Source organism: Caretta caretta, chromosome 15 (genome assembly GCF_965140235.1).
Source record: "Caretta caretta isolate rCarCar2 chromosome 15, rCarCar1.hap1, whole genome shotgun sequence".
Classification (NCBI taxonomy): Eukaryota; Metazoa; Chordata; order Testudines; family Cheloniidae; genus Caretta; species Caretta caretta.
The window spans coordinates 28,785,528-29,073,885 of record NC_134220.1 but is presented as its reverse complement, the minus strand read 5'-3'; the positions used below and the strand labels follow the sequence as shown (position 1 = coordinate 29,073,885).

The window sequence follows — 288,358 nt, the reverse complement described above, 5'->3', positions numbered from 1 at the left end:
TGTGCTCATTCTGGAATGTAACGAACTAGTGTAGCTTCTCAGCAATGCTTCTGAATTAGAGACACCACATAAAGTGTATAATGTACTCTGTGTGTGTGTGTGTGTGTACACACCGTTGCCTGAGGTCAGACGGACTCTAGCATTGTTGCACAGTAGCTGCCGGACAATAAAGAATCTGCCAGCTAATGGGATTTTATGCAGTGTAGTCGTAGGTGTATCCCAGGATATTAGAGAGACAAGGTGGGTGAAGTAAGATCTTTTATTGGACCAACGTCTGTTGGTGAGAGAGACAAAGTGTGAGCTCAGTGTGGCTCGAAAGCTTGTCTGTCTCACTAACAGAAGTTGGTCCGATAAAAAATATTACCTCCCCCACCTTGTCTATCTAATGGGATTATCTTTTAACACAAGTGTTGGAGACCAGTGCTTTCAGGGTTGAAAGTCATATCCCCATGCTCTGTGTGCGGTGACTCGCTCTTGATCATGGTATCTATTCATGACATGGAAGTTTGACAATGACACTCCAGCATGATCCACACTCCTGTGTATGCCCCAATATATGCACGCAGGTGTGAGTATTGTTAAGAAAGTATTATAATTTCTAGAATGCAACGGTCTGTGTCCTGACTGAAATATCTCCTTCATTTTCAGTCTGTGACTGTCCCCTCAGACATTCACCATGGCAAGAGGCCAGGTCTGTGTATTAACATGCATTATGAATGTCTTAAATAAAATGCACAGAAAGCCCTGTTGATTTGATGAAAACTGGTAATTTATTAAAAAAACAACAACTCTTGTCAGCATTTGATCTTTATTTGATCCAAGATGGTGCTAACTTTCCCTCAGTTTCCGTTGCTTGCTGAGATGAAGCTGCATGTTAAACAGTGTTGGCTGCTTATTTAGAAACTGATTTCTCAATATTAATGAAAAATTCCTAGGTCAGCTTCCTTCAGAATCTTTAGAGCTGATTTCTCCTCTCTCTCTCTCTCTCTCTCTCTCTCTCAAAATTGAACTGTGCAAGGTGGGGTTTCCCATGGTATGCTAATACCAATTAATAAATAATAATAATTAATAATCATTCTGTAGTGAGTAAAATCCACTCGCATGACTGTCTCTTTGGTGCATTGCTCAGTACAGAGTTAATCACGCACACTGGTGTATTTGTGTTCATTCCTGAGAGAGTGTGTAATTCATACCAACCACAAACAGAACAGTTGTGCTGGCCTGAGAAGCTGTATGAGTATTTCGAATACCTCTGTGAAGAATGTGTTTACAGATGGGCTGGAGAAGAGAAAAATCCACTTGCTGCTTCCCCCAAACTGGAAATGAATTGGAACCAACCTCTGAGTGAATTTTACAAAAGTTCAGCCCTAATGCTTCAGAAGGGATGAGTGATTTGGGGCACCTCCTTGTTGGTGTCTAACCTGAGACACTTTAGAGGGTACTGATTTTCAGAGGTCGGGTGCTTGGCACCTTCTGACAGTCAGGTCCATTTAAGATATCACAAGCTGGGCACCCAAAATTACTAGTTACTTTTGAAAACTTAGGCCCTAGAAAATATCTTCCCTGCTCTAGTGTCACGTTCACCTCTTCCCCTGCATTCCCTGGTGCTGGCTGAGACAGGAAGCAGAAGCAGTCAAATGCCAGAAGAAGGGCTACATCCCGTGGCATTTCTGGCCCAACCTGAAATGAACAGTAGCAGAACTCTCTGGACTGATACTGTTCTAGGTGTGTTAATCTGCTGCCCTGACCACGACTGTTTACTGGAGTTTGCTTTTTGTGGATGGGTCCATTTTTAGAGGAGTTGACTATTGGTGAAAGACGCTAGATGAACTCACAGACGTGGTGGATTGAAGTCCTTTTCTTATGTGCAAAACAAGCATGAGCATACTTCCCTCCTGTCAAGGTTCCTTTCCCACTCTGAACGCTAGGGTACAGATGTGGGGACCTGCATGAAAACCGCCTAAGCTTACTTTTACCAGCTTAGGTTAAAACTTCCCCAAGGTACAAACTATTTTACCCTTTGCCCTTGGACGTTTGCTGCCATCACCAAACGTCTAACACCGGTATTATTATTATTAGGAAAGAGTTTGTTTGGAAACATCCTTCCCCCCAAAATCCTCCCAAATCTTACCCCCTTTTTTCTGGGGAAGGTTTGATAAAAATCCTCGCCAATTTGCATAGGTGACCACAGACCCAAACCTTTGGATCTTAAGAACAATGAAAAAAGCATTCAGTTTCTTAAAAGAAAAAATTTCATAGAAGAAAAAGTAAAAAAGAATCACCTCTGTAAAATCAGGATGGTAAATACCTTACAGGGTAATTAGATTCAAAACATAGAGAATCTATGCCAATCTTTAAAAAAGGGAAGAAGGAGGATCCTGGGAACTACAGGCCAGTCAGCCTCACCTCAGTCCCCGGAAAAATCATGGAGCAGGTCCTCAAGGAATAAATCCTGAAGCACTTACATGAGAGGAAAGTGATCAGGAACAGTCAGCATGGATTCACCAAGGGAAGGTCATGCCTGACTAATCTAATCGCCTTCTATGATGAGATTACTGGTTCTGTGGATGAAGGGAAAGCAGTGGATGTATTGTTTCTTGACTTTAGCAAAGCTTTTGACATGGTCTCCCACAGTATTCTTGTCAGCAAGTTAAAGAAGTATGGGCTGGATGAATGCACTATAAGGTGGGTAGAAAGTTGGCTAGATTGTTGGGCTCAACGGGTAGTGATCAATGGCTCCATGTCTAGTTGGCAGCCGGTGTCAAGTGGAGTGCCCCAAGGGTCGGTCCTGGGGCCGGTTTTGTTCAATATCTTCATAAATGATCTGGAGGATGGCGTGGATTGCACTTTCAGCAAATTTGCGGATGATACTAAACTGGGAGGAGTGGTAGATACGCTGGAGGGCAGGGATAGGATACAGAGGGACCTAGACAAATTGGAGGATTGGGCCAAAAGAAATCTGATGAGGTTCAATAAGGATAAGTGCAGGGTCCTGCACTTAGGACGGAAGAACCCAATGCACAGCTACAGACTAGGGACCGAATGGCTAGGCTGCAGTTCTGCGGAAAAGGACCTAGGGGTGACAGTGGACGAGAAGCTGGATATGAGTCAGCAGTGTGCCCTTGTTGCCAAGAAGGCCAATGGCATTTTGGGATGTATAAGTAGGGGCATAGTGAGCAGATCGAGGGACGTGATCGTTCCCCTCTATTCGACATTGGTGAGGCCTCATCTGGAGTACTGTGTCCAGTTTTGGGCCCCACATTACAAGAAGGATGTGGATAAATTGGAGAGAGTCCAGCGAAGGGCAACAAAAATGATTAGGGGTCTGGAACACATGACTTATGAGGAGAGGCTGAGGGAACTGGGATTGTTTAGTCTGCAGAAGAGAAGAATGAGGGGGGATTTGATAGCTGCTTTCAACTACCTGAGAGGTGGTTCCAGAGAGGATGGTTCTAGACTATTCTCAGTGGTAGAAGAGGACAGGACAAGGAGTAATGGTCTCAAGTTGCTGTGGGGGCGGTTTAGGTTGGATATTAGGAAAAACTTTTTCACTAGGAGGGTGGTGAAACACTGGAATGCGTTACCTAGGGAGGTGGTAGAATCTCCTTCCTTAGAAGTTTTTAAGGTCAGGCTTGACAAAGCCCTGGCTGGGATGATTAAATTGGGGATTGGTCCTGCTGTGAGCAGCGGGTTGGACTAGATGACCTCCTGAGGTCCCTTCCAATCCTGATATTCTATGATTCTATGAATCCCTCTGGGCAAAACCTTAAGTTAGAAAAAGACACAAAAACAGGAACATCCATTCCATTCAGCACAGCTTATTTTCACAGCCATGTAAACAAACAGACTCTAACGCATATCTAGCTAGATTACTTACTAAGTTCTAAGACTCCATTCCTGTTCTGTCCCCAGCAAAAGCATCACACAGACAGACCCAGACCCTTTGTTTCTCCCCCCCCTCCAGCTTTGAAAGTATCTTGTCTCCTCATTGGTCATTGTGGTCAGGTGCCAGCGAGGTTATCCTAGCTTCTTAACCCTTTACAGGTGAAAGGGTTTTTCCTCTGGCCAGGAGGGATTTTAAAGGTGTTTACCCTTCCCTTTATATTTATGACATCTCCCACGCCCCCCTTGACCTGGAGGAGGTGAGAAATTCATTCTGTCTCCAGGCCTATTTTAAGCATTTGCTGAGGCTGCTAACTAGGGGACCACCTATCCACTGGGAAACAGACCCAGAACTATCAAGCCCCTGCATGTATGCCACCAAAGAGCTGTCAGATGGCAAGGATTTACTGTCACTGCTGAGGATTTCACCCACCGACCTAGAGATTGAAAGGTTCTATACCCCTTATCAATCTCATAAGCCACCTCTTTGGGCCTACTTGGCCCACTGACATTTGACTCCTGGCCTGATAATACAAGGAGAAACCAGAGCATTAGAAGGGCCCTAGAATCTTCCTCTCAATCAGTAAATCCGACATGTCTCCTCAGATCCCATCCCGTTTTGCTGGCTCTCCACTTTGCAGTGTGGTTTGCAAGCCTCCAAATGCAGCTGATTCAGCACAGACTGCATTGCTAATGAACTTCGTTAAAGACTGCAAAAGTAGAAGTTGTCCAAATGCTGAATAAAGCTTTTCTCCCCCCTCCATGTCCTTAAAACTGGCATGTCTGAATCCCAGTGAAGGTGAGTCGTTTATGCTATCCCTCCTCCCCAGTTCTCCAAGCAAGGTAAAGGACGTGAATCTCAAAATCACGCTCGTCACTTATATGCTGCCACAGCACAGCATTTAAATATTTCTTTTTAATTAGATTCCTGCTTTTCCAGCAACACGGTGAAGTTTTTTCCAGGTCTCCAGCACCGTTAATTAACTGAGATTCAGAGTTCGCAGCACCCACGGAAGCCAAAATAAGTGCCAGGCACCTGGGAGTCTGTTTTGGGCACAGTTTGTCAAATGTCAGAGCTTTATTTGCACAAGAGAGGGAATAGATTCAGTATTTATTAGGCAATAAGATCCAGAGTTGGACTAGATAAAATGGGGTGGGTGGAACGAGAGTTGTCCTGAAATTTACACCCCATAATTCAACCAGAGCCTTTTATGAAATTTGGAAAACTTTTGTTCTGTTTACGGCAGTGAAATGTCTCTGAAGCAATGACAGAAGGCATCTGCCAAAGCCTATTTCCTAGCAGAAGTTAGACTTTAATTGGTGGCTTAGCACAGGGCACTGTTTCATAGCAATGGCAATAAAACATGCCATTTGCCTATTAGAATTGGCCATTTGTGCAGGTTTCACCATATTTGGGTGTGTCTTCATTGCAGAGTTGACCAGGCTGGGTGGCACCCAGGTGAGCCTCGCCTGGGTGTGAGCAGCCCTCCTCAATTCGCTGGGTCCTCGCTGGGGCTGAGCTCACCCAGGTGTGTTGTTAGGACTTCTGGCGGCATATCCCATGGTTCCCTGTGCTGCGGTGAGCTGAGCTGCTCTAGGATTCTGTCCCAGTGAATTGTGGAAGAACTTGTCTGTCCTGCTGGGCATGCAGGGGGATTTGTGGGAAGGCCTTGGAGGAGGATCAGAACTCCAGTAGTTTAGTTGGTGTCCTCATGGCAAAGTGGGTGAACAACCAGCCCGAGTGAAAGCAGCACTAGGGTTTTAGCCTATAGCCTCAGATGAAAAGCACCACCGCAGTTAGATGAGAAGACTGTGTGTGTGGACAGGAAGGGAGTGAGGGGCTACACCTGGCTAAGAACCTGAGTTAACTGCCATGAAGACCTATCCTTTGAGTGCATCTATTCTTTGGCTGAAAAATATCTCCAGAAAGGCAATTCACAGCTGAACTCTGTTTTTGTCAAATTCCCTGCCCAGGTAGGTGACACTTCAGAAAAGTATCCAAACAGCACTTTGCAACCTTCCCATGATTTTGCATATTCTAACAGCAGTGTTTATGACATGCTGGCTCTCAGATTGTGATGGTCACAGTCAGGAAAAATGCATTTGTCTGGTTCCAGTTGAGTGGGACATATTTAGGGTGTCTGCAGTGAAAAAGCCTAGCAAAATGAGATTTCCACGTGCTTCTGCAGCAGCCTGGAGATATCTGTCTGTGTGAGAGAGAGAGAGAGAGAGACAGAGTGAATCTGAGCCATAATATAGCCAATGTTATCAGTGAAGAAAGTAAGGAACCTTTGATTTGTAGCTACTTCTGTGCCAGTATATAGAAAACAAACCCAGGCTTCTCACACAAAGCACACAAAGTGCGCTGAATTCATAGACTGTGAGAAACAGAGTCCTTGCAAAGGATGGTAAGGTCAGAACATCCCAGGGTTGGTAGTGAGAGGGTTGGTACTGGGATTTAGCAGGCAGTGAGGTGTTTGGGGGTCAATAGAGATCTCTGGAGGGGAAGCAACCCTAGCGTGTTGGGAACAAATGTAAAACAGCCTTTGTAAAGGCTCAAATTAGCCTTATTTTTAATTGGTAATAGAGAAACAATGCGCTGGTGCAAGGGTGGGCAGAGAGTGACCTTTATAATTGGATCACCTGGAAGCGATTGAAAGAGGAACTAGATAAGAGGGACCTTGTGTGGAAGGGGAATATTTTGTAACAGACACCAGGCCCTTTATAAGAAGGGTGGCAAAGCAAACAAGGAGCCAAGGAGAGCTGGGCAGTTAGCTGTAGGTGGGAGGTGACAGCTCTGGGGAATGATTGCTTAGGGCCTGTGAGGTCATGTGCTGACAGCTGAAATTAGAAAAGCACCAGGGCTGTGCAGTGCATTCAGCTCGATCACTCTCTGCTACTCCTGCTGGTCTCAGCTTTTGTTGCAAAGCTCTTAGAAGAGAACTTAGTGCAGCTACCCCCTCCACATGTGCTGAGCTGTGTGTGTGCTCTGAAAGCCAGGGTGTCTAGCTGTATTGTTTGGTTCTCATTTATTTTGCTGCACATATTGCAGGTGGGGAGGGAATGTAAAGTCCACAGTGAATAAAGAACAGGGAAATGGGAGTCGCTCTGCCACTGACACGATGTGTGACCTTGGGAAAGTCCCCCCAATTCCCACAATGGTGACTGGGAGATAGTAACTAAGCCTCAGAAAATTTTGACTTTGTGTTGAAAAACTAAGCACCCCAAAATTGAAAAATTTTGACCCAAACTTTAGCGATTTCTGTTTGGAAATGCCACCGTGGTGCCTCCTGAGAGCAGTAATTTGAGGCTTCGCAACTCCATGCTACTGTGTGGGCCAGGTTCCCCAGCTGAACTACATCTCCCATGATGCACCATGGCATGCCTGTAAAGCCCTCTGATATCCTCTAATGGGTGGGATTAGAGAAGAGTAGAGTGCTACCATTGCCTTAACACTGGTTCTCAGGCCCGCCACTCACCCTGCTCCCCAGCTGGGATTTGAAGCTTGGTCTCCTCCTGCCAGGTCACAGCAGCGGAAGAGAGGCGATGCTCTTTCCCCACGGCTGCTTTTAGCGCCATGAATAGCACCGCTCTTGAGCAGGTTTCCCTTCCCCACCCAGTGCTCGTGTGCAGAGATTCACAATTGCTGTGCCACACTGGCTCCGTGACGCAATTTCTCTTTCGGACACCACTTCATTGGCCGAATTGTCTTCAACTACCTAGGCTCTACAGCCCAGGCCTACACATTGCAGGAGGCATTGCACCATGAAGACCCAAGCACATCACATTAATACGGCGATAGCCACTCACAGGATAGATGGCATCTAGGACCGATGCTTGGTTTTGGCAATGACGGCAGAACCCCAGACATCCTTGCATGGAGCCCTAGTCAGTTTCCTTGTTTGGTTTCTATTTATAGGCCATGGATTGCACCAAGTTCTAAGGGTTTTTCCTGTAGTTCTGTCAAAGCAGTAAAAGATGTGAAGCAAACTGTCTCTCTGTCATCCCACATGTGGGATGTTGTGGTTTTTTTGCAATCGTTTTCTGTTTTCATTTGGATCTCAAGGCACTAATGGAATATGTTCCTTTCTTGCCATAGGGCTAAGAAGCTAAGAAAATGCATGGCTTTTTCAGTGGAGTTCACTGGGGACAGATAAAGGTTTGACAGACTGGTGGGCATGACAGACGGTCCTGGGGTAGGAGTCCTGCAGAGTCTACCGGGGGCCAGTGGCAGGTGACCTGCCATGGGATAAGAACTGGAACACAAAGGAACTTGGGCAAGGACAGACTCTTGTTGCTCAGGCAGAACCTGGGTTTGGGGTGCAGTGTTCCTGGGAATTCTGGGAGGTCCAACCCTTACAAGCAGGGGCCCCGGAAATGCCACTTGCGGGAGGTGTCCGAGGTGGAGCATTGCCCAGAACATAACCTGGATCCACCTTCTCCCAGAGAGAGGAAGTATAAAGAGCTAGCAAAGAGGTTTGTCTTCTTTAACTGGGGAATGCAGAGCAGACCTGAGGTATCTCTGAGGGTTGCAATAGGAGGTGCTGGGGAAACTCTCCTCACCCTGTGCCTTGGATTGCAAGCTCTTTGGGGCAGGGACTCTCTTTTTGTTCTGTGTCTATATAGTGCCTCACACACTGGGGTCCTGGGTCTGGTGGGTGCTACAGTAATACAAATCAGTCATAATGATGATGATGAACGAGGAGGTAAAAGGCAGCCGTGTGAACTGACTGTCTCCAATGTGTTGCCTATTTGGCCCAAGCCGTTAGTTAATATTCAGGGTCTTGTGAGCTTGTTTTCATTATCTGTGACTAAAGTGGGGTGACTCATGAGCCGCTCACAAGCAATTTGCAAAGCAAGATGGAGGTGTAGTGAATCACTCACTCTGGTTTAATCGTTCCGTTCTGACCTCAAACCAACGTCACCGAAACGAGAGGCGAGAGAACGCCTATTAACCAGCAGCATGCCATGACACTATTAGTAAGGTATGCAACTGCTCGCTTGCGTGCCACAGGTGGTCCAAAATGCCGTCTTCCATGAGGAGTCATGTTGTGTGGAGGTTGCCATTTTGTTTTAGAAAATGGCTTCTTCCATAGGGGCTGGATGGAATCGGCCCACAGACTGCCATTTGGACAATGCCTAGCCAGTGGGGTGTGCAATGCACACCTAGACGGCATGCCACTGCTATGAACTCATCTTGTCGGTCTCCCGGCAGCATGGACAGGGTTGTTCTGCCCCACTGCTTATGTCCAGGTCACTTTGAAATGTCCCAAGTGTTGGGGTTTTAGCTATTTCCCTTGGGGGGAGATAATTTCGTGATCTAATAGCTCACACAGGGATGTTGTTTTTCCTGCTCTTCACCCTGCCTTTCCCCTTGTTTAAGTTAATTCCAAGAGGAAAAACAACGCAGGTTTCTGAACAGTGGTCTATTGTCCTTCCCCCCGTCCTGATGGAGAGGAGCTCCATGCAGTCTGTACACACCAGGCATATAGAACGTACACAGCCACATGGCTTGCTGCATGTTTGCCATAGGCCGTCTTTGCCAAAGGGGTTATTTGAATGAGACGCTCAGCCGAGCTGGCTGCCGCCGAGTTTGGCGGTGTGAATAAATGGCTGCGAGCTGTATAATTCGCCACCTCTCCTGCATCAGCACTGAGCCCACTGCAGGATATAGTAAATGCTTAGTTATCAGATTGTAGCAATGTTTTCAATACTAATCTAGCATTAACATTAATTGCCGTTAAGTGGCCATTAGTTCAGTGTTCCACACGTTCCAAGAGCCATTCCAGCGAGCCAGGGAGTTCACCAGCATGGAGAATGGGAAACGCAAACAACCTGTTTCTTTCTCATGCCAATAGAGAGCTGGGGGGAAAAATTCTCTTGCAGACAATGACTGTTGCCTGCTGTTTCCTGGCCGGGACTTGGCCAAAGAACCAGGGATGGGATACAGCTGTACTGGTGGCTTTGAGCTCATGATGGTTTGAGATGGGCGGGGGGTGTTGGGACTGGGACCTCGGATGATGATGGCGATTTCAGCAAAGGACCCAGCCAAGATCAGGGCACTACTGTGCGAGGCGCTGTCCACAACTGTAGTGAAAGAGCTGGGGCCTGCCCCCAGACAGCTTACGCTCTAGGTAGATGGACAAGAGGTAGGAGAAAGTGATCTGTAACGCACACGCAGAGCGCCCTGGATAATGGTTTGCAAAGGCCACATTAGTGCCACCGTTTTATCTGCTTGTTGAGTAACTAAAAACGTTGCTAGTAAGAGCCGCACTTAGAGCGGCTGTTTCTTGAGCGTCGGGTTATATGTGTAGTTTCAGGTATATAAAAAGCATTGATTTATGCTAAAATCCTTACATGTGTACGTGGCCTTGTGTCTGAAGCCGATCAATGTGCCACTCAGACTAACAGTCACCAGCACTCTGATCCCTTGAGGTGTCCTTGGCGGGAGGGTGGGGATCACTGAATGAAGCCTTTGTTAAAATTCTGCTCCAAAATCGAAAGGAACGTTGCGGCAATTTTCTTGTCTTTTTGGATGCGGCTAAACCAGCCCTGCCAGGGATGATGCATCTTGGAACTCCTCAGTATCCTTTTGCCTTTGGAATGGATCAGATGGCACCAGATATCAGCTGTTTTCAAAAAATGATCCAGGATCCATCCATCCCTCCGGCTTGCAAAGTGACCACCCACCCTGCACCTGGCTTGACTCACACAGCCTGGATGGGGTGCTCTGCTAGCAACCCTCCCGGTACGGGCTTTCCGAAACAAAGCGTAAACATCTCCAGGAAATACCTCTGCACAACAGTTTGCCAGGTGGATTTGACTCCATGGTCACAAGAATCTTTTTGTTTGTTTGTTTGTTTGTCTTTGCTCCACCCATCTGTCTGCGAGCAGCTAGATCTTGGGCTGGATCATGGGTGAGGGTGGAAACTTTTTGGTGGGATCCCCTTGTTATAATATTGGCAGCATATCACTGAGCTGAACACATCCCCAGTGCTGGCTTCTTGGTGAGGTTTCTGGTATTTCTTGCCACATTGGCTGTGCAAAGACAAGGAGACTTTTATCTTCATAGTATTACTGCCCTTTCCAGCCAGATCCTGGGAGTGCAGAGGTCCATGGAAAATAGAGAATACTACTAAAAAGTGAATTGAAAATGTCCAGATCTGCAGAAAGCTTTGGGCCCTGGGCTTGATTCTAATTTTGGGTGGAGGCTCAGGTTGGTTGTGGGTGTATCCTGTTTTGCCCCTTCTTTTCTCTGCGTGTAGGCGAGGAAAGGGCGTTAGTGAATCGTGTTGAAAGTTCCCCCAGCAACGGGAAAGCTCCTGCATTTCTTCTACAATAAGAGCATGACATCTGCTTAGCGATGACTCAGGCTGTTTTTCATCCCAGAAAAAGTACTCACACGCCCAACCACATGAGAATGTGCTCCTGCCAGGAGATGGAGGAGGAAAGAGAGGAAAGTAATGGGACAGGGCAAACAGCCTGCCTTAGATGGGACAAGGCTAATCAGGAATTAGGGTCTGGTGCGTTTGTTCCTTTAATTCCCACATAATGGACCAAGGACATGAGGAGACTCAAAGGAACATTGTCAGCATCATTAAAGGTGATTCCAGTTACCGGAGGCGGTGTGATAATTGCATGAGATAAATTACAGCTGGATAAAAGGTTCACATTACATGCATCTAGAGAAAATAGAGAGCGCTCATTCATGGGTAAACCAGAAAAGTAGCCCACTGTGAAAGTGGGGAGGCTTTTCCAATCATGTCTTAAGAAAAAGGCATCCCCTTGCTGAAGGGATAAGCAGCCCTGAAGACTGGAAGCCATCTGCGGCTTATTCCTGGGACAGCCGTAACGTTGCTGCCTCTTTTGCCTCCCCCGTTGGTGGCCCTGCTGGTCAGGCCGCCAGCGTGGGAGGCGTAAGTCAACGTACCTGCTGCAATGTGACTCAGTGCTGTCCTGCAGGGATCCCACCCAGGGTCAGGTAGTGCGGCCCTCCAAGCTCCTTCATTCCTTGGCCTGGGCAGAGGAGTCTAACTCCAGGGCCAATGGCGGTGGGGGGGTTCACTTGTCCATGAGGTGCAGCTCACTCTGGCCCCCATCCAGCCCACCATGCATGAATAGTCATGCTGGCATCCGTGGGGGGCTGCTCACATGTTGCGAGTTCAATGTGCGCTTAGGTGCTGGGCTGGATCAGGGCCAGAGGGCTCAGTGCCTCGCTGGATTGAGCCCTGGGAGCTGCAGCGAGATGGCCTCTCACTTCACAGAGCCATCAGAAGGCTGCCATACGGTGGAGACTGGCCTCCGCTGGGTTCGAATCAGGACCATCTGCTCTCCTGCTTTGTGTGCAACTGAAATAGGGACACTCGTCCTTTAGCGGGTCGATCCTGCAAGGTGCTGGGTTTCGGCCTTGGTACAGCGTCTCTTGTAAGCATTTCAGACACAACAAATCCTGCATCTTGTCAGGGGGTTAGAGTGGCTGGGCCTTATGGTCCCTTCTAGCCCTATGGTTCTGTGATTCTATGAGACTAGCTCCGTTGATGTCAATAACAGCACATCAGACCCAAAGGCAGTTTTACTGAGATCACCCAGCAATCTCAAACACCTCACTTTCGCTGGCAATTTGGTCCATGAACCACTGTGTAGAAACTCGGAGGCTCCCGACTATATGTTTTCCCCCAGTGAGTGGAATGGATGTCAAGAAGTTCCTTTGAAAGCCCACGTTAGACAAGTCTTTCCACATCACCTCTAACACAACGTGACTGGAGCACCAGACCTTTAAATGTCAGACAGAGACAGTGTGACACAGCTTAGAAACAATGCAGGTTTCTTTGGAGAAATCAGACTCACAACGATCCTTCCCCGTTGGGAAATACTTGCTCTCGGCTGTGCCAATCTCTGTATGTCAAATTAAGGAAATGCCCCCAGCGTCAAAGGGAGGCTGGTAGGTAATCCTGCTGCTGAATTTCGAGGTGTTCTGTCCCAGGTTACAAGGCAGCTTTGAGTAATACACTGAGAACTTGGTACTAAGATAAAACAAACAAAACCTAAGCCAACAGCCTAGCTTCTCTGATGAATGCATCCAGTTTCGCCGGTGCTCAATCACCCACAGTAGAGAAGGAATCTTGTGTAGAATCTGGGATTGATCAGCTGACTCTGCAGAAATAACTAGAGCTTGTCCGGGATTCTTCAATGAATGTTTTTTGGGTTTTTTTCTTTTTGGAAAACGCTGATTTGTTGAAACTGAAATTTTTCTCTGGAAAGAGTTTCAATGGATTCCTGAGTTTGAAGAAATGTTGGGAAAAAATTTGAAATTGTTGAAGTGAAATGTTCTGACAGTGTCTAGTTCAGAGTGACCTATCGGTTTATAAATGTAAGCTAACTTTGTGGGGGAGGGAATTGAAATGGTTGGAATGATCAGAATAAAACGTTTCGATGAACCCAAACCTATTTATTTATTTATTTTTGGTTCATGAACATTTTCAAGATTTTGATTTTTCATCCCATTTTGGGATCGGACATTTTTTTACAATCTCAAAAGTTTTTGAAGGATGGGAAAAGTCTCCCTCCCAGCTCTGGAAATAACAGTCATCAGCAAGGATTTCTCTGCAGGAACAAATCTGTATCAGCAGAAATTGAACAACAGCCACAGTCAGCAAAACAAGCACATGGCAAAACTTCCCAACAGCCTGGTTGCTTTATCCAGACCTCAGAACTTGGGTGTGGAATCTTTGCCTTCCTGTAGGCACTTTTCCCCTTCTGTCTCTCTCCAGCGTCTTCTTTTACTGATGGAGAGCTAAAGTACGTTTTGTATTAAGATACTATTCAGGCACATCTGGACCCTTTGATTTTACAGTGTTGCTTTTGCATGATATTTGCCTGCAAATCTTAATGCACATCACAAAACAGAGGCCGGAGTGTAGCAGAGCGTTGGTCCTGCAGGAATATCCATTACTGAGTACTGGGGCCAGATTGGGGGTGGGACAAGGATAGTGGTACTCTTACAAGCTCCGCCCACAAAATAAGCTCCACCCATTGACACTGTGGATGGTGCAGCGATTCAAAATATGAACATGTGCTCTCCAAGCTGCATGGGGCTCCCTGCCTGGGGCTGAGTAATGGGGCGCAGACTCATCCAGCGGCGCCTCCTCCTGGCTGTCTGGGAATTAGCTCTTTTCACCAGCGCCGGAGCGCCCTCTGCCGGTGTCTCGCCATCCCTGGCCCCCGTGTCCCTCCTGGGACCCTGGTGCCCTTTTACCTGCGGTGCTGCCCCTCCAGGCAATACCCCACAGATCTGGGTCTCCCCTCCCCGGGGAACCCCGCCACGCTCTATCCCCACCTTGCCTCAGCCTGTGGGCTACTGCCAGTCATCATCTAGCCCCCTTTCACTGGGGCTGACTGCAGTTTATACAAGCCAGTCGTCATAGGAAAGGGGGGTTTGGACCTGCTGCCTCCGCCTACCCTTGGCCTGCCCTGTTGCAACCCCAGTACCCTGTCTTAGGCCGTCTGCCAGGCCTGCAGCCTGGGGCTTTTCCAGTCTGGAGCCTCCCAGCTCCTCTGGCCTTCCCCAGCCCTGCTTCACCGCAGGTACCCTAGTACGCTCCCCAGCAGCCAGGCCCGTCTCCCTCCACAGCTTGGGTGCTCCTGGCCCACTGCCCTCTTATAAGGGCCAGCTGGGCCCTGATTAAGCCAGCCGTGGCCTGATTGGGGCATGGCCCCCAGCTGAGTCTGCTTCTCCCAATCAGCCCCGCTTTTCCTTCCCTGCCGCAGCCCTCTCCCCGGGCTGTTTTAAGCCTTTTAAGGCAGGAGCGGGTGACCACCCCACTACAGGCTGCCCCTTGTTGGGGCTTGAATATGCCTATGGCAAGGGCAGCTCTAGGCTGGGTTCAGGGGTGCAATTGCACCCACAGAAGTCAGGCCCGGACCAGTGTGGGCTGGGAGCACTTGCACAGGGCCCCGGCTCAAGTCTGGCCTGGCTGCTCCTCTGTCGTGACAGCCCGGCCAAATGGGAGTGAGTAGCATTGCAACCCGACACGTGGGGTCGCAGCGCCACTCAGGTTTGTGCCCATCATTGATGGGGCAGGGAGTGACCCGCCTGCCCCGCTAGGCCCAGAACTGCTGGCCTCCCCATGCCAGACCCAAGGCAAACCACCAGGCTGAGAGCCTGGAGGCAGGACCAGGTTGGAGGTACCACCACCACTGGGAGCTCAGCGAGTGGCTCCCAGCTGCACACAGGGCAGTGACCCCACAGCCTGGGCCCTCTCTGATGCCCCCCACAGGGAGAACAGTGACCCCATAGGCCTGGCCCTCTCTGACCTCCCTCATTCTCTCCTGAGTCCCCCCACCCCCATGGAGAGGGCAGCAACCCATAGTGCATGCATTGCACCAGGAGGCTGCATCCGCCCCTGGCCCATTGACTCTGCTAGGCTTCTTGATTGAGGAAAAACCATCAGTGCTGATATCTCCCAAATGTCCCCACCTTGTGGCCCCAAAATGAGCCATTGCTCACAGCAAACCATGCAGGTCATCTTTCCTGTCTCCCCTGCTGGACATTTAAATGATAATCACTTGCCAGCTGTATTTACCCCTCACTGGGAGGAATGGGGCAGTCATAGAATCATAGAATCTCAGGGTTGGAAGGGACCTCAGGAGGTCATCTAGTCCAACCCCCTGCTCAAAAGCAGGACCAATCCCCAATTAAATCATCCCAGTCCAGGCCCCTCAGAGGTTTTGTTCCAAGCTAAGATTCTGGAGGCAAAGGTAGTTGCTTCAGAGGGGTGCAGGTACGGTGTATGGGCAAGGACTGCCTGTTTCTAAGCTCTGATGGGGTTCACGACTTCATCGCAGAGCAAATTTAAACCAAACTGCTAGACAGAAATGTTTCCAAATGATTGAATTCACTGAACCAAAGTTTCATTTTTCACTGATTAACTGAAGCTTAGGAAATAGTTCATGAGAATGGATAATAGAAGGATTAATTTGCTAAACCAAAAGTCAATTGAACCTTCCATTCACTTATCCAGATCAAGATTATAGGGTTAAGATCAACAGTGTCTGTGCTGCATCCCATTAGGTATCAATAACTGTCAATGCTGAATAAATGCCTAACTCGGGAATTTGCAATCAAACAAGGAATATTGGGACTCAGGTCTAAGTGCTGACACCATAACTAATTACGATTTTTGAAATGCCTAGGGTCTGTATGCACAATGCTCAGCACCTACCATTCCAGCTGAAGACCTCTGGAAGTCCAGCCAAAACTGGCCATTCAAAAATGGAGGCTCCCAAATTTAGTGGATTACCCATCATTATTAATACATGTTTATGCTTCATCCTTCCCATTTTCTTAACCCATGCAAACTTTCATTCATCACCATCATCTTTTAACATCTTACTGCATGTTTGCTTGGTGATAGTACAACGCACACAACAACCAAAGCTTGTCCAACTGCACACAAACCTGTTTGGCTGAGCAAACATGTAGGGAAGATGTGTACATCAAGGACAATTGCCTTCCACCTGTGCTCTGCAGTGAATACATCTTTCTGTAGCTCACACAGTTTGGTCTTCTGAGCTGTTGTATTATTCAACTCCCTAGAAAGTACTTTGGATTACACTGTTTATGAGAGATGCAATACAGAATAAAGCTGCCTTCTATTAAAAGGTGGCTTTCACTTTAAGTCACATCCTGCAAATAGAGAAGCAGTTTTGGTTGGGGTTTTTTTTCTGTCTCTCTATTTTGTAACAGTTTTTAATCTCAGAGATGTCTGAACATCTTGTTCGAATGAAAAGCATATCAGCTGTTAGTACTGCTCAGATATGGTGGTAGCAGCCAGGACAGGAAACAGTAAAGACAAGTATAAAGTTGTGGGCCATTAATCTCAATCCTTTGAAATGTGAAATCACCTCAATCCTTAGACTGAATATGACAATGGAGCAATTGCTTCAGCTCTGGAAAAAGCCACTGCCAGAGTTTGGAAACAGAACGCATCGGAGAGGATCAAAACCAGGAGCTAGCAGATTAGGCCAGGGTTAGGGTGTATTATAAGGCTGCCCACTTTTAACCTGTAGGAAAGCAAGAGCATCCGTGGCTGGCAATTGGATACAGGTCAGATTGAGTTCGCAAAAATGCAGGCAGCTCAAAGCCTGGGCCCTTGGGCTATTTATTATGAGCCATATGTGAGCTGAAGAGTTCAGGCTGTGTTCTGACCAGAGGCTGTTCAAAAGTAACGTTGAATTGACCGGAGACCGGTAGAAAGCGTCCCAAGCCCTTGTGGACACATTCTCTCTTCCGGCTGCAGCTGTCATGCACAGCTACAGACTTCCAGGCGGGCCCTTTGCTTTGTTCAGCTGCAAAAGCGTTGAGCTGGGGGGCCTGATTCTCATTTATGCTACGGCCCTTTTGCACTGTTCTTGCAGGGTAAAGGGGTCTTTGAATGGGTATAAATGGCTTTTACATCCACTTTAAGGCCCCTTTACACACTCGAGTGGTGTAAAAGGGTCTTAGTGTAAATGAAAATAAGTGATAGAGAAATTCAAAAGGTTCACAGTGACGAGATGTGGAATAAGCAACCCAGAATGGTGAAGCAGATTGGGAGGCCGTTTGAAAGAACAATCATCAGGGGCGACTTCTCAGGAGAAGTAGGGTGGGGTTTGCTGACTCTGCTCTGCACCGACTAGCATCTAACCTTTGCCCTGTTGCCATAAGCTGGCTGTGATCTCGGCGCTGCCGTGTGCCCATTGAGACACCCGCAGAGCTGTGCAAAAAGTATTATTAGCCAACCTCATCTGAATGAAAGCCAAGAACTCCCTCGGACAGTCCTTGCAACCCCTTTTGTGCTCCTTCTGGGCATGTTTATAGGAGGGCACTTTTGGCCACAAAAATGTTCCTGGAAAGAGGAAGTCTCATGAATGCTTGTCCAAATAGGTATCTTAAGAAAGGGATACGCACGAGTATTCATTCCACAAGTGTGCACATGGCGGGTTTGGGAGGCAAAACAAGCTGAGGAGAAGAAACCTTAGGGTTAGGTGGCCAGTCACACAGCATCAGTAGCAAACATTTGGAGCATTAGTCCTGGTGAATGCAAGAAATCTGTAAGCTGAAACGTTAATATGTATTCATATTGCAATAGCACCCAAAGATTCCCTGCAGGAACTGGGGCTATACTGGGCATAGGATTGTACAGACATATAAGGGAAAGCTGGCCCCTTCCCCAAAGATCTTACAATCTACAGAATCTCCTTTGCATAAAAAGTTTTGATAATTATTAGCAATGAATACGGCTGTAAAAATCTCAGCTAGGAGGAAAAGTGGCTAAACTGGTCGACTAAATTGTTCCTCTGTGAATAGCTCTCGCACTCCAGTCATGCTGGCAGCTAATAAGCAAAATAATTTGGTTAATTAGACAACAGAATCTCAGGAACATTTGGGTGGACTGAGTTTAGAGATTTCACGGCTTCACCCAGTGGCATCCAGTGGGTCTGTTCATCCAGACTCAGGGCGGGCTGGAGCGTTAAGCCCATTAGTGACCCCGAAAGAAGAGCACCATCTACTGAGCTTCCATCACCACCAACTAAGGAGTGGCCTACCCTGTTACCAAGTATCGTCATCGTTGCATCTCTTGATAAAACCCTGCGGCATTGAACCAGTATTGACTCAGCCTACAAACCCTCACCGGCACCATTGCCTATCACACCCTGGGTGTTTTGGGGAGGTCTCTTACACATGGCCAGGCCTGACCCTCTGCAGATCACAGACCGACTCAACCTGGTGCTAGCTATTCCTGTGGAAATTATTCTTGACAATAAAAAAAGAAAAGTGTCCCCGTCTCCAGTCAAACATTCTAGATTCAGATTCTCATGTCAATGGCATTTAGTCTTCACTCTATTGCTAAACATAAGAGTTACTGAGCTCTGCAAGGGGCTCTAACTCTTCATGCAAATCTCATGCTCTAGATTTATCATAACTTCTAGGGCAGGACTATCTGCAAGTGCTGTTTGGCTTTCCATGATACGACTGTATCCATTTTTGCATGCCTAGGCCCTGATCCTGTGCTCGTTGAAGTCAATGGAAAGGCTCTTATTGACTCCTGTGGTCACTGGCTCAGGCCTTAAACCACACCTTTGGTGTTCAGAGGAACGCAAAAGCCTGGAACGCCAACATATTGACCTCTGCAAAGACACCATGGTGGGCAACAACCTCTGTGTGAAATAGACCTCAGTCAGCCTTCGTCAACCAAGACCACAGTCAGACTTTTCAAATTACATTGGACTTGGCTGAATGTGGTTTTTTGGTTTCTTCTGAGTAAGGAATTAGACTGGTTTACATTTCCTCCCACTTCTCTCAAATTTCAGAGTTTTATCGGTGGCTGGAGCATAAAAAAAACAGCATCTAAAAGTAGCCCTGTCATGTGCAGAAATATTGCCAGTTTTAGATCTTGGATTCCTTGTGGCATTTACTGTTCTGAAAGTGAATGGAACTTCCATATCTCAGGATTGTTCAGGTCTTTCTAGGGCCGAAACATTTTCGTCCCCTCTCGCAAAATGCAGAAAAGGTTTTATTAGCCTGAACAACCTGCTTGCCTTCCGCCCTTTATGTTGCATCCTTCTGGCTCCCCTCCAGTTTTGTTATCAGCCTGCCAGATATCTTTCCTTGCTGATCGGAACAGAACTTTAAAATTCAGTACATTTGGCACCAAGAGTCAATGTCTGATCCAAGAGAGAGTTCACAATGGCTGTCTATGACTTGAAGCACATGGAAGACTGCGAAGAGGTAAAAGAAGATCTCACAGAACTGGGTCACTGGGCAACAAAATGGCAGATGAAATGTAATGTTGATAAATGCAAAGTAATGCACATTGGACAACATAATCCCAACTAGACATATAAAATGAGGGGGTCTAAATTAGCTGTTACCACTCAAGAAAGAGATCTTGGAGAACTGTGGATAGTTCTCTGGAAACATCCACTCAACGTGCAGCGGCAGTCAAAAAGGTGAACAGAATGTTGGGCATCATTAGGAAAGGGATTGATAATAGAAAATATCATATTGCTTCTTTATAAATCCGTGGTACACTCACATCTTGAATACTGTGTGCAGCTGTGTTACCCCATCTCAGAAAAGATATTGGAATTGGAAAAGGTACAGAAAAGGGCAACAAAAGTGATTAGGGGTCTGGAATAGCTTCCATATGAGGAGAGACTAATAAGTCTGGGACTTTTCAGCTTGGAAAAGAGTCGACTAAGTGCATAGGTGCTGGAACTAGGGGTGCTGGGGGTGCTGCAGCCCCCCCTGGCTTGAAGTGGATTCTATTATAAACAGGGTTTATGGTATGGTTCAATGGCTCACAGCACCACTACTATACAAATTGTGCCAGCACCCCTGACTAAGGGGGATATGATAGAGGTCTATAAAATCATGACTAGTGTGGAGAAAGTAAATAAGGAAGTGTTATTTACTCCTTCTCATAACACAAGAACTAGGGGTCACCAAATGAAATTAATAGGCTTCAGGTTTAAAACAAACAAAAGGAAGTATTTCTTCACACAACACACAGTCAACCTGTGGAACTCCTTGCCAGAGGATGTTGTTGTGACGTTGCACTCCATATGATTTTATGAAAATATGCTAATAAGTTTGAATATAATGTGACTAGAATATGCTTCCTGCAAAAAGTATCTTGTGAGGTATCATTGCAAAGTTTATAATCTACTGAGTGTGGTCATCCTATTTGTATAAATGTATCACTCTTTTATCTGAAACTAGAAATATGAAATATAACTCTGAGGTCCTATTATAATTATGCAAAGTGTGGGCCATTAATGGTGGTTTGGAATCTTGATGGCTCCAATCAACTAGGACAATTGACTGTAGATGGCTCTATTTACTTATAAGTCTTGTATACGTGTGTGCTAGCAAGTGGGTAATGAAGTCTTACAGTGACATCTGATCATGTCACCTGAACTGCAATCCATCTTTAACCTGGTGCTTTTCCATTTAGAAGGAGGGGTGGGAACCCAGAGAGGGACAAAGGATTCCCACCTTATGCAAAAGATATGTAAGGCGGTGGAACAGAACAAAGTCATGAGAAATCCCCTAGCTCCCACCTGAGCTGGAACAAGGACTGTACCTGGGAAAGGATTGGGCCCAGACTAGGAAGGTGTCCAGTCTGTGATAGAAGTTTACTGAAGCATCTCTGAGGGTGAAATTTTATCTGTATTCAGTTTTCTTACTGTACTAGGCTTAGACTTGCGTATTTTATTTTATTTTGCTTGGTAATTCACTTTGTTCTCTCTGTTATTACTTGGAACGACTTAAATCCTACTTTTTGTATTTAATAAAATCACTTTAACTTATTAATTAACCCAGAGTATGTATTAATGCCTGGGGGGACACACAGCTGTGCATATCTCTCTATCAGTGTCATAGAGGGCGAACAATTTATGAGTTTACCCTGTATAAGCTATATACAGGGTAAAATGGATTTGTTTGGGCCCCATTGGACCCAATATGGCCATTCTTATGAAGGACATGAAGTTAGTTTGCATTTTTTTCCACTCTAATTCACTTCTTTTCAATTATAGAATCATAGAATTATAGGACTGGAAGGGACCGCAAAAGATCATCTAGTCCAGACCCCTGCACTTATGGCAGGACTAAGTATTATCTAGACCATTCCTGGCAGGTATTTGTCTAACCTGCTCTTAAAAATCTCCAATGATGGAGATTCCACAACCTCCCTAGACAATTTATTCTAGTGCTTAATCACCCTGACAGTTAGGAAGTTTTTCCTAATGTCCAATCTAAACTTCCCTAGCTGCAATTTAAGCCCATTGCTTCTTGTCCTAGCCTCAGAGGTTAAGAAGAACAATTTTTCTCCCTCCTCCTTGTAACAATCTTTTATGTACTTGAAAACTGTTCTCATGTCCTCCCTCAGTCTGCTCCAGACTAAACAAACCCAATTTTTTCAATCTTCCCTCATAGGTCATGTTTTCTAGACCTTTAATCATTTTCGTTGCTCTTCTCTGGACTTTCTCCAATTTGTCAACATCCTTCCTGAAATGTGGTTCCCAGAACTAGACACAATACTCAAGCTGAGGCCTAGTCAGCGTGGAGTAGAGTGGAAGAATTACTTCTCGTATCTTGCTTACAACACTTCTGTCTAATACATCCCAGAATGATGTTTGCTTTTTTTGCAACACCATTACACAGTTGACTCATATTTAGTTTGTGGTCCACTATGACCCCCAGATCCCTTTTTGCAGTGCTCCTTCCTAGGCAGTCATTTCCCATTTTGTGTTCAACTTCCCCAATTCCCTGAATCTACGTCATCTTGTTAGAAAGTTTGAGATTCAAGTACTTTCCCTCTGAGATATGCCTTGGCCATCTTCCACAATGAGTTAGGTGAATGTCTACTCAATCACTTCTTACTTCCAGAAACAAACCTCCAATGGGCATTGTGTGTAGCTGATGAATAACTTCACACCTTTCGAGAAAAATGGATTCTTGCCAGTGCTTTGACTGAGGGTGTGATGGGGGTAGGGGACTGATAAATAGATGACCTAATAGCAGTTTTCAATTTTGGTTCTTGCTACTTGAACTTGGAACTGCCTTTAAAGCTAAGAACAATCAGCTTGTTTCTGAGGAGCAGTTTAATTTATGAACTTTCCATTGGCCGGTGCACTGAGTTCTACTTCTATCTAGTCTTATGTGCTGCCAACCTTGGCCAAATGGAGGTGACTGCATCTTGGAAGTAGTCAAAATACAAAGACCATCTGCATTGCTACTTCAGGCTTAAGTTGGTTGTCAGACGGGATCAGGAAGAACTTTGTTTGCCTGGTATTATACTGCGTCATGAAGCGCATTATACATTTTGTGGACTGTACTTTCCATGGACATATCTGTCACTGGCGCCTTCAAGACAGGATATTCCATGAGATGGGCTTGTTGATCTGTTATAAAATGGCAATTCCTACAACCTCTGCTTTTTCATCTAAATTTGCAGGATCCAGAAGATTTAATCCTTGTACCAGGAGAATTTTATCAGAAGTTTCTCCCTTAAAATTCAGTCCCCAAGCTTGTGACAATATAACTACAAATGTAGGGAGCTAAGTAATTTACCAGTGGTGGGTTTGTTGAATTGTAATGCTGGAGCCCATGGTTTTGAAAGGAGCTGGGAAATCAGTGATGCAAATATTTGATTTTCTTCATGCTCTGACTGAGAGTGAGCTTTGTTTATTAAACCTCATAAATGTGATTCTTAATTAAGTTTCCTCTGTCCCAGTACCTGACAATGCAACCAGGTCAGGGAGTCAGAGAGCCAGGTCTTTAGATACTCAGTTTTTATTCCATCCTTATTCCAGGGAACTCCCATTGAGCAGACACTAAGTTAGGACCTCAGGCTTTTGGTCTATTTAAACCAGAGATAGAAAACCCCTCTTTTGTCAGTTGTTTGCCTCTCCCCATTCTGGGAAGGAACCATCCCCTTCATTATATGGTCCCGGGCTTCATTCACCCTTGTTCAAAATGACCCAGATGATGGGGCTTTCAAATGACCCAAGTAACTGGAGGGGGAGTGTTCCACAGACTGACAGGCCTCACTATTAGGAGATTTTCCCCCTTTACATCCAGCCTGGATTTCCTCCTGTTGCTCCTAGCTCAGTGCGTTTTCTGATTCCAGAGCACGTCTGTTACTTCTGGGCTGGTTTGTTTCACGTTTGTTCGCTGAGGTTTGCGATCGAGGGATGCTGCTTTTCTTTCATGTTTAGGATGCTTCTTAATCTGGCTGTCCCCTCCAGGTTTGCTTGGGATCCTAGACAGTGGGAGGGGTAGGCAGAATGCTGTGTCGGAAACGGATACTTTAGATGCTCCTTTCTCAACCTCCTTCTGCTCCTTGTGACCTTTCTTGTTGTTCTGCTTCTCCAACAGCTGCCTCTTTCCATGGCTCCTTAACACTGGCCTCTGTCACTCCTGCCACCCCCGCACAGCGCCCTGCCACCAGGATTTCAGTCCTGTAAATTCACCTTTGATGCTTGAGCCCCAGTTCCATAATCATGCTCTAACCCCAAGAAGGTCTTGCTGAGGATGCATGGCCAGAAATACGCCATTGTTAAAACCCAGTAAGGTTTGGGCAAGTGCTTTGGGAAGAGAAAAGAAGAGTTACTCCATGGATCTTCAAGTTGGTTTATTTCCAGCAACAAGAATACATATTCCAACAGAAAACCTCTGTTCAGATACTGCTCAGGCTGCCCCACTAGCACTCAGCAGTCAGGAAACGGCAAAGTTAAGGTTGCACCAGTAACCTTAACTCTGTCCCCTTGTGCACATGTATTACTGTGACAGAGGGCCAGATTCTTCTATACACTAAGGCCCCTTTGCATCACACTAGCAGTAAAAGGGGGCCTTACTATGTTACTGCCAGAGTGGTGTAAAAGGGGCCTTCTTGTAAACGTGAATCTGACCCACAGTCTTAAATTACATGATCACATATTATTTCTTATTTAATACCACAGAAATCATGCAGTCTGTGCTACAACCTTTGACACCCTTTCTGTTCTATTCAGGTTCTATCATGCTCATCACCGTCGTATCTGAACGCCTGCCAGTTATGCTTTAAGTGATGTGTAGCATTTTATGGAGCTGCGTGTACTCTCTATGGGCCAGACAAAGAGAGCCCTGCACCTTACACGATGCACTACAGGTTAAATACAAGCATAAGAGTCATGAAACAAATGAAATGAAAAAAATCAACCTCCTTCTCTCCCTTCCTCCTCCCCCACTAGAAAAGGGAAGAAAGTTACACAGTGAGAGAAAGGGTAGTCACTTTTCTATTCCCCCTCCCCCTCTGCCGGGGGGAAATGAAAAAGTGGAAGTGTTCCCTTCATTGAAACTTTTTAATTTTCTTGTTGAGCCCCCTTCTCTGCCCAATTTTGTGTTCTGAATATTTTTTTTTCAGAAAACTCTCCTCCTATTTCCTGTGTGACTCTGAGGAGTAGCCCCTGCTCTCTTCACTGCAGGGCTGAGCAGGACAGGGTGGGACTGAGCCTTACGTTCTCTTACAGGTTTGGTTGATAAAGGCAATAGCGTTGATGTAATATCCTTGGACTTCTGTAAGGCACATGACTTGGTGCCGCATGACATTCTGATGAAAAAAACTAAAATGATGTAAATTAACATGGCACACTTTAAATGGATTAAAAACAGGGATCGGTTCTTGGCCCCACGCTATTTAACATTTTTATCACTGACCTGGAAAAGAACATGAAATCACCACAGATAAAGTTTGCAGGTGGCACAAATGTTGGGAAAGTTGTAAATAATGAAGAGGACAGGTCATTCATACAGAGCGATCTGGATCGCTCAGTAAGCTGGACAAGAGCAAACACAATGTGTTTTGATACAGCTAAATGTAAATGTATACATCTGGGAACAAAGAATATAGGCCATACTTACAGGATGGGGGACTCTATCCCGGGAAGCAGTGATTCTGAAACAAGATTTGGGGTTCCTGGTGGCAATCAACTGAACATGAGCTCCCAGTGCTATGTTGTGGCTAAAAAAGCTAATGTGATCCTCTGTAATTGGCACTGGTGCAACTGGTATTGGAATAACGTGCCCAGTTCTGGTGCCCACAATTCAAGAAGGATGTTGATAAACTGGAGAGGTTCAGAGAAGAGCCACGAGAATGATTAAAGGATTAGAAATTCTGCCTTATAGTGATAGAATCAAGGAGCTCAATCTATTTAGTTTAACAAAGAGAAGGCTAAGGGGTGACTTGATCACAGTCTGTACGTACCTACATGGAGAACAAATATTTGGTAATGAGCTCTTCAGTCTAGCAGAGAGAAACTTATTCCAATAGCTGGAAGGGGCAGCTGGACAAATTCAGCCTGGAAATAAGGCATACATTTTTAACAGTGAGGGCAATTAGCCATTGGAACATTTTGCCAAGAGTCGTGGTGGATTCTCCATCACTTGCAATTGTTAAGTCATGATGGAACATTTTTCCAAAAACATTTGCTCTAGGAATTTTTTGGTGAAACTCTCTGGCCTGCGTTATCTGGGAGGTCAGGCTAGAATATGTGTTACCTGGATGGCAGGGCAGTGGCAGCCCGGACCTCGACCCTGGGCTCCTGTCGCATGGGCTGGCTGCCTGCCCGCCTGCCCTGGACCCCCGCCATGCAGGTGCCCTGGACCTCATGGGGCCGGACCTTGTGGGGCTGTGCAGCTGCCCTGGACCCCTCAGGGCCAGCCAGCAGCCTTGGACCCTGGACCCAGAGCCCGGAGCTCCTGGGGCCAGGTGGCTGCTCTGGACCTGGAGCTCGCAGCGGCGGCTGGGAGCCCTGGACCCCAGACTCCCGCCCCACACAAGGCAGGCTGGCAGGCCTGACCCTGACCCTGCCATGCTAGGCAGTGGGGCAGCCCTGACCCCTCCATGCCGGACAGCCGGGAACTTGGTGGACCCCAGTACGCAGGCCAGCCTTTAGCACACAGCTGAGCTGGGCCACAGCTGTGTGCTAATTGGGCCACGGGTTGAGAACCACTGAGCTAGAGAATCACACTAGCCCCTTTTGGCCTTGGAATCTATGAATCTACTACCTTGCAGACCGAGTGAGTGCTGCAGCAATCCAGCCCCTAGGGGCAGGATGCAGGTGAGGCAGTCCAAGGTGCATGACTAATGCAATTTATCACATGGCTGCCCTGTGCAAATCATTGAGTTAGCTCTCCTTCCACTGCTACCAGTGCCCTTCCTCCCCAGCCCCTCCACCAGTTGTTTGCTCCCTTCTTCTCTGTTTAGATTGTGAAACCTGATCTATATGTAAGCAGAGTCAGGATGAGCTCTACTCTGACATCTTGTGGCGAGTCATGGTGGGTTGTGGAAAAGAACTTCAGGGGCTGATCTCATTTGCATAGGCACACCCACCCTGCCTAGGTGGTCACTTTGGCTGCGGTAGGAGCCCCAGTTTCTCTGTTATTGGGGCAGGAATAAACTGTTGTTATCCTGATTATGTGAATCAAGGACAGTGGAACTGTACTTGGCCTTTTGTTATGATGGAGGGACTCACCATCACCTAAGCAGCACTCGCTAGGCAAGGGTCATGGGTTCCAAAACCCAGTGAATGGAGAGAGGCTGGGGATTGGTATTAATACTTGGTGGTATGGGCCCCCTGGTGAGGGCATTACATGCTAATTGCACTTTCTCCTCTCTCCACTGTGGAATATCAGAGCTAATTTTGATTCTATTAGGAGTCTGGTTACAGGCTGCTGAGCTGAATTCGCTTTGGGCTAATGGTGCACCAGCACTGAGGCTCCCCTACTACAAGCTGAAATCACAGAAGAGCTAAACTTACTAACAGCTGAAATCACTGGATGTTGTGTTAAGTAGTGGGGGAGCCTGAAGATATGCTGCGGAGTAGTTTGCGGGGTGGCTGGCAGAGCGGATCCCCATGGAGAGGTGGGGCAATCAGCTTTGGACCATGTAAAGTGCCCCTTAGCCCTCCCTCCCCCCATCTCCACCCAGGTTGGGAGGTAAAACTCTGCAGATAAACTTTCAAACTCTGGGGCTGCCCTGACCAGGGACAGAGACTTTTGGGTCGTTGGACTTTTGGGACTATGGGTGATTTTGGGTTGCTGGCCTCAAGAACCAAAGGGAAAGGACATGCCCCCATTTGCTTGGGGTGGGTTTTTTGCTCATGGGTTGTGTTATGAATCCTGTTGGTGGTGTTTCCCCAACATAATGCCACATTGTTTCTCTCCTGTTGTTAAAAGGCTTTTTGCTACACTCAGACTCTGTGCTTGCGAGAGGGGAAGTATTGCCTCTTGGAGGCACCCAGCGGGGGTGGTATATATTTGTCCCAGGTCACTGGGTGGGGGCTCGAGCCGGTTTTGCATTGTGTTATTGGAATGGAACCCCTAGATACCAAACTCGGCCCTGGTTGCTGCCAACTCTGACGGGCAGAAGGGTTACATATAGATGATGTGTTAATTATATTGAATCCCCAGTCATCACTTTGAGGGTAACAAGTTCTTCTCCCAAGATCAGGCCCAGTATATTTAAATGATTCTATAGTTGGGAACCCCGATGTGCACATTTGCAACACTCTCACTGTAGGAACTCCTCTATATTTACACATAGTTAATTAATACATTTAGCACAGTCACAACTGCCCCAACTCAGGAAGGTAGATCGAGATACTACAGAATGGATCCATATACTCACAGCATGCCTTGCAGAACAAGCTGAAATGGGAGCCATCATCTCCCCCATCACCAGTGGCATAATTTTGACACCTCCCAAGGACTGCATCTCCTTCTCCTACCACCCCAAGGCTGGGATGCAACTCTTATACGATGTTACGCTGACACCACGATGTTTGATGCATATTCAGTAGGAGATGTTCCCCTTTTCCTCATTTGTATTTCCTCACCTTACTAAGGTTGGAGTGTCTTTCTTCTATAGATTAGTATATTAATGATCTCAACTTATCACATATGTCAATTCAATACTATGGCCCCGTTGTGGTTAGGTGTCAGAGGATGTGGCACATGTACTTGTTATATATGTCAACTTGTTGCCATGACACTCTTGGGGTTGGAGCATGTTCCTGTGGTCAGAAATTTCCCTTAAACACTCTATTTTCTGCTCCCCAATACTTGGGGTTTCTGTTGGGCTGTTTATCTGCGGAAAGTTTGTGTTCAAAGTTCGTAGGCCTCAAGCCTTACGGTAACTGCTGAAGCCAATGTCTTACAGGATACGGGCCTATCGGTTCTTTGCGTTACTGCTGAATATAATAAAAGCAGAATATAACTGTAACACATGGCCTGAAAGCCTTAAACATCCTGCAGGATGAATGACTCACATTCAACCCTTAAAGTCATGACGGGAAATAATGTTTGTGGTTTTTGCACATTTACATGTATATGGGTAATGGTCGACACTGAAATCAACAGTCCCTGTCTATGCTGTATTCTGATAATTCAGAGATCAAAAAAAATCCTAGCATTTAAATGCATTGTAAACACGGGATATCTCAGTATTCATCTCTCTTTGAAATGTATAGCAAATCATCTGTGAATGGTGGAGGAACAAGCCAAATGCCTTATGTTAATTCATATAGCTAAGTACTGATGGACCTCCTTCAAAGTCCTCCTAATTACCTTTTGTTCCCTGAGGAACTCCAATTTGTCAAAGAGGACATGAAATTGTATAAAGGATCCTTGGGTCCTGATTCTGTTCATCTCAGATCTGCTTAAACTTCATCAGGGGAAGTCTGAGTTGCAAGATGAGATCCCAGTTATGCTGGTACACCTTGAATATGATATTGGACATTGGACTATAACCTATGAACTATTTCTGAAAGAACTCTTTGAACATAAGAACATAAGAATGGCCATACTGGGTCAGACCAAAGGTCCATCCAGCCCAATATCCTGTCTGCCGACAGTGACCAATGCCAGGTGCCCCAGAGGGAGTGAACCTAACAAGTAGTGATCAAGTCATCTCTCTCCTGCCATCCATCTCCACCCTCTGACAAACAGAGACTAGGGACACCATTCCTCACCCATCCTGACTAATAGCCATTAATGGACTTAACCTCGAGGAATTTATCCAGTTCTCTTTTAAACCCTGTTATAGTCCTAACCTTCACAACCTCCTAAACTGGGAGGAGAGATAGATATGCTGGAGGTTAGGGATAGGATACAGAGGGACCTTGACAAATTAGAGGACTGGGCCAAAAGAAATCTGATGAGGTTCAACAAGGACAAGTGCAGAGTCCTGCACTTAGGACAGAAGAATCCCATGCACCGCTACAGACTAGGGGTCAAATGGCTCGGCAGCAGTTCTGCAGAAAAGGACCTAGGGATTACAGTGGACGAGAAGCTGGATATGAGTCAACAGTGTGCCCTTGTTGCCAAGAAGGCCAATGGCATTTTGGGATGTATAAGTAGGGGCATTGCCAGCAGATCGAGGGACGTAATCGTTCCCCTCTATTCAACATTGGTGAGGCCTCATCTGTATTACTGTGTCCAGTTTTGGGCCCCACACTGCAAGAAGGATGTGGAAAAATTGGAAAGCGTCCAGTGGAGGGCAACAAAAATGATTAGGAGATTGGAACACATGACTTATGAGGAGAGGCTGTGGGAACTGGGATTGTTTAGTCTGCGGAAGAGAAGAATGAGGGGGGATTTGATAGCTGCTTTCAACTACCTGAAAGGGGGTTCCAAAGAGGATGGATCTAGACTGTTCTCAGTGGTAGCAGATGACAGAATGAGGAGTAATGGTCTCAAGTTGCAGTGGGGGAAGTTTAGGTTGGATATTAGGAAAAACTTTTTCACTAGGAGGGTGGTGAAACACTGGAATGCATTACCTAGGGAGGTGGTGGAATAAAGTTTTTAAGGTCAGGCTTGACAAAGCCCTGTCTGGCATGATTTAGTTGGGGATTGGTCCTCCTTTGAGTAGGGGGTTGGACTAGATGACCTCCTGAGGTCCCTTCCAACCATGATATTCTATGATTCCTCAGGCAAGGAGTTCCACAGGTTGACTGTGCACTGAGTGAAGAAGAACTTCCTTTTTATTTGTTTTAAACCTGCTACCCATTAATTTCATTTGGTTGCCCCTAGTTCTTATATTATGGGAACAAGTAAATAACTTTTTCTTATTCACTTTCTCCACACTACTCATGATTTTATAGACCTCTATCATATTCCCCCTTAGTCTCCTCTTTTCCAAGCTGAAAAGTCCTAGTCTCTTTAATCTCTCCTCATATGGGACCCGTTCAAAACCCCTAATCATTTTAGTTGCCCTTCTCTGAAACTTTTCTAATGCCAGTATATCTTTATTGAGATGTGGAGACCACATCTGTACGCAGTATTCAAGATGTGGATGTACCATGTATTTATATAAGGCCAATAAGATATTCTCTGTCTTATTCTCCATCCCTTTTTTAATGATTCCTAACATCCTGTTTGCAACTACAAAGCTCACCATCTCTGCTATGAATCTGAATCTCAAGAATTGAACTCATGTCTAAATGTATATTGGTCTTTTAACCATACTGTCTCTCTTTTGTTTTTTAATAAAGTTTAGTTTAGTTGATAAGAATTTGCTGTATGCGTGTATTTGGGTAAGATCTGGAATATTCAATAACTTGGGAAGTAATGTGTCTGAGCCTTTGGGATTGATAGGACCTTTTCTTTTATATGATGGAATAAATTTTTCAGAAATCATCATATTTGACTTGGGTACCTGGATGGAGGCATGAGGCTGGGTCACTTTAAGGGACCTGTATTGTTTTGGACTTCTGAGTAACCAGTGCAGTAATAGAGAAGCTGTTTTATGCTGCCTTGGTACATTTAAGTATTGAATTATCCATCAGCTTTGGGGTTTGTCTGCCCCATTCTTTGCAGTTCACCCTAGTTGAGTGACCTCGGCTGACTCTCCACTGGGACCCCAGTCACAGTAATGCAGAACAGCGAATGTAATAAAGGCAAGATAGCCCACTGGGTTAGAATGGCAAGCGCTCTGTGTTTGTGCAATGCCTTGCAGAATGGATGCTTACTGGGTATGTCCACACTGCATCTGGGAGGATGCAGATGTGCAGATGTTTCGTCTTGGGCTGGAGCTCGGCCTCTCAGCCCTGGGGCAGGGAGGAGAAGGGGATGGGTGAGAGCCCGAGCCCCAGCCCCAGTCGCAACGTCAAAGCAAGATCCGCACAGCTATTTTTAGCGCAAGCCCCACTCACGCAAGTCTGTGGCGAGAAGCTGGGAGACTTGCTCCCAGCTGCTGTACAGACATGCCCGCGGGTGCCTGGGGGCACTACCATAGTACAAACGCTAAATAATGACAACCAGAAAAGTCATGTGAGAAAGTCGATCTGAAGGAGGGGTAGCAGAGGAAACTTTTTGAAGTCAAATTTCAAGAGGGGAAGCGACTTAGTGCCTTGGAAAGAGACGGGACGGTAAGGAGACTACCAAAGAGGGATGGCAGCCTCACACACTGGGATCAGAGATTAATGGCCTAATTCTAGCCAGATTAGAGACGCTGTACACATTCCTCTCCAACCTCGCTCTAACCACATCAGGGGAGGAAGGGGCTCCGCTGTGGAGGCCTTTGGACCCTATAAGCCACCATCAAACAGAACTCAGAGTATGTCACATTTTTGGCAACAATACATGAGGCCCAGCTGATTTCTGTCTCGGATTGGGTCACCGGCAGGACTCCTGCCAATTTTGCTAGATCACTGTGTTACTTCCAGATGTTGCTTTAAGAGGGAACCCGGCCAAAAACCCCATCCTAAGATTTTGGTGTGGCTTTTTTTCTCTTGCCTTAAGATCAGATTGGAAAGGCACTGTGTGTATCCATGTATGTGTATGTCTCTCTGCTGAAGGGCCATGGAATGATTTTCCCCCTGGAGAAGGTACAACATCAGAAGGTGCAAGATAAACCTTAACCGACTCTTCGCACGGTGCTGCATGGCTTCTCTCCTTCGACGGGCCGAACCTCCCCGGAGCTTCGTTGCAGCCTGAGGGGAGAGCTGATTCCATGTGGCACTCGGTGATGCAGTCAGTGAACCCTGCGTAGTTTGATCCTGTCTTTAATACCCGGCCCAGGCAGTTCAAGGAGAGAGAAGCAGACCCAAGGAGGACAGCGCCAATCAGAAGGTACCGGTCCCCACTTGAAGATATTGACGTTGGACCAAAGGGACAAGGATGGGGTGGACTCAGCTGAGCTGCCCTTCCCACCCTCCTCCCCCCTCTGACTTCCTCTGCAAACCCCATGTCCTCCATTAGATGTGTCAGGGTATTTTACATAACTAATCCTTAAAGAGCTCTTTTACGCCCTTAAACAATTTCACAATAAATTGGTGCCGGCAGCCCAGGGCTCCTGACGCCTAACCCCACAATCAGCACTGAAACTTGCTGACGGGGACATGGCTATTTTAGGTCGGAAGCTCCACAGGGACCTAATCAAATTGGGGGCGGGTGGGGGGGAGGGAGAATGATTGGGCAGCTGCAATTTGATTTGGAGAGCTGCATGATGAGGAGGAATGATCTAACCGTCTCCCCTGTGCTGGAAGGGTCTGAATGAGTAGGTGCCACGAGGGTGAAAGGAGCAAAGAGGCACCTTTCGGGAGTCTGATGCAATGGCCTGGCCAGTGTGCAGAAGCTAGAGTACAAAACAGGGTGCTCGGATGTGTTACCAGTGGACGGAGGTATTATCAAGCCGTTTATAACATGACGGTGTGTCTGCTGGGGGAGTGTCGGGTTCCCAAGCAAGAGCGGTAAAGGAGATGCTAAGAAACAGTTCAGAGATGCTTAGCAGGGGGTCTTGTGAAAGACACATTGTTATCTTGATTTTGATGTTTTACCCTAAAAGAGGAGAGTAAGAAGTGTCTTGACTAAGGTGTTCACAATATTGAACCCCAGCCAGGTGATTCGGTCTAAGCTCCCCTGTAATGTGTGAGCAAGGAACCAGGCCGTGAAACGGAAAGGGAGTACATTTATGGTCCGTGCACGACTGCTGGCATGGCCAACCTGTGGGACTCACCGCTACAGCCGGCCATGGAGACTACTGGTGTCAGAACGTTTTTGTAAAGGACTGAATAGGTTTGTGTCTGTTAATAGTATTTGCTGTTACCTGAGTTTGAGCTATGGTGGAAATGTAATTGTGGCTAACGAGTCTGGGCATCTAGATGCTGAGCACCTTCAAAGCCATTCAATAGATCGCCATGCCATAAACCAAGTCCCCCAGGCCATAGCATTGCACCGTGGGGCAGGCGTCCTCTGCAGTTGTTTGGCCGTGCTGTGTTCATCCAGTATAAACCTTTGCCGGTGGTGGGGTGTGCACTCAGATCCCATGGGGCTGGGCGCAGAATAAGAACCTGTATAAAATACATATGAGAGCAGATGCGCCATTGGTCTGGTCTGATGTCATTCCTCTGTTCAGTGAAACAGACAGCGATATTCTAGAGACAAGGTGGGTGAGGTCGTATCTTTTACTGGGCCAACTTCTGTCTGTGAGAGAAAGAAGCTTTCCAGCTTCCCCAGAGCTCTTCTTCAGGGCTGGGAACCTAACACAGATACAACAATGCTGCGTACAGTGATAATTCTGACAGATCTATTTACAGCCTTTTCACAAATGGGTTAAAGACCATCCCTAGGAATCCAAGATTCATCAAAGCAGCAGAGTGAGCAGTTCCACAAATCCACCTCCTGTGAACTCCTCACACTCCTGTCTGTCTCGAGAGGAGCACTCCTTCATCCTCTAATTATTCAGCATGGAATTCAGCTTCCTCACTAGCCTGAATTACCCCCACGAATTAGCAGAGCAACAAGCAGAATTGCTAATGAAGTCGATCATTTGCTCCGCCAGCTAATTTGAGGGACCCCACAGAACCCACAGACACTTCCTCCCAGCCTAGGGCCCTTTTCTCCTAGACACACACTTCCTCCAAGAAGATGGACTCTTGTCTTCTTCATACTCTTGCATCCCTTATCGATGAGCCAGCCGAGACCCATACAGCTGCTCTGGGCTGTATTGACATCTGCTCTTCTCTTCTGTCTCTAACTTACTGCTGCGGAACTCAGAGCTGGACCCTAATGAACCTGTCTCCGTGTACTCTCATCTACCTGCCTGATGTCTAAGAGGAAGGCAATGTCTTGGGGTAGGGGCACTAGAACGTTAGAAAACCAGAAATGGGGGAATGGGAGTGGTTGGGTGAAGAAAGAGAAGCAGGTCAGCTTTCAATGGCCAGGTGGTTGCAAGTGAAGGCCAGCCATTTAAGTCTCTGCAAAAGTCTTGAGCAAAATGGTAGCTGGAGGCAACAGGAAGATGTTGACATCATCCTACAGGAAGTCAGTGTATGTTTCTAACTTCCCACAGCAGGTGAAGGTCATTCCACACCTGCTGGTGCTCACTGATTGGGGCATGGAAGTCTCTGTGCTGAGTTCTTGTGTGCCTGCCTATAGATGGAAAAGTCCAATGAGATCCACGGTCTGCCTAGGGCTTGTTCAGGATTCATTCCCTACTCTCCAGTGTTCTGTCCCATCTAGTTTGAAATGCCCCCAAGGGTTCAGTTGATTGGATCTCGCGCCTAAGCTATTCCCTTGTAAATTTACATGTCACAAGACAACAGTGTGGGTAGATGAGTTTGCTGAGCACCCACTTTGGCATTTCTGTAACCTTCGAGCACAGTCTTGCCAAAATTCTGTTCTCCTTTTTCCAGACGAAACTCCAAAATTACCGGTCATGTCAGCAACTTTCCTCATGATTTAACTTGGCGTGGTTTTGTAAGAGGCAATTGTGAAAGAATAAACAGGACTGACGATAGTGAATTGGATTCCTCTTTTCAAGCGTTGGCTCCCTTTGGTTATCAAGGATACGGCTCTGGTATAAGAAGTCAGATCTTGCTGTGTTCAGCAAGCGCAGGTCCTGTATTGGCAGGAATCTGCCCGGCCCTTGCTAATTGCTGCTTGACTTCTATACTAGTGTCTTATATAGGGTGAAATTCACCCTCTGCAAAGGTGACCAGAAGGCTCTGTGCACTGTTCAGGCGGGACTTAGATGAGGCAAAGACATAATGCAGGCCTTCTGAACGGGAGCGAATTTCATGCACAGCTCTTAAATAAATAGCAGTGGGCATGAATTCCGCAGCATGATGCCGCTGATTCTCTCTGGGCTTTTCCCAGTGTCTCTTTCAGTTTCATTGGTTGGTGGCGACGGTTGGTTTGATTGGCAGGCGTATTGGTGTCTGGCTTTCTCTCCATTTGTTTTCAGAATTATTCGCTCCTGCAAGCCACTCCCTTCTGCCTCTGGGTCTCCAAGCCAGGCTCCTCTCCCTCCTCATTTGCAATAGTTGGCTGATCACAGTGCAATTCCGTTTACAAGGTGTTACACGAAACAAAACTGGGTGGGGTCTATTCCCCATCTCCACTTCCGGCAGCAGCCTGGGGTTCCTTGGAAGCCTCCTGGACTTTGCCTTGGGGAGCTGATGAGGCCCAAGGCGCTCACAAGCTGAGATGTCACAGCCGTGAACCTCCAGTGTAAACAGATCGCACACAAACACTCTGAACCCAGGGGCGTGTGGCCATCACACTGCCTACACCACACAGACCCACTCCCACTGCTCTCCGCACAGCCTCCAACTCTGCTGCCTCGAACGTGCTGACTCCCTTGTAGGTGCCACGGCTCCAGGAATTAAAACAAGGTCCTTGAATGGAGTACTTGTAACTCAGCTCCACTGCATTTGCCCACCCCTGCCCCTCCCCATGAGCCACTGAACATAAGAATAAGAATGGCCACACTGGGTCAGACCAAAGGTCCATCTAGCTCAATATCCTGTCTTCCAACAGTCACCAATACCAGGTGCCCCAGAGGGAATGAACAGAACAGGGAATCCTCAAGTGATCCATCCCCTGTTGCCCATTCCTAGCTTCTGGCAAGCAGAGGCTAGGGACGCCATCACTGCCCATCCTGGCTAATAGCCATTGATGGGCCTATCCTCCATAAATGTATCTAGTTCTTTTTTGAACCCTGTTATGGTCTTGGCCTTCACAACATCCGCTGGCAAGGAGTTCCACAGGTTGACTGTGTGTTGTGTGAAGAAATACTTCCTTTTGTTTGTTTTAAACCTGCTGAACAGAGGAATGACATCAGAATGCTGCTCAGTGGGAAATCTTCTATCCCCCGAGGGGTACTATCCCTTCCACCGCTAGGTGCTGAATCCATAGGCAGAAGTCTTTGGGGCACAAATTGTACTATAGAAAGGGCGAGAGGTATGCAGGTCCTGATGCGTGACAGTTGAGGTGTGTTTCTATTACCTCCTGGAGCTGTGCACAGGTTGCACGTGTTCCTGTGCAGACTCTCTTGCTTTGGTTACTTGCTTCTTACTCTCGAAGTTACCCCACCTTTGTCCTGTGTTTGTATTACACTGCCACTTGAGTGGAGGGACCGTTCTCCAGGCTCTGATCAGAAACGTGACCAGTGGCCCTCCTGATTCCTTAGCACTGAGCTTTGGACACAGCGGACACCCTGATTTACATCCATGAGGAAGCCAAGGCTGGCTAGGGAGTTTCTTTCTCTTCACTGCTAGGAAATCTCAAATGTCCCGGAATTGCTGGCAAGACTTCCGTCACTAATGCAGATCTAGGCACTGGCTGCAGTCAGAGAAAGTTCCGCGCATGCTATTCCCTTCCACTGCTGTATTTCGCTCTGCGTTTCTCAGAAGCAGAGACGGGTCCTGGCAGATTTGCCCGGACAGACTCCCTCGTTCCAAAAAGCCCAAGGGAAGAAAGAGTGGTTTTGTCAGCCAGCAGCTTTCTGAGCCACTGTTAGCACATCTCAGTCAATCTGCCATCTTGGAATGCTTTCCCCAGGAAGGGCACTTCAAGGAGCCGCTCTGTGGAAAGCTAGTGCAATGTCTGGGAGCCATCCCCTGACCAGATCTTTGGAATAACTAGAGAGAACAGCCACCCAGAGAATCCTCTTCAGGTTTTCCCGGAGCCCTATGGGGCAGGCACAGGACATTGGTTGTTCGGGAGATAACCCATGCAGTGGAGACATGATTGATAAAATTCATGGTTTCTATAGCTGACTGCCAACCCACCTCAATGTCTTAAGGGACGCCTAATGGGGTGTAACACTTAGTACCCCTGCTTTTATTTGAAATGGAAAATAAAATTAGAAGGGATAAAAGCTCAGTATAACGTCAGATGAACCTGGAGAACTACCTCCCTCCTGATAGTGCTCTGACAAATGTCCTGGTGAAAAATGAAGCAAAGAATTAGTCTCTTTGGAATAAAAATAGCCGTTCAGTTAGGTGCTCAGATACTATGGGGATGAATGCAGTATAAAACCGTAGGTGGCTGGTGTAGTTATACTAGGTAACAAACCCAAGAGCTATTAACCCTCAGACTTTGGGGCAAAGGCTGTTCAAGCCCTGGATCAGGACGTGGATCATGCATCAAGGGAGAATGGTTCAGAATCAGCCAAGGAGGTGAAGCTGAGGACTAGGAAAAACTGGCTCCAACGACCTGAGCTGTGGATGTTTTTATCAACCTCGTTTCGATGAGGTGCAAGTCTTGAGAGCTGCCAAGAAAGTAATTATCTTTCCCATTTTCAGCACTGCTTTGGTTTGCATTTGCAGCCCTCACCTGTAAATTGTGCCAAGGCAGCATTATTCCTCTGGTTGTTTTAATCACACTTTAAGATCTTCCCCATGTATCTGCTGGAACAGACCAGCCCTGTGATGGAAATAGGGCTGGATGATTTAAGGGAAACCCTAATGGGCTCTGAGGATGTTACAATGCCTGGCCTACAGCAGAATGTCTGGGAGGAAGAGCTGTGTGCTGAATGCTAATTAAACAGACACCACTATTGTTGGGAAGGTTTAGGACAAACTCTATTCACTGCATTGCCCGAGAAAGGTTAAATTTGCTTGAATAGGGTCAGATGTGTTCTCCTTGATTTGTCCGTGAAGGAGGAAGGACTGAGGCATGAGACATGAGCGAATGGCTCCTGTGATATATTCCGCATACACTACATTCAGTAGAAAACAGCATTTTTTAAAAAATCAGGGAGTCAGATTAACAAACCCAATCTAATTATGACTATTTAAAATGATCAGATTCTTTTCCCTCCCCAGTTATGGCGTGTCAGAGCAGAGGACTGGGAACCAGCACTCCTGGGTTCCTTTCACAAGATCACACCTGACACATTGTGTGGCCTTGGGCAAGTCACTTAACTGCTCCGTGCCTCAGTTTACCCATCTTTAAAAGAGTTATTATAGTACTGACCTGCCATCCCCGTGGCACTTTGAGGCTTAACGTTTGGACAGCACTGCAAGTTCCTCTTCATCTCTCTTCTCTTTTCCACTTTTTCTCTCCCTCTCCATTTGTCTTTGTTTCTTTCTATCTTTGTCTTTTTAAAAACATCTATACAGCAGTTGGGGTAGTTTCTTGATACAGTGAAAAAAACACTTTCCTGTATGTTCTTACCACGTTCCTGAGAATCCTGATCGGATGGTACTATATGGGTGGGGACCCTCCCTTTCTGATGTTACCCACAAAATGCACCTTAAGGACACAAAAGAACTCGGATTAAGCTCGGCCCAGCTACATGCACTCATTGTAGTGTCCACCACTGGGCCAAGATCTCAAAGAGCAGCTTGTCAGAGTCTGGTGCCCTCTGACCCAAACCCGGGACCTACCCTTGGCTTGGCTTGGTTTGAAGACCCAAACTCTGAACCCCAGGCTCAGCCCTATGTGGCTCTGAGCCCCACTTCCTCTTTGGCTCAGCCCCACCATAACTGAAATATGCCTACCGTAACTTCACTGTAGCCATGGAGTGCAGGAGCTTTGTGGGTAGTCAGATGCAAATGAGCCCACTGAACAAAAACACATTGAACTGCCATGTTTAATGCTTGCTCACACATATAGTGTGGTTCTTTGACACCGGCTAGTGGCTTGACTATTTAACGATGTTTATGAGTCTTCTGCTGCCTCTCAGCTAACGAACCTGGTCCTTAAACTCAGCCACTTTAATAACACTCCCTAGCTCTTATATAGCGCTTTTCACCTGTAGTTCTCAAAGAGCTTTACAAAAGAGGTCAGCATCATTATCTCCATTTTACAGATTGGGAAACTGAGGCACGGAGCGGTGAAGTAACTTGCCCACTCTTGCCCAGAAGGCCAATAGCCAAGCCAGGAATAGAAACCAGGTCTCCTGAGTCCAAGTCCAGGGCTCTAGTCCCGAGGGAGTCTTTTACACCTGGAGATCCCAGCAGCAATCCCAGAGATGACTCAGCGGGGCTGTCATTTCAGGGGGTGGAGAACAGCTGCTTCCTTTGCCTTGGTGGGAGGCCTTTTTATTCCATGCATTACTTCAGACCCGCCAAGGAGTGGATGCAGCTGGGCAGAGCTCAATCCCACTTCTCTTTTATGACCCTAAAATACATTTTGTGGGTAACATCAGAAGGGGAGATTATTCCCCACTCCAATAATCCTCCTCCTCCCCCCCACCACAAAAAGCAGTGAAATAAAAACCAGCTGGTCAGAGAAGGCCGAATGACTGGGGTGAGAAGGTCACCAGATGCAGACGGAGTTGGCCTGCCCCGGCTTGCAATGCCCTCTGCATTTGTCGCTGCTGAACCTTCTGCTCTGGTTTGGACGTGTAGCTCCACTGAAAACAACCAGAGTGTGGGGGCTGATGCAGAAACGCACGCCCACGTTTTGCAGGGGCGCCTCGGCTTGCCAAACGGAAGCCTTATTTGAAAAATGTAGACCTTGCTCTCAAAGGGATTCTTTGCCTTCACAGCCAGGCCAAGCAGTCCTGGGGGGATTAACTTCCCCATGCTTTTCACACTAGGGCCCGCTTCTGTCTGTCTCCCATGCCCGCGGTGATGCCCTGGTTGTTCCCCGAGGAATGCCAATGGCTCCAAGCACTGAGCAGGCTCCTGCCCAGCCTCTGCAGTTGTGTGGAGGATGCAGTTTTCTCCTTCGAAGAAGGAAGTAACCCATGTATCTCTCTGCTGTGGTTGGGAGTGGCGGACAGAGTGCTCTCCTGTCGCTCTGTGAGTGTGACTGGATGGAAGGGGAGCTTTCCACACTGGTGTACCAGGCTGTGGAGAGACCCAGAGCTGTGTGTTACCGGGCCAAATGTCTCCCTCAGCAACAGCGAGCTTTGCTGGCGCTTAGACTGTGTCTCAGCTTCCCGCTGCACCCGGCTGTCATCTCCTTGAGTCTTTCCTGGCTCGAACCTCACCTAGCAGGTCACAATTAGTGACCTCAGGCTCCCGAGGTCCTCAGAGATGTTTCTCTGCAATGAAAAGCCTCTACCCTTGTGCATTCCCAGTAGATATTAAGTTTGCTGCTCTGCTGAGTTAGTACATTGCAACTTATTAATTCAACTGGGGTAAATAGACCCTTTCCTTCAAGCACAGCACTGAACTGACTTGCAGGAAAAGTGGAACACTTCCATGGGTGGATGGTGCTGTATGTCCAGTTTTGACAGAGGTGGGCTCCATCTGGGTTCTCACTGATTCACCTCCTTAAAAACACCTGCTTCCTTTGCCCAGTGGCTGCTGGGATGCAGTGATGGCCTTCAGAAAAGCATGCGGTAGGACTGTGTATCACAGGAGATGTTCCATTTGGTAGGATAAACAGCATTGGGATGGGGTCTGAGTTTGCTGTTACCACCCAAGAAAGAGATTGTGGAGTCACTGTAGACTGTTCTCTGAAAACAACTGCTCATTATTCAGCAACAGTCAACATTCCTAACAGAATGTTAGGAACTATTGGGAAAGAGACCGAAAATATCATATTGCCACTATCTAAATCCATGGTGCACCCATACCTTGAGTACTGTGCCCGGTTCTGGTCGCCCCATCTCAAAAAGATCAGAGTGGAACTGGAAAAGGTTCTAAGAAAGGCAACAAAGATGATCAAGGGTCTGGAGCGGCTTCCATATGAGGAGAGATTAAAAAGGTTAGGGGTGTTCGGCTTAGAGAAGCATTGACTGAGGGCCGATATGTTCAAATTCTATAAAATGATGAATGGGGTGGAGAAAGTGATTAGCGAAGTGTTATTTACCCTCTCCCACAATACAAAGCCCAGGGCTCACTCAATGAAATTAATAGGCAGCAGGTTTAATACAAACAAGAGGAAGTACTTTTTCATACAACGCACAACTAACCTGTGGAACTCATTGCCGTGTGATGGCCAAAAGTATAACTGGGTTCAAAAAAGAACTGGATAAGTTCAAGGGTGGATCATTCCATAATTGCCGTGTTCTGTGACTCCCCTCCCAACTCTGGAACCGGCCACTGTCAGAATCCAGATTCTGGACAAGATGGACCATCGTCTGACCCAGTACGGCAGGTGTGATGGGATGTTCCCACCCAGCCGTGTTCAGAGGTGTCACAGTTCTCACCATGGCACCTATTTTCACTCTTGTGGACAGTTTTTTAAAAATTGAAATAGAGACACCACATCCTATTGCGAAATATCACTTCCTCCTGGTTTTTTCTTTTTCTTTTAGAAAGGAGAAGTGTTGACTTAGCTAAAAATCTATCAACTGTGTGTGCAGAAATTACAGAACCATGAGTCAGTTTCATATGTAACCCTAATTGTTCAGAAGTGCCGGACAGCTGTAATCCTGACTCAATTTGTATGTGGATTTAGAACTCTGAGATTACCCAATTGATCATACTCAGACCAGGTAAATATATCCCTATTTATAATCTAAATTCCTTCCTGATTATTCACAGGATTGCTTCTATCATTGGCTCTCTTGGATAGTGGGTGGGATCTAAGAGGGTACAAAGTGCAACAGTCAAATCCTGGGGAAATGCATTCTTTGCAGAGACTGTGCAGGAAAAGGTTTATGGCATTTGCTGTTACAAAGGGATGACAGGGAAACTCAACAGCATTGGCAGGCGCTGGTACTGCGGTGACGGTTCTGGAATGATTGAGGGGTGTTTTCCCCATGGTCGTTGTGAGAATGATTTTGCTGGTTAGTCAAGTTTCCCCAACTCAGATTCTTCAGAGAGTCTTTTCATCCTCTCTTTGTTATTCCAGCATCAGGGTCTCATTGTTAATGAATGATTAATTATAGAGGTAAAGTCTAATCCTGATGTGTGGGGATTTACATGCATCTAGTTCTACATGGAGCTAGCACATGGTGCATTGTACAGTCATCTCCTTGCATGTATCTTTCTGCTTGTGTGGGAGAAAGCTAGTTTGCTCACCCTGAAGTTTCTTACAGACTTTCGAAAGTAGGGCATAGAAGAGTCATTCTTTAGAAAGAGAGAAGGTGGAGAAACCTCGCCAGAGAAGCTAGATTGGAATAGTTATTCTTTTTGGTAGCACTGTCGCATTTTCATCGGGGGTGGCTTGGCAGCCTTGGTTAAAGCAAAACCAGATAGGCGTGTGCCTTGGATCAAAAGCCCATCCTCAAAAGTCTCCAGAGCCTTGAGAATGTCCCACAATGTTTATTTTCATTTTCACAAGTGGTCCTGCGAGTTCTTTTGGAAGTTGTGGGACTCTTGTGTGAAAGCCTAACCCCGTGAGCTCTTCAGCCCAAGTTCAGGGCCAAAGTAGCTCAGAAATGCCTCGTTTCAGCTGCCGGATGCTCAGCTGAGCTGAATCTCTACAGCTGGTGAGAGTCACTCATCACGGCGCTGGATCCTTGTCCAGGGGTGATCTGCTTAGTAATTAACACTAATGGAGAAGAGGGATGTGATGATCACAGACTGAGGCTTGTAACACACACAGTTCTTTGCACTGGATTGGATCTGGATCATGGCATTTTGCCAAAGCCCTGGCTATGGGGCAGCCTGCAGCCATCTTGACCCAAAAGGGACCCCAGGAAGCCAAATTTCTGCCATAGTTCCGAGGATTGCTTAGACTGCTCCACCTCTCGCTGGCCAGCTCTGAAGGCGAGTCTGGAGGTGGGGATGATATGTCCCTCTCTCCTCTCCCAAATCCTGTGGGGGGAATAGCATTTTAGAGGGGCATGGAAGGAGCAGCCTCTGCATTGCCTTGACAGCCAGGAGGCAAGTGTCCCCGTCCTTGTTTTGGATGATTGGAGAGACTTCTTATGCGCTCCTGCCCCATGCGCCCTAGAGCCAGGGACAGGCAGGCCTGCGGTGACAGTACGTAGCTCTTTGCCTTTCCAAAGCACTCTGTATAGACTTTGGGCGACTCCCAGTTTGCCTGAGTCATAAACCAAAGCAGGACCTCCAGATCTGGCCCCCAATCCTTGAGGATCCTTTCGGAGTGAATTGTAGTGGGGGGAGAATGCCGTAGCTCAGAGACCAGGGATGGCCAGGCAGCAGAAAGCACCGGAGTTCTAGGCCCGGCGAGTGGCCCACCCAGCAGAGCCGAGAGGCAGGGCATTGTTTTACCAGCTGCAGAAGGGTGGGGACTAGCGAGAGAACAGCAGAGCTTTTCTTTGCAGTGGTTTGGCAGTGGGAAGCCCCCCAGAGCAGCTGAGGAGGCTGCAGGCAGCTGGGAGATGCTCCCAGCTCAACAGAATTTCTCATGACTTGATTGTTCCTGGAGGGCCCAGCTCTCACGGGAACTTTTCACCTTGACAAATGGAGTCCCGGGGAGCTATACTGGGTGTCTGCTATAAAGGGAGACATCTCCCTCCCCCCCACCAAACAGTGACAGCCACAGGAATCAGCCCCCAAGCAGCCAAAAATACCACAGAGGATAAAAAGGCCATTTTCTTTTTTCATTTCTTTCTCCTCTGTCTCGGACATCCCTGCATGGTTTGCAACAGACCCTGCTTCCGATGCTCTGCTTGTCTCAGTAGCCAGGGTGCAGTGACGATATTGACTTGTGCTTGGCTCAGCCCCAGGGCAGGACTGAATTCCCCCCGGCTGCCCCTTCCAAATCTCCTGCAAGGCTGAAAGCTTGCGCGTAATTTCTTTGAGAAGCAGACTGGACTGACTGTTCGTCACCTGAGCAATGATGTAGATGTGGTCAGGAAAATGGAAGCAGTCTGCATGCTGCTGCCGTTCCTTGCCAGCCTCACTGGAAGAGCTCGGAGGTCTGCACAGGGGCTGAGGCATGGGGGTGGGGGCATGCAGGTAGACAGGGAAAGAAAGGGGTATGTGGGCCATGAAAATGGAATTGTGCCCACCCTTGCACGCAGCAATCTAAGGGGAGGGTGACTCACTTTGGCGTCTACATTGAACTAGGCCATATCCCCGGCTGGCTCTGGCTTGTTACTGCTTCCAGGTGGCATCAGGGTCCGTGCGAGCACATCCAGGTTTGCAGGGTTGCCTCCTGATCGTTCAGCATTGTATACTCTCTTTGCACTGTGTCAAGGATGATGCAAGGGACGGGGTGGCGGAGAATCAGGCACTTGCTCATGAACCATCGGGGGGCATTTCCTGACTTCACTGTCTCCAGATGTTCCTGTAAATGTCCCGGGTCAATGAGCCGGTTCGCTAGAGTTTCATAGAATTTGGATTTCATAGAATCTTAGGGTTGGAAGGGACCTCAGGAGGTCATCTAGTCCAACGCCCTGCTCAAAGCAGGGCCAATCCCCAATTTTTGCCCCAGATCCCTAAATGGCCCCCTCAAGGATTGAACTCACAACCCTGGGTTTAGGAAGCTAGTTCTCGGGGAAGCAAACAAGCAGCCACGGCGCTCCAGCACAGTGCCACCAAAGTCAGTCGGCATTTCCAAAGAATCCCTTCAGTGCGCCCGGAGCGCATCAGCGTGGTAGAACGGCACAACAGCTGGGCAGGGGTCTCGGTGAGCCGCGATTCCCAGCGAGACAGAGCCACGACGGTGACCCAGGCTCTATGAGCATTTACACGGTTAGCTCCTGAGCTAGAGGGCTGTCTGTGGGTGCTGCAGAGTTAGAAACCAGTGAGACCCAGAGAGCTCGGAAGGGCTCAAAGGGTTTTGAAATGGGAAATGAACAAGTTTTGGCTGAAATTTAAGAGGTTTGGTCTGGATAAGCTCTTAAAAATTGGCTGGCTTACCCAGACCTTTTTGGTTTAGGATTTTCAGATGAGGATCAAGGATTGTTGTTTTTCTGCAAGCTCTCCAGTGCCTCCTCACTTGGCCCGCGCAGCATGGCCTGATGGCCCTGGCAGTAGATGTTCGTTTCTGCTGTTTCCTAACGAAGCCAGAGGTGCTGCAGAACGAACAGCAGCAGGAAGGCCCAGGTTCACAAGGCCCTTAAGCATGTCCCTGGCTTCGGCCCTGATCCTGCACCCTAGCAGTCAATGGGCGTTTTCTCGCTGACTTTAGTAGGAGCAGGACCGAGCTCTCTGAACCTGTCAGTTGCCTCATCTCATTGACTTCGGTGGTGCAACTTAACGTTAGGCACGTGCTGAAGTACCTTGCGGAATCAGGGCCTGTGGTAAAGTAGCCACCCTAACCTGCCCCCTCCTGACTGGCTGTAGCATTGCAGTGCCTTTTGCCTCAGTTTCCTCCACCTTCTTTTAGCCTATTCCAGATGTAGCAGAGCTCTGGCCCTCCAACCAGGTCACTTTACAGCGTCCTGCCCCTTCCGGGGTCACAGAGCCCTTTATCCAAGTCCAGCACCAATGTATCCAACCCTTCCGCCGGGCTGGGCTCAGCGGGCTGCCACCTCTGCACGGGTGTCAATCTGCGGCTCTTGCTGCTCCCTGGTCCAATCAGTCCCTGCTCCAGGGGCTGGCACGCTCCTCCCTTTCCTCAAGGTTTCCGGCAGGCTCCAGATGATTCAGGTTCCTACAGACAGGGCACTTCCCACCTGGGCTCCTCTCCCCAACTGAGCTCACACAGCTCTTGCTGGAGACAGGCCCTGCTATCCCTCAGCTGGGCTTCATTTCTAATTCATCCTGGTCCACTCTCCAGCTTCCCCCCTGGCTGGTTAATTGGTCTACCAGGCCCAAATTCCCCTTTCACAACCTCTGAGGTAATCACTGCATCGTGGGGCCCCAAAGAGTTAATCAGACTTTCTCCGCACCCACAGCTGCTGGAGTTCAGTTTCAGGTTTTTGGAGAAAGGCCCAATTGGTTTAGTCTCACTGAAAACTTTGCCTGCATCTGGTATTTACTACATCCTTATTTACTTTATGGAGAAAGTAAATAAGGAAGTGTTCTCTATTCCTTCCCATAACACAAGAACTAGGGGGCACCAAATGAAATTAAGAGGCAGCAGGTTTAAAACAAGCAAAAGGAAGTATTTCTTCAGACAACATACTTTCCGCAGGATGTTGTGAAGGCCAAGACACTAACAGGGTTCAAAAAAGAACTAGATAAATTCATGGAGGATAGGACTATCAATGGCTATTAGCCAGGATGGGCAGGGATGGTGTCCCTAGCCTCTGTTTGCCAGGAGCTGGGAATGAGCGACAGGGGATGGATCACTGGACAATTCCCTGTTCTGTTCACTCCCTCTGGGGTACCTGGCACTGGCCACTGTCGGAAGATGGTATACTGGGCTAGATGGACCTTTGGTCTGACCCAGTGTGGCCGTTCTTATGATATATATGCTGATATTTACAGTTACACAGCACTGTAAGTGTGCAGAGCAGTGGACAATAAAATGAGCCCAAAGCTAAAACCCTGCTGCAGAGCAACTAGTGTCTAGCCAGACGAGCAGGTTAAAGAGCCCCAGACAACCACCTGGGATAAAGACAGAACAGACACCTGAGCTGGCAAGTTATGTCATTGGCATTTCAAGAGATCCATGGATTGCTGGGGGGCAGGAGGGATTGCTTTCTTCTCACTGTAAAACGCTGTCCATTAGGGCATTTGTCCTTGCTCCAAAGCATCAGGCAGTGGCCCCTGGATGTGAAATGATACCAGACTTCTTGGGCCAACGGTTGGATTTAATACGGCGACTCTTTGGTTTTTATGACATTCAGAAATAAAAACTTTGGCAGCAAACCATTACTTGGGGCAGATCTGCAGGAGTTTATTTCTCTCGGAATGGGACTCCGTTAGCTCAGTCACCAGCAGATAGCTGATCCCCAGCTGAGAGGATTCCTCGGACTCCGTATTTTCTAAGCATTGAAGCCTGCTCACTTTCTATGCCTGCCTCATAAGCCCTCTCCATCAGTGGGTTGACCCTGCCAGACTCTGAGCACTGTCTGCAGGATTTGGGATTGACGTTAGGTGCATTCGTGAAGGTAGCTGAGTGGCCAGAATAGCACTAGCTCTGCCCTCCATGTAAATTGCTACAACCTAATTGCAGCAAAGACCGCTGGCGTTTGGAAGCAGAGTGGTCGCACCTACTTTCTGCAGCACGTGGTGGGGAGGACTAAAATGACCCTATGCTGGGGGGAGAGGCAGATATGCTGGAGGGTCAGGATAGGGTCCAGAGTGACCTTGACAAATGGGAGGATTGGGCCAAAAGAAATCTGATGAGGTTCAACAAGGACAAGTGCAGAGTCCTGCACTTAGGTCGGAAGAATCCCACCCACCGCTACAGGCTGGGGACTGACTGGCTAAACAGCAGTTCTGCAGAAAAGGACCTAGGGGTTACAGTGGTCGAGAAGCTGGGTATGAGTCAGCAGTGGAGCCCTTGTCGCCAAGAAGGCTAACAGCATATTGGGCTGCATTAGTAGGAGCATTGCCAGCAGATCGACAGAAGTGATTCTTCCCTTCTGTTCGGCATTGGTGAGGCCACATCTGGAGTATTGTGTCCAGTTTTGGGTCCCCCACTACAGAAGAGATGTGGACAAATTGGAGAGAGTCACTAGGAGGCCGGTGAAGCACTGGAAAGGGTTACGTAGGGAGGTGGTGAAATCTCCATCCTTAGAACTTTTTAAGGCCCGGCTTGACAAAGCCCTGGCTGGGATGATTTAGTTGGGGTTGGTCCTGCTTTGAGCAGGGGGTTGGACTTTGACCTCCTGAGGTCTCTTCCAACCCTGATCTCTGATTCTTCTGTGAAAAGCAGCAACAATTTGCAGGAGAAAAAAGAGCTTTTTATTGGCCTTTTTATTGGCTGCAGAATGCCAGGAGAGCCTAAAATTAATAGCAACCAGTATAAAAAAGAAGAAAAATGATAAAAAAAGATACTTTTATTATCTCAGAAACAGCCCTAGTCTCTCAGCCTTTCAGCACAGGGCAGACAGAAGCATAAGCATAAATTGCTTCCTTTCCCCCCCAGACTCCCAAGAATTTCCCCTTCTTTTAAAATTAAATCTGTCAAATGAATATGGTGGAAATGGAAGCAAGAAAACAGAATTATGCCTCCATTAAATGGTTATTTTTAATGAGCCAAATGCTCAGCACCTTAATTTGCACTGAAGTCTATAGACCAAATCCAGGGTTCTTTACTCGGTTTGCCCGAGTCAGAGACTTAGTACGAGCTGAATAAAGAGCTCAGGATTTGGCCCACCAGAAACGTGCCCTTTGAACATGAAGTGTGAGCTATAAGCACATCTGCCATCATGTCAGTGAGGCTACACTAGGGAGATGATAGTGGGCATTTGAAAGGACTGTCTTTCATAAGGCAAGTGGGAATCCTAGGTCCCAAGGCTTGGAAAGAGTTGTAAAATATGGAGTAAATAAGGGAACACCCAGAGGACAGCTGTCTATGCACATCAGAATGAGAGAAGCTATAGAACTAAAGGCAGTATGGTTCAGAGATTAGGGTGCTGGGCTAGTTCACTGTGTGGTGTTAGGCAAATTGCTTAAACACTGTGCTTCTGTTTCTCTCTCTGTGGGATGGAGACTGTGATGGTTTGGACTTCCCTTCTGGGATGCCACCGGATGTACTGGGATTTCACTGAGCCTCTCTTGGTCAACCAGCCAAGGTTTGCTGTCCCTGCTTTGCTGAATTTGGCTCTCCAGCCTCTTGCAGCACACACACAGGTAGGGCCACACCCTGCTGCAGACGCAGACTGAAGTCAGCTCTGTGTGAGAGGACTCCCCCAGCACTCATATGCACACCCTTTTTGGGAGATAAACCCAGACTAATACTGTCTTACACTGTATAGAAAAATCTGCACAGCGCAAGCTCATAAAAATCCGCCCTCTTCCTCAATGTGAAGAGGGATGTGCACAAATTCTTGCCCCCCCAGTTAGAAATGACATACACTGGGTTTTAATATAAACAAGAAATAAGTTCATTAACTACAAAGGGTGAATTGTAAGTGGTTCAAGGGATAGCAAACAGACAAAGCAGATTACCTTAGTAAATAAACAAAAACCGCAGATTGATCTTAACATACTAGATAGGCAGGATACAAATTAACAAATTCTCACCCTGAGTGATACAAAGGTGGTGGATTCTTAAGGCACAAGTAGCCTTGGCTTTCCCAGGTTTTCTTACACAAGCTAAAGCTGGGACCATCACTTCCCACAGTTCAGTCTTTGTTCCTCAGGTGATTTAAGGTGCGTTGTTGTAGGGAGAGTGAGGACCCCTCATGTTGTCATTGTCCCTCTTTTATATCTTCCCCCCACTTGCTGAAAGCTTTTTTGCTGTGACCTGTGTCAAACAGTTCCCATTGTGTAGAGCTATCTCTGAGAGGTTTCTATTGCACACAGTTTCTGGGGTGGTCCTTGTGCTTGTGTGCATTTCTTCAATAAGCCACTAACATTGTTTGGCCTCATCCAACGTAGCCCATTTGAAATACAGAGACATGGTCAATATTCCCAGCCTCAGATACAGAAATGATACAGGCATACAAATTCGACAAACACATTCAGTAAATTATAACCTTTCCAATGATATCTGACAAGACCCATCTTGCATAAAGTATAACTTAGTTATACCACAGTCCTATCGTAATCACGTTTCCATAAAGCATCTGGGGTGTCATGTCACAGAAACAAGGATACTTCCCAAGCATTGGAAAGCCCCTGGAGATTCTTGGAGGGGAAGCACTGGGCAGACATTCTTATGACACCGTTTTAGACTGACGTGTGTGTGTGAAATGTGGTACCACGCGAACTGTGGGGGCCCAGTTCCACTAGGCCTAGCAACCAGCTCTTCACATTGTGTCCGTCTCTGGGACTGCACCAGAATCATTACTTTCTAAAGGACTGGATGCTTCAGCCCACTTCCAGAAGGTCCTGGGCTGTAACGTTAGGGTCCAGATCGGGCCCCTCCAAAGTCCAAGGGATGCTCAGAGCCACAGGTTGGGTTCTGGCCCAGCTCTGCCCACTATTTGTGTTCCCATTTGTCTGTGCAGTGCTGGGCTCTGTCTGAAACGAGAAGCCCAGGTCACCATAGTAACCATGAGCATGCCATTTTCAGCCTGAATGGACCCCTCCCCTCCGCGCTCCTCACTCCGAGAGAGAGCCCGGCGTGTAAGAGTCACCGCTGTAGCAGGAACCTCTCTCAGAGCAAAATGGCTGCCCCAGTATTTAGAAACAGAGACGGCGCAGTGCATGGAAAGCATCGCCGTCTCATGGATGCATGTACGGCCTTTGTTACGCGATCACACCAATGGTTGTTCCCCAACACCGGCTCTCCGTTGTCTACGGCGTGTTGTCAGTTGGTTTGATTGCTAGCCGCCGTTTCCCAATGCTCTGCGTCAATAACACCTTGTCTAAAACCTCTTTTGGGGCATATTCCTTTTGCCCGCCTTGTGCCCTGCTCCCCCCTGCTGGTTCACCCTAGGGCAATCGTTTCAATATATGCTGTTCCCAGAATCTACCTGTCCGTCTAGGTGCATCTTCGTCAGTATTGCCTGTACGGCAATGAGAGGAGATCCCTGACCTGCTCTCTGGACAAAGAATTGCAATGCAGGAAGGGCTGGGAGAGGCTGTCTAACTCTCGTGTATTGCCTACTCCTTCCTTAGAATGAGTCCATAGGCTTCCAGCGGTAGGGGCCTGAATGGTTACAACGCACAGAGGCGTCACACGCAAGGGACCCTGGGATATTCCAGGATGAATCAGTTCCAGAACGCAGATCCCAGGTGCTGGAACTGTCCCGTCTGGGTCTACCCCTTTGGCAATGACTGATGCAGCGTGGGGATGGACAAGCCATCGCTGAGATTTGGCACCGGCAGCCAAATCTCCCATCCGTGTTGTGTGTGTATTACGGGCACCTGCGTGGGTGAGCTGCCAGAGCTCACATTGGTGCCTGCATCGTTATTCACCTCCCTGACTTGCTGAAGTCTCCTGGGAGTTTCAACACGTGTTTCTCTCATTGAGCGCTGGACTCTGTCTCCAGGGAGGGAGCGTTACACGTAGCATCCGCGGCGTACCCCATGGCATCACAGCACAGGGCAGAGTTTATTGCACCTGCAATCCGAACCGTGTTTGAGGTTAAACAGGGCTATTTCCTCACAGCTTGCAAGCTCCCCCGAGAGAGGAATACTTGCTCCATCTGTGAGCCTGGCAGTGGGCAGCGCTGCTCACTGACTGGTGTTCATCCAGGGACGTTCAAAACAACCACCAACCCTGACGTCTTTCCAGCTGGCAGACGGGAGGGTTGGGAGGATCGAGAAGTGCTCAGCGGCTGCTGGCTGCGGCTGCACTTGGAGACGGGTGGGGCTGGCTGGTTCTCCCTTCGCTAGCAAGTGTTCCCGGGCAGGGAGCATATGGAGATTTAAAGCCTTCCAAATCAGAGCTGGGCGCAGCGTCAGGACCTGTTCTGCCTAGATAAATTGAACGAGTCCTATTTTGTGCCTCCCTCGTAAATCAGGTCCTCCGTGGGCGAGATGGGCTTTCCAAGGCTGCCTTGTTCATTTATTGTTGATGTTTGCAGAGGCCCGGTTGCTAGTTCCGGAGCGAGTTCGTTGCCACCAGAGCAATCTAATTACGGGTTGGAGTCAGCCGGCGAGGGGGCCAAGAAAGGGTGGCTCTCCAGCTATTGGGTGGGCCGGCCGAGCAGCCAGGCCGGGTGAGGAGAGCCAGAGCTGCCTTAATCAGAGTCCCCTCTGGGTCCCTGGGGCCTAGGACTAGACGGGGGGCAGCTCTCTGGCAGAGGTGCAGGGAAGGAGACCGAGTGCTGGGTGGGCTGTGAAGAGAACCACAGCACTGAGCTCCTGCAGCTGGAATGCGAGAGAGAAACTGAAGCGGGGGTGTGGGGGGGTCCTTCTCCTCCCATGCAGCGGCCGCAGCACAGAGGCAGGGGAGCACCTGGCCAGCCCGCGAGCAGGTACGGCTTCAGCACACCTAACCAGCACGCGCCTTTGAGTTGGGTGAAGTCAGAGGAGTGGGTCGGCGCTGGGGGAGTGCGGTGGTTCAAACACAGCCTGGCAGGCAGGAGCCCAGGGCGCTCTCCTGGATCCTGACACTGACTCGCTGTGCGAGTTTGGGCCGATCTCAGCACCTCAGTTTCCCCATCTGGAGAAGGGGATGGTGAGACTCACCCCCCCGCTTTGAGGTGCTCAGACCAAAAGGGCTTGGCGCAAAGTGCAGTTGTTATTTGTTTGGCTGGCCCAAAGCGCTCATTATCTTCGGTCTTTCCCTCTGCGTTTCTCCTGCCTGCAGGGTCATTTGCGATGGGGGCGGAGACAAGCGGCCATTATTTCAACAGCGTGAAACTAAGAGACTCAGAGGGCCCTAAAGTCTTCACTAACCATGGTGCATTGGAGCCTGATTCTTTCCCATCGCTCTCAGTTCTCTCATCAGCCAATTCCCCCTTCTCCAGTGCCCTCCCTTCCATAGGACCATGCTCTCTGCTCCTTGGCCATGAGATTTCCTGCCACTTACCTATCTCTCAGAGGCGGGTATGTCCCCTGACACCTGTGTGCAACCCCTTGTGGGTCACAGCCCCCAGACTGAGAGCTCACGGCCTAACTAATATGATTAGCCCCTAGTCCAGCAATTGGGTCTGTGGGAGTGGTCCCTTGTGGGTCCAATGGGAGGACTGGAGCCTTCGATTTGCTGGTGGTGAGGTGGTGACATGAAGCAGAACTGGGCAGGCATTCAAACTCCACTGGCTCAGCGAGCCTTGAAGGACCAGAGTTTAGATAACATGCGACCCTCACAGAGTGACAGTCAGGTCTTGTTTTCATACTCAGTATTGATAATTACTGCAATATGCGACTGGATAAGGGACTGAAACATACAACACTGATGTCAATGCGTCTGAATGCCCCCAATAAAGCAGCGGCCTTCCCTAAGTTCTTTGCATCTCCCAGACCGGCAAATGTGACCGAAGCAGGTAGGAAACGCTCCCCATCTCTCATTCCTTTGCTTTTAATCTCCTACGTGTTCTTCAGGGGGCTGCACAGTGGCCTCAGAGGACCATGGCATTGCACGGGGCACTGGAGTGGCATACTCACCAATCAGTGCTGAGCTCTGAGCCTGGCAGAGGAAATCGGGAGTTGCAGGGTTTAATTAATGCCTGGTTCAGGTACTTCTTGGAAGGGAAATAGCCACTGCCTGCCTGCTGGTCGCTGATGCTGGAGCATCGGGATGGAGCAGTTTGGAAGGCAGGGGGCGGGTGAAGGCAGGGCCCATGTGACAGCCCAGCTGTTGAGGAAGGACCGGTGGACTTTGTTAGTGAAACATTGGCCATTTTCCTACTTGGCCCCACTGAGCTCCCCTACCACAATGGGCAGGATTTCAAGGGAACATCCTTATTTTCCTCTCTCACTGCCCCTATTTACAGCTGTCAAGCTAGAAATGGGTCTGCCTCAGACCCCCCACCCAAACTTTGGACCTGGAACTCAATATGAACGTTGGAACTCAAGCCACTGGCTGCTTGAACACCAGGAGTAAGCACTGTGAGCTTTATCATATCTCCCTAAAGAGGGCACTTATATTGCCCCGGTCACTGCAGTAGCTTAGTTCTGCACAGCACCCCTGTGCATTGGGGAAGCCTTACCATCCCCGGGTTCTAGGCAGGGATCTGAGGCACAGAGAACATAAGAATGGCCATACTGGGTCAGACCAAAGGTCCATCCAGCTCAGTATCCTGTCTATTGACAGTGGCCAATGCCAGGTGCTCCAGAGGGAGTGAATCTAACAGGTAATGATCAAGTGATCTCTCTCCTGCCATCCATCTCCACCCTCTGACAAACAGAGGCTAGGAACACCATTCCTTACCCATTCTGGCTAATAGCCATTAATGGACTCAACCTCCATGAATTTATCCAGTTCTCTTTTAAACCCTGTTATAGTCCTAGCCTTCACAACCTCCTCAGGCAAGGAGTTCCACAGGTTGACTGTGCACTGTGTGAAGAAGAACTTCCTTTTATTTGTTTTAAACCTGCTGCCCATTAATTTCATTTGGTGGCCCCTAGTTCTTATATTATGGGAACAAGTAAATAACTTTTCCTTATTCACTTTCTCCACACCACTCATGATTTTATAGACCTCTATCATATCCCCCCTTAGTCTCCTCTTTTCCAAGTTATGTGAGAGAGATCACATAACTCATTAGAACAGTCGATGGGAGAGCCAGGAATTGAGCTCACCTCTCCTAAGTCCCAGCCCAGAGCTCTAAGCACAAGGACATCCTTCCCGTCTCTGGCCTGTCTATTTGATCTATTTTGGGCCCCATGCTGCTCAGTGTCTATTTAGCTATCAGTATGCTATTCATGTCCAGAGTGCTGAAGGACCCATCTCTATTTCACATGTTGGTCCAGCCGTCAGAAAGCTGCTCACACACTTCACTTCCAACACAACACAGGGGCGCAGTTAGCTGGAGACTCTGGAGAGTGGTCGCTTTGGATGAGCTATTACCAGCAGGAGAGTGAGTTTGTGTGTGTGGTTTTTGGAGGGGGGTGGGGGGGGTGAGAAAACCTGGATTTGTGCTGGAAATGGCCCACCTTGATTATCATACACATTTTAAAGAGAGTGGTCACTTTGGATGGGCTGTTACCAGCAGGAGAGTGAGTTTGGGGGGGGGGGGGGAGGGGCGGAGGGTGAGAAAACCTGGATTTGTGCTGGAAATGATGATCACTTTAGATAAGCTATTACCAGCAGGAGAGTGGGGTGGGAGGAGGTATTGTTTCATGGTCTCTGTGTATATAATGTCTTCTGCAGTTTCCACAGTATGAATCCGATGAAGTGAGCTGTAGCTCACGAAAGCTCATGCTCAAATAAATTGGTTAGTCTCTAAGGTGCCACAAGTCCTCCTTTTCTTTTTGTGAATACAGACTAACACGGCTGTTACTCTGAAACCTGTCTATGCTATATCCGTATAATTCAGAGGTCAAAAGAACATCCTGTCATTTAAATGAATTGTAAACACAGAATATCTCAGTATTCATCTCTCTTTTACATGTATAGCAAATCATCTGTGAATGGTGGAGGAACAAGCAAATTGCCTTATGTTAATTCTATAGCTAAGTACCAGTGATGGACCTCCTTCAAAGTCATCCTAATTACCTTTTGAACTCCATCTTGGCAAAAGATATGAAATTGTATAAAAGATCCTTGGGTCCTGATTCTGTCATCTCAGATCAGCTTAGGCTTCATCAGGGGGAGTTTGAGTCACAAGACTGAGGTCCCAGTTATGCTGGGATGCCCTGAATATGAGATTTGGACATTGGACTATAACCTATGAACTATTTCTGAAAGAACTCTTAGCAATTGCAAAGCTCACCATCTCTGCTCTGAATCTGCTCCCACGTGAATTGAACTCATATCTGTAGGTATATTGATCTTTTAACAATACTCTCTCTTTTGCTTTCTAATAAAGTTTAGTTTAGTTAATAAGAATTGGCTGTATTTGAGTAAGATCTGGAATATTCATTAACCTGGGAGGTGATGTGTCCGATCCTTTGGGATTGGTAGGACCTTTTCTTTTATAGGATGAAATAAGATTTTCAGAAACCATCATATTTGACTTAGGTACCTGGATGGAGGCCTGAGGCTGGATCACTTTAAGGGAACTGCATTGTTTGGACTTCTGAGTAACCAGTGAGGTAATAAAGAAGCTGTTTTAGCCTGGCTTGGTAAATCTAAGTATTGGAATGTCCACCAGTTTTGGGGGATTGTCTGCCCCATTCTTTGCAGTTCACCCTAATGGAGTAACCACAGCTGGCTCCCCATTAGGACCCCAGTCACAGTACGGCGGTAATTTTAGGACACAGAATGTGCGTGGCGTTCTGGCCCTACACTAATAGAAGCGTCTCCACCCATGCCGCACAGATTCTGCTCGGAGAGCCGGGTTTTATATCCTTGCTTCACTGCTAGGGTTACAAACATTCCTTCCATAGAGCCATGATGCTGAGCACATAAATCAGCCATATGCAGGCACTGTGCAGCCTTATCTCTGCTCTGGAAAGGAATGATTTTAGAAAACAAACGGAGTGGCGGGTTGAGTGTATCGGGGAAGATAAACAGGCTTTCTCTGAGAGCTGCTTGGTGGCTGGTTCCTGGTGGAGTGAAGGGATGGTGGGAGAAGATGTCACAGAATATAATGTGACCCACTGCTCTTAGGCCGGGTTTCCTAGACCTGGGTGTGAGTTCCATCACTGAGCTCGGGGCTGAGGGACCAGCTCCTGTAGAAAGGAACCTGTCCCCCGGACAAACCTTTCTGAGGGTTGTAACAAATCGGGATGCCCCTATCCCAGGTTATTTGTCCTCGGAGATGGTCCCAAAATAACACCCCCGCCCCAGGTTTAAACACCCTAGAGCTTTGGGGGAGAATAAATTCCTACCTGGGTCTGCACTGACGCCGAGCCTTTCCCTCTGTCATGGGTCAAACTGCAGATCTCATCACCCTCTAACTTTCAAGCTTTCCCCTCTTATTTCACATCTTCCCCTGCACTTGTGGGCTCTCTATTTAATATATTCCCTCCCCCCGCCCCTACCCATCTTATCTCTCTGCCCAGCTTCCTGTTTGCAGGCAGGCTTTGCTCAATTCTCCTTTCCAGGCTTAGCTATTAGGAGAGAGATCAACTGGAAGGAAAGGCAGTTGCAGAGTGGAAAGACAGTCCCCAGGGAAGTGGTGGAGGCGACCCTCTCCCCGCAAGGGATAGCGAGAAGGCATTGGCGGGAAGGATGCAGGTGACCTGCCAATTGCATGGGCTGAGGTTAGGTTACCCGAGTGGTCAGTCTTTGATTCATGGCTTCTTCCCTTATGGGAGTTCAGCGTAAAAGGGCCCTGACTTTGCAAGATGCAAGACTCAACTCTTGAGGCTTTTTCCAGCTAGAGCACTGACATGTGGGGCATGGAGCTGAGCCCAGAAGATGGGCTGAGGAGTAGCCCAAGAGGGGCAGAAGAATCATTTGTTTGTTTGGCCTTTTAGTTAGACTTGTGTTACCCTGGCAGGGGACCTGGCTGGAGGACGAGGCCCCAGAAGTTGCAGAGTGATGCAGAACCAGAATGGCAGACAATAGGGGGCGCTAGAGTAGAAGAACCTCTGCAATGCCTTAAGGGTTTAAGGGGGCGCTCCTGGGTAAGCCCCTCCCAATACCGTTAAGCTTAACTCTGAGCATGTGTTTGCATCCCATTCAAATTGAGCATGTATGTAAGTGCTTTCCTGAATAGGGATATTTTCCCAAATCAAGGCCATCGATTCTACAGCCTCAAGAAGTTTGAGTCATTCAGCTGATGGTCATTTAACCCTTGCAAACGTCCATTCCAATATTCTGCAGCAAGGGTTCTTAACACAGTAATAATGTCAGTGCAACATATTGTTCTTTTACTGCAGTATTTCCCTTAATAAGGGAGCATCTGATCTTTCGGTGCTTCTATATCCCTGAACAATTATCCCTGTCAGAGGTTTGCCTGTTGCTAATATAAACATAACTCCTGTTGTTAATCAACTGCATTGCCAGGGATACGAATAAAAGGAATCATTACAGAGGATGAGATTATTGCTGGAAACTCCAGGTCTGTTGTTTTAACGTATAAATGATATAATTGAAGCATCAATGACAGAAAAGTCTGAGCCAGTGGGTGTGAGAGAAGGAACAACTTCCAGGCCCAAGGCTGACGACGAAACTATTTTCAGGCCCATGTCTGCTCCAGCCATGTCTCCGGCTGTCTTTTATTAATGCTGGCAGAAGCACAGGAGGTTGGCAGGACTCCACTAACCAAATGTTCCCCAAACATCTGTCTGCGATTTCCATTACTCACAGAACTGGACTGGTCCCTTAGCCAATTTCATGTCTGCCAGCAAAACTTGTGAACATGCAAAATCTGGCTCGAATGTCAGTACTCTGTGGGCAGATTTTCCAGTCTGTGGGTGGAAGGCTGGGTCTGTGGTTGCAGATGTCGGATAGAGAGGATTACGGAGAGGAGCCGTGAGATTAGCTCTGTGATACTGCTAGTTATGAGAAAAGGAAAAAACTGAAGTAGAAGAAATGTCTAACAGGCTCACGAGTGAAGCTCAGGTCGCAAAATACCACGGGGCTGACCCCAGAGTGCTTTACTCGCTGTTTCCCCAGTATTCAGTCAAGGGCTCCTGCTGAAATCCACAGGAGTTTGTCTAGGTAAGGAACTCTGTCTTGGCTATCAGGATTTAGCCTGGGGTTAGGGACAGATCCAGACTGTCATTGTCCTCAGCGCCTGTGGATCAGGCCTTTAACTAGCCATGTGCCTTGCTTGAGATCCATCGTTCAATAAAGCACCAGAATTGTGGGGCTGAGGGGACATGCTGGACCGGCAGCTCTGGAGGTGGAGGTCCTCTCTCTGCAGGACACGCACAGCAGGGCAGCACAAGTTTCTCTCACACCCGCGGGCTGGTGCTTGGCCGGGAAATCAGATTTCGGCTGGGCAAAAATGGGGGTCACCTGTTGGCAGAAAAAATAGACTTTTTCTGTTTCGAAAGCTCAGACTATGGAGACAGCATCGTCGTAAAGGCTCTGGGGAGTGCCCCAAAGCAGCATTTTGCTGTCGGTGAAGAATTTGCCCACACAGCTCAGCCCGGAGTTGCTCTTGCCTTTCCGCAAGCTTGTCGTGGCTTTCTCTAAGATGCATGTCAGGAGACGCTGATTGCCCTGAAGGACGAGTGTGCAGGGCATAGTGGTTTCTCTCCTTCCCCATGGCCAGATTCTGCCCTTACCTTTGCCAGTGTAAATAAGGAGGTGCTCCATTGACTGCAAGGTAGTTGCTCCAGCTATGCACAGAGTAACTGCACTCTGACCCTCTCCCCTGCTTATAACCAGGGCATCTCTCTCTGCCTGTTCCTGTGGACGCACATTCACCCAGGGATCAGACAGGGTGTGCTGCAGTAGAAGTCTCCCTGGTGAGCTCTCTGCTGCTCTCCACATACCATAGTCATTTGGTACGCACCATCGTACCCTCAGATCCCACAGTCAGACTCCCAGGACTGGCCTTTCTTTGCTGCCTGCGTGACGGTCCTTCCAGCTGCATTTACATAGAACAAACTGGAACACCCAAGACCCGTGTGACTAGCAGGGTGTGTATACCAGGATATACCTTGCGTAGTACTTTAAAGGTGGGATCCTGAAATTAAATGTAATAACCCCACTTCCTGCTGCAGCACACCCCCTTGGACCACCTAGCCACGGCCAGCACCACCGCCACAAAGGCCCACGCGTCAGCCAGGGCAGCGCAAACCCCAAAAGTCTGATTTAAAAAAAATACCATCACACAACCCAATAGAGGTGTGTGTGTGGAGATCCCATCAGCTCGTCTGTGACCTCTTAGTGATGAGTGTCTCATGGACAGGGCTGCACAAAGGGTCTGGCTTGAACCAGAACAAATCAGCACAAACCTACAGTGACCAGCCCTGGTGCATGAAGGTTTGTGAGGAGGTGACACGTGTGTGCGTTTTATTTGTCACCTGTACACCAGGTGTCTGCACCCTGCCGTTCTGTAGCCTGGAATGGCTTGTCATTGCCCACTCAGTGGGTGCCTGGCTTGAACAGTGTCTGGTGATGGTCTGAATGCACTGGTAACCCTTGGGAACACAATGGACAAATCCATGGTCTGATTTAGACAGACAAATGGACACACACACAAGTGAAACAAATGAATGAAGCTAGGCACAGAGTTTCTGCCCCTGTGTGTGTGTGTGTGTAGACAGAGACACAGAAACAAGTTAGATCTCTATGCAGGCAGCTGGCTAAGACATTTGAAAACACCTACTTATATATTCCAACCTTCACTTAGAATTTTTAGCATCACCTGTTACTTTAGCAGAAGCTCATTGAATGCATCGGCCTAAACCTGTTCGCTTCTTTGTATGTGTCTCTCTGGGGCTATCTGATAGTGAAGTGGCTTTTCAGCTGTCGAAGGCTCAATGTTCTCCAGCCTATAGTAATTATTAAATGGCTTTGAACCGCTCCCTGCTGCAAGCTATCATCCTCTGATGCCGAGGACAGAGACATACTGTGCAGTGCCAAATGATGGGGAATGCTTCCGTGATTGCCACTGTAAACGCAGCTATTTAGATAATACGAAAAAAATATTTTCCAGCTAATTTCTTGGATTCTGCCTCTGCTCAGCTCAAGTTTCTACAGTCTGCACCAGTTTATATCTAACTCTTTCTCGGGGTGAGCTGTCGAAGGATTTGTCACTAGGCATATGGTTTAAAATGGAGTATACAAACTAGGTATGTGGCTATTTTATTGCAATAACATTTGCGGTTGGAATACACAGTGTACACAGACCCAAGGTGGCCGTCTGTACAGGGGTGAACTTCACCCTAGAAGATTAATTTAGAATGCCACACTCCTTGTTACAAGCAAATTACCAATCAGCACAATGGTCCCAGTACAAAGCCTTCCTTTTTCTCCATCTCCGTGTGTCAGTCATGTCACATGTGCACACAGCCATGCCCAAACCAGTGCACCAGCTGAGCCGAATGGGTGCACCCGCCGAACAGGCTTGTCTATGTCAGTCATTCCCACCCGATTGTGCCAGCTACCCCAGTCCAAGGCACTGCCCATCCCAGAGGGCGTCAACCAGTCATCCTGGGCTGAGCATTGTGGGAGCATCCTGACCTGGGGTTCCCAGTTACCCCTGCATGAGCACACCAGCTGTCCCAGTCTGAGTGTGCTAATCTCCCTGGTCTGAATACACAGACAGACCCAGGCTGATTCTGGATCATACACTGCTTCTGCTTTAGACCAGAACAGCAAAGAGCCAGATAATGGTGGCTGCTGGTTTATACTCACATGCTGTTACTCCTTGGATAATCACTTATTCCAAGAGGGCTTGCATTACATAGTCACTAGAGATGGTCGACAATTGTGCAGCAACGATTTTTTTGATCGAAAATGACATTTTTGGGTCTAAATGCACCTTTCTTTGGGAAATGTCCATTTCTGACAACTGCAAATTTTCAGTTGTCAAAAAAACAACAACATTTTTGGCTTGCAGTTATACAACAAAATGCTGAAACATTTTTGCAGAAAATTTTTGACAAAAATGAAAATATTTCCATATTCTTTGAAATTTTTCACAGGAAAAACTCCAATTTCCTGACCAGCTGTAACCACTATCCACTCTAAGAGGATAATCAACTCATGCTTTATGCCATCAGCTGGTAACTGCATGGGTCAGGGAGTGGTTGCCCCTTTGGCCTGAGTGGTTAGTCAATATGTGGGGCCTTGCAGGGTTGTTTCCATTTGGATGAGGAATCAGTGATACAAGGCAGGTATTTTCTTTGTGTAGCATTGTTTGTTTTCAAAGAACACACATGAAGTCCTGTTTCTCTGAACATAGTAGAAACAAACAAGAGCAGGCAGTTTCTTTGCTCAGAAATCTCCCAGTCTGACACTCCAGTGAACTCTGTGCCCAAGAAGCTCTATCTCTTTGCTTCCTCTCTGGGTCATGCTCACTACTCCGTCTTCTGTTTCCAACACCCACAGGCAGCAATCAAATATCCTATCCCCTGAGTTTGCATCCAGGAAATCCCTCAGTCCACATGGCTTAGCTCTGACCTGCCAGGCAGCCTAGTCCTTGGGTGGTAGCATTTATTGTTTGCAGTTGTCTTTACAACATAATGGGGTTTGATTGCTCCTTCTACTGAGCCTGAAGGAAGATCCTTGGCCACCCATTGGCCTTAATGAGGTCTGTGACTTCTTTTGAATCCCAGAATCCACTGGTAGCAGCCATTAGCATCTTTCAGCATAGCAGTATCTTTCTCTCCACATATGAAACATTGCAGAACTGACCAGGAGGATATAGGTTTCCTCTTCCTCTGAGAGCATCAGTTAGTTTCCACCAGGCTGGGTCCTGGGGCTGAACGACTGATTCCATAGGGCTCATCTTACAGATTTTTCAGAAGCCAGTGAGATGCCTTTTCTGGGATATATTCACGCTCACCTCCACCTGCAGTAGCATGGAAGGGATTATCTCCCATTGCTATCTTCATGAGACCAGTCTGACAATGGTCATCACCTGTGCTGAGGGCTGTTATAAGGGGATGGGGATTAATTGTTCTCCACATCCACTGGAAGTAGGGCAAGAAGTGATGGGCTTAATCTGCAGCAGGGGAGACTTTCTAATTGTCAGGGTAGTTAAACTCTGGAATAGCTTCTAAGAGAGGTTGTGGAATCTCCGTCATTGGAGGCTTTTAAGAACAGGGTGAAAAACATCCATCGGGTGTACTTGGTCTTTCCTCAGTGCAGGGGCCTGGACTTGATGACCTCTCCAGGTCCTTTCTAGCCCGAGATTTCTCTCATTCAATGTACATTGTACCAATGCACCCCAGGTGAAAGTCACCCCAGTGCAGAAGACTAGCCACAAGGCCTATGCATGGCTTAGGCCCTACGTACCTGGTGTTGGCTCACTGAGTGTTACTTAGAGTACATGGAATCTCTCCTATTCCCAGGGAAGCTTTGATTGTCTGACTAGCAAGAGTTTGGGTTTTTTTTAGTCATTTGCTTTGTACATTCTCCTTTTATTGTCCAAATGTTAATGTCCAATAAAAAGAAAGTAAAAAAGAACCAAATAAACAGAGAATCCCAATAAATAACCCATTAAATATAGCTTTGAAATGTCAAGCGAAATGTCACCTTGGGAACTAGTTGTTCGGAGCAACAATAAAACAGAATTTTTAAATAAAAAAAGACGCGTGTGAGCTCCATGGGAACAAAGTTCTGGTAACATCATAAAACTTCTCCACATGCATTCTCCTAGCTGGGGACTTATACCTCACTATTCAGTGCGGTGTATGAGCGCTAATCAGAAGTAAGCTCACCCCGGCCAGCAATCTGTCATTTATATTTAAAGATTTCTTCAGCCAATGTGCAACTGCCAAGGAGCTGCTGTAGGAACCTCCGGATCATCAGGGGTGTGTATCACACAAGATGAATTCCCCATCATCACAGAGAGCATTGGGTGAGTTTGTTCGGATGGGCCAACCTCAGAAAGGTTCAGAGTTCAGATTCAGCAAAGAAAAGGCCGTAGACATTCTGATGTTTATCAGAACCATCCACCTTTCTGAGGCCTGTGAAATTAGGCTGGAAATCTCACATGAACAGGGACTTTCTGCTACTGGTCAGGCCAGAGTTACATCAAGAGTAGCAGTGGTATTTTAAGCGATTGGATGGATCACAGTAGTACAAAAGAAAAACAAGTGTATGAGAGAGAGAGAGAGACGGGTAGGAGGAGTTGGTGCGGAGAGTTCAACTGACCACTTCAGAACCATCCTTCTGTTTGGGTTTGGGTTTGCTCTAGAAATGGAGCAGACTCCATAGGCATCAAACTTTTCCCCTAATGTTGTGGTCTGGGACTTAGGCAGTTGGACCTAGTGGTCAGAGCAGAAGCTGGGAACCAGGAACTGGAGCTGGAGGTCAGAGCCGGAGGCAGAGTCAGGAGTCGAGCCCAGGGTCAGAGCCAGAGACAGTAGCCAGGGGTGGGGTGTAAAAGCAGGGATCTGGAACAGGGCAGGAACCAGGAAGAGGACTGGAAGGCAGGGTCTAATATAACAGCTGGTCAGGGATTCAGCTCATTGCCCAGACAACTGCCTGTGCCTCCTTCTGGCTTAAATAGGGAGTCTGAGCCAATCAGAGAGGCCAGAGGTCTCCTCCAATCAGGAGCTTCGTAGATGGTGCCTGTGTTGAGGTAGGGTCCATCAGCCCACACTCCCTGCTGGGTGGTGGCTGCAGTCTGGGTGCCTGCAGACCCAGATTCGAAACTCGGGATCCCTCAAACCTAGCCAGATCTTCCACCCTTATATTGCGTTCTACACCCTGCTAAAAAAAAGTACTCCGGACCTGTTCAGTAAGAGTCAGAGATGCTACCGTTTCCCTTAGCGATACGGCAGTGCCGGGGCTGGGTGTCATGGGGTGCGCAAAGGCGGGTTGGATCATTTGGGGGCCTGTTTGTATGAGGAAGGATGAACCAGGGAAGGCAGCTCCCTGCTCTTTTACGGAAGCCTTCTCCCATAAAACCCTGCAGGGCAAATGAAGCCGGTTCCTGCCATCGAGACCATCTCTGGTTTTGCCTTTCGAAAGGTAACAATGTGAAAATCACTGGTCTATAAAGGGAACTGTCAGAACGGCTCGTTAAACAGGAACATTAACAGTCAGCTGTATAACAACCACTTCTGCTGCTATTGTTACTTCCGCTGGATCATCAGCTTTAATTCCTCCTCACAACAATAAAGGGTTCACCAGGGGCAGGCCTCCTTTCAATTCAGGCCAACATACAAGCCGGGTTCTAAAAATCTCATTTATTACAGTCACTTAGTTGTCTCCCTTTATTTATTACAGTCACTTGGTTTGTTAGTTTATTACAGTCAGTTGGTTTGTCCTGAAGTGAGACTGATACAAGGCAGTGGCTGAGGTGTCATGCAGCAGCGTAAGACCCAATCCAGTGTCGTCACCTGGACTCTGGTTCAGGAAAGCACTTCAAGATGTGCCTAACTCTTGAGGTCAATGGGACTTGAGCGCTGTGCTTAAAGTTAAGCAGGTGCTTCAGGGCTTGTCTACTTAGCGTGGCAATGCACCCTACAGGGTGGGATTTGTAAAGTGCACTCAGGTGTTGTGCATTATGTGGTCCAGGTGCTGCACATTATGCTGGTGTGCACTAAAGGTTCAGCACACACCAGCTTGAAGTGCACTCGGGAGCCTTTAGGAGGGTGGACATGGCTCAATTAATGTGCAACACCTGAGTATGCTTTACAAATCCCACCCCCGGAGGGTGCATCACCACATCCTGTAGATAAGTCCTAAGTGCTTTCCTGACCTGGGACCATGAGTAGCTGATGGACAAATTGCCAAACGTTCCTTGGTTCCATCAGCAAATCTCCCATAAATTGAGATTCTCAGGGATGGGCCGAATTCATCACCCTGGATCCTAAACACTCCCTGACTTGTATTGGGAGTGATGGGGTGTCTCAGAATCTAGCCCTGAGCAGAGCTGAACTGCACAGCATGAGCCCAGCTCTCAGCATTGCCGGGATGTTTTCTGAGCGATCAAACTTGGGGAATCTGCAAAGCGAGGCTTAAAAATCTTGTTCTCTCGCCTCATTTTTTTGCTTCTCCCTGCTTCTAGCTGGGCTAGACTAAGAGCAGGGCAGCCTTTCCAGTTGGGTTTTGGAACTCGGGGTCCTTGTAGGGCACAGGGCATGCAGAGCTGAATGACAATTAAAAATAATTAAAATAAAACAAAAGCCAACCAGGCTTTCCCCTATGGCCCTTTGCGACCAGCATACGCATGAGATGCATCTTCCACATGAGATAGTGGCTGCAGAGCCAAGGGCAGCATGTAACGACCCTTAGCGAGAACACTGGCAAACACCCTCATTTAGTTCAAGCTTGAGGTGAAGGGCTGGTTCAGTTCTTGCACAAAAGGGGCAGATGATATGTCACTGTATTTTGTGCTTTTATTACTGTTTGTTCTATGTCAATCCAAAGACAGCTACTCTTTACCTAGGAGAAGAAGATAAAAATCAACAGCTAATACAAAACTGAGGCAAATGGCAAATATTGATTCAAACAGGAACAATTCTTATTGAATTCTGTAAATGAACAGTTGTCTAGTATTATCCTGAGGTATCTAGCTCAGTTTGTCAGACCCAGGAAATTTAGGCAGTTTGGGAAATGTTGAGATGTACAAAAAGACTTATCTGAACCTCCAGACTTATCACTAATTGACAGAGAGATGGGTCCAAGCCTCAAAATTTGCATTTGAATGTAGATTCAGATGTGGAAACTGGCACAGTTCAGAGGTCTTTAGACGGAGTGCTTTGGTTCATTACTCAGTCCTTACACAGGTAAACTTCTGGTGACAGGCGATAGGAATTTTTAACTCAGTAAATGGATGATGTAATCCTATCACACAAGGAGGCTAACGTACTTTCCAGTCCATTAGTAACTAAGGAGGATGTTAAACAATATCATCTAGAGATATATATTTTTAAATTAGCCAGCCTGGATAACTTGCACACAAGAATCCTAAAAGAGCTGGCCGAGGATGTCTCTGCCCACTGATGTTATTTTTTAATAAATCTTGGATTACCAGAGAAATTCACCCTCACAAGCTGCCATGTGAGTGATACAATATTCAATAGGCTATGTGCATATCCCCTTAATTACACTATCAATGTCTCATTCCTTGCCAGTGTGCAGCAGAGAAGCCAAAGTGGTGCTGGTGGTTAGGCAGCAGCAGACAGGACTGATGAGTAAGGTCTTCTATTTACAGTAATGGCATGTAGAAAGTTTCTATCTGAGTAAGACGACTGTGATGTGAGCAGCGTCCATGTGACGACGAAGAATCCAGCCAGCAGAAAAAGATCCACAGGTTTACCAGCCGGGCATGGTGGGGGAAATTGTAGCTGTGGTTGTTCCAGGGGCTCAGAAACAAGATTAAACTTACACTCATTTATCAAGTTTGGAAAATCCTTGATAGAGAGGCTGGAAGCAACAAGAGCTGGAGGGGATGGTAGCAAATGGAACTTTAGGTCAGATATGCTAATTAATTAACTAACTAAAAAACACTGCTGTGGCCCCTGTAGCAAGAGTTGCCAGAGGAAATTACTACATGCAAAAATCAGATAAGTTTAACTTCCCCAAACAACCCTTTTAAAATCACAGGTGGCTGTTTGTCTAAAAGGTCTGCATTAGCAATTATTTTGGGGAAGTTCTCCGGCCTGTGTGAGGCAGGGGGTCAGACAAGATGATCACAACAGCCACTTCTGGGCTTGGCATTTCGTAATCATCCCTGTGATTTTTGTCTTAACCCAACACAAACATGGATTTCCTCCCTTCCAACGCATCTTTCTGAAGGGTGCATGGCCCTAGTTCGATCCCTGTTTTGATATTCTATCTGTGCGCCTGCACGTGCCTCTGAATAGGGAGTGCTTTCAAAGGGAAGAACTGTCCATGTTGGTCTGGCTAATAAACCCGGTGGTTCTCTTTCCCGTATTGCAGGTGTTTCCAGCTATTCGGTGAGTGGATGAGGCCCCTGCTACAGGGACACTGAGAGTGGAGCTGAAAAAAATACGGGAGTAAATAGGTGAGATTTAATAAACTGCGTACAGGGCGACATTCTAGCCTTAGTCATCCCTGCGCAATCCCACAGAAGTCAGTTGAGAGGCATATTTGCCTGAGAGTAAAATTTGGCCCCAAAATGTGCAATTGAATGAATGCTGAGGAGGAGAAAGAGCAGAGCAATGATATTTTGCACTTATCGGAGGATCTCAAAGCACTTAACAGAGCACCAATGAATTAAGCCTCAGACACTCCCTTGGGTGGTGGGTGGGTCGTATCAGACCCATTTTGCAATGCGAGGGGCTGATTCCAAACCGTGATGCAATCAAACAGTTTTAGATCATGCCCTGTGGTACCAAATGCAAAATTCTTCACTCGGCCCTACGAGTGTAAATCCACAGTAAGGGCTGCGGTGCAGCCACTGTAGTGCTCAGTGAAGACGCTACCCCCAGGAGAGCTTCTGTCTGCATGGGTATTTCATCTCCCTGAGAGGCAGGAGCTGTGTCGACGGGAGAAGCTAGTGTTTGGACCAATACAGGCACTTAAATGCCACGACTTGCAGCCTTTCCTTCATGTCTTTGAGCCAGGATTTGCTATATTTGACTGACCAGTCCTGGAAGGGCTGGCAGGCAGCCAAAGGCAGGTTTTCCCATAGAAATTGCATGTCAAATGTGTATACAATAGCATCATGTTGGCCCCGTACATGATTTTAACCCCACTTTGTGACATAACAGTGCACATTCTACTCTTAGATACAAGCACAGAGTTGCCAGCTTCTGTCCTCACATGCAGGTATGCAGCTCCTCTGGAGAGCTGTAGACACATGCATTTAAGGCAGCATGGAGCAATCCATTTATGCGACAAACTAAAGTCTGTGGGACAAATCCTGAATTCTTCACTCCTGTTGATTTGGCCTCGAACAGAAACAAGCAGAGAGATAGTCTATAAAAGAACCGCCTGGTGAAATTGTTGTGATTTGTTTACAGGTAATGGAGATCTACAATTCCTCTTATGACAACTTGGTGGATTATGATATTTATGATGATGATTTGGCCACGGTTAGTGTTAAGCAAGAGCCATCACATGATGCAAGAGACATTGCTAGAATCCTCTCTGTTGTAATCTACAGCCTCACCTGCCTCCTGGGAATACTGGGGAATGGCCTAGTCATCACGATCATCACTTTCAAGATGAAAAAGTCCATCAATGCCATTTGGTTTCTCAACCTGGCTGTTGCCGACTTTCTTTTCAACATCTTCCTGCCGCTGAATATCGCGTACACCGCCATGAACTACCATTGGGTCTTTGGGGCAGCCATGTGCAAGTTAAACTCCTTCCTCCTCAACCTGAACTTGTACAGCAGCGTGCTGCTGCTGACGACGATCAGCCTTGACCGTTGTGTGTCCGTGGTCTTCCCAGTCTGGGCCCAGAACCATCGAACCACCACTCTGGCTTGTTTGATTTGCGTCGTCGACTGGGTGGTTGGTTTGGTCATGAGTTTCCCATCTCTCATTTTCCGGGACACTGCAACTCACCAAGGCAAGGTGATTTGTTTTAATAACTACTCCTTGTCCAGAAATACGTCTGACCATCTTCAGGGTATGATGAGACACCAGACTGTAAACATCATCAGGTTTCTGACAGGGTTTGTCATTCCCATCACCATCATCACAGTCTGCTACATGACCATCGTCTTCAAGCTGAAAAGAAACCGGCTCGCCAAATCCAAAAAGCCCTTCAAGATCATTGTCGCCATTATTGTGACCTTCTTCTTGTGCTGGGCCCCCTACCAAGTCCTGAACCTCCTGGAAACACAGCATGACCACATCTCCCATATGGTATTCATGATTGGGATTCCCATCACCACGGCTCTGGCTGTGGCCAGCAGCTGCATGAATCCCATCCTTTATGTCTTCATGGGCCAGGACTTTAAAAAGTTTAAGGTGACCATCCTCTCCAGACTAGTAAACGCACTAAGTGAAGACACCACCCACTCGACTCTCGCTCAGAGGAGCTTCTCAAAGATGTCCTCAATGACTGAAAAGGAGACCGCCTTTCTCTGAGCAATACCTGTGGTACCTGAGGGGCTCACCCAGGATAAGCTCCCATCAGCTTTTATTTGGATGCCAAAGATAATTGCACTGAGATCTTTGAACATTCTCTAGTGCTTTCAAAATATGGTTGAAGAAGTGTTCCAAGCACCGCCTGGGTTTTCCCGATCCAATCTGTGCATCTGCCCACATTAGTCATGTCTGATGACGGGTGCCAGGAATCTTCACTATAGGTTCTCTGACCCAGATTGTTAAAAAGTGACAGACCATATGCACTCGCAATACCAGTGCTGGTAGCGCTCCATGTACCTTTTGCTTGCACCTTTACACTTTTCTCCTCATGCCTCCTGAACTGCTCAAGAGAAGGACAATACTACCTTAAAGCACCTGGAATCAAAACTGCAGATATGGGTTATTATGTCCTAGAGTTTAGAACGCTCTGTGGCCAAAATGCATTTCCATCCATCCATCTTTGACTACTGGACTAGTTAATTCATTTAGTCTTTTGCCCAAATCAGATCCTCAAAGATTATACATGCTCACACCTAATAACTGTGTGTTCAAACCCTGCATTAGTGGTGACTGCACATGCAGACTGGTATTTTCATGCACAAATCTCCATTTGCACACACAATTGCTTAGTCTATGGGCAAATTAGCACCCAAATGTAGAAAATTTTACCTTAAATGACTAGAAGACTGGGTAATGTAGAAGTTTCCAGAGACCAAGGAAATTGAAGAGACCTATCCCAAAGAGAGATAAAAGTGCAGAGAAGAGAAAAACAGATTCCTTCCCACTGAAGTTGGGGAGAAGGTGGAGGAGGCCATGACTTGTAACTCTTAGCTTTGAGGACATCCTTCCAATGCCCACCACTAAGGATACAATTATGTCACGGAAGTCATGGATTCTGTCACTTTCACAGACTGCCATGACATTTTCCGCGTCAGCCCCAAGGTAGCAGGGGGCCGGAGCTGTCAGCCAGCGGGGGCCCTGGAGCTCCGAGCAGCACCAGGCTGTGAGGGCCCCAGAACTCTCAGCCACTGCAGGTGGCAGGAGGCCCCAGAGGGTGCTGGGAGTACCTGGGGGGCCACCCACAGGTGGTGGGGGCACCCGGAGGGCAGCGAGCAGCAGGGGCCCCTGTCCATGACTTTTACTAAAAATAACCGTGACAAAATCTTCACCTTGCCCATCACACACAGTGAGATCAAAATGTGGTGCTTGTCTAGCTGGGATATATATTGCTTATTATATAAGAAAATGATTATGAATATGTTATGTACAGAATATGCATATAGCCACTTAACCAACATCTTAAAGGCATATAATATATTGGTACGAGTATAATAAGTTTTTAAATTGTGTTCTGAACATTCTTTTCTCATCAAGTCCACCTGAAGTCGGAAAGGATACAGAAGAACAAATAAATATCAGACAGAATACTGATAAAAACTTACACTCACGTAACACCTGTACTGCAAAGGGATCAGAAAATGTTTCTGATATACGTACTACGTACCAGGATAACTTCTTCCACTACTACAATGCAGCCACCTCTGGGGTTGAACGTGGCACCGCATGCAAAAACACTACACAACCGTTTCAGACAAGAAGTGAAGAATAACTTGTCTGATTAAAACTGAGCGGGAGCACTTATGGAAAAGTCTTATAGAATCTATAAGGGGTAAAAGTACCAGGGCACTATAGAAATGTAAAAGGGTTATATAGAAATTACTCTAAAGATCTATAATACTTATTCTCTAGCGGAGATATAATTATGGAGGAGAACTAGATAAGGTCGCACTGAGTTTCCATTCTAGCCCCGACTTTGCCAGCCCTTGATCTCCGCATCTACAAAGAGGGGAAATCAGCCTCACAATGGGTGAGTTAGGTCTTCCACCACATCAGAATCGAGTTGGATTTGGCATTCCTGAGTTAGGACGTTTGCTACTAACTTCTCTAGGGGTATGTCTACACTACAAAATTAGGTCGAATTTATAGAAGTCGGTTTTTTAGAAATCGGTTTTATATATTCGAGTGTGTGTGTCCCCACAGAAAATGCTCTAAGTGCATTAAGTGCATTCACTCGGCGGAGCGCTTCCACAGTACCGAGGCAAGCGTCGCCTTCCGGAGCGTTGCACTGTGGGTAGCTATCCCACAGTTCCCGCAGTCTCCGCTGCCCATTGGAATTCTGGGTTGAGATCCCAATGCCTGATGGGGCTAAAACATTGTCGCGGGTGGTTCTGGGTACATATCGTCAGGCCCCCGTTCCCTCCCTCCCTCCGTGAAAGCAAGGGCAGACAATCGTTTCGCGCCTTTTTTCCTAAGTTACCTGTGCAGACGCCATACCACGGCAAGCATGGAGCCCGCTCAGGTAACTGTCACCCTATGTCTCCTGGGTGCTGGCAGACGCGGTACTGCATTGCTACACAGCAGCAGCAACCCATTGCCTTCTGGCAGCAGACGGTGCAATATGACAGGTAGCCGTCATCGTCATGTCCGAGGTGCTCTTGGCCATGTCGGCTGGGAGCGCCTGGGCAGACATGGGCGCAGGGACTAAATTTGGAGTGACTTGATCAAGTCATTCTCTTTAGTCCTGCAGTCAGTCCTATTGTACCATCTTCTGCCGAGCAGCCATGAGATGTGGATGGCATGCAGTCCTTCTGCACCGTCTGCTGCCAGCCAAAGATGTAAAAGATAGATGGAGTGTATCAAAACAAGAAATAGAGCAGATTTGTTTTGTACTCATTTGCAACCCCCCCCTCCGCCCCCCGTCTAGGGGACTCATTCCTCTAGGTCACACTGCAGTCTCTCACAGAGAAGGTGCAGCGAGGTAAATCTAGCCATGTATCAATCAGAGGCCAGACTAACCTCCTTGTTCCAATAAGAACAATAACTTAGGTGCACCATTTCTTATTGGAACCCTCCGTGAAGTCCTGGCTGAAATACTCCTTGATGTAAAGCCACCCCCTTTGTTGATTTTAGCTCCTTGTAAGCCAGCCCTGTAAGCCATGTCGTCAGTCGCCCCTCCCGGCGTCAGAGCAACGGCAAACAATCGTGCGTCTGAGTTGAGAGTGCTGTCCAGAGCAGTCACAATGGAGCACTCTGGGATAGTTCCCGGAGGCCAATACCGTCGAATTGTGTCCACAGTATCCCAAATTCGACCCGGCAAGGCCGATTTAAGCACTAATCCACTTGTCAGGGGTGGAGTAAGGAAATCGATTTTAAGAGCCCTTTAAGTCGAAATAAAGGGCTTCATCATGTGGACAGGTGCAGGTTTACATCGATTTAACGCTGCTAAATTCGACCTAAAGTCCTAGTGTAGACCAGGGCTAGGACTCTCTGCCATAAGGGAACGTTAGGGAGGTAGAATTCTCAAAGTGAGAATTCGGCCAGGACATCATGGTGCGGCTGGCCAAAGAGCCATGGGATTTTTTTAACGGCCCCTCAGCCTCACGGCTCTCCTGGATGTTAGTTTTAATGGGCATGTTTGCCTCTGGTGCCTGCATTTCCTCTCAAAATGGCATAGACTGAGAGTGCTGCGAGTCAGACGGCCTGACAAGTTTCTTGGAAATACCCTCCAACGGGTAGATTGGGAGAGAGCTGCCTAGCGTTAGCTAAACAGAGAGGTGCAGAGTCTCTTGGTCTTTGCTTCAGAACAGACCCCAGCCGTGGTCCATGCTGTCACCAAAACCTAGGTTGTTTCTAGCACGCCCGAGTCGGGGGGTTTCCGGTTTCAGCCGGGACCCTGACAAATCACGGCTGGTTCATCTGAGAGTGAAGAAAAGGTTGCCATGGGCCCCTCTAAACAGATCCTGCTGAGTCTTCGGGGCTGGCTCCAGCTCCCATGCTCTCGCTAATCAGCGCCGGGGAATAATTGGATTCTTCACCCACCCCTCTAGGGCTTGGCAAGGCATCTACCGCTGTGGAAGCTTCAGCCCCAGGACAGCAAAGCTTTGAAGCACCTAGCGAACTTTAAATATGAGAGTCATTCCGCTGCAGTCAGTGGGCCTACCCCTGTGCACTGAGTTAAGTGCTCTGCTGAATCAGGAAAGCGATCCAGCACTGTGACAATCAGTGACATTTCGGGGTGTGCGGGGGGCGGTGATTGGGCTCAGACGCAGCATCCCAGAAATGGAAAATTCTCAGCAAAAAACAGGGAGCAATATTTTTTGCAATTTCTTCTGGGCAAAAATCAATTTGCCTCACAAGCAGAGCAAATTCCTTTGTCAAGGCCTGAGGCTCCAAACTGTGGCAGCATCCATCGCCGCGGGGTCTGATGAGTAACTCTGAATCCCTGCAAGGGACGCCCCGTGAAATCAGTGGCGCGCCTCAAGGAGTTTGCCTCTGGACTGGGGAACTGAATTCTGGAGCAGCGTAGATTTATGCAGCCAAACAAGACCCGCAGCAGTGATTCTCAGAGCCTGGGTCAACTGCCGTGAGCTGGCAGGGGCTAAAAACAAGCAGGGTAGCCTTTCGGGCTTGGACTGAAACCCAGCGAGGGGGAAGAATCTCGGTGCCTGGGCCCCAGCCCAAGCAGACGCATCTCCCCTGCTTTTTTAGCCCTGCGGCGTGAGCCCAAGTGGTTTACCCGGGCCCTGAGACTCATTGCCGTGCAGGTGGTTTTGCTGGGTAGAGTTACCCTACGTTTGTCTCATATGGGGTTCTGAGCATGGCCATAAAGAAACCCTCCTAACAGTCCTCCCAGGGATGCAAAGGGTTCCAGGCTGGGAGAAATGCCAGATTTAAAAAAGCGTTTTGCTTCACTTTTGCTCTTTTAGGAAAGCCGGTCGCATTGCTGGCTGGGTTCATTTTATCCTGCCCCCTTTACGAGGCAGAATGAGGTCACGGTCGTGCAATCACCCAGGCACATTGCCCCATGACCTCTTCAAAGACACAATCAAGATTCTCATCCACGTGGCTTTCACCAGGCTCCAGTAGTGAAATATCTTCCCGGGTACCTCCCCAGCCCCCGCACCCCAGCTCCTCGCAGGTCACATAGCAGGAGTGGTAGCAACAATCCCTCCAGTGTGGTGTGTTAACTCCATTCCAGCTCCATGCCTATTGATTCAGAGCAAGGCAAAACAAAACTCCTTAATGCTGCCTTTCAGCTGTGTGATATCGAAACAAATTGACCTCCTGACCCCGGCAGCGGGCGGCTTATGTGCAGAGGCCTAGGATTAGATTGCCTCTGCTCCGTGGTGGATCACGAGCCTGGCTCGGAGGGGTTCAGCCCTAAATGTGGTAGATCAGGGACTCGGCAAATGGAGGGGGAAGAAAAAATAGGAAGACAACCAATGACTTCAGAAGTCATAAACGCCGCGTGAAAATCGATGGGCTGGGTTATTGGCATTGGCAGCCCGTGTAGAGAAGAGAAATCTATCGATCAGGCTCGGCTCAAGCCAGTCGCCGAGCAGCTCTGTTCCAGGGTAAGTTTTAATCCATAAATAAAATTAGCTGGAACAACTGCAGTTTAAAAGCTATGTAGGCGCAAACTGAGATCTTCCCAATACCGTAAGGCGCTATCTGCAGGCAAAAGACGCCCTGCTGAATGACAGCCCAGGGGTTAGCGCCCTTCCCATGCCAAGCTCCCCCCCCAGCACAAAAGGGGGATGGGAAGGCAGAGTGGGGGCTGAGGATTTGAGGAGGTCTACTCTCTGCCCTGCCCCCGACATGCCCTAGGCTGGGCTGGGGGCACAGCTGGCTCTGCCAACTGGACTCTCTCGGAGAGCTCCAGCCCCTGGGCACAAAGGGGCCAGCACCAAGGAGAGAACCGGACCCAGTATGTGGCTAAAAGTACATGGCTGGCTTTGTTGCACTCACAGAGCGTTTGGGCAGAGCCGCGGTGGCTGATCAGAGGGGCCTGGGCCATGCCTGGTGAGCTGGCCTGGGGGAGCTGGGATCAATGCACTCTGCATCATGCCTTAGTGCTGGGTAACACCCTAAGCCCCTCTACCAGCAGCAGCATGGTGGCAGAGGGGCCTGGGCAGGGGCCCCAAGCTAGGACTGTGGAGCGCAGTCAGACACCTTGTTAGCACACAGAGGAATCCAGGTTCCGGGTGCCAGCCTGTAACCACTTCCCCCGGCTACAGCACCTGTTGCTGGGAGCATTCACTGCAGTGCTAGCAAGGGAGCAGAATATCGGCCAGCCTCTGCGGCGTGGAATCTGCAGAGACAGGTGCCATCACCTCGGAGTGACATGCTGCGGCTCAGCAGGGCATCCTGCTGGCACACGGTCGCCCTGGGGCTTGCAAACACAACACGCTTCGCCAGCAGCCCTGTGGTCAGTGGGTGACATTCCCTCCAGGCGTGATTTGAGCAACACCAGCCAGGCAGCTGAGGACGATAGGTGCCCAAAGCCCATTGGCATTGGGCACCAAACTCCCTTTGCACATCCCGTCCCTCCTGCCGGAGATAAATACCCTGCAGCCTGTCGCGTGGAGCGAGAACTTAAAATGACATTGTGCATGGCACTTAACAACTACCCACCTACGTTTCAGATTCAAACAAGTTGTCTTTGCTTGTGGTTTCATTGTCAGGGATTAATTGCACACATGCGCCCCATCCCCATCCCTCCTATGTGTGGGGATCGATAGCACAGAGTAGAATGAAGACATATCTCCTGGTAATACGGCAGCAGAGTAAGTTTGCAGGATCCGGGTCATGGATCCTCTGCTCCTCTGGGAGAGCAGAACGAACTCCTACCCCTCTCAACGCCCTCAGAAGGCATCAGACACAGTATGAATGGAGCCACTGAGTATGCCAGTGAAGTCACAGCAGTTGTCTCAGCCGGAGTGAGAGATGAAACCGAAATTCCACCAGCTGGGTGCCACCAAAATACCCAGGGCGAATTGGGTAACTTGGATCCACATGGTTTCCCAGTTAATGAGGACCACGTGCTTTGCAGTAGGGATGACAAACCCTGATAAGATTTCAATCCTGGTTGTGTGTTCCCTCCATCCAAGAATGTGTCCAGTTAGCTCAACACTGAGCCTGACCTCCATGTCGGGGTTTCTTCCTTCCTGCCTATATGCTGGGCTCACCCCAACTCCAGCCCCCCCATGATCCACATTTGGGGAGATGAGGCCGGGGGACCAGGCCACTTTGCCCCCCTGGTGTCTGCCTCTGAAGTGATTCTCAGGAGGAGAAGAATTCCACATGGACAAGCAGTCAGGGGTAAATGGAATTCACCCACTTCTCCTTTGGGGAATATAGCATTTGGTTTAGGGTAGTTTCCCCTCTTCTTTTGTTACCTCTGCAGCCGATGGATGCATTGTCATTTTGGTGGTTCCCAATTCCACCCCACCCCAGTGTCCCGGGGGTAGTCATAGCCAAGAGGAGTCAGGGGCATGGACCCAGATCCTCAATGGACCTTTGATGATCCAGGTCATCGTTCTTTTTTGCTCCTCTTGGGAGAGTAGAAGGAACCCTTCTCCACAGGCTCAGCAAAAGAGAAGTGAAATGCCTGCGGCTTCCCAAGCAGTGGCACCGGCCATCCGTGCCTGCCGAAAACTGCTGCATTTGAGATGGGATCGCAGCTTACCCCAGAGACCGTCTGAGACGCTGGAGGCTCCGACGGCTCACGCAACCGCGAAGGCCTCGCCCGACTGCTGCTGTGGTGAGCTGAGGAGAGTACGCTGCTCTGGTCCTACGATGTGAACAACAGTCAGCTGAGGGCCAGGATGGGAACACCTAAAGCTTTCGCTTCCAGTGGAGCTGAAAAGCAGGTCCCCAGAGGTGGGGCGAGGACATTTCGCCCCTTATCCTCTCACATTCGGGTTTGTGATATGGTGCAGTTGCTGGGGCTCTCTGTCTGTGTGGCAGGAAGAATTATCTGCAGGCGGTGAGGAGTGCACAGTGGTAATTGCCAGTCTTTCCCCTTTGGTCTGATGCCAAGAAGGAAAGCGCACACCAGGAGTGTATTGCCACCCTGGCAGTCACTCAAATGGCAAGAGGAGAGAGGGAATGTGTGCCGAGTGGCGAGCCCTGCAGAGAGAGAGGCATCCTATAAACACCCGGCTTGGGTACCGTGACCCACAATGCACCTTTCCAGTAACACTCGACTCAAAACCTCTCCTTCCCTCCCACAACCATGCTGCATGCATATTGGCTGGCCCAGCTTTGTAAGTCAGTCAATGGTCACAGGACACACATACAAGGCTGCCAAGCAGGACTCCAGCACATCATCACTTGAGCTAAGGAAGGATTTCCATCAGTTGCCCGAGGCATTAATGGTGATAACCTCTTTGGGGGCATGCTGCTGGTAGATGCAAATTAAACAATGCTGAGTCAGACCCCAAAATCATAAGACTGGCTTAAAAAGTGAGAGAATTAAAAAACAAAAAAACGAATTACTTTTGGTTTCTTTTCCTTTGCATTCTGGTTGCTGAGCCTTTAGAGTCACACTTGAGGTTACTGCAGTTTCTGTGCTTACATATTTCAGAGTAGCAGCCGTGTTAGTCTGTCTTTGCAAAAAGAAAAGGAGGACTTGTGGCACCTTAGAGACTAACCAATTTATCTGAGCATGAGCTTCATCGGCATCCGATGAAGTGAGCTGTAGCTCACGAAAGCTCATGCTCAAATAAATTGGTTAGTCTCTAAGGTGCCACAAGTACTCCTTTTCTTTGTGCTTACATAAAGGCTAGAAACCCTTACTATTTCTAAACAAACAAAAGCTGAGCTTCTCACTTACACAAATACCCCCAGAAGTTGAGACTTTTAAGAAAAACACCAGAAATCACAAGTGGCAATCAAATCACAAGAACTGGCAACAATGAGATTAGTTTAGTCACAAAATGTGATTTACCTTTTACATGGTTAGATCAGGGAAAAATACCTGTGGATTCTTTATCAAGCAAACAAAACACCCATAGAAAGTTTTCAAATAATAAATCCCACTTCAAGATTTCTCTCTTTTTTATCACCCATCAAGTAACTTTCCTGTCATTGTGTTACCATTCAGTGAGACTGCATAGCCCATTAATAAATCTTTTAGATAAAAGATGGGCTGAGCCACTCTCTCTAGCCAATTTCATGCACAGTTAATTTGGGAGATAATTTATACTTTGGCTTCTTGACTGCTAGCAATGAGTGGAAGCCGGTGACATGCTTATTTATATGTTGATTTCTTTGGATCAGACGCAGCTATTAAAGCGATCAGGGAAATCTACGAAAAAAATCAAGACAGTGATATTTTAAAAATGCAAATCAATGGGCAGATTATTGTTGGGTTAGTGTCCAGGTAGCACGAAGATCATTTGTAAACCACTTGGCCATCTACCATGGTCCCCTGGTGAGAAAATGATAACCTGCCGACAGAAATTTTTAACCTAGAGAATTACAAAGACAATTATTTCCCTGCTATCAAATTCTATTGGATAGTTCCAAAAACATATGCAAAGAAGGAGATTCAATTCTATTGGGTTTTAGATAAATTCCTGTAGAAACCTATCAATTCTGAGGCTGTTCATTTCTATATTATTTTGCATAAGGGGAGGAGTTATGCTTACTGACAAAAGACTGATTGTTGTCTTGGGAGTGAGACATGCTGGGTTCAAATCCTGGAGAAGCTTCCACAAAGCTGCAATGGAGTTGTCCTTTTTTCTGTGCGGCTCAAACAGAATTTTCAGGCTTGATGCAGAAATTCCTGGTGAGGTTCTCTGGCTTGGGCTCTGAAGGTGAGCAGACTGGATGAACAGGAGGACAAGGATGGTCCCTTCTGGCCTAAAAATCTATGAAAATTGATGTATGAAAATCGATGAAGATGAACTATGAACTGCCCGGTTTTGCCCAATTTCTTTTAAAAAAGGCCATTGCCTTAGGTCGGGTAAATAAGCAAAGCTCCAGGCGAAATCCAGAGACTAACACTGATTTACTCCCCCTGCGGGTCTGGCTCAAATTGTTCAAACAAATCAACCTTTAAAAAAAAAAATCCAGTTCTGAGAGAGGTCTAACCAAGAACCTTGATTCCCACCAACGCTTTGGAGGAGTTTGGATCAGGAGTCAGCACATAGTTCGTGTCTCCGTGCCTCAGTTTCCCCTATGAAATGGACATAATGATACGTCTGTCCCTCACAAGGGTGTGGTGATGCTAAAGTTATTAATAATTCAGAGTGAGGGGCCTAAACAGATCTGAGGATCTGGGTCTAAAATACTTTGTTGATTAGACCCACAGAGCAAAGGGGTTTGGCTAAACCTCCAGCCAAGTGTTTCATCTGCATAATCTTGTGAGTGTGGAATTGATAGGGAGCTGGGATGCCATGGCATCCACTGACGTGATCAGTTAGATGCTTATCAGAACGATGGAAAGTTCACACCTTGTTATTTATCCGACACCTTGGACAGCGCACTTACAAAGCAATGAGCTAAAATACATTGAAATCAGCAGGTATTAAAACTCAGTGGGAGTTTTGCCTGAGAAAGGCCCTCAGGATCTGATTTTTCCATGATCAGTAATTAATTAACTAGATGTCACAACAACCCCCTGTAAGGTAGGTAAATATTATTACTCTCATTATTCACATGGGGAAACTGAGGCACAGAGCGGCAACGGGATCTGCTCGTAGTCACACAGTGAGTCAGCGGCAGAACTGGGAATAGAATCCAGGAGTTGTGGCTCAGCTCCCCAGCTCCCCCTCAGCTCTAACCATCGGATAAACCAGGTTCAAACTCACGCTCTGCTCGTTGGAGCCCTGGGCGCATGGGACCTCAGCAATGCGTGAGTGTTGAGAGAATTCAGAATTGGTCAGCGCTACACTCGGCTGATGCAGCAACTTATGGTGTCGGACGCCATCAGGTGGTCGAGAGACATCTCCCTAGAATGCATCACCGGACAGGCAATACCAGGAGGGATGAGCTGGAGTCCTGATGAGGAGCACAATGGGGAAAGTAACTGAAATACTTCCCTGATGGATTGTATTTTCTAATGGACAACCTACCCTAAATTCTCAATTACTGAGGGACAATCTTCACTCATTCCTATATTTGCTTGCCATAGCCAACTCTCTCTATAACTTTCCATGAGTGATGTACCCGAATGCTTGGATGCTAACATCTAAATTGTATCGTTAATTTTTTTAAACTTATTTGGGTTATTGCTGATTATGTACTATATATATTGTATTACTTTTAAACCAACCGTTGTACTTTTGAATAATTAAAGCACTATACCAGAGATCAGCAACCTTCGGCACACGGGCTGCCAGGGAAAGCCGCTGCAGCGCCAGGCCGGTTTGTTTACCAGCCGCGTCCGCAGGTTCGGCCAATCGCAGCTCCCACTGGTTGTGGTTCGCCATCCCAGGCCAATGGGGGCTGCGGGAAGAGTGGCCAGTACGTCCCTCTGCCCGCGCTGCTTCCCGCAGCCCCCATTGGCCTGGGACGGTGAACCACAGCCAGTGGGAGCTACAATCGGCCGAACCTGCGGACGCAGCAGGTAAACGAACCGTCCCGTCCCGTCAGCGGCTTTCCCTGGCGGGCTGCGGGCCAAAGGTTGCCGATCCCTGCACTATACCCAGATGTACAGACTCTCTTTTCTTAACCTATATATTAGATCATTCTCTTTAACACAATTTGTATACCCGATGAGAGTGTACCATGTGCTGAAGTTGCTGGCTTGAGGGCCACTGCAGTTCTAGCAACCTCCGCAGTGATGAATGGTAGCCATGTAGCAAGGTATTAGCTGTGGGACCCTAATGATTTAAAGAGAGGAATACATCACAGCCCATAAACTCACCGCACTGCACCGGTTTACTAACACGAGCGTCAGAGAGAGGGTCCCACAGGAAAAATAAACACAAAGATTTAATTTCTCATGGAAGATTAGAACAGCTATTGACCTGCCTAGCAGGAACAGCGACCCCAGCAACAGCCATTTCCTAGCTTTACAAATTAATTAGCAGAGATCCACCGGGCAGGGTTGGTTTCTTTATGAATTATCCCTGAAAGGTGTGGGGTGGGGATGAAGGCAGTGTGTTCAACAGAGCAACTCCTGTTCATGGTCTATAGCACAAGGCTGGTTCCAGAAAAAAGATGACCGAGTTGCAATTTGTAGTTAGATCTGCTATTTAGATGTCTAACTCTTGATGTCACTGTTTGGCAGCTGGAGAAGGTGCCCCCTTTCCCCCCCCCCGAGAAGGTCTTCCTCCCTCTGCTTTAACCTCCCTTGCACTGGTAAAGGGCAAAAGCCAGGAAATGAAGCTGTGGCAATGACCATTGTGTTTATTAAAAAGCCCCCAGGAGTTATTTAAGGCCAATGGCTGTAACATGTTCCGTTTCCACTGGGACGACTTTATATCTTACAGCCCTAGAAAACACCAGACAGACAGCTCCTTTCCCAGGAATTGGGAGCCTGTTCACAGACACCTACAGGACCAATATATATTTTTATATTAAAAGAAAAAGTCAATAGGCAGCTGCCTGAAAAGACACTAAGCAATTTACAGGTCTCGTCAGCGGCTGCTCAAGCCAGACCAAGCTGTACACTTGATTCACAAAGCCCGAGTAATTGAGCTGCACTGCCGAGCAGTAGAAATGCCGCTGATCATACCAAATGCTGCAGAGAGAGATGGATTTCCAGCAGATCGTCAGACAGCTCTCTCCCCACCCCCACACGGCAGAGCTTTTCTAATCTATCGAGTGTCTCATTTGCATAATCTTGTTAGTATCATCTTGGTAGGAAGGTGGGAGACCAGGTGCATCCACCAAAGTTGTCCCTTTCTCATTAGATAGACAGAAAGATGCATTCCATGATGTTTCCTGCTTTTGCTCGCCAGAAGAGCATCAGGTGAACATGAGAGTAAGAGCATCCCTGCAAAAACAGGTGTATTACATGAAGATAACAGTCGGGATGTAGAATCCTAGTGGAGACAAGATTCGTGTCATTTTTAGCCTGGATGTGTCCAGGTGACGTGAACCCTATATCCCCACTGGGTCTTGACTAGCTACATCCAGGTAACAACTACTGTCCCCTTGTTTCTCTTGGGATTTTACACCGAGTTAACTGTCTCGATGTAAAAACACACCTTTTTGCAGTGAGGACATAACAGCAAGAAGGGCGGCTGCTGTGCCGGTGTATTTATCTTGTTTGCTGGAACCAATTGCATTGGGAGATTTCTTCTGTGGGAGCTATTTAGAGATGCAGACTGTGAAACAATGAAGACATGAAATGGCAGAGAAAGGTCAAGCAGAAAACTGCAGCCCATGGAACTTGGCGACTCCCAGGGAAGCTGCAAACCTCTGCAATAATCAATTCTAGTGGTTTGTTAATTGTTTAGGAACCTGCAGAGCGATGAAAGTAGAACATGCAGGCATTCAAATACAGAAGCCCCAGAATGAAATCAAACCAACCAGCCAGGTAAAGGAAGGCCCCGATCCTGCTATCAGGTCCTTCCAGCCAGGCCTTTGCAGTCCCTGTGGAACCCAGGCATGTGCAGGATAGATCCGATTGCAGGATGGGGGCGTCTAAGGTCCGGCTCCTGCTTCCATTGAAATCAATTGCAAAACTCCCATTGATCTTAATGGTGCAGGCCCTAAATGAAGGACTGTCCAATCCCCTTTGCTCCAAGTCCTCCTTTAAAGGGAGACAAGGCAATTTAGGAGAGCTAATAGCGAGTACTTGTTTATTCAAGGATTGTTCTGAAATTGCAGCCCTGAAAGTAGCTGTTAATTGACTGTGTCTTACAATGGTAGCTTTGTCCAAGGGCCCTGTGGTAGGTGCCTATCATATAAAGAAATAACACTGAAAGGAGTTATCCACTGAATGCATCCGATGAAGTGAGCTGTAGCTCACGAAAGCTCATGCTCAAATAAATTGGTTAGTCTCTAAGGTGCCACAAGTCCTCCTGTTCTTTTTGCGGATACAGACTAACTCGGCTGCTACTCTGAAAACTGAAAGTTTTTCCTTTACTCCGTAGGCTGCTGAAATGACAACTAAGACATGAGATGTGCCCGTGCCCATGCCCAGCCACCCTGCTGCCTGCATCCTGGCATTTCTGTTTGGAGCAAAGAGCCAAGTCTCTTCAAGCCTAATTGTTGCAGAAGGTTGTTAATTAGAGCTGGGGTGGAATGTAGTTATAGAGTAATTGGGCTTGTCTACATGTGGAGTTATTCAGGGGTAATTTAATCCACAGCAACAAGACATTCTTGTTCTGCAATGAGCATCCATACATGGAGGTATTCAGGGATAGCTAGTGGGCTTTAACTTCACATCCTACCCAAATCCAAATTAAACATCCAGTGTAGACAAGCCTGCAATCAGATACATTAACGTGGCCACCTGATTCTGAGCGGAACCCCAAGTGGTTCTGACTGCAGCATCAGGTTAAGAAGCTATTGGGCCATGGTCTGCGGATAAACTACTGCAGGTGAGCAGCTCAGTAGGGTGGTGAGTTGGTAGCCTGTGAGCATAAATAGGGAGTGCAGTGGCTGTGCATGGGGGATTTGGCTCCGTTAACTGGAGAGACAGACAAGTGATGGTTTAGGTCTCTGTGTTGCAGCTTGCTACAAAGGGAAATCTTTTCTGTGAGCGCTGAGCAAACTTGCTTTGATCACTAAGGTTCTGCAATATTCTGGGGGGATAAAGCGCTTTGCAGGCCGGTTTGCAGGTGTTGCTGTGTTAGAGGCTTCCCCTATCAAGACCGTTTGGATTGTAACACAGAGAGGCTCACAATAACAACAACAAGATTTAGCACTGGGTGCTTTTCATCTGCAGGGAGCTTCGCACATTTAAACTAATTAATCCAAGTGTCACAGGCATTACAGAATCTTCCCAAGGCTCCTTTCTGGGGGGGAGATGAACAATCTCATTTGGTGGATCTGGGTAGAGTCAGCAGGGAGGGAAATCAGGAACATGCTGCTGCTCTGACAAAACAGAAAATATGGGATTTAAGACCTGTTGAAGTGGGTGGTGAAATGTCCGGGGGGTTGAGTGGCAAAGGAGCAGGCCCTGAGAGAGGAAAACCCGGTATTCATTGGTATGATTGTGGCAATATGTTTTTAAAGTGTCAATCGATAAATCATAAAGTCAAGAATTAAAGGGACAGTCTAAGACTGAATCCAGCCCATCGCTTAGGCTGTATGAAAACGAGCTTTAAAAACCTAAGACCCGTGGGAAATAGTTCCAGGCACACATAAGAAAAGTCTATTATAATAATAACAGATATTTTCTAAAGCCAAGAGTTGTCCAGCTGCAGCGAAAGGCACCCTGTCAGTGCAACTGACCAGAAACAGAAGGCTAGTACAGTATGGGTAAGGACTCAGGAGTCTATTCCCTACCCTGACCCCTGCCACAGACTCCCTGTGACCCTGACCAAGTCACTTAGTCTCTCACTGTGCCTCAGTTCCCCATCTATAAAAATGGCAATAATCCTGTTGTCATCCCCTGTCAAGGTTCCTCCCCCACTCTGAACTCTAGGGTACAGATGTGGGGACCTGCATGAAAACCTCCTAAGCTTATCTTTACCAGCTTAGGTCAAAAACTTCCCCAAGGTACAAAATATTCCACCCTTTGTTCTTGGATTGGCCGCTACCACCACCAAACAAATACTGGTTACTGGGGAAGAGCTGTTTGGAAACGTCTTTCCCCGCAAATACTTCCCAAAACCTTGCACCCCACTTCCTGGACAAGGTTTGGTAAAAAGCCTCACCAATTTGCCTAGGTGACTACAGACCCAGGCCCTTGGATCTTAAGAACAATGAAAAAGCATTCAGTTTTCTTACAAGAAGACTTTTAATAGAAATAGGAGTAAATAGAAGTAAAGAAATCCCCTCTGTAAAATCAGGATGGGTAGATATCTTACAGGGTAATTAGATTCAAAAACATAGAGAACCCCTCTAGGCAAAACCTTAAGTTACAAAAAAGATACACAGACAGAAATAGTTATTCTATTCAGCACAATTCTTTTCTCAGCCATTTAAAGAAATCATAATCTAACACCTACCTAGCTAGATTACTTACTAAAAGTCCTAAGACTCCATTCCTGGTCTATCCCTGGCAAAAACAGCATATAGACAGACAGAGACCCTTTGTTTCTCTCCCTCCTCCCAGCTTTTGAAAGTATCTTGTCTCCTCATTAGTCATTTTGGTCAGGTACCAGCGAGGTTACCTTTAGCTTCTTAACCCTTTGCAGGTGAGAGGAGTTTTCCTCTGGCCAGGAGGGATTTTAAAGGGGTTTACCCTTCCCTTTATGTTTATGACATCCCCTCCTTCCCCCCATCTTACTGCACAGCAGCTTGATGGCTTGGATCCCATGACAGTCCCTGAATTATCATCATCTGTGATGTGTTTAATTTCCTTCCCCTCCCCCTATATAGTCCCATATCGCACCTATGATAAAAATATAACATTGCTCTTCGTGGTATAGACGGCGTCAAAAGCAAAGGTTCGGTGTCTTACTCCTGCCAACTGTGGGATGCAGGGTTAGACCAAAAAAAGGGATTTTGCTAATTAAGGCCCTTATCCAGGACTCGGGTCTCCTAGCAAGGATTCTGGGGCTGCCCTAGCCCATCAGACTTCAGGACTGGCACCTAATTCTTCACTCCACAGATACTAACTCTAGACTCAGTTGTGCAGGGGTGTGGGAGCCTCTGGGAGGGCTCCTGAGTGTGGCTCTTTGTTACCATCGGCTACAGCGGAGTAGGTGGGAGGGAGCAGGCTGCCGGGCCGGTGAGAACCCTGTGTTCTACATACACACCGCACCGTTAGCTGCTGGCTGGGGGCGAGGCTGTCTCGTGGGAATTGGTGGGATGTTCCCTTCCCATCTCTGTGGCTGGTCCTCATGCCAGGCCCCCACCTGTTCTCACTTTCTCCGAATAGCAGTTCTTTCTCATGCGCTTCCGTCAAGCAGGAATCCCGGGTGGCAACAGGTCTTAGCCTTTGCATTCCCTGGGTGGCATCTAGACAAGTCTACACTTCCTCTGTTCTCATCACACCCTCTTCCTTCTCCCCATCAGTCGGTTCAAGCCTGGGAGTCGGCTCTCGTTGCGAAGCAGCGCATTCATGTTCGTTCGAGCCCTGGCGAGGTGCTGAGCACATGACGTGTGCTAGGCCTTTGAGCCTGGACGCCGTCTTGGGATTGGGACAAGATCACACTCGGCTTTTGCCACATCTGTCTGGCCCCAGCTTTGTCTATTGCAGCGCGCTGAGGCAAGACCTGCCATTCTGTCCCCTCCGCACCTGGACCGCAGCCTGACTTAATGGACCTTTTGACTGTCGGGCTGGGTCCAGGGGGCTTTTCGCAACAAGGGAGGACAGGCTTTGCCATTATGTCGTGGTCTCTTTAAAAGAAATCAGCGTAAAATATCTGCGCCTGCTAAATGGGAGAGGCCAGAAAGGGGGATATTGCAGACTATGTGCGAAAGGGACTAGCAGGCTTCTGAGAGCCTTTGCACATATCGGGGAATGAAAGGCAAACAGGAAAGGGGTATAAGCAGTGTCTGAAATTAGTTCTTGATTAGGGCAGGTTTTTAGATTTACAGGGCTGGAATTTTTAAAGCACTGGCCTTGGATCAAGACGTATGCTCTGATGCAAAGCCATTTGGGATTCCGCAGTGAATCGTGTTTAGTGTTTCAGTCCATACTGTGGAAACCACAAAACCAGCTGAAGCTCATCGGATCCTTTTCCTTCCAAGCCAGGTGCTCTCCCTCTCCCGCTTCTCCCATTACGCTTGGGTGCAATGGGCCATCTGGACTGGGGAGAGGGCGGAGCTGTCACTGTCATGGCATGGGTAGCCGATCTTCGGAGGGGTGGATTCCCTCACAAGTCAGTGGTTGGCAACATGTGGAAGCTTCCACTGGGTTGTTCTCCTTGTTGTATACAGATGATCAGGCGGGTTTGCATGTGGCCCCAGGAACTGCCATCACGGATTATGAATCTTCTGGCCTGGGGGCGTATCTTGTTGCGCTACAATTTGTTCCACACACACTGTGCGCAGATTCTCCCACCTCTCATGCTTCCATCACCTCTCGCCTAGCTCCCCACTGCAGATCTTTCCCCGTTCCCAGTCAAATGAGAGCACGGCTTGTGCTTAGCACCTATTTCTGCTTACAGCAGGCAGGTTTCCTGTTCCCTGACTAACCCCAAGTTGTGTGGTTTTGGAGGTGAAAGGGATCTTGCATAAAATTCTACATTTTACAACAGCCACGTGGGTCCACTCTTTGCTGCTCACCCGTCTTAAACAGTGAAATAGGCTGATGGAGGGGTCACCCGTGTTTCTAGGCAGTTCTGCTTTCCATATGTGACCTATTAGTCTGACTCTGCAGCGTTAGGCCAGGGACTTCCACACCAAAGCACAGATCTCTACAGTTTACACTAAAGGGTAAACCCCATTAGCAGACTGTGAACCAGCAAGTAGAGGGGGGTGTGATGTATTTTACAAGTGTGTCTCATGCACCTTGCAAATAAATGTTTATATCAAAAGTCCCAGCCCTGCTGGAGCTACTCCTGCGGTATCTTCCTCCCACTTGCAGGCTGTTAACACAGAAAGACTGCTGTCGTTTTTTTAAAGGACTGACGTTGTTTTCTCTGTTCAGTGCCAAGCAAAGACAGGCCGACAGGGGAGTAAGAGAAGCAGGTGTCAGGACAGCCCTGAGGATGCTTTGGACAACCAAGGAAGCAGTTAAACCAGGATGGGCCAATTTGTGCCCAGTGGGAAAAAGAAGCAACAAAGGGAAAGGATATTTGGGAGAAATCTCTCTCCCATCGGGTTACCCACAGCACCTTTCACTGGGGCATGTAAGCTGGAGATGTAGTGTGGTGCACTGGACAGGGAGGACCTGCTTTCTCTCCCCAGCTCTGCTCTTGACCTGTTGTGTGACCTTGGGCAAGTCACTTCACGCCCCAGTGCCTGTTTCCCCTTCCACACTTTGTCTGTGTAGATTATTAGGGGCAGAGACTCTCTCGCACTGTGTTCATACAGCGCCCAGCATAACGTGGGCCTGATCTCAGCTGAGGTTCTAGGCACTATTAATAATATCTAACTACCAAGGGTTTTCTAAGGCACTCGTCAGTGCAGGATTCAAGCTCTTAGTCTGCAATGTTATTCTGAAGATGCTGAGAGGCCCTTGTAAACAACGAAAGGGAATAGAATAAACACATAAAACTGTATACAGTGATTGACATGAAAAAAATCCCACTCCAGGAGTTTTTACCAAAATCAAATATCTGTGATGAAAGTAAATAAAACTGCCTCTTACACCTGAAATATAAAGTGAAAGGTTTGTTACTAATAGGAAACGTGCAGCTGTAGATAAAGCCTTTTATCTGATGCGAGCACCTGGCATTGATACATAGGGGCATGCTGTGTGCTAGGAATTCTGGAAATCAGAATCAGCTAAGGAGATAGACAGCAATCGCAATAAAATACCACTTCAGGTAAGGGAGAGGCACTCCAAATCAGCACCCTGTTTATCCGGCATCAGGGAAACATCTCAGCCCCGTGCCAATAAGTGAAAACAGGAACCATCTTTTTCTGCAGCAAACGAGTTTGCTGGGTAACACCCTAATCTCTGCATTGACACCCCTCATTGCTAGAAAACGCACTTTCAAACAGCATCATGTGGCAGTCTGGGAGGGAGAGAGGCTAGCGCTGCTCAGCTCTTCAGCTCAGCTGGTGTAGGGCCTCACATTTAGAGGGGAGAGTTAAGGAGAAAGGGTGTTTTTACTTTGGCCAGGAATAGCGGGGAGGGGACGGGGAGGCGAGACCAGAAGGGTAAGCTGACCTATTCTTTTGTGGCGTTGTCAACCTAAACTGCACAAGCATGGGAACCAGGAAAGGAAACTGACGAAATATTTAGATATATACAGAGAGAGAGAGTGTGCAGGTTACCAAACAAGATGGAGAGAAGGAGACAGTACAGTGAATAGCTGCTACATTGTCTGCAGGGCAGCTTTCATTAAATACAAGACAGGATGGATGAACCACCTGGAGTTGGCGGGGGGAGGGGAGAGTCAAGCCTCTCCGATTATTTTTGGGTGGGTTGCAAAACGCGTTCAGGTACATAACCCTTAAACCCAAGGTTGGTTTCCAAGGATGATTCAAGGTTTTAAAAAAAAACAATCTTGCTAAAGGCAGCCTGTTCTATGTATCCGGGGTAGGCCCAACTCCCCACAGCTGGGGGGTACAAGCGAGTGCCATTCTTAGGGGATACCGAGACACATTACCATTGATGTTTGTGCTCTCCCTGCCCCATGCACCTTTATTTGCAGTCTCCTCCTGGTTTGGTTTTTCATTGGGGCCCACTCCCTGTGCCATTTTAAACTCTATTTTCCAGTCCTCCTTAGCACAGGTCATGAACCCAATAACACTGCCTTTACTTTGCATTTTCAACCTTACTGATGCTTAAATGGGCTTGAAATTAGCCACAGGACTTCTCCCTCGAGTACTCTCAAAGCTGGGCTGGATATTCGTTATCGCTGCTGATCCGTTTGCATTAGTCCTACAATAGCTACAATTGCTCCTGGCATCTTCCCAGTACACACACATCAAGGTGTAGTGCCAATCCCCAGAAAATGAATCCAAGTAAGCAGAAAAAACCTGCTTAAATCTGAACCAGAGCTCAATCAACTCAGAATGCCCTTCCAGCCTAGAGCTGCTGGTTGCTCTGTGTTGCCAGGGCATAGTGAGAACATGAGATCTTTATTCGTGTTATTCTCTGGCATTTAAGAATGGGAGGGTCAGGGGGATTTGTATTAAAAATCAGATTTGGTCAGCCTGAACCCAGAAGGAGGATAATGAATATTGTACTAGACAGGACTATAAAGCAAATGAATAGAAGATAGGCTACTACCACCTGCTGGACAGTTTCCCCAATAACACTGATGGACTAAAAGCATTTTTATTAAAGCAAGGCTGGGAGAGCTATAAAAAGGGGGTTTTAGAAGAAGAGTGGCTTCCCCTAAACCTTCTTGTTTGCCTGCAGTTTGAAATGCAAAGGCCTGATTTTTGACACCAGTCTCCCATTTAGTGGGCAGACCTACGGGCCGAGCCCAGAAATGAGACTGAGGTCTACATCCAGCACTGGCATCTTCTGTTAATTGCACTCACTGTGAAATGTAGCTGCGGAACCTCGCTCGGGGTGAGACTGGAGGCTGAAGAGAATGCAATTCCCTTTAAAAACCATCCTGCAGTGGAAATCTTCACAGTGCATTTTCCTTCCAGTGTTGGTGTGTTTACAGAACAATTCCTCCAGGAGAGGCAGGTGGGCAGGAAACTCTTAGGGATGTTTCCATTGCTTCTGCCTTTAGTATACCTGAACTGGGGAGAGAAAGAAGGATAAATAAGAGAACATTACAGGATACTTAACTCTCTAATAAAGAACCCCAAATTCACGAACCTTCCCCTCAAAAGAGCAGTTAGGTTATTATCTAAAGCAGTGATACGCAGACCTCAGTGGTTCAGGAGCCAAATTAGTGCTCAGACTTACCCAAAAGAGACGCAGTAGTGTGCATTCATTGTTTCATTTACTATAGTACTATTCACATTTAAACAATCTGATGGGGAAATATTTAGTTTTTATATGTATATATATTATTCTCACAGCAAATAAGTTCGTACCCTAGTGCAAGTTGACAACTTACTTGGTTAATAACATAGTAAAAGCATCCTGATTGGTTAATAACTGTAACAGCTGTGCTGCAAAGAGCTGCAGGAGACGCATTAAAGCCGCACTCTGAGTATCACGGAGCTAAAGAGAGATTCAGGTATTGGACTCCTAGCACTGGCATTGACCAGCTGAGGGCTGGACATTATATTCTGTTTGATGCATTGTGGTGCCTCCAAAAGCAAACGGGAGTGCAGTGTTATTTATTTTCAACAGCGATACCCTAGAGCTCATCCTTTGTTAATCCCCTCCCTGCAGAAAGTATTTAAGGCACAATCTAGAGAGAGAGCTCTTCGTTGTTGGGGTTAGTCAGCTCATTGATCCATTGCTGCAAACTGGAACCTAGTCATGTCTTGCCATGTAGTAATGTGCACGCAGAGGGTACACGTCTGTGATTACGACAGGCGCGCTCGCATATTGGAATCCTGGCAGATCCAGGAGGCTCCACTCAGCAATCAGCTTTGTAGGAATAATATCCCTTAGCTTGACATTTCAAGTGAACCCTAGTCAGTTTCGTCTTCCCCTTTAGGTCACTATTTCATATCAAGCCCAAATCATTGCAATAACCCAGAGTCATTGGCACATGATAGCTTTTTGGCAGTAGGATTTTCCTGTTCCCCCTCCACTCTGAAATGGGGTGTAAGAACCCTGTCCGGAGTTGCAGGTTAAGTACAGCTGATTCATGGGGCAGGTAGGCACGTTCAACTCCATCCTGAATTATAAGACAAATGGGTGTCACCCTTACCAGAGAGGGAGTTTGGGGTCTGAGCCAGCCCTCTCTCCCTCTGGGACTGCTGTGTTATTTTGGACTGACAGTTTGATTAGTAAACTGGCTTTTTAGCTCTCGGAGTAGCGTGCTGTGTGTGTGTTAGCAGTAGGGTCGGGACTCTACCACCTAACAGGTGGTCTCGTGACTTTTTGGCCCCAGCCCGGATCTTAGCAGTAAAAGGCCTTCACTCAAAGAGGTTAGGCAAATGACTAATGTCCTGACCAGCCAATCAGCTAGGATTGGACAAGATGACACGCAGAATCACTGGCCAATCCGAAGCAGTGACACCCCAACGTTCCAAAGCACGCTTGACCTTTGGAAGGTCATATGAGTGCAGGAAACTATTGACCGCGGCGCATAATTGCACAAAACAGACTGCGTTCCTATGCTTATTGCACATCCTGGGCTGTTCGAAAGGTCAGGGCCGAAATCTCTCCATTCAGGAAACACTGGGCTGTGAACATTAATAACTGATCATGGAAATCTGTCATCTATATCCTTTCATCTGTCTCCTAAAACCTCCATTAGTTAAATGCCCTAAGGGCTAAGCTGCTCCAAGGCTCTGTGATGCTGTGCTTACATTTTGTCATCCACTAATTGTATTTAGTTTTGAAACACCTTCCTGTTCTTCCATGGCAGGAGAAAAAATGGGTGTTGTTTTGACAGCTGGAGGAAGTCTTTGTTTGCCCACTTTCTACTGTACATAATATTTAAGCGCGAAGAGGTATGCGTCTGGAATCCTATTAGCTGAACAAGAATAGAGGTTGAAAGTGTCTCTAAATCATGCATCGAGAACAGAAGGTTTTTATAGCTGGTAGGAGAAACAGTTCCTCAACTTAGCACTGTAAATGTCAATCACAAATACACAGGTCATCTCAGAATTGATGGCCACCTTGTAAAGCTGGAAAAGAAACGAATAATTAGCAGGAGCAAAATATTCGCCCAGTGCGTCTCGGCACGTGGTGGAGTTTCAAGGGGGTGTTGAGAAAACAGTTTACGCCAAACCCCTGGCTTTCTGGTGGTATTTCAGGCAAGCTGCCTCCAATCCCTGATTCAAGGAAGTCTTTGAGCGCATGCTTAAGTCCATCCCTGTTCAGGAAAGTCAGTCAGGCTTCAATACGTCCTCAAAGTTAAGCACATGCCTAAACGCTTTCCTGAATTGGGCTGTCAGAGTTCTGAGAAATGTGGAGACCAGAAATGGGTCTAAGCAGCAATGTCGGAATCCAGATCCATATCTCCTAAAAGGTGGGATGGTGCCAGGCTCCAGGGATGAGTGTGGGCCTGTAGTTTACCGAGATGTGCAAAAACACCAAATAAATAGAAGACAATAAGTTACCCAGACGGCTTGGAACCTGCCTTGCTCTGGCTCAGGTTGTGGGGTGAAGCTGTTTTGGATTAACATGGGATCTGTGGGCTCCCCAACTCCTTTTTCTATTTTAATTCTTTGTAAAGGTGTGAGAAAACATCGGGTGTTTAACATAAAGCCGTGGGATTGCCAAGGTGTCTGGGTGCAGTCCCCTCTGTCTCCTGCTTGTGTCCATTTGGAGATATCCTCTCCACTCCTTCTGTGTCTTTGGGCTTGGTCTTCACCCATTGAAGGCAATGGCAGAGCTTCCATTGTCTTCAGTGGGGGGTAGGTTCAGGACCTCTGCAGGTGGTTGGAGGGGCAGCTGGGGTGGAGAAATCTACCCTCCAACCCTACTCTCTGGACTATCAGCCCATCTGTACTGATTGTATGGCGCACACTGAATCCATGTAAAAGTGGATATGGGGCCGCTCCTCTGATCCCGCCCCAAGACCCACTTCTGCGGTGGCCTCTCTCATTGGTCTACAAGAAGCCAACAAGGAGGCCCTTTGTGTGCTGTGTAGGGGCTGGGGGTGGACAGGCAGCCCTGTGCCTCCTCTAGGGGGACCTTCATGCAGCCCTTATGCTGGGCTGCAGAGCCGTGCACTAACCATCTGACCAATGGGTGAATTGCACCCTGTACCGTATGTGTGTTTGGTCTCTCCTTGGAGTTAGATGCAGTCCACCTCTCGGCAGCAAAGCACCAGCATGGCTGTGAGCCCCTACAGCTGCACGTGGTTTCTGCTAGGCTGTTGTTTGTTTTATAATGTGACTCTCCCGGAGGAGAAGTTAATGTGGGGAGAATCCTCACTAATCTTCATAGTTGGCTTTTTCAGCCCCATCTAACTGCAAACAGCTGAAAACTGCAAACAGCTTTCCCATAATTCTGACTTGGTACATAACCTTGGCTTAAATCATCATGATAATGACAGCTTTGAAAACCTAATATTTGATTTTGTCTTTGTAGCTGTTTGCTTATTTAATATAAAAAGTCTGTTTTACATACAAATATGGCATATCTGTGCAAAAGCTCCATGCAGAGAGAAGGAAGTCTGGAGGCTTCCAGTAGGCTGTTGTTTTATAATGCTCTAATGGATGTTTCTATTTCTAAAATACAAACGATTCATTAAAAATGAAGGGCCAGATCCTCACCAGGTACAAATCGACATAGTCCCCTTGACTTCAACAGACACAGGCCAACAGACATCAGCTGAGGATCCAATCCTGAGTTTGCCAATCTCCCATCTTAGTAGTTAGACTTCTAGCACTGGTATAGAAGCACTTTAAATACTTGATACTTTTTAGCTGTCTGCCATTATATGACGTAATTGAATGGGACTTTTTTTCTTTTGACTATTTCTCATCAGATCCTACCTGTATTTTATCATCTTCCATCCTCTCCTCCTTACTAGGACATAGAGAATCTCCATTAGTAGATCCTCCCCTAAGGGATGTCTCTATCCGAACAACATGCTTCTCCGCACCTGTCTGCTTTCCCCCAGTCCTTAGTTTAAAAACTGCTCAACGACCTTTTTCAATTTTAAGTGCCAACAATCTGGTTCCATTTTGGTTTAGGTGGAGCCCATCCTTCCTGTACAGGTTCCCCCTTTCCCAAAAGTTTTTCCAGTTCCTAATAAATCCAAACCCCTCCTCCCTACACCATCGTCTCACCTACACATTGAGACCCTGCAGTTCTGCCTGTCTAACTGGCCCTGCGTGCGGAACTGGGAGCATTTCAGAGAATGCCACCATGGAGGTCCTGGACTTCAACCTCTTACCTAGCAGCCTAAATTTGGCCTCCAGGACGTCTCTCCTATCCTTCTCTATGTCATTGGTACCTACATGTACCTTGACCACCGGCTCCTCCCCAGCACTACACATAAGTCTATCTAGATGCCTCGAGACATCCACAACCTTTGCACGAGGCAGGCAAGTCACCATGCAGTTCTCCTGGTCATCGCAAACCCAGCTATCTATGTTTCTAATGATTGAATCGCTCATTAATACCTGTCTCTTCATAATAACTGGAGTTCCCTCCCCTGGAGAGCTATTCTCAGTGTGAGAAGATACCACATCATCATCTCGAAGGCGGGTCCCACCTATGGGATCGTTTCCCTCTGCTCCAGTTGGATGTTCTCCTTCCCTGAGGCTTTCATCCTCCTCAACAGCACAGAGGCTGTCAGACCGGGGGGTTGGACCGTTCTGCTGTGTCGTGGAAAGTCTCATCTATGTACCTCTCTGTCTCCCTTAGCTCCTCCAGCTCAGCCACTCTGGTCTCCAAAGCCAGTACATGGTCTCTGAGGGCCAGGAGCTCCTTGCACCGCAAGCACAGATACACCACCTGCTCATAGGGCAGGTAATCATGCATTCTGCATTGGATGCAATAAAGTGGGCAGCCCCCGTGCTGTTGCTGGACTTCTGCCTGCATTCTCTTTTTACTCCTGCCGCTGGTTCCTTTGTTGTTGTTTTGTTTTTATCAGGGGGTGTTTTGGGCTTTAAGTTTAAAGAAGTTTAAGTGTATGTAGTCCCCCCTCACTCTCTCCCTGGAGAACTCCCTCGCAAAACGCCACTGTTAGCTGCTCCTGTTCACTAGCTCCTCTGGTTGCTTAGGAGGGGCTTTCTAAAAGTCTTCCTGAGTAGTCCTGCCCGCTGGTTAAGGGCTGATGGGTGCTAAAGGGCTTTGGGATCAAAGCCTCGTTAAGAAGCTCTCAGCCTTGCCTAGCAGGCTGCTAGGCTCAGCACCCACATGGTCAGCACACGGTCCCCCAAACAAACAGACCACATAGTATATTTCAGTCCAGCAGCAAGCACACCACAACAAACACAAACCCTGCCTAAACTGTGACCTTCCCAGCCAACCCACTTTACTTTTCTCCGCAGTGATGATAAACTGTGTAATGGCCACAGTTAATCTGCCACCCAACTCTTCCTAAGCAAGCACACGTATTCATAGGGTAAAAGCATTATTCAGACAGAGCATTACAGACTCTGCCTCTGGGTTCTCTGACTCCTATGGGCTTCAGAGAGAGTGTCTTTTTAAAATAAGGCAGGATCCTTTATTTTGTGTCCACAAGCTGGTGTCTCCTCCCCTTACCAAACTCACCTTGTGAGCATGGCAGGGGCTGGAGATAGCCCTGCAAGGAGAACAGTGTTGGTAGATGGCTAGCTAACTGAGGCCACTGTGGCCCTTTCCTGGGAATGTGTGAGTCACTGCTGCAGGAATTGAACTCCTTGTCACCTCATGGGAGAATACATCCTACTAATCAAAACACAGAGGTACAACACATATCATTCATAAGCATATTATTACTCTCGCCCACGTTCTTCATGGGGCCAGAATAGGGAAAGGTCATCTTTAGCTTTTGGGAGTTTCCCCATGACTCAGTGAGAGAAGCACAGGAAATGGAAATTTCATTTTGAGAATTTCGGTGACCAAAAAGCAAGTGAAACTCTGCTGAACCTCTGGCAAGGGGAGCCTCTCCAACATCATTTGTCAAAGCACTTTGCCAAATAATTATGCAATAATAATTGATTAATCTCAGAGCTTTTTTCCCTTTTCTTCAGTGAGATTTGCATCTCAAGACTCTAACAGGGCTTGCTGCTATGGGAATGGTTTTATTCTGTTCTCTGGATCGTGTTCTGCTTTCATTTACACCGATGGAGCTCACGGGTGTTAATTAGAGCTTAACCTTTCCAAGAAACAAACAAGAGACTGCAGGTAGCATTCACCAATGTAACAGCTGCTGCAGAACGACTAGCCCCAGGAAAGCAGGATCAATGTGGTGGTCACAGGTTTATAAGCAGCAAAGGTTTGAGACTGTGTGAGGAGAGAAGCATTTTGAGCTTTGGTTTGTCTTAGAGACACGACATGGAATAAAGCTGCCTCGAGGACCGGGATGATGTATTTCTTTTGCCGGTACTTTTAGATCCTGGTGTTTCCAAGCCATTCAGTGACTGTGCAGCCATGGGAGGATTAAGAGAGCAAGGCAGAGAGAGACCCCCGGACAACTGCCGAGCCCAAATCCCTTGTGAGGAAGAGCTTCAAAGTACAATATGTCTGCATGCTATCTTGCTAACCTCAAGATGGCCCTGGGGATTCTTTTCTTTGGTCTGCAGACATTAACGGAGCTAGCAAAATAAAAGAAAATGATGAGAAAGAGATGCACCATAGTAACAGAGCTGCTGATAACCCAGAGTGGGTCAGCACACACTGTAGGGAAGCGGGGGCTTTGTTCCTTTCCTTAGTTTGGCTCTGAAGGAAAGGATCCAAGAGGCACATTAGGATGATGAGCACATCCTTAATAACAGAATTCCTGCTTGCATATCTGCTGAACTGCACACAGCTCTCCCACGGAAGCGGAGAATAAAGGCTACTCACAGGAAAAGCTCCATCCATTTTCCTCAGCGGCCTCGAAAACTCCTGGGGATGAGAGAATCTCTTTCCCCCCCCCCCCCACTCCAAACAGACAGCAGAAGTGTTTATTTTTTGGCCTTTCCTTTATTTATTTGGTTTAATGTTCTTCTCTTCATGGCTTCACTCCTCCTGCTGCTTCTTCCCCTTCACAAATACTCTCCAAGCAGATGAGGGTGGGGTCAAGGAGCAGAAGTTTGTGACTTTGAGGAAGGAACAGGCAACGTGATCCTCTCTAGACTCTCTGGGGCAGGGACTGGCTTTCCTGTTGGTTGTCTGTACAGTTCCCAGTGCAATGGGGCCCTGATCCTCGATTGTGATTCTATAGTGATAATAGGGCAGGAGCGCTCTGACAATGGGCTACAGAGAGTCACATAGGTCATCACGTTTCGGCATCGCTGGCTCACACTAAGCCAGGCAAGTAGTAACTGAGAGTCTTTACCACCTCATCACTGTTCAGTGGCGTATGCAAAGGGAATTGGTGGTCTCAGCCCAATTCCCATTGGTGAGAGGTTCACTGCACTAATCTGGACCCTTGTTTTAATCTCACCAGTCTGTGAAGGCCACACAGACTGAACTGCTTTCCCAGGTCCAGCCCTAGTGGTGGTTCTGCCTGGACAGGTTGAGACGCAGCGGCAGGCAGCCCTTCCAAGGAGAACTTCCATGTTCTGCAGGAATGGTTATCCTACACGCTGATCCTGGCTGAGGAGCACACAGTGCAGCGGAGAAGTGGGGAGGGGAGGATGCAAAGATGGTGTTAGATGCCTTGGGGCTCCCCTAATTCTGGGCCGGCTCTGCAGAGTAGCTCGGAGCAGCCGAAAGGCTGTACTAATTTATGTCAGCTGCCAAGAGCCTTACCAAGCAGTGTCGGTCTGGCCACGCACCCGTTCTTTGGCCATGGCCCCTGCACAAAGGAGAAGAGCCATTCTGTGGGTTCTATGTCACGGACGCTCACCCTGTGCTGGGCTGATACTCCCAATGCTCTTTAAGGTGCAAAGTGTCCCAGTTGAGGGTGGGAGTGGGAAGAGTCTGGGCCTATATCTCAGATTCATGATACTGCGGAGTGCTTGGGTGATCACTGTGGGGTTTTGATTTGGATAGGGGAGCATGGGATTGTGCTATACATTTCCCGTAAGCGTCTTGGGCCCGCCATCTTCCAGGCCGTCACTTCAACCCCTCTGTTCACGTCAACGCAGGCATTTAACGAACCGCAAACCTTGCAAAAGGACTGCCAGCATCCTGTGTCTACAACAACTTCTGTCTGAACCGGAGGCTCTCCCAACTGTTCCTCAAGGAGTCAGTGGATTTTTAAGCACAGATGATTAATGGCTGAACGGCTCTGTTTGAATCCCAAAAGCAAGTCCTGCTTTCCAAGTGCTGCTCCGCTCTTGAGAACATCCCGTCTCCAAGTGAGCTGAGCCAATTGCAATAGAAATCAAAGAGAAAGATACGGAGGCTCAGAGCAAAGGAACTGCTGAGAGCCAGGACTCTACATATAACTCTTCTTGGAGTTAATCTGCTCTCAGGGGAAGCCGGTTGTAAATCCTGCGATCAGAGCTTCCTTTTTGGAAGGAGGGAGTTGAACCTTGAACACGGTCCAGTTTAGTGGGGGACGTACCTTCTGCTAAAGTGCAGTAGCTAGTGTGAAAATGCTGGTGTCAGCTGTGTCTACACAATGCCCTGCAACACATCAAAAGGCTTCAGAGCTTTCAGAGTCTCTGTTAAAGGGGATCAATTCACGTTATGGGCCGACATATATTGTTTACTAATGACGGCCATTCCCCCCCACCTCTGATAAACCCGCCTGACTGTCACCCCTGTAGGTTGGCGCTTCTAATGCGCAGCATTTAGGCACCTGCCATGAGAGTTATTACATCAGTTTGAAGAGGCTGTTCGATCCCTCTCATAGCTACGCTGGTGTTTGTTGTCAGCACATAGCAGCTGCCTACCATGCCAGTGCAAATATATCGTCCCTGCAGCCTGGTGTCCAGGTCTGCTATTTCACAGGAAAGACAGAACAGGGAGTAATGGTCTCAAGTTGCAGTGGGGGAGGTTTAGATTGGATATTAGGAAAAACGTTTTCACTAGGAGGGTGGTGAAACACTGGAATGCGTTACCTAGGGAGGTGGTAGAATCTCCTTCCTTCGAAGTTTTTAAGGTCAGGCTTGACGAAGCCCTGGCTGGGATGATTTACCTGGGGATTGGTCCTGCTTTGAGCAGGGGGTTGGACTAGATGACCTCCTGAGGTCCCTTCCAACCCTGATATTCTATGATTCTAAAGCCCAGCTCACCCCTCTGTCTCTCACACACCCCCTGGACTTAACTTTGCAGTATTATCCCGGGGAGGTGTGTGGAGAGTTTTCTCCACCTCTCACCCCAGGAACATCTTATATCCTGCAATCTGAGGGCTGGTCACCCTTTGAACTTCTAGCTCAGCTGATGTCACCGTTCTTCCTTAGTTCAGGTGGGAGCTGGTGAGCTCCACAGACATGCCAATAATGTTTATAAAAGCCTGACTCATTTGATTAAGGTACTAAACTGTCATCTCAACCCTGGCCTCTGAGAAATATCTCCAGGGTGAAATGCACCCCCCCCTACGCAAAAGCTCTTCTAGCTGCAAAATATAGCTTGAGGGGTGTGTAGGCCTCAGGCCGTTGTTCTGCACTGGGGTGAATTTGCTCTCGAGAGAGAGAGAGCTGAAGCACAGATTACAGGCCAGTCCATTTCCAGGTCACCCTGCCCTGAAACCTCTCTCATTCCTTCCACATTCTGCCGCCTGCAAAGGACAGACATGGGTCTGCCTACGTGTGTCTAACTGCCTGGGTCCCATATATGTATTTTCTGCCTTGTCTGAAAGGCAGGCATGTTTGCTGCTGCCCCGTGGAGGAACATCGTGTAGGGCTATCACTGTGATGCTGGCTATACGCAGATCCCATGGGTTGGAGCTGTTTCTCTCCCCTGCCCAATTCATTAATCCATGCATTGAGTGGCCTACAATATTTTTCTTTGTATTCATGTCAACATGATGTGTTCTCTGTCCGATACGATCTGGCAAATGTTCTGTTATTTGAAAAAGAATTATTAATGACAGCGCTGAGATTAGTATCTGGTTCGAAAGAATTTACATCTTGCTCTGCTCTCACAGGATCAGAGTTGGCGACATTTTCCTCCATGCTGAGTTTGCAGACATTGGGAGAGTTTTCGTCACTGTCTCCATGGCGTGAAATTGATTTGGCATGTTTCAAATGACTTTTCCGCTGTTTTACGGCATTGTTTCCCATTCTGGGATCTGAATGATGGGCCATCTGACTTACTGTTCCATGTGTTCAAATGTAGGCAAAAATCTGTTTCTCTCCACTGCTTCTCATTCCAGTATTGTGCCTAATCACTGGCTATCAAATCTATCTAGTCTTAGTTCTTATGTATCTAAGTGTCCATTAGAGCAGCCTTAACCAGTAACGAGAAGGCCAACCATCCCCTTTGCTAAAGGCACTAAACTGGGAGTCAGGAGCTCCTCCACAGACTCTGAGTGACCTTGGGCAGATCACTTAATCTCCATGTTCTGGGCACTGTGGAGGCATGCAGAAGAGACAGCCCCTGAGGAGCATACAGTCTAAATAGACTAGGCACACAAAGGGTGGAAGAAAGATAGGATTATTATCTCCATTTTACAGCTCAGATCCGGATTGTAGGCCTGGGTAGTGATGGAAATGTTCACTCGCAAGACCTAGGAGTGACTCCGGCTCTCATGGACACTTTTCTTTCTCCCAAAGCCTGATTACCCAACTGAGATTAAGAGAGCAAGGCAGAGAGAGATCCCCTGACACCCCGAGTGTTCAAAAATCGCAAGTCTGGCTCACCAAAAATCACGAGATTGGCTTGAAAATCCTGAGATGATGTAAAATAATAGCTTTGGGGTTCTTTTTATTTGCCGTCTGCTTTCTGAGCCTTTCGGGTGCACTGGGGTCACATTTGGAAGCTTTCTCCACAGCCACGGGGGCTAGAAACTTCATTTGTCTTTAAGAACGAAGGCTGAAATCAGCACATCTCCACTTGACTCCAGGAGCTGGGGCTTTAAGGAAAACAACAATTATCATGAGACTCATAACAAAATCATGAGAGCTGGCAACCCTGCAAATGTCTGGAGGAGCCCAAAGATGGGTGGAAGCACACCTGCTCCTCCTGCTTCTGTTAACAGAGAGAAAACAGGGAGGCTTCCTGATACAACAGCTGCTTTCAGTCCAAAGTATTTGTTCCTCTTGCCAGAATGACGATCAAACACTTTAATAATGAAGGGAGAATGCTTAAAATACATGGTCCATGCCAGTTTTGTGTGGCAGCTTCAGCCAGCAGATGGGTTATACAGCCGCCATCTCTGGGGGAATGGCAAAGTTAAATGCATTGCAGTTATCCAGCCCCTTTCCCAAAGGGGTCTCATAGCACTCTCCAAACACTAACAATGAAAAGTGGAAAGTGGGGGCATACTATCCTCATTTTACAGCTGGGCAAGCTGAGGCAAAGTGACTTGCCCAAGGTCACACAGCAAGTCAGTGGCCCCACCAGGAACAGAACCCAGGAGTTCTGAGGTGTTGTGCTAGCAACCACATCACTTCTTTGCCACCGTTATTTCTTTTCCGTATTTAGGGCAGAGATAGCTAAGTGGACGGATTGGGCAGGCAATACTGAAAGCTGCAGCAAACCAATTTGGAAGGAATGTTGCACAAAACATGAAGGCCAGCAGATACCCAGAACTTTTCCTCTGAGGGCTTCAGCTGTTCATTTTAGAAACCCGCTCATATGCCTTTGACCTTTCTGGTTTCATGAGAAAGCAGGAGAAATACTAAAATACCCCAAGGAACAGCTAATCTGGTTTTCTATCCAACCTGACTGTTTGAGCACGACTAGAAAGCTAGCAGGGAAATCCTGATTTCACAATATTACTGGTCCGATTTTCAGATCAAAGAAGTTCAGTGAAGTGGGATAGACTCTGAGTGCTCACTCCAAACCCAGGGAATCTCTGTATTAACTGAGCTCCCTTTCATCCCAAAGGAAGCTGGATGAAACACACGGTACCATTGATCTCCTAGGAAACAGTGAAAAATATAAAGTGAAATGAAGGGCCAGCCCACCCAAACATCCTACTGCTCCTGGCCTCAGCATCGGTCCAGTGGTCACCAATGAGATGTGAGCATTTGTTAACAGTTACCAAACAACGGTATCTGAGACAACAGTGTGCTTAAAACAGGAAATTGGGGTTGTCACCATGTGGTATGTGTTGGCAAATATTGGATTTTTAATGGCCACCACTTTAATTTATGAAATATCAAAGGTGGCCAAAATGTGATTATTGCATTTGTCAGCGTAGCCCAAGGCCTTCCTCCACTTTAATACGCAGGTGCAGCCCCCGGGAAGCAAAGATCCCAGCATGCAATGCTCCAGCTTTGTCCAAGCAGCCAATGCCTGCAGTCTACTCCATTTTATTCAAATTAATGTGGCCCTCAGTTTGCTGCCACTCTTGCCAACATAACTTTCGGGTTGGACAAGCTCTGGTCCCCCCCCGCCCAATCCTTTGAGTGAGCTGCAGTCACAATAAGAATGGGCACCTGCTCTTCTATCCCTGCCAACTTCCCACCAATCATGACTTCCCTACTCAGCATCCACCCGGCTCTGAGTACTGCATCCCGTTAATCTTCCAAGACTGACAGGGAGCATTAGCCGCTAATTACATTTCCACTATCCCAACAGTGGCCAAGATTTATTCTTCTGAAGCTCGTTACTGCAAATTGCAATCCGTGAGAACAGAGGGGTTGGATGCAGAGCGAGGCCTGGTCTATACTACAGACCTATAGCGGTATAATGACATCCACACCCCTGAGCGACGTAAATCTACTGACCTAATGAGCTACGCCGGCAAGAGAGCTTCCATGAATCAGGGTCACAAGGAAATAATACAAATGCTTTCCAGTGAAGTGTATTATATGCTAAGGCTGTAGCCTATAGGTATTTCCTATGTAAGGCATAAATATATGTTAAGGCAGTAACACAAGGTGCCGACAAGCTTCCAGGCCCATAAGACAATAGCTTAGCATAAGCAGCTAACCAGGAGTAACCCTCGCTCATAAGATAGACTGCTGTAATGCGCAGTTATGACTAAATGGCTGACAGGTGCCCCCAAGATGCCAGCTGATATGCCAGCTTTAGGTATTTGATGTCGGAACATCCACAGGTGTCCAGCCACAAGAACGCCATGGTAACTAGTTGAGGCATGTGCTAATGAATTTGAGTAAAAGGCCTTGTAACCTATGGGAGAAGGGCACCCTCGATATGAATGGAGTGGGGAAGTGCAAATAAGCAAAAGGGGCTGAAACCCCTATTGAATAAGCACGAGGCATAGTGGGCACCAGCACAGCACATTACGGAAGTTGCATCCCGGCCTGCGTGCCTTGGGAGATGCCAGGATGACAACCACTGGTGAGGACAAGGATGATGACTGACACTTTGGGTTGTTCCACAGGGGATGGTGAGAGTATGTGGATGCCCAGACGCTCATTCGGTATTATCCTCTCCTGCTGGTAATAGCTCATCTTAAGTGATCACTCTCCTTACAATGTATATTTTTTTATGGTCTGTGTCTATATATAAAATCTGCTCACTGTACTTTCCACTTTATGCATCCGATGAAGTGAGCTGTAGCTCACGAAAGCTCATGCTCAAATAAACTGGTTAGTCTCTAAGGTGCCACAAGTCCTCCTGTTCTTTTTGGTATTATCTCTGTCTGCCTCGCTGGGTTGGAGCGTTCCTACCTTTGCTAACTGTGTTAATAAAGTTATTGCAAATTCAGAAGGTTTTTCCTATGTGTGAGTCTTGCAACCGTACACGCTGGGGTTCTCAAATTAACAGTACTTCTAATAACAGGGCGCCTGACCTAGGGCCGAGACCCTGCCAAGCCTCAGAGTGTTAAATGGGGAGTCTTAAGTGATCAATATAACTAATGCACAACCAACAGCTCAGGCAACAGGGTAGTGCATAGACTAAACTAAGAGCATTTGCAAAGTTTACATTCACAGAAAATAAATCCCTTGGTATCCTGCTGTCAATTGAATTGTCTCGTGAGACTGACAGCACACTTGGTAAGGCAACTCACATCTTTTCATGTATTTATACTTGCTCCTGTATTTTCCACTCCATGCATCTGATGAAGTGGGTTCTAGCCCACGAAAGCTTATGCCCAAATAAATTTGTTAGTCTCTAAGGTGCCACAAAGACTCCTCGTTGTTTTTATAAAAGGAAAAAGAGAAGATAATATGAGTAGTAAAACATCCGTAAATAGAAACGCTCAGGAACTAGACAGCTTCCTTATCTAACTCCTGTTCTGAGTGAGCAATGCAGGGCAGTCAGGTATCCAAATGCTTTGCACACGTAGCTTTTTTTTTCCAGGCTAATATTTTTCCCTGTGGCTAAAATGTCCTGTATTTTGATAGGTTTGCCCATTGCACAAATTCCTGCAGCCAATGGCACCTACCTGGGATGTTGAACACGCATCATTTCAGTCACCTGTCAGATGAGGCATTAAAGCTACATCCCTTTCGGCGTCTATTGCAAAGAGGGGGATAAAAATGTTTTATGTTACTCTTAAAAGTACAGGGAAGGTGGGAAGAGCTATGGCTGTGGAGAGTGAAATGAATTCTCCAGTATTTCTTCTGAATAAAATTCTTTTCCAAACTTCGCTATGATTTCCACCGAAGATCGGACCAACTACTGGAGAATTCTAACCAATCACAGTGCCACTAGTTAGTGCCATTTTGACTGTACTTTTAATGGTAATGTGAAAGCTTTTTCTCTCCCCTCATTGAAGCATTTGTCAATTTGATCAAGCTCTGGAAGCTTGCCACTGAGAAGGGCTGCCTAGCAATGCAGGATTTAAATGAGCTGCTTTTGAGCAGAAGGTCTAATATATTAGAGCATTAATCCTTGAAGTCACCATGCTGACCCCAAATCAGCCAATTTCATTTATCTTATAATCACGAGAGTCTAAAAATGTAAGTTACAAGCTGGCCCTTTCTAGGCGTTAATTCTGTCCATTGAATAAATCATATCAAGCGGGTTAATGAAACTGGAGTGAAACCTAAAAGCAAAAATGTCATCAGCATTCAGACTAACGTCCTTGTTCCAATGATACCGAAGAGATTTAGTGGTCTGGGGGCAAAATCCTGATTTTAGCTCGATCTGACCCCAAAAGAACTGAACAGATTTTAGAATTGTCCTAATCCTTGAAAAAAGAACAGGAGTACTCGTGGCACCTTAGAGACTAACAAATTTATTTGAGCATAAGCTTTCGTGGGCTACAGCCCAATCCTTGGTCCTTAGTGAAACTCCCATTGGCTTCCATGGGAAAGAAGGACACAGGGCATGTCTGGGATTTACTAACCCCTGGCAGGCTTGAGCCCCATGCCCATGCTGTGAAGTTTTGTAAGTTATGAAGAGAGCAAGGACTTCAGGATTAGGCCCCTAGGGTTGGGTACCATCCTGTGCAGTGGGCCATTGCAAGCCCATACATTGCTCAGTCCCACTTACACCCTCGAAAGGGGACTTTTGGCACAGGCATCCCTACTGGTGCCATCTGCTAATGGTTCTGAAGAATTTACTCAGGACAAAAGCCTCACTGAAATCAATGATGTGAGAATACAACAGGGACCTGAATTTCACAGGTACGAGTGGCCAGGAATTACAGGGATTCCAAGCCCAATCTACCCTGTGTGACGCCTAGTGTTAAGCTGTTTGAACGTAGCTTTTAGGAAATTGTGGGAATGACTGTGACTAGGATAAACTATTCACCAGCTAGTTAGAACCGTCGGCATAAAAAACTTCTCCTCACTGTCAGACCCCAGTGGATGCAGAACCATGATGATCATCCCTGACTGTGTTTCAAAGTCTGAAGTACCCTGCTTATTGGGTGCTGGGAACACCAATGCAATGGTAAAGACCATGTCTGCTAGGCCCTTTACAACATGCGTGCAGGAAATAAGGATCCCATATTTGCTATGTCACCTTTTATTTTTGGGATCCCAAATAACTTTACAGAGTGGAGCACTTGTTCAGGTTTAGGTTGGTTATTAGGAAAAACTTTTTCACTAGGAGGGTGGTGAAACACTGGAATGCGTTGCCTAGGGAGGTGGTGGAATCTCCTTCCTTAGAAGTTTTTTAAGGTCAGGCTTGACAAAGCCCTGGCTGGGATGATTTAATTGGGGATGGGTCCTGCTTTTGAGCAGGGGGTTGGACTAGATGACCTCCCGAGGTCCCTTCCAACCCTGATATTCTATGATTCTATGATTCTATGATTCACTCCCCTGCCACTGGAATGTAACCGTCTTCGGAGCTCTGTGTTCTATTCCTGCTGAGCCAGAAGCACTAGGTGACAGTTTAGGACAGGAAGTGAAGAAGGTTCTTGTATCCAGTTCAATGAGGTTGATGGATTGTAACAACTATCCAAAGTGGAATTGGGGCAGGACACATGTCCTTGCAAAAAGTGCCATGGACCCTTTTAACGATGATCTCACAGGCAAGATGGCACTTCCGTTCATACAATACCCCATACCCAATATTGGGTCAATACTGTTCCAGAGAGAGGTGTATGTACTGAAACACTTCCTGTGGTACTGGTCTGTTCCAGCCCTGACTTCTGAGATACGGTGGGATCACAGCCTGAGGTGACTCAGCTGTAGATGGGACCTTGATTTTAATGTTTCATCCCAAGGACTGTTAAAGAGACGCATGTCCAGCCGCCCAGGGTGACTCCTCTAGCTGGCAGAATTCCAGAACCGGGCATCCTCTGATTGGGTCTGGTTGGCTTCTGTTCCCCGCCCTGTAGTTACAAGCAATTCTCCATGTCCCTGCAACTTTGGGGTTGGTCTCATTTCATGCAAGTATTTGGAAAATTAACTCCAGAATCCACACAAAAATCATTTCTGTTGAACATAACGACTGTTCTTCCCAGGGAGCTGTCAGGCGCTCGACGTAAAGCTGTGAATCATAGAATATCAGAGTTGGAAGGGACCTCAGGAGGTCATCTAGTCCAGCCCCTTGCTCAAAGCAGGACCCATCCCCAACTAAATCCCTGGTAAATCACCCCTTTTGTTTGGAAATGGATTGAGGAAATAGAAGCTATATTTTTAGCCTATCTCCTTCCTCCATGCCAGGCTGGTTGGAGCCGCATTTAGAAGATCTCTGCCGCATTCAGGCAGATTGTCAACTGTAAATTTTACGGAAAATAGTAAAAGCGATAAACAAACACGTGGTTTTTTTGTAGGGGAAGGATATGATCGCTATTCAGATTTATAACTCTCATCTCCCCTGCATTTCATTGCTTCTGTAAAGGTGGAGCTGTCGGCCTCTGTATTACACTGGCAAAAATGTTTCCCCTTTTCTCATTTAAGCGTCAGCATGAACTCGATCCACAATTTGGAGGAATATGGAGATATTTTTTTTCTCTGTTGCCTCGTCATGGGGGCAGCTCCATTTGCAATATGGTGGATTTTCTCCTGTTTTACAAGCGCGTTTTGGTGCTGGTGACCAACTGGTGGCGCTTCATGGTAGCCAAAGTCTGCTGCTGTCCCCAGGCCTGGCAAAGTGTGGGCAGAGGCAATGCACGCTTCCATCAACGCTGAGGTGTGAAAAGACCAGCTGGAGTTGGCACCATTGAAGTGCTGGGTCTCCTGGGAACCTGCTGGGGAACTTCCTGTAGCAGCTTACTATCAAGGCCTGTCAGCAGTACCGCTTAGTCATGGACACAGCCAAAACCCCACTCCCTGCAGCTGCCGCTCCCTGCAGAGGAAGCCTGCGGACAGAGACGACCAGGAGAGAATGACTGGGGATGTGTGGGGCCCCTGCCCAGACTTGCCTTCCATCAAATTGCATGGTTTGAGGACATAATTTGATCAGTACAAGAGGCAGGACTTTCCCCTCTTGTATATGTCATTGCAGAATGTTGGGGTGGAGTCGTCTTCCTGTGGAGTATTAAATACTACTTAGAATTTCACATCCAGAGGTTTCAAAGCACTTTTGCAGAGGAAGCTAAGTATGGTTATCCCTGTTTTCAACGTGGGGAAACTGAGGCACAGAGCTCTTGCTGCGATTTGCCAAAGGTCATATGTGGCAGATGTAGCTTAGGGTTCCTGACTCTGTGTCCAGTGCCTTACCTATGCTGCCTCCTCCCTGCCAGGGGCAGGACGCTTGACCGGATGACCCAGTGTTCTTCCATATGAATCCTGTATTCTCATGTTCCTATCCCTTTTGACCTTAGACCCTGGGCTCCACTGCTGTTGGATTGTTTAGAATACAAAGTAGTAGCCCACTTTTAAAATGATCTCTGAAAACTGGAGTTCGGTTTGGGTCACCAACTTCAGACCCCGATGCAAAGTTGCTCAAGAAGTGGGGGAGTTTGGATGTAAGGTTCTGGCTGAGACCCCTCTCTGCTCAGGATCTCCCAGGGTGAAACGTCCACTTCAGTCCCACTTAAACCCTTTTAATGCTTCTACTATAACAGTTAGACCTGGAAGCTGGAGGCAGCTGGCAATGCCGACCCCAGTAGCTGTTCCAGTAAATAACACAAATCCCCACAAAGTCTCTCTTTATTAAATACCCAAAGGCAAGCTGAAACCATGTCTCTTCAGTGTGAAGAGCTGATGGACGGAGCGCTAGAGGAGGTCATTGGCAGACATCAGCTGATCCCTTGTGAGGCGTGGGGGGGGGGGCCCTTTGCTCCCAGAGTGTTCCAACTTTTGGTGGTCTGTCGCCCAGGGTGTGAAGGTGAAATCTAATGCGTGGCCAGCCATGTGGCTGGCGCACAAACCAGCCAGGAGAAACCAGTGATGAGTTCTTGGCCTAGCAATGCATCCTCGGCATTGGCAGTCTGCAGAGTGAAGTCTCCCAGTGCAAGGGATGTTGAAGAGACCAATCCCAAGTCTGGTAGCTGGTCTGTTACTTTTGGTATGGTAGGAAGTTGGGTCCTTTACTCAGGGCATGGGGAAGTTGTCTACAGGAAGTTGTCCCTGTGTTTTTCCCATCCCTTGTCTCACGTACGATGTCAGTCATCTTATACTCCACCTCCCACCCTGTCCATTTTAATATCTTCTTTTCTCAGGTGATCCATGCCATGCCATTTCTTTAACTGAGAGAGAAAACAACAATGTTGAAATTGCAGGCTAATCTGAAGTTAAACAAGGAGGTGATAATCCTCCTTAAGAAAATCCAGGTTTTTAAATGCACCGGCTGGGCTTTTGTTCAGCTGCTCCAAAGATGGATTTACCGCTCGTGGCCACTGTCAGGAAAATACTTCTCAACAGAGATGACCCTGGTTTTGTTACCTCTGATTTACAACTGTCTGCAGGGCCGACGGTGCACTGGGCCAGGGGCACGGGGCTGTGATAGGAATTTCTCTTGCTGCAGTTCTCTTGCTTTCACTAATCCTGCAAGCCCTTACTCAGGCAAGTAGTCCTTACTCATCAGCCTAGTGGCCCTATTGATTTCAGTGGGTCTGTTTTTCATCCCGCATGATCCATAACTGTCTGTCACGGCACGCTGCAAGGCCCTACCTTATTTCCAGTGCCTGGGAGGTGAGCAGTGCTGGCTATCCACAAGGAGGGGATTTTGTTACATTGGCTCTGGGGTAACTGATGCATCTGTGTGTTGCGAGTGTACTTTTCAAAGACTGCCAGTTCGACAGACCCCATTTTACTGTGAGGTGGTAGAAAGCCAGATCAATGCATATATAAGGTAGGAGAAGATGGGCTCAGAGCCATTTGCTTTTTAAGAGAACAGTCTCAAGGAGCTGGCAACAGGAAAGGTTTGGAGAGTCAGCTCAGAATACTTGAATGGGGATCACGACACGTTCTGGGCCTGGAGCGGGCGAGAAATATATTCACACAAACATCTGAAAACCAATGAATTCTCTGGGACCATTCCGGGAGCCAGGAAAATGTGTCAAGGAAACTGCGGCATTCAGCTCAGCTGGTACTCGTGGGAGGGCAGATTTGGATGCAGGGCATCTGATATACTTTAGTCAGCCACAATTTATTGGGCTCACCACAGGAGCACTTGCATGAGAGTCTCTGGCCTGTGTTAGGCAGGAGGCCACCGTAGACAATCAAACGGTCCCTTGTGGCCTTAAACTCTGTAAATCTAGGATGAAACCACTGGGCAAAAGATGGATGAGGTTGCACCAAGCACAGCCAGTTCCAATCCCTTTTGCAAGAGCAGGCGAGGACGGATTGGGACCGTCCCCATTATTCTAATGAAGTCACATCTGATCTCCTGGATCATTTTCTTCTATCTAAAGCAACTAACCCAGTAAGTACAGAAATTGCACAAAATTGGGGGAAATACAGTGAGAGTTTTAATATAGACACTGTTGCTAGGGCAACTGCTTGATAACCTATCTAGCCTGCTTTGCCTGTGACTCCTGGAGAGAGATCTTGAGAGTATTCTGCCAGCCACAAAATTAGGAAAAGCAGTAAAACTAAAAGCATTAACAGTCTGACAATAAGTGTGAAAACATCCCCAAAAGTAGGAGGGAGAGGGTACTGACTGCTTTGTGCAGAGACCAGGACTGCCAAGGCCTCAGCATGCTCATAACACTTGTAGTTCTTTTTTACGATAATGACTATAATCTAATCTCATGCTTCAGGGCTTCAGCCAAGTGACCTGCAGGAGTCAGGAAGGAATTATTTTTCCTAATGCACATTTGTAATCTGTTTCCCCCTCCTGCCTTGCTTTGAAGAAGAGAGATCTGCCACAGCTGAAGGCAGGATATTAGTGGGGGGAGACTGGTGTGCCGAGGTGGTACAGAGAATCCTTTGTCTTAGATGTCTGGCTGGTTGGGTCTGGCTCACGTGCTCTGGGTCTAACTGAGCACCAGATTTGGGGTCAGGAGGGAATTTCCCCCTGGTCAGATTGGCTGGGACATTAGGAGTTTTTTTTTTTGCTTTCCTTGGCAGCATGGGGTATGGATCACCTGCTAGGATTATTTAGGCATGTCTCACCTCAGCAATTCCCTGCCAGCGCAGGGACTTCCAGCTCTGAGGCCCCCTCGGTCTCTCCTCTCCTCTGTCTGGGGCACACAAGAGTCTCCTCAGGACTGGAATGCTTTATTCTAATGGAAGCCCTTGGGCTCAGCGTAGGGACATTTGGCTTGTTATAGGCAGGTCAGGCTAGATGCTCTAACGGCCCATTCTGGTCTATGCAACTATGAAAAAAGAAGGTTCCATGGCGGAATGGAAGATTGAGCTATAAGTGTCATGTATCCAGTCCCCAGAACTATCCATTCCCTCCTTATCCTCTTACCACCTCTACGTGATTCTTGGCTTAGCACCAGCTCTGTCTCTCCCCACCCCGCTTGGTCTTCTACCTCTCTGACCAGGGTGCCAATGAGCTGCATGGCTCGGGATGGCGCATTCCAGGGTGAGCTCCTCAGCTTTGTAATGCTATGAAGGGAAAGGCCTGGCCAGGAGTTCGATCAATGGGAGGCCTCTATGCAGAGCAATAGCCAGGTCCTTGCGGGAAAATGTTGCTAGCACGGCTCTCTCTCTGAGCCAGGCTTGAAGCAAAGCTCAGCAGCACGGCCACCTTGCCCTCTGACTCAGCACCGACTCAGACCCGGAGCATGTTGCTGGAAGATGCTCTGGTGCTGGACACCCCACCTTTCTGATCAGACGGAAAACCCAGGCACCTGCCACCACTAATGAGCAGCTGACCCTTTTGATCAGAGCAGCAGAGAGGGAGAAAAGCGAGGCCATGCGCCCCAGACTCTGAGCCCCTACGTTCACTCTCCAAGCTGCCCTCCTTCTGAGTCCGTCTCCCTGGCTGTGAGAGACATCCCCCCGTGGGAAGGGTCACACTGTGCAGAGGGGATGTCAGCCCCAGCAAGGGCTAGTTGCAAAAATGCCAATCACCCTCCGGGAGCGACAAATTCCACTTTGAGCAGCTTAAATGCTGACAAACGCTGGTGCAAATCCTTCCCCACAGGGTGCTTGAGAAACCGGTCTGGAGGCAAAATAAACCCACACGCCCTCGCTTCAGGTTAGTGGTCTGAAGTGGAATTCTTTTCATTCAGCAGATGAACAGCACCGACGCTAAACCATTTAGGTGCCTCTCGCTTCCCAGCTCGCTTCAGCTTAAAGCCTGTTGCCCCTTGCACAGCCGGTGCGGTAACCAGGGTGGTTGCACGCTCTGCCTAAATGCGTGGAGTTAATGGGAGACAGTGAAACTCATCACGCGCCAAAGAGTAATTGTGCTAATGAGAGGCAGGCCTGGGCCTCCGGATTAGTAAATAGTAAGTAACTGAGCCATGGGGTATCCATCCTCTTGCTGACTGCATCATGCCCTGAGCTCCAGCTAACAGAATCCAGGGGTCCTGGCTATCAATGCCCTGCTCTCAAGCCTAGAGCCAGGTCAGCAGCGTTTCCGGCTTCTCCCAGGCAGCCCCAGCAGGTGTCCTGTAGGCCGGGCCTGGAAGTGACACCACTATCGGTACTGGGGGAGTTTGGCCTCTGGGCCGATTTAACGCTGGCCCTCTCTGCTGAGATTCCCCTGAAGGGTTCCCCGTTCCTAGTTTGGTGGCTGCTGAGATGAGCCTACCTGCCTGCCAGCTGTGGAGTGAGACAAAGCGTTTCACATAGGTCCCTAAACGGCTGTTAAGTGAGGATCACGTTCTGATCCAGGCTGGATCAAGCCCTCGTGCCTTTACCAAAGCACTGAGCCATGCACATGTCTCTGCCCCGGGGAGTGAGATCTCACCTCGCAGCTCCTGTTCTGGACACCGTGGCACCTGTCATGGGCTTCTTCTGCGTCAGTTTTAAGATCCCTGTCTTCCTGTTCCGTGACTGGCATGATCTCCTGCTCACCCACACGGCTGCTCTCCCTTCCTCCTACTCCCCTTCTCACTCCATGTGCTCTCCCCAGTCCTCTCCCTGGCTGCCTTTCCTGTGCTCAAACCAGTGCTGGCTTTTGGGCTATATGGGGATCTGCTGGCCTCTCTCCTCTGCCAAGAGGCTCCCTCCCCTTTCCTGTCCATCACAGATTCCCAGGCCAAAAGGGACCATTGGGATCATCTCGTACAGGGGTTCTCAAACTTCATTGCACCGCAACCTCCTTCTGACAGCAAAAATTACGACACATCCCCAGGAGGGGGGACCGATGCCTAAGCCCAGCAAGTCCCCCATCCCCAGGCAGGACAGGGGGAGCCTAAAGTCAAAGCCTGTAACCTGTGCCCCACCACCAGGACTGAAGCCCTCGGGCTTCAGCTTCAGCCCCCGGCCCCAGCAAGTCTAAGCCAGCCCTGGCGATCCCATTAAAATGGAGTAGCGACCTACTTTGGGGTCCTGACTCACAGTTTGAGAACCGCTGCTCCAGTCTGACCTCCTGTATAGCACAGGCCAGGGAATTTCCCCCAGAACTTCCTTAAAACCCACTCCTTCCACAAATCCTTCCTAGCTAGCTCTCCCTTCCCCCGCCCCCCGCACCCCTCCTCCGGCCCCTGTGTTTACCTATGGCAAGCACCCTGAAGATGAGCAGTACCACATATGCTTAACGGTGATAAGAAATAGCCCTGAAGATCTGAGCCGGCAGTGAAGGAGAGAACCTGCTCTGCTGAGAAATGAGTGGGTCAGTCAGCTCTACCTGGATATGTGGCTCGGGGGGCTGGAGTGTGCATCTGGCCAGAGGCGAGCACGGCCAGAGAGGAAAAGAATTGCTCCCTGAGCAGTGTTGTTTGTGCTGAATGGGGAAGCGGAAGCCAGGGTCAGGATAATTTAGAAGCAGAGGCTTTGCCAGTTTGGCTCAGACGTGGTAGCAGCCTTGATTGATGCTTCACAGGAAGGCAAAACCACTCGAAAGCACCTGGCCAGTTGTGCAAAATGTGTTCGTGTACAATTCCTTCCGGAACCCACGCAGGGAGCAGTGCGCGCCTTGAGGCATGAGATCTGATGCCCGCTAGCTTCACCTGCATGACTGCCATGGACTAACTACAGTCAAAATAACCCTCAGGCCCAGCCAGATGGAGTAAAAGGCCTCTCTCAGTGCAGGCTAGTGGAACTTTTCAAGCATCTTGGCTTCCTCTGCCTCCTTTGCTTTGCCCAGGGGCTGCAGCCGGCTCTGGACAGGGGTTGAACAGGCACAAACGGTTGGTACATTGTCCTCCTTTCCTCTGTAAAAAAAAAAAAAGCGGGGAGGGGGTTTTTGTAGCAATGGGGGAGGTCTCTGGGAACTTCCCCAAAGGTCCTGATATCCTTTACCAGCTTTAGGGATAATAGGACCAGGTTGCCAACTTACCAAGGGGTGCAGTGGGTTTTCCATCACTGGCTATTTTAAAATTAAGATTGGATGTCTTTCTAAAAGGTCTGCCCTAGTTCCAACGGGGATTAATTCAGAGCTATGCAGGTGGTCAGACTTGGTGCTCATAATGGTCCTTTCTGGCCCTGTAATCTGTGCATCATAGGTCTTGCAATAGTTGGTGTTTTTTCTTAAATCTCCAGCTCCTGGTTTCATGTGATTAAAGGAAAATCTCCGCTTTCATTCATTCATTCATTCATTCATTCATTCAAAAAAAGTACATTTTTAGCCCTTGTGTTTATGGAGGGAAACGTGACCCCTGAGCGCTCTTTAGAGCTTCAGAAGCCAGAACGTGAATAAAGAGAACCCCACATTCATTATATTTTTAAAAGCTCATTATTTTAAAGCCAATTTCCTGATATTTGGGGGTGAAAACTCAAGATTTTTGAATGCATGGGGTTAGCAATTGCGTACTCTCGCCCTTATCCTGGTCAGCTCCCTGATTCGATGCTGGCAGACAGTGGCTCTCCCTGTGACGATCATCAGCAGGTGACCCGGGCTCAGGCGCTGACTCACCGGCAACCTGCTTTGGAGGAAAAGAAAATGCCCAAGTGCAGCCCCCAGCAGATGGAATAAGCTTCCCGCTCTCCCTGCACACCGGGGTCCTCTTGCTCAGGCGCTGTCCAGCCATCCCTGTCCTCTGCCAAGCCCTCTGAGGCTGCCTGCGCTTTGAGAGAGAGCCTTCATTTTCGCTTGGCCTTGCAAGCTTCTCTCTTTCTCTCCCCTCATGCTGGGATGTTAAGCCTCACTAACTTAATGACAGTCATAGACGATAATGTCATCGAAATCTGCTGAACATACATTTCGTGATCTTAATGAAATTACGGGCTGCCTCGGCTAACCATGTTTCCAGTGGGATTGCTGGAAACTGGCACAAACATGCTGAAAGCAGATAGATAATCTGATGTCACCCCTTGCCAATAGCAGACCGATTGTACACTAGCCGCAGCGGTGGCTTGCCCTCTCAAGGCCTTTCCTCGCATCCAAATACCACTGGCGAATCTTAAACAGCTGGATTGATCGGGGTCCAGTGTTCAGCTGGTTTGACTGAGCAATTAGGGGAATGGTGGCGAACCAGCCGCAGCGTTGGGACCGCTCTGGGGCAGGCCACAAGGTTGGGGCTTGTGGCTAAGCTGGGGCAGCTTTCGTCAGGGGGTTGCTGGAAACGTTGAACAGCAAGACGCCGATGAGAAGCAGAGGGTGAGAAGAGACAGATCACCAGCACCGGAGGAGTGAGATCTCTACACACAGAACATGTAGAGCAAAGTCAGCTGCATTCTCCTAGATCCTCTCCCCCTCCCCAATGCATTCAACCTCTTCTCCACAGGCCACCTCTCCAGAGTTGGGAGTTCAGTTCCCATGGCCCCGGGGTTCTCCAGGAGCAATCACATTTCGGAGGGAGGTGGGGGCGGGTATGTGAAATGGGGTGGAGGGCCGCTAAATCATAGCATGGATGCTACTGGAGAGCCACCAGCCTAGGACAGTCTTTGCCTGGCAAACCTGCTTCCTCTCCCTGGTACTGTGGGAAGGCAAAGTCTGGGAATCCCATGGTCTGAGAGTTTAACGACAAACTGGGTGAGCACGAGCCCCATTGTTACGTTTGCTCCGCAGCCCCCAGCCCCCTGAACTCGCTGTGAGTGGGGCGAGATATGGTCTGTGACATCAGCACCACCTCGCAGTAAGAGGCTGCATCGGCAGTGCTGCCTAGTGGTGCAGGGTTAGGGGAAGCCCAGGATCTTTCACTCCACTGGGTTCCAACCCAGGGGCCCTCTGGGCGCCGGAAGGCCGGAGTCCGCTACCTGCAGTCGGCTAGCACTCTCCCCTAGGTCTCTTCCTATTGCTCTGCCCCCGCTTGGGGCACGTTATAGCTGGTGGTTGTCTCTGGTCCATGGGTCTCAGTGGGTGAGGGAGTCCTGGCTCTGTGCAGGAGACCCCCCTCCCCCCCCCGCCCCCAGCCCCCAGGATGCCTTCCTGGCATAGTCCCTTTGCAGCAATGAGCGTACATCTGCCTCTCTTCGCATGCTACCCTGCTGGGCTAAAGACATTTCCTTTTAAGTCCATGCCCAGCAGGCCTGTGGGGGCCAGGCTTCCTGGGTCCAGCGCCGTCCTGCACCCGGCACTCTCCTGCCCCCCGCACACTCACTTACACTGTGAGCTGGCAGCCTTGGGCCATGCACTCTCCCGGCCCTGACGGTGACTTAGCTTTTGGCTTCACTGCCCCAAACGATGTAAAACAACCTCAGGATACGTAAAGCGGGTTGGCTGCTGCCCTCACTGTAAAATCCAGGGGAGGCCGGGGGGGCGGGCAGTTCGCACCGTGATGTAGCTCTTCTTCTTCAGATTGCGGGTAACAGCCCATTGTGCTAGGTGCTGCCCAAACACGGAGTAGCCGACAGGTCACGCCCCCAAGAACCGACCGTCGAAACACACAGGGGAAGAGAAGCAGAGGCACAGAGCGGGGAAGTGATTTGCCCAAGGTCGCCCAGCAGATCAGTGGCAGAGCTGGGAGTAAATCTCAGGTCTCCTGATTCCCAGTCCGGTGCCAGGCAAAGCCGCTCCCTCCTCTTATTTTACCTGAGCCATCCCTGGGAGCTACCTGCTGTGTGTGTGGCTTGGGAGTCCTGGCCCATCAGAAAGTGGGAGAGAAGCAGAGGAAGCACACGAAAGCCAAGACAGATTCTGCGATGAGCTTTAATCCTGGGGAACCGATCAAAGCTTTGACTACCTGTCTCTGTCCTTTCGGAAGTGGCTGCAGGGGAAGTCAGTGACGATGACATTTCTCTAAGCAGTGTGTTGCCAGAAACCAGGTGTCTATATTTGCCTCCCAGATCAAATCTGAAATCGGTTTGAAAATGGAAGGAGGAGGCTGCAGCTTCCAGGCAGAGGCTTGCTGATAACTTAAGAGCTGGCGTAAGATTTGCAATAGATGGGGGGATGGGAGCAGCAGCATAGCTAGTGCACGTTTTAAATATCGTTATTATTTGCACAGCTTCTTTCCTCTGGAAGGACCCCAAAATGCTTTATAAGCTGTGTCTACAGGGAATCATCGCTGAAATGCAGCCACCTCTGGGGTGGAACACGGCAGTTGGTCTACACTAGCGATGCCGCGTAACAGACTTCTGGGAGGGAAAGTGAATAACTTCTTTGCCCTGGCAGGGGGACCTTGCACGGTAGTCGCCCACCAGGGAATGCTGGCACATTGGGTGAGTAGCGAGAGAAGCATTGATACCTATTGTATCCCCAGCACCATGTCCTGCAGCCCTGGGATTTTCTTTGGAGGTCTCCCCTTTATGCTTTTCTCACCTCCGTCCTTCCTTCTGCCTGGGGCAGAAGATTTGCAATCATTTTTTGGTCTGTGTTTGTACAGCGCCTAGCACAATGGGGCCCTGGGCCATGGCCGGGGCTCCCAGACATGATGATAGTACAGGTAATCAATAATAATAATAATAATTGCACTGACATAGCTGCTACCGTCTCCTAACAATGGGTGAAAGGAAAGTGCACATGGAGATGCCCTGCCATGGTTACTGTGACCGGCCATGGCTGTTCTCTTCAGGTGAAATTCACTGTTGGCTCTAGCGGGACGTATGTGGTGCATCTCCTCTATGAGTGTGGCATGGCACCTTAGTTAATCCTTTGCTGCAGGCAGAAGAATATCGGCTGTTTAGAGGACGCTGCCTTTTCCCGTTCACACTTGAATCTCTTCTTCTGTTTCATCCTCTCACCTCATCCTAATCGCGCAGATGCTCCGCTTCCTGCCTGGAGAAGTCAGACAGGGTTGGATTCAGTGCAGTAACCTCAGCATGGTATTAAACTGACAGCTTCCACCCAAGCCCAGACTGGGTTTCCTTGATTGTGGAGCATTGAGAAGGTGTTTTTCTTTCTTTTTTCTTCTTCTTCTTGTTGTCAGATCTGGGGAGCGAACGCAGCGGCAAACAGCCATCAAATTAGTTATTTTCTGCTTTTGTGACTAGAGCACACTTCAAAGTTCCTTTTATTTCCAGCTAAATAGCCTTCTGAATTGCATTCTCCTGCTCGGCCAATATTTCATGAGAAAATTCGATTGTGAACTTTCCCTGCGTCCTATCTGCTGCAGAGCCAGGCCAGCTCAGCAGGCCTGATCCCAGGCCCCGGGGCGTGCCTAGAACACCACAGGGGGTGTTGATCTACCTGGTACCCCACCCGCAATAAAAGCAGCTTGGTGGCATGGGCAGAACGTGGACTAAACAGCTTAGAAAGGGTGGCCTAGGCTTGGAGAAAGCTGTATGTCACTCATCCGCATTCAGCACCACGGCCAGTGTGTGGGGAGAGAAGTAAAGCAACGTAAAGGAAGGAGATACAAGGAGAGCTGGAGAAATGGTTCTTCTGGGTGCTGGGCACTTTCTCTCCGGAAGGATTCTTCTTCCTCCTTGGCAAAGTCAGTCCCCTGCAGCCGGATCAGCCAGACTGGGACCCGGTGAGGCACTGCCTGCAGATGGGTTGGTTTTGTCCACTGCATGCAGATTGTTTTGGGTGGGGGTGGGAGTGGCTGATATTGTTTATGTGCATACCACTGCAAAGAGGGACACACCATCCCTGCCCAAGGAGCATATGGGCCAAGTACTGATAAACTTGTAGCGGTATCGAAAAAGAGAGAAAGGGCAGAAACTCCCCATCCCACATGGAGCCCTGGGCTGAGAAGCTGCAGTGAGCTTGTTTGTGTCAGGGCTGAATTTGGCCCTCCACTTAACCCCTTCACGGCTGATGGCACACAGGTAGAGTCCAAAGGCATCTTAATGGCAGGACCATCAAGTGGGACCCGGTTGCACCATGGCACACGTAGGGGTCCCCAGTCTGAGATGCAGCAGCTGTGTTGTTCAGAATCCAAGCGGGGGGAAACCACATATTTTTCTGAGAAGAAAGATGCATGGCAAGAAACATACAGTTGACGCAATACAATAAAATGCTACTTTGCAAAATACAGCAGCCGGAAAAGCACTTGGCTCTGAGAATACCAGTTGCTTCTTTCAGCCCAAGTAAGGATGGCCGGAGCCTTAGGCCTGGTATAAATCACCCTAAAGCTATAGGGGCTATGCTAATTTACACCAGGCCAAGATTTTAACTGAACCAGGCAGAGAGAAGAATTTAGGTGATTGCACCTTTCATGTGAGCTAGAGATGGATTTCTGAGCAACAACGCCAGACAGCCATCCCTTAGGCACAGAGCGCTCACCCATGGAAACCAGAGTCCTCTTCCCATATTCTTTCCTGAGATGGGTAGGATTTAATTTCAGTGAATAGATGCTTTTTCATTCCGAAGAGCAGTTGAGACAGATTATTGTTTTCAAGTGAAAATTTCAGGGTAGTTTATTTATAGGAGCTGCTCCTTGTGCTTTATATAACTCGCAGCTTGAGTGATGCTGGAACACCAGACCTTGGGGGACAAAAAGTCTTGAGGCTTCCCTCGCAAGAAGTGGCATCTTGATGACCCACTCGGAGTCCTTGTGCATCTGCATTTCTCTGCCCGTGCTACAAAGCCAATGTTTTATTAATCCAGCTTACTGAGGCACTGGGAGAATTGCAGATCTGTCAGGGAAGAGTCAGAGGCAGCAATCAAGAGCTCAAACTTCTCCCCTTGCACTTATGTGACAAACCCATCTGGAAAGACAATGAGTCTTGCTAGCTTTGGAGTCTCTAATAGAGTCAGTGTGTTGCAGGAAGGGAGCAGGGGAGTGTTTAGTTTCAGAGGCATGCAGGTTCCTATTTGTGTGGAGAAGAGAAAAGAGGCAAGGAATGGCATTTGGGATCCGTTGGGAGAAATGAACTAATCTGCTTGTGGATAACTGTCGTTTTATCTCCCTGCCTTTTCAGCTTTAATCCTCTGTGTTTCTTTTTAGCTTCTTTTTATCTCTTGCTTTTTAATATTTCTGCAATGCTATTTTTTGTTGGTGGTTTTTACGCTGCCTAGCTGAATGTCAAAATGCCACATGTCCCTTCACTAGCAGTTGGGAAAAGCATCCTAGCCCCAAGGGAGTGTCAGATGTTCACAGAGGTGCTACTTTGCCTTTAGAGACGAACAACCAGCTACCTAGCAGCCTAATCCTGCATCCCTGGCAAAGCGCGTGTAAGGGGGCTGCTCCACTAGAGGATAACAACCTACTCCTGATACTGCTTCTTTAGATCAAGTGATCAAGGTCTGGGCCACAAATTGAATGTGCTCGGTTCAAACTCTGGTCACAACCCATGGGAGGAGATCATTATACAGAGTGCCTCAGTGAACCCTAAAGCAGGCAGAATCCCTCTGCATCTGGCTCCTTGTGCCCATGCTGCTAAGGATGAGCAAATCGGTCTCCAAGACGAGCTCAAATTTGTGTTTTAGGGGTGATTCCTTTTTCTCTCAGGATAACGTGTTTCATTTTACCCCTTCCTATTTTGAACTTTGGGTGGAAACAGAAGAAACAAAAACAGCACCAGAGGGCGGTGTTCCTGCTGGAATCCCAGCCTGGATCTGAAGTAAGAGGGAGCAGAAATCCAGTGAGAGTATTCCCAGCCCTGTTTACAGACCAGACAGGGTCAAGTGGTTTCAATTAGTATCTGAACTTTCAGTTGTTTATCTGGGCTGATCCTTCTGAGGGCTTCAGTCATTGCTCTGCAACAGGCCTGCCTGTGAAATGTACAAATGTGCAGATACCTTCAAAGGCCGCTCAGGACCAGGAAACTCCGAATTGCAAAGAACTTACTGTGCCTGTAACATCCAGAAGACAAACTCCCCGGACCACTGGCAGGACGCTGGAGCAAACCAAGAAAAGCATGCTTTCTGGGTCTTACACTGAGCACCGTGTAGGCAGGGCCAGCGCTTGGAGAGTCTCGTCAGTCTGGTGTCCATACCTAGTGCAGTGAAAACAGGGTCAGTGAAGTCCAGCCACGCACTTCACTGCTGCGACTCATTGCCATGAGATCCTCTTACCTCTCGGACACAGCACGACCTGGGTCCGCTTGGCTGATAACTTTGCACTCAGTTGTTTCTGCTCCTTCTTATTGTATTTATATAGCTCCTGAAAATGGACTAGTCAGTTTCCTGGCCCCTGGCCCAAAGATCTGACCCTCACAGGCCAGCACGCAGTCTGTCAGCAGGGCGGGGATGCTGCATGGAGCTATTTAAAATTAGATCATGGTCAGAAAATTGTCTAGGTAGAAATGGCCCCTCCTTACATACAGGATCTGCTCCCCGGTGTCTCCAAGTCAGAGCCGTCACCTTACTAATAACTAACAGATTTTCGCTATGTTTAGCCCCTGCTGGGCTAACCAGCAACACAAGGGTAGTTTTTGACCAATTAGCTAAAGCCGGCCCCTGGCATAGTCTGCAGCCGCCCACAGGAAGAGTCAGGGACTGCTTTGCTGCCTGCTAGAACTTTGCTGACACAGGTAATCAGCTGTTCTGCCGGCAGTGGTCCTGCATCTGTGGGGCACGGACGGACCTTCATGATTCAACACCATATAGCCACCAATTGCAGAATCGCCATTGCTAGTGAGGATGGAAGAGAATCCAAGTCCCAGCTTGTGGTTCTGGCTGTTAGAAAAAAACCCATCTCTCCACTTGCAATTTTGAGCCTATCTGACACGGAATAAGTTGAGTGGGAGCAAACATGCAGCCCTGGAAAAAGCCTAATAGAGCATCTGGGGATATTCAAACTGTGCAGAGGGGCACCCAGTGGAGCTCACAGGGCCATATTTCAAACATCTACACAATCTGCTGTCATCAGAGTCTCATTCTGGGGACTTGCTTGGGTGGAGCTTATTTTGTGGGTGGAGCTTGAAAGAGGACCACCTCCTTCCCCTCTCCAGTTTGACCCCTGAGTCTCTTTTCAGAGTTGCATTGTAGGTAACATCTGAAGCAGTGGACCTTAAGGTCCCATAATGTGTGGAAAGAAGGGTGGTAGTTCCTTTGTGAGAAGGTCCCGCAAAAAGGTGAATCGGAATGTGCTGACGCGGCTCTTCCTGGGAACAGCTGTAAGCCACCGATATACAGAAGCAGAGTATGTGCTATCAAATGTTCAACAGGCAATTACCAGGAGGTAATGACTTAAACTGCTCAATTTCATTGCAAAACGAAATTGCGGTGAAACAAATGAATTAAGCTTCTGTGATCCTTAAAGCCACAGAAAAAAAGGCAGATGATATTGTTAGCGTTCGGAGGGGTTCCTCTGTTGTTGTGCAAGCTTTAAGGTTTGGTTTTCTCTGGCATCTGGAAATATATCTGATCTGCTTCTGAAATGCCTCTTCCATCACAGGCTAGGCAAGGCTAGGCTGTGTCTGGATAGGCACCATTAAAAAAATGGTTGCACTAACTCCAAGGTATTAGAGAAGGAGAGGAAACAATCTGTAGGCCCAATCCTGTTCCTATCTCAACAGCTTATCACCATTTTGTGGCTGCTGTATACCTATATTGTCATAGGGTAATTCCCATGGTGCCATGCAACATACATAAAAATGAAGAAGCCCGCAAATTACAAATATTTCCAAGTTTCCGAAGCAAAATCATCAAACACCGAGGTAGTATTTTGAGAGGAAGGGTTGCCAAGTGGTTAGAGCACTAACCTAGGACTTGGAGACCTGGGTGCAAGTCTCTGCTCTGGGATAGACTTCCTGTGTTACTCTTGGCAAATCATTTAGCTGCTCCGTGCCTCAGTTTCCCCATCTGTAAAACAGGGTTAATAGCATTGCCCTACCTCCCAGGGGTGTTATGTGGATAGATACATTAAAGACTGTGAGGCCCTCAGAAACGATGGTGACATAAGTATAAGTACTTACGGTAGAGCCCATTATACACCTTGCCACGCTCTGATGAGTTTAGAATGGTTTGGTTGGCTCCACATTACATACAGCGTAAATGCTTCTGTAATTCAAAACTGATCGGCCCTGCTCGTGGGAGACAGCACGCTGTGTGTGGTGATCTCTTGTGTTTTGCTGAAAGGAAATAACACCAGATTGCATCACAGATATAAGCAACCGTGTAACTTGTGCGATACTCACTCTAGAGAAGGCTGAGGGCAGTAAGATGTGCAATACCTCAGGAAAACTGTAACTTGGCCAAATATTTGCAGACAGCCCCCTTAGAAAGGCTGGGATGGAACAAAGATCAAAATCCTCCATATTGGGACAAACTGTGCAACCTCTGGAGGTTAGTGTAGGTCTCTGGGCATCAGAATTCCTGGGGCCTGTTTCTGGCTTTGCCACTGCTACGTTATAGGATGGGGGTTCTCAAACTTTTTCATAGCATGTAGGCCACGTCTTAATGGGGTGCTTGTTTTATAGCCACGTCCCCTCCTATTTGTGATTGCATGACATTCCTGCAGCACTTACAGCAACTCTTCTCATGGAAGAACGATGTCAGGAAAGGATCTCGTGCATTTTTTGCTCTCTCCAGGGAATTGCTGGTTTTCTTCCTTGTTGCTCACACTGTCTGCTTTTGTTCATTTCAGTTCTGCCCCCCAGTTATCTTCCTCTGGTAACAGGGAAGAGAACCAGCACCTCTGTTGTACGACCTTGGGCAAGTCACTTACCCCCTCTGCCTCAGTTTCCTCAGCAGTGAAATGATCTTCGCATGCACCTTGCCTCATGAGGTGTTTTGAGCGCGAACTCTTTTCGGTGCCGCATTTTGAGAGGTTTGGACACAAGGGGAAGTAAAAATGCAAGATCATTTATTATGGATTGTGATACAGCATGGCCAGAGGGCAGCAGGAGAGTGTTAGAAGGGAGCCTTATTCCCTGTAGAAAGAAGAAAGTTTGCTATAAATTAATTAAAGTACCTGAAGCCAATTAAAGCACCTGAAGCCAGGCACATGATAAACCCCCCCTGCTTCAATCAGACAAGAGGAGGAGTTGAAGCAGAGTGGGTTGGTGTTGGAGCAGAGAGCCGTTTGGAGGAGTTGAAGCAGAGTGGGTTGGTGTTGGAGCAGAGAGCAGTTTGGAGGGAAGCAGAGGAGAGTTTGGAGAAGTGCTGCGGTGGGCTAAGAAGACCAAGACCCTCGGTGAAGGGACACCTGATTTGTGCAGAGGGGGGGCAGGAAGCCCCACAAGCTGAAGGGCAGGAAAGGAAAGTAGCCCAGGGAAAGGAACCACTAGTTCTAGTGGTTTACCGCTATCCCTAGGGCCCCTGGACTGGGACCTGGAGTAGAGGGCATGCCCGTGTTCCTCCCTCTCCACTCCCCTCCTCTAGGACACTAGTGGGGCAGTTAATACCCCAGTTCAGGGGCAAGAAACGGTGCCCTGAACCCACCCCACCCCCAAGAAGAGAAAGCGCGAGACCCATCATAGTAGTGCTGGCAATTTGCCACACGATTCACAGATTTTGAAGGCCAGAAAGGAACCATTATGATTCTCTGGTCTGACCTCCTGCATAATAGAGGTCATAGATTTCCAGTGGTTCCTGCTTCAAGGCTATCCCTTCTGGCTAAGCCACAGTGTATGTTTTAGAGAGACATCCAGTCTCGATTTAAAGACTTCAAGTGATAGAGAAATCCCTGTGTGCCGAGGTCAGTGTTTCCAATGGTTTATATTTACCTTCACTGTTAAAAAATTGCTCCTTATTTATACAGTGATTTAGGCTCTGTAAGCCAAGTGGGGCTGCATTATGTATTTTTAAACATACAGAGCATGGATCTGCAAAGAGACAGCAGTCACCTGTTTGATTCCACGGTGCCACTGTCTAATCTTGTAGACAGACGTCTCATTAAAGATGGGTTCAGAGGAGCAGCCGTGTGAGTCTGTATTCGCAAAAGAACAGGAGGACTTGTGGCACCTTAGAGACGAACCAATTTATTTGAGCATGAGCGTTCGTGAGCTACCGATGCATCCGATGAAGTGAGCTGTAGCTCACGAACGCTTATGCTTAAATAAATTGGTTCGTCTCTAAGGTGCCACAAGTCCTCCTTTTCTTTTTTCATTAAAGATGGTTACCATACAGGGTATCAGAAGTCCCTTCCTTGACTGCCAAGATGTACAGAGTTCCGGCGTGGTGATGCTAGGTAGCAGAACGGTTGCGTTGGGTCATAGAGTCAGAGAGAACAGCGGGGTTTATTCAAGTCCCTTAGCCTTAATGAAGTATCCCCTTTGTATTCATTACAACTGAGCCCTGTCTCTTCTCAGCCAGGAAGCTCACTACAGGTTCCGCTTCTGGGCTTTCAGAAAATGCAGTCTCCGAAGCATGATACATCTTGTTTCTTCCAAATATTTTGAAATGAACTTTCAAATGATATCTCAGTGTATTATCAATTTCCTCTGATTTCTGTCCACCGGGGATGCAGACTACATGTGATCTGATTTCTCTTGCCTGGTAGCTGCTTACCTACACTCGGGGTGTGACATGAAGGCACATCAGAGCCTGGTGAGCACAAGCACACAGCCTGATCTAAGCCTGAGTTGAGATTGGGCGAAACCAGAAACATGGGCAGCAAAGACGTTGATGCACTGGATGAACCTCAGAAGGTTCCAGCTTCAGGTTCATTGCGGGTAGCAACTTGCGAGGTTTGGATGTGACCAGATCCTCTTGGGTCTGGTAACCTTATGAAACAATATACTGATACTGTCCAGCTCTGTGTTGCTCAAATGCAGGCAATGTCCCACACCCGAGCGGTAGAAATACGCGGATGAAGAGGAGATGACTGAGGCTCCATCAGGGAGAACTGAAGTACTGGAAAGGTGAAGTTAGATGCTGCAGTGGATAATTTGGCCAGTGCTCGTCCCTTTTGAAAATCTCACCCATTGTGCCCAGATTCAAAGGTGACGGGAGTATTTAAATTACAGTGGAGAAAGCAGTACAAATCCAGACTCCCGGCACAATGCAGTTTTTTAACGATAAACCAAATCAACCATTAGAACAATTTACCTAGCAACGGGGGGTAAATCCTCCATCACTTGGAAGTCTTTAAATGGAGACTGAGTGTCTTTGTAAAGATCTGTTCTGGTTCAAGGAGAATTTATGGGCTTGATGCGAGACTTGCTGGGAGAAATGCTCTGGCCTGTGTTATGCAGGACTAGATGATCATTATGGTCCCTTCTGGCCTTGTAATCTATGAACCCATGAATCTTATGGGCCTCCTGGACTCATCACTGATCCTTGACACCCAAATGACCGTGGTAGCTATTCACGTCTTTTACCAGAAGGTTGCACCCTTTCCTTCCAGGGCCAGGCCACAACAAGCCATGCCTTTGTCAGCTGTGTGGGCCTGAAGGCAAAGTCTGCATGAAAGTTGCAGCAGCCCACTACTGGGTACTGTAAACTGACGAGCACACACCGGTCCAGTACTCTGCACTCTGCCCCAGCTCCCCATCCAGTTCCAGCTCTCTGCTGAGGTCCTTGTACTGCTCTTGAAAGCCACAGCAGCCTGGGCCCCAGCTGTCTCAGGGATGGCTTCCTGCTCCAGGATCCACAGGGCAGCTGCAATCAGTGGGTCCTTTCCACTACTGGCAGAGCCCAGAGCAGGTTTCCAGGTGACTTCTTCACTCCTGAAATCCATCACTCTTAGCGTTCGTCTACACAGGGATTAAAAAAACCCAGTTGGCCCGGGTCAGCTGACTCAAGCTCGTGTGGCTCTGGCTCCAGGGCCACACATGAAAATTGCCATGTAGACAGGCTGGAGCCCGAGCTCTGGGATCCTGTGAGGTCCCAACCTGAATGTCCACAGAGCAATTTTTATCCCCTCAGCCTGAGCCCTTTCAGCTGACCCGGGCCAGCCATGCCCGTGCCCTGGATCTTTTATCCCAGTGTAGATGGACCCTTAGAGAGCAGGGTAAGCACTTGGCATGAGCGTCCCATCAGTGTTGTCAGCAGAAGGAGGCCTGGTGGCATTCATCGTGGAGACTAAGCAAGAAAACCCTGCTGTTGGAGAGGCGGAGACAGGGCCCCCGGTACACGGAGTGCAGGGTTTGAATGTGTATGTAAAGGGCTGGGATTTCCTAAAGGGGTCAACACTGACCTCACTCTGCCCCCACTGAAAGCAAGGGGAGTTTTAGCATTGGCCTCAATGGGAGCAAAGTCGGCCAAGGCCAACGGCTTTGGAAAACGCTGCCCATTGTGATGGTAGTGATGGCAGTGCTGAAAATACAATCGAGAGAGAGCTAGAATTGTATCCATTTGCCAAGCCCCTCTATTGCTAATCAAAGGGGATTATAAGGTTTAGATTGAAAACTAAGTACAGGGTATGTTTTATGCATGGGATATTGACTCTTAATTCTTTTATCTCTGAGATTAGCTTCCTTTCTCTGTGTTAATTATTTCCAGTGGGGTTTACTGGAATTTTATGTGTTGCAGGATGATACTTCTCAGAATAAGCCATGTGCTGCATACAGGTTTACGGTGGTGAATGCATCACTAAAAATAACGATTTAAAGAATCGAAAATGAGAGGGCGATAGACAAAGAGAAAAGAAATAAATTCCACCAAGTCCAGAACTTTATTTCATGGAAATAATTATAACAGAGAATGGAAATAATGTTCTTAGTGAATCAGTTGGCTTTAAACTTAGAGGATGCAACAGAAAAGCCCTTACTTTAAGGATATTCCAGAGGTAATAAAAATATCATGAAGGAGCTATTTATGTTTGTAATGTGTTGTCATTACCAGTGGCTTATATCTAGGAACAATAATACAAGAAACCTTCTATTTAAAGAATTTGTCCTGAGAAGTTATTTTCCCCAAGATCCATAGATTGGAGGAGGAAGAGCACCGGGGACTCCTGGCCAGCTCCTACCACCAGGACAGACGGGACAAGAGGCAGCATGTAACCCACAAGGATTGGTGGAAGGGTGATAGGTCATTGGTGACCTCATCCCATAGAAGACATCAGCAGTGAGAAAGGTGGGAGCCGGGGTTCTCTGTGAGAAGGAGTTGTGGGGTTGCTTGCATCTTCCCCTGACATCCTGGAAAGGGGAGATGGGGATCTGTCATTTAAAACTCAAACTTAATTTGTGAATCCTAAAATGTTTGGGGGGAAAATAGTCAGAGGAGCTGGAGAAACCTCCTACTTGGAGCCTTCACCCTCCCAAATTCTCATTCCATCTTGCAAGCTCTGCCACACAGCATAATGCCCTACTGTCTGTGGGCAAAGGCATTTTGCTCGGACAAAGCAGACCATTGAGAACTTTGCTGTTGGGCATAAAGAACCTGTGTCCTTCGGGCCTATGCTGTGGTTCTTTCCGGGCAGGCCCAATGAAACCCCATTCATGTGGCTACAAGGACGGCTGCGTGTTCCTTGAAAATCTTGCTCTTGGCATGGATGAGTTGCAGGTATTGCTGATGTGGGACAACACAGGCCTGGCCCGGGTAACAGACCACAGGCCTGTGAACTCCTCTGCCAGTCACACTGGGGCCTGTCTGAAGCATTACCCTGGCTTGACTTTCTCGCCAAGCTCTAATTAAATAATTAGCTTGGTAATTTTCTCCGTTTCACTCGAGGCACCACCGAGTCTGATTCCCATTGTAAACTGCCGGCTCGTGTGTAAGGCCATTAATAGCTTTGCTATGGAGCTTTCACTGTGCAGCGTGAGGAGCTCTGTGTATTTGGGTCTTGGGGTTTTCACTCCGTTTCCAAGAACATCAGTGGAAAGGATTTTATTACAGGGTGGGCCAGTACCAGGAGGGCCTGGGTCGCAGGCCAGTAACTCTGGTGGCTGCCGTCAGGGGGAACAGGGAGTTTACAAGGGTCGGGCTGTACAGTATGGACAGAGAGAACTTTGTGACTGACCTAATGTGTTGTGCTAACCTTCTCTGCCTTCTCAAAGAGCTGCAGCACTGAAGTCTGTATTACTTAACTCTTTGTTTGCTCAGCACTTACCGCTAACACAAACTGGACAATATTTTGTGCCAAAAATGAAAAGCAGGCATATTTTGCCAGGAAAAAGGGGTGGTTTATCTCTCTAGCCAATGAGTTTTATACACTCATAATGCACCCATCCATGAATCCACAGACTGAAGCTCAGCAGAACTTTTCTGGTGCAATTGGACATCATGCAAAACTCACCTGAATTAGGGTTTTGTTGCAGATCTGAGTTTGGAGGTGCAAGGTGTCAAACTAATGCAAGGAAAGGCTGTTCTTACGGTCTTTTCAGCCTCACAAGAAGCAAGAAGGACCAAAAACGTCACCTGAAAGCTGATTAGCATGAGTTTCCTCGTGCAATTTGTTGACTCTAGAAGCTGAGCTGTTCATCACAACTCTTGAGAGCTTCTCCAAGCCCAAGGGGCTTGTGAGGCTCAAGTAATTAGTTGTTATAATTTTGATGACGTTGATGCTCATCTGCCACAGGAATCTACAAACATGGGTGTGCAGGACTGCTAGGGAGAGGGCGAAGTGGGGAACATTGGTGTCCACTTGTATGCAGGATGACCTATTTTAGATAATGCTTTCCCCCCTACTGTAGTGCCTTATGTATTACTAACAGCTTGGATGTGATCTCTCCAGCAGCTGAGTCTGCTCTGTCCATAGATCATAGACATCAGCAATTTCAGCAGAAGCACACTGGTGAGTTACTAGATTGCGCAAACTCTGGAAGCACTGGAATATTGTTTTGCAGTATTTTTTCCAGTGAGTTAGAATGATCCTGATATCGCAAGTAGCATCTCAAGCGTACCAGTCACTCCTGCTGCTCCGGAAATCCAGTGACTACTAGCACTTAGCCTTTCACTCAGGCTTTGCCTACACCACCAAGTTTTGTCGCCAAAAACTGCCTTTTGGCAACAGAACAGCAAGAGCGTACACAGTACAATGCGACTTTTGTCGGGAAAAATGCCCGGTTTCAGTGACAAAGAACATCCACCCCTCCGAGAGACTTTTTTCTTTTCCCCTCCCTTTATCGTGGACAAAGAGCCAGTGTAGACATTGCTGTTTGTTTTGTCGACAGAACTGGCGTCCCCCAGTATCCCACAATGCCTGCTGGGACTGCTCTGCTCACCGGTTTGATCTCTGCTGCCCTGCAGACATGCACCCCTCCCTTTTCAAAGTTCCGGGAAGTATCTGACAGCTGAGCGTGCGGCTCCGTTGGGGGAACAAAGAGCAAATCGTTAATGTGGAAGGCTCCTGTTCTGCCCTGCACTGGAGCACAGCGGCAGGCAGACTGCTGCTGCAGGGACGGGACTGCTGCGCTGCTTTGACAAGCCTCAGCACGGAGAGCTCCCAGAGCACCTCGGGATGTCGCTCCCGGCAGCTGAGGGGGCTGTGGGAGAACTCGGTGGGAATCCTCCCCAGATGCGCAGCTCTGCCTTCCCGCAATGCTCACTGTGGGATACATACCCACGGCGCATTGCTCACCCTGTCATAGAATCATAGAATCATAGAAAATCAGGGTTGGAAGGGACCCCAGAAGGTCATCTAGTCCAACCCCCTGCTCGAAGCAGGACCAATTCCCAGTTAAATCATCCCAGCCAAGGCTTTGTCAAGCCTGACCGTAAAAACCTCTAAGGAAGGAGATTCTACCACCTCCCTAGGTAACGCATTCCAGTGTTTCACCACCCTCTTAGTGAAAAAGTTTTTCCTAATATCCAATCTAAACCTCCCCCACTGCAACTTGTCGATGATGGTGTCCACAGTGTGGCCATGATCTGCCGACAGAGGGAGCAAGTGTGAACACCCTTCAGTGATTTTTGTTTTGTCGACTGTTGGGTGTCGACATCTGCCTTTCCATGGTTATTTATGGATCTAGTGTCTACAGATTTCCTGCGGGTCACCCTGGAGAAGATTTCTCTGGATGCCGGCTTAGGGCTATGCTGTCAGTTCCCCGGCTTGTCATTTTTTTCTCTTTTCCAATTACACATGCAGGCTTCCTTTAGAGCATCGATTCTAGATGCCAGCCTGGCATTTTCGCTCTCTTTTTGCAATATAGGGAGGTGTTATTTTTGCTTTCACTCTTCTTCTCCTGGCTGCCCCAGTTAGAATTCGTTGCCCTGGCAGTTTGTTCTTAGCAGCATCTGTTCATGGCAGCAGAACTGATCTGCCCTAGGCACGGCTGCTCTTGAACTTGGCCCATGAGGCTCTCCAAGGACATTGCATCCATAACAAGGGGCAGAATGCTCCCGTGGGAGAGAGGGATTGTTCCATTTGCATCGTCACCCAAGGAGCAAAGTGCTTGCCCCAAGGCTGGCAAAACCAGGGAGATTCTGGGTTTGGGTCCCACTGAGGTAACACATCCTTGAACTTCACCAGATGGTTTGTGTTTGCACGGGAAAACTCAAGGGACCTGCCTTTGCAGGCTTTTAACCTGCGTGTGTGTGTGTGTGTGTGTGTTTGGGAGACATTTCTTCTCCCAGTCCCATGCCTTTGCCCCTTACACGTGTAATATCCTGAGCAATCCCTCCCTTTTTTTCTCATTCAGAGCCTTCCTAAAGCACCACTTATTTTGTGTCTCCCAGAAAAGGCATAAATATAGCAATAACATTGTGATTTTCACAGGTTTGTACAGGCGAGGGAGTGCACGCCTGTAACCCTGGCCCTTTGCTCCATCCCCTGTTGCTCCCTGCTTTCCGCCGGTTGCTGCATCCCCTCCTCTTTGCTGCTTTCGTCAATGATGTGGTTGTCAGCTCTTTGGCCAGGAAACCACGTCACGTCGGAGGATTTGCTCTGTGAAGCACCTAGCCCGTTTTGGGGGCAATATCGTCCTTGTCTGACAGTTGCCTTTGAGCTGTCTCTGTGGGTGACATCTCTGTGTCCAGGGCGCGTGTCTGTGTGTGTGTGTGTGTGTGTGTGTGTGTCGAGCTGCTCTGCAAAACACATGTCAGCACGCTGAGGAATATCAACAAAACTCTCGTTTAATAGGCGTTAACCTGAGGATTGCTCTGACAGAGTTTGACAGTCCCTGGACTGCCACATACGAAGAAAAAGGAAACCAGATTGCTTTTCTCTGTCAGGACACAGGCGTCCGATCTCCTAGAAAACCTCAAATGATTGGCTAAAGAAAGAGTTAAAAACTCTGTAGTTACTCCTTACAAAATACATTCAGAGATGAGACCTGGTTTGTAAGCTAAGGCTTCTGCTTGCACCTAGATGACTAAACAGCCAAAGAAAAGAGAAATCAGGAAGGGAAAAAAAAAAAACCCAATGAAAGCAAACCCCGCAGCCCTGATGTTGCTGTCATTTTCCATTTGGCTATGTCTTTTCCTCAGACACATTAAAAAAATATATTTATTTAAATTTTTCCTCTTCTCAATGTAGTTTGCTTTGCTTTCCTGGAATATAGAGATATATAGAGAACTGTGCACTGATTTCTATCAAGATCAAGAGTTAAAAGCCAACTGTCAAGTAACTAACTATAGAAAAAGGCAGAGTACAATATATGGCTTTTGCATCTAATCCAAAGGGGACTCGCAGATTATGTTGGCAGGGTGGGGGAACTGGACTGCAGTGAAGTATTGATCCGGGAATGAACTGGTGGTTTGGAATTTGCTGCAGGACCACACACAGCTCCTAGGAACTTCGGCTTTGCAAAATGATACCTTACTGAAATACACACACACAAATCCTTTGGTTTTTGACTCCTTTTTTTCCGCAGCAAGAACTCAGAGGCGACAGAGTGTCTCTCACAGCTCCCTCTTGGTGTGGCCATGGGTTAGTGTCTGAGTGGGTGTGGGGGCGGGTTGCAGGGAGTGGTCCTGAATTGTTTCCAGCTGGAGTAATTTGTTCCTGATTTTAGCCATCTAAACAGCTCAGCCTCGGGATTTCCTCCCTAAAACTCTCCATCCCTCTCCTCATTCTCTTGTGCACAAGGCACGGTAATGGCTGATGGAAAGCGGAGCAACATCCTTGTTGCTGAACAAATTTCAGGTTAGAGGAGCGACTGCGAACTCATTTCCGAGGTGGGTGCTCAACCCTTCTCGGCAGAGCAGCAGGCTTTGGGAGGAGCGGGAGAGAAGGAGAGTCAAGCAGGCTGAGTAAGAATGGCTGCTCTTATCCTGTTGACTCCAAAAGGCTCCTTGTTGCCTCTCCAGAGATGAAGGGCTTTTTAAAAGGCGGTGAACATCTAGAGTACGAGCTATTCAGCTGCAAGATTTTCAATTACAATTCAGCTAACTAAAGGCCGCATCCTGTCTGCTGTTGCTGTACTGTGGAATCCAAGCCAAATGGGTACCTGATGCATGATTAGCGTAGATCGGTCCAATCCGGACACTGGGGCCTGAACCGTCCCTCCCCCTTGAATTTTGAGGGAGTTTGGATTCACATCTAGATCCAGACTTCACACCTTGGACACACTGAACTGGAACCTCAAATCTGGGGACCCCAGACTCTGGTTGACATGAGGCTCAGATCCAAATTCAACAGCTCTCCAGCACTTGGTGCCCAGCCCCCAAACCATTTGCTCATTTGTAATCCTCCAAAGGACATTGACGTTACCCCTGCTTTACGGCTTACGGGCTGTGGAGGGCAGGGATGGAGGACCCAGCCCTCCATCTCTCCTTCTTGAGAATCATTTTTTCCTCTCCTTCTTTCTGTTCTAATTTTCAGTGGTAATGAATGTCAAATGAGCATGCAAGGGGATCTAATCAGCCTGACAGCTTCAGTGCTAAGCGGCCCTGCAACTACTTCCCCGCCCATGGGTGATTGTCAGCACCAGGGGATGGGTCAGCTGTGAGCGCTTGAGGGAGACCTTGGCTTGCCAGAGGAGAGAGCTGGCGTCTGCGAGGAGGGCAAATGGAAGTGGCTTGTGGTGCCCTTGCACCGACGAAGCAGCAAATATTTGTCTAAAGATAATGGCCCTGTCTGAGATTCTGTGACAAGAATGTCAACAGCCACCGCAGGAGCCTGTCCAGGTCCGGCCACATCTGCTGCCAAAGCCAGTGATAGGAGAGATGATCAGCATCAGCCAGGCCTTAGGCAGGAGGAGGTGGGAAGGACAATACAGCTGGGATGTGGGTGGGGGATGGGGCACGTTTGCTCTTGTTTAAGCCAGTGTAACTCCAGTGTCATTCCTCAGATTTACACTCATGTAACCACGGCCCTGATCCAGCAAAGCGCTTAGGCACATGCTTAACTTTGAGCATGAGAGTAGTGGAATAGGCCCAGTGGGACTGTTCCTGTGTTTACAGCTAAGCAGGTGCCTGAAATCAGTGGTTCTCAGCCTCTTCCATACTCCTCTCCACCCCAATGCCCATCCCATTCGGTCAGGACTTCCCTCCTACTGAGTGATCTAAGAAAATCAAGGTGGTCGTGCCCCCCAGGTTGAGAAGCCATGCATACAGCTAACTATGTGCTAAAGCGCCTTGCTGGATCAGGGCCTGTGAGCTGAATTAGGCCCGGGAAATGCATGGTGAGTTTTACTGTTAATCTCCAGCATTAGCATTACCCCCAAACTCCAAGGAAGGTTATAAATAAAGAAGTAAGTTATTAGGAATGAATGGATCACCGTAAATAATATCAGATGAAATTTTAAATGCCGTGTCTCTGTTCAGCCCTGTTTCAGACTGGAAACCGGAGGCTGCTTCTCCTTCCTGCCATTTCTGAGCATTGTTCGCCACTTTGTAAAGTCTGACAGAGAACGGAAAACGCACCCCGCGTTACAGGAGAGAGAAAACAATAAAGACAGCAGAGGTGAAGCTTTTCAGGTCGCAAACGCCAATTCACAACAGCACGATCCCCAAAGAATTTAGACTCGTCGATGTGTTTGCCAAGGCATCTTCTCAGCGATGACGGGTAACCATTCTTTTTTCTCATGCAGGGAATTCATTAACAGCTAATAGCAGCAGGTGGATAATTCAAAGAAAGCCACCCACTGGGTGGAACTAGGTACTGGCTGGGAAAACCAAGCCTTTCTGTTCTGGTTAGAGTCCGTTCCCCCAAGTGTCATCTTCATCATCTCGGATAATAGTCATCTGGGACCCCTGTGAGGTTTCTGAGTTTCAGAGCCATGTCCACGGTTTTAATGTAAGTGCTGATTGTTTTTCTCATCTCGGGCGTGTAGGGGTCATATTCCAGTTTCCTCAGCCCGGAGCGCTTAAAGTTTCCATCTTTCTGGCCCTCGACACACAAGAGTCTGTCCTCAAACACCCTGGTGCCCAGGAGGCTCACCATCCTCTTCAGTTGGACAAAGAGATCTCGCTTCAGGTCCTCAAAGTGCACCACAAGGACGTTTTTGCCATACTTCAACCAGTCCAGGGTGTGAGTGGCCCACCAGGGGGCGTAATTCTTAACGAATTCTGGCCATTCTGCGAGAAGCAAAGGAAATCCATTAACAACAGTATCAGTCACAGCATGTGTGAAGGCACTAGACACTATGTAGGTCTCTTGTTTACCAATCTATCTATGAGTAATATTATTAATATTATGGTGGCACTTTGCAAGAGTAACAATTCCCCTATCAGGACAAAGACCTCGGCCCCTGACCCAATGGGATTACAAAGCAAAGGTCAAATCCTGGTCTGTTGGACGTCAAAGAGACCTCTCAAGCAGGGCTGGACTGATGCATAGGTGAACTAAGCAGGTGCCAATGCCCTAAATTTGGGGGGAGAAGACCCAAACCTGAGTGGCTCTGTGACCCCTATGGTTGCCTAGGGCCCAGTGATGGGTCAATCCAGCCCAGCTCTCAGGCATGCAAGGAAGGCATGCAAGACTTGGTCTAAGTGTACAAACAGGAAGGGTGCAATTAATGTAGGTGGGAGCTACGACATCAGGACTTCATTACAGGGTGAGGTCTTTAGGAGTGGCATGAAGGAGAGGGGGGAAGAAGTGGCACTCGTGTTGACTGGGTCTGGGAGCCTGTTCCAATCCTGGGGACACTGAGGAGGAGGTCCTGGAGCCAGCAGTGGGGGGAAAGAATTGGAGGGGGCTAACACTTATGCCAGGGGGACGGGGCAGAAATATCTGGAAGGCTGGAGACTCTATAAACATATCAACACGGTGTTATGGACTAGACTGTGTTCTTGACCCTGACTCAGGCTGAAGAAGGGACATATGGTCTTAGTTTCCCCCAGCCCTGTCTGATATGCATCCGTGTCTCTTCCCCAATAAGAGTAAGGAGGAGGGACAAGTGAGAAAGGATCGGATGGGAAATGTAGGTATCAAATAACCTGGCTTGTTTTCTCCCTTCCTGCAGTCCGTTTGTATTCCTTTCGTTTTCCTGGAAGGACACACTGAAGCCCCCCTGTACATGGGGACAGACTCCCTGAAATGTCAGCTTTGTACAGCTGATACCTCCCTTTGAGCCTTAAAGTGAGACCAGCGGTGACACCATGGTATGGCTTGCTCACTGTGTAAGCTTGGCCAATGACCTGCCTTCTCTGTGTCTCATAGCCCATTCTGTAAAAAGGGGATATGAATTATACTGGTTATACTTGCCTAGCTCACTGGGGTGTAACAGGGCATAATTAATGAACGCCTCCAATGTGGGGCAAAAATCTGATCCGTGCTATGGCTGAGATTTCCACACTCAATTCCCATTCATTTGAATTGCAATCGGGCATCCAAATCCTTATCCAGTTTGAAAATCCTGGCATGTGCATATAGGAAAATCCTCTGTAACTGGCCCCACTGTAAAATACAGTGAGATCTTTCAACAACAGGCAGGAGAAGTGTGCACATTATGATGGTGATGAAGGTGATATAAAATTTGCAGATGACACCAAGTTGGAAGGGGAGGGTGGGTTGAAAGCACCGTGGAGGGCAAGATTCAAATTTAAAATGACCTTGATAAATTGGAGAATTGATTTGAAATCAATAAGATGAAATTCTATGAAGATAAGTGCAAAGTGCTTCACTTAGGAAGGAAAAATCAAATGCAGAGCTACAAATTGGGGAATAACTGGCTAGGTGGTGGTACCGCTGAAAAGGATCTGGGGTTTATAGCAGATCACAGTGCGATGCAGTTGTGAAAAAAACTAATGTCGTTCTGGGATGCATTAACAGGGGTATCATATGTAAGACAAAAAGAAAAGGAGTACTTGTGGCACCTTAGAGACTAACCAATTTATTTGAGCATGAGCTTTCGTGAGCTACAGCTCACTTCATCAGATGTGTACCGTGGAAACTGCAGCAGACTTTATATATACACAGAGAATTTGAAACAATACCTCCTCCCACCCCACTGTCCTGCTGGTAATAGCTTATCTAAAGTGATCATCAGGTGGGCCATTTCCAGCACAAATCCAGGTTTTCTCACCCTCCACCCCCCCACCGGTATAGGGTGGTGTTTATGTGACCATTGTTTATTAGCACTGTAGTGTCCAGGAAGTGGATCTCTTGTGTGGACTGGACCAGGCTGAGGTTGGTGGTGGGATGGAAATTGTTGAAATCATGGTGGAATTCCTCAAGGGCTTCTTTTCCATGGGTCCAGATGATGAAGATGTCATCAATATAGCGCAAGTAGAGTAGGGGCTTTAGGGGACGAGAGCTGAGGAAGCGTTGTTCTAAATCAGCCATAAAAATGTTGGCATACTGTGGGGCCATGCGGGTACCCATAGCAGTGCCGCTGATCTGAAGGTATACATTGTCTCCAAATGTGAAATAGTTAAACAATGGTCACATAAACACCACCCTATACCGGAAACCTACTGACCGCTATTCCTACCTGCATGCCTCCAGCTTTCACACTGACCACACCACACGATCCATCGTCTACAGCCAAGCTCTGCGATACAACCGCATTTGCTCCAACCCCTCAGACAGAGACAAACACCTACAAGATCTCTGTCAAGCTTTCTTACAACTACAATACCCACCTGCAGAAGTAAAGAAACAGATTGATAGAGCCAGAAGAGTTCCCAGAAGTTACCTACTACAGGACAGGCCTAACAAAGAAAATAACAGAATGCCACTAGCGGTCACCTTCAGCCCCCAACTAAAACCCCTCCAACGCATTATTAAGGATCTACAACCTATCCTAAAGGATGACCCAGCACTCTCACAAGTCTTGGGAGACAGGCCAGTCCTTGCCTACAGACAGCCCCGCAACCTGAAGCAAATACTCACCAACAACCACATACCACACAACAGAACCACTAACCCAGGAACTTATCCTTGCAACAAAGCCCGTTGCCAATTGTGCCCACATATCTATTCAGGGGACACCATCACAGGGCCTAATAACATCAGCCACACTATCAGAGGCTCGTTCACCTGCACATCCACCAATGTGATATATGCCATCATGTGCCAGCAATGCCCCTCTGCCATGTACATTGGTCAAACTGGACAGTCTCTACGTAAAAGAATAAATGGACACAAATCAGATGTCAAGAATTATAACATTCATAAACCAGTCGGAGAACACTTCAATCTCTCTGGTCACGCAATCACAGACATGAAGGTCGCTATCTTAAAACAAAAAAACTTCAAATCCAGACTCCAGCGAGAAACTGCTGAATTGGAATTCATTTGCAAATTGGATACTATTAATTTAGGCTTAAATAGAGACTGGGAGTGGCTAAGTCATTATGCAAGGTAGCCTGTTTCCTCTTGTTTTTTCCTACCCCCCCCCCCCCCCCCCAGATGTTCTGGTTTAACTTGGATTTAAACTTGGAGAGTGGTCAGTTTAGATGAGCTGTTACCAGCAGGAGAGTGAGTTTGTGTGTGTATGGGGGTGGGGGGGATGTGAGAAAACCTGGATTTATGCAGGAAATAGCCCGACTTGATTATGTAAAGAGTTGTCACTTTGGATGGGCTAGCACCAGCAGGAGAGTGAATTTGTGTGGGGGGGTGGAGGGTGAGAAAACCTGGATTTGTGCTGGAAATGGCCCACCTGATGATCACTTTAGATAAGCTATTACCAGCAGGACAGTGGGGTGGGAGGAGGTATTGTTTCATATTCTCTGTGTATATATAAAGTCTGCTGCAGTTTCCACGGTACACATCTGATGAAGTGAGCTGTAGCTCACGAAAGCTCATGCTCAAATAAATTGGTTAGTCTCTAAGGTGCCACAAGTACTCCTTTTCTTTTTGCGAATACAGACTAACACGGCTGTTACTCTGAAACCTGTCATATGTAAGACACAGGAGGTAATTGTCCTGCTGTACTCAGCACCAGTGTTCCCTCTAATTTTTTACCTCCATGTGTGTAATTAATTTTGTTATGTGCACCAATATGGAGGTGATGTGTGGGGGAACTTAGCTCAGCACTGGTGAGGCCTCAGCTGGAGTTCTCTGTCCAATTCTGGGCACCACACTTTAGGAAAGATGTGGACAAACTGGAGAGAGTCCAGAGGACAGCAACAAAAATGATCAAAGGTTTAGAAACCCTGACCTGCGAGGGAAGGTTAAACAAATCGGGCATGTTGAGTCTTGAGAAAAGAAGACTGAGGTGGGGGGTGGGGAAACCTGAGAACAGTCTTCAAATAGGTTAAGGGCTGTTATAAAGAGGAGGGTGATCAATTGTTCTCCATGTCCACTGAAGGTAGGACAAGTAGTAATGGGCTAAATCTACAGCAAGGGAGATTTAGGTTAGATATTTGGGAAAAGTTTCTAACTATAAGGGTGGTTAAGCTCTGGAATAAGCTTCCAAGGGAGGTTGTAGAATCCCCATTATAGGAGGTGTTTAAGAACAGGTTGAACAAACACCTGTCAGGGATAGTCGAGGTTTATTCGGTCCTGCCTCAGTGCAGGTGGCTGGATTTGATGACTCTCCAGGTCCCTTCCAGCCCCACATTTCTATAATTCGGTGTGATTTTTACTACTGTAAGAGCTGCAGTATTTTTAACAAGCGCGGGGGTGCTCTTTTGTTCATGTCTCTGACAACTGTGAACTGTCATGTTTCTAAACTTAACGGCCCTCCTTACAGAACTAAACTGATCCCACATTCCTACCCTGTTGAAATGGTGTTTTCTTGCTGTTAATGGCCTCGTGTTTTTCCAGTCATGGTTGAGTCACTCTCTGCAGCACATCTGCTGAGGAGGAGTCTTTCCATACAGCATGCAAACTTCATGCATGTCATATGCATCACGACAGATTTCAGAGTAACAGCCATATTAGTCTGTATTCGCAAAAAGAAAAGGAGGACTTGTGGCACCTTAGAGACTAACCAATTTATTTGAGCATAAGCTTTCGTGAGCTACAGCTCACTTCATCGGATGCATACTGTATGCCACAAGTACTCCTTTTCTATATGCATCACATAACCTTGCTGACCTTGCCGGATTGATCTTTACCAAAATCTCCTAAAACTGGCTTTAAGTCTGAAACTTCTCTTCTGTAGCCCAGTATCTTTTCCCCTTGTAGCTTCCCTCGACTCTGCTGAGATGCTGCTTGCTTCTAAAGTCAATGGGGCTGACTCACTTTCTGAACACAGAACTGGTATAATTTCCATGACAACAATGTCATGTGAGCTGGAAATCTCAGCTACTGAGGCAAGGTAATGCTTGCCTTCTTTTCACTTCTACTGTCAGTGGCAACCACTTCAAGTCCCCCCCGCCTCCTCCCCTCCGGGCATTTAATCAGCCTTGACTCTGCATTTCTTCAGGCCACTTGGGCTCTCTGGGTTTAATCAAAGTGGCTATTACCACCTGTCACTCCTGAAATTGAATGCAAACAGTCTGTCTAATCACGGAGTTTTGAGGTTGACTTTATAGTTTCAATTCTTTCCCTTGGACAACTGTAAATAAAAATGGGCCCCATGTGTGTGTGTGTTTGAGAGAGAGAGAGAGATACTAAATGTGGTGTTTTCTGATCCTCAACACCAGGAGTAGTTCAGCAAAATGGCTCTGAAAGAAATGACAATAGGCCCTGTCGATAAACTTCCACAAAGGTCTTTGGCTGGTGATTGATAATATCCTCAGTGAGCTCAACTAGTCATCTGATTCCTAGGCTCACTTCACGCGCTTCCTACTAAAAATCTTTCCGTTATTCCCAAGGTCTCTCGCTAATTGATCCCCACATTAAAATCAGGTGATAAAAAGGATAATGAAACACCAATAATAAGCTGTGATTCTGCTGAAACTGTAATACACATGTATCTTATGATGCATAAAAGCTCTGGGTATGTGCTCCTTCCTCTTGTCCTCCTTGAGGAACCAATGCCTGATTAATAGCTTAACTGTATTTAATTCCCCAAAGAATCATTAAAGACGGTATCTGTTTCATTAAGCAGATACAGGACAATTCACCTTGTGTAATCATATCACATAAAACTTTGCTTTGGAACCACTCCAGGGATATCATAAAATTAATGTCACGGAACAAAATACTGATTTCAAAGAGCCTTCAGCCCAGGCTGGTGAAAAGCCCAGCTGCAACCAGGAGGGAAAGAAAAGATCAGCAGCTATATTCAACAACAGCAGCAGCCAGGAGAAGCCAAGCAAGGTCTCATCCCCTCACATGCAGTTGTTCAGATAATTCTGATAGTGCCTTACATGCCCACTGCATTTGCTCAGACAGGGAGCTGCCATACTTCCATTTTTGAAAGTTGGGTTGGTATCCTAGTCACAGCGATAAGCTCCCCTTAGACGGGTGGATGTAGATTCCTCTGCCACTCACACCGGTGTAGATTTGGGCCACTGCAGTGAGCTGAGTCACTCCAGTTCCACAGCGTGGTGTGACCAAGGTCACAGTCTGGCCCGTTCGACTCAACGGCCTAGAAGTCACTTGCTGAGTGAGAGGTTCATAGATTGTAAAGCCAGAGAGGAGCTCTGCAATCAGCTAGTCTGACCTCCAGCATAACAGAGGCCATAGGACTTCCCTGAATTAATTCCTGTTTGAGCTAGAGTAGATCTTTTAGAAAACTACCCAATCTTGATAAGAACCCACCTCAACTCTTGGGAAATTGTTCCAATCATTAATTACCCTCACCATTAAAAAATTGTCCACCTTATTTGCAGTCTGAATATGCCTACCTTTGATTTCCAGCCCTTGGATCTTGTTACATCTTTGTCTGCTAGACTGACATGCCATTATCAGATGTTTGTTCCCCATGTAGGAACCTATACGGTGTGCTCAAGTCACCCCTCACCCTTCTCAGTGTTCCAAGAGTGACTGAAAATCACCATTCATGGTCCAGCAAAGCCCTTCCACACCATCTCAGGTTCTAGTCTACTCAGACATATTTCCACAGGTGAGGCCAAAGCACCTTCTTAGGGCAGAGCAGGTCTTTGGTCAAATCCCATTGTTGGCAGAGGGGAATTTGTAAGTCAAAGCTTGAAACGGCGGAGGGGCTTTCACAGAGATTTTGGCCGCACAAAACGTCACCTTGCTGGGAGTCAACTGCTGGTGTATTTCTGTGAAATACATATTCACCTAATTCAGAGCTGGGTGGAAAAACTCATCATTGGCATGATGGCGCTGATTCAGGAAAGCACTTAGGCTCATTTCACGCAGGTCCTGAAATGCCCTTCCTGATCTGGGACCTAAAATGCCCTCCCTGTTGGCACTCACAGCCTTTAGGACTGGATTGGCCCTGGGGAGTGAGCTCCTCTTTCAGCCATTGCGGGGGGTTCTCTCTTTGGGGCCGACTGAGCCATGTTGGTGAGGGAAGTTGCAGTAGAGTGACACACAGAAAACAAGAGGAATCCAGTCTCCAGGGTCTGTCTGCGCTGACCAGTGCATAGACAGAGCATACGATGCTTGAACATGATGCAGAGATCCTTATGAGAAAAGTAAAAACCAAGAAGATCCTGTTTCTATTGGTCATTTTCATATCCAGCCAGTTAGGCCTTTCCTTTGTTTGCTTTTAATGATAGGGAACAAGGTACCAGTGGCAGTCCCTGGTCTGCCACTACATACAGACACACATGATTTGGATGCATAAATGTAGCCCCATGGTGAAGGGTTAAAGGTAGGCTTTCCTGGGGGCTAGCTCAGAGGGCAAATGCCATGGAGGATGACTTTAATTTTAAATTAAAATTAATTTAATTCATTTTAAATTTATGCTTAAAATTAAAGTCATGTCTGACATGAAATAAGTTGGGTGTCCATAACTCAGTGGCAAGAGAAAGGCCAATAGCTCGGTCAGGAAAGAAAAACAACCAGTGCCCTACGTGTGGCCAAACTGACAGTCGCGGCTGAGGAAAGGCCACGGATTAAACTAGCAAAGAAAATGTAATCATCTCTCTCTTCCCATGAAGAGTCGCTCCCCCTTCCTTCGGCCCGGAGGCCATGGCTGTGGGAAGAATGAGCAATGCTACAGCTGTCTGTGCCGCACAGGAGGCTGCGTCGATAAGGGACTCCCATTCTTCGGGATTTACGGGGAAGTAACAAAATGCTGGCTCACCCTTTTGTTTTAATCTATGGCTCCGGAGCATTCCAGACAAGAGGCCTCTTAAAAGGGTGAGCGGTGTCTTCCTCCACCTTTCATCTTAGGGACTTATCTGGCCCCCTTCACTGCAGTATCTGAGTGCCTCACAATCGTTACTGTTTTTGTTGCACAAGACCCCTGTGAGGCAGAGCCATGCTGTTTTCCCCATTGCACAGAGCGGGACCTGAGGCACAGACAGGCTAAGTGAGTTGCCCATGGTCACATAGGCAGTGTTGCCCAGTGGATAGTGGACTAGGACCCACGAGCCCTGGGTTCTATTCCTGCTTCTGCCATTGGCTGGTGGCAAGTCACTTCTCCTCTCTATGCCTCAGTTTTCCCATCCCTAGAATGGGGATAATCGGATTGACCCTCCCTTGTAATGCACTTTAAGCTCTATGGATGAAAAGTGCTAGATAGGAACAAGGTATTATTGTTATTAGTCTATTGCAGGGCAGGTACTTGCACCAAGGTTCAAAGGTTGTTATCCTCAAGGAGCTGGTTCCCATTCAGGATAACAGCCCTACCACTGCTACCAACATATGGAATTATTCCTTTCACGTGGTAGAGGCTTGTGCTTTAGTGGTTACACAGAGTGGCGGGCAGGAGCCGGAGGGGGGACATGCCACTGCTTCCAGGAGCTGCTTGAGGTAAGAGCCGCCTGGAGCCTGCACCCCTGAATCCCCCCCGTGACCCAACCCCCTTCCCCAGCCCTGATCCCCCTCCCATCCTCTGCACCCCTCAGTCCCAGCCTGGAGCACCCTCCTACACCCCAAACCCCTCATCCCCAGCCCTACCCCAGAGTCTGCACCCCCAGCCAGAGCCCTCACCCCCCTGCACCTCTGCCCCAGCCCGCAGCCCCCTCCTGAGTGGTCAGCCGTATAATTTATGGGGACCTAATGGTACCAAGCAGGAGATCAGGAAATGGGGGCAAGTTTTTCACCACTCTCATTCCGTTGCTGGAGAGGGAGACTGGGCTGGAATGTGAGCTGCCAAGTGAGAACTGGACCACAAAACTGCAGGGTCCCAAACATGCCTACAGCTGACCTTGGCTGATTCTGCAGTTAGAATAGTTTGGAGAACTAGCTGGTATATTTCTCTCCAGCCTTTCCCCTTCAACCCTTCGGGGAAACAATCACTTGTAGTAAAAAAGAAAAATCTGCGCTAGTGCCCCGACTCCAATTCCCTCTCTGCCTCTCTCCTTTCCACTGCAGCAATCCTGAGCAGAGATTAATAGAACACACATGGATGCCAATTGCAATGAAAGCAGCCTTTCTTCACTGCACTGTTTCATAGTTATTGACAGAACCATAACTCTGTAATATTAGGTCCTGTGTTTCTAAACCTGCTCGGCACTAAGACATATTTTCCCATTTTTACTGGACTCACTGGTACTCTGGCACTTGGAATCAGCAGTGCGACTGCCTTGCAAGTCCCCCATTGAACGGGGAATGCTTTGGGACAGGTATCCAGGAGCGGGCAAAGCTGAGTGAATGATTTCCAATAGATAATTCCTATGACAAATGTTGCCTTCTTTTCGGTTTGCACCATGGTTAAATTGATTCTCTATTCAGATTTATCGGTGAATTTCTGCAGAGAATAATTTTTGCTCTGCAGGTTATTTGTTAAGAGTTTACTGCAAATATTCAGAATGGGTAAAATTCACCCCTGGGCAGAAGCCACTTGTTGTCCACTTCAGCCCTCAAACAAGGGCTTAAGTAATGCCGAGGCACTGTGTGCTGCCCGCTCTGCAGAGGGATATAGTGCATCTGGTTTGCAGTGTGTTGACTATTCTATGAATTCTGGTTTTGTCCTCTGATGGGATGAGTCAGGTAACTAAGCAACACAGTGCTAGTCCCAAAATTCCACCAACAGGACAGTCCAGTAGGAAATGTTGCTCTTCATGAGTATTCATGCTGGTAAAGATGAAGTGCTTGAGCTTTCATGGAGAGTGAACTTGAAAGGTTTGCAGTTCTATAGATTCACAGATTTCCAGGCCAGAAGGGACCACTGCAATCACCTAGTCTGACTTCCTGCATAACGCAGGCAAAGGGTTTCGCCCTCTATTTCCTGTCTCAGACCCACATCTTGTCATTGATCCATTGCGTACCCTTTAGAAAGCCATCCGTTCTTGATGTAAAGACATCGAGTGATGATGGGGACTCCACCACGTCCCTTGGCAAGTTGTTCCACCAGTTAATTACCCTCACTGATACAAATATGTGTCTTATTTAGAGCACAGGGTGGCATATTTTGACTTAAATCCAAATCGAAATTAGTTTTTGCGTTGGAGAGAGTATTTGTGGACAGATTTTTCCCACCTTCTCCTCAGCTTTGTGTGTTGATTGTTCTAACACCTCAGATAAGCTTCTCTGAGGCTTCCTCTCTCCACATTCTCTGTGCAGTATAATTATTGCTAAGATAATCAGTGAATCATGCTGAGCGCTCTACCTGACTGGCACAAACTTACACAGAGAAATTTCTGGAACAGTTAGCTATCCCAGACCAGCATGTTAAAGAAAAAGGTTTCAAGTGTGGATACAGTGAGGGGAGGCATGGAAATATGCACATGCTCACTGGACCCGAAAACCTGCCCACGTGTACATAGTGAAACCTGCAAATGACCCCATTGGTGCAGATCGGGGAATGGCCTGCCTGGCTACCTGTTGACAGTTGCCCTTCCCTGAGCTACACAAACTGAGCAGGGCTATGCAGGAATTTTGTCCCCTAAACATCAACAGTGGAGGGAGAAATGGACAACTGCCTTTGTCCTGTATCCTTCTGAAGGAGTCATCCCGTATTGCTTGGTGTGATTCTGATCTCACTTGCGTGGACATAAATCCAAGAGAACCCCAGTGACTTCAGTGGGGTAGCTCTGGATAATTGAAAATAAAATCCAGCCTGCTATCTCTGACAGTCATTTGAAGGAGAGCAGCAGATGGGGCTGCCCGGATGGGTATCCAAAAACCTACCACTCGTGGTTCCAGATAGCACTGTTGTCAGCACCCTCAGCACAGAGACCAGGGCATGGAGACACATACTCCAAAGAAAGACTCAGCACCCCGTCATGCCTGAATTCCCTCAGCCTTCACATCAGTCCTAGAGGGGGGCCTAAACTGCTAAAATGTAACCCCAGAGGTGAGCACAAGATGGGCTGTTATTTTAGAAGATCTGCTGCAGTTCAAACAGCCATGAATGCTGGGACGCTCTATGGCTTCTGTCACGCAGGTCAGGCTAGATGATCAATGTGGTCTCTTCTGAACCTATGAACTGCCCCAGACTGAGGGCTAGATAGTGACTTGGTTCATGTCCCCCGGGGGGGGGGGTATGGCAGAGCACAAGCCCCCCTTACACACCTGCATCGGCTACCCAGACCTTGCTTCCAAGACACACAAGCCCCGGCTACTCCCTTGTGGCACAAATGGGTGAGGAGTAGATGGAGACAAGGCTCCACCCCCTCCACCTCCCGGGCACAGATGAGCTGGTGTGAAATGGTGTTATGATTTGTTACTGGCCTAAGTCAACAGCAAATCGCTACTGCCCCAGAGCCAATGGGGAAACAATTCCTCCTGGGACAGCACCCCTGACGCACCACCCTGTGCTCAGAGCTGTGTCGAAAAAGGCAGAATCTCTCCCCAAGTTTGGCTTGCAGTCGGAGCTGGGGTTTTGCTCTGGGCATGTCTCTGGTATTGGTGGCATTGCAATGAGGCGAGAGAGAGCGAGCATTTTAGTGCATGTGGCAATAATGAAATCCAGGCACATACCAACAACGCAAAAAGAGATCCCCTTAAATAAACTCTGAATTAAGGGTAGCAGATGTTCAATCAAGCTAAATATTTTAACTCTTTCCAATGAAGTCAATTTCACAACAGCAATTTGTAAATTGCTATAATTAACAAGCATCTACAATATGTGTCTGTGCATGGATGGAAAAGGTGCTTTCTCTGGAGCAGCTGGGTGTGCAGAATTAAAAGGCTGCAACTGATTTGTCTAGCAGGGAGGATTCTCTCCTGCTGGGGCTCCCACATGGAATGTCCAGTCACTCAGGGGGAAAGATCATCAAATCGTAAGAGAATAATTAGCCACATGTCATGGCCAGGTATTTTATGGCATCATCCTGATAACAGTGATTTCTGCAAGGAGGCCAGGCCCCTTTCTGAGAGCAGCTCTGGCTTCAGAGGGGAAAACCCTGGAGGATTTCTCCTTCATTCTACCAAGCAGAGATTCAGGGCCATGTCGGAGTGTATTTGGGAAAGCAAGGCCTCCCAATGGGCTCTTACAAGCATTTCAGTCCCACGGGTTAGTAGAGTGTTGAAAGAAGAAAAGGAGTACTTGTGGCACCTTAGAGACTAAGTGCCACAAGTACTCCTTTTCTTTTTGCGAATACAGACTAACACGGCTGTTCCTCTGAAACCTGTCATTATGTAGAGTGTTGAAGTTAGGCTGGGCTTGTGTACAAGCACTGGATGGTACCTGGATGAAGGTGCTTTTGCCTTAATGAGCTACTTGTTTTGGTTTAACACCACAGGGAAAGGCAGCCCTGGCAGGGGCATTCTCCAACTAACAGGTTTCCTGTTTCAGCTCAGCACATAGGAAGGCTGAATTGAATAGTCCAATGGGAGTGATGGTGTCACCCTCTGCTAACACCACTGTTTAAGGGATAATGTTCCAAATGGAGGAGTAAATGGCTTTGATGGGTGTTTGAGAACCAGCTGCAAAAGCTGCGTTCCAAGCCTGCTGCAGCCCCTGAGGGTTATCTCTATTGTACCATGAGTTAAAAGAAGATAGGGACAATCAATCCCAGCATCCTCTCCGTCTGCCTCTACCAGCCATACCAACCAAACTCTGTGCACCAAAGCTGGGCAAAACATCTTTTCCTTGAATGTTTGCCCAGATTAAAGGCTGAATTTCCTTTCTCCATATCTAGTCCCCTTATGAGTTTGCTCTCTTGGTGAAATGCCCCTTTGTGCAAAGTATGAGCACAAGGCCTCTGATCTAGTGGTAAAAGCCATGGAATGGAAATCAGAACTCTGGGAGAGAGAGAGAGAGAGAGAGAGAGAGCTGTGAGAATAGTGGATTTTTCAGTTTGCTGGTAATTCCGAAAAATTAGGAAAAAAATTGAACCGAACATAAATGGTTTTGAAATTTTCAGTGAATCAAAAAGTTAAAAAAAGAGAGAGAGAGAGAGAGAGAGAGAGAGAGAGAGAAATCATTGTGGGTCAAATGAAATCCGGAAGTGAAATGTTTCATTACTGCGTCATTCAAGCGTTATTTTAAAATGTGCCTGAATGCATTAAAAGAAATTTGATGGAAATTTCAGAACAAGAAGTCATTTCAATCCAAAAAAGTCAAAGCATTTCATTTTGAAAATGTTGAAACAAAATCTTAAGACTTTTTGGTTTTCTTTTCCTCAGCCCAAACCAGTCTGAAACCGGCGCAAATACAGAAAGCGTTTTGGTGTCCCCAAATCTGCATTTTTAACTGAAAAAAAGTTTTGTCTAAAAAATTCCACTTTACTCCTGGATTCTAGTCCCAGGTCGGTCACAGGCTGACCACCTGCTGTGGGCTGGTCACCTCAGTGGTCTGTATAGCAATCTGTAAAAGGGGGGCGATTATGCCGCTGTACTAAGTAAGGGCAAATACTATTATTATACATGAGGCTGCTGGCTATGAGAAGGATGCATTCATTAGGTCCCTTGCAGCCCTGTAATAGCCTCTGCCCTCATGTACTGTATGTAGGTGTTACAACTGTCCACTGTACTGTAGCACAGCTCTGAAAAACACAAGCCAAAGGAGCGCTGGGTATGGTAGCCTCAGTCTTTCTTCCTACTAGTAGAGGGCAGTGGCATGCACAACTCAGCCAGCCTAGACTGCATACAAGTCCCGGTGCACGTCTGAAGGACGTTTCGGAACAAAAAGTCATTTCAATCCAAACAATCAACACATTTCATTTTGAAAATGCTGACACAAAACACTGAGACGTGTTCTGAATGGGTGGGTGTTTTCCCTCCAACCCAAACCAGCAAGTGACCCCGGTGCAAAAAGTATCACGGTAACTTGCATACCTTTGCCTTTCCAATGCGCGTGAGACGCGAATCCAATGTGACCGCCATACTTCCGATTGAATTCAGCCATCAGGGCTTTGTATGGGTTCCGGATGAGCAGTATGGCTGAATCAAAGGCCTCGATTTCTTTCTGGCCACTTTCATGGGTTTTGATGCAGATTGTCCTTCCACTTCGCCAGTGATCCCTTTCACCTTTGAACCCTTTCCAGAAAAATAAACAGACACAAGAGAATAAGTAAATGCAAAAATAATAATTAAAAAAAAAAAGACCAAAGAAAAGAAAACAGGAAGCAGGAAGAAATCAGATTGCAAGATATATTTGGATGAAGGCAACTGGCAATTTAAAATATATTTGCATCCTCTTTCCAGAAGGAAATAATGTATTTGCTTGGATTCTGAGCAATTCATGTTTTACTTAGCACAGTGCCTGGTTACCCAGTGCAATGATCTGGTGGGTCAGCATGCAACCTCAGCTTCAGTCCTAGTGACAACTGTCAGAGAGTGGGGCCTAATGGTTACAGAAGGGGATGGGGAGTCAGGAATCCTGGGTTGGCTAAATCACTTTGGGCCAGATTGAGCTCTTGTAGCAATGTAGATCAAGAGTAACTCCAGTGGATTCTCTGGAGCTGGGCAAATTGGGTGACCTCTCTCCATGCCTGAGCCTCTCCCATCTGTGAAATGGGATGATGATGCCTGTACTTTACTAGAAGACAGAAGGCTCTGTGAGATTTAGTTTATCAATGCTTGCAAAAATCCACGGTACCGTGGTGCGTTGGAAGGCAGAGGCTGTCCCCAGCTCCACCACACTGCGTCGATCTCAGCCTGTGAGTGCCGAGGTCCCACAGCTTGCTGACGTGAAAGCATGGGGTGGCAGTGGCCGTGTTCTCGGGGCATTCCCAGGGACTTCGAGGGAACATGCTGCTCATGTCTGGATTAGCCGAGGCCAGTTGCTGGAGGCATGCTAGGCAAAGGGCCAGCTGAGGTGGTGAACTGTCCCCCTAATTCGCCTCGCCTGGGACTAAACCACGCACACCACAACTGCAGCGACTCTCAGCGAGATCTGGAGCCTCCTCATTGGTCAATGCCATGTCTAAAGAAGGGGCACCAAAAGCCCCATCATTCCCAGTGCTCCCTGGAAAACAGCACTTTGGGAGCCTCCCCCACTCCAGTCAACAAGGATGGGATGTGTCTGGATTTCATGTCCCCAACAGGGCTCCAAGACTGGATTCCTGGGTTCTTTTCTTGGCTCATTCACTGACTCACATGGCTACTCAGGCAAATAACTTCCTCTCAGATTCCTCATGTATAAAAGGAGGATAGCGATACTTAGCCAGGTTTTTGAATCCTGTGCACCAGTACGCAACAGGTGGTTCAGTGCCAAGGATTCTCCGGTGCCTCTGGCTTTGCGCTGGTGCAGTGAATTTCACCACTTGTCTGCAGAGCTGTCTGCAAACAGACCGATTTCCCAAATCTCAGCTTTCCTTGAGGCCTCAGTGGCAAACACGTTGGCATTCATGAGCCTTCATGGGCTATTTACAGCATTAACCAACATACCTGAGCCCTGGTCTGAATCTGAGGGTCAAGAGCACTTCTTTTAAAGTATAACCTTCCTGGCTCTGGTAGTTTGCACTCAACTCAGTGGTGGCGGCTCGTAAAGTGAGAAATGACACTTGACAGCCTGTTATGGGCGCGCTCAGAGTGCCCATTAATGCCACCGGCCTTTGCTGTTGTCTGTAAATTGGTTTCACTCGTCCGACTTTTAAAGTGGTTTGTTTATATATAGCAACAATCCAGCTCAGCCACGTCCCCTGTACACAGCCAATGAGGCACCACTCGTGTTCAGCCGGGGCAGTGCGGGATTTGTAATAATCCCCCCCATATCTCTGACTGAAGATCTCAACCCTGGACGCTGAGGAGAGGAAAGGCAGGCTCACAGGCCGACAGGTTGAACTCATGTTTGGCCAAGCCTAGAGGTGGCCATCGTGACCCGACCCCTGGGGAGTCCAGCGCTGATTTCCATCCCTATGCAGCAGGCCAACAGGAGGCTTCTGCATCGCTTCCTTTAGCCCAGTTTGGGGGTGTTAAGTGGTGTAAAAGCATTGCGCTGGTTCTCTGCACCAGCCTCAGTTTTACCCACGGCCCATACGATGTCTGGCTGGGGCTTTCACCCAACACCTGGCCTCTGTCCCTGATCCAAGATGACTCAGCAGAGCTCCTACAAGGAATAATTTGTCTTAAATAAACTTGAAGGGAGCGGATGTCTCTGGGCATTGGGAATAGGCTCCCCGCCTCCAGGTTGTGAGCCTGGTCCTGGCTGAGTGATTTAAAGTCATTATACTGCCTTTGGGAGGAGAGTCAGCGGAGTCAGTCCACTTCCTGCTGGCCAGGTGTCCACAGCAGAATTGGCGCTAACTACAGCCTGGGTAGGGCAGGCCGGGCGCCAGGAGTGCTTGGGGGTTCCTGTGGAGTAGAGGCAACGGCCCAATGTGTGGTTGCCGAAATCACTTTGCTTTGCATCCTGTGCCATCTTCTAGGGCTAAGATAACAATAGCAAAAACTACCTGCAAACTCATTTTGGGAAGACACAGATTTCCCTCTCCCAGCTGCTCTGAATTCTACTTATTTTGCTGCTGAGCACACAGGGCTGTGGCCTCACTTTCTTAGTTCACCAGCTGCAAATCCAACTGAGCAGCCAACCAGCTTGCACTCAACCTGCCGAACAGCCTCGTCTCCATGACCCGCAGGCCTAGCTGTATGAAAAATACACACACCATGTCTAAATAAACAGAAAAAAACCATGTCAACAGATGAGTCAAGCCAGGGGGAGCCAGAGGGTGTAAGTAGATGTATTACATCAATTATGGATGTGTAATTTGCTTTCCTCTGTTATGCTGTACAACATAGCTACATGGTCGCTAATCTATGAGTTGCTTGGATACATTCTAGCCCAGTCAGATGAGTAGAAAGCCCAGAATAAACATGAAATACTGTTTGATTTTTAGCCAGCAGAACAAAATGGTTTGGATCATTAGTGTGTAGATTTTGGTGTGTGTGTGTTTTGTTTTTTCTTTAAACTCAGCGGGATAAAGACGTTTAAATAAATTGCTCTAGTGAACGAACATACTCAAGAACCATTGTGCAAAGGAGAACGAGGGGATGGGCATTGGTTGATATAAGTGAACGTGTCTGGAAACTCTATCATGCTGTATCAGCTACAACTATTGCAAAGACATGTCAGATGGGTTCCATAGAATTAAACTGAGCTCAGCATTTTGATACTGAAATTGTAGAGAATCTTGGAATGTATTTGAAATAGACTTCTCATGGACTTGATCTGAGCAAGGACTGGTAAGGTAAAGCCTACCAGGGAAACATGGTCTCTTCTAATCCTAGGAGTGACCAGTTCTGGGCATAAGCCTAGACCCCCTGGAGTCACAGGTTCAATTCCCCACGTGGTCAGCTTAGTTGGTCATCCTTCAGAAGCACATAAACTGAGTGCCATGCAGTTTACTAGGTGTGAGTCTTTCAGATATCTACATGGACATGAAAGAATCCTGAAGGTTTGACCAACATTTCCAATGGTGAGCCATTTGCGCACATACTCAAGGAATAATTTATTCATTGACTATTTTACTCAACAACAAAAAAGTTCTTAAAATTATTCACCCAGTTCCAGTGGCAAACACAACGAAATCAAATTTCATGTATGTATTCAAATGACTATCTATGATAACCATTTGCACTGCAAGGCCAGCTCTGGTATGGACAGCATTAGGAGGAGAGATTTTGTCTGAGATTTTGTTAAAAAAAGAAAAGAAAAGAAAATGGGATCTATAAATAAAGGTATTGAAAATAAATATAAAATCTGATCATCATTATTCCTCTTATCACAAGACTGAATGCTATTGAAAGACCATTTCTTGAGCACTAATCTAGATTGCAAACTCTCTGGGTCTTTCTAGTCGGTGTTTGTGGAGCAAAATGGTGTCTTCAGAGTAGCACATTCTGTGGAACAAACTGGCCTCCTCAGCCCAGCGTGACCTAGTACATACGGTGCATATGAGATTACGCTGCCTGCAGGGTGCCATTTTAAAATGGCATCCTCCATGCTGTCTGGGAGGCAATACATCTGAAAATGGGATCACGCAGGGGGAAAGTTTGGGAACTGCATGCAATGGGGCCCTGAACCCTGCCTACAGCACTACTGTAATACAAAGAATAAATAATAATAATTTATGTATTTTCTTCTGGAGCTTCATGAGAACATAAAAATTACCAGACTAGATCAGGGCAGTGGTCCATTAAGTCTGGTATCCTGCTAGCCACACTGGCCAGCAATGCCTGCTTTAGAGGCAGGTGCAAGAAATCCTGCAGAAGGAACTGACCAAATAACCTTTTCACAGAGAAGTTTCTTCCTGACCACCCTGAGAGGTTGTCTTATGCCCTGGAGCATGAGGGTTTATAACTTTTCCACAAGTCTTCTTTTATAACAAATAACCATATTATTCCACTTTGGATACTATTGTTAGCCATATAAATGGCGACGCCTTCAATGAATCCTACTAATGTCTTTGGCTCAATTATATCTTATGGCAAAAAGTTCCATAGCTAATTGCATAAGTGCATGAAAGCTGTTCTTCCTTGTGTTGCCCTCACTCGTCCCAGAAGCTATTCCTCTGTCCGTTTCAGACCTTCCCTGCACTGAGCACACCTGTAGCTCTTTATAGTTCTAGCCAAGTCATACCGTCATTTTTTACCTCATCGGGGCAGTGTTGCTATTGTCCCTCCAGGGGCTTTAGAGGCAGAATGGGGGAAGAGCTCTTTCCCTGTAAAAATATTAATTTCTCCATCTCACACAGGAACAAAAGATGGATATCCGCAAAATCATTATGCCCAAGGAGAAACATGCTTTGCGAGTCAACCAGCAGCAGTGAGCAGACCGGCAGGCTAACGTTTTTCTGTTAAGCCATCCTGCATGCCCTAAGCAATAACATTTGCGCTGAAGCAGTCTAATTTGTAACCGAGAGATTGGCCTCTCCCAACATAGGGTGAGGGGATTTACTGCATTTCGAAAGCAGATATATTCTTATTTGGAGGAGGGAGTGCTTTTGTGGAATGGCCTGTTTTGTGGTAGGAACAGGGGGAGCTGAGCCTGACAAAAAGCAAAGTGATCTGACTCCATGCTCACATTTCAGTCTGAACCAAAACATTTTTTTGCAATGGGGAAGGGGAGTGGATAACTTGTTCTCAGACGACTTGCCCTTTTCACGCTTTCCCAAGTTACCAGCAAGACGAGAAACAGAAAGAGAACTACTGGGGCTCGTTAAATTATCCAGTGTGAATGATATTCAAAAGGAACTGACCCCCTCTCTCTGTTTGCAAATCATCCATGAGCCCGTTGACGGATTTCAAATACAAACTTTATTCTCTGTTTTACAAAGGGGAACTGAAGTCCAGAGAATTTAATTTAATAATTTAATTTAGCGTTATTCCCTGTTTTACAAAGGTCCAGAGAATTTAAAGTCAAGATTCAGCAGAGAAATTTAGCACGTGTTTAATTTGAAGAATGTGCTTATGTTCCTCTCTGTTCTGCAGAGCACATAAAGGATCCTGGGGGATTCTCCATCACTGGTAATTTTTAAATCAAGATGGGCTGTTTCCTAAAAGATCTGCTCTAGGGATTATTGTGGGGCAGGTTTCCAGACTGTGTCATCCAGGAGGTCAGACTACGTGATCACAGTGGTCCCTTCTGGCCTTGGAATCTTTGCAGCTATGTATAAAGCACGTGTTTAGCTTCAAGCACATGCTTAAATGCCACTAAAAAGGACAAGTGCGCGGCACTTTTTTAGAATCAGGTCCCGTAAAACTGCCTCAAGTTGGGCCACCAGAAGTGTGGTGCTCAAAACCACATGTCCCTTCGGAAATTCCTGCTCATGGTGGCTCCAGATGGAATGGGCTACTGTCTCTTTCAAGAGGCGTTAGCGGGCCAGGAGAGACGACTCGGCTTGATGCTGTTCAGTGGAGGTGGGCTGCGGTCCTGCTAGCCACAGGGAGGTTCCATTGGGTGACCCCCAGATTGCCTCTGTTTTGGCCCTTCTCACTAGGGATCTGTGATGTTTTTGGTTAGCAGTTTGTGCACTCTGGAGGAAGACTGTCAAATCCATGAAAGCCAACCCTTTCTAGTCCTCTACCTGACTGTTAACGCAGGACATCGGTGTTTTACCGTCATAGCCAGCCAGCACGCAGCCTTGCTTTGTTGTATCATTAAATTAACTCTCAGCAGTTTTCCTCTCTGCCCGGGAGATTATTTAAGACTGATTGATGTACCGATGCTGTCTTTGTTATTGTTGCGTTTGGTTGCTGAATTCTTCTTGTGCTCTCTCAGAGGATGGAGATTGTCAACTGCGCTAACTTAGTCTCCCACAGAAGTTATTTTTAAAAAAATCCCTAATGAAATGTGAGTTTAAAGGCAGATTTGATGGTCTTGGGGTGACCCACATGAATCCACAGTTTAGTACTGACATACTACAAAATGGGTATCATAAACAGGGGACAAGGCAGGATAAAGGCAGGGTAAAATACCCAGTTAAGGGGGCGGAGGGAGTCTGTTATAAGACCCCCAAATCGTTTTTATAATGCAAAACAAAGTGGGAGTTTGCCCCCTGGCATTTGGTCCAGCCACGCTGCAGTCGGCTGAGCCTGGAGTTGGTCAAAAATGAGTGGATATTTTATTTATTTATTTATTTATTTTGGTGCAAAAATGTGGAATTTGAAAATTTTTGACAAATTCCAAGCCACTCCAGCCAAGACCTTTTATGGGAAGTTTCAGTCCCCAGCATGGACCACAAGTGACAGCTGCAACACAAACATGACATAGAATTTTTCCACGCCAAAGTGAAGGGCCCAGTCATGGCATGGCCTCGAACCCCAAGCAACAGGCAGTGTGATTGGCTTAGAATCTGTCTCCCAGGTTCCCACTACTCCCAGGTCCACACCGGGTGTGGCATGCATCCCCCGGGAGGCTGGCATAGCAACTGTAGCTGGTGCAATGGGATGGAGGGAGCCAAGGCTCCGCACACTCTCCACCCACTTCCCACCTCCTCCTCCCCCTTGGTCCCACAGAGACTGTTCTTCCTGCTTCCCGCAATCCAAGTAGCTGGTGCCAGGGAATTACCCCCTTATTTACTTGGGAGGTCACGCAAGGCAGCCCACAATCTGGAAGGTGCATGTGGATATGCAGGGGGTGAATTCAGATTGTCCTCATTTGAGCTAAATGGCACCATGCCCCACCCAGGGCTCCGTGGAAATGGCACAGTCCAGCCCTCAAGCCTTTTCCGAGGAGGTGATGCTAGGTGGACCGTGCAAATAGAACTGTATAGCAGGAACAGAAAGGAGTGACGCGTGTCATAGAATCATAGAATATCAGGGTTGGAAGGGACCTCAGGAGGTCATCTAGTCCAACCCCCTGCTCAAAGCAGGACCAATCCCCAATTTTTGCCCCAGATCCCAAATGGCCCCCTCAAGGATTGAACTCACAACCCTAGGTTTAGCAGGCCAATGGTCAAACCACTTGAGCTATCTGTCCCTCCCTCCCTCCTACACCGTGGAGATCACACCACGAGCCTGGGGCAAGACTTGGCCCAAAGCCTGAAGTCTTTCCTCAGGCAAAATTCCTACTGGAGCCAAAGAAAGTGTTGCCTGAATAAGGACTGCTGGGTTTGGGGCCATTTGAAATGCACTAAGCGAATCCCTAGTAACAAATCTACCAAGACATTGTGATGGCTTGAAAGACTCAAAACTCTGTTTCAGAGCAGTGAGGACAAGAAGGGGAAACAGAATCAGCTGTATGTGCTGGCATTTGAGCAGGTGGCTACACTTCTCAAGGGCCTTCCATTAACTGTGGTTTTCAGGTCCCTGTTACTTTATGTTTTACAGCTATTGCTCCTTCATTGACAACACAAGTCAGCGGCTGCTTTGAAATGAGGTACCTTTAGACCAGTGGCTCTTCACCTTTCCAGACTACTGTACCCCTTTCAGGAGTCTGATTTGTCTTGCGTCCCCCCAAGTTCCAGCTCACTCAAAAACTACGTGCTTACAAAATCAGACATAAAAAGACAAAAGTGTCACAGCCCCCTATTCCTGAGAAATGGCTGACTTTCTCGTTTTTACCACATAATGATAAAATAAACCAACTAATATAAATATTGTGCTTACATTTCAGTGTATAGTATATAAAGCTGTATAAAGTCATTGTCTGGTATGAAATTTTAGATTGTACTGACTTCGCTAGGGCTTTTTAAGTAGCCCGTTTTAGAACTAGGCAAATCTCTAGATGTGTTGATGCAGACCTCTGCATACCCCCAGGGATCTGTGTACCCCGATTGAGAACCACTGCCTTAGACCATCCCTGACATGTGTCAGTTTCGGGAAGAAGGGGTAAATCAAGAGTAGTTACATTGAATTAAATGGAATTCTACCCACCTATCTATCGATGAGTTTTCATTGCAGGGAGGAGAATTTGGCCTGTGCACCGTTCATAGGAGCTGACTCTGTGGGTGCTCAGGGCCTGGAGGCAAGGGGTGGAGTGGGGTAGGGTCTGGGGCAGAGCCAGGGGTCGAGCACCCCCCAGCACAATGGAAAGTCAGTGCCAGTGACACCCTTCATGTTCTTTTGCTCATTAATAAAGCACATTTCCTTCCCTACTCACAGTAGTGTATTTTTTAGTTTAAATCTCCTCTGCTGCCTTTCTTCTGAAATCCTTAAAGTTGTCCAGTTCCTGAGATCCCTGTTGATAGGCCATCGGAAGTCACAGAGATAGCAAAAGTGCTGGTGACGCCTGTGACCTTGCATTTTAAATGTTTCCAATACGCATTAAATTGTTAAAGCTAAGAATGCAATAGACCAAGCTTAGTTTTCAGGTTTGAGCCTCTAAGTCAGTTAAAGACAATTTAATTTCGTAGAGGACCTTGGATGATACTTTGAATGATAGAACCAAATTTTATTAAGAGGAAAATGACTAGTAACAGGCATGCACATTACCATTTATACTATATATATCCTGCTAAAACCAGTTATAACCAAACACGGCCCTGGTCCTTGCTCACTTGAATGTTCACATCTGATTGACTCCAACTTTTATTTTTAACTTTTGCTCACACTAACGAACTCAATTTCTCATACTCCTCTATTCTTAGGCCAAAGCCTAATCTCCACTTATTTCTTAACCGAGCACATTTTAAAGGCTACCCGCCCCTCTCACCTTTGTTGTAGAGCGATCCATCGAAGTAATAGCTCCCAGTGTAGAAACCTGTAGCTAGCTCGATGAGATGGCGCGCCCAAGTGTTGCCCGCCCCGGGAAAGCTTGCCAGAGCTATCAGTTGTTTGGACCGAGCTGGTAAAAACCTTCTATCCATACAACGATTGTCTAGAAAGAGAATAAATGGAAGATGTGTCAAGGTGCAATACATAAGATTCCACCACTGAGGTAAGGGGAAGAGAGGTTTTCAGATCTCAGGGGACATACTAACGGAGATGTGGAAATGGTCATTCAGTGATTGGTCATAATGGCCACCGTGGGGGAGTCTCTTTTCCTGCCCCAGGAGCTGAAGCAGCGTTCGGCTTGTTTTGTGGCTAAAGCACCAGGTACCATCCAAACTCCCCTCCACTGTGGCCGCCTCAAGGTTTATTACTATTTTCTGGATCTGTGGACAGTGTGTCAAGAAACACTCCTGCTATTTTGCTGCTACATCCTCAGCCTCGTGTTTGTGTATGATGCATCCCAAACTAAGCACTCTTCCATCAGTTCCTGTGGCCACTGGGGCCTTTCCAGTGATACAGCGACTCTCCTGCCAGTTTCAGGTTCCGCTTTGGCAGCAGGGCATATGAACCACATAGCTCTGGCAGTGAGGATAAGAGGGGGAAACAGAAGGAAAATCAGCTGTATATGTATATATTTAAAGACGTGACTACATTACTCAAGGGCCTTCCATTAACTGTGGTTTTCAGGTCCCTGTTACTTTATGTTTTACAGCTATTGCTCCTTCATTGACAACACAAGTCTGCAGCTGTGATGGCTGGCTGGATCCCAGCTGTGCTGCTTTGAAATGAGGAACCTTCAGACCATCCCTGACATGCTTCGCGGGGGGCTGGGATGTGGGGAGGGTGATGGGGATTGCAGGGATTGGAGAACCATCTCCGGGCCGATCCTGCAGGGAGCATCACTTGGACGGGTTTCAGTGTACAAACATGAAAGGAAATGATCACTTCCCAAAGGATCCCCCACAGAGTTAAAAGCCGTCATCTAAAGTAAGAATGGCCAACAGGAAGACACACAGATCCACCCCCAAAAGGCACAAGAATCTTTGTGGCCAAGCCAGACACACTTTGACACTCCCATTTGTTTGTCAAAGCTTTTTCTTCTGCTACCCGGCTCCGCCATCATATAGTGACCCCTTCTGAAGGCAGATGGACTACAGCAAAGGACACCATGTGTGCTAATAACAGTGTGTATGTCCTAGAGGCAGACCTGGGCTGCAGTTCAAACTTTGGCCCCAGAGGCCCTGGGATGTCTAGATCAGGGACTTGGGTTTGGCCTATTATAGCTATGGGGGATCTGAGGTGAATTTTTTGGGTACAGAGCTGGACATCCATTTCAAAGGTGGTTTTGCTTCAAGGACATGTGTATGTGATGGTCTGAGTGTACTGGTGGATGTATATCTAATCTGTAGGTACTGTGGGTGTGTGCACACAGTGGATGTGTGTGCATGCTTGAGTGTATACCTTAATGGGTTTGTGTGTGCAGATGCCCTGTGCTAGCTTATCTCTGGAATAATCATTCTCATTATAGCTGTTCTCTACTGCCTGGTGACTTGGCCCTTAGACTGAAAATCACATCAGGTCCCTAGGCCGTTCCCTTCTAGGATATCATTTTGCAGCTTGGAAGACGGGCTGGCTTGGCTCCAGGAGTAAACATTGTTAGAGACGGGATCAATCCTCACAACCTTAGCCTCAGAATGGGTCCCAGTTTAACTTTCCCCGGACATTGCCTCTCAGTATCCCCTTGCTTAGTGGGAGGCTGGGTTTTATTAGGGGGTTGTCCCTGGAGTACGCATTAACAGAATATTCCAAGGGACAGAGAGTCGACCCGAGGATTTCCCCGTGGTTTGGAAGCACACTGGTTCTCCTGTTTTATTCTAGTTGTGTCTTTCTTCATCCTCATTGCTAAAGATGCAAAAGAATGCATCACTGGCTGTACTATAGAGAAAATGTGTCAACTCCGTATGGCTTGCTGTAGTCTCCTGGAGCAGACAGAAGCAGTACACAATTAGATGGCTGCACTGGGGAAAGCCTCACTCACTGTAGAAACACTGAAAAGTGCCAGCCACTAAGATAATGTAACTGGGTACAGCTGCTCTAGTTCAAAATTCTGCTGCTTTCGAGGAGCAGCTGGCCAACTCAGATAGGTGACAGGATCACAAAATGCTCAGGAACTGAACATTATAGAAGTATGCGGGTAGATCTCCCATCCTGATACTGACCAGACCTAGTGCTGCTTTGCTTGAGATCACTGTGCAAGGTGGAATGGGTTTAAGTTAGATCCTTTGTGTTCATTGTTTTCTGACGGTGACATCATTGACCTCGCACAGAATTTGGCAGTTCAACCTGCAGGCATTTTGGAGGTAACATGTTCTAAGAGTTCCTTCCCCTGGTTGCTTCTCTAAAAGATGGGTTATTGCTATTGTTCCTATCCCATGCCCTCCTCCGCTCACCAGAGTCTCCAAATAAAATAAAAGGAACAGCATTATCCTGGCCAAACATCTCCTCCAATGACTAGATCATGAAAGGCAGCACTACGTTTGCCTACAGGATGCTGCAGATGGACAGAGGAGTGGCTTTTAAGTGCCAATAATAGATTCTCTGCTCCCACCTATTAGGCTTTCAGCTGCTGAAGTGGGATCAACATTTTATCTTCCCAACACTGATCCCCTGTGCTGAATGCAGCTTATCACCTTCCAGAGCTGGGGATGCCAGCCCAATACTGCATGTCCAGGACTGTTGTCAATCTTATGTAGAATAACCCAGATATATGTTTCAGAGTAGCAGCCGTGTTAGTCTGTATCTGCAAAAAGAAAAGGAGGACTTGTGGCACCTTAGAGACTAAATATGTTAGTCTCTAAGGTGCCACAAGTCCTCCTTTTCTAGATATATGTATAGTTCCTAAGCTGGGTATGTATAAATGCATCCTGCTCTTTTATGTTGATTAATGCAAAAGCATTTTTCAAATGACCACAGAGAAGAGGAGAACTGGAGGAATACTGTACAATAAATCCCTGTGCACACTTGTCTGACTTTTGAAGCCAATTCTCCTGGGCTGGCTGGTGACTCTTTCTCATTCCCATCCCATGAACCTGCCAGTGAACACGAATTGCAAGAATGTTTGTCCAAAGAGCGAAGGCTAAAGAGAATTTTACAGATTATTGGACAGTAGGACGGGGGAGCACATGACTTACCTGCCTCCCAGGGAGCTCTGAAGTTTAATGGACAATTAATGTTTGCAGAGTGCACTGAGCTCCTTGGATAGCTCCATGCTAAATGTTATTAACAGGAGACTTTCTACCCTTTTTATTTTCTAGCAAAAGCTAAAACTGCTTGAGAAAGTCCTTACAGGAGTTTTTGTACAGAACACAAGTAACCACGTTATAGCAAAACAATGTGTTGCAGATGTCCTTTGAAGCCTTTGCTTACTTTGGGCCCTAATGAAATTGATAAAAAAAGAATCTCCTTGAATGCAAAGCAGAGGGCTCCTTTTTATTTACTTAACGTTTTTTGGAACGATCTTGACGGAGCTGGGTCGGGAAGGAATTTTCTTCCAGGGCAGATTGGAAGAGGCCCTGGGGGTTTTTCACCTTCCTCTGTAGCATGGGGCGGGGTCACTTGCTGGAGGATTCTCTGCTCCTTGAAGTCTTTAAAACATGATTTGAGGATTTCAATAGCTCAGACACAGGTGAGATGTTTTTCGCAGGAGTGGGTGGGTGAGATTCTGTGGCCTGCGTTGTGCAGGAGGTCGGACTAGATGGTCATAAGGGTCCCTTCTGACCTTAATGTCTATGAGTCTATGAGACCTTGAATGGGGGGCTGGGAGAAGTCGCCTCTAATGAAAAGTCCTTGAGTTTTCTGTTTAGGATTCCTTCCTCTAATTTCCTGGACTGGCTTTTCCTTTTCTCCTTCCTTGACCCACAGTCTTTTAGCCTGTGTTGTAACTTGTATGGATCTACTCTCAGCCTTGCCTCTGTGAAATGCTAACAGAGTTCAGAAGACAAAGGCACATCTGTCACCCACTCACCAGAAGACAAGCATATTCTTGCAGTCTTCTGCTGAGCAATTTCATGTATGTATCTACTTTGCATTGCAAGCTGGCAAAGTCAAAATGGTCTATGGAGGTTTGAGGATATTTCTTTCTATGACAGTAATCCCCCAAGCACCTTTCTGTAACATTTCTCAAGCAATGATGTCTTCAAACATGATACCTCTGGGCTTTCCGCCTTCATTTAGGCCGCGTTTTCACAGGGTAATAATGTTTTGTACTCAAAGAGGGATTTCAAAGTACTTGACAAGCATGGATAGATTAATAAAACCTCATCACCCCCCTGTGAGGAATGTTAGTGGCATTTTATGGATGGGGAAACCGAGACACAAAGCGATTAAGTGGCATGCACAGCAAGTCAATGGCAGTGCCAGGAGCTGCACCCAGAAATGCTAATGCTCAGCCTAGTTATGATCACCAGACACGGGCTTCCAACTAGGTGCAAGAACAAAGCAGCTAGTCCCACAGATCTGAATGAAGCTGAACCCTAAATTCTTTTTGGTTAGCTAGTGAGAGAACTGAAAACCATTGTCACACGCGGGGCCTACAGGCATTCAGAAGGGACTGATATGCAATGATCCCATGTGATGAAATTCAGAACCACCCAAACAAGAAGAAAATGCTGCAGTGAATGGAAATGAACAGCCTAGTTGGGACACCGGGTGCTTCTTTGGGAAGGAGACTGGATTTGTCACATTTTGCTTTCAAGCAGCCTTCACAGCCTCCTGCACTCTTCCCCCAGGGCAGCAATGGACAGCAGATGCATTGGGATGTCTGGAGGGCTCTGTGACAGAAGATCAGAGACCCATTATTAACCAGTGATTGGTTATTCTGGCCTGTAACTTATTGACAGTGACAAGGAAAAAAAAAAAAAGAAAGAAAAGTCTGCTGAAGGCAGATGGCAAACTGTTATTTCCTGTATCTGATCTAAGCAGTAATTAAAGTCGCATGTTCAAAGGAGGATTTATTTCCTGGGAAATTGAAATAAATGGTAATTTTTAATGAACACCGAATGGATATTTGGAAGCCCAGGTTCTTTTATCCAGGGTGACAGAACGCTCAGAGCTCCACGTATTCTATGGCCAGTTTGGACACGAGTGGAAAAGCTGAAATCTGCCGCAGAGACATATGACCATCTGATCAGTTAGTGTGTCCTTCCTCCCACCCCTTACTCCTATGCCCAGGTAAGACAGAAAGGAAAAGCTACACAGGAAATACAGCTGGGGCAGAGGAACCAAATGTCAGTATAATGTTCAGGGCAGCTCCACTCTGTGGCCCAGATTAGGACCATTAAACAACAGAAGTAGAGTCTGCTCCCACAGAATTCCCCCAAGAGCCCAGCAGAGGCTAGCACCGGGCACTTGGTGTGTGTGTGTGCGGGGGTTAATCTAGTTCTATAGAGCCCACCTGCTGGGCTGAATGTAAATTCACCAAGTCCTGGGGTCTCAAGGTATGTCTACACTACGAAATGAGGTCGAATTTATAGAAGTCGGTTTTGTAGAAAGCGTTTTTATACAGTTGATTGTGTGTGTCCCCACACAAATGCTCTAAGTGCATATAGTCAGCGGAGTGTGTCCACAGTACTGAGGCAAGCGTCGACTTCCGGAGCGTTGCACTGTGGGTGGCTATCCCACAGTTCCCGCAGTCTCCACAGCCCATCTGAATTCTGGGTAGAAATCCCAGCGCCTGATGGGGCTAAAACATTGTCGCGGGTGGTTCTGGGTACATATCGTCAGGCCCCCGTTCCCTCCCTCCCTCCGTGAAAGCAAGGGCAGACAATCGTTTTGTGCCTTTTTCCTTGAGTTACCTGTGCAGACGCCATACCACGGCAAGCATGGAACCCACTTAGCTCACCGTCACCGTATGTCTCCTGGGTGCTGGCAGACTTGTTACTGCATTGCTACACAGCAGCAGTTTATTGCCTTTTGGCAGCAGACAGTGCAGTATGATTGGTAGCCGTCGTCAACGTAGTCCTAGGTGCTCTTTTAACCGGGCTCCTGGGCAAACACGGGAGTGACTCAGCCAGGTCATTTCCCTTGTTTCGTCTTGTGGCGATTCAGTCCCGCACTGTCTTTTAATCTGCAGCTAGCAGAAGACGATGGCCAGTAGTCATACTGCACCATCTTCTGCCGAGCACGCAGGTGTTGACGATGGCTAGCGGTCGTACTGCACAATCTGCTGCCAGCAAGATGTAGAAAGATAGATGAAGTGGCTCAAAACAAGAAATAGACCAGATTTGTTTTGTATTCATTTTCTCCTCCCTCCCTCCCTCTGTGAAATCAATGGCCTGCTAAACCCAGTTTTGAGTTCTATCCTTGAGGTTTTGAGTTCTATCCTTGAGGGGGCCATTCAGTTTCTCGCAAAGCCATCCCCTTTGTTGATTTTAATTCCCTGTAAGCCAACCCTGTAAGCCATGTCGTCAGTCGCCCCTCCCTCCGTCAGGGCAACGGCAGACAATCGTTGTGCGCCTTTTTTCTGTGCAGACGCCATACCACGACTAGCATGGAGCCTGCTCAGATCACTTTGGCAATTAGGAGCACATTAAACACCACGCGCGTTATCCAGCAGTATATGCAGCACCAGAACCTGGCAAAGTGATACCGGGCGAGTAGGCGACGTCAGCGCGGTGACGTGAGTGATGAGGACATGGACACAGACTTCTCTCAAAGCACGGGCCCTGGCAATGTGGGCATCATGGTGCTAATGGGGCAGGTTCATGTGGTGGAACGCCGATTCTGGGCTTGGGAAACAAGCACAGACTGGTGGGACCGCATAGTGTTGCAGGTCTGGGACGATTCCCAGTGGCTGCGAAACTTTCACATGCATAAGGGCACTTTCATGGAACTTTGTGACTTGCTTTCCCCTACCCTGAGGCGCAAGAATACCAAAATGAGAGCAGCCCACACAGTTGAGAAGGGAGTGGCAATAGCCCTGTGGAAGCTTGCAACGCCAGACAGCTACCGGTCAGTCGGGAATCAATTTGGAGTGGGCAAATCTACTGTGGGGGCTGCTGTGATGCAAGTAGCCAACGCAATCAAAGATCTGCTAATATCAAGGGTAGTGACCCTAGGAAATGTGCAGGTCATAGTGGATGGCTTTACTGCAATGGGATTCCCTAACTGTGTTGGGGCCATAGATGGAACCCATATCCCTATCTTGGCACCGGAGCACCAAGCCGGCGAGTACATAAACCGCAAGGGGTACTTTTCAATAGTGCTGCAAGCTCTGGTGGATCACAAGGGACGTTTCACCAACATCAACGTGGGATGGCCGGGAAAGGTACATGACGCTCGCATCTTCAGGAACTCTGGTCTATTTCAAAAGCTGCAGAAAGGGACTTTATTCCCAGACCAGAAAATAACCGTTGGGGATGTTGAAATGCCTATAGTTATCCTTGGGGACCCAGCCTACCCCTTAATGCCATGGCTCCTGAAGCCATACACAGGCAGCCTGGACAGTAGTCAGGAGCTATTCAGCTACAGGCTGAGCAAGTGCAGAATGGTGGTAGAATGTGCATTTGGACGTTTAAAAGCACGCTGGCGCAGTTTACTGACTCGGTTAGACCTCAGCGAAACCAATATTCTCACTGTTATTACTGCTTGCTTTGCACTCCACAATATCTGTGAGAGTAAGGGGGAGATGTTATGGCTGGGTGGGAGGTTGAGACAAATCGCCTGGCTGCTGATTATGCACAGCTAGACACCAGGGCGGTTAGAAGAGCATAGGAGGGTGCGGTGCGCATCAGAGAAGCTTTGAAAACCAATTTCATGACTGGACAGGGTACGGTATGAAAGTTCTGTTTGTTTCTCCTTGATGAAACCCCCCACCCCTTGGTTCACTCTACTTCCCTGTAAGCTAACCACCCTCCCCACTCCCTTCGATCACCACTTGCAGAGGCAATAAAGTCATTGTTGCTTCACATTCATGCATTCTTTATTCATTCATCACACAAATAGGGGGATAACTACCAAGGTAGCCCAGGAGGGGTGGTGGAGGAGAGAAGCACCAGGAGGGGTGGTGGAGGAGGGAAGGACAAGGCCACCCAGCACTTTAAAAGTTTAAAACTTTAAAACTTATTGAATGCCAGCCTTCTGTTGCTTGGGCAATCCTCTGGGGTGGAGTGGCCGGGTTGCCGGAGGCCTCCCCACCGCATTCTTGGGCGTCTGGGTGAGGAGGCCATGGAACTTGGGGAGGAGGGCGGTTGGTTACACAGGGGCTGTAGCGGCGGTCTGTGCTCCTGCTGCCTTTCCTGCAGCTCAGTCATACACTGGAACATATTGGTTTGATCCTCCAGCAGCCTCAGCCTTGAATCCTGCGTCCTCTCATCATGCTGCCGCCACCTTTCAGCTTCAGCCCTCTCTTCAGCCTGCCACTTACTCTCTTCAGCCCGCCACCTCTCCTCCCAGTCATTCTGTGCTTTCCTGCACTCTGACATTGTCTGCCTCCATGCATTCGTCTGTGCTCTGTCAGTGTGGGAGGACAGCATGAGCTCAGAGAACATTTCATCACGAGTGCATTTTTTTCGCCTTCTAATCTTCGCTAGCCTCTGGGAAGGAGAAGATCCTTGAAACACATGCAGCTGATGGAGAAAAAAAAAGGGACAGTGGTTTTTAAAAAGCTACATTTTATAGAACAATGGCTACACTCTTTTACGGTAAACCTTCCTGTTAACATTACATACACAGAAACATGTGCTTTCATTACAAGGTCGCATTTTGCCTCCCCCCAGCGCGTGGCTAGCCCCTCCCCCCTTCCCGTGGCTAACAGCAGGGAACATTTCTGTTCAGCCACAGGCAAACAGCCCAGCAGGGACGGGCACCTCTGAATGTACCCTTAAGAAAAGCACCCTATTTCAATCAGGTGACCATGAATGATATCACTCTCCTGAGAATAACACAGAGAGATAAAGAACGGATGTTGTTTAAATGCCAGGAAACATACACTGCAATGCTTTGTTCTACAATGATTCCCGAGTACGTGCTACTGGCCTGGAGTGGTAAAGTGTCCTACCATGAAGGACGCAATAAGGCTGCCCTCCCCAGAAACCTTTTGCAAAGGCTTTGGGAGTATATCCAGGAGAGCCACGAATGCCAGGGCAAATTAATCATTAAACATGCTTGCTTTTAAACCATGTATAGTATTTTAAAAGGTACACTCACCAGAGGTCTCTTCTCCGCCTGGCGGGTCCGGGAGGCAACCTTGGGTGGATTTGGGAGGTACTGGCTCCAGGTCCAGGTGAGAAACAGTTCCTGGCTGTCGAGAAAAATGGTTTCTCCACTTGCTTGCTGTGAGCTATCTACAACCTCATCATCATCATCTTCCTCGTCCCCAAAACCTGCTTCCGTGTTGCCTCCATCTCCATTGAAGGAGTCAAACAACACGGCTGGGGTAGTGGTGGCTGAACCCCCTAAAAAGGCATGCAGCTCATCATAGAAGCGGCATGTTTGGGGCTTGGACCCGGAGCGGCTGTTGGCCTCTCTGGTTTTCTGGTAGGTTTGCCTCAGCTCCTTAAGTTTCAAGCGGCATTGCTTCGGGTCCAAGTTATGGCCTCTGTCCTTCATGCCCTGGGAGATTTTGACAAATGTTTTGGCATTTCGAAAACTGGAACGGAGTTCTGATAGCACGGATTCCTCTCCCCAAACAGCAATCAGATCCCGTACCTCCGGTTCAGTCCATGCTGGAGCTCTTTTGCGATTCTGGGACTCCATCATGGTCATCTCTGCTGATGAGCTCTGCATGGTCACCTGCAGCTTGCCACACCGGCCAAACAGGAAATTGAAATTCAAAAGTTCGTGGGCCTTTTCCTGTCTACCTGGCCAGTGAATCTGAGTTGAGAGTCCTGTCAAGAGCAGTCACAATGGAGCACTCTGGGATAGCTCCTGGAGGCCAATACCATCTAATTGCGTCCACAGTACCCCAAATTCGACTCAGCAAGGCCGATTTCAGCGCTAATCCCCTTGTCGGGGGTGGAGTAAGGAAATCGATTTTAAGAGCCCTTTAAGTCGAAAAAAAGGTCTTTGTCGTGTGGACAGGTGCAGGGTTAAATCGATTTAACGCTGCTAAATTCGACCTCAACTCCTAGTGTAGACCAGGGCTCAGTAAAGGTGGCCACCATCAGGTGACTTTCCCATCCTGGGAGGTCTGCAGACTGAGATAGCTGGAGAACCACTGTCCCAGGCAGCGCTCCAAGCTCTGCCTCTGATTTAATGGTGCTCATTGTCCTTTGCTGGGGTCACATCAAAGCCTTATAATCAAAACATGCCCCTTGCTGACTTTGAAAGGAAATGAACATGCTCAATATATGGCAGAGTATTCCCACCAGGGCTTGTAACAAAGGCTGCTGTGAACATGCATCACACTGCATGTCCCATCAGCCCAACCCCCAGTAGAGGGTGCACTGACGAATGGGAGGTGGGCAACGGGGGGCCACCAAGGATCAGCATTTGGCTAGGCAGCGGGGAGTCCAAAGCTACTGAGCAAAAGTCTTTGTGAGTCAGAGAGGTACTGGCCCTATTCTCAGCGGAGGGGGGTCGAGCTGTCTCCTGGCAGCCACTTGGCTCTGCTCGAAAGCTGTTAAAGGGGAAGCATCGAGCGAGCAGCTGATGCACCAGCTCTCCAGCATGCACCAGCTCTCCAGCCCCTCTGCAGGGAAGAAGACACCGCAGGCACGTAGCAATAACTATCCAGTATTAGCTGAACTCCAGGTGAGCAGCTGCGCTCAGGGGTTCCCGGCGTCATTGCTCTTGCTGCAAGAGGAGAGTTAGAAACCTCTCGCGCTGCCTCCCCAGCAGACACACGCTGTCGGAGCAAAGAGCCCGGCCCGACGCGCCGTACCTTGCACTTGCGTCTGGTACATGATGAAGTATTCAGCGGTCCCGCAGCTCTCGAACTCCTCGCCGCCGCACTTCTGGGCACACAGCTGCTCGTCCTCGCGCTCGTGGAGGGTGAAGAGCGTGGTGGGGAAGCCGCAGTGGCAGGAGGCCCCCCCCAGGGCTGCCAGCGGGTATTCCTGGGGGGGAGCAAGGGACAGAGCCGCTCAGCTGGAGCCGCCTGAAGCAGGCCAGGAGGCTGGGATGCACAGCCCATTGCTGCCTGCCTGCCAGCTGCCACCCACCACCCGCGCCCACCTGCTTCCTGATCGCCACCAACTCAGCCCCAGACACAGGGCCCATTTCTGCTGCCATCAGAGTTCAGGGCCAGCTCCCATCATCTGCAGGGGCAGCATGGTCAGGCCCTTACTTATTAACGCTGGGTCAGTGATTGAGCACAGTGGCCTGGGAAAGTGTTTCCTTTAGTTCTCCCAAGTTTAGTCATTATCAAAAGGTCCGTCTACACTGCAGCTACACTTCAGCTATCACCCCACCCAGCAAAACAGGAATAACGGCATTGGTGTTTGGGGCCAGTTCACAAGTCTCTGGGGTGACAGAAGCTTTTCCCTCTCTCTCTCTCTCACGATTCCTTTCTGGGTCAGGAGCTGGAAAAGGGCTGTGAATTACAAGAGTGACCGCTCCTAGCTAAATCCCAGAGGGGTAGATTTACTCTTAGGCCCTGATTCTGCACTGCGATCTGCATAGGCAGACTGCTCTCAATCTATCCATGGTACTTCGGTGGCCCCCCCTTCACCAGAGCGCCTCACAATCTTTAAAGCCTGCTATTGTCCCCATTGTAAGGATGGAGCACAGAGAGACTAAGGCCTAGATGCACAAAAGGAGTTTGGCACCACGGCAATGTGCAATGTGCAAACCCCTGCCCCCCCCCCTCACCTCCATCTGACCCTGTAAGTGCCTGAACTCACTAGGCAGCTACATTTCCATGTTAAAAGGTCCGTAAGCACCTTTGCTGGTGCCTCTGGGTGGGCCTTTGGACACACCCCTCTCCTTGGCATCTCCCACTGGCTATCTTCACACACACCCCTCTCCACACCGCAAGGGCCAATTCGGTTCAGGGCACAGAGTGCTTTGTAAATGAAATGTGTTCTGTGGGCCAGATTCCAGTGGCACTCCACAGACCAGCAGTACCTCCACTGCGGCCACGAGCTCTGAAGCCACGTAACCATGCTTGGAGTCGAGCCGGGCGAGGGGCGAGGGGTTATTACTCTGGGCGACCCCATCACAAAGCTGCATAGCTAGCAACGGCAGCTTGGCTTCGACAAAAACCAACCCAACCACAGTTCTAGCATTTCCAGCGCCTCCTCGCCCAGCCGTGGCCCTGCATTCCAAACCACAGGGCTGGAAATTGCCGAGCTATTTGCTAGTGCAGGGTGTAATATATCTGGAGCTATGATACTCCTCTTAGAATCATGGCCTGATGCTGCTCCGGTAATTTGTGAGTTTGTCACCCAGAGTAAGGTTACTAAAAGCCCACAGACTGCATCTTCTGTGACCTCATTTGGATTTTAAAGTGCAGAGTTATGAGGGAACATTCAGAGACTGACAGGCAATTTAACACCCAGGACTGTAGCAACGCTGGGTTAATCAAGGGGCTCGGTGCTCAGGATTTTATTTACACCTCCGAGAGCCAAGCTCTCAGGGGAGCAAGAACAAAGCAGGGCTGAGGTGTAAAGCCGCTGCTTTCCTATTTATCCAATGTGACAGAGTGCAGGGAACCTAATGGTTTTTAGTGGGGCTCTCTGGTCCATCAAGCGGCTGAGGGAGCATGTTCCCTGGGGTAGAGATGCAGACACAGCCAGGGAAAGCTGCTGAGTCTAGCTATATTGTTTTCAAATCCCTTTCTTAACGTCCTGTTTGCCAGGCATCTGTTTGAGTTACATCTGTCTATGGCACTGAAATGTGACAGCGGGGAGACCTCCAGTGTCAGCGGATGCAGGACAGGAGGGCCTCATTAGAGGGCAGCCATTTAAGTATACGTTTGGGCATCCTCAGAGCTCATAGCAACCGAGTCCCAGGAAGTGCTGTCATTGCCAGACAGTGGAGTTTCATTGGTTCATAACAGCATTTATAAGGAATTTATAAGGAACAGCTTCCTGTTTTGAGGGTGGCGATGTAGCCCTATGTGACACTTGTAAGTTGTAGGGATTGTTTGCTGAGGAACTCCCTGCTGCAGACGGTTTGACCTTTACATGATTAACATCTGCAGTTATATGAGCCATAGAAAAATGAACAATCCTCATGCTTCAGGACATAAACTGTGACCACAGCTGGGGTCAGGAAGGAAACTACCTTCCCCCATTACTATGGTATGGAATCCGCAGTTTCCTCTAATGACAGGTTTCCTCTAACACATTCTCCTTTTTCCCATGTTGGGTTCAGATTCTTGGCCATCAGTCTACTGCTGGAGGTGAAGCATTAATCTGTTATTTCTGGTCAGCGATCTGCCAGTAAGTTTGTTCGTTTGCTTGTTTTCTTTCTTTCTTTCATTTTTTTAAAAATTAACATTCAAACCCAGATTAAGCGAAAGGAGAAATTTAGTGATCCTCAGCGTTGCCTTAGAACCTACTTTTTGTATGGCAAAGATACAAACTGTAAATTTCACCTCTTGTAGTTTGGACACAAGCAATTATTCCATTAAATTGGATTAGAATGTATTGAGTATGATTTTTAACATGACTATTCTGAAGCAAATGCAGAGCTCTGGAAGGACTCTTAGCTTGATCCTTCCCCACTTGCACCCATGTTTCACCAGTCACTCCCTTGGCTCTAGTGGGGTTATTACTGATTTATGTCATTGCAAACTGGAGGTGTGTGCCAGGTCCTTCGCTTAGAGCCCCATTCACTTCTCCCACCTACCTTTTCAGTGCAGAAGTCCACACACTTGTCCACAGACATGTTCAGCATCACCCCAGTCACAGGCAAAGCTAAGGAAACGTTGTCCGGCCGGTGGAAGCATCCGCGGAATATCGCACTGCCATCTGGAATAGAGACAGCTGGTTAGTAAAGGTCCATGTGACATGGAAGACGGAAAGTCTGGTTCACTGGCAATAACGTCTGTAGTGCCAAGAGACGAGAGACAAGACTCTCTGAGAGCCTTTCATGGTCTTCTCCACCTGCCGCCACCCATCCCACCGCAAAACCTGGGCAATCAATCCACCCAAACCCAATCCTTACTTCTGGCTGCAAACTACCCTCAGCAACAAGTAATCCGACCCTCCTCCCAACTGAACAAACCTTCCTGACTGATGCAAAAAGCCTCCACTTCAAATCCTCCTCCACACAAAGGCATGAGAGATAGGTTATAGACCCTTGCCACACATGCCGGTTCCATGCAGTTCCCTAACACCTTGGGCTCGTTCTATGAAGAGAGGGCCAGTATGAATGAGTCTGCAACCACCTACATATCTCTAACAGACCAATGAACAGTGACTGGCTGGTAAAAGGGCTGGCTACCATTGACCTCATCAGGATCTGAATCCATGGTGAAAGGCTCCAACCCCTTGAGCAATCTTGTCTCTTCACTACCACAGATTTATTAAGGACCCTTCCCCTTATTCTCAGAAAACGATCCAACTTTCACTACAATTTTAAGTTAAATAAACCTCTGGTACAGTAAGGGAGCCAGTTCTAACTGAATACCATTAGCTGTACTCTGAGAAAGCACCTAGAACATTACCCGGAAAAATACTCTTTGCTGCCTTGAATAAAAATGCACCAGTTGAACTAGAAAAGCCTCATGTTTATTCTGAGAGGTTGTCCGGAAAACAAACAGCAGCACAAACTCAATGAGAATCTGTCTCCCCATAGACTTTCTTTGCGGTTTAATTCCTTATCCTCTGTTCTATGCAGCTTGTTTCTTTTTTCTCTTGCTATACAAGGAGAGTATTGAGCAGCCTGATTAAGGATCATTGCTTCCAGACACCAGTTACCCCCACTCAGCTACTCTGTGCTCTTCTCCAGCCAGCCTAGAAAGGGTGTCAATTGGAATGCCATTCTGGAGGAGGAAGACCTGTCTCCCTGGGCTCTGAGATGCTGTGCACTGTGGTTATGGTGTGAGTGCACCCACCGGCATACAGTTACACGTTAGCCTGGCACTTTGTGTCTGATCTCCATCATTTTACGAAGGCAGGGTGAATCTTGGAAAGTCTCTGGCCTGATTTGCTTGAAGCCATAGACGACCCGTGACTGCCAATCGTGGGGCAGAGGGGAAGAGCGAATCCTAGACTCTCAGGGTTGGAAGGGACCTCAGGAGGTCATCTAGTCCAACCCCCTGCCCAATGAACTTTTCCCCAACTTCTTAATTTGCCAAAAACATTTTTTAAAAATGCAATTTTGGTTTGACCCAAAGTGATTTTTTCCCCTGTTTTTGAATTGCCAGTAAACCAAAAAATTATAGGGGGTGGACCTAGTCATGCTGGGGGTGTGGCAGACCTCCTGGCTTGAAGTGGTTTCCATCATATACCGGGGTTACAGTTTGGTACAATGGCTCTCAGCACCTCCACGATACCATGCAAAAAATCCATTATTCATACACTTTTACTTCCAACTAAAGTGGCTGCTAGTTTAGATTAAGGAAAAATTCAGTGAGGGAATAAAAATAAACAAGAGAAACAGAGTGATCACAGTGCATGTGCCTCCCGGTAACAGGCTGCAGCAACTCTGAGAACAAAATGGCTGATGTTTTGGAAATATAAAGAAGCAGTATGAAGTCATCCCAGGTACAAGGCTGCCTGTGCCACATGACAATGGGGTAACTGTTGATTAAAACTGACTTTTTAATGGAACCATGCCATAGGTGTGTACCAACAATGGCTTTGCGCAAAGAGGGTTAGCTTCCCAGAGTACGCTGGCAGCAAAGCACCGCTTGGAGTATTCCACTCCCTTCTGGTCTTCTCAGAGCAATGCCAGTACCATGAACAATTTGTGAGTGTTCATTTGCATTTTTCTAATTTGATTTCTGCTGGCTTTCCTGTGGGGCAGCCTGGCAAAAACCCCAAACCATTCCTGCTGGAGATCTTAGACGCAACCAAGTATCACTGTAAATGATCATTCTCCTGACTGGATAGATTCTCTCTCTCTCCCTTTGACACTTAAGTACTTGCTAATGAGCCCCACAAGTCTAGGGGCTTAAAGATGAAGGGAGGCTGAATACAATGAATATGAAATTACAGACAAGATTCACAAAAGCCTTAAAAAGTCAGAAAGAGATCAAAAACCCATTTCTGACTCATTAAAGAAGACTCTGCATTCACAGATGCCTCTGCCTTTCTGTCTTTCTCTTCTTTCCCTCTCCTTTGGCTGTGTTACAGTTAATCCGCCTGTCCAAATCACTTAATAAGGTTACACCCCTTCCATTCACAACCCTGGCTCCGTTTATGCAAAGTGGGTCTTTATTATCTCGAAGGGAGGTTATGGGTTTTCCAGGCAGCAAAAGTGATCTGCTAAAGTCACCTTGTACTTAGAACATGCACCAGTGAATTACTTTCCTGAAATGGGGAAATTTCCCTCAAGGAAGGAGTCTGTATTTTGGACAAAGTCTGGTGTTTAGAGCAGCAGTGAACTGGAAGGCAGGACTCCTGGGTTTCAAGTCCAGCATCTGCCACTGATTTACTGTGCAACTTTGGTCAAGTCACTAGATTATTTAGGCCCAGCTTCAGGTGTAAAATTGCCACCATCACTGATCACCAGGGGATAGCTATACCCACATAGGAAATATGAGTTTCAAGTTGATGGCATCCCTTTAACAGCCAACAAACAATAACAGACCAAACCAAGCAGCCACTGTGCCTCCAGAACCTTCAGGCTTGGTTTCTGATCATTTGTTTCTACTGCCTCGTTTTAAGGCGCAATCCAAGCTCGACTGTACCTGCCTAACACAGATGTAGGTAGGAAGCTGGGATTTAACCCCAAACGATCACAGCTCTTTTTCTGGGCTCAGCATGACCTTCCTCTAGAGAAGTCACTGCGATAGGGGAGTATCACAAGGAGGTCTCCTCCAGAGGGCATCGAAGGACCTACCATACACCATGACACCCCTGAAAACAAGCAAAACATATAAATTTACTGAGTTACATTATTAGATAGTTGGGCCAAAGACAGCAGATGCATTCCTTTAGATGTCAAGTGACTAGCTAATTATAAAACAGGCATGGCCTCTAGTCTAGATCTGAGGCTGCTATCAGTCAACCTGTGGAACTCTTTGCCAGAGTGAAGGCCAAGACTCTAACAGGGTTCAAAAAAGAACTAGATAGATTCATGGAGGATAGGTCCATCAATGGCTATTAGCCAGGATGGACAGGGATGGTGTCCCTAGCCTCTGTTTGCCAGAAGCTGGGAATGGGCGAGACGGGATGTTTCACTTGGTGATTAATTACCTGTTCTGTTCACTCCCTCTGGGCACCTGGCATTGGCCACTGTCAGAAGACAGGGTACTGGGCTAGATGGACCTTTGGTCTGACCCAGTATGGCTGTTCTTATGTTCTTATATAAAACCTACCACCTTCGGAAATCCCTGTAATAACTAGTCCTCGTCAACAAAACCATGGCAGAATGAATCCTTTGTGATATTAAAAAATGGACATCCCTTGAGTAATCAAATACATTTCTGCTCCATTAGAGATGGTCAGCGGGGAAAGAGCGCATTGATCAGCAAGCTGTTACAGGCTACCTGGGGCCAGTGGTATGCTTAATGAATTGAAAGGGTCTAACTTCCTGTGGACCAATCAGCTAGTTCTTTTAGGCTACTCTCATAATCAGCTAATTCCATTCTGTGTCTGGATTCCAAAGACGTGCAGCACCCAGGTGTACAAAGTTTGCATTACATATGGAATCAGAATGAAAGTCTCCAATAGTTTCAATGCAGTGTCACTTGCAAATTGCAAATCCCGCTCTTCCTATTGATGGTTATTATGGTAGATGCCTCCAAGCCCCAGTCAAAGCACCAGGGTCCCATTGTGCCAAACAAATCAAGAAGGCAGGCCCTGCCCCAGAGAGAAGTATCAGGCAGGACACAACAGATGGATCAAGCAACCAGACAGGGTGGGAAGACTGAAAGACAAGGTACCTTGACTGACTACTAGAGCAAACAATCAGTGTGCCAGCCAGGTTATGATTTAACACAGGCTACCTGCACCGCCGAGTGACGGGGCGAGGAACTGAACCTTAACAGGGCATAGAAATCCCCCTCAGAGCCTGTGCTTCCAATTGTTCTGGAGTGCTCAGCTACCTCGGTGGCTGGCACAGTAGCGAAGACAGAGAGCGTCACTACTGCACCGATAGAAGATGGGTCTCTCGTAGGAATCTCGCCACCACTCACTCCTGCCTGCTTCCCGTATGGGTGCATCCTGTGACCTCCTTTTCTGCTCTGGCACATGATCTCCCTGTTGGCTGGAGAAGCCAGCTCAATTTTCCAGCCAGCTGAACCTGGCCTCCCTCCTCCCACCAAGATGACTTGGCTTTTGACTGCTCTCCTGAATCGGCAATGACATCTCTCCAGAGCCACCTCCAGCCTTTGCTCTTTAATGAGCATTTATTTTTCCTGAGGTCTAAACCACCCTCTGGAGTGAGCTAGTCAGATTGAAGTTATCAGCAGCAGAGGTGACCAGAATTTTGCATCCCTCTGGAAACTCACAGGCCAACCTCATTAGTCAAGTTATTGATGCATGGCCACTCGGTTAATACTTCCTTTCCAAGCATGGTATGCCTTATCCATGGGAGACTGCTGACGTGAAGGACTCTTAAAGGACACTGAGAACATTCTGCCAGAGAGAGATTCCTGGCTGTTGTCAAAAGCGGGGATGGTGAAGTGGGGGAGCCTAGCCCTTCTCTTCATGGCATTTCACCGAGCAGACACTTACTGCAGAAGAAAACTTCATACTTCCATAGCACCTTTCATCTCATTCAATACTGCTCTTCTGGTACTTCCTAGAGGGCCCAGTTGAGATCCCAATGTGCTAGGTCCTGTCCATACCAGTAGAGAGAGAGAGTCTTTGTCCCAAAGGACTTACAATCTAAACAGACAGATGAAGGACGTACAGTCACCCCCACGTTATGGGTGAGGCACTGAAACACACATAGATTAAGCAATTTGTCCAAGGTCACACAGGGAGTCTGTGGCAAAGCCAGGGACTAAACCTAGATCTCTTGAATCCCAGCTTGTCTCTTAACCACAAGAATGTCCTTCCTCTCTGCTGCATCCTCAAAGCACTTTATAGCCCTGTGAATGAGGGGAACACCCCACCTGAAAGATAGACAGAATTATCCCCATCGTAAGATGGGGAAACAAAGGCAGAGAAAAGTTACAGAGCCACATTTTCACTGCAGGGTTCAGTCTATCAGCGGTGTCTCCTTCACCATTCCAGTCCACAGACAGGGATCAATTCCTACACATCCTCTTCTATCTGCTTCCCCTCCCCCACAAAGCCCACAGATTCTGTGTGCCTGGAGAGCATTTGCTGTGTCCTATTATGATAACAATCTGCAGTCGCCTAATGGCTGTGAAGCTAGATTTGCTAATGGCATTTGAATGAGTCATTTCGAGCTGCGACAAAACAAGGGCAAAAGCAATTTGCGGGGAATGAGCTTCATTCCTTCTGTGTGAGGCTTTTCCAGTGAGACGCACACGTTGCTGCATTTTGCTGGTTGCTTATGTCACAAAACAGGAGGGAAAGCCCAGGAGCAAAGTCTCTCTATTTTTATCCTCTCCTGGGATACCCACCACGCTGGGCCTGGGGACAGTAGGGCAAGAAGCACTTCAGATTCTGTCTCTTCTCCTGGACCTGCCCTGACCCTTTGTCAGGGAACCAGATGATCCTTGTTCATTTGAATTTCACCCTTTGCTTGAGGGGAGGTTCTTGCCTGAGGAGCAAAGAGATTTCCAGGGTTCCCCCCGACAAACAGACAGTCTGTGTCTCATGTGGTTCTCCCTGTCCATGTTATAAATGCTCAGGAGCTGATCAGGGACGACTCGAAACGCTACCACATTCCACTGCAGTAGAAGGGAAGCTATATTCACTCTCCAAGGCTGATGAGCAAAGGCCAACAGGGATGTCAAGAGAAAGCTGTTGATTCAGAACAGAGACCAGAGGGGTCTCCGATTGGTGAAGGTGGCACAGTTTTCACAAAGAATCACTCTCCTAAAGGGGCTGGAGGAGCAGGTGACCTGCTCATCAGAGCAACCTGCTGAATCGGATCCTTAGAGCCGGAGACCGGGTGAATTCACTGTCTGGGCATCCCAATGTCTTTGGCCAGCACAGTCCGGCTCAGTTTGTTACAGACTGGCAGTCTTTGAGAAAGTTTGCATCTACAGCTCTAAGTTCCCAAAAGCTTCAGGTTTGCTGGACAGACAGACAATCAAGCTGGTTCTTATAGTATTCAAATGGATGCGCCAATCTCTAATAAAAGTGATAATGCAGAAAAGGCAGGAGGGTTCAATTAACAGTTCTGTTTTGTAATTGCGGGGGAAACGGATGATGTAGTCATATTATCATATGATGATGAAATATTTTTCCTTCTTCCAGTACCTAAAGATGATATTCAGCAGCATTAACTCATTAATTAATTCATAATTAACTGAAATTAAACATTCCACGTGCATCCAGTAGTTTTAAAAGAGATCGCCAAGGAACCGCTTGAATCATCAGTGTTGTTTCGATACGTCTTAGAATGCTGGGGAAGTTCCAGAAGTCTGGAAGAAAGCTAATGTTGTGCCAATGTTTAAAAAGGGTAAACAGGATGACCTGGGTAATTATGGGCCGATCAGCCTGACATGGATCCCAGGCAAACTAATGGAATGGCTGATATGGGATTGATTAAAAAGAATTAAAAGAGAGTACTGTAATTAATGCCAATCAACATGCATTTATGGAAAATAGATCTTGTCAAGCTAACTTCTTGTCTTTTTTGATGAGATTATACATTTGACTATAAAGGTGTTGATGGAATATACGTAAGGCCTTGTCTACACTACAAAGTTTTGTCGGCAAAAGTTATGCCACTTTAATTAAAACCGCTGTTGCATGTCCACACTAGCTTCTTGTGTCAGCCGGGTGCATCCACACTAACAGCTCTTGCATCGACACAGAGAGCAGTGTACTGTTGTAGCTATTCCACTGTGCAACTGGCCACAGGGTGCTTTGGGAAGGGTTTGCAATGCCTCATGGGGCAGGGACAGCGTCACATGATGCAGATTTCTCACTCCCATCCTTCCATGGGCATCCAAGTAGATTGTCAGCTGCTTTTCACCCCACTGAAGGGGTGGGGGGAGAGGAGAGTGGTGTGTCTGCGGCAGGGGAGACAGCAGGCTGACTGATCTATTCTGAGGCAGGGGGAGGGGGACACACTCCCACCCCCACATCAGCCCCTGGCTCTGCTCGGCACACTGGTCTCTCCTGAAGCAGCCCGCTCTGCCTGCCTGCTTATGGCTCTGTGATTCCCTCCGAGTTCTCCCACAGCCTCCTCATCTGTGGGGAGCGACATCCCGAGCTGCTCTGGGAGCAATCCGTGCTGAGGCTTGTCAAAGCAGCGCAGCAGTCCCGTCCCTGCAGCAGCAGTCTGCCTGCCGCTGTGCTCCAGTGCAGGGCAGAACAGGAGCCTTCCACATTAATGATTTGCTTTTTGTTCCCCCAACTGAGCCGCACGCTCAGCTGTCAGATACTTCCCGGAACTTTGAAAAGGGAGGGGCGCATGTCTGCAGGGCAGCAGAGATCAAACCGGTGAGCAGAGCGGTCCCAGCAGGCATTGTGGGATACAGGGGGAAGCCAGTTCTGTCGACAGAACAAACAGCAGAGTCTGCACTGATGCTTTGTCGCTTTAACTTTGACACAAAAAGCTTTATGCCTCTTGTTGAGGTGGTTTTATTTTGTCAGCAAAACACCAGAGTTTTGCGGCCAAAAGTAGCTTTGTAGTGTGTCTACCTCCACTGTTTGTAGTGTAGCGTAGACAAGGCCTTAGACTTCTGTAAGGCGTTTGACTTGGTACCATGTGACATTTTAATTAAGAAACTAGAACTGGCCAAAATAAACATGGCACACATCACATGGATTAAAAACTGGATGACTGATAGGCCTCAAAGTGTAACTCTAAAAGGGGGATGACTCTTGCCAGTGGGGTCCTGCAGGAATCAGTTCTTGGCCCTACACTATTTAACATTTTTATCAGTGATGTGAGAGGAAATTTAAAATCATCACAGATGAAGTTTGCAGATGACACAAAGACTGGGGGAAGTGATATGTAAAGAAGAGGGCAGGTCATTGATACTGAACGATCTGGATCACTTGGTAAGCTGGGCACAAGCAAACAATATGTATTTTAATACAGCTAAATGTAAAGTCATACATCTAGGAACTAAGAATGCAGGCCATACTTGCATAAGGGGGGGGACTCTATCCTAGGGAACAGTGACTCTGAAAAGGACTTGGGGGTTGTGGTGGATAATCAGCTGAAAATGAGCTCCCAGGGTGATACTGTGGCCAAAGGGCTAATGTTATCACTGAAGTACAAATGGGAATCTCGAGTAGCAGTGGGGAGATTATATTCCCCCTGTATTTGACACTGACTGCTAATGGAATACTGCATCCAGTTCTGGTGTCCACAATTCAAGATGTTGGTAATGGACAGGGTTCAGAGAAGAGCCACGAGAATGATTCAAGGATTGGAAAACCTGCCTTATAACGATAGACGGAAGCAGCTCAATCTGCTTAGTTTAAAACAGAGAAGTTTAAGGAGTGACTTGATCACAGTCTATAAGTGTCTACGTGGGAAACAGAAATTTGATATTAGAGGGCTCTTCTGGCTAGCAGACCAAGGTATAATAAGATCTAGCAGCTGGAAGTTGAAGCTAGACAAATTCAGGCCTGGTCTACACCTAAAATGTAAGTCAACCTAGCTAAGTTGCACAGAGCTGTGAAAAATTTCACTCCCTGAGCATTGCAGTTAGGTCGACATAACCCTCACTGTAGACATGGCTGGGTCAACCAAAGGAGTCTTTCGTCAACCTAGCTACCGCCTCCGGGAGAAAAACCCCGCCGGTTGATGCAGGGAGTGTGCACTAGCAAAACTGCAGCATTGTCGCTGTGCCCCTGGAGTGGCTGTTCTGTGGACACCCTCAGACGAGAAATAAGGCACAGAGGGGGATTTAAGCAGGGGAGCAACCTACCAACTGGCAATTTTTAAATCAAGACTGGATATTTTTCTGAAAGATCTGCTCCAGGGCAAAGGGGAATTAATTCAGAGATGTTCACTGGCCTGTGTTATATAGGAACAATCACAGTGGTTCCTTCTGGCTTTATAAGCTATGAAATAACATCTGAATAAAACACCCATTCCACCCAGGGACAGTTCAGCCCGTGAGGAACATCTTGCTGCAGGCAACATCCATACAGATAAAATCAAATCTGGAAAGTCCGAGGTATCCTGACATGAAGATCGTACCTTAGCACAACCTCAGCTATCACCTTATCAGCACACTACAAATAAGCTGCTCTTCAGATCTCATGTATTGGCCTGAGACTGTCAGGAGACATGGGTTCTTTCCCCAGACCTGCCGCAGGCTTCCCGAACAAGTCACTTCTGCTCTCTGTGCCTCAGTTTCCCCACTGGAGAAATGGGGATGATCATTCTGAGTGACCTTACTGAGGGGGCTTAGGACACTTAATTCAGTAGTACCTGAAAAGCTGTCTGGGATCACTGGATGGAAAGTGCTACAGGACACTTCTGTGCTGTAACCGCTGCCTATCATGCAGACCAATATTGTCTCATTGTTTACATCTACTCCCCTGTCCGTCTGTTTCTATCTGTTATCTCCTGTCTCACACTCAGACTGGAAGCTCTTTGCAGCAGGAACTGGCTTTCTGAGTTGTGTTTGTACAGGGCCTAGCACAATGGGGTCCTGGCCGATGCCTGGGGCCGCTAGGTACTACAGTAACACAAATAGTCAATAGTATAGATAACTTGTAGGGCCATCTCAAATAATAAGTAGCAACAGCAAAGTGGAATCCATTATCTATTATTATCTGTTGCTAAACCAGTCTGAGTTACAGACGCAAGTCACTTGAGATCCGTATGCTCCATGCTGCTCACATTCCAGCCATGCACTGTCTGTCCCAAACAAAAACGATTATGCCTCTGTTTTCAATCAGAGAAATTCAAATCATTTGGCATATTTACCAAGCAATCACTCAGGAAGACTTTGGTCTGCCTGGCAGGAATGAACTAATTAGCCAGGCTCACTGCATAGCCGGTGCTGGCTTAAGTATGGAAGTACTGTAAGTATGCAATCCAATTCAGACAGTCCATTTCTCAGCTCTTCTGTAATCCTGCAAATAATCCTGACATCTGCAACTCAGCATTAAGGTTAATGAGATCTGACAGGTCCATGCTGACACACCTTTCGCTGTAAATTAATAACACAGCTCCTCTAAGAGAACGTCAGCTCCTTAAGACTCTCTCTCTCTCCCCACTCCTCTGTTTCTGGCAAACGCTAATGCCAGCTCACTGCAAGGGAAAGGCCTTTTGATTATAAGAAGTGTCCTTTCGGTTTGTAACATCGTTAACATTTCAGGACAGCTGCTGAGGGAGACGCGCAGATGCTGCAGTTTTAATGGAGAGCATTTCACCACTTACAGCGGAAGACACAAACAAGCACAAGGTTGCCGTGGACTTTGCTTTTGACAACAAGGGCGGGATGCACCTAAACAAGCAAAGTGCGCGTCACTGGGCAATGCAGGAGTTCTCCCACGTTTTCACTGGGCGGACCACATTTCGACACTCAGATTGACTCATGAATGCTTTCCCGCTCATAGAATCATAGAAGATTAGGATTGGAAGAGACCTCAGGAGGTCACCTAGTCCAACCCCCTGGTCAAAGCAAGACCAACCCCAACTCATCCGCCCCCCCTCCTCGTAACATACTCTGGCAACCATGTCCCTGTCAACCCGAGAACGTAACAGTAGGGAAATAGTGAATGGGTTTTGAGTTTCTTTTAATGCAGGTTAGCCACTGGGAGCCAGTGCCATGCAACTAGCTGGTTCTCTGAGTACCACCACCAAGTGCTCTGCAGTCCATGGACCACACTTTGAGAACCTCTGTTGTGATCTGAAACGGCTGCTTCCTTGGGCAAGTAACCTGGCCTTTTTTGATCTCAGCCAGGCCAGGCAGAGAACTGGGGGAAAATCAGAGGCAACCTAGTGCCGGGGAGCGGGAGTGGAGTGGTATTCAGGAGACCTACATTCTGGTCCCACCTCTGCTGCTGACCTGCACAAGTCTCTCACCATTGACTGTCTTGCCAAAGGTGCATTAGAGATCATTCTGCACTTGTGTCTCTTGTTCTGAGGCCGCAGCCCTTGCCTCCTCTCATAGACCAAAAGGGACCACCAGATCATCTCAGCTGACCTCCTATCACAGCCCACCAACACCCTCTGCCCTAACACCCCACACTAAAACCAACATCCAAAATAAGACGAAAGTTTTACCGCCCTCAGATTTCTGCTTCTACAACTACCCCATGGTACTTGATATTAATATGGAATCTTGTTCTCCTGTAGTTCAAACCCCAGGGCTTCCCAGTGCTCAGATCTACATGTTAGCCACATACTGCCTTGTATCTTTGTAAGGGTTCCTTTCAAGAAAAAAATCTGGCATGTAGTTCATCAGAGAAAGCACACAGCATCGAGTTTTCCTCTTTTCGTTATTTGTTGCTAAATTATGCCAGTGAAGTCAATCAATCCTTATTAAAACGATTATGGCAAGACCCCAGTCGGAGTAATTTGACGGCTGCTGCACACTTTACCATCACAACGACACAGTTCTTGGCAGCTTCTGCCACAGAGTGTCAGAAAAAAGGCTTAGAATGGGGGCTAATTACAGTATTATGCAACTTAACTGGAAGCCAAAGAAGTCCCTTTAAGAGAGAGCGGGAGAGAGCCTGTGTTCGAAGGAGAGTGGAATGGAAGTCCCCTCATTCCTTTACGGAGCCCGTGTATATTCTTCATCTCCTAGAGCAGGGGTGGCCAGCCTGGGGCTCCAGAGCCCCACGCAGCTCTTCAGAAGTTAATATGCGGCTCCTCGTATAGGCACCGACTCCGGGGCTGGAGCTACAGGGGCCAACTTCCCAATGTGCCGCGGGGGGCCTCACTGCTCAACCCCTGGCTCTGCCACAGGCCCTGCCCCCACTCCACCTCCTCCCCTGAGCCTGCCGTGCCCTCGCTCCTTCTCCTTCCCCCCAGAGCCTCCTGCACACCACGAAACAGCTGATGGGGAGGTGCGGGGAGGGAGGGGGAGGCGCTGATCGGCAGGGCTGCTGTTGGGTGGGAGGCGCTGGGAGCGGGGGAGGAGCTGATGGGGGGCTGCTGACGTATTACTGTGGCTCTTTGGCAATGGACATTGGTAAATTCTGGCTCCTTCTCAGCCTCAGGTTGGCCACCCCTGCCCTAGAGGAATAGCAAGTGCCCACGGTCAGTTCTGATGCTCACCCACAGCCCTGCAGACATCATTTCTGCAGGACAAATGGAACAACATGACATCCCTAATTCAAAGGTCCCTCCGTTCCTGCGGGATGGAGAGGAATTAAAGGGGCGGTGTCCAGATTTTGACTTCAGGCCAGGTGAAATCCTGAGTAACTCCCCTCAAGTTACTCCACATACACATCAGCGTAACTGAGCTCAGAATCTAGGGCCAGCAATGACAGCGCCTCCTTATCTTTCCTTATGAAGAGGGACAAGAGCAGAGCTCCCCATCAGTAAACTGGGGTTAAAGTTATTTTCATTCCTTTGTGAAGTGCTTGGAGATCCACAAAGGATGAGCACTACAGAAGAGCCAAGTGTCTGGAAAGGGTGAGATTTGCCCCAGGTCAGCGGCATGAACAGAACCCAGGTCCCCTGATTCCCAGTCTAGTGAACTATGCGCTGGACCAGAAGATTAACTGGGGCTTGAGGAAAGCCAGTAGGGGGGTGGAGCCTCTTTTCTGAAAAGATAAGTGCAATTCCATCATCTCCTTTTCAGCTATCAGATGGTCATTCGGCACAGCTAGTCTGACAGATGAAATCAGCTTCAAAGGGGGAAGGTGTAATGAATTCAGTGTTGAATTTTCCCCTTTCCTGTCTTGCTCCATGGGCAGCAGCCTAGGAACTATCTGTTTCAGGCGCCTTCTGAATAATTCCTCTCCTAAGTTACTACGGCCCCCGGCATCAATTTGTCATGATCGTCCCTGGCCTTGCCAGCTAGTTTTCTCAAGGTGTGACTGTGGTTACACATCACCCTGGTTCCAGGGCTCATCCAATTCATTACTGAAAATAATCAACCCCCCTCCTCCCCACTCCTCTTTTCCCTGGTTTATGTGTCCAAGTTGCCCAGCACTCGTATGAGGAATGGGGGGTGGGGGGGAAGGCGTAGCTCGGAAAAGAGAAAGAGGCCAGGCAAAGTTGATGGGAAGAATATAAAGTTCCCCTTTCTTTATAGCAGAGGGACACAGAATGGCTGCTTGAAGTAGCCCTACAGTTACCGTATTGCGCACGACAGGACCTACAGGGTGTGAGTGTAAAGCCAAGCTGTTGTCCTGTCATAGTTCACTCTTAATCACTCTTGCTTCCCCTGTCTCAGAGGGGGGTGGGTGGGCAGTATGGGCATTGTCCCTAACACTGGATCCTACGTCTGTCCACCTTGAGGGCACAATGTGTGCCATGCCTCTTGGCACAAGCCTTCCCCCAAATAAACCCCATCAATTTCTCTGAAAACGATCCCAGTTAAGAGAGCAGCCCGGCCCCTCTGTGCCTGGGATGCCCCTTCCAGAGCTGCCCTCTGCTCACTGAAATCCTTCCTGCAGCCAGAAGCAAGAGGTGCTGGAGCGCTTGCCAGAGAGATCATAGTCATCCACAGGTGGGGAAGTCTGGAGAGTTCAGATCCCAACCAAAGCCAAGCTCCCAAACTGGTGAGGTACTTTGGCTCCCCAGCTGGGTCTCACTATTCACTTTGGGCTACAGGCATCAGCATGAATTGAGCATGAGAAGAGGAGAGCACCATGTGATCACCAGGGATGAAATGCACCCACCAGGTAAGCCCAAGGAGTGCATTTCACCGCAAAGAGGTGAGCACAAAGCTCTGGGAAATGCAAATGCTTCCAGCCGGGCACTTTCCCTGTTTCCATGTTGCACCTGCCAATCCATTTTCATTAGCTACTTCAATGTCTGACAGCAGCGCGGTTATTACTTACATCTCCTGGTGGACTCCTGGGCCAGCTCCAGCCGGTAAATGGAGAGACGGTTCACACCTCCGCAGAAGTTGCTCTTCTCTCCCTTGCACTCCATGTTACATTCAGACTCGCTCACATTTAAGGCCTGGATTTTGTGTCCACAGTAACATTCTGCACCGAACTCCAACCCGGCGTACAAATAACCCCTGGAGATAGAAACCACAGTCAGAGCAGCATCCCTTACACAGTGAAACAACAGGCGCGGGAGGAAGGAGGAGCCTGGCCCAGGTAAACCTACTGGAAGTCAGTAGGGCTACCGGGGATCTGACCCCTGAGTTCTTGCACCTGTTGGAGGGGACGGTTCAAATCCCTAATGAGATCAGTGGTGGGTAAGCAGTTCAAGGCACTGGGAGTGTCTACGGAAAGGGTTGAGGTTCCTCAGAGCCCATTGCATGAGACAGACGTGGCGGAAAAAGTCTCTCCTGCATAAATTCTCCTTTCAGCTCCACACAGTGGGTTGCAACTCTTATCCCTTGCTCTTGCTATCGGCTGAATCCTGAGCGGTGCTGACCTCTCCCGCTCACATTAGCAGGTCTCAGGATTTGGCCCTGTGTGTGCAGATTTCTCACTACTATCCACAGCAGCCCTGTTTATGCACAGAGAGTTTCACGTGCAAACCTGCAAGGGGAATTTTGCTCAATAGCTGGTGGATTTTCCTTCCAAGTACTCTTGGGATCTTCCCCGTTCAGTCCTCTTCACTGGCACAGACCACAGGGGGAAGAGAAATGTACCCGTCACAGACACATCCCATTCCCGGTGGCCCTGGGGAGCACACTGCCATCGCAGATCTATGCTTTTCAAATCAAGAGGAGCCGCACCCAAAATAGGTGATGCAAAAACAGTTGCACATTTCGGAAACCTCTATTAAGGCCAGTTCGACTTTCCTAAGCCTGGTCCTAACCTCTCTGATTTCAATGGGCTTTGGATCAGGCCCTCAATGGTGAACGACAGGTGCTGGGGAGAACACATTGGGTAATCTCTACCAGGAAGCCCCAAGTCACATCAGTTAACTCAGGCATCCAGATTGTACCAGGTGAGCCATTTAAACTGATCAGGTTTCAGAGTAACAGCCGTGTTAGTCTGTATTCGCAAAAAGAAAAGGAGTACTTGTGGCATCTTAGAGACTAACCAATTTATTTGAGCATGAGCTTTCGTGAGCTACAGCTCACTTCATCGGATGCATACTGTGGAAACTGCAGCCTTCTGCAGCCTTCTGCTGCAGTTTCCACGGTATGCATCTGATGAAGTGAGCTGTAGCTCACGAAAGCTCATGCTCAAATAAATTGGTTAGTCTCTAAGGTGCCACAGGTACTCCTTTTCTTTTTTTAAACTGATCAGTACACTATTTATCCAGTATTTAGCAAAACCAGGCATGAGTCTGATCTCACTTCAACAGGTGCAAATCAGGAGTAATTCCTTTAAGGAAACGGAGTTACACCAGCGTCAACTGGGTGTGAGATCAGAATCAGGCCCGTTGAATCAGAATCAGGCCAGCCTGGAATCCATTGCTTGGCTGTTGCATCAGTTAAGCTGGTACACTGATTAAGATACTGATAAGAACATAAGGACAGCCACGCTGGGTCAGACCAATGTTCCATCCAGCCCAGGATCCTGTCTTCCGACAGTGGCCAATGCCAGGTGCTTCTGAGGGAATGAACAGAACAGGGTAATTATTGAGTGATCCATCTCCTGTCATCCAGTCCCAGCTTGTGGCATTACCTGGATTCTGCTGTATTTTGAATTCTCTATAACAATTCAGCCACTTGAGAGTCAATCTAAATTGCTCCAAGTACTGGGCACAATAGGAGATCAGCTTGCCGCAAGCCATTTCAGGGCTCTGGTTGCCACAGCAGTCATGTTATAGCTAAAATTCTCTGAACAAGAGTGTGTTTGATTTTTCTGTATGTGTGTGTCCATTGCTGATGATTTACTAGACACCAGCTGGAAGTAGCATCACTTTAAAAGAAAAAGGGCTCAGTGCATCTTATAGATCATAAAGCAAGAGACAGCAACATTACTTACAGGCAAAAAGGACATTATGTGTGTTGCAAGTGAAATAATAAGCAATGGAGACTTTGCAGGGCCTTAGAGTTGGAAAGCTCCACTAGTTGATACCGATTGGATTTGAAAAGAGGAGATTGCAACGTTACCTGAAAGAGGAGTGGGCTTGAAAAGTGAACATAGAGATGAACCCCCTTGCCTCTAGAGACAAGGGTCAGAGCTTGGCACAAAAAATTGACTCGCAAGAGTGGTGACACGGGTTCTCCAGGAAGATGCCAGTCATGCAGCAATTCTGCTGAGTAAGAGAGAGCTGCTGGGCAAACTCTCAGATTATTTTATTTTATTAGTGGTTGAATAGCAGTGCTGAGCTCAATGCTGTGTACAACACAGAGCAGAGAAGATCCCCGCACCTGGGAGTTTACAATCGAAATACTCTTGTGGTGTACTATGTGGCAGATGCACATATGCAAAATTGCATGCACACGAACTTGCACTTGCATTTGTTGTCTGCAAACACCTGTGCACGTACCGATGCTGCATGCATCTTTTCAGTTGTCTAATGGCAGCCCGGAGGGATATCTTAGCATTTGTACCCACAAACCTAACAAGAGGCAATGTTTCTTTCAAGGGTGCAGATGCTAACACTTGTGGACGCCCGGGTGCGAGGCTGTGTAAAGGGCACACGGAAGCATTAGACGTTTTAGCAGCTGTTTGTGCAAGTACCCACAAGTCTGTGCCCATCCAGGTAGGTACTTGCACAAACAGGCAGTGAAATAGAGGTCCAGCTGCAGCTTTGTCCCTGCATGACCAATATAGCTTGGACCAATGGGGGATCATTCAGTTCCTAATCTGTCTCCCCGCCCTGCGGATGTGGTCGTTGCCAGGAAAGACTGCAGTCAGGAACTGGGGGTCAGCGAGGAGGACTCCACTTGCTGTATCAATGGCAGCACTAATGGAAAAGCTCAAGAATGTCACAGGTATATGTAGGTTTCAGAGGAACAGCCGTGTTAGTCTGTATTCGCAAAAAGAAAAGGAGTACTTGTGGCACCTTAGAGACTAACCAATTTATTTGAGCATGAGCTTTCGTGAGCTACAGCTCACAGCTGTAGCTCACGAAAGCTCATGCTCAAATAAATTGGTTAGTCTCTAAGGTGCCACAAGTACTCCTTTTCTTTTTACAGGTATATGTAGGCCCACCTGCTGGGCTTTGGCCTCTCGACTCTACAGAAGACACAGGAGTGATAAGGTCTGCTAGGGAGCCGAGAGGAGGGATTATCTGGCAATATACAGAGGCTGTTCAGTGCATTTCCGAGGCCCAGCAGTGAAGGAGCTGGTGCGTGGAATGCTGACTGGCTGGTGGAATGTTTAGAATTCCAATTCCTTTCCTGGCTCTGTGTTAATTCATCCCTCCAGCTTAAAGTTCTGATCAAAGACATCCCAGAAGGAACCACCATGTCTATTGACACTGTGGATGTGAGCGATTAGGGTTCAATCCCCCCCTTCCCCATGATAGAGTCCCTGGGTGACCTTGAATAAGCATGTGGGGCCAGATTTTTTAAGCAATTCAAGCGTTCAAAGATGCAGATAGGTCTCTAGTGGGATTTCAATAACTGATTTCAATGGGAGTTAGGTGCCTGCTCTCTGTATCTTTAGATGGCCCAATTCCTTTAAAAATCTGGCCCTTAAGATCTCTGGGCCTCAGTTGCCATCTGAAAAATGGGGATAATGGCACTTCCTTACCTCATCACGGTGCTGGGAGGGTAAATCTGTTTGTGAGATGTGCAGATACTACGGTAATCGAGGCAACGGAATCACATTATATATCTGGGACGATACACGGGGCAGAAGAGCTTTTCCAGGCCCCATATGTAATAAAAGGTTTCAGACGTTCATTCATCTAGAGATCAATGTATTTTCCCCACCGTCTCCCCAAAACAAAAAGGGATTCAGGGGTGAGCGGCAATTACTGCTATTCAAAGGCAACACTGGGCAGCCTGGAAAGATGCCGGCTGTCTCATGCAAAACCAGGGCGCTAGCCGGTGTCCCTTTTTGTTTCACGATTGTTTTGTTTCACGGGCTGCAGTGCTGAGTAAAGGGTAACCCTGCGCAGAGGGCCAGCGTGCGGCTTGTGGGGCACTATACCCTGGGTTGAGGGCATGTGCGGCATTGAAGTGCTTGCTGCACAAGGTGAATTGCATCCAAAGCAAACGGGCATAAAACCAGGGTAGTTTGGGGAGGTTGGAAAATCTTGTCAGTGGGTTTTGGTTTTGCAAACTCAGCAGTGATAAGCATCCCTGTTCCATTTTATTCCAGGCTCCACCAGGGCCAAATTCCCTGCTGGTGTAAATGGGTGGTATCAAGGGAGCTGTTCCAATGTACCCCAGCAATGAGTTCAGCCTTCTCTTTGGGTGGCGCTCAGCAAAAGGGCCTCAGGCTCCCCTCGAATCAGGAGAGCATTTTCATCCCAAATGAGGAACATCAACTGCCCCGGCCTTTTCCCGGTGGGAAAAATAGGATCTTTCAAAACATCCGGGGGGGGGGTAGTTAAGGATGGGGGGTGAGGGAGAGACAGAAGAAAAATGGCCAAGACACTGGAGTGCTTGAGCTGACAAGCAAGAAACGCTGTTGATGTGTTGAAATTAATGAAGACTCTGTGTTCATTTACCACCCTACCGTTCGGCACAGTTGTCCTGGCAACGGAACACTGTCATCTTTTTGTAGTCGAAGAAGGACACACCACGCAGCGCCCGTCGGCGAGTGCTGTCCACGTAGCAGCCAATGTATTTTGCTGGGGAAAAGAAAGAGAAGACGAATTTGGCTTGTTATGAGACTCCCAATATCTAAGTCACTCGTGACTCCCTCTCTCTCCGAATTTGAGCCTCTGGCTAAATATTATTTTTCACCTCTTCAACATGAGTCAGTTCAGCTGGCCTAGAAATGCAAGTCAAGGGGAGGGGGGAAGGGGGAGCAGGAATCCATCAGTGAAGCACCCACGTAGGTGCAAGGAATGAATACACAGGCAAATAAAGCATGTTCCCGAGAAGGAAGGGAAGCAAAATGAGTTTTTCAGAGCCCTGGAAGGCTGAATGCTTAACTCATTCGCTTAACTCCAGTCAGTGCACATCCGGAAAGGAACCATCACTAAAGCAATAGCCCATATTCCAGTGGGAGGTTCTGCTCTCCTCAGCAGCACTGGTCTCAGGGGCAGCCTGGCACAGGAAGGGGCTAAGGGGGTTGAATTTGGGGAGGTAATTTGTGACGTGTTTAGTGCTTGGGAAATGGCGAGGCTGAGAATGCAGGCCAGGAACACAGCCCAGACGGGGCCTGATTCATCTCTGTGTTACTCTCGTTCCAGGCCGGCAGAACGCCATGGGAATTGGAGCCCTCCCCGCTGTGCAATCCGAACTTCTCGGCCCAACCCAGAAGCCTGCTACTCGCTGTGCATCCCGGCACAATCCAGGGATGGGCACAGGGGGCTAAACATCCCAAGCCCAGTGTTGGTTCTCTCGATGCCATCCCACCCTGGGCATCCCCATGACCATTGCCACATGCAATGTCCTCTCTGCGGGCCTGATCCAGAGCCCTGGAATTCAGTGGAAAGATTTGCTTTGCCTTCAGTGGGTTTGGATCAGCTCCTGTATCATCATATTCCCAGGACATGTTGTGACTAGGGGCCAGACTGGGGCAGAATAACTCCCAAGACAATCCAGTGTGCATAGGGAGCTCAGCCCTGCTCCCCTCTCCACAGACGTGGCCAAACTGCACCCACCAAATCTTCTCCTTGCCTCTGTGAGGGCAGGAAATGTGACTGGGGCTTAGGGTTGCCAGCTGTCTGGTTTTCGACCGGAAAGTCCAGTCAAAAGGGAACCTGTACAGTGTCCAGTCAGATGTACTGACCGGACACCAAAAGTCTGGTTACCACATGTGGTCAACCCGTACCAGCCCCTGCTCAGCTGGGACCACCTCCTACCTGCATCTCGTGGGCAGGCAGGCTGTGTGCCACGGGCTGCAGCTCCCAGCCCAGCCCCGGAGCAGAGGGAGGCCAACCGGCGTGGGGAGGGAGGTGGAGAGGCTCGAGCGAGGAGGAAGGGGGAGAGGGGAGAGCAGGGAGCGACAGGGGAGGGATGGAGAGAAGTGAGCAGGGTGGGCGTGGCCTTGGGGAAGAGGCGAATCGGGGCGGGGCTTCAGGGAAGAGGCGGGACTGGGGGAGGTTCTGGCGCTCCTGCTGTTGTGTCCGGTTTTCAGAAATTAGAAAGTTGGCAACCCTACTAGGGCTGCTTCTTATAAGTGGAGGATGTAGGAAGACTCCTTATCCCTCCCCCTACACACACACACGCACACATATCAAGGACCAGGCGCAGTGCAACCCTAAATGGTTACTTGCTCTTTGTTTAAATAGAGATGATTCCGCTGCCAATGGGATGACGGGCACTAACACGAGATGTGTAACACAGAGAACAGCTGCAGGCATTGCCATTTCACAGCCGTTGCCTTCTCTTTCTGAATGGGCTTTTCTTCCCTTTGATGTTTTGAGGACAAGATTCCCTTTTCATCTGCAGAATCCCAGCCCTGTGCACAGTCATGAACAGCTCAGCTGCTTTCTCTCCCTTTGTTCAGCGTTGGCTTTTCCCCTCTCATTCTCTTTCAGGGATCAGCTCCTGGGGGAAGGGGAATGCAAAGGGCAATTGACTGGCAGGCTCTGTCGCTTTGCTTCTGGCAAGACTGCAACACTAGGCTGCTGTGATTTGCACTGCTCAGTATTGTCAAGAAATGGGATGTCTTCACACGCTGCCCAACATGAGCCACGTAGCTCTGTCTGTCTTTTCCCTTGTTTTGAAGTTCTCCTTGCTGTCCTCTTCTCTTCCCTTCTCCTTTCAGGTAAGGAATTACCTTGGTCACAGAGTTTATTGACAGAACATTGAATATAAGGGTTGGAAGGGACCCCAGAAGGTCATCTAGTCATTGCCTGGCTCCAAATCACTCAGTGGGTTTTCCTTACCCTGATTATGTAGTGTTAAGTGTTTTGCCAGCCAGCCAAAGGTGCAGGCAAAGGGAAAGGGGTCTACCTCCATGATGCACCATGATAACAGTTGGCCTCATTCTCCCTCCTCTCAAGTGTGCTCGTATAAACGAGGAGTAGCTCCATTATAGTCCATGGAAGTACTGGTGTATGTGAGAAGAGAGTCAGGCTAAGGCCTGTGTCCCAGGATGAACCACAGAAATAGGTCCGGTGGCAGGTGGATGCAAAGCCTGGGATTTGTAGCTCATGATGCAGTACGGGAATAGGCAGGCGGCATGAACACGGAGGGGCCAGCTGAGCTACACTTGGTGCAAGAACAGAGAGGCAGCAAAGGTGGCTTCATACATTGTTGCACCTCCCTCTGTTCTTGGCCTGGCCCCCAGCATGAATTAAAGCAGCCTCGAGGCTGCTCTAAATTACACTCAACTTCAACAGCCCCTATTCTATTATATTCTATATCTAAGCTTGGAAGGATTAGACTTTTATTGGTCAATGTCAGACGATGCTGATTTCATCATGCACACGCCAACCGATGAAAAATATCTCCATTGATAATCATCTAAATTTACAGAGAGGCAAAGTAAGACAAATGCTGCTTGAGAACTTAGAGTTTGATTTAAGGACTTTTACTTGGTATATTTTGGCAGGGGCTGTTGACAATTTGTGTTTTAACAGTTCTACAGCTTTAACTCTTTCAATTTCAATGTCTGCTGTCATTAAATAATTATTGTCTGAACTCCCCCCCCCTCCAATTTCCCATGAAAATTTAAATAGATCAAAATTTTATGTACAACTGTGAATATTTAAATGGATAAAAATTGAAAAAAAATGCTTACAAATAAACATCAATATTATACATTGACGTTATATTTAAAAAATTGAATTCTGCCAAGCCTATCTATATAGGTTCTTGTACTGCATTCACCTCTGTAGTGTCTGAGTGCCATCCAGGAGTGAATACATTGCAGCAGCTGAGAATAGCCAAAGCAGAGAAGTGCTCCAGCTATATTGCCTAGGGCAGAGGGTAAAGAGGAAGGCAGTGTCAGGCTGGCTATGTAAGTGGGACACAATCTGGGAAGGCCGGACGCTCAGGTATTTCCCAGTGGAAAGCCTCTTTGGATTAATGCTGCCGGAATGGTGTGAAGGAGCCATAGGGCTACGCACAGTTGAGCTTTGTGTCCTTATCTCAGGCACAACGTGAGGAGGGGTGTGAAGACAGGTTCTGTATCCCAAGTATGGCATGTGGCACATAGCCAGGTGCTTTCTCTTCCTTGTGGGTTTGCAGATCATGCCACAGCTGTACAGGTAGAGCAGGACACTTTTCAAAGCTTGGGCATTTGCATTCTCTCTCCTCTGTTTCCCCCCGTTTTCACCCATTTCTATGGGCAAGCCTGTGGCTACAGGATTCAATTCTGGCTCTGAACAGTAAGTGTGAATTTTGGAGAGTCTAGGGCATTCCCCTGGCCTGGAGAGGGCACTTCCAGTATCTGCAGGCACAAGCCAATTGCGGGTGTTTTGGCTCAGCTTACTTTATTGCTCCCTGCTCTTTCCTCTCTCTAGCAGCCTTACAGCACTATCTATCGGGGGATGAATTCTCTTTTTACCTATCAGCTAGAGGAAACAACACCCCAGGTCATTCAGAGCAAAGGCTCCTTGTATTTGCAGAGTGAACAGTTGTTTCAGGGCTAATTCATAAAAACCATAAGCTATATACTATATAATTAGCACAGTCCTTTCAAGGACTTGCCTTACATTAAAAAATAATACAGCAGCCAAGGCCAGGAAGATGGCTCAATCCATCATGTTTAGCACCAGTCAGTTGATTCTTCGCATCACAGATTGAGGCAGAATACCTAGCGCTTCAAGTGAGAGAGCCGAGACAACAAGGCAGCGATGCTTAGGAAATTAGTGCCAGCAGGCATGGCGAACACTTGGAATCAGATGGTGAGGCTGAGGCTGGTACCCCCCTACTGTGAACAAGCGCCATCAGCTCCACAGAGCTACAGCAGATAAATCACAGAGTGCAGGTGTAACCCTCTGGTGAGCATGTGTCATAGGACTCCCACCGTGCTGCTCTGCAGAGGAAATGCAGTTACAGCCCCTATGGCTTTAACAAAGATGGCTATTTTAGCTCAAGATGTAGTAGCTCAGGCATTTAGCTCTGGAGGTCGCCAGTTCAATTCCCAGCCTGCCAGCTAAGAGGGCAGCCGTCACACATGCTTGGGCAAAGACATCTTGGGAACAAAGTCATCAGTGCTAACAATGAAAGAACCCCCACCATTGATGGCAGCGGGCCTGGGATTAAACCCAGGTTTTACCCCATTAAAATCAACAGAAGTCTTTGCCTTAGCAAGGCCTGAGTAAAAACACACTAAGGTCTTCGGGATTTAGCCCTGCGTGTTGGTTTCAACTGCTGCGCTATGGAACTTTAATTTTGCACCTACAAAAAGATCTGTCCACTGTTTTTCAATTTGCATGTAAAAACTAAATGATTTCCCTGATGGAAAAGAAGCAATTCTTAAAATTACAGTAAAGTCATAACATTTTTTCATAAGTTTAGGCATAACCCATGGCTAACGTTAGAACGGAAGTCTCACTAGTAGAAAACATGCTCTTACTTGGGCTTGGAAGAACAAAAACGGGAAAAGAGAATATAATGGTGGTGAACCAAACGAACGTTAATATATTGAAGAAGGGTCAGATTCTGAACAAGGACACAAATCAGCACAGGCCTGTTGATGTTAGTGGAGCTATACTGATCTACATCAACTGAGGATCTGGCCCTGACTGTATAAAGCAGCTTTCCACATCAAGGGGCTGAGATGGTAATAAATTGCAAAGAGAAACTGAGGCACCTCAATGTCTTTGCTTTTTATTTTTATTGGTGCATTTGATTGTCACCAGATGCTGCTGTCTCAGCCTCTCGAGGAGGATGTTGTGCACTGGGCAAAAGGGCGAAATTAACCTGATTGATGGGTAACATTTACTGTAAGGGGTCATTTGCTTACTAGGGTCTTTTTTACCTTGAGTTAACTGATGGCCACTTAGCTCAGGGCAGTTTACACCTTGATAGAAGCAGGCGTGGACACTCTCCAAACATTTGTTCCAGGATACAAACATGTGTGCTTTACGCGAGGCTTGGGTAGGGAACAGGAAGTCAGGGAAAGGCAACATGCTTGGTGCTCCTTCCTGCACACTGCAGAGAATCACAGAGATGCTCGAGGGCCTAATGCACAAGGATGAGTCTCTGAGGAAGCCCACTCCATTTTGAACTCTGCAACATGGAGCTCTTCAGAAACAGGGAACGGAGCCCAGGAGTTTCTAAAGTGAAAGGAAGTCAGGCCTGGAAGTCTGTTCATTGGGGCTTTCTGTTGTTGTGCATCCCTACAACAATCTCTAGTCTACAAGATATGTCCTGAAGTGTGAGGTCTGATTCCCCCTAGCCTCGCATGCACAAGGACAAATGCTATCAATGGACACAAAGTTACTTAGACTTTCTTAAAACACAGCAACAGCATTTGACTCTGACCTCCTGTGGCAGGAGATGTATTAGCTTTTCTTTGTTCTAAAGGCAAGAAGTGGCTTGGGCAGGTGGAGAAGCTGGAGGCAGCAGGAGCAGGCAGATAGGAAAGGTCAGAATTATTGGACAATGCAAAAGGAAGAGGGAGACACACTGGGCCAGGGAGAGAGAAAGGAGAGCAGGAGCAAATCTGCAGTAAGCAGAGTAATCTCCGTGCACATCCTGTTCTTGCTGCATCATGCAGTGACAATCCAGGGCTTATGACGCTCTTAAAGGACTGTCAGGTCGGTCATGCCCAACAAAGGAAATTTGTTCCATGCTACAAGCCATTGTTTGTGAGCAAATATTTTTCCCCTCCATGACTTTAATTAAATGTTTACGTTGGTTTTAAGTTATGATGAGCAGAAAAGCACTAGATACTTTTAGGTGCATCATCTTGTGCATCATCTAGGCTCTGCTCCTGCAAACACGGATTCATATGCAGAACTTTACTCATGAATGAAGCCAACAGGGGAACTTACTGGACATAATACAACTCCTTTCCCCTAGGTCAGCAAACGGACTGGGTAATAGCTTCCGATCATTACAGACCGAGGCCACATTCAAACCAGCAATGTGGAGGTTAGACTTCTTATGCCAATACAAATCCGCTGAGCCATGAAGTCACCCAGAATGTACTGTCTTTTTAAAAATAAGGCAGCTAGCATGGACGAGGTATGGTCACCTCTATATCTCTAGCCATGTGTCTTTCTTTCTGTCATGCATTTTTATGCAGCTAAAGAACTGAGCGGGAGTTAATTTCGATTTCATCCATAGGAAATTATAGTTACAATACCAGTAAATTGGGGGAAAAGTGTGCAAAGCAGGGACAAAAATTACACTGAGCTAATTTAACAGGACAGAAAATGAGGCTGCACCAATGGGACAATTACCATTTGGTTTGAAGCTCAGCAGGTACCTTGGTCCCTTCGCCTCGTCCGTCTGGCGCCCATGAGTGTTGCATGCTGAACCCGTCACGATACAGTTTCATTGAGGTCACAGTGCTGCATTCTGCTGGGCATCTCAATGTGAGCTGCTTGCTCACGGCACGGTGTCAAGGGGAAAGCTGCTCGAAATGGCCGATGGGACAATACGCAGTTCCCTAACATAGTCGTTGCCGCCTCGGGGAGCTCACAGAGAGCTGCTAGAGCTGGGTCATTGATTTGGGTATCCTCAACGAGGGAGTTCTCAGACCTGCTACATCATCTGTCCTGTCGAAAGGCAGAGTGAAATAGGCCGGCACTGTCATAACATGACTTCTGCCTTCTGAGATGAACAGCCGTGCTCCCACACACACAGACTGGGTGTGATGAACACTACATTCCGTCTGGATACAGACCGCATTCAGGTCGCTTCTCCTGCTTTCAGTACGGCTGGAACTGTTGAAAACAGCATGGGGAAAGCATTGCACCAAGTTGCTGTAGAAGTGATAGTGTCAATCTTCTATTTGGCCTGAACTGGCTGTGGGGGGAATCTGTAAGAGACCTGGCACCTACAAACACTTCCGAGAAATGCTATTTTTGCTCTCTGTTTTTATTTTGTTGCTGTATTTCACAAAACCTTTACTTTCCAAAGGCTGGTGAATCAATATATTTTATGGAAATGTACCAATTGTCCCAGATCTTTGTCTAATAATAACTGATGGATTCACAGATCTTAAATTAAGTTGAAAGAGAAACCTTTATTTGAAAGAAAAAAAAAGTTTTAATGGCCGAATGTAAATTTGTCTGTCACTTTAACGGAGGTGGGGGTCCTGAGACGGTGTAGATAGAAAACCACATTTCATGTCTGAAGCATGATATAGGGGAGAAAATAGGCTGCAATATGGCATACAATTTTAACAGTGAGAATAATTAACCATTGGAACAATTTACCAAGAGTTGTGGTGGATTCTCCATCACTGACAATTTTTAAATCAAGACTGGATGTTCTTCTAAAAGATCTGCTCTAGGAATTATTTTTGGGCAGTTCTCTGGCCTGCGTTACACAGGAGATCAGATGAGATGATCACAATGGTCCCTTCCGGTCTTGGAATCTACAAATATTGCACTCAGTCATGTAAATTGCCAGTAGGTTCAGAAGCAGACCCGCCTAGATGATGGAGTGATGTTTGCAAAATCGCACTTGCATCACAAGGAGGACACAGAAGAGAGCGAACGTGACTGGGGTGGATTCATTTAAACATTCAGAGGAATAGTCAGGGAAAATATATTGCACTATTCAGGCAGCTCTAATTCTGAATGAGAATATTGTTGAAGACTGGGAAACCTCACTAACACTGATACTCAGGTAAGACATTGTGCACCAGTTACCCTAGCCAGTCACAATTAAAGCAGGCAGGCACCCATGCTAGATGCTTTGCCTGGGGTACTGTATCACCACTAATAAGCGTGGCCAACATAATTCTCATTGCCTTCACCTTTTCTTTTCTAATCAGATACAAAAATACATGCTCTGCTGAAAAGATACATCGCAGATGAAAGTCACGTGACATGTTTGTTCAGTGAACTGAACCTACAGCCATTTCTTGTGCCGATTTTAAGGAAGAAAAAAAGCAGTTTCCCAAGTGCTGGGTGGGTAGTCAGCTATTTGGTAATCTGTTAATGTGACGTTTATTAATCTGTTTTGACGGGAGATGTGCAGTTTACTGATTAGGACAGGAATCGCCCGAGGCATGCAACTCTGAAAGTATCTCTAATCTGCTCTCGAATGTGCAGAAGTCAAATGGTTTCTTTAAAACACGTTCCTGAATCCTACCGGGGTCAAATCTCTTTTATCTCTGGGTTTGTTTATGTACCCCTTTCTGCAGGGTGTCAGAGCCCCGTCTTCGTCCTTGACCTAGAGCAAACCTGTTAGCCTCAAATGACCACGTGCCCTAGTTTTCCATCAGCAGGGATGTGACCACAAGCATGGGATTCAAAGACACAGAGACAAATACAGTTTACCTTCAGTGTTTTCTTTCAAGTGGAGCCCTTAATCTTGCTTATCATAGAATCATAGAATATCAGGGTTGGAATGGACCTCAAGAGGTCATCTAGTCCAACCCCCTGCTCAAAGCAGGACCGATCCCCGACTAAATCATCCCAGCCAGGGCTTTGTCAAGCCTGACCTTAAAAACTTCTAGGGAAGGAGATTCCACCACCTCCCTAGGTAACGCATTCCAGTGTTTCACCACCCTCATAGTGAAAAAATTTTTCCTAATATCCAACCTAAATCTCCCCCACTGCAACTTGAGACCATTACTCCTTGTTATACTCCTTGACTTACAGCCAAGTCTCAACCTCCTCCTAACAATGGATTCCCAGCTGTATCTCTGATATAGGCATCCTGCTGTGGTGAGATTATCCCATGTCCAGGCAGGTTGTTAGAACCTATTTGACAGCAGTGAAATTACTTTGGATTTGTTCCTGTGACACAGAGATGAGAATCTGGCCAAGTAATAATAGTATTCATGTGCTTATTGGCTGCCGGGGTAATCGAGATGATTTACAGGGTAAAAGACAAGAAACCTATGTCTGATCTCAGACTGGTTTTAAACCAGTGCTGTCTTCACTGGAGTTACTCTGATTTACTCTGAATGAACTGATCCAAATCTAGCCCCAGTCCTGAGGAGCTTGCAGCATAGTGTCACAGACGACAGATCCATCGGACTAGAGCCTCACAGGGCGTAAATTAGTGGAAACTCAGCTGAAGTTGATGGACTGAATCTGGCCTGTAAAAAGTGGAGACAACTGGGGGCAAATCACAGAAGGGGGACCAGGTTATTTTTATACATTTTCCCCCAATTGGAGCAGCGGAGACACACACCCTAAGTAGTCTGAAGATGGAGCTTGATACATTTTTGAACAGAATTATCTGATCTCTTTGCCTGTGTTCCTGTAAACTTCCATATTGTTTCGACCCCATCATTCCCATGCACCAAGCTCATATTCTTATTGACTTCAGTAGGTATTGGATCAGACCCACAGAACAGCTTCATTATGGGCTCACTCTGGCTTGGAAAGCAATCTGCACATTGCAACGCACAATGTGGGCCTTTCATTCTCTCTTTCTTCATCTGTCTAGATCCATACGCCAAATCCATCACCTGGGTATCGAATGCGGCAGCAATGAACTTGCTAATACCAAGCCGTCCCGTGCTCCCGACTGATAACATTCTTCAGCTCCTGCTTGGAGTCTGCAGCCCTCACATCTACCTAAGCCAAAATCCGTACTCTCCACACCCCACTGCCTGGGTGCCATCCAAACCACAGTGCATCCCAGGAACAATACTGACTGAGTTTGGTTTTTTGGATTCAACTCAAACAGTTAAAGGTTGTCGGATCCTCTTAGACCTCTTAAAAGAACGTCTTAGAAACTATTAAAAGACTTTTGGAGGATGAGGAGAAGGCTGGAGGAAGATTGAGGGAAATGTGCCCTGATAACGGTAACCACGGAATAGTCATAGCGCATTGCTTCCAATTATTTTCAGCATAACTTGGCATTTCCACAATGCTGAACAGGTCTCAGAAGGTCAGCGAATTTTGTTCATGATCTATCCAACTGATATGGGATTACTCCAGTAATTTTTAACGGGCCAGTGACTGATGTGCATTATGTTTAGTACACTGCTCTTGACATATATGAGCTGCAACTTGTTAGGAAGTCTACTGAATAATTAGGGAAATGCAAGGATAATGAGTTAACAAGGGGCTAAGAGAGGCATGATGAGCATAGTACAGCCCAGTTGGAATAGCAGAAGCGCAGAGTTAATAACACAGCTACCATGATATAATCCTGCTAAATAATGCATTTGCACAAATTCAGACCTGGTGTAACTCTACCGATGTCAATGGAACAGAAGTGAATTTGGACCATGTTGACTTGCTGGAAAATGGCCATCCAGCAAATAAATCACGTTCCTACTACTTCATTCTCATCTGATGGCTTTGTTAGTGGTTAAGTGGCATTAGCATTGTAAATATAATGGCAATATTAAGAATAAATGTCATTTTGTATAGATTGTGCCTTTCGTCCCAAAGAATCCCAAAGCACTTTACAGGCCATGCAGCAAATACACTTTGTCCCCCACTGAAATGCAGCCACCTCTGCAGTGAAATATAGCAGCTGAGCATGGAGTGTAAAATCAGGGCCAATGTCTTTTTTGCATGCTTGGAGTCTCACCTCCAGTGGCCACGATTTGGCTGCGCGTAGACACCTGTTCCGTCAAGGAAGCCAAAAAAGAGACTCATCCAGTTGGTCAGAACTTTCCCGAGTTATCCTTAGCTGGAACTGCAGCCTTTGCATATCTCATCACTTGCAGGAAATCATGCTGCTGCTTCCATCCACCTCCAATGCCCCTGGGAAACGGCATTCGGCTTTGCACCGAAAGCAGCAGATGTCGGGAGGTTCATTCTTCTGCGAAAAGTGGATGCGCTGCAGCTAGCTTTTAAAAGGAACGGAGAGATCTCCATGGACACATTCCTGGGTAGGAAGGCTGAAGAAGAGGCAATCACAAGAACAAGCACGATTGTCCTGTGATCTCCTCTGAAATAAAAAGTGACCAAAAGGGTGCACTTGTGCTTTACGAGCACAGAATAATTATTACACCCTTCTGAATGTCGCCCTTTTTAGCCTGTTTCGAATGGTCCATAGACCGATCCTGCCTTCCGTGGGTGTGTTCATTGACCAAGCACGTCAAACTTGAGGATCAAATTCCCTGCTGGTGCAATTCCCTTGAAGTCAGCTGAATTAGGCCAAAGGAGAAGTGGGAGCTGGGAGCCTCGTATTAGAGCCCCTTTGTCTTCAATGGGAGCTGTGGGGTCTTAGCACATATGGAAACCTGGGCACTTATTTAGGAGCCTCACTATGGATTTGGGGAAGAAGGGGTTAAAAAGCAAAGGTAGCATCCAGCTCTCATTCACCTCCAGTCCCTTTGGGAATGTGACTGTAATAAAAATAACAATACCTATATGGTGATTTTCATCCGCCTGGAATAACTCTCCCTGGTGTTATATCCCGTAATATGGGATCTGAAGGGCTCACACGGAGAGGGCCTGCTCTCCACAAGCCGCTCCTCTCCCTGCCCCAGAGAGCCATCCATCACCTGGAGGAGACAGCTGTGTCGGTGGCTAGTGATGTATACTGAGAGCCTCTCTGCATGGGGCCGGTGACTTAGAGGGGCCTTTGATTTACAATACCAAGCCCAGAGTAAAACCCTCCCCTCACACAAATAGCCAGCCTGGTCATTTTTGCGGCACAGCTCAAGCGGCACATGGTCTTACTCGGGCTTTGATACGCTACTGTGCTCTCCTCAGGACCAAAGGTGAACCTGACCGCCTGCTGTCACTCGTATTGCGAGGTGGAGTCTCAACCCCTCAGGCTCTTCCTATCTGGCTGCTGCCCCCAGAGATTTTTCTGCTGCTCCAAGGAAGGGCTTGCAGCAGGCAAGGCTTTTCAGCCCAGATTCTCAAAGGTATTTAGGTGCCTAACTCCCATGGGGAAGGAGGCACCTAAATACCTTTGAGGCTCTGGGCCTCTGGGCCTAGCTACTTGGCATCTGGACATAACAACACGTGATACCATCTCTGCTAAAACAAACTTGCGATGTCCAGGAGTGCATTCAGTGGGATTGACTACAGCTGAGTCAGACAGTTCACTTGGCCTAGGGATCCTGGCACTGGGAATGGAACGGGTTCCTAGCGGTTAGAACAGGGGACCTGCAGTCAGGACTCCTGGGTTCTATAACCACACCCAGGAAGGAGAATATTGTAGTGACTGAAAGAAGAAGCGAAACGGTGTGAGTCAAGGTTGCATACCCTGCTCTGGGTGGGGTATGGAGTTTAGTGGTTAGAGCACTAGGGGAGGTGGGGGCTGGGCAGCAAGATTTATTTGTTCCAATCTCAGCTCTGCTACTGACTTGCAGTGTGACCCTGGATCGGTCACTTAACCTCTCCATGCCTCACTTTCCCCACCTTTATAATGGAGCTGGTGATATTCCACTACCTCCAGGGAGGATCATGGGGCTAGTTCACTAACGGTTACAAAGTACTTTGAGATCCCCAGACAGCGGACGCTAGGGAAGTGCAAGGCGTGGATACTGCCAAGGCCTGCGATGCGGAGCAAGAGCCTGCTGCCGGGAGCTCTTTCGGAGCTGGCAGAAATCACGCGGCTCCGCTGGCTTCTGCGTCTGCTCCTCCACGTTCTCTGCTGGCTCACGGGGTATTAACTGTCACTTTGTTAGTTAAAAGCAGGATGAAAGAATTTCTCCGGGCTTAGCTTTAGGGTGGAGTAAGTATCTACCCTTATCCTGAAGGCTCCAGATCAAAGGACTTGCATATTTGGTGTGCAGTTTCTCCAGCCTAGATAACGTTCTGTTCTAAAGGGTTTACACACTAATTGCTGTATGCAATGCTAGTAGGATTGCGCCTGATGGCTCTTGGGTAGCAGAAAGCTTCCAGCAATGGGGCAGGAGTTTAGCTTGAGTCTGCTGTGTTTTCCACCACTGAGTCTGAAGAAGTGAACAGGGGCTGGACTGAACTGGTTGTTTGTGATTTTAGCAGGAGTGTCACCAAGTTACAGCTTGCGGACATACGCCGGGGGTGCCTTTGGCCAGCTTGTTAAGGGCGTTTTTCCTTTCCTAAGGTCATCCTTAGTGTCATTAGCAATTCACTGCAGGGGAAATTCACCTCTGTGGGGAGGTCCACACAAGGACTAACCCTACAAAATCGGTCTGAGGTAAGGCCTAGGCCCTTGTGCTGTCACCTCTGCCCAGCGGTGAATTTTGCCAAGAGTATGGTATAAAGGCATAGGGTTCAAGGCCAGAAGGGCTCACCAGATCACCGAGCCCGAGCTCCCAAATATCACAAGCAACTAACCCCACCCAGCCACCCCCCAAATGCCAAACAGACATAACAAAGAGACAACCCCTGAATGAGGTGCTCAGACATGCTTGGACACTCAGACCACAACATACTTTACAGGAACACAGCTCGCTTCTCTGAAAAGCCGCACAACTGGGCAGTGAATGGGTGAAGAACAGAGGGAGACATTTTCAGTGGAGGGCACAAAGGAAACACAGAATCATAGGACTGGAAGGGACCTCGAGAGAATCGCAGAATCATAGAATCATAGAATATCAGGGTTGGAAGGGACCCCAGAAGGTCATCTAGTCCAACCCCCTGCTCGAAGCAGGACCAATTCCCAGTTAAATCATCCCAGAGGTCGTCTAGTCCAGTCCCCTGCACTCATGGCACGATTGAGTACTATCTAGACCAGCCCTGGCAGGTGTTTGTCTAACCTGCTCTTAAAAATCTCCCATGATGGAGACTCCACAACCTCCTTAGGCAATTTATTCCTGTGCTTAGCCACCCTGACAGTTAGGAAGTTTTTCCTAATGTCCAACCTAAACTGCCCTTGCTGCAATTTAAGCCCATGGCTGCTTCTCCTCTCCTCAGAGGTTAAGGAGAACAATTTTTCTCCCTCCTCCTTGTAACAACCTTCTATGTACTTGAAGACTCTAGGGGGATGTTCCACACTGCCACCGGAGGTGTCCTTTGCAGCTCGGATAGACACACACACGCTAACTTTGATCAAGCTAGCACACTAAAAAGAGCAGCATGGGCTAACTGTTCGAGTATAATCCCATCCGAGACCCGAGGTGAACCCTTGGGCAGCTCGTCCATGCTGCTGCGCATTGCGATGCTTCAATCAAAGCTAGCACAGGTTTGTCAACCCAAGCTGGAAAGGAGGAGTGCTCATAGATTAGGCAGTAGGGCCTTGATTAAGAAGGGAGCATGGGCACGCACACTGGGCCCAGTTCTGTCCTCCCTTACACTGGTTTCACACTGTGGAAGGCCCTTGAGTAGGGTGTGGTTACTGCCAGTCCATACTGGTGAATCCGCCCGATTGTCTTTATTGGGTCTACTCAGATCTCATTCAGGCTCCATTTGTTCACAAGCATCTCATGTTGGCCTCGCCGGCTCTCGCTTCCTCTTGTTAATTACGGCCACAGCTGCTTATACCCTGTCTGAGCACTGAGTCCCGTGCAGTTTGATTTTTTTGTCCTGAGTAACCAAATCTTCTCGTTCCATTATAAAACAAACAGACAAGTAAACTGCTAATAAATAAAGTAGCATGTACAATATCTGCGCTTCGAAATGCAGGGAAACTTATGCAGATGAGGCGTTGCCAGAATGTACTGAATACAGCCCCAAAGTCTCCCTCTGTCTCACATGCAGCCCCGTCTCTGATTGGGCTGATTCTCTACTGGTGATTTCGCAGAAAGCCAGCAGAGGTTTCTTACGGATGAACTGGCTTTGCTTAACTCGAAGATTCTTCTGAATATGGTTTGGGCCGGTTACTTGCTGCGAGCTAAGGTATAAACCGAGTGGTAGCAGCATCTGCTTTCCCTCTGAACACAAAGTAGCCCCTTTTCTAGGAGTCGCTAATGCAAGTGTGGAGTCCAACTCTTGTCGCTCATGGCCAGCACCAATGTGCATTGATAACGATAGCATCTCCCTGCATCAGTCCCCATCTCCATCGTTAGGAATTAGAAGCCATTTTATCAGCAGTTAATTGCAGTGGACACATTACATATGGCCAGGAACAGGAATGCTGCATGTTTTTTTATGGTGACAGACAGCTGATTCTCGCTAACCATCTGGTCGAGATTCTCTGCGTGTCAATCCAAATTAATCTAATGAACACGACCACATGCGTTTCAGAAGTGGGTTTCCACAGATTCCTCTGTTGTAAGTATAAGAACACCACAAGGCTGGAGAGGGAAGGGCAGACTATTTATTTGGGCATTATATTTCCCATCTCCTGTTATGTGACATGAAAGTCACTTGACTGGAGGGCATTTACTTTTTTCCAGCTTTGGAAAAGCCTGTTTAGTAGGGGATTGGAGCATGCATCATACATAGGTCTCTAGCGACCTGAAATGACTTAGCTGCCACTACAGAGCATTGCAATGAACTGTCTAGAGAGCATTTTCATCATTGTCCTCTACTAGATTAAATAAGAACCATTCAGCTGTGATTCATAGGCCCTATACTGCTAATTGCCAACAGTGATCCAACTTGAGCTAAAGCAGCTGGCGGATGTGATTTTGGAAACCAAGGACCTGAGAGGCAGATCCGTGGTGCACAGCATAGTAACAGCTGTGAAATTCCTAGCTTGCCACAGATTTATTACAGCATTCCCCCCACACACACCTCAAGAAATACATACTCAACCTCTCAGTGAACTTTTCCATGGAAGGTTACTTCTGTGCATAATTAAATGTTTCACTGGTTACTTATCTGGCACATTAATGTGAAATCCCGACTAACTGGGGGTATGTTGTCATCTCCATACTCACTGTGCCCTGGGCGTTATACATACAGATTCCCATGCACACTGATGAGATCATATTCCCATCTGCACACCTGGCAAGATGAAAGGTAGCGGGGGCAGCATGCTCAGCGAATGGCACCGGGCGAGGCACCTGCTTGTGAGGGAGTTGTGCGCGTCTGTCATCTCTTTGCTGTGGCTTTGTGTGTGGACATTTTACATAAGCTCCTTGTTGTGTGAGTGACAGTTGCTATTCTAGGGCAAACGCTAAGTGCAGGGGAATTCCAAACGGAACACAAAATATCAACCAATTAACAATCATTTCTGCGCCCACGATGCAGAGGTGAGTTCCTGGCTGGTTTCAGTGCTGCAGCCATTCAAACACACAGCATACAGCACCTAGGAGTATTGTTTCAGGCCTAATCCTTTTTGGTGCAGAGCATTTGCTGAGGGGGTGCTGCATGCCACAATTCCCACCCACACCACTGGGAGCTGAGGATGGAAGTTAATCGGAATTAGCCTGTAAATTGTTCAACATTTATTGTCCCTCGATGCTCAGATTCTGTACAAAGGGGCTGATGCTGCAAAATGTCCAGGGATTCAGAGGTAAAGCATAAGCTTTCATAGGTAAAAACCCCACTTCTGCATCTGAAGAAGTGGGGTTTTGACCCACAAAAGCTTATGCTCAAATAAATCTGTTAGTCTTGAAGGTGCCACCGGACTCCTCGTTGTTTTTCTGGATACAGACTAACACGGCTACCCCCTGATACTGGAGAGGTAAAGCAAATACACAGGGATCATATTGTGCGAACGGATTATGAGAAGCCATCACCTCTTGCATATCTCATACATCCCACCTCCTTTATGTTCTTTCCAGTCCTCCTTTGCACCTCCACAGCCCAGAACCACAAACATTGATCCCTGCAACCAGAGCTGCTTGACACAGTCGCTGCAGATGAATTAAATCCTTTCATCCATTTGCCAATTGTTGCGGAGCCTTTCTCACAGCTTGTATGGGCCAGACGCCAGCCTGTGACTTAGAGGGGAAATGTCTGGGAAGAGATTACCTTGCTACCTGCAGGACACTCGCCCATTAATGCTAACTCAAGCAGGACGCTCACAGAACTATCCTGGGGAACAGAGAGAGAGAGACTGAATTAGTTCACAATAGGGGGACATGTGAATGCTCCCAACATTCCTTCACATGCTCAGCTTCCTAATGGCTCACGATGTGTTTGTCTGGTTTTGCAGGAGGTCTCGTCTTTCCTGTGGACATGGCCTGTTTTTAACTATGTGTTTTTGCAACAGAACTGCACCAGCAATTAAATACCACTGGTGACGATAATATGGCCGTCCACATTGTTTAAGGTCCACATAAGCCTTCCCTGGGAAAAGCTATGGAAAGAAATCATCTTCAAAAATATACCAGGGCTTGAACCTGCTGCTGGAGCCATCATCAGTAGTTACTGCTGCTATTTCGTATTTCATTTTGGGTTCCCATAATGGATAACGCTGCCGCTATTTCCCTAAATACCAAGGCAATCTATTATGCTGCTGTCACAGGTGCACTGTACTGTAGCAACATGCTATATTGCTTCTTCTCACCAGCCCACTTTATTAATGACAACAAATTGTAACAGCATTCACACTCAACCAAAGACGCAAGTTAGTGCTTCAAGGGGGAAAAACGAGTAGATTGAGAACTCAAGGCAAAGTGTATTTGCAGAGTCTAACTGCCTTGTAAATGTACCGTTCCCGTTCATCTTCCGATCTGGGAACACGGATTGCAGGTAATTTTGTGTCATCTTTGGGTACTCTCCTGACACCTCATCCTGTTGCTCTCGTCTGATATTTAACGCCATCAGCATATGTAGGACAATTTTCTAAAGCGAGGCTTATCCCGGGTCTGAAGCAGTAACCCTGGCATACTGGCCTGGATTTTCAAAAGTTGCCACTAGTTTCGGGTGCTCGACTTGAGCCATTTGGGGCCTGATTTTCCAAGGTACCAAGCAGCCCCCACGCTCCTGGAGTAGGCCCCAGGATGGAGAGAGCCAGATGCAGCGAGCACTTCTGAAAATGCAGCTGCACACACACAACCTTAGAGCACCTCAGAGAGTGTGTGTTTGTCTGCGTATACTCAATCAAAGGGTCAATAAGTGAGCTTTTAAAAACCAATGAGAACTACTAAATTAGCTTATCCTGGGTAATTAACAACATTTTAGCCGATCCACAATATGTTGTACGTTATTTACCGACAGAGAGAAGGACAGTTGGTATATCAGGACATCTAAACATCAAATCTGAGCACCTACTGCAAATGTAATTGGCTGTACTTTAATTTCCCATTACTTTAGAAGGAATTTGCATCCACCCGTTCACCCAGAATGCCCACATTAAGTAGGTGAGGCATACCAGAAGTATTAATAACAACAAATATTGGGAAGGTGTCTTCATGATCAAAGGCATGTCTGTGTCTTTCTGGGCGGGCAGTGTGGCAAATGTTTCAGGGTAAGCAACAAGACCATTATAACTACAGCAACCGAGCGAGGTGATCCATTCGTCTCCCAGTTCGTACCGATGGCACAAATGCTTTTAGAGACTCTTCGTGGAGCAGCGGGAATGTTCAGAACAGGAGGAGGAAATCAGGTAGCTCCAGAAGTAGGTTTTGGGTTTCTTTGGCTCTTGCAGTCTACTGCGCGCAGCAAACATCCATGCAGGACAGTGTTAAGCAAAAAGATGCAGGATGCCTTTTCTTGCTAAAGAAATGGATGATGCGCTGCCTCTCTGTGGCACCCTCTGGCACGAATGGAAATAATGACTGGGAATAGACAAAGCTGGCTAAGCCACCCTGCTCAGTAAAGAAACAGAACCTATGATTGCTCTGCATCCCCCATAAAATAACTGTCCTGTTAGGTACTGTAAATTAGGTTCTCAGAGACGATAAGCATATCAGAAGCCACGCAATAAGTCACCACACAAAAGACGCTGTCAGCTGAGGGTAAAATCAGTAGCAGGTTTCATTTAAAACTGAGATAATGTATATTTAAAAGGGGATTAGGAGGGGCTGACCGGTGTTGGTCTGTCCCCAGTGCCCTCTCGGTCCCCCGTCATGGTGCCAAAGCTGAACCGCCAGGGATGTATAGTTCAGATAGACGCAAAGAGATTGAGGATGCTGATTTTGGTGCAAGCTCTTTGGCTGGTTTAGAAACATCACTGATCCACTGCTGTGCTGCCTTATCAGCTCCAGTGCACAGAAAGCTTGGGAAACAGAAACTCACTTCAACGTGTGGGTTTCGGTCTTTCTCAGGCTTTCAATTAGGCATCCAGCGGGACCATTAAAAATGAGTGGATTTCAACGCACCCCCATGGGAGAAGCTCAGGTTGTTTTCAGATTAGCGTTCCCACAGGCAGGCGCCAGTAAAAATACAGGGCAAGATGAAGATCCTTGCTAATCTCAGTTACACCAATGTAAATTGAGAGTAACCCCACTCAAGCCAATGGAGACACAAGATCGTGTAACTGAGATCCGAATCTGGCTCAAGGTGTGCCTAGCAAATGAGACTCACTCAATGCAGGAGACACAAGGGCATATTCAAATCCGTAGGGCCAATGGGACATAAATTGGACCTCAGATTCAACTTGTGTTTCTCTTCGCTTGCCAGTTATCCTCTTGAAAGTTCCCTGAGGGTTAGTTGGATGTTTGCAAGCACCACTTATCAACACCCTAGGGGAGGCAGATTGTTTTGGTCTGAGGCCCTTGGACGTTCGAGATGAAAATGAGCAAAGGAAACTTCAGGCTGAATATCTGCGGGGCGGGGAGGGGGGATTCTACTGGCTGAAGGCATGAATTCCCAAAGGAAGTGGGGGAAGCTGGGTTGAGTGAATTATGGAAAACCAGAATCGCTAAAGCCCTGGAAAATGCCCTACAAGGGGATGGATGAGCAAATATCAGGGACAAAACTCCTCTTGACTCCTAGGGGCCAGGATTTTGCCCAGGAGGTTTGCTATTAGTCTCTGCCATTTCCCTGCTATGAATATATGCTGTTATTCAGCCTCTCTTCCCACAGCCCCATCAGAATCTTACCTCTGTCCTCCTCTTTCTCACGGACCTTCCTCCCTTTGAGAGCTCTGCTCCAGGCCCCGCCATAGTCCCCCATTTTGTTCCTCTCCGGCGTATCCTTGGAAACGCTCTTGAACCAAGGCCCATACCTCCGGACAGAATTCCGAGCCTCCGAGGTCTCTTTGAAGCCCCTCCCGAGCTGAACCACCCCCAGGTACTGAAACGCTGTCCCTTCGCTGGTGCCATCCACGGGGTTGGGTTCATTCTCTGAGATGGTGGGCTCCCCCGCAAACCCAGAGTGCAGAAACACCAGGCTCCCGGCCGTCAGGTACAGCGCGATCAGAGTGAAGAAGCGCACGGGTTTCCGCCTGAAATAACGCTGGAACTTTACCAATAATTTGGCCATAGCGCCTTCATTACTCGCCTTGTGTTGGGTGGGATGTCGCCGAGCAAATTCAGCAACTCTAGTCTCGCCACTCTCTCTTCAAGTGCACAAGAGTGGGTCAAAACCGGCTGATATGAGAGAAGTGGGAAAGGAAGGACAATGGCCTTTTGTCAGCCGTCCCGCTGCGCTGGTTCAATTGCTGAAGTATTCTCCCCTGGTGTTATTTTGGGATCAATAAGTACCCACTAAAGCAGAACGGGACTGTGTACAGAACTCATACAGAAATATTTTAGAATTCGATAAAGTCCGAAGGGGCTAGGGTAAGGGGATGGAGAGTCTATTTTTCAGTTCCCGTTTTGTGCTAAAAAAACGAGGTATTTCTCAAAGCAAATCACAGTAGCTCCCATTTTATTCTTCTCCTGTTAACGTTCCTAAGGGGTGCTCTGGAGACTCCACTGATGGCAGGATCATGTTAAGAAAATTGAGTGTTTGAAGGTGATTTGAAAGCTGATCAGCTGACACAGCTCCCCTCACTGGCTTTCTCTGCTTTCAGCTCCTCAGAGCTGGTTCTTGCAGGCATTTCTGTAATGGAAATGGCACCGTCTCCCTTTCAGTGAAAGAATAAAAGGTCCCTGGATGCATCTCCAGGTACGGAATACTGACTGGAGCCCTTTGTTTAATGAATCTCCATTCATTTCGGTCTCAGGACAAGAAATCTCTACCTGCAAGTCAAAAGGAATGACAATCATTAGAAAAGTGTTCAGAAGGCTTTAGGGACAGATTTATAGCATCTGAAGCTGCAAACCCTCCCCCCAGACAGATCCCAGTCAAGATAAAACACAACTCCTCTTCTTTCCTTTTGAAGCTTAGCAGTCTGGGATATTTGCAAATTAACTTATTATAAGAAATCCAGGACTGTCCAGGCATGTCACAGTTGTCACTGTGTCATACACTGCGGCCACTTGGAATTTCCTGGATTCAGCCAGGATAGAACTCAGATTCTCTTGCTCTGAAAGCACAGGTCTCTGCTACCTAAGGGAGAATCCCTATTAGCTATCAGCTAACTCTTTCAATCAGCTGGCACAGGATTGCAGCATTTCATACAAAGTGCATCTTTGTGCATCGCCTTCCTGTCATGGTGTGTGTAAAGCCACAGCCCCAAACAGCTGCCTGCATGTGTTCCCGTCCCAGCCCGAGCAAAGGCAGACTTCTCGGAGAACATCCAGTCAACCGGTTGATGAGACCCGGTTCAAAACACATGTGTCTTATTGTTCCTACAAATTTCCTGTTGGCTTGGCATATGATTCCACATGGAGGAATGATTAGCTGTCTTCATTTTCACCAACATTGTCTTGTTAAAGGGACAGCTAAACCTCCTTAAACTGTGCTCATTATGAGCAGCATGGATGGGAAGGGCTCTCCAGCTGAGCCTGAGGTACAGTGTGAGGTGTTGCTGTGAAACATGCAAGACTTTTTAAACCATCTCTGATTTTCAGTCTCTGGAGAGCCTGTGTGAGCCTATGGTGGCTGGAGACTGGAGTCCAAGCCTGGTTTGTTCAGGTCATTATGAAGCCAGTAGGCTGCTAGTCCTATGCATATCATAGCAAATCTCCACACACAACGGGCAGTTCCTTCACAAGAGTGTCAAAGGAGAACGGCAGAGACCAGTGTCCTAGAGCCCAGTCAAAACTGAGGGGTGCCAGCAGAGCCAGGAGGAAGGAGCTCATGGCTGGCATAGCAGGGGAGCTGCAAGTCAGGGCGGAGGGGTGTCATCGGCAGAGCCGGTGCAGGGAGCATCCCAGGGCTAGAATGGTGTGGGGGTGGGGGGAGTGGGGGTGGCTGCAAATGTAACGGCAGAGCTAAAATGAGAAGCTTGCCTGGCACCTGCCTGCATCTTCTTTGGATCAAACCTTTGCTATCAAGCCATTCGGTTCTTGAGGATCAACTTCCCTCAAAAATGTGTCAAGGCAAAGCACCCGATCCTCGCATCGAAACCATTTGCCACTTTGAAAAGTCCTGGCTGACTCAGACGGATTGTCTTTTATCTCAGCACCTGACTGCCCCCCTCCCCCAAGGCGAGAGGCCTCAATGGCAAAGCAACATGAAGGCCCCAGTTCTTAGAGCACAACCGCTGGAAGCAACTAGGGCAGACGCTTCTGATGCAATTCTCATGCACTTGATGATAAAACCCCCACTGATGGCAGAAGAAAGATAACCTAGAGCTGGGTGAGTAATTTAGTTACCGCATAGCAGCGACCCGGCTCTGACTCTGTCTAAAGGGGCCGGTCCATGGTCAGGTGACCAGAATGCAAATGACTTTTTATGCTGCAGGCTCCCAAGGCACTTTTGAAAATCGCTCTCTTCATATTAACACCCTGCTTCATTAATGGGTTCAGGATCTCTAATGCCCCCCCCCCCCCGCCCAGCAGTCAGAGAACCTCAGTGTTATACCTCTCCCACAGCTCCCATCAGCACAGCCCCTCCTGCCCTCCCCAAGATCATGTGGTGGCATTGGTTCATAGTGGCTCAGTTCATCTGCTCCCAGACTACCACCCACCGAACCCCAACCACCACGTGGTGCAGACCCCAGAGATTTCCTTGGAAGTCTCCCATCTCAGCGTTGCCCAGCCTGGACTCGCCTTCGCTTGCTAAATCGGACACGATCGTAAGCCACGAGCTACAGGTACCTGTTCGACTCCCTCATAATGGCAAAAGAGACGGCCTGTTTCCCATGCCGGAGTTGAGGGGGTGGCCACAAAACCACCCCCACCCCAGCGAATGTTCCGGTTCTTTTGTGAACAACCTCAGGCCTACACTCCGGACCTATCACAGTATAATTACGTCACTCGTGGGCATGAAAAATCCACACCCTGAGCGACGGAGTGACACCGACCTACGCCCGGGTGTAGACAGTGCTGTGTTGGCGGGAGAGCGTCTCCTGTTGACAAAGCTACCGCCTCTCGGGAAGGCAGATTAACTACGCCGACGGGAGAAGCTCTACCAACGGCGTAGTAGGGTCTTCACTAAAGCACCACCGTGGCACAGCTGAGAACTCTGCACTGGTACAGCCGCCCCACTGTAGCCCTGTACACGAAGACAAGCCCCCAGGTGCGCTTGGAGGGGAAAACGACAGGTGAAATTCCTGGCAGAGCGGAGCACCTGCACTAGGCTCTTTGCACAAGCAGGGTTTAAACGATGCATAGGGGGCATGCAGGTCATGTGCACAGACTGCGTAAGCACAGAAAAAGGAGAGTAGGACCACCAGTGAAGAGTGTGACCGGAACAGATCAACCCGGCTACTTCTCCTTGTGCAAATGCCATACTCGCTCCTGGGCTCCAGACAGGTGGTTCTGAAAAATGGACCACTGCCATCAGGCCAGATCCTCAGCTGGGCTAAATCTGCACAGCTCCCTGTGCTTCATAGGTCTTCCCTGGTGCATCTGGGAAAGCACGTAGCTGCTGCTATCGCATGATACTGAGGAGCCTGGTCTTCAATGGATCAACATCACTTTATACCAGCTGGATATCTGGCCCTGTGTAGGGATGCACTAGCTAGTTCACTGAAAAGCAGAAGTGACCCAAACCTCTGCCTAAAGCTTTCCCTGAACCCAAACCTGAGGGGGGGGGGGCAGATTTGTTGCAGTTCTGATAACTTTGCACCCCAGCAGGACAGTGGGGTGGGAGGAGGTATTGTTTCATATTCTCTGTGTATATATAAAGTCTGCTGCAGTTTCCACGGTATGCATCCGATGAAGTGAGCTGTAGCTCACGAAAGCTCATGCTCAAATAAATTGGTTAGTCTCTAAGGTGCCACAAGTACTCCTTTTCTTTTTGCGAATACAGACTAACACGGCTGTTACTCTGAAACCTTTGCACCCATTATTTCTTTATTGAATGTGTTTCTGTGCCCCTAGCTTCATTGAAGACTAGAAATATTAAGTACCAACTTGTAGCTGGCTCAGCTGTTCTCCTGGTGTTTCTAATCCAATGCAACCCAGAAATAGGTTATTTCCAGACCAGAAAACACCCGGACCTGGACAGCCCCATGAAACTCTCTTTAAATGTGGTCGTTCTCCTGCATTTTCCAGACTGTTCTGCATGACAGATGAGAAGCAACCATCGGAAACCTCTCCACCACAAAGCCATCCAGCATTGGCAACAAACTCCTCATTGCAGCCTGCCTAATAGAGCACACATCTGAGTGCAGAGGGAGGTTTGGTCACGGCCACTGTTTCCAATTAATGCTCTCCAACCAACAGATGTTCCTTGGTTATGTGCACTTAGAAAAAGAATGGATTTTACATTTATATTTCCCTCCCTAATCAAAGTAACATGCAACAGACAATTTGCGCTTCCGGGGTTCCTGCTATCTGAAGATCTCAACAGGCTTTACAACTATAAGCCTCATAAACCCCTGTCAGATAGGTTGGTGTTATTAGATGGAGAAACTGAGGCACAGTGAGAGTAAGTGATAGAATCCGGCTCTCCTGATTGCTGCTCCACAAAACCGGCCTTCCTCTCAGGATTAGCCAACCCAGTCATTGTTCAGCGACTGCCTGTCAAACTGCTTTAGCTGTGTGTCTACTGCTCTGTTGTGCAAAGATACCTGTGTGAATTCCTTCAATGCCCGGGCCCCTTTCCAAGCTACTTTCCCCCATGGGAGGTCAGGTTTTCGAGTCAGCTCAGCCCCCACAAATGAGGCCAGATTTTCAGGCTGGCTCCGCTCCCAGCAGCTCTCATGGTGACACTTACAGCTAGATTTTCAGAAGAGCTGCTCAGCACATGGGGCCTACGCTTTGCTAGAAGCCTGGCTCTTAGCCTTTGTATCTCTGTTGCCTCCGCTACCACCTCTATACTGATGAGAAAGTAGCCTTCTCCAGCCCTTGTCCCGGCTCCTCTCTGGCCACACACTATCCGTCTGGACCCCATACACGTCTGGCACCATCTCAACTTTCTTTGGCCACACGTCCCAAAAGGCACAAGTTCTTATTGTGGGCAAGAGGAACGTACCCAAGGGCAGCTCGTGCCAGGAAAATTACCCCTGGAAATGTCATCATCAAGCCACAGAACCCTGAGGAGTCAATGTAATTTGGAAAGATCTAATTACATTGCAGCCCTTTGCCTTGCTGTGAGTGAGAGAGAGAGAATATCTGTATACAGAGGCTACTGCGTGTCTCTAGCTAGGCTTGCCAGACCCCTCTTCAGACATTCTATATGCAGCTCTGGGTTTGTCGCTGGGGTTTGCACTGCTATTTAGCAGCATTTACAAAGGGGTGAGAAAGATTTTTAAAATGCGAATGAGACAATTAGTAGCAGACTGAAAACGTGGAGAGAAGATTCATGAACCCTGAACTGCTCACGCGAAGGACAACGGTGCAAAACTGACTGCTAGCTTCCCGTGAGTGTCTCAGGAGCTCCCCCTAGAGTCAGGGAACCAGGCCACTGTGATCTCTTTCCTTTTCCAGCCTTTCTTTCTGTTCATTCAGGTCTTTCCGGCTTCACGGTTCCTCTTCATCACACTGAGGGCCAGGCAGCAGGCACAGACACATAGATTAGGGGGAGGGATAGCTCAGTGGTTTGAGCATTGGCCGGCTAAACCCAGGCTTGTGAGTTCAATCCCTGAGGGGGCCAATTAGGGATTAGGGCAAAAATTGGGGCTTGGTCCTGCTTTGAGCAGGGGGGTTGGACTAGATGACCTCCTGAGGTCTCTTCCAACCCTGATATTCTATGATTTATGCTAATTATCATTGCATTTAGCGTACTTTAATGCTCTAATCAATTTATATCCACTGCTCTCAGCCCTATATCTGAATGAGCTCTTATTACTAATGACTTAGGGATGGGCCAATAACTCACAACAGATAACTGATCACTTTTTCTGCTAAGTGTCCCCAAGCAGATCACAGGTTTCAGAGGAAAAGCCGTGTTAGTCTGTATTCGCAAAAAGAAAAGGAGGACTTGTGGCACCTTAGAGACTAACCAATTTATTTGAGCATGAGCTTTCGTGAGCTACAGCTCAAAGCTCATGCTCAAATAAATTGGTTAGTCTCTAAGGTGCCACAAGCAGATCACAGTTACCTCTGGTGTATTTGTTACTAAACACATCCTTTTTGCATTTTATTTTAAACTACCCAGATTGCTCACAAACAATTCTCTGAACGTAGCCAATCCCGAGTAGCTAAGAGTGGTCAGATCAGTCACATGATATTGTTCCTGTTCCCTGATTGGATGAGTGAGCAAGTGTGACCACTTCCTTGTGTGGATTTAAAATTCAGCTTCTCCACGTGACACTGAAATTCGCTTTACAGGAGCCTTTGTGCTAGTGAAACCCACCTGTAGGATGGACCAAAGGGGGCACAGGCCCATGGTGTGTTACAGGACTAGAAGAGCTTTATGCCTGGTAATAAGGGTGACAAGTTAGAGTGACAACATTTGTTTTTTAATGCCATTTGATTGCTAGGGAAGTTCCACTGAATTTTTCTAGCAAGAATAGAGTAACCCTCTCACACAGAGATATACACAGTCACACACACACACTGATATGCACACTGCCATATGCACACAGACACGCACCAGTGGCTGTCCGGTGTACAACATATACGTACGGACAGCATCCATTTTCACTCTTTTCCCCTCCGCTTCTTTGTGCCACACTCCCTGCGCATTTCCTGTTCGCTCTGCTGCAGTAGGGTCTGTCTTTCAACAGTTTTCCCTTCTCCTCCCATCTCCTCTCCTGTTTCCCCGCCCCCGACCCCATCTTTCCAAAGCTGGACACAAATGCAATAACAGCCTGGACGTTCGGCTGGGTTTGAAATGAGTCGAAGAGTTTCCTGTCCCTGGAAGGCAATGAGGCCTATGCAGACTGATCCGCAGGGTCGCCTTTTGCACCGTCCTGTTAATCACAGCCCTTTGAGACTGTCATGCTTCAGTCCAGACTCCCACAATCGAATGAAAAGCAAATTTACAGCTAAGTCGTCAAAGGGCCTTCAGGAATTCCCCAGCAGCAATCCCAGGCAGACTCTTCTGATTGGCTGCTAATTCAGATTCACATATAATGAGCCAGCAGCTATTCAGTCACAAAGGTGCTGTGGGGAAAATGTCACCATTAATTGTGGCCTTGTCGGAACAATGGGAGAAATCTATGAAAACCCTCAAATTCAGAGGGTTCTTTGGTTTAACTTTAACTTTTTGTAAATTGCATCTTTGCTGCTGGGAAGTGGCCGAGTTCTAAATCTCCGATTCCCAGCCTTCCAAAGGCCACGCCCCAAGGATTTCCCGTAGATGAGAATGGCTGCATGTCACTAGGGGGGCTAATATGAATTCACCTGGTCCTGATGTTGTCTGCGACAATGCATTGTGAAGGAGCGTTCAGGCCCTCCCGCCCCCAAAAAAATTTTAAGGTGGCCTAAGGGAGAGCACCAAGCAAGCCTAAAAGTCTCTTTTCTGACTGTCACAAGAACCAGAACCACCTTATACAACATTTCCCCTGTTATTTCACCAGTCAGACGAGTGCGCCACTTGCATAATCACAAGCACTCAGCCTGGATAATGACTGTGGCAGAATCTGTCTGCCCCGTTGTCTACCCAAGTCAAAGAACCAATAAAAGGGGTACAAAAGTGTGCATACAAAGCAGGTAATGGCTCGTCTGTGTGTACCCATGCAGTGGCTTTTAAGCATCCGACGTTCCTATGCATCCTTAGGGATACACCCATTATGCCCACACACGAAAATCTGCCCCACATGCCATTAGGCAGGCAGGGGACATGGCCCAAACACGCTGCCCATTCTGCTGGTACCCAGCTTGCTGACCTGAAAATGATTGGCTTGTGCATGAGCTTCTGTTCTCCCCTTTGCCCTGCTCGGGGTCGGTGGGGAGAATAAACAGGAGAAGGAGGCGCTGAAAAGGGTCACAAATAAGACAGGCCTTTGCCCTTCAGTGATCCGAGAATGCTCAATTTCTAATGGCACCCCTGTCGCCCCTCTTGCATAAAGAGAATGCCATGTAGTGTGCAGTGCAGATGGGTCAGCAGGGGCCTACACACAAGCATACACCTTCACAGGCCCGGCACCCAGCTCTTGCCATGAGCAGATTGTACGCTGATACTGTCTATCAGGCATTCCCAGGCAGGGCAGTTATGCTAGCTCAGATACAAGCCACCAGGTCAATCAATCCTCATGTCTCAGGGCGGAAACTAATTTCCAGCTCGGGGTCAGGAGGGAATTCTCCCCATCACCCATGTTGCAGCATTGCACGAGGGGTTCTGGAGGACGGCACGAGAATTGCTCCTCAGTCTGACTCACTAGCAGATTTTCCAGCCTCCTCTTTATGTGATGTGGAAGATGGCTTTGCTCGTCAATAAATGGGATCAGATCGTGTAATGGCCCCCTCCCTCCCGCCCTCCTTCCCACCTGTGTTTCAGATCAGCTGCAAATTCCACAGGGCTTATGTTCTTGGCTACACACCACAGCTATTTAGGATTCCGCTGACTAGAGGAGGAGGGGAGAGTGGAGGGTTTGGGGGGGGGCCTGTGCACGAGTATCCCTTATTTCCCCAAGTCTGCAGGCAGTGCGGGCACCAGGCATCTTGCAGGACAGTATCTTTGTGGCATTGCATCCAGTGCAACAGCAAGGCAAGAACACGGCCCTCTCGACTCAGCTCTGGCTGATGGTACAATAATACGCCAAGCCTGTTGGAGTGAGAGGCATAGCAGTAGCTGTGGCCATTAACTTTTTCTTTAATACCATTTTCAGCATATTGGAGAGCACTGTGCCGTGCTGGGAGTAGGGAGATCAGGCTCCTGGATAGACACAGAGCCCCAGTGAAAACGGTTGGCTATTTCAGATTGCCATCACCACGGTCCGTTGGGGCGGCCGCTCGGGAGGGGATGGAATTCAAACCCTGATCGGGCATGGAAGATAGCACTGTGCTAACCTCGGGTTCCCAGGCATCCCGAGCAACTCAAAGGCGAGAAGGGGAATTACAGTGCTTATAAACCACGATCGTATGGGGATGCTCACCGGATATCACCAGCTCAGACGCACGCACATAAGGAAGCTTCACACTTGAAATGAGCGCTCCCCAAATGACTCGGATCTGGTGCAAGTGCCGGACAAAGGTTCAAGTCGGTTTTCCCATTCCTAGTAAACATGCACGGGGAGGCGCCTGTGCTCGTCGAATGTGTGTATCTATTCAACAAAACCCTCCTCTGAATTTCAGTAAGCATCAGAGCGAGTTCCCGCCTGGGTTCTACTTCTGAGTCGGTTCATTTCTTATTTTCTCCAGACTGGTTCCCCATCCCTATTGCAGATGAACCTCACGGTTCCTTATGTGGTGTGAACACACTGTGGGAAATAAATAAATAACAATGGGCCTGTAGCAGGGCCAGGGGGCCAGGCAGAGCCCCTTGAAGAACCAGGGTTTGGGCCCGGTAGAGGGGATGATAAGACCCAGCTGGGCCGGGGTCAGGTAACTGCCTGATGAGAACCTGGATCCTAGAAAGGCTGATAGAGTTCAGATAAGGAGGAGAGCTTGAGGGGACAGGTTGGTTTCTCGGGCAAGGGAAAGGCCGAGGTAGATGGTCCATAGGAGGGATGGGGAAGGGATGCCAGGAGCAGGGAGGTGTGAGCCAGGTGGCTGTTGGAGTTATGTTGAACTGGTTTATTATGGGGTTTGCGGGAGATTGTAGGTGGGAGTGGTCAATGGTGTCCTGGAGAAAGGGTCTGAGCAGACTCTGGGGTGTGGCGTTTAAGCTTCCCTGGGCTGGGAGACAGGACAGCAGCCTACAGGGTCCTGATGTGAATTTGGACAGAAATCAGTGGAAGATTTCCCTGAGTAATGACCACAGGACTTGGAATAACAATGATTGACCCTGGGGCTCACTTGTGATGAGCCCTCTAGTTACTTACATGGTTCTTGCCACCACAGGGCCTGAACACCTCCCAGTCAGGAGTGGATTTTATCCTGGGAGGCCGGACAGTCTGATTCTCCTTTTACAGAGGGGGACCAAGGCACAGGGTGGAACAAGTGACTTGTCCAGGTCACAGGGGGATGTGTGACAGTGTCTAAGTGCAGTGATCTACCCACTAGCCCACCGTCCTGTCTCATGAAACCTCGGCAGCTGGACAAAATCACCAGGCCTGTGGCTCTTACAACATTGAAGAGGTCTAGATTTTAGCTGCCTTTGTTTGCATATGGCACATTCTTACCCTGTTGACTGAATTAGGAAGGGGATGGGCCCCTGGATTTCAGTTGACTTCACAAGCAGAATGGCATTTAATTTGTCCAGGATTATTGCACTAGATGCTGACCAGATTAGAACCACATAGTGTAAAATGCTGGTTAAGGCTTAGCAAGGCCAGTTGTCTCCAGATAGGCAAACTGACTAACTGGTTGCTGAGGGTGTAGAGAAAGATTAGAGACTTCTCACTTCAGATCCAGCCTAGGATTTGACTCCCACCTGACAGCTGTTCAGTGCACTCATGACAACTGTTTTTTCTACCGTGCTCCTCACCAGGTGACGTGACATCTATCCACTCACTTCTTAAAGGAAAATGTGCCCATCATGACTGGTGTTACTAGGCCCCTTTGTTTGCAGAAATATCAGAGACTGAAGGGGCCCCGTTGTGTTAGGTGCTGCACAGATGCATAAGAAGGGCCCCTGCCCTGAAGCACTTGCAGTCTAAATAGACCAAAGCAACAAAGAAGAGAGGTGAAGTAACTTGCCCAAGGTCACAGAGTGAGTCAGTAGCAGAGCTGGGAACAGAGCCTCCTCTGCTAGACCCACTGCCCCTCAATGCTACCTACATAGAAACACTCAATATTAATAGTGGTACAACTATTTTAGTACTACCTTTGTTTACCAAAGCTGCTGCCACTCTTCTGTTCACTGATCACAGTTGACCCTCTGGCTAATACCCCCTCCTTCATTAGGCAGGTGTAGCTGGTGTTCCTCAAGGAAGAAGATTTTACAGGACATGCTGTGTCGTCCATATTCAAGAATGCCCTGTAATCAGAGCACTTTGCTCTCCCTTATTACAACAAATATCTTTTCCCTGTAGAAACTGCTTTGTAGCTGTGTGAGGTACTTACGACAAGAGGTGCTAGAAATCAGTTTTGTCCAGCTAGCTGCTTTGATACCCCTTTTATTTTGATATGGGGAAGAAAATCCCATCTCTAGCCGAAATTGTTAGTGTAATAACAATACCCAGTAGAGTGCAACAGGGCTTGCTTTATAGTTAGCTCAGATGCCAGGGTGGCGAGTTAAAAAAGCAGGTGAATTTACAGTTGTGGGGAAATGGGGGGAAGGGGATATCAACAAGCAAAAGAGATTTCCTAGTGGCCTAAAAAGCCAAATGGCAAGTACAACTTCAACCATCCCACCCCAAAATATCCCAGTCTTCCCTTCCGGGAGCTCCAGGACACAACGCTGCTCACACAACGCAGCAAAGGGGAGGGAGACTGGAACTAAATAAACACCGAAATCTCCCACTGATGAGAAATAGACTGGGGGGAGGAAACACTGACCGGGACTGGCCGTGGAAAGAGGCCGCAACGGCCCACCCAGCTGTGGGAGGGAGAAGCTGTGGGTGGAGGAAATGTAGCACGACTTCGGTGGGTAAGCCAAAGGAATATGGGCCGTGGGGAGGAAGGTGGTGCATGGTTGTGGGAGCTGGCTGGGGGGCGGAAGAAGCAGCTGGGAGCTACCTGATTCCATCAGAACCTAAAGCAGATTGTGAGGCTTGAGCAGTAAGACATGAGTCGTCTGTATTTTTGGTGTCATCAGGCTGCTCGGATGTTCAGGCCCAGGCAAGAAAAGGTCTGTTTTTTGTATCTCACGGAGCGGTTGAGGGGGAGAGATGAGAGTTGCTCTGGGCCACTGTTGAGAGAGGCAGAGTGGCTCCAGGTTTATTTCATCTGCCCTTGTCCATCACGGGAGCTACTGGACTGAAAACATACCTTTGCCTGGGATGTATCCATGGTACTTTGTGATACCACGGGAGGCTCAGAGACAGAGAGAGCAACCACACCTAGTGAATGGGTGTGACAGAGTGGGGCTACCGGGAGAAGACTGCAGAGCTCTGCAGAGCCAACACACGCCAGAGTCCAACAAGAGCAGGGCACTACAGCCTGTTTCTCAACCATCCCGCCCCAGCAGCCAGGTCACAGTCTTGTCTTGACCAGTCAGACTTCACAATATCTCCAGGAGGTAGCTAGTATTATGACCCCACCCCCATTTTAATGAGGGGGACCCTTAGGCACAGAAAGGTGAGTCAGTAGCCAAGGTCATGTAGTAGCAGAGCTGGGATTTGAACTCAGGACCTCCTGTCTCCCAGTGCTCTACTTAAAGAGCCAAGGCAGGCGAGGGAATAACTTCTGGTGGTGAGATAGCTACACTGAGCTCTTCTTCGCTCGCTTCTGCAGATACCAGCAAAGTGCTCGCGGCTGCCTGAACTGTGTCCAAATCTGCATATTTATTGCTGGATGCTCCTGTTGCTGGGAGAGGCAGATGTGTGATTACCTTCCATGTCTTACCCTCGTTAGTTAGATTAGGCCTTTTAATGCCCTTTCTAAATTAATTGTGCAGCTAAAACGGACAGAAGCTGTTTTGATTCACCCCTGGGCAATAGACCAGCGGCACCAGAGCGCCTTATTGCAGAGGAGTTTGAGAGGAAATGGAGGGCGGCTTCATTCAGCGAGACCAGGTAGCTCCTTCCCGTACATCCGTGCAGGAGAGCACCCGCCTGAGACAGCCTCCTTCTCAAGAGGCTGTTGCAATGGATCTTCAGAGGGGGCAAACCTGGCTCCAGCTGCCCCAGGGAAGAGATTCAGCGGTTTCAAGGCCAGAAGTGACCATGGTGATCCTCTGCTCTGACTGCCTGGGTAGCACAGGCCAGAGACCTGCCCCACAGTCATTCCTGGAGCAGAGCTTTTAGAAAAACACGCAGCTGCTTCTTCAGCCTCCCTACTGATTGTCAGTGATGGAGAATTCACCACGACCCTCAGGAAATGGTTCCGGTGGTTAATTCTAGATTACTCTGCATCAGGGACTCAAACCTGGGTGTCCCAGCCCATCCTCTAATCCCCAAGCCTTAGAGCAAGTACCTGCCTTGGTCTCCCACTCTCCCTTTCCCAGACCCAAAAACCGATAAGTCTCTGAAAAACATTTTGGCTTTCACGGAAAACCATATTTTAATGAACACGTTCCGACTGGCTCTGGTTAGGACGCCCCTCTCTGGTCAGGGCCTAGCCTTTGTCATGCACCTGAGCCTTGCTCCTCCCAGGAAATGGGTGTCTTCCATTGAAACCAGCTGGCCATCCCCTCCTTCCTGACACAGACCGAAATGCTGGCCAGCCGGGGCCCATATGTTACATCCGTGCATAGGTTTAGCAGCACCTCTCTTTGGGAGCTCTAGGAGGAGCTGTCTGCCTCGGACGCAATGCCTCTGGGAACTGCTGCTTGGGCCATGCATATCCACCCCACCCCTGATGTGGGGCTGGGCCTGGAAAGCACAGCATTGCTGGTGTGCCCCCCGTCACCTAGTCAGAGTGCTAGCCGGACTCTCCTGTTAGCACCGGACTCGAAAGATAAACGGTTTACCGCTGCCAATGGGCCGATCCCTGCTAATGGAGTTTCTTTGCCTGAAAGTGTCTCTTTGTCCACCTAGGCTTAGAGTTCTTCCTATGCTTCTGCAAACGATGGGGGACTACTACCTAGTGCAGCTCTCTGGGGGCACAGGGCAGAATGGGGTGCCAGCATCACTCTGCAGCAATAGCCCTCCCCCCCAGAACCCAACGGGCAGTTCTCTGCTGGGGTTATCCCTTGATGTGACTTGGGGTCTGGAGCAGGGTACCAGCTGCTCACCAGGGCATCACCCCAAGCTGATATCCTATTGGGGTTCTCCGAATGCCTAGCCGTGCGGGCACCGGGAGAGAGGCAGCTCGGGGTGTCAGGTGACGCTGACAGAATGTCAGGACGGCCCGGAGCACATTATCACAACATATTTGCTGTAGAAACATTCTAAATGATTTAATCTGTGCAAAGCACTGTATCTCAGCACACCCTCCAGACCAGCTTGCTGACAAGCACACAGCCCCTTTCTGCATGCATACTGGCTCATTTCCCATCAGAATGTAATTTTTAGTCAATCTCAGCTTTCAAAAAACACATAACAGACTGTCTGCAGCACTCTCCTGGCTTTTCCCCCTTCCTCTTCCTTCCTAAATTCAAGTAGACAAGCTGAGTGATTACTTTTTTTTTTTAAAACACACTGTAAATGTTTTCCAGATTCTCTATCACTCAAATGTCTCTCCGAGCCCACGGGACATTTCCTACCCTCCAATTTGAAAAGCAGCAAAGATTACTGTGGCTCCTAAGAGCTCATAAATGTGCCAGCCTTCCCCACAAAAGAGCTCAGTGACAAGTCAGTCAGCGCCTCTCTTTCATGGCTTGATGACCTGTAAGTATCAAAAGTTTGAAGGCCTGTTACTTCCTGGGGAGGGCTCAGCATTTGTGATCAACCTCCAGTAGCAGGTGGGGGCTAGCTGGCTATGTGGGATTGGTAATAGCATTTGGAGAATTTCACCTCCACGCTGCTCGGTTTGAATCCAGCCCAAGCAAACAAAGGTCGTTACAGCAGTTTGATGGCCTCTGCAATATAGCTGATGGTCTCAATCCAGTGGCTGATGGAAAGGCAATTGTTCCAACAGGCCCCACTGCGGGCAGACTAAGCAGAGTGGCCAAGAACTGATTGATCCCTTGAGACCAACGGGTGGTTTTGCCAAGCAGTGAGTTGACTTTACATCTCACGGATGTGAGATGTTTCCGTTGCCTGGTCTGAAAGTACCGTGAGACCATCTCTGATTCGCGCCGCTGATGCCATGCCAGCCAAGGCTTTCTTCCCGGCCACTGCTATAGCCGAGTGTTCTTGTGTGCAGGCGGCCCTGGCATGCCAGTAGATTGGGTACCAGGTGCTCAGTTTGGTGAAAGGCATGTTGAGTTCTGTGCTGCAAGAGGGGGACTGTTGATGGCACCAACGAAGAGTTGGGAAGTTTCAGTAAAGTCTGATCCTGACAGATGCTGAGCACCCATCCAAGGAGGCAATCACTTAGAATCATAGAATCATAGAATCATAGAATATCAGGGTTGGAAGGGACCCCAGAAGGTCATCTAGTCCAACCCCCTGCTCAAAGCAGGACCAATTCCCAGTTAAATCATCCCAGCCAGGGCTTTGTCAAGCCTGACCTTAAAAACCTCTAAGGAAGGAGATTCTACCACCTCCCTAGGTAACGCATTCCAGTGTTTCACCACCCTCTTAGTGAAAAAGTTTTTCCTAATATCCAATCTAAACCTCCCCCACTGCAACTTGAGACCATTACTCCTCGTTCTGTCATCTGCTACCATTGAGAACAGTCTAGAGCCATCCTCTTTGGAACCCCCTTTCAGGTAGTTGAAAGCAGCTATCAAATCCCCCCTCATTCTTCTCTTCTGCAGGCTAAACAATCCCAGCTCCCTCAGCCTCTCCTCATAACTCATGTGTTCCAGTCCCCTAATCATTTTTGTTGCCCTTCGCTGGACTCTCTCCAATTTATCCACATCCTTCTTGAAGTGTGGGGCCCAAAACTGGACACAGTACTCCAGATGAGGCCTCACCAATGTCGAATAGAGGGGAACGATCACGTCCCTCAATCTGCTTGCTATGCCCCTACTTATACATCCCAAAATGCCATTGGCCTTCTTGGCAACAAGGGCACACTGCTGACTCATATCCAGCTTCTCGTCCACTGTCACCCCTAGGTCCTTTTCCGCAGAACTGCTGCCTAGCCATTCGGTCCCTAGTCTGTAGCTGTGCATTGGGTTCTTCCGTCCTAAGTGCAGGACCCTGCACTTATCCTTATTGAACCTCATCAGATTTCTTTTGGCCCAATCCTCCAATTTGTCCAGGTCTTTCTGTATCCTATCCCTCCCCTCCAGCGTATCTACCACTCCTCCCAGTTTAGTATCATCCGCAAATTTGCTGAGAGTGCAATCCACACCATCCTCCAGATCATTTATGAAGATATTGAACAAAACCGGCCCCAGGACCGACCCTTGGGGTACTCCACTTGATACCGGAATGGTATCCACTTGTCAGGAATGGTCTAGTTATTACACAGTCCTGCCTTGAGTGCAGGAGACTGGACTAGATGACCTCCTGAGGTTCCTTCCAGTCCCACAAGTGTATGATTCTAAGCACTAGAGGAATGGGGTATTGGAGGGGGAGTGGGAAGGAGGGAGATACCACAACCTCCCCAGGCAACTTATTCCAGTATTCAACCACCCTGACAGTTAGGAAGATTTTCCTAATGTTCAACCTAAACCTCCCTTGCTGCAATTTAAACCCATCGCTGCTTGTCCTCTCCTCAGAGGTTAAGGAGAATAATTTTTCTCCCTCCTCCTAGTAACAATCTTTTATGTACTTGAAAACTGTTCTCATGTCCCCTCTCAGTCTTCTCTTCTCCAGACTAAACAAACCCAATTTTTTCAATCTTCCCTCACAGGTCATGTTTTCTAGACCTTTAATCCTTTTTGTTGCTCTTTTCTGGACTTTCTCCAATTTGTCCACATCTTTCCTGAAATGTGACGCCCAGAACTGGACACAAAACTCCAGTTGAGGCCTAATCAGCACGGAGTAGAGTGGAAAAATTACTTCTCGTGTCTTGCCTACAACACTCCTCCTAATACATCCCAGAATGAGGTTCACTTTTTTTTGTTTGGGGTTTTTTTTACACTGTTGACTCACATTTAGCTTGTGATCCTCTATAACCCCCAGATCCCTTTCTGCAGTACTCCTTCCTAGGCAGTCATTTCTCATTTTGTATGTGTACAATTGACTGTTCCTTAAAAGTGGAGCACTTTCCATTTGTCCTTATTACATCTTTCACGTGAGCATCTCTCTTGCCTTCAATCAGAGGCATAGCTGCAACGCTGAGCTTCAAGCTATCCCGCTGAGGAGTACTGTAACAGAGTTCCTGCACGGGCTGGCCATGCAGGGCTTCCTTGGCCCACCGATAGACAGCCCTGGGCAGGTGGCAGGGAGGGGGAAGGTTCCTTCATCTCAGGAAGTGTCTCTGTTCTTCCCGCCACTGGGAGAAGGGAAAGTTGCGTAGTAACAGCAACCCATGCAGCTTGGAGTGAGCTGCTCCTGTGCCCTTTCAGGGATAAACAGCCTCTGATCTTTGGTTCACTGAACTCTGGGCTGCACCGTTATTCTGGGGGCTGTGTCTGCTACTGCCAACCCGCGGCCTAGTAGCTGGTGAGTCTGCATAATGGTGCAATTGGTCTGATTCTGACCTCGCCCCATTTCTACACTGGAGGAACTCCATGGACTTCCGGGGAGAAACTCCAGCTGACACCAGAGTAAGTGAGAGCACAATCCGACTCAAAGGTGCTAAGGTCAGAGCTCCAGATGGCTCAGCCAGCTCGCCCAGGCAGGAGTCTGCCTTTTAACTCGGAAGGGCCGATTCGCAATCACCCTACACCCAATGGAGCGATTGCCACCAATTCAAAAGGGGGGTCAATCCTTCCCACTCCGATCTGGCAGTGAATAACTGAGGGAGTAGAAGGCCAGCTTTGGGAGCATAATGAGCCTGATTCACCTCTGAAATCCAGACAGAAGTAACCTCACTGAAATCAACAGAGCTAAGAGAGACGGCTCTCGCCCAGGGGTTCCAGCCGCGAGGTGTGGGAAACCAGTGTGGGAAACCAGAGACACTACAGGCTCTGTCATCCTGCTGATGTGCAAGAGAATTATGCACCAAGCTTCCTGCAACATTCGCATGTCTTGTCTCTTCTCCTCCTGCCTCTCAGGCTGCTCCCAACAAGCCCCAGAGGCTGGGGGCCTGTGAGTTGCAGATTGAAGGTTTTAATTTCTGCTTTAAGAAGAGCAAGAGATTATTGCAAATGTTAACACCTCCAGGAGCTGTTTATCCAACTGTGAATCATTTTCACCTTGAATGTGTACTAACAGAGCGGGGTCGGGGGGAGGCTGGGTTTTCTGAATGCAACAGGAACTATAAAGAAAACCGTTTTGATTGCTGCCTTTCGTCACGTTTTCTTTTTAATAAACTATTTTTCTTCCCCTCCTTCCCCCTTTAAGAGTGAATTTTCATGCAGCTGAACTAGGCCAGATTGACAGCCCCGGAGAGTGAAGTCGGCTTTGTGTGCACAGAACAGACAGCAACAATGCGAGGCCGAGTAGTTTACCCTTCTGAATCCCAGGAAGAAGAAAGCAGCCTAGACAATAGGGAAGTTGCAGGAGCTCTCTTCATTGTCTCTTTCAATAAATGGGGCGTTTGCAGCACACATTTCTTAACACACCAGCTCTTAAATAAGTAGGGTCAACATTTGGGCAGAAGCTGTTACCATAGGCTTCGTGGATTGTGTCTTAGGGGGGTTGGGAGCAAGCTGGCAATCAGTCACTGCAGTGCCTTATAATGGTCTGGGTGGAAGATTCTAAAACGCCCACATGATCTAGGAGGCCACGACTTTCAGTGGGGCAGCACAACAGCACAAACTGCTTCACAAACCAGCCCGTTGACTTTCACCAGAACTCGGCTCCCACGTCACCCAGGCCTCAAAGGAGGAATGTAATTTCCATGGGAGTTAGGCACCTACATACATCAAAGGGTCTCGGCTGTAGGTGTTTTGAAAATTCCACCCTCCATGCCTGTCTCTGGCACGCAAGTGTGAAACTTTTGGTCTAAGGACAGCCTGCTGGGAATTTTCTGATAAAACATTTTTTTCATTGTAAAATGCTGATTCAGTGAAACCAAAATGGTTTGATTTGGTGTTTTGATTGACCTGATCTGATTTTTTTCCCAGCTGATCAGGCTGTGAAAAATTTTGAGATTTCAACCTTTCCTCCCCGTTTGGAACAGGACAAAAGTTTGAAAACTCTGCGGGAGAAGAAAACTGATTCCTGCCCAGCACAGCAGACCTCAAGGCTAAATGGAACTGATCTCTGTTGTGCAGCCAGCACCTGGAAAACCAGTATTCTTCTCCAGTATGGTGTCCCAGACTGGCCAAAATTAGAGACGAGAGCTTCATTTCAAATGCTGTACAATAATTCAGTTCCTTCACTGAAATGCTACACAATATCTGTGCTGCAGGCACATTCATTCCCACACCAGCAAGAGTTCTGCATCAGCACTGGAGGATGAACGAGCATGCCGAGTTAAAGACTCATAGACTATCAGAGTTGGAAGGGACCTCAGGAGATCATCTAGTCCAACCCCTGGCTCAAAGCAGGCACAATCCCCAATTTTTTTTGCCCCAGACCCCTAAATGGCCCCCTCAAGGATTGAACTCTCAACCCTGGGTTTAGCAGGCCAATGCTCAAACACTGAGCTGAGACACTTTTGCATAATCCATGCATGAGTATTACATCACATGTGTATTATCCTGGCGTGCGTGGCTTAACACTGTTTCACACAAACTTCCCCAGCAAAGCCCCTCCAAGGTGTCTTAATCCTGCCCTGTCCTGATTACCTCCCAACCAAGAAGAAAGCTCCAATCACTACCCAATCTCTTCATTGACACTGGAGTGTCATTTGTGGTGTGGCTTGCTCACTAGGAACTGGACTGTGAGCGCCAATGTTCCTCAGAGGATGGTAATAATGTCAACTGACTGAGGCTGGATGAGAACTGGTGACCGATGGCTCCAGAGTACAGTACTGATCCCAGAGCCACCTACTGCCTTTTGATAATGAATGACTAAGGGCTTCATTCTGACCTCAGATTGGTTTAACCCAGGAGTAACTCTTCTGAAGTCAGTGGGGTTAAACCAGTGTGAAACTGGTGTCAGCAAGACAGGAATCCAGCTCTATTAACTTCAGGCAAAACCTGTCACTCCTTTTCCTGGTTCACCCTCTAGCTCCACTTGGCCTTTCCGAGATCAGAGCTCACTGACGTCATTCAGTTTCATGTGTCCACCTAACTTTTTTCCACAGGAGAAGAAAATAAATGGAAAAACTAAGTGCCATTAGTTTAATGGCCTCTAATGTTCTGCCATCTGTCTTTAGTTGATTAAATACAAAATATTGGTGGAACATATGGTGTGAATTATAAATAAATATTTTAATTCTGCTTCCCAGAGTAATTATTCAAACACCTCTTGCTCTATAAGTGTGAACTTTGTTGCAATTAGCATCAGGCCGCAAATGAGGGAGGAGCATTAGCTCAAGAATCAACCTGACATTAGTTCAGAGACTTCATCATGGGCCTGCTTCTGAGGTCCTTACTCGGTGTTTACTCTGTTCTTTACTCAGTTTGAGTAAACACTGAATAGGTCCCTCAGGATGGGCACCGTTGGCTTTAATGACAGTGGCAGGTGCTAAGCATCTCTCAGCAAGCCATATCCTGAAGTCCCCGCTCAAGCAAATTGTCCGGGGCTCAATGGGAATTTTGCCTGAGTAAGGGCTGAGTAAACACTGAGAAAAGATTTCAAGAGATGTTCCAGGACTTGGCTCTTGTCCCCCCTCCTCCCACAAGGACACCTTGTCAGCCTGACCAATCGCCCTGTTAGAGAATGTGTGATGCATCATGTTTGTCGCATACATACATACCGATGCAGTGAGCTGTAGCTCACGAAAGCTCATGCTCAAATAAATTGGTTAGTCTCTAAGGTGCCACAAGTCCTCCTTTTCTTTATACTGAGCAATGTTACAGAAATGAATAGTCCATAGTGTATTATAAGAAACTATAAAGGAATTTTTGTTTTTCATATGTGTCTCTGCTGATGCAGCATTTCAGAACTTAGCTGAAACAGCTTCAGGGTTGGGCAAACCAGGAAACTGGTTTGTGGGTCTTATCTGTAAAATTTGTGGTCTGTGCAAACAGCAGGGTGAACAGGGAGAGATGGGGCGAACGCAGCAGGGACCAGAGATTTGAAAAGAGTTACCTAGTCCCCCGGGCAGGTAACTTGATCATTTATTTTTCTCGCCTTATCTGGTTTTGCATGCATCTATAATTCATAGGTGATAATAGTAGTGTCTTAAAACTGTAGCTAATAAGGGCTAAAAAAAGCCCTGTTTAAGCCTAAATTGGGGTGGATGTTATCTTTCACCCAACAACCCCAATCAAAGAGGGTTGACGCTGCTTATCTCATCCACCCCAGTCCAGGTAAGCTAGAGCAGGATACGGAGAGGTTTCTCCCTGCTGTTCCCTCCAGGGGCAGAGCGTGCTGTCTCCTTTCATTCCTGCGCCTTGCCAGACCTGGCTACTCACACATTCCTCTTTGGAGAAGGTGGTTCGCCCCTCAGATACAGGCCAGAGGGCTTGCCAGCTGCCCAAAGCAGGGACAGCGTGAAATTCTTATTTTAACCATTAACCTCTCCACCCCATCCCCACACCCTCTAGCTTGCTATAACTCCCAAGGAGTTTCTTTTTCAGGGGAAGGGGGATACATAGGTACTGCAAGCTTTGGGGAGGAGGAACCAGGTGCCAGTAATCACATTATTTTGGGAGGCGGGGGGGGGGAGACACAGGAAAAGAGACACATCAGCCAGATAATAAAAAGTTTGGGGACATGCCCGTACACCCCTTGCCCATTGTCCTGACTTTGGAGGCTGGGTTTAACAGCCGAATGTTCATGAGATTAGAGGACTAGATAGGAGACATAAGTACAGAGATAGCCGCCGACAGGAGGGTTTTTTTCAAAAGATCCTGTTCCAAACTTTCTTCAGCCTCGGAAAAGTGCTGTGGTTCCAAGCAGGAGGTGGTGTTTTACACATCCTGTTTGAATCCAGCACTGAATCGATCCTCCCAGGGTGGAAACAAACGGTAAATGACCAGAGTACATAAAATAGATGGTATCTTCTCAGGCAACATAAATGACTTGTGCATGTACACACATGCGCACCACCTCCCTCTGCTGGATGGAATTAGAATTGCTTAACTGTGTGTCATAGGCTCTATGCTACTAAAACCAATAGAGAGTCAGTCTCCTTTCACTCATGTGGCAGGGGCTTGGGCTGTTTGGAGCAGGAGGATCTGCGGTCTATCCCCGCTGTACCCCTAAAGCAACAAGTGGCCCATGGATGTGTCGCAACAATCTCCAGCTGCACTCCTCCCAGGGTAGAATGCAGCCTGGCTTTTCTTAGTTCTTTTGTGGCTCTGACATTCTAAAGAGGGGGCTTAAATTACTCTTATTAAGCCATCTGGAGCTCATCCTTCTCCATTGTGAACTGAAGTCTCAGGTCAATTACTGCACATTTGCATATATTCCATTAATACTTCTGCTAATTGTCTTGAGGAGATAATGTCCTCCTCTTATTGTTCCCCAGCCAGGGGGATATTTACAAACAGTCTGAAAGGGAGGCAGCGCTGTTCTTCATCGGTCCCTTTCTTTGCAGCTTTGGATGAACAGATAATCGATTAAAAGGAGGAGGAGGAAACCCCCTAGCTGTTCTCCCTCTTCCCCCAGCCAGCACACACAAAATAGCCATGGTGATTCCAATTACATGTTCACAAGCCATGAGCTCCGCTTTATGCGGTTGCCAGGGGTAACCGGGGCACCTTTCAACTTTGATTCCTGCCGCTAAACCTCCTCTAAAGTGTGAAAAATTGACAGAAATGTAAAACAAGTGCTGAATCAGTCCTGTGTGCTGGAGGTCACTCACTCCGAGATGTAATTATCTGCATTCTCTGCAGCAGCCAAGAGAGGATGGGGAAAACCATACGCTGGGACAGAGTCTAGGAGCAGAGTTCTTTCTTCTGGAACAAAGTCATGGTGACCCCAGTTTCTCCTACTCCAGAAAAGGCTCAGCGTGAGGTCCACATTGCAACTTTGGGTGCAACTCATGGGAGATATCTTAGTGCCTACAAAGCCTGGGACAGCTCCAGAAAAGATCAAGCTGTCTCTGCAGAAGTCCACCAGCTCATGGGAGTGCTACTGAGAGACAAAGCTCTCAACAGTCAAGAACAGAACCAGTTCAAGGCTCTTGAAAAAGAATTATCGACCCTCCTCCTCCACCTCTGCTGAGTTGCAATAACTCTCAGTCTGGAACTGCCTCTCAGGACCAGAGCTAGCAATGTAGTAAAGCACAAGCTTGGTTTTAAGCACCTGAGAAGGCCCGTTGAAATCAATGGCCTACCCTCCAGCCACTAGGGGGCAAGACTTGTACAGCTTCTGAATAGTTTGCCAGCAAAACTCTTTGCAGACTGACTGCCGAGCCCCTAGTCCAGTGGTTCTCAAACCGTGGCCCAATCATCACACAGCTGTGGCCCATGTGACATCCTCAGGGCCATGAGGTAGTATATATATTGTGCAGATGCAGCCCACATAACACAGAGCAGCACACGCAGCCCACAGTGGTAAATAGGTTGAGAACCATTGCCCTCGTCTAACATGGAAGGAAGGCAGACAGATGGGCTGGTTTAACAAAGCGTCGTGCAACATGTCACCAAAACACAGTATTTTAGTAAGACGCCACAACAGGATCAATAAATTCCTGCCAAGCCCTCACCCTGACCAGACAGTGGTGAAGCCTAACGCATCACATCCTTCCAGCCAATTCTGTCTACAACAATAATACCAAGAGCCAGAACAATATTGGTGCAATGCCAACGCTCCGTCCTTTCCCCACCTCCAGCGCAATTGCTGTCAGCTCAGGCTGAACGGGATGAGTGCAGAAACAGAAAGACGGGGCCCTCTGGTAGCACCGAAATCTCTCAGAATTTCACTCTAAGAAGGCTTAATCCCAGATGAAGTGGGCAATCCCCGGTGGGAGGGGCTTACAGCACCATAACCCTCATTAAAGGAGCTCTGCCATGCTAACTTTCAGGCAGGATAAAAAGAAAAAAAACACCAGAAGCAAAAGATGCAAGGTAACGCTAGAGAGTGTAAATAGTCTCTGCACAGGAACATCGGCTCTCTCTCCTTAGCCGGAAACCCCAAGTACCATCAGGGAGATAGAAACTCATATTTGGACTCTAGAGCATGCTCTTTCTGCATCGCCTGGATGCTGAATACACTACCCCCGTGGTCCTTCATTCTAATGATGCAGCGCTGCTGTTCCTCATTACCGGTCACACTTCCATCAAAGCTGGGATTAATAGCCCAGCCAAAGTCATCCTCCAGTTCTTTGTGCTGCTGTGCAACAAGTGTGCGGTGGTGGCCGGGGCGCTCGTGGGTGGATGACACAATGCGTCTTGTCACTCATGGCTAACTGTCAGACCTAACCTGCTGTGGAATTTGCCTTGTGATCATTCCGAGGCAGTGGGAGAGAGATTGACGACAGCGGGTAGGCTTAGTAAAGCGACTGGAGGTGTTTTTGACTTCATGGCCTTCCAAGAAATTCCCTATTCAACCCAAAGTGATTTCATTTTTGAGCTTTGTCTTGTGTGGGGTAGGCACTGCAGACACCGGTGTATTTGGGGAGGTTCATAGAATCATAGAATCATACAATATCAGGGTTGGAAGGGACCTCAGAAGGTCATCTAGTCTAACTCCCTGCTCAAAGCAGGACCAATCCCCAACTAAATCATCCCAGACAGGGCTTTGTCAAGCCTGACCTTAAAAACCTCTAAGGAAGGAGATTCCACCACCTCCCTAGGTAACCCATTCCAGTGTTTCACCACCCTCCTAGTGAAAAAGTTTTTCCTAACATCCAACCTAAACCTCCCCCACTGCCACTTGAGACCATTACTCCATGTGGTACCACTGAGAACAGTCTAGATCCATCCTCTTTGGAACCCCCTTTCAGGTTTGAGTGTGTCTGGCGTCGGGTGTGGGGGAGGGCGTGAAATGATCTCGGTAGTCTCAGTCCATCTTCCAGTGGACAAGTGCCCGCCTCCTAAATCCACCCCCACAGCTAGCACTGGTTGGCAAACTCAGCCAGGAGGCTATGAAGACTGAGCCATGAAGACTCACCTACTCTCCGTGCCAGGTTTGAGGCACATCAGTAGGGGCAAGAAACTCATGCTGGACTTGTTCAGTGGATAAACCGTGCACTGCATTTGTCAGTAGCTGCCAATCTGGCACATTCCATGGCCTCTCCGTTCCCATGGTTTCTTTTATAGAGTAGGAAGCCTGAGTGCTTTTAGATGTCAGAATCCTACTTGGCTCTCCTAGATCCCTACTACTGATGTTAAAGACGACATACGCCGTCACTTACTTTTATTCTGCCCCAAGGTGTCTGCTCACCTCCTCTGGGATCTCCAGCTCTCTCTGCCAGGTACGAGGGAGAGTGTGCGTATGTGTGTTTGTGTGCACACGCAAGTGCTCTTAAATAATATGTCATCAGAATGACAAGTGTGCGGGATTTAATCTGATACCTAAAGTCAAACGGCACTCCCAGCAGTGGAAGGCAGCTCTCTGCATTGGAGATGAGCGCTCATCTGAAGAGCTGTGTGAGAAATACCACGGGAGGCTGGGAATTGATGTGCTGAAGAAGGCTTTATCTTCATTGTACAGGGAAAGCAGTTTCAGAACATACTGCTGCCCAAGCATCGCTTATTTGGAAGCAGAGTTAATAAGCGCCAGCCAGATCAGCATTTTAGCCAGACGACAGTTTGTGACATGCTTTACGAGTCAAAATAATGACGCTAAAAGCAAGAGAAATTCATCACACATTTCAATGCAGTGGGGCAGGGTTGGAAAAGTCAGATTTTAGAGCAGTGGCTTTCATCACTTGTTCTGGGCTACGCTCTACAAATGCCCTTATTAAAATCTCAGAATCACCTGGGTTGGAGGAAAGCTCTAGCAATGGCTGGTCTCACCCATCTCCTGCATTTGGAGAGGAATCATAATTGATTTTTATTATTTCTAGATTGTCCCTTGGTTTTTGTCCAGCCTGGAATATCAGCAGTGCCAGCTACTCCATCACTTTCTCTGGCATTTGGTTCCATTATAGGGTTAGGGCCAGATTCTGCTGTCAGCTCCCACCTCTACTAACTTTAATGGATTCATATGGGTGGAAACAAGCAGAATTTGGGCCAGATATGATTTATTTCCTTCCTAATGCTCAGCCTAAGCTCTCCCTCCTGCAGTTTAAACCCAATGCTTGTTAATTCTCCATTGGCTAATGAGAATAATTGATTTAATTGGTCTGAGCAGAGACATGGTGTTAGCAGTGGCGACAGCAGCTGCTTTCCCCCACAGTGGGCGGTTCCATCCTAGAAGGAAAGACGGAGGTCTGGGGTAGTAGTCCACCAGCTCATGCTTGTATAATACTGCACAGCAAAGCAGGCTAAGAGCCCGGGTTCCTCCTCTCACTGCCCAGCACCATGTGCAGTTATTTGTACCTCTGCAAAGTAGGCATAAACTGCTAGCAAATCGGAATGGTGGCGGGCCGGGTTCCTCACGGCCTGGTTTATTTTCTAGTCATTCTCGCTTGTGCAAAGTGTGTGAGAAACATTCTGTTGGAGGTGAGGGTGGGAATTCTGATTTGCTAGCATTTTACACTCACTTCTCACCCTGTGCGAAGCAGGTGAGATCAGGATCTCTTCATTTTAGGGTCCTTTGCTCATTTTCGCTAAAGAGGAAAACGTCATCGGAAAGTTCAAAGTGATTTAGTGCAGGGGACTGGACTAGATGACCTCTTGAGGACCCTTCCAGTCCTACGACTCTATGATTTCTTCCCTTTCCAAACTAATGCCTGGGTGTAGGTAGCCAGCCACATGTCCTGATGGCAATTGTTTTTGTACTATAAAAATTGTCTCAGTAACTGCCTGTGACCAGGATGAATAAAGCGCCCATAAATTATACATTTGAGTCGTGTCTCCAAATTGCTCTGCAATTATTGAGCAACAAGGTTCAGTTGCCTTCCAGCACCACCTAGCATGTGACCGCTGCAAAACACACCGAAGTGCTCACATGGCTTCCCTGGGATGTGCAGAACAAGCAGGCCATGAAAACCAGCAAATTAGCCAACACAAGCATTCCATTAGGAGAAGAAAGGCAATTGAACTATCTAGTTGCTTCATATCAGAACCACTTCTTATTGGGGCCTAGGACAGAGCAAGAGAAAAGGTCTTTAAAATAGACTGTGGTCTAGGGTTTAAAGCGTGGAAGCAGGCTATCTGCTCAGGAGACTCTGCCAGGAGCAATCATTAATTCTTGGTTTCCTTAACTGTCAAACAGGAATCATGATCTGGCCATGCGCTAACTGGACGGTATGGCATGTGTGTATGTCCTACTGACTGCCCCCTTCTGGGTGGAGTTAGCAGTACACAGACTGTGGAACATTTTTGAACAGTCTAACAGTTCATGGCAACTCTCCTGTAGGTCCCTGTGGTTTGGAAGCAGGAACATCTGGGTCCTATCCCCCCACTGCTACCATGAAGTTTGAAAGTGGTTGTGATGTGAAGCATCGTGACAGTTGTGAAGTCCTAGAGAGCCACAGGTGTGTCACTTACCTACTTCACATGAGACCAAAAAAGTTCTGTGAGATCTTCCTGTGGACAATGCTATAGCTGCAATGCACAAAGGCAAATTCTGCTCTCACTTTTAGTTCCTGGCACTAGCAGCTTGAATGAAGAATTCATCTAGCGTTTGCAAGAGGAAGTACGTGTTTGCACTGATTACATCAGCAACAGTCAGATCTGGTTCATCCACGCTCAGTTTAACCAGATGCTTGGATAGCTGAAAGCTTTTGTGTGCAATCAATCTTATAGAATGCATTTTTGAGCTGGTCTCTCTCTCTGTCAAAAAAAAAAAAAATCAACCCACAGCTTTTAAATGGATGCTGCCTCACCATATTGATTACCATCTAGTAATTTGGCAATCCAAAATCTCTTGATGTTAAATGATCAGCATATACATGTCATCTTATGTATGTATTCTGCAGCTTTCCTAGCCTCTCACTTACACAAGATATATGGGGCACCATTGGCAGATGCTGCAATCAAGTTGTTCCTGTGAATAAGAATTTACACTGTCACAATTCTTGGGGGAGCCAGGAGCCCTAATTCCCAGCTTCTGCTCCATCCACTAGACTCAAAAAGGCCCAGGGTTGCAATAGGGATCATTGCAGATAAAAGGCGAGAGAGAGAGAGAGAGAGAGAGAGAGGTGCCCTGGCTATGTTAGGAGCTTGCAAATCATCCGTCTTAGATCTAGTCAGTGCTAGGAGTCCTTCACTCCCATGAGCACTTTCTGAAAATATGAGTCTGGTTATCAAACTAGACATATGTTAGATGTGTCTCCGCGGTGACATGAAATGCGGACTTCACTCTGCTAAAATCAGAATGGGCTCTTTGGTAAATCATCCAGCTATAGCACTGTCAGTAAAAAGGTATTTCTCCTTCTCCCTGTCCCCCAAAACCTCCCACCAAACAAAACCGAACCAGAACCAGAACATGAGATGCATCCAACTAGATTTAAATAATATTACCACTGGGAGAGAAACTGAGCAAAGCCAGGACAGTGCAAATTAAGGTTTCCATTCTGTCCTTCGGTCAAACACAGCAGTGCAAGGATCATTTGATGCCCAGTCCCTTGAGCCACTAATACACAGGGGTCGTGAATGCCACTGGAAATGAGAAGAGCTTGCTGTGCACTGGGCTGCTTTTAAATCAAAGCTAAAATTCTATTTATTCAGCTGGGCTTTGATGCAATTTTGTTGCTGAACTTGTTTGTTATCTTCTTTTTTTGGGAAGCAATCTGGTCGGGTGTGCAATGGGGAAACCACATTAAGAGCCATATACATATAAAGTGATTGGTTTTGTGTATCAATAGGTGGAACATGTTTTTTCCCCACCCAATGAAAACTGCACACACTGAACCAGCTCATGCTCTGCCGTAGGTCTTGGTCCTGCTCTCGTTCAAACTGATGGAAAGCAAGCTCAAGCCCTTACACCAGCATGGATTCAGAGTAATTCCATTGGCTTCAGAGTGAATGACGTCAGAAACTAGCAGAGGGTCTTTTCCTGGAAGGAATGCCCGTTAGCCACATTGCTTTTTAGAAGAAAGCTGTTGGCAGAGCTGGCCTCTTTTTGCTCTGGTAGCAATAAGAGACGATGCCTTGGCACTAATCATTCAGGATTTTCACGAGAACACAACTGATTTCATAGGGACATTTCGAAAAGGCCTCTGGCACTGGCTGCGCTGACTAACGCACGGGCTAGTAGTTGCAGGAGTGAGGACTACAGTATTAGTGCATCAGTGTGTGTATTAGTGTAAAGATTTGTGTCATCCCAAACAGCCGGGAATTTCCTTTGTTCATGTCAGATTCTGGACCTAACTCCCTTTGCGGGGATGCCACTGGGACTCTGTTGATTCCAGTGGCATGACTCCTGATTTTACACGAGGGGAAACAGGGCTTCGAATTGTTTTCCGGCAGAAGGAGCGCTGTTTTGCGAGTGTGTTTTGCTATTTTCTCCGCACAACATCCTCCCTCTCTTCTTAGATTTCCTCTCTGCAGGCAGCCTCGTCCCATGCTGGGTTTACATCAAAACACATTTTACAAGTGTTTTGTTTTTACGTGTCATTCTATTAGACCTTGGTTGCAATGGTTACTAGAGTAACAATTTCTGGGAGATGAATGAAATCTCATCTGAAAAGGCTGGGACTTTAATTGAATGATTTTATTAACAGGAATGTTATTTATTTAATTCGTCTGTTTCTAAGGCACCTTTCAATGTGCGTTAACCATGCAGTTTCAAAACTAAAAAGAGCAATGGGAGTGCAAGAACTTCCCCAGCCTACAGACACACAAGCAAACCTGTCAGATGTAGATTTCAATTGTTTTGTTTGATGGAGACACTGAAAAGAGTTCCTTACTATGGGGGAAGTCCACCACGTGAAGAGGGCTAGAATGAAACTTATGCGCCAGTTAAGGAAAGAGACAGTCCATCCTGGTTTTCCTGGGACAGTCCCATGATTCCCTGAATTCTGTCAGGGGTCATGAAATGTCCAGGTTTCTCATTGCACCAGTCTAAACACTTGAGTTTTTTTATAATGCAGAATATTTTTTCCAGATGTAGTGCTACCCCAACAGTACCTGCTTTGCCCACAGCTCTGGGTCACTCGCATCATGCAGCGAACATGTTTCACGACAGCCACTGTGCTGGGTCAAAGCTTGTCAGAACTTCCTAGGCAACAACCTTGCAAGACGAGTTGATGACCTGCTCTAGTTGATGCAAACCCCCAGCTGTGACCCCCTCAGAGGAGAGGGGTCAGCGTACACCTGATGGTCTCTCTCCCTGTCACTTCCTTCCACTCTATGAGGGAACACAGAGAGGTGAGGTAGAATTTAGCCTTTTTCAATCTATGTCATCCAGGCAGTGCTGATCACAGAAAGGAACCAGAGTGGGAGCCCTTGGGCATGTCATGAGTCTAAGCCATGTGGCCATAGAAGTGTCCTACTTTCTGGTTTTGAAAATAGGGTCAACAGTTAAGTCCCACTTAAGCCCTTCAAATAGGCCTTGTGCAGATTCTGTGCCCAAGAGTGAATTGAATCCTCAGCCATCGGCCTGCTGCATTCCTGATTGGCCCAGAGGACTGCGGTGTAAATCTTAATTGAAAAATTGTCAGTGATGGAGCTCCAAGCTAGCATGTGTGTGTGTGTGTGTCTAGATCTATTGTCAACCTATATTTCAATCCATTGGTTAGGTTTTCAAAAGTGATACTTCAAATTGTCTTCATTTCGCAGAGGGGAGGTGCTCATCCCTTTCTGCAAATCAGACCCCAAAGTACGTAGGTTATCAGCTCCTTGGGGCAGGGGCTGTCTTTTTGGTCTCTGTCTGTACAGGGCCCAGCACAATGGAGGCCCGGTCCATGACTAGGGCTCCTCAGTGCTACGCTAATGCCAATAATAAATAATAAGCTGGGCACCGAAAAGGTGAGGCACCCAATATCACAAGTCACATTTGAGAATTTACACTAGCTAGGCAAGGTCCTCAGCCGGTATAAATGATGTAGGATCATTGACTTCGGTGGAGCAATGGGAATTTACCCCAGCTGTAGATTTGGCCCTATCTCGATATAGTGATAGTCAGACGGGAGTCGTGTCTATCGCAATAAATATTCCAAGAGGCACTGCTGTAGATCTAGATAGAAATGATATTGCCATAACACAGAGGCAGATTTGGCGTCGTCAAGCACAGCAAGTTTTTGCAGGCCCTTTTAAGCTAAGTAACCCGTTCTGAGCGCAGAGTGTGAGGCTTGGAGGGGAGAAGCTGTAACAAGAAAGCACGTTGGTCTCATCCACACCACAAACAGACGTCAGCCCAAACCAGAACACACACTCCACAAAGTCATTCCAGGGCCGCTGCCAAGCTAAATGCACCACCTGAAATGTTAGAGGCAGTTAAAATAAATCTAACTTTATTTTTTTTAAAATGTTTTATTTGGCTTGGCTTGAGTTCAGAGTCTGTTGGCAACACCCGTAGCCCAATATGGCGCTATTTTCTGCTAGGCGGTGGCAGTTTCTGTTTTCCATCTGTCTGAGGTTTGTGCAGTATAACTTAGTTCATCTCATAGTTCCTACTTCAGGTCTCTAGCTAGTTTCCATTTCTTGGGTGCACTTTAAATGGGGTCGAACTTCTGTATAAGTCCATCAGTTCCCTGCAGGAAGTGCCATCTGACTTTTATTTCTACAGACGAGTCTGGGCCGTAGAGTTCAGTTCTAGACCTGGATCAAAACTTTCTCTAAGTTTAGATCTGGCGGGTTGGTTCATTCCATGTTTGAGTGGGGTCAGGTCCAAAGTGTGGATCTAGATCGAAACTTCCCAACTATTTAGGGGTGTCTGGATCTGGGATTATGGGTCATTCCCCTCACTGCTCACCACTAGCGCTGGGTGACATTTTTCAACTGAAACTTTTGTCAGCGAAAAATGCAGTTTGGGGTTGACCGAAACATTGAGCAAATTCATGTCGTTGTTGCTGAATTGTTCCTCGGCAAAATAAACATTTTATTTTGACAGTTTCTAAATGACTTTTTGTTTTGAAATTTCCTTCACTTATAGATTAAGAAAAGTTAAAAATTGCTCAAAATTAAACCAACATGACCCAATAATTCCCCCCTCCCCCCTTTGATTCGCTGAACATTTTAAAGACTTTCATTTTGGGGTTGACCCGAAACCATTTCTTTTTTCAGAACTGTCAGCTCTATCCGTCATCATGCTTCAAGGTGGTTTTGTGATAATGGGTTATAAATTCCTCATATAACTCCGTTCAGCCAAAAATCTCAAAACGCCTTCCTCAGATATAGTCTCACAGCACTCATGTAGGATGCTGTATATAAGTATGCCAGGTTTGTACATGGGTAAACTGAAACACAGCAAAGTTAATTCAGACACCCAGATTCACGTAATGAGTCAGTCTGTGGTATTTTTAGGAACAGAACCCAGGAGAGTTGTCCCTGCCCTCCAGCTTCCTACTATAACCACTAAAGTTCACTCTCCCAATATGACGGACACAGGAGATCGACAATCTGGTTTGGATCAATGACGAGTTTAATCCTTCCCCAGTTCATGAAACCAAAAAGTTTGATCATTAAAAAGTATGGGTCAGATTTGGCACTCGTCTACATTGCTCTCTGGAGCTCTCTCTTCTTCTGTGTTTGTATATCCATCAGCACAATGGGGCCTGGACCCTGGCTGGGATCTTTGGATGCCACAGTGCTACAAATAAAGAACGACGCCAATGGATGTAAATCCAGAGCGTGACATTGACTTCTGTGAAGTTACTGCAGACTTTCATTGGTGTATCTGAGAGCTAAATCTGGCCTGGCCTGGGAGAGCCTGTTCTCAGGATAAATGTAGACAAGCATCCAAACCTTGGACAGCTTTCCCCCTTTCTGTTGTGCAACCCCCCAGAGCTGTGTGACGTGATGATTTTGGTTAACAGGGACCATGAGATCCTTTCCTGTTCTGCGTCTCAAGGGTTCCCACCCCTTGGCGTTTCAACTTTGAGTGAATGCAAAAATTCAAAGTGAAACACAGTCCAAAACACCACATTTCAGGTTAAAAAATGTGTGAGGTTTCCTCCCAAAGCCAAGCAACAGCTCCAACCTTCAGGACCCCGGGCTCATCTCCAGGACCGCAGCCTCCTTCAACTCAAGTTTGCTAAAAAGTTTTAGATCTCTTTGCAGTTCCCACAGGGCATGCTCTACCCAGGTATACCCTGTCCTGTAAGACTCAGCATGACATCCCTTCAGCACCTCTCCTATTGTTCATCAGCTCTCAGTGTCTAGCTACACCCGCTTCCTGAAAAACCATAAGCAACGGCATGCACAAACGGAGGCGCCCATAAGAGCTGCAGGGGCATTTAAATGCCAACCCCTTCCTGATTAAACCTCGGAGATTTTCCATTCAGCCTCCAATGGAAATAAGTGGGGTTTTCACTGGGCCTCCAACTTGGACTTGTTGCTGGCTGCGAATAGAGCTGATCAGAGGTCTAAGATGGAATTTCTGGTCCAAACCAGAGAGTAAGAGAGAGAGACCCACCCCAAGAACCGCCAAAAGCCCAGCAGCCGTGGTACCCACTTGGGATGTGAGACACCCAGGTTCAAGTCCTGATTTGAAGCAGGGACTGGAACCCAGGTTTCCCACATGCAGGTGCGTGCCCTCATCACTGGGCCATTGGCTATTTCAGGGTAGGGAAGTTTCTCTCCTTCCAATTTTTTCACACCAAAAGAAAATGCAAAGGGTCTCATTTTTGTTGCATATTGGAACAAAAAGCAAATGTCAAAGCCTCTGAATTTTTGGAGAAATGGAATTGTTTCCCATCAAGCCCTCAGCATGAGCACAATTTCCCTACTTTAAATATTACAAGAGGGCCACAGCTTGTATCCTCTAATGTATCTTTGAACTGCTTTATCTGAGAAGTAATTACGTTCAGATTAGTATTCCTATCTCTGTATATCTGCTATTGCACAGCTGTTCCTCCAGAATAGGTGCCATAGTAGCTGAAGAGGGGTCAGGCTCAATAGCAACCTTGTACCAGGTTCACAAGAGAAGGGAAGTTCTTGAGCCCTCTTATGCAGATCTTCAAAGACGGAAGAGTTCTCCACAGGCTGAGATCCTCTGTTTCCAATCAGACAGGTGTGGTCACTCTTTGGATTACCCTCCACACTCGGTCTCCTTCAACAGCTCCCATTCTCCTGAGAAGGGTGCCCAGATCAGTGACTCAAGAATGCCTGGTGGGTCTTCTTAGCTGATCCCTGTGTCAACATGAGCGGGTGCAAAGCAGAAAACCCAGGCAGTCTCCCCATCATAGCACCTAGCCAATTAGCATCAGAATGAGAGAAGTAGGCCCCAGCACCTCTAGCTCTAAGGCAGTGGGGGAGTTGATTGAAGATGGAAGAGTAGCGTGTCAGTTAGAGACGGGGCCTGATCCTAAGCCCACTGAAGTCAATGGGAGCCTTTCCACAGACTTCAATGAGACTGAAATCCAACTCTTAGTCACCAAGTTCTGCCGCTAGACACATACATGAGGCTGCTACTGACCTCAGCGGAGGTCAGACATGTGCATTCAAAAGCATATCATGTAGCTGCTGGGAAGACATTGAGGCACGGAGATGTTGAAACAACCTGCATTCCAGGTGGGCGGCCGCCAGTATCTTACCTGACCCTGTCCAGGAAGAACTACATCATGAAAGTGTAGGTAGGGCAGGGTTAGGAGCTCCAGTGTGTTGGTGTGAGAGAAGAAGCACAACTACACGGGGGTTGTAAACTGGGAAGCCGGTCAGCAGAAATAGAAGACCAGATCCTCAGCTGGTGCAGATTGATTGCAGTGTCAGAGCTAGCCAGTGGAGACCAACTGAGGATCTGGGGCCACCGGTACAGACAGTGGGTGGTGGAACTTTACTGGTGAGGAAACAGTCGGAATAGTGAGATCTGTAAACAGAAATAGCGGCAAGCGGATTGCCTTCCGTTCTGTATGTTTGTGACACTGCAGCGTGAGGGTTGCCCAGGGTACAGTGCTTTCCTGAACCACAGAGAAGAGTCAGGTACAGAATTTTCTCATCCAGCCATTTTCATGGAAACTGTATGTCTAGTGGCTTGGGCTCCAGAGTCCCTAGTTAATAGTTAAGTCCCTTCTCTGGCCCAACTGCAAAAAGATTTGCAATGGAAAAACCTCTTATTTGGGATTTATTGGCTTGATTTGTAAATCCAAAGGAGGATTTGTCCATCTGATTTTTACAGGGTTTCCAAATCTGTTTTAAGGTTTATAAATCTATTTCCTTGCTGTAAGTCAATGGAAGGCTTGAGATTTAAATGAGACCGCAGACGCTGGTGCTCACAGGGCTGGGGGAGGAAAGGAATTTTTAAATATTCTTTATAAGATTTACTGACGCTCCGTATAGCATACGACTATGATACAGGAGACTGGCTGTTCTGTTGCTCTGGGTATGGCGGGGAGCATCTAAGGCTGGCTGCTTGGTGAGGAAGGAACCTGAAAGAGGGTTGGCTCACAATATTTTGGCTGCAGTTTCCACGGTATACATCTGATGAAGTGAGCTGTAGCTCACGAAAGCTCATGCTCAAATAAATTAGTTAGTCTCTAAGGTGCCACAAGTCCTCCTTTTCTTTTTGCGAATACAGACTAACACGGCTGTTCCTCTGAAACCTGTCAATATTTTGGATGCTCAGCTGACCTCTCCTGGGGAATGTATTTTATTCCCGCACGTAACCCTTCCTCTGTTTCTCTCGCTTTCACGAGGCCTGGTTGCTACCATACACAAGCCCAGCTTTACAAGTCAGTTATAAATAAACTCCGAAATGCTGGACAAGGTTCTCAGTGCCGCTTCCCCTGGCACTATGCCAGCTTCCACCAGCTGAGGATCTGGCCTGATATTCCTACACAGAACAACCTAGAGATGATTTTCCGCTGCCCGTCCACATTGATTAGTTCCGCAGATGGATACCTGCCGGAAACGTGTTTCCTCTGCTGTACACAACAGCCTGGGTCAGGATAAGTCAGCTGACAGCTGCCCAAATAATCTTTCAGTGCACGGCTGAAATCACCTCGACATGATCTGTGGCGAATTGAGGGGAGTTCTTTTATTTAACTGAGCTGATGTCTTAAGTTTTAAACATAACTGACATTCAGAGTTGAGTGGTAGCGGATTAAAAATTCAACAGGCTGCTCAAAAGCCCCAGTCCCAAGCTCTCTAGAGATGCCTGCCTGAGCCACTGTGTTTGGCTTGTGAAAGGATAAGATATTCATGGCTTTGGAATATTTGAGGTGGAAACGGTGGCACAAACTCTGCTGCCAAAATAATAGCGATGATTGGGTCAGAAGTAGAGGCAACCAAACTGCGGGGGGGGGGGGGGGGGGGGGCATGAATTTCGCCCAGGCCCTGCTGAAAGCAAACACAGCACAGAGGATTTCTACTGTGAGGCCTGTTTGAAAGGTGGAAGAAAAATGCACGTTACTCCACACTGCAAAGGAAAAGCTCGTAATGTGATGGCACAGAAAATATTCCCAAGATATTGAATTCTTAAACCCATGAGAATGCCAGGGCGATTTTTGACTGGAAAGAAGACCCAGACTGAAAACAAATTGCAGCCAGAATTTTTCACGACAGGTTTGCAGCAGTAACGCCCTTTGTATTGGAAGCAGTGCAAAAACTATTTGTGAAAGGGATCTCATCAAGGGAGAAAGAAATCAGGGCCTACAGCAGGGTTACATCTTGCATTCAAGACTGGAAGCAACGTTATTAATTATTATTATTATTATTGTCTGTACTGCAACAGTGCTTAGAGACCCCCCCCCCCCCAGTGTGCTCGGTGCTGTACAAACACACAACAAAAGATGTACCCTGCCCCAAAGAGCTGACAGCCTAAATAAACATGTGTTTCTGCCTCTTTGTTACTTAGGGGAGAGGGGATGCATTGCTACTTCTTTGAGTGCCTAGAGCAGAGGTCCCCAAACTGTGGGGCATGCCCCCAGGGGGGCACAGACGAAGGTTCGGGGGGGCACAGCTGGGGCCCGGGCCAGCCCCCACAGGGGCCAGGAAGGGAGCATGAAGCTCCTGCTGCCAGCCCGTGCCCAGGGCTCCCCAGCTCCGAGGGGGGGATGCGGACGGGGTAAGTGGGGGGTGCAAGGTAGAAAGTTTCGGGACCACTGGCCTAGAGCACCATAGGCAATGCTTCCCCTGTGGCTGCTACATGCCAAAAGATCTATTTACACGATCTTTTCCCATAAGATATGTACCGACCCTGCACCTTGTCCTTGACACCAGAATTACACAATATCTGTAACAAACCAACTCCCCCCTCTTAACAGGTGAGATGGAATGTTTCATAGCTTCTGCATTTTCTATAGTCTCCCAGGTCCGAGTTTTGTGCAATAGAATATTCCTTGCATGCGGTATGCATGGGGAAAGTACATGCGCCTACATACACTTAGGTAGAAAGTGGCTTTCAGAAAAGAAATGGCCCTTCTTTCTTATCTCTAAATGAATACACAGGTGGGTAACTGTGGGTGACTCGGTTCATACAAGGTGTAGCATAAAGGCTCTTTGTGCTTTCCTTTGTCTTGTGCCTGCAGAAGATCAGCTTGCAATGCAAAGAATGCAACCGAGTTTGCTAGTAGGATGTTGTTACATTCCTACACCCAGAGTGGAAACCTGACACCTAACTGGGCTGCTTAATTCGGCAGACCAGCAAGCCCAGTGTCGGCCTCACACAGCCAGTGCGTAACGGACCAAATCCAGAAAGCTGCTGCAGGTGCACGGCAGCACTCAGGAAGTGACCCTAGGACGCGCTAACTACTGTTTTAATATCACTGAACTAGCCCCTCTGGTTAATTCCAATACTTGCCTCATTCTCTGCTTGATTCTGCAATAGCTTTTCCTTAAATGTGATGCTCACTCACATGCTCCTGAGTGACACCCCCAAAAACTACAAAGACAGACACCTTTGCGAAAACAGCCGGCCAAGTAGGGCTCATAATCAGTGACACCAAAACAAACATCCTTGAAACCCGGTCATCAAGCAGTAACATTCCATTAAAAGGCAAAACCATCAAGAAACTAGAACAGTTCGTTTACCTGGGCAACATCACACTAGCCAGGGGAGACCTCAAGAAAGATGTGGCATCGAGGATAGGAAAGGCATCCACCGCATTCACTAAACTCAACAACGGATGGCAATCAAACCGGAGAATTTTCTACTCACTCCTAACATACAGCTGCAAGGGCTGGAGATCTAGGAGATGTTAGATAGGAAACTAGATGCGTTTGAAAATAAGTAATTGGAAGGAACACTATCACCAACTAAGAGACCTGAGAAATTGGAAGGAAACATCGGGCATATATGGGGCAGGTACTGCGGAAGCCAGCACACAGACTCCCACATGAAGCTGTCAAGTAGAAACCAACTGGTGTGAAGAGACAAGGATGCCCAAGAGAAACCTTCAGAAGACCCCCTAGCAGGGCGGGCAGAACAGTCGAGCTCAAAACCATATCACAGATGGAAGCAGCAGCCAATGACAAAGAGAGATGGAAGAGATTTGTGCCATCGCTGTGCTCCACCACTGGCGGGAGAAGGATGTAAGAATAATCGATGCTTACTTAAAAGGAAGATCTGCCCTGAATTAGCCACCAAGTGAATCCAAGCCTGGCAATGTAGGAAGACTTTGCTCGTGAGGTGCTAACCTCGGAAGGTTCCGGGTTTACTTTGAAGACGTACCCTAACACTCAAGTACTTTTTCGGAGCCTGTGCAGTCTGGAACTGTGGGATTTCAGTTCTGACGTCGGCCGTAGCAAAGACATGCAGCAAGGATGTGTGAAATATGGGATGAAACGCAGGGCAGACATAGGAAATAGATGGTGAAATTCAACACGTGTGAAGAAACTGTTTCATTTGAATCAGTCCCATGCTATTGAATTTCTCCAGCAACCCAATGCCCCTCTTGTGCACAGCACTAGACACTGGCTGTAGGTATGTCTTCACGGACCAGTTAACCTGGGCTCCTACCTGGTTTTTAGCCCAAACCGCTACCATCCATACAGACAAACCTGTATGCTGGGTTTGGAGGTGCTTGAAGCCCAGGCTAGCTGGCTGGAGGTATGGGTTAGACCCCAGGCTCCCATTTAACTCAGGCTGGAACCCGCCCTCTTTGAAGTTAGGACGCAGGCTAAGTCACCCAAATGCTGGTCGTCCTCCAATGCCTTTCTCCGATTCCCTCCAAGGACAGACAAGTTTTCCCACAATTGCCTGGGAAAGAATACTAGAGCATCTCAGCACAAAGAACCCTAGGATATGCCCCCAGACCTACAAGGGGAACCGCAGAAACAGTGAGGACATAGTAGATGTAAGTAGGGCCTTGCTGGGGTGGGAGAGGGGGATGCTCCCAACTGGGCTAGCTAACCCAGCCCTGGCTAACTGCAGTGAAGACAGACATAGCAGGGTGCCAAGCTGCAGGCTGAGGACAATGGACCTCCAGCTGTTACTCATTCACTCAGGAAGCAGCAGGAGAGGTTTGTTTGCCATGGCTGGTGGGGAAGAATGCAAAAGCAGCATCTGCTTCAAAAGCTTCCAGGCAACTCTGTTGTGTGGGTTATATTGAATTTTTCACACCGTCCCCCTGCTCTCTAGTTTGGGCCAGGACTGGAGGGGAGGTGCTGGTCTGCTACAAAGCTTGTTCTCAGGAGATCCAGCTCTGTAGGCACGAAGGGTCCCATTAAGGATCCAAGTTCAGCTATGAAATATTAACTAAAACGACTCTCCGACCTTATGATGTGCAGCCCTATTTAGGAAATAGCCCCACTGACCTCCTTATCCAGCCAGAGAAAGGAAACAGAAATATAAAGGGCCAGATTCTCCATGCTGCTCCAGCTGATCTGTGCCACTGTGGCAGTAACAAGAAGCCTTACAGCCGGATTCCCTTTGGGGGTGGAAGGTTGATGTAGTGGCTCTGTGCAAACCTATCTCCATGCCCTGTGTAGGGGGTGTTGCCAGAGGTTGGGGGGTCCCTACACTCCAGCAATCCCCAGTAAAGTCCAGAAAAGCCCTGGGGTGCTGCTTGCAGCTAGCACAACTGTGAGTGCTGGGAGAATGGCCTTTGCATACGGGACCCTTCTTTGAGCTAAACCGAGCACAGGGCCTGAAGATTGCATGCCAGTCTCCCTTTCCGTGCATTCTAATTTGCTTTGCAATGGGCTGAATTTCATCAAGCTATCTACCTGCCCGAAGGTCTGGGTTTGGATTGTGTTCTGTTCCATCGCCTGCAATTCAATGCAAGCACATTGCATCCTGCCATACGATGAATGCACCTTGCAAGTGAAAAGGTGGCTCATAAAGGAAAAAAGAAAATAGCCAGGTATATCCAGAATGTTATACAAGATACAATGTATTCAGATCAGACGGTTTAAAACAGCCAGGGTAACAGTAACACTGAAATCACTGTAATAATATAAATAAGAATGCATTAATTTACAATTCAAGCCAGGGCCAGCAACAGGTAACTGTAGACAGCCCTTTGTAATGTACCAATATATTACTGTATTACTATTTTAATTACCCAGTAACAACCACAAGCTGGTGTTATCTGACACTTTCCATTAGTGTTATCTTAGCTTACAGTACTTGGGTTTCCTTTAACAGGGCCTGAAAATGTCTCTGGAAAGAGCAAAGATTCTCTATCATTTTCTAAGAAGGGCTAATTGCATTAAACTAGCAACCTTCCACTGTGCTGCAGTGGACAACATCTTAGATCAATGTTTGTTTTCATTAATGTAAATGAATAACCATAATACAAATATAATATTAGCATGCTGGAATATGAAATTGCAAACAGGACAAGTCTCTCTGTCACATTAGCCGAAGAACAGCCTTCCTGCTTTCTCCAGCAAGCAGCAGAACAGAGCTTCACCGGAGCAGAATGTGTCCAAATTCTCCCCTACTGGAGAGGACAGTGTGTGCAGGTCTATGTTCCCAGGCCTGTTTCCACTTGCCCACACAGCAGATGCCTAGCTGTGTCAGCAATCCCAGTAAGCCTGCCTCACGAGAGAGGTGCACTCTGGGATGCAAGTGGAGAAGCGCTGTTTGTCATCTCCCTCTGATGGCATATGCTTCCCTGCAAGGGGGCTGCTTAGACCCAAATGGGAGCTCCTCAAATGAGGCAGCTGTTGAATCAGATGGGCTGTCCGTCTGCATTTTTCCAGGCTTCGTGGTTTTCACGGTATCTACTCTGTAGGCCCGTTAGAATTTGCATGCACGTCGCATTACAGCTGGATCTCAATTGGGAGAGACTGTTGCTGGTTAAAGGATAAAGACAAAAACAGCATTTTGCAGAGTTGCCCCTAGTGTTTCTTTAGCTTTCTCTTGTCAGAAATGGTTTCCTTTACACAAGCTAAAAACTCCTTGGGTGAAATCCTGGTCACATCCAAGTTAATGGGAGTTTTGCCACTGCCAGGATTTCAGCCATATATATATAAAAATCCTGTAACTGACAAATGCAAAACAGCCTGTGGAACCTTTCTCTACAATGTGATACAATGTGGAATCAGCCCTGTAACAGGGTGACTCGCCCCGTTAGGGCTGGGTCTAGCCAGCCGATAGCAGAATAAGCCATGCCTGGGAGTGATCAGGGTGACTGCCCTATAAAGCACAGCAGAAGGCTGCAATGAAGGGGGAAGTTTGCAGAGTGAGGAAAAGTCCTACAGGGAAGACTCCAGGACCAGGGGAGCTGCCCCAGGCAGGGAGGACGGGGAAAGATCATGACTAAACAAGGGAGGGACTGCAAAGCTCTCCAGGCAGGAGGTCTGGGAGATACCTGTTGTATTAATTTAGATGGAATAAATGTCCCAACATAACCCAGCCACGGTCCAACATTAAACAGTGTTTTAGGGGATTGGTATCCAGAGACCCCAGCCTGCTCAGCACCATAGTGTCATCCCATATCTCCCAAAAAGCAGGGCTCATCCCTGTACTGTTAGCAGATGTCCGGCTATACTGACGGTAAATACCAGTGCAGTTGAATTTCCACGCTGCCGAAAGGGAACCGATTCTGTATAGATCTAAGTACTTAGGTTGCCTCTTCACCTGAGCGCCTCCCAATTATTAATGTATTTATCTTCACAACGCCCCTGGGACCCCAATTTTACAGACAGGTTACTGAGGCATAGGGTGGACTAGGGCCTGGAATACACTAACCATTTAGATTGTCAAATTCACACCCCTGAGCACCGTAGCCTGGCTGAACTCAGCTCTGGTGTAGACGCAGTTGGCCAGCGGAAGCATTCTAGCTACTGCTGCTCAGGGAGGTGGATTACCTGCAGTAATGGAAAACCCCCGTCCACCGCTGTAGGATGCATCAACGCTATGGGTTTGCGGCAGCATGGCTACCAGCAGCCCCCATAGTGTAGACAAGCCCTAACTGACTTGCCAAGGGTACAAAGGAAATCTGTGACTGAGCCAGGGATTGGACCCTGGTCTTGAGCTCTAGGCCAAAGTCCTGCCGATATGACTGAGATGGAGACACGGGCCCAGATCCTCCAAGGTGCCACGCCCATTGATTTCAATGGGAGTTAGGTGCCTAAATACCTTTGAGGCCCTGGAGCCTGGTCTCACTCTTAGCCAGTACATTAGGCCTAGCAGTGGAATTATTGCCTGGGTCTCCAAGCCGCTGGTGAGCACAGATATCTCATGCGCCCCCACATTGAGCCTCCTCAGCACCATGGCTACAGCACAAGTCTTGCTTTGGAGTGACTAGGTTCCATGTGTATTAATCAGACACCTACGCACGTTTCAGATGTTTACTGTGTATGGATGGTTGAGAGAACATCGTGCAGGCAGCATTCCACCTGCCCCGGGGAGATCAGAGAGACAGCCCTCCTCCCTGACGGACGGACATCCTCAGCAAGGGAACCTCAGTGGCTATCCCAGGGAGCCCACGGCCTGTAAGATGATATGGTGAAATTCCTGGCCACTGCAGTCCCAGTGACGCCTTTGGCTGTCTTTCAAGGAGAGGATGAGCTGAGGCATCGCTGTTTAAAGCTGATGTAAAGGTCTCAATGTGGGAAGTATTGATGCAGAACGGCCAGCTGTGTTGCATCAAAGAGAGAATTTAGATTGCAGCAAGCAGTGGGCGTAGTGAACGCTGGACACTTGTGCAAGAAGTCAAGGCACAAGAGCAAATTGCTAAACCAAAATGAGACCATCAGCACACAGCAGTTAGGCATGCAGGCAAGCGGGAAGGAGGTGTTTATCTGTGTGAGATCTCACAGGCAGATCCACTTGGAGAAGAGAAGGCAAAGTCCTGAGGGGAGCTGGCAACCTGGGAGACGCCTCTGGACAGATTCCTTTGTAGAGGCAGTGAACAGTGCATGCTGGAGGGGGTCTGAGTCACTCAGTCTTCCCTCAGCAGCCAAGGAAAAGAAACCACTGGAAAAATCAGAGAAAAGGACAAGGGGCTGGCAGAAAACTGTGGCGAGAGACCAGGAAAAGAGCTGCCCTCCTCCAGCAATTGTTGCTATGAAAGAGGAGTGAGCCCAGGAACCGGAGGATGCTGGGAGGTGACATTGGTGGCTCACCGAGCGCTCCAGCACTCGGAGGGGTGAGTGTCTGCCCGTTTGCCTGGGCCACGAGCGTCAGAGTAACGTGTGCAGTAGACAGAGTACGTTAACGCTAGGCTAGCTCACAAGCAAGCCTCTTACACAGGGAGTCAGGACTGAGCTGGGCACCAGGTTAAACATGCTGTTTACTGTGTAACGGGCTCTGGTGGACTGGAAGCAAGAGGATTAAGAGAGAAGAGCCAGCATCTCCCCGACGCAACGCCAGAGCCAGCCGGGCAGGAAAGGACGCGGCAGGCTGCATCAGGGCCCACAGCAGGCAGGGCCAGGCCCCGGGCTAGCGGAAGAGGAGGAGAGCACTTTGGGGCAGCGTCAGCACCAGCAGCCAACCCACTGACAGCAGCAGGGTGGGCTAGAGCCCCGCCGTCAAACAGGCCGCACAGCACCATACGCCTCTAGATCGTTGTGTAAGGTTAGGCCTCAGACACCAGCTGGCTTGGTCGTTGGCCTTGTCATCGTATGTCAAGGCCAGCAGTAATGTCTCTGATATCTGGTCTCTAGCACTCAAGTTTGGCTAAGCGGGCGTGGGACTGGCTAGCCCCGGGTTCCCTTTAGTCTGGCTTTGTCATGATAGCGCATCCCAGAGGCCTTTACACAGCATTTCATTGTGTCATCCCTGGGACGGAGATGGGCAGACATAGGCTCCCCTGGTGGGATACTCACGAGAGGGCTGGGTTACACACCATGGTCAAAGAGTCATTGTACTGTATCTCCTCAGCCTCGAAGTGAAAGAAGCAGCCATAGAGAAACAGACCAGATCCTCAAAGGTATTTAAGCACCATCGCCCAATGAAAATAGTTGGAGGATCTGGGCCCAAGGGTCTTCACCCTTCAGCTAGGGGTTTGCATTGCCCATGGCCATGGGCAGGCTATCTGGCTTTGAATGGCCTGCAGAACCCGCAGGGGGGTTACTCTTCAGTGCCAGACAGCCTGAGGTTTTCAAGACTTCTTGCTACAGTTTGTGAGGGATGAGTTGATCACTGAGCTGGCTCTGCCGGGAGACAGGCTACAAGAGCCGAAAGAGCTGACATCAGACTGCTCCCTGGGCTGCAGCGCAGACAGGTCCTGTGGTTAGATGTGTTAGAAGAGTTTAAAGCTAGAAGGGAACTGTCATTGTCACTACTGAAAACTCCCCAGGACACATTTTCCCAGGAAGAGATGGCAGCTCTCCCAGGGTACGCTTGACTATGCTCAAGTCCAATGTCAGATATCTGAGCAGATACGAAACGATAATTCTGTCTTTGTCAGGTCATCACGGTCAAGTTTCTAGAGGAAGAACCAATTGTGCTATGGAGATCGCACTCTTCAAGAGTATTGCCAGCTGGAAGGACATGATGGTGTCCTTGATTTCTATGAGGTGAAACCCAAGCATGTCAAATGTGGGCAAGGCCTTGATGGTAGACTTTCTGCTTGCTCCTTCAGTGCTGCGGTATGAACTTCAGCCTTTCGTTGCAGCTAGGGTGACCAGATGTCCCAATTTTATCGGGACAGTCCCGATTTTTGAGTCTTTTTCTTATATAGGCTCCTATTATCTCCCACCCCCCGTTCTGATTTTTCACACTTGCTGTCTGGTCACCGCAATGCTGAACACCTCCAACGAGTCAGAGAAATCAGGGATGTGAAGTCAGGGTATTTTCTCATTTCAATTGATTATTGTACACTGTATACACTAGTCTTTGAACAGAGGTGGTGATCAACGGCATGCAGGCAAACCTGTCAGCCCAAACACCAGTGCTCAGTTCTGCCCCAGGGACTGACTTTAGTTAGATAGATTAAGGCAGAGAACAAACTTCCTTGCAGTTTGCAGCAAAACCTTTCCCCCTAAAAATTCACATCCCCACATTAGCAGCACAACATTTCTTCCAAGACTGAACATTTGCTCACACACAATAATACCTACTAAGAAAAATAGCATGTAAAATTATGTGTAAGAGTGCCCCGCCCGGTGACTCCTTGCCATGACACTAGAATTGAGGGAGGGACAAAAGGTGGCTTCAAAAGACACCTTTGTCCCCTGCCACCTCAGACTTGCACCACGTGCTCCTTGGGTACACCATAGAATCAGGACCAGAAAGTAGTGTAATATTGTGTGTATTAGAATGAATGAGGCAAAACTTGCATTGTCTAAGAACATAAGAGTGGCCACACTGGGTCAGACCAATGGTCCATCTAGGCCAGTATCCTGTCTTTCTACAGTGGCCAATGCCACATGCTTCAGAGGGAATGAACAGAACAGAGCAATTATTGAGTGATCCATCCCCTGTTGTCCAGTCCCAGCATTTAGCAGTCAGAGGCTTAGGGACACCCAGAGCATTGGGTTGCATCCCTGACCATCTTACATAATAGCCACTGATGGACATATCCTCCATGAACATATCTAATTCTTTTTTAAGCCCAGTTCTACTTTTGACCTTCACAACATCCCCTGGCAAGGAATTCCACAGGTTGACTGTGTGCTGTGTGTAGAAGTACTTCCTTTTGTTTGTTTTAAACCTACTGCCTATTCATTTCATTGGGTGACCCCTGGTTCTTGTGTTATGAGAAGGAGTAAATAACACTTCCTTATTCTCTTTCCCCACCCCACTCTTGATTTTATAGACGTCTGTCATCTCCCCCCTCAGTCGTCTCTTTTCCAAGTGGAACATCCCCAGTCTTTTTAATCTCTGCTCATACAGAAGCTGGTCCATACCCCTGTTCATTTTTGTTGCCCTTCTCTGTACCTTTTCCAATTCTAATGTATCTTTCTTGACATGGGGCGACCAGAACTCCATGCAGTACATGTGTACTGTGGATTTATACAGTGGCATTATGATATTTACTGTCTTATTTATTATTTGCTGCCTAAATACTCTGGTTTCTCTTCAGATCATATACATCTTTCACCATATTGTCTAAATATCCAACAAAACTTCAAGGCAGCCTCATTCAGGAGCACCTACCTCCCCTACAGCTGGATACAGGTGGCCCCACCTCCCAAAAAAACACTTTGTTTCGGTTCTTTTCCCCAGCCTCTCTCTTAAACCATACACACCTGTGACCCAGCTGACCAGGGAGGGAAAACACTTGCACTGCAATTTTATATTGGGAACTGTGTCTCTGCAACAGGTCACGTGACCTGTGCAGCGTTGCCAACTCTTGCTGTTTTATCGCAAGTCTCGCGCGTGGTTGGATGTTTTTCTGAAAGCCCCAGTTCCTGGATTCATGTGACTAGGGGAGACGCTCAGCTGCCGTTTTAAATAAAGGACATTTCTAGCCCAGAGAAGCTTAAAACCGTGACTCAGGTGCACCCTAAAGGTCGAGAAATCAGAAAAGGAATAAAGTGAGCCCCAATTTTTTTAATTCGTCATTTCTAAGTAAATGTCATGATTTTTGGAGGCCTGACTCATGGTTTTTTGATGCTTGGAGTTGGCAATACTGCACCTATGGGGTCCACTCAAACAGTTTGGACCTGGACTATTAAATATTGAATGCTCATAATAATAATACCTAGCTCTTAGGTAACACCGACAGACCGCGGTCATCTGTGGGCAGGATTCAACTTGGGATCTCTGGAGCTAAATTCATGAGCCTCTTCTGCATGAGCTAAAAGCCACGTAGCTCTTAGCGAAGGCTGTAGCAGACTCTTTCATCTCTAAGTGGTCTTGGTTCCACTAGAGGAGACAGAACACCACACCCAAGAGGTGTGTGGGTTAGGCTCGCATAGGCCTTCCCATCTGTAGATCTCAAAGTGCTTTACGACAGAGGTGAGGATCATTTTATAGGTGGGGACTGCTGAGGCACGGAGCCGTGATGTGACTTGTCCAAGGTCATGCAGCAGGCTAGCAATAGAACCCAGCAATTCTGCTCTTGCCACTAGGCCACACTGCTTCACAGCAAACTGCCGGCAAACAAACTACAGACCAAGTCCTTTTCCCAGACACTATGTTCAAATAACAAATAAATTCAAGATCTGGTCTGGTCTGATCTGCTCTTGACCAAAAAAAAAGACACTTTTAAAAAATGCATCTTGAATTAGTCCCCTCAACTGCGATACATCTCTAGCACGCAGTCTAGTTAGGCTGCAATGATTACCGCAGGTGTGAACCTTGCCCAAGGCAGTCGGACCAACTCTCCCATTGGATTCATTATTTAAAGACTGATCTCTCTTGGGTGGGGTGGAGCTAGCTGTCTGTTCTTAACCTAGCATAAAGAGGCATTACAGTGTCAAGCTTTCTAGTAATGATACTTTCCCCTTCTGCGGCCTGGCCGATTGGAGACACTGGCTGAATCAAATCCAGTCTCACCTGACAGTAATTCAGACTTAAAGAACATGTGTGTGTGGGTGGGGAACCCCAGCACCCCAATCCCCTTGGTCAATCTGATCAGCTGTTAACACATTGGGTGACATGGGAGAGAGATGGCTATATCAATGCTCTACAGACTTTTATGACCAAAGTTCCATTCATCGTCCGGGGTGTTTGAGTAGCAGAGACTTCAAAGCAGCTGTTCGTGGTTCCCAGATGACACGGTCAGTGCTACGTCTCAGGACTGCTCTGAAGTACACCCGCCGGCTATGGCCCAGAAGGGGCTGTTCACCAGCTGGGAACCACCAGAGCACAGTGGCCTTCTGCTCTCCTCCCTGACCCAACTCTCATGCCAGCAGCTGGAAGGGCAGGACCCCAAAGGAATACCTGGAAGATCTGGCTGCTTGCTGATCCCTTTGCTTGCATCACCAAAATGGCGCAAAGGGCCCCTCGCGGAGGAGAGATCCTGACCCTCAAAGTGGAAATGACGCCTGGTTATAGCAAGAAAGTTGAATACAAGGATGTGTTGCTAGCATCACCAGGGTGGATGGAGTAGATCTGTTTTTTAACTAGGAGCCAGGGCCCATTGCTCCCTTGGCATTCTTTTTGCTGGGTCAGCAGCCTGCTTGCATTTAGCAGGCTGCAGAAGAGAGAGAGAGAGTGGCCTTTACCTTTAACTGAGGGTAGGCAATGTAGAAATACAGGCAAATAGAGCTGAAAAATGGAGGTCATTCTAGCCTGGCTTGTTATCCCTTTTTCTGGGTTAATGGACACATTGCTGGATTCTGAGCCATTGCACCATTCCCTGCAAATCTCTTGCTTTCTGACTTAAAATATCCAGATAGAATTCTGAAGCTTTTCAAATTCCCTCCTCCCTATAGGAAGGGAACAATCTGGGGGGTTATTTTTGCAGGACCTCAGTGTTATTTGATGCAATTCACCCCACAGGGCACACGAACCCCCTTAATGCTCCAGGTTTGTAAATACAAATACTGACTGTTTTAATGATGAAAAAAATGACAAAGTCAAGGACAGATTCTTATAAAATACACCTGGATTCCTATAACGTGAAAACTTGGTTCTATTTTATATAGGTTATATGAGAAATACATATGCAGCCAGATCCTCAGCTGGTGTCAATTGTCATAGGCCCATCAATTGACCTATGACAATTTATACCAGCTGCAGATCAGACGCATGCTTTATAGACATCAGGAATCAAGGAGCAGCACCCTAATATGGAACTGACAACAAAACAGAAGTCTAATTTGTGGTGTTCACTTTAAGACCTAATGCTGAAATCAAGCCACTAATGTGTATCTAAAAATAACATTGTTTTGTTGAGCAAACCTTGGGCAAGTTGGAGTATTGGACTTTATTACTAAGGAAGGGGAGTAAGCCATTTAATGGAAGTTCCAGTAGAAGATTGTGGAAGATTTTGGTTAATTCAGCTTCCTACCAGGTAGTAGATGATAAATCCCTTTCAGTAATCATTGAAATGTTCCTCCTTAAGACTGCATGTGAAGGTCAAATGAGTGGTGTCTCCAATTGACCCCAAACCTCTCCAAGTGGAAAGGAGACAAAACTAATCTCACCTATAAAACCTCACTTCTCTAGTTCTCAGACGCAGAGTCTTTCCCCAGATTTCAGTAATCTAAGATTATGAACAGCACTGTGCAAGCAAAAATACCATTTCAAGCAGGAGACGTTCTTTTTATCAGTGTTCTTAAAACTAAAGTAATCAGAAGAAGAGTTTCTTACAGACTAGATTTTTCTTTAAAAAAAAAAAAGAGTATTTTGGCTACCACTCGAGTGTAGCAGACCTAACAACGTGTCAAGTTGCCTTCGGTTTAAGGACCACTGTGAGTGAGAGTCTAGTTTAGCCCCGTGTTTTTGTTGTTAGAAGAGATTCATGATGGTGATGAATCAGAAGATTTGATGGTGCATGACCCTGAAAGGAAAAGGCATCACTCACAATGACATATTGATGAGTGGTCCAATTGGGTTCTTTTGCTAATGAATGTGCACTTTAAAATGTATTTAATTGAGATACAACATGAAGAGAAAGAGTGTGCAATTGCTGCACAAAAAAGAATTTCTTTATTAAATATATTGTAAGAAATCTGCGGCCACCACAGAGCCTTATATTCATTACTGTGCTTCGCACCAGGGATCGAACTCCTCCAAAAGTACCCGGCCCTGCTACTGGAGATAACAGGGCCCTAGGTGAGCAGTTCTGATTGCCTCCAATACAGGGCTCCTGCATGTTAGAATGTTGATCACCTTCTTTTCTTGGTAAACAAAGCACCTGAAATCCAGGGGAGTTCAAATCTCATCTTTAGCACCATTCCAAAAACTCTGGCCACAAGTTTAAATAAGCCCTATTTTTGCACAAAAAGCTTGCACACTGTAGTGATGTATGGAAGTGCGCCTCTTTGCTAATGCACAACAAAATGGGGAGAGAAGGAGATCCAGTTTTGGAAGAAATTTGTATTTTTTATGACTCCTTCTGACATCCACTAAGTTTGGATTTCTATCTCATCTAAAATACAACTCCAACAGCACAGTGCCAGCTATTACCACGGTAGGGCTTTTGTCTAGTACTGACTCAGACGCATCCTGGATAATACGTGGGATCTTCCTAGTGGTCTCCTATCCAAGCATTAACCTAGTCCACCCCTACATAGCCTAGAAGATTTGACAAGGTTAAAGTTTTCAGTGGTAAGGCAGCAGGATCTGCAGGCCACCTTTCCCTATGGAGTGAGGTGGGGTATCTCCAACTCCTGGTTACTGAGCTTTATAGCACCCCAGGCTGGCACGACTGTAACATGCAATCATTATTTATTAAATCTAGATAAGAGGCCAGGTTCACTGCCTGGGTTCCATCAGGGCTGGTAGTGGAAACTGCATTTGAAAGGGAGTCACAGTAACCCGTCTTTTGTGTGGGGGCCCTGAAGCTGACTTATGCAATGCACAAAGCAACCACGGTACTACAGGGAACAGTTAGATCATTGCATCTCCTCATCAGCCTCCATCAGGTGGGGCCAGCTGGAGTTGAAAGCTGCTCTCTCCCAGCAGAAGGCAACAGAGAGATTGTGGCGGGGCTCCCCCAGGGAGTGAATTCCCCTTCTCTGCAGCTGCTCTTCAGGTACACAGAGGTGCAAATTTGCACCCACAGTGGGTACTCAAGCCCTGCTTGTGTGTCTGAGCCACCTGAGAGTTGCTGTGAATCCTTTGCAGCACGATGTGATGTACTGGCGGGATGAGACCCAGTGGGGCGCTTAGCAACTGACAGTTTCTTCTCCTGATTTGTTTATTTAAGCAAAGCAAATTCATTCTAATTAGAAATCTTTATGCCAAGGTGTTGCTCTGTATCTTGGGCTGCCTGTTTCCCCGATGCACTTAATCAAATTATACCTGAGCTTTCAGCGCCCATGAGTTTATTCAGCAATTCCTATTAAATTGGGGCTTCTTGAAAAGAGGAGCTGGAAGAATGGCATGGGAGAGAGCCACGGAGTACCGCGTGCATCAGAGCATCGCCTCGAGCAATTCCAGTGCAGCACTGTCCCACATTAACTAGCTGAAAAAACACCACGTTAGAGCATTTGTCAATTACAGTCAGGCAGCAAGAGATGCCCAAGCTGCAGGGATTATTCACTTTGGAAAATGAGTATGTCCAGGAATGCTAAACCACAAGGTTCAACCAGTACCAGCTGACTGCCTTGCATGACACACACGCAGATACGTGACCACCAGGCAGCAGACTGTACATATCACATATGCAGCCCCCTCTATGTCCGTCTAGGGGTTTCACTGAGTTTATATCAATTTGTACCAGGGACAGGCCCAAACGAAAATCTGAGCTCAGATGCCTCTAATCCCTGAAGAAGTTCAGATTCAGACCGGAGCATCGTGCCTCTGTCTCTACAGTCGGGCAAATCAGAACCAAACAAACCTGAAATTTGGGGACACAGACCTGGATCCAACATAGTTGCTCAGGCTCACCTCCAGCACTGTCCAAATTGTGCCAGAAGTTTTCTCTCCTCGCTGACAAGTGACTTTAACTTTAACAAGCCCATGCAAACAGCTGGGCTGGTGGCCAGGCCCTGAACTGCCCTGGAAGCAACCTCAAATTTTGTGGAGCAAGGGGTGTATCTAGCAATACGAAATGTATGCACTCACCAGCCAATCTACCCCCTTTCCACTGCACCCCAGGGTAACAGGCTAATGTACCCTACCTGGGCATTAACACAGTAGCTGCCAGTTGTTAAAGAGGAGTCCAGGGCTGATTCTGATATCTCATTTTCACCAGCTTTCCAGTCACTTCAGAGGAGTTACTCCAGATAGACACCATTCTGAGATCAGAATCGGGCCCCTAATGTGTTTTGATTAAGGCCTGAGGAAGACCAAAAAGTAAAGCGGTTTGTTCGCCACCAGAAAGGTCACTCCCATGAAAAGTGAAATTTCATGTCCCTGCCTGCAGGCCCTCCCGCTGTCTCCACCCATGACACAGACTGGTACCCTGGGCTTCTGCAGGTGGCATGCTACCTCCCCATCTCGTATCTGCTTGCTACAAAGCAGGAGGAGACTAGCTGCCTTCCTGCTGCGTGGCGAGAGCTGGGATCCCAGCTCCGGCTGTAGCATATGGGTAAGTGGTGAAATGGCAATAGCAAATGACAGAGAACATGAACCCCCTTGATCCCTATTTGGCAGTAATGGGTTAAGGCTAAAAATGTCCAGGTGGATCATACACACAGGACCTGAAGCCCGTTCTCTGCGGGGAGATCAATTGTAACATCGCAGAGTCAGTCTCAGAACATGCAGCCCCAGCCATCAGACCTGGCCTTAGTGTTTCTTGGACCAGCCATGGCTACAGGGCCAACTCCTGCAGGCCTTACACAGGAAAACCTCCTCTTGAAGTCATTGGGAAGATTGCCTGGATGTGCCTGGAGCAAAAATGGTGGCCGTTCACCTTTAGGGAGAAGACAGCTCCCATGCCTCATGCCCTTGCTGGGAGTGAAGAGGACAAGGGTTCATGTGTGATTTCCGGGGGACCTTCAGTGCAGAATGCAAGACAAGGCAAGTGGTTGGGACCTTTACAACTGTACTGGAGACATATAGAGACAACAGAGACAACCCTGCAATTTGCCGGGGGGGAAGTAGATGCTCTTCTATCTCGCATTTCTCCAAGGCTATATTTTTTGGCTCCCTAGGGTCAGACAGACATAACGCTCTAACCTTACATATCAACATAGCTTCCCAGTGCTTTGCCCAAAACTTGGAGGAGAATGTTCTTTCACAGCACAGTTCTTGCCCTCTCCTGAGCACTGAACTGCATTTGCCATAAATAATAACAACCATCAATGGCAGATGAATGGAGGGCCAGCCACTCATTTGCAATGTAGCTTGTCAAGCTAGTTTTTTCACTAATCATACAAAAGGGGCTGCCTATTAAAACAATAGCTCAGCAAAACTCTAGTGGAACTCAGAGGGAAAGACTCTTCCATTTGCAATAAGAGCAAAGGGATTAATTTGGGGATGATGCTTCCAGACAGGTGGTCCCTGTAGAACCCTGTTCATGTTTTGTTAAAATAATCTGAGCAGAGTAAACCAGCAAGTGGAGATTCCCCAGTTTACAGCTGCCAATGGTGCCATAAGGAGCAATCTGGACTGGAAGGGTCACCGAAGTGTATCCGACATCTCATGCTTCCAAGGGCTCCAGCCGGCTTTTTAAGCATCTCTGCTCTCTGCCCTACAACGTACTACCCTCTTGCCTCACCTCAGTCTCGTCCCTTCTCCAAAGTTTGCCCATCCAAATATTTCAGTTCAAACCCATGATGGGCTTACTGCATTTGCAGAGAAAGTTTATTAAATCGTGCCCCTTTGGAAGAAGCAGAGACTTCCTTTTATTTATTTTTTTCTAATCTTAGGCTCAAGGTAACCTTCATATTATTATTTAACTGTCTGCTCACTATCCCCTTTTTCTTAATGTATATATTTAAAAAATTCTAAGAAGTTATCAGCCGGGACGCAGAATGAATCAGGAAAGTTCATTTGAAAGGATTACCAGTTTTTTCCAATTTCCCATGCTGCGAATGTTCCTGCACAAAGTCTAAGGAGAGAGATTTTTTTTTTCCCCTTCTCCAAGTCTAGGAGCCCTTTTTAAACCAGCAGGATATGGTGAGAAATCACGGACAATAATAGAATTAGTAACACCTCCCTGCAAAGGATCTTTAACCCTTTCAGAGCCAGGAAGCTCTCATATATCGATTTCTAACTTAATTACACAGACAGCATAAAACGCTCGTTATAGATTAACAAATGATTTGTCTCCTCTCCTTCCCCACTCTCAGCTTTGAGAAGCAGAAACAGACACTCAGGTCATTTCCAGTGTGGCTTTTTTTTGTTTTAAATGGGGACAACTGTGAGTAGAAATGCAATTGTCTGTCCATCATTTGTCACGTTCGGCATTTTTAATAAGGTCCTGAAAGCATCTCCCGTACGGCTAAATGCAGATGGGGGAAGATAACGGAGCAAATTCCCCTTCCAAAGAGCAGCTTATTGGCAGCCCAAAGTGAAACTTTGTCAGTAACCCTCTGGCCTCTGGTAATCCCTGTAACCCGGCCTCTCCTGCTTCCCCGCAATAGCCTTATGTACATTTTTTTGGCAAACAATCTTCTGTTAATGCTTTCAGCATTAAAAATAAAATAAAAGAAGCCACCTCTCCATCAGCCCGAGCATAACCAGCCCCAGCACGGCTCACTTTCCTCTCCCCTTACCTGAGCGCTGTGCAGTCACTTCAAAACTCCACAGAGGTCAGTTGCCAGGGCGCCAGCTTCCTCCCCTCCGGGTTAAGTCCACGGCTGCTTTGTGTGCCCCCTTGGTCCTTCCAACAGCATTGTACGGGATCTGCCTTTCCTACCGGGACCCTCTCTTTCCACTCGCCGCCCTGCTCAGAAGGGCATTTGCTTTGCGTTCCACCAAGGCGCCAGCAAAGTAAGCATGTGCAGGAGGGAGTGACCGTCCCCCCAAATGCAGCAGCCCCAGCCTGTGCGTGTGTGTGTCTCAGAGTCCGCGTCTCCAGGAAGGATGGCAGCGCTGGAGTAGCTGTCACTGCAATTCCCCCTCATGCAACCTAGACGGAGGCTTCCCAGAATCTCTGTCCATCCTGCCACTCCTGCTTTCCCCCGGGATGCTTTTCATGCCAACCGCTGCCTCTGATGTCACTGGCTGGGGGGGGGGGGGGAAGGGGGGAAAGCCTTGCCCTGTAGCTAAGATTCCAGCTACTGGTGCAGTTGAGGCTTTCTGAGCTCCGTTACTTAACATCTCTATCCAGCTCTCCTTGCTGCAGCTGCACACTGCTATTCGCAGGCCTATAGCACTGCCTACTGCTTAACTCCTTAAATGCCATCTTTCCACTTTTCTAATGGGGTGGCTGTTGCTTCTAGATCCCCCCTCCTGCCCTCACGCTTCTGTTTATTCACGCTCCTCTGCCCCCAGAAAAAGCACACCCAGGCAGCCAGCGTTAAAAAGGTCACTTGGAATGCACGGTCACAGATGGAAAATGCTCCCTAGAACGGAGCAATGCACACACAAACACAGAGCCCGCGCAGAGCTGGGATGGCTCAAAGGGGGCCAAAAGTGGGCTGGAGTTTGCAGCAGCAACCTGCAATTATTGTTATTGTTTGTGTTAGTGTAATGCTTGGGGGTCCTAATTATAGGCCAGCAGCCCATTGTGCTTGGTGCTGTCCGAATGTAGAACAAAAGATGGTCCCTGCCCCCAAAAGCTTGCAATCAATACCATTATATTTTGGCAACATAACACTCACTATTATGTGCAATTATATCAGATTCCACTATATGCACGTTTTCCCTTGTTCCAGTTTGCAGGCCCCCATTGACTGCCATGGCTTATTTACCAAATGTCACCAGGAAACAAAAAACTTTGTGACGGGAGTAAAGAAAAAGAAAGAAACCCTTTGCTGGTTGTAGTTTGTGTCTCCCAGATAAACACCCAGGGCATGCATGGCTCTAGTTACATACACAGTACAGGCTTTGGGTTATTTTTGAGATTGATTATTATTTAATATTTCTATTGCAGTACCCCCAACAGGGCAGCAAGGTGAGGACCCCACCATGTATGCAGCTGCACATCTAGATAATAAAGGAAGGCCCTCCCCTAAAGAGTTGGCAATCTAAAAGTTGAAACCTAACAGGGGCATGCACAGAGTTTCACTTTAGTACAATTCTAGTACAGTTCTTACTTCTCTGCAGCTGTTTTTTAAAACCCGGTGAAGAGCCAACTGGGACCAATGGGAAGAGTAGGACCAGAGTTTGGCCATAGATACGTATTTAAATCATTGATCCACTTATGGGCCAAATGTCCTAAGGAGCTTTCTAAATGCCACTCTCAGAATTTGCCACCATACCTGTTTCGGTGAAAAAGCACTTGCATTTGTACATGCAGAGAGACACTGGTGTACGCAAGCTAGAGAAGTGCATGAAAGCGTGTCCAGGAGTCTGTGCAAACCCAGGGGCTTGAACGTACAAACGCTGCATGGGCACGGAAATGCTGGGGAGGAATTTGGAGGCTCTTTGAAAAACGCATCCCTTCGCAGCCATCATACGTGCTGACAGTGATGTCCACCCCTAGGGGAGCTGCTTGTCTGCACGCAGCACCGAATGAGAGCACCAGGCCTGGGGAAGTCATGGGGACAGAGAGATGTTTCTTAATGACTTGGTCTTTGCCTGCCTTGAACAGGGAAAGCCCTGCTATTCTGCCCTGGGCCCTGTTACCTCAGCCAGACCCAATGCCCTGTCCTGCTCCCTGTGCATTGGGGCTGCAGATTTTGCATGAGCCACTAGGCCCATGACAAGCTGGCATCACTCTGAGAGGCAGTGCAGGGAGCCTGGGGCCCTGGCCCTCCCTCCTCCCCCCCCTTCTGTGTACGGCGGGGGACAGCAATGCAAGGAGCACAGGAACTTGCCATCACGAGTGGTGGCTGCTGAAGGGGAGGGGACAAGCTCCTACCTGTATGGCTGCTCAGGGGTAGTTTCAGCTCTGGCCCTTCCCCTCAGCATTCCTCGGGATTACGTAGGACCTCCTTCCAACGGCCCCGCTGAGCAAACATGGCAGGATTCACACCATGTCCAATGGGAGCCTGTGCCTTTCCCCTCCCTGCCATGCGCTCACAGTGCATTAAATGGCACCCAAGGTGGGATGACTCCCGGGGAACTCGGGAGGAAATAATCTGTGAGACAGGCTGGGAAGGGGAGCTTTTTCTCAATCACTTGCTTTTCTTCCTCCAGTAACTTTCCAGCAAGCGGTTCCATTACTCAGTTTAGGCACTTGGATTATTATTAGTTGTAATGGCTGAAGAGATGTACTTTGTTCCTGCCGGGTAAAGGCAGGCAGGGCCCCCTTCTCAAGGGTCTCAGGAGCAGAGCTCAGCAAATCATTTCCATGGACCTTGTTTACGTGGGGAATTTAGCCCTTTGTCTAGCTACCAAGTTACTGTTATGGCCCCCTTTATCGTAGTTTCAGAGTATGGCTCAATCTTTATTGTATTTATCCTCGCAATACGCCTGGAAGGCAGGGCAGGGCTGTCATACCCATTCACATATGGGGAAGTGAGGCCCAGAGGGACTAAGGCCCAGATTTTTAAAGGTATTTAGGCCTTTCGTAACTGACGATGGGCTTGTCTACGCCGCATCGCAGTGCAGACTACAAGGGTGTGACTTGCCAAGCGCACCCAAGTGTTGCTATTTAACTATCTTGTGCAGACGCAAGCCAAAAGGTACCACATCTTATTGACTTTCCTTACCTTTAAACATAGGAAGTCTGGCACAGAGCAACAAACTCCCTACATCCTCACGCCCTGAGCACTGGAGGGAGTATCCTTGTCCTAAGGAATTTCCCTGTGTCCAAAGTGTTCCATTTTTTAGGAATTTATTTACACTTCCAAATTTTCTGACGAATGTTTTGCGCAAATGAATTTCATGTCATAAAACTGCTTGGTGCAGCTCCTATTTCAAGGATTGGATATTGGCAGGACACGCTCTTTTAATTTGCTACGTTCTCTTAAATCCCCTTTTGCAAACACCCCCACTAGCAAACTCACTGACCAGAGAGATGAGAGCATTCCTAGAAAGGGCATCAGCCGACGTGAGGGAAATCAATTTAAGAATTCAAACACATGCTTGTGGGTTTTTGCAATGTTCACCCAGCCATAGTAATAAGCAACTGGCCCGGAGTCTGGTCCATCTCGAATGGATCAGCAATTTTTAGCCAATTCAGTTTACACGCAGGAGCATGTAAGGCACTTGAACCTGTAAGAAGCAGTTGTCTAAACTTTCTGGGCTAACACAGTGTTGCTAGCCCTCATCTCCTCACAGTTATACAACATCTTGAGACAAATCGAATATCCTTTCCCTCATTCAAAACTATTTAGCATTCAAAAAAATAAATTAAGGGACACTGTCAAGATAAAAATAACTTCTTTAAGCCCCTACTAACACATTAAGCACTAGGTTGTGCAGAAAGGCCCAGTTCAGCAAAGCATTTACTTCCGGGCTTAACTTTAAACATTGATGTCTCCAGGACTTAAACGTAAGCTCCTGCTTAAGTGCTTTGCTGAGTAGGGGTGGACTTTAAGCACATGCATAAAGTTAAGCACATGTTTAAGCACATTGTGGAATTGGGGACAAAATACGCAGCCCCATATTAGGGGGCAGTGCAGAGACACTGGTTGCTGGGGTGGGGGTGTAATTTGTGACATCCCAGGCCAGAACATGGAGGGGTGGGGGTGGGGGGGACAGAGCCATGGCTCTGCCTACACCCTACCCACCCTCAGTTTCTTTTTGGCAAGTTGCTCCAAGGTAGAGGAACAGCAGAGTAGCAAATCCTGCACACCCTTGAGTTGTACAGGGTAGGTGGAATCCCCTCGCTCTGCTGTAGAAAGCGAGTCGCAAACTCTCCCTACCGGGAGAATGTATTACACTAATTCACTTTACACCATCCATGCAGTTTGTTTACTTGTTGCACTTCACTCATTCACACAAAGCCAGTTAGTTGCCCTTTCTACTTAGAAGCAGTTTCACTTGCTGCTTCTCAGCACGGAGAATGTTTCTTTTTAAAAACAAAGGGAAAAAAACCCTGTTTTCATCAAACTTTTAACACTGTCATGAACATCCATCCTAGGTATATTTGATTTCTTTTAAATCCTAAATCACTGGCCCAAAACTGCTTACTAAGGGCTGTTTAAACAAACCTATCAAGCAAACAAAACCCGTGTGATTAAATCGCATCATTGCACAGAGGTGACTTTTGTTGCATAAATGTTCTTTGTGGCTCAACCCTGAAATGCGCTGACTTCTGTCCCTTGATAAGAATCCCTCTCCTTACATTTTCCTAGGTTCAAACTCAGTGAACAAGTTCCTTTCCTAGGAGCAAGATAATGGAGAAGAGAAGAGAGTCTAGCAGAATCCATGCGGCCTCCCTCCACAATATTGTCTAGTTGTAGCATTAATTTATGGGAATTTTCAAAAACTTCTAATTACCAAGGTTGTCTCGAGAGGACATGACAGTGGGAGGGGGGTGACATAGGATGCAGTGCCTTGTAATAAAAAGGCTTTATAAAATCTCATTTTGAGGATTATGAAGTGCCAATATAAAAAATCCATAAACAGGATGTCTGAAAAGATCTTAAACGTAAAGGTCATAATCTACAATTTAAATGGGGCCCGTGTTGCTTTCTTGTTATGTGCCACTAATGAGCTTGGGTGTAGAAAAATTAAGTTTGTTTCTGAAGCAAAGTTCGGTCCTCTTGTGATTCAAAATGTCAACTTTTTATAAGCAAGTTTTTAGCTGGGATATGTGGGTGGGGGGGCATGTACGGCTTAAAGTGCTTCTTCCCTGCTGGTTTCTCAATCATCAGATTGTCTCTGGACCTACTCCTGTACAAGGCTGTTCTTCTGAGCCGGCTCAGAAGAACAGCCTTGTACAGGAGTAGGTGCAAGCAAGGAGGGGGGTGAGCCTGTGTGAGAACATTTCAAACCTACCTGAACCCCGTGGCTTTGACATTTGCTCCTCACAGGAATGGGGCCATGCATTTGGCTGTCATATTGTTTCCATCAGCTTGGTGCGACAAACTGGAGCAGAAAACCTCACCGTGGTTGACAGATTAATAGCATGGGAGGACATTACAGGTAGTGCTGTAACTGGCACTGGGGGGACAGAAACATTTGAAAGAAGAATAGCAAAGTAAGGGTGGCTGGTTAGGAGCTGGGAGAGACGGGTGGAAGCCTAGAGGAGAGAGGCCTAGCAGGAGAGGAAAGACAATTGAAGATTTTGGGGGGGAGGGGTAGGCGGCAAGGGAGAAGGAGGTGTGAGAGCCCTGGGGAGATAAACTGGCTCTAAAAGAACAGGAAGCAGAAGGAAGGCAACCAGGCATGAGTGAGAGAGAGAACCCTGGGCCAGATTGTGAGGTTCTGACCCACAGTTACGCACACGGACCCAATGGAGTCAATGTGAGTATGACCCAGGAAGCTCTTGGACCCAACTAACCAGGGGCACAGAATGGGGTGCTCAGGGGTTACAGAGATCTCCTGAATCTGGTATTTACATTCTAGCTCACCAAAGAATGGCAGGTTAGGTCTCTAATAAAAGCCTGTGTCACGCTGGTTGTCAGTATCACTGTGAAATGTATGTACAGATACTGTGTGAGGAGTTATGTGTAGGCACTGAAAATATGCTCTTAAAGCCTGTGTCTAGAGACCAGTCACCAGCAAAGGTGAAGAACAGGCTTTCTGTCAGATAATAAATGTTTATCTATCTGATGGTTTAAATGTAAATGAAGTATTTTATGGTTCACCCTAGGTCGCCACCACTCACCATTCTGAACCGAAATGAAGCATCGTGAGAACTTCAAAGAAAGAAACTAATAGGAAGAAAAAAACAGGATGGGGGGGGGGAGAGGGAACCACATCTTGAGGTGCACATCATAGGTTTGCTTTACTATATTTGGGAAAAAAGAAGGCACCCTAGACCCCTCACTGAGGAAGTAAACAGACAGCGAATTTGCTTTATGAAAAAGGGGTCTCAGCCTGGCTTGGTTGAAAAGGCTGGAGTGAACTTTGGGTGAGATAAGCTTCTTTAGAGAGGAGGTTAAGCTGTTAAGTTTAGTCTCTAGAAAGCGTGTTATGATTTTGTTTCGTATGTAATCATTTGTCTCCAGTATTCTCACTCACTGTCACTTGAATCTCTGTTCCAGATCCTTGTTTTCACCATAAATATATCTCAGGGCTCCAGTGTTTTGCACAGTGCTGGTCTTTAGTTGAATATCACAAGCTGGTGGGTTTTGTTCCTTGGGGAACAGCAGGCCTGGTAATTCTGTGAGTGTTCAGTGGACAAGTGGCTGGACACCATGAGTATACAGGGGGTGGTGTGTGCCTGTTGTTACCTGTACACGGAGAGTGAGGCCTGCGGAGGCCTGGAAGGCCACGCTTGTGTTGCCAGATTTCAGGGACCTGATCCACAACAGGCACTGACAAGACTTCCTGATGCTCAGAGCAGGTGTTGGTGAAGTGCCTCACAACCCTGGGTACCCCTGGGGAACCCCAAATGCTTCCCAACACAAGGAAGAGTCTCACAATAAGGTCTCGTACCATCAAAGAGAAAGACAGAGGCTATGAGCTGGAGTAGAGAGAGAATCCCAAAAAGACAGAATCAACGTCCATCCCTGAGAAGGTATCCAGATATATCAGCTGAGCATTCCCTTGGGCTTGTCAATGATGGGTCACCCTTGGAAGGTTCAGATGTTCAATACATTCTGAATGGATGCTTCTCTGGACCTTATCTGCACCTCTTGGGTCTTCAGAATTGGGTTGGGCAACTCCTGATCTGGGTCCCCATGTGATTCAAGTTACTTGTGGCATCCCGTCAAGACAGAAAACCCATCGAAACGGGGTATTTAAGCACTTCCATTCTGGCCCCTGTTGTAACAGGGAGGTGCAGAGAGGCACAAAAATGAACAGTAATGGACACAAAAGTCCATCAGCTTATTGTGAACATTGCAACGGTGCATTTGGAGTTTGGGCTGAAGATTTGGGTTAGTTCTTGTTTAACAGAACCTGGGTCGGCCCTACCCAGGGCTGGCCTTAACATGAGGCAAACTGAGGCGGCCACCTCAGGTGCCAGACTGTGGGGGGGCGCCACTAGGACCCAGAGTTTCAAAGTTTTGGCCCAAGCGAGGGGGCATGTGGGCAACATTTGAGCTTCCCACCTCAGGTGCCAAAATGTGGGCTGGCCCTGGCCCTACCCATCTTCATAATTCATAGCTATGAGAGAGGAAAGATATCTCAGTGGTTAGAGCGCTAACCTAGACTCCAAGTGCAATTCCCTGCTCGGCATAGATTCCTTGAATGAATAACTTCAGCCCTGTGTGCTTCGCTGCTTCCCCCTCTGTACAATGGGAGTAATAGCATTGTCCTACCTCACAGGCTGTAGGGATAAATATGTCAAAGTTTATGAGGGTTCAGAGTCTGCAGTGACAGCAGCTGTAGAAATACAGAGAATAGATATCTAGTTTCTTTTATTTTGATCAAACCAATTTAAGGCCTTTTTATTTAACCATTTGGGCCCAGATTCAGATCTGCCCTCCCAGAGACTCGAAATGCCCCCTGAGAGGCTGGGAGGGAACTACCTTTTTTGAAACAGAAAGACAGCTTTGTTCAGTAGGACATGAAATCTTGAGGGTCTAGAATTCTGACAAGCAGCTGTACTTCCACTAATGTCCATAGCTGGTATCCGAGCTGACTTCAATGGACCGATGTCCATTTATGCCAGCTGAGGATCTGTATTCATCTATGACGGTGTGTGTATCCCCGCATAGGCCTTGACCGGGTCAATGTGGACCCGAGAGGCCAGTTATGTTTCCTGGCTGCACCTGGAGGGAGAACCAGGCTTAACTGGCCATGAAGCCCAGCTGGGCAGGAGCAGACTGGTTAGTATAAAGCTAGGAAGTTGAGAGCAGAAGAGGGCTGTAGGGAGAGTCTGCAGTTACTCTCTGGGGGATAGAAGAGGTAGGAAATGGTCCAGGGAGGAAGCAAGGAGTGTGAGGGAGGAGACCTCAGCTGCCAGTTGCATGGTCTCTGGTCCTGAACCCAGAGTAGCAGGAGGGTCTGGCGTCCCCGACCAGCCACCAAGGAAGGTGGAGTGAAACTGCCTGAGATCATGGACCGTGGAGCCCAGAGGCAGACGGGAGACCTGCTGTAAGGTCATTGGACTATAGGTTGGACTCTCTGATACCCTGGGAAGGGCAGACTGAAGCATGACCTGGTCAGAGGGCCAAGTTGCACAACAAGAGATCACCACAGCAAGGGAGCGACCATTGGCGGGGGCACCATAGGGAGAGACAACTGCTACACCATGCCTGGCCACAAGGAGGTGCTCCTGCGGTGAGTGAACCGCTTTGCATCATCAATATTCACTGCACCTGGCTTCCAAATCTTTTCCCATGTAAGACATTTCAGAAACGTGTATGTGTGTGTGTCTCATACCAGACAAAAAAGTTTCTCGGGCTGTTTAGCGCTCAAGGACTTTGAAGCACCAAGTAACAATCCTTAGCAACAGACTTCCCAGCTCCCCGCTCCTGGTAACTATCCTCAGCAAAAACTTGTATTTGCCTTGTAGAAGGAGTATTAATAGATTTGTGGTCTTTGGAGGAGCAACAGATTAAAAGTCAATTTTCAACCAATCTCGCTGCTGTAAGCACTTGGCTTTACCTTGGTCAAGAGGATTTGTGTGGGCTGGGAAAAAAAATCCAACTGGAAATAACCAACCTTGCAAGCTAATGAGCCTTTGTTGGCAATGCGGATGAAGTTTTTAAATTTCCATTTTGCATTGCTTCAGCTTTGGCAAGGATGAGCAGACGTAGCTGAAAAGTGAGCGACGTGAGCTGGTACTGGCGGTTTGTAATTACTTGTCAGGAACAATGCTCTTTGAATTGCCCAGGGGTTAGAGGGGAAGGAAGGATGCTAAGTGGCGGTTCACCACCTGCCTTGAATGTCCCTCATTACTTGGGATACCCACTGGCGGCATTTCAGAGGCCTTGTCTTTATTGCAAAGTGAACCTTAGTGTCGCCCTTAACTAAAATCCCAGCCACATACACGCCCCATTCGCTGGAATGTGGTGGTGCTTTTAATTCAAGATGGCTGCCCCATTGTGGGCATAGGCTCTGGTGCCACTTGTCAACTGCTAACATGACTGCTGTAGTGTGGACGCAGGCTTGCTCCCCTTGGCACCACTAGTCCTGCAACACCTTCCCACAATTCCCCCCTGTGTGCCCAGAAAGGACAGACAAGTTCTCCCACAAGTCACTGGGAAAGGATTCCTCGAGCAGCTCAGCTTATTGCAGCTCAAAGGACCATGGGATGTGCCCCAGAAGTCCCAGCGACACACACGAGTGAGTGTCGCCCCAGTTGGGACACAGCATGGCTGTTCCCACCTGAGCTCGGCAATGAGAGCACATGTAACTCGGGTTAACTCAGCAGTGAAGCCAGACCCAGACTGAATTGACCCTCTAGGTCATATGAACCTCTCGTGTTTCTATTGCTGCAAATTTATCACCAAGGGCCAGCGGATGGCTGGGGAGAGCTGAGGGCAAACTTGAAAGCTGCTGTTATACCTGCAGCCTAGGAGGGGGAGAGGGAGAGGGGCAGGGGATCTTTCTGAGCCAGCAGCTCTTTACAAGGGTATAGACAATAATGTCCATGCTCTGCCTGGTTATGCCCCGACCACCTGCCCAGGCTGGCTCGGAACGTGGTGGCCAGCCCTCCTCCAGACTGCAGGTAGTCTGCTCCTGGTGAGATGTAATCTGAGGCAGGGCAGGGGGAGGGGACCTCCCTGTGCCCATTCTCCTCTATCTCAGCCATGCTGCGGCAGACAGGCCCCAAGATGCACAATGTATTTCTGTGCCAGATGAGCCCAGGTAAGGATTCCAACTGCAGGTCGCCATTAAGGTTAGGCTATTGCTTGGATTCAATGGGGCCAATATGTCACCTGCTGGTCTTCTGAGACTTTACTTCAGCTGACCCCAAACCCAAAGCAGCAGGGCAGGTTTGGCTGCTGGGGCTCGCCCCCAGCCCTTTCCCCCTGCACCCCCAACCCCTGCTCACATTTGGAAATGGTTCAGATTCGAGGCTCCAGTCTCAGGTCTTGGATTCAAATCCCTTCACTCTATAGTAGCTGATCCGTGGTGATGTACTGTGTTGTCTTTTCAGGACCAGAAGGCATCAGAACATGAGCTCTGTGGGAAAATCAAAGGGTTAAATAAAAGCACGTCAGAGATCTGGAGTAACAATTATAGGGCATAGACTGTGAAGTGTAATGAATCCCTTTCCTTTTAAATGCCACTTCCATTTCCCCAACCACCGCTCTCCCAGCTTAAGTGCCCAGATGCTGTCTTATTTGCATGTAGTGAACGGCCATCCTGTTCCATCTATCTGCTCCTCGATGCTGACAGACAATGAGGATTCACTGTGGGGACACTCTGCGTTTGGGTGTAATATATGTTCTGAGCTCCCCTTCCCTCTTTATTTGCTCTCTATTCCCTGAGTCCCATGACATTTACCAGGTTTGTAGGATACTTGGTTTTTTAACAAACGTTCCTGCTGCCACAAAGCTTGACTTGTGACATCGCCGGCCTGGCCTGGCTTTGTGAAACAGCCAAGATCAGCTCGTGTTTCCAGCCTTGTCACGAAATAGTCTCATTGTTCAAAACCATCCATCACATCCACGTTTTAGCCAAGAGCCCAAATCAGACCCCTATGGCAGGGCCACGTGGTTTCATCATGTACGTTTCATGGGTGACACGCAATATTTTGTTCTGTAACTTTTGTCCCAGCTGTTTTCCGGAGTGCAGCTTGGCAGGCGGAAACCCAAATTCAGGATCCCAGTTCATTGGCAGGTAAGAATGGGGACAAAATATCCTGATGCAGTAAATAGACCAGATCTGACTGAATCTTTCTGAGCAAGAAACAACAAAACATGGAGCAAATCAGCATGTTCCAGTGTCTAGGACAAAGACTAGCAGCCTGGAGACCTGTTCTCTCCTCTGCCTCTGACCTGCTTGGGAAAATCATTTCTCTTCATTTTGCCTCTGTTTCCCCTCCCACTTGGTCTGTCTTGTTTCTTTGAAATCTAAGCTCTTATGGGCAGATAGGGTCTCTTAATATGCCTTTATACAGCACCTGGCACACAGGGACACTGATGTCAATTGGTTTTGACTTTGTTTTTGCTGCTCCTCAGTCATTTGCAACATGTAATAGTTATAATAATGTATATAAATTATACTCATGACAGTGATCTTTACTTCAATGGAGCTTTCCTGAGCCTGGACTTCAGCATTTGACCCTGTGTAGGTGGCCAAAAGTCACACCACCCCACCCTGTGAGCTTGCCAGATCTTGTAAATGAAGCATTGTTGGGCCAGATCAGTATTTGAGAGCCTCGTATCTGAAACCAAGACTGATGCAGAAAGGCGTTGTGATAGTTCAGTAGGTGGCTCACTCCACCAACAATGAACCAGTGCCTGAGCATGGCAGTAGGGGTGCTCTCCGTCTAGGGATCCAGTCTTTCAGATGAGACAAAAATCTCTGTATCCTGACCACTTGCAATCCACACAAATCCAATGGCATTTTATGCAAATGGAGGGGTGATGACACCAAGCCCTGGCCAATTTACAATGCTGGTAATTACATTCTCCCGATCTAAAATCTCCCCTGCCACTTACAGTATTTCTCTGAATTCCCTTTACCAAAATCCTTGTGTGTAATCACTGTACACTGTTAAACAGCTGCTGCATCCTAGCTCAGAGGTGGCAGCACTCCAGTGGCAGGTGAAATGATCTCGCTATAAGCACACAGTGTTTGTAAAAGCAATTTGGGATCTCCCAGAAAGAAAGATGCTAGTGGTATTATATTAATGATTTATTATTATTTTTGTCTTTATTTTATTATGCCTGTAAAATAGACTGCACTCCAGAGCCCTTATTACAAAACGGGTGCTCCCTGCCAGCTACTTTATGTGCTTTGCTGTCATCACCCCACATCTTCCTCTTGCCTGTTTCACTGATGTACAATTTAGCTTTCCTCTGATGTGTTAAATGTACAGGGTAGTGGGGGTGGGGGAGACGATCAAGGACACAAGCTGCATGTAGCAGGCTGCTCCTTTAAAAAGCCCAGAAACTGACATCCCTGCTGAGAATTTCAATTAGGGTCCTGAACCCTTCCCCCGATGAAGAAATGGGACATTCCCAGGCCTCCTATATGCGCCCACAATGATATTTCACAGTGGAGCATCTCTAAAAGGTATTGGGTAACAGGTGTTTTTCAAACGCGCAGCTCCAGCTGTTTGGGGTCAGGTGCTGGCGAAGCGGAATAATGGCCTACCACATGTTCAGCAAGATCCGCTGATTCAGCGCTTTCGGCTGGCTACAGATTTTAGTCTTTCCCCTTTTGCATTAAAGTGAATGTAGTGCTTGCTGAAAGGTGCCCAATTTGCCGCTTTCACTCTTTATTCCACATGAGTGCCTGTGCCTTTTGCTGTAACAAATCGCTTTACCTTTAAAAGCCATTCGTTCCCTTTTACGGGGCTTTTCTAGAGACTTTATACTGTGACTTTAGGTCAAGTGATTTTCTGCTTTGGATCCTGGATCTTATATTTTCTATTCAGCCCAGCTCCAAGTGAGGTAAGGAGAGTGACCAAGACAATATCGACCCTCTCCCTGGAGTGTCATTCACCATTGGTCACCCAAGTTCACAATGTAGGTGGTGTAAGACCCCCTGTTGCTTATGACAGTTCTCTTGTCGTCGCAGTCCGGCAGAGAGCAGTATTCCATCTATGGCCGGCTAGGAGAGCATACCCTTTCCACTCGGACATGGAGCTTGCCGTTCTCATCCATGCCTGTGTCTCCTTGGAGTATAAAGTACAGCGGTGTGACGTACATGGGGTGCAAACCTGAAATGAACCCGGGAACTGACACGGATGTGTCATGAAACAGCTTGTTTATTAAGCAGCAAATCCTGGCACCAGGACATAAAGCCAGTGCTCTGGGAGCTGAAGGCTCTGCCCATTGATTCCTGGGTAGAACTGAAGGTGTTGCTTTTGATTTGTACAGCCTTAAACTCATCAGAGTCCAGGCCAGAAAGGACCGTTGTGATCATCTAGTTTGTCCTCCTGGATAACGCAGGCCAGAGACCTGCCCCACAATCATTCCTAGAGCAGAGCTTTTAGAAAAAAACATCCAATTTTGATTTTAAAATTGCCGGCGAGGGAGAATCCACCACAACCCTTGAGACATGTACATTGATTTCTTTGTTCCATCTCGCTCCTCGCCAACAAGACGTTGTTGCTCTCTCTGGCACACGGTTAATGGGAAGAGGGGCACATGAGGCTGCAGTTCCACCCACTGTCCTGCCAATGACCTTGGCTGCTGTCCCACAGGGTCTGCTCAGTCCAAGGAGAGAAGTAGTGTGAGATTCCCCTCACCAGACCAGTCCCAGCTGGGCCTGGCCACGAGGACTGACAAGAGTGCGCCTCGGTGATCTCACATGGGCCCTGCATACAATGGGATATGTGTGTAGGGAAGATGTGTGAGACTGGGTGGACCTGCCAGCTGCTGGAGTGAAAGTGGTGCAGGGCCACCTAGTAGCAGGAGGGAGTGCATAGCTCAGAGCCTCAGCCGGTAAGCTCATGTCTCCTCCTGCAGACACTCTCTGCCCACCCCCATCCCTTTGTAACCTTGGGGCGTTAGAGTCACCACTCAACACAGGGAGACTAGCACTTAAGCAGACTTGTCCCCGGCCCCATCACACCATGATCAGAGCCTCAGGGTCCCCACCTGCCCCTAGTCCCAGGAGTGGCAAGTGAGAGCTTGATTCGCTCACTCCTCCATCCAGCTGAGCCCACCACAGAAGTGCTAACAGCAGTAGAGGTTATAAAGCAGGCACTGGATGCCAAGACAAAGGAGGAATCCAGCCAGTAACTGGCACTTGAAAGCACGGTACCTTGCATCTCATCTACAGCATTTGCATATTTTGATTGGCTCCCCTGTTCACATCTGGTGCCACAGGAAATAAATGGATTGCCACTGGCCCCAAGAGGCAAACCAAATCCTCTCCTGCAGACCACATCTTCAATTAACTTTTCCCTGAGGGCTGATACCTCACTTGCCCTAATTTTTCTTAATGAACTCATTAAACTGCCTGAAATGGCGGTGTGTAACTCTCCCAGGAAAGATCTTTGTTGCAAACCTTTCCTGGAGAGCTGCATGATTCACTGGCAGCTGCCCCTTCCTTTGTTCTCATTTTCCTGTGGCAGAGATGGTTTAACGTTACAATATTTAGCATTTTCCTGGATCCAGAAAGATTTTCCTCCTTTTCCCAGTTGTGCCCCTTTTCATGCAGCCTAGGAGAAATTCTGTTTCACTGGCAGAGGCAGAAATCCCCCATTCATGGGCCTGGTTGGTGTAGGTCCTGATTTTCAATTCCCAGTGGCTTCATTTGGAGCTGTGGGTGAGTCACACATCTGAAAACCAGACCCAGGATAGTCTCCTTCCTGCTAGCTCTATCCCAAATGGCTTTTTACATTTAAGTAATACAGTTACGGGGTGATATAAACAATGACAGCAAAGCGAGCAAGAGAGAATGGTTAAGAGGTAAAGTAAAGGCAGAGGAGAAACAAAATGTTTTCAGATGAGCTATGGATAGAGAAGCAGGATCACAGAGACACTGGGCTCTGCAGTGGAGAAGACTCTTGTGCCAAAAGTGGTAAGATTGTGTGAAAGGACAGTGAGGAAACCAGCCCTAGAGGGGAGCAAAGCGAGAGAGGAGAACCCTGCTGCAGATTGGAGCAATCCCGAAAAGAAATAGGTGTTGAAACCGATGTAGAAAGGTGAAAGGACTTGCTCCAAGCCATGTGGCAGGTCACTGGCAGACGTGGGAATGAAACCGAGATTTCCTGAGTCTCATTGTCCTATGCAGTGGATCACCCTGCCTCCCCGAAGTTCAATCTGTTAAAACGCTGGCAATCTGACAAATTTAAATAAATAGAGATTTAAATCCCCACTAAGCATGGTTCTGTTGAGCAGCATCTCTCTGGCTCTGGCTCATTCTCTAAAAGTTTGGATGACTCATGAAATTGGCTCAAAGATGCTCAGAGCAAACAGGTGTGAAAGGAGCCTCCCCTGGGAACTAGATGACTTATTCATAGCAAACAATTTTTTTCCCCGAAGATATTTGCCTATTTTTGACGCTGCCAAATTCCCCCAAACTAAAGCAATTTTACAGAATTTTGAAAATGTTCAGTAAAACTTTGTGCAAAATATTTTTAACAAACTGGGATGTTTGTGAAATAATCCAAAAGTCATTTAGTTCCATAATTCATGTCTCCATATGGACAAATCTCATCTCATAATGCAGATTTATAGCAGTCCACACCAGGGGATAGACTGAAATGCCTATAGATTTGTTTCACCTGAGTTCCTGAATCTGTCCCTAATTGCAAGTCGCGAAAGGCCTGTGTGTTAACCTGCTCGGTAGCAACCTGCATAGAACTCGGAGGACCATGAAACGTCAAAGGAGGAGCACAGGTTGCGGGAAGGAAGAGTTTGAAGGAAGCACCAGGAAGTCAGTCTGTATGAACATGGCTTCAGTGTACCTGGTGTTTTAGCAGTCTGTAAATAGTTCTCTTAATAAAGAGCCAGTTTAGTTTTACAAGCATGGAGTCCTCTCAAGTCATTACCCAGCACACCAGACGTGAAACTCTCTCCATACACCCACTTGAATGCAGTAACGTAGCTAAAGTGCTTCTTCTTTCCAGCAGAGTTGATTATGTCTCCGCATGAAATGTCTCAAAAATAACTTTGCTCCCAAGGAGAAATGTCATAACAAAAACATCTAAATGGCAGCTTGTTAAAAAGACAAGTCCCATTGCAAATGGAAACAAGTAACATGCAGAAAGGAGTGAGCTGGGATTTTTACTCCGGAAGCTAAATCAGAATTAGGCACCTTGATCTCTATTTTCAAAAGAGCTCCACTTCCATTTAGGCACCAAAATGAGTGGCCAGATTTTCAGAAGATCTGAAGCCAGTGGGATGGATGCTGAGCTGGTTTGAACATCTGCTCACAGACAACTCACCACGCTTGACACAGCCCTGAAACAAATCGGCAGGCTAACCCTTCCGAAAACAATCTTTGTGTAGCTTCTTTCTGAATAACACTGTCTCTCAAGTTTCAGAGTAGCAGCCGTGTTAGTCTGTATCCACAAAAAGAAAAAGAGAACTTGTGGCACCTCAGAGACAAACAAATTTATTTGAGCATAAGCTTTCGTGAGCTACAGCTCACTCTCAGGTCACACAACATTATATTCTTTCCCATTGACTTAAACTGGAGCAAGAACTAGCTACGTTACCGATGCTGGCAATTAAATGTAGAAACGTCTCTCGTCTCAGACAAACTCAGGCTCTGTTCAAACCCCCAGGGTAGAATCTCAGTTGCACTTCGCTGGAGTTACGCTTATATCCTGCTGGGGGTGAGGTGGGGAACAGACTCCTCTCTATTCAGTGCATTCAGGTACCAGCCTCTGCTAGAAGCAGGCCACGCAATGGGATGGTCCATCGGTCCTTGAATAGCTTGCTAACTCCTGCCTTCCTACCTGCTTACTGGGGGGGCTCGGTTATCTTACAGACTCAGGGCTAAATCATCCCTTCCCATGGAGTTTTCTGCAGCAGGGGAGCTTTGCTCAGGAAACTTCACACCATGGGGAGTTCCCAGCATATCATCTCCTGGGGAGAGAGGAGTTGAGGGCCCACAGAGGGGGAAGGGAGTATAACCTGCTGTGTAGATAGCGATCAGCAGGCAATCACACTCACCTCTAGTCAGGGCTTGCTTACTACACTGTCATTTGTTCCCTCTCCACTCCTGAGAGCAATGCTGCCTCTGTGGGAATTTCCTACCCATGTTCTGCTGGGTGGCAAGTGGACAGTGTCACATACAGAGCTCTGGCTGGCCACTCCCCTACTAAACCCCTGATGTGTGTTGCGGATGTGAAGGGGCATCCATGGGGACATGCTTCTTTCATCCCCTCTATGCAGGGGACAATCTCACCCACAGAGCTGGGGTGAAGGGTCGGTTAAGCTCAGATAAGCTCTCAAAAGATCTCCAAAAACAGGCAGTTCCCATGGCAGTTTAGGCCTGACAAGAAGAAGGAAGCACTGCACATCTTGCATGGACCTGAGCTCCCAATAAATATCCCCCAAAAAAGCAGGGTGCCTGGTTGAGGGGAACCTCCAATGCTTCTGAGTTTCACACCTCCCTGCGTCCAGTCTCTGCTAAACACACCGAAATCTCAAAAGAAACTGAGTTGGCTTTATTTATAGTTTTAACTCAGCAATGGCCACGGCCTCTGCAAAACCTCCCCTTTCGTGGCTGGGTTTGCAACCTTGTTGCATATGAACACACTGACTATGCTGTTGAGTTTAATTAATGCCCCATGTTCCCAAAGCAAGCAGTCTGCCAGCTCCTGGCAGCTGGCCATTAAAAATGTCAGAAAAAGGAGGGGGAAATGGGACACACTTGCCAGTTGGCACTGGGGATTTCCATGGCCAATGGCCAACTGGTGCTATTTGGTTATTTGCCCTGAAATAGGAAACAAGCATTGGAGGAGGAACCTTTGCGATTTGCTTCAGGAATAAATGAATTAATCCTTTGTTAAATCTCGTTCACACACTGTCAAATGCACATCTGTCCAGTGTTGGAGGGGCAAGTTGGGAGCCAGTTGTCAATAGGTCTTTTGCATTTGAATGGACGAGTGACTGCCAATTTGTTATGCATAGTGACTATTGAATAAATTGTCCAACACACACACACACCTGCTGTGCCTTTTATCTGCTTCTCTCCAATACATCCTTTCCCTTATCAATTTTGACTTCCCTCTTTGGCAGCTATGGATTTTTCCTTTCTTCCATTTCTGATCTACCTAGAAATGAACAATTTATTTCAAATGACCCCTCTTACTGTTAGGACCATGGCACGGCTGGCCTTGGGAAACAGGATTGTTGGTTAAAATGTACTGTAGAACCAGCAGGGAGAGCACGGGGGCAGAAGACATTGTCTGAACTTTGCCTGCTGGCTTCCCAGGCAAAACTCCCATTGCTGCTCAGTGGACACTGAATAATAGTGTTTCCCCACAGGAGAGCTAGAAAGAGCTGCATATTGCCTGGCCTTAGTCACATGACACAGAACCCACTGACTTCAGGAGGTACACTATAAACAGTGGTAGCTTTTTCTTTCCTGTCTCTAGCCCAAAGTAGCAATTTCCCCCACAGACATTAAAACTGGGCCCTCAGTTTTCACTCAGTCAGCTGCTCCTCAACTCCTTTTGGGTGAGTGAAAGCTGAGGAGCTCAGTTTACAATGAGCAAGGTTTCCTAGACTAAGCTCTTCGGGGTGGGGACTGTCTCCTTTATTACATGTTTTGTATGGCGCCCAGTGTAGTGTGATGCGTGGAACTGGAAAAAGAGAACCAAGTTTCAGGAAGGACCTAGTTTGATGGAACACCAGCAAATCGGGACTACATAGACTGGGGCCAGGTGGCTCACACGCACCCTCTAGTGGTGCAGTATGTAACACTGGCCCCGCAGCTGGCTTAATAAAGAGCTCGTTCCTGCAACTCTGCCACCTCACTTATTGCTAAGGAAACACCTACTACAATGGGGCCCAGATCCATTGGCACTGCTGCAGCACAAATAAATAGTCATAATATTGTAGCCAGACGCCAGTAAAGAAAGGAATTAAATGTGTGTTCCCACTGCTTTATGCCAGCTGCCCTATATGCCTGTGTGAGGGCAGGGCAGCCTACGGCATGCTCTGGGGCAGGAAGAGGATCCGTCCAACACTGGTACATTTGCAGAGTGTCCAAAGAACACTGAAGAATCCCTGAAAAATTTTGGATGTGACTGAAGTTCATTCACAACGTGACAGGTTTCAGAGTAGCAGCCGTGTTAGCCTGTATTCGCAAAAAGAAAAGGAGGACTTGTGGCACCTTAGAGACTAACCAATTTATTTGAGCATAAGCTTTCGTGAGCTACAGCCCACTTCATCAGATGCATGGTAATGAATTACAAAGTGCTGCAGCATAAATAGCATTAAAAATACCCCCTTCCTGGCAATAAATTCCCCAATTAAATTTAGCCCCGTGATGCCTGCCACCCACTCAGCGCCCCCATTAGAAGCAATCTGGCCCTGCACAGTAACAAAGGTCCTCCTGCCTGGGTCCGGTGCAGGATCAGGGCCTTGGGCAAGATGCCAAAGAGGGGCCTTTTCCTATTCCACGAAGAAATGCATGCTGCAAAAAATGAAAAAAAGTTAGCAAACATTGTAATTCGGAGACATTCCCTGTACAAAGGGGTTTACCTGATAAATTGCACGTGGACAGGGAGCGATTAAAAAAGAAGATTAGTTGGTTTAGGCATCAGAGTGTGTGTTGCAGGGAAGCAGCTGCATGACTCGGGCTAACACAGCTCTTAGAATGATTGTTGCTGTCTTTCCGCATATTGATATTGTTTTTGTGATTATTTGGAGTGGACCATGTGGATTAAAGCTGGAAGCAAGAGGATTAAAAGATTAAAGGGGGGAAAAAGTGCCGAGAATGCAGATCTGAAGGATATTTCCCTCTTTTTTTTTTTTTTTAAAGATGCTGATAAGCTCTTTAAAAAATTCATGAGGTTTCTGTTTCTCTGCTTATTTATTTGTTCCCCAGGACAAACACCTGAAATACCACATCTCATTTTTCAACATGCCTGGGGGGGAGGGGCCGCTCAAGGCATACCATCCAGACCACTACATTATAAAATGTCAGCATATTCTATCCAAAAAAGCCAACCCCTCCAAACCCCAATAAGCTTTGGGCCTTATTAAATAGAGAGGAAAAGTCACCTGAACTCTTGGCTTCCACCAGAATAGAAAACGGGTGGAAGTTTTTTAAAATTTGGAGTTGTCTTACATGGAATGGAGAGAAGAAAACATCGGGTTAAGGTCTTTGCTGGTGTGAACAGGCTCAGCGGCATAGAATTCAATGACATTTTGGTGGTTTACACCAGGAGACAATCTGACCCATTCACTTTTCTGAGGGAGAATACTCAGGGCCAGGCTTTGATACCTTTCCTCACAATGCGTCGTGTCTTCCTCCCAGTGAAGACAATCAAAACTTGGTGTTTCCTTTTGAAGAGAAAAATAAAAGCAAACTATGGAAATGCCATTTAATTGGCTTATACCACAGTTCTAGTCTGAAA

At 47.7% G+C, this 288,358-nt stretch overlaps 3 protein-coding genes across 5 annotated transcripts; 1 reads left to right on the top strand and 2 right to left on the bottom strand.

Annotated features, from left to right (window-relative positions):
* The first annotated feature begins 32,271 nt into the window (after positions 1 to 32,271).
* CMKLR1 (chemerin chemokine-like receptor 1) lies at positions 32,272 to 71,013 on the top strand. Of its 3 annotated transcripts, none has more exons than XM_048821427.2 (3): positions 32,272 to 32,539; positions 67,547 to 67,631; positions 68,593 to 71,013. In XM_048821427.2, the coding sequence occupies exon 3, from the start codon at positions 68,596 to 68,598 to the stop codon at positions 69,667 to 69,669; it is 1,074 nt and encodes a 357-aa protein (XP_048677384.1). In that variant the 5' UTR covers positions 32,272 to 32,539; positions 67,547 to 67,631; positions 68,593 to 68,595; the 3' UTR covers positions 69,670 to 71,013. The 3 variants fall into 3 exon arrangements, with proteins under 3 accessions (XP_048677384.1, XP_048677383.1, XP_074976207.1); XM_048821426.2 differs by lacking the exon at positions 32,272 to 32,539 and adding an exon at positions 42,002 to 42,092; XM_075120106.1 differs by lacking the exon at positions 32,272 to 32,539 and adding an exon at positions 63,383 to 63,509.
* A 61,900-nt stretch (positions 71,014 to 132,913) lies between these two features.
* On the bottom strand, positions 132,914 to 268,338 carry WSCD2 (WSC domain containing 2). The gene is made up of 9 exons (XM_048821187.2): positions 267,789 to 268,338; positions 212,861 to 213,943; positions 192,557 to 192,671; positions 187,844 to 188,028; positions 173,496 to 173,617; positions 170,584 to 170,758; positions 159,646 to 159,810; positions 150,387 to 150,587; positions 132,914 to 136,318 (listed from the first exon to the last, which is right to left on the bottom strand). The coding sequence occupies exons 2-9, from the start codon at positions 213,240 to 213,242 to the stop codon at positions 135,966 to 135,968; spliced, it is 1,698 nt and encodes a 565-aa protein (XP_048677144.1). The 5' UTR covers positions 213,243 to 213,943; positions 267,789 to 268,338; the 3' UTR covers positions 132,914 to 135,965.
* Positions 167,665 to 169,399, bottom strand: LOC125622794 (uncharacterized). Its single transcript, XM_048821188.2, has 2 exons — positions 168,909 to 169,399; positions 167,665 to 168,328 (listed from the first exon to the last, which is right to left on the bottom strand). The coding sequence occupies exons 1-2, from the start codon at positions 169,308 to 169,310 to the stop codon at positions 167,816 to 167,818; spliced, it is 915 nt and encodes a 304-aa protein (XP_048677145.2). The 5' UTR covers positions 169,311 to 169,399; the 3' UTR covers positions 167,665 to 167,815.
* Positions 268,339 to 288,358: the final 20,020 nt, after the last annotated feature.

Coding starts and splice junctions, on each gene's coding strand:
- CMKLR1 (XM_048821427.2), top strand. CDS start 68,596: ATGGAGATCTACAATTCCTCTTATGACAACTTGGTGGATTATGATATT.
- LOC125622794 (XM_048821188.2), bottom strand. CDS start 169,310: ATGAAGGACAGAGGCCATAACTTGGACCCGAAGCAATGCCGCTTGAAA. Junction 168,329..168,908: donor AGGCGGAGAAGAGACCTCTG/GTGAGTGTACCT, acceptor TTTCTCCATCAG/CTGCATGTGTTTCAAGGATC.
- WSCD2 (XM_048821187.2), bottom strand. CDS start 213,242: ATGGCCAAATTATTGGTAAAGTTCCAGCGTTATTTCAGGCGGAAACCC. Junction 159,811..170,583: donor GTACCAGACGCAAGTGCAAG/GTACGGCGCGTC, acceptor TTCTCTTTCTAG/ACAATCGTTGTATGGATAGA. Junction 150,588..159,645: donor TGGATCGCTCTACAACAAAG/GTGAGAGGGGCG, acceptor TTTTCTGGAAAG/GGTTCAAAGGTGAAAGGGAT.